Genomic DNA, 287,194 nt, shown 5'->3' with positions numbered 1-287,194 from the left:
AGGACCGCAGAGGTAAGATGAGTCAGCACGTGTAACCTGCTCCTCGCCGGGCCCAGCGCATAGTGAGTGCCCAATAAACATTAGCTATTATTATTATATAATTATCACTCCAGGGGCTATCATAAATATGCCATGAGAATTTAATTAGTGAATGCGTGCATGGATAGATGAATGGATGGACGAATGGATGGATGGATGGATGGGTGGGTGGATGGAGAGATGGACGGATAGATGGACAGGCCAAGTACGTGTCTTGCCAGACTTTCCTGGTGCCCGGCACAGGCCTGGCAGAGAGTAGGTGTCAGGCAAGCTCAGCTAAAATTTGGAGAATCATCATCTCTCTCTCCCTTACCTGCCCCAGAGCAAGTTGTCCATGCCCACAAGGAAGTTGTCCATGGTGGACACAGTCCCCTTTTTCAGTGAAAGGGGGCCTGGACGCCTTCACCCATTCCTGCCATGGAGAAGCAGGTGCCAGTCCTGCGGCCAGGACATGGTGCAAGGAGAAGGGCTCTGTGCCAGGGACCCAGCCAGGAAAGGCAGGCAGCAAGGCATCCCTGGAGGTGCCCAGCAGCAAAGTGCTGCATTTCACATAAAGAGCCTTCGCAGTGGGCTTTGCTAGGAGAAACCAGGGAAACGGGGAACACGGCGCCTTCTTTTAACACCCATTTAATATTTATGAAGCTGCAGCAGCGTGTCAGCCTCCGTGCCGCGCGCAAGCATTCTCTGCGGTGCAGCCAAGCCTGTGGAGGGGAAGAGCATTTCTGAAACACACGGCTTGAACTGGGAGGCATTTACCCCTGGTCCACAAAGCAACACAGCCCATCACGCACTGCAGCAGGCGCGCCGGGGACCCACTGCGGGAGACCCCCTGGACTCCCGTCCTTGCCCTCGGGCCGGTGGAGTGGTCTTGAGCAAGTCACACAATCTGGCCAAGGCTGCAGGTGCCTCCTTGGTATGAGCGGGTGAAAAAAAAAAAAAGTAACAAACAACGGAGAAAAGGGTAGAATTAATTAATTAATGCATTTATCTATTCAATCAATATTTACCATGCCCCTACATGCAGGAACTGTTCCAGGTGTCAGAAAATACAAAAATAAATATAAAAGATCGGGAGGGAGAAAGAGCAGGGTGTGGGTTGTGAGTGAGGGCAGGGGAGAGTAATTTAAATTAGGTGCTGCAGAAAGTCCTGACTGAAGACGTGAAATGACCTCAAATGCTCATTTCTTTGGGGAAAGAGACACCGCAGAGGAAACAGCAAGTGCAAAGGCCCTGAGGCAGCATTCAATAAACAGTTGTAGCTGTGGTTGGCCATGGGAGGCTTCTGCAGTGGAAAGGGGCCTGGGCTCTGGAAGAGGGAGAGGGCTCAACTCCAGTCTCGGGTGCTTCTCAGCTATGGGGCGTGGGGACAGCCACTTAACCTCCCTGTGCTTCTCCCTCTCCATCCATCCCTCGGGGGTCACTGAGAGAATCAGTTCACATTGTGTCTGCCCCTCCATCAAAGTCCAGAGGGGAAAGGTCTAGCACACCTTCAAAATTTCCCCCATTGTTAAAGGCCTACTTTTTAAAAGTCTTATTCTTCCCAACTTCCCCTCGAAGCCTTTTATTTGCTGGGCCTCATGTATCACATGGCAAGTTAGGCCAAGGCTTTGGAAGAGCAACTTCATGAGCTGAATCACCAAGGGGCCAGAAGCCAGTAAGTGCCGACTGCGTGGAATGCCCGTGTCCAGGAAAAGATTCCCCCCTCCAGGCTCCCCCTGCTTGGCACAGGTCTCTAAAATGAATACCCTAAAATTCACTTCTGACCAAGCCCTCCCATCCCGCACACTTAGACCTCCTTAGTAGCCCCACCCCCACCCTTGCTGTCCTAGGGGTGCCCCCACTCTTTAGGTCGGCTCCTGAAGCCACCCCAGTCTCCCTCCCACCACTTAAGGCCAATCTCAACCATCTGGAGTGACTCCCATACACTGGATGCCCACCTCGGAGCCTTTGCACATGCTGTTCCCTCTGCTTGGAAGGCTCTTGCAATCACCCCAGCCCTGTCCCACCTGCACTCTGACTCACACCTCTCGGTCCTCAAGACAGTTCAGGATTATGACCTTGGAGGCAACCCCCCTGATCTCCCCAGGCTGGCTCAGGAGCCCCCCTCCTCTCCGACTGACCTCCAGGACTTCCCTGATCAAAGCTCCCATCACACAGTCAGGTTCTGTGTCTGACCTGATGGGGAAGCCAAAGGTTAAAATAATGGGTGAATGAATGAATGAGTGCGTGAGAGGTGAGCAAGCAAAACTGCACAGGCCTTTGCATCTGACAGCCCAATCCGAAAGCAGGCTCAACTTCCCTGGGTCTCAGGATTTTCATCTGTAAACATGAGGATGCTAAACCCTCCCTCGCAGGGCTGTCAGGGGATGACAGGGTGCACGGCATGTAAGGGCCCCTCACCAGAGGCCTAGCACACAGTCAGAGCTCATTAAGTGTCTCTTCCACCCCAGCTAGAAAGTTCCAGTCAACCCAGCAGCTCTGCAGGGAATGACGAGGCTCATGCAAAGATTTCCATGGGGTTCCAGCCAGGAGACTGAGTGGGCTCTGGCTGCTTTCAGATACCCAAGCAGCCACCCCACCACTACCATCTGCCTGGAACCCAAGGGTCCTGGCCCCGCCTTCCCATCCCATTCCTGCTAAGTCGCCTTTGCTTTACTTCCTGTGTTGTTCAGATCAGACCCATCGGTACTGCCTGGTCTTTGACTAGTTCTTCGCGGCAAACTCTTCACTACGCCCCAGCACACCAGAAGCCAGCTGTCCATGCTGAAGTCTCGGGAAGCAGAGAGAACGCGGAGGGATCCAGCAGGTGGGTTTGTGCAGAACAGCCACGTGGGTGGTCCCAGTGGCAGGTCAGTGAGGGAACCCCGGGCCTCTGCGCCACCGCGACTGCTGACCTGCACACGCGTGACCCAGCTGCCTTGCCGCACGGCTCCAAGCATCCACTTCCGCCCGGCGCGGGCCCCGGATGGTCCAGCTCACCCTCCTGATTCTGAAGCAAAAGTCATCCTCAGCAAAGCCAGCCCGAAGCTGTCAAGGCAACCACCCCAAAAGGCATCAGTTGCCTCTGTTGTGCTCCTAACTGTGAAAGCAGGATGAAAACGGCGCTGTCCCCAGTCCTAAGCTCGGATGACAATCGATTGCAGGAGAAAAGCCGTGGGAGGAACAGCGGCCGGCCGCGCATCCCTCCCCGCTGCAGCGCTCCCCCAGGCCCCAATACATGGGTAGCTCTGGACCGAGATCTCCACCCATCTGGGCTCCAAATGCCCTTCTTCTCCTCACGCCGTGTGCAGGGGCAGCTGAGCCGCCCCAGCTGTCCTCAGGCAGAGCGATTCTGAGAGGAAGCCAGCACAGCTCAGGGAGCCTTTTGTTGAGAACTTAGTTGCAACATGGCAAGATGTCACAGATAAAGCACACGGACACCTCCAAGTCTCCGCCAAGCAAAATGCAGGAGACAATAATCAACAGCAACGTGCCAAGGTGTAGGGGTTTGGGAATAATTCTTTTGCAAGCAACACTTGCACCCGAGCTCAAAATCACTTTTGAATTGCATTTTCCTTTCTTGTTTTGCTTGTGCCTGGAAATAGGTGACTGATTCGTCAATGGATGAAAATGTCATAAAGGGTAAAAAAAAAATAAATAAACAAACAGAGGAATTCTTAAGAAAGGAAAAGGAGTAAGTGGCCTAACAGGGAGAAGAAAAAAAAATCAGTCCCTATAATGGGAGACCCTTGTCTAATCTCTCTTTTTATCAACTGTGGGTTCCCAAGGAAAGAAGACATTGCCTGAGACTGGAATTGGCAGCTGAGCTGAATGAGCTGATGAGCTAGGGAGATGAAGGAATCCATGAGCGCAGTGAAAATTAGACCTTATTCCTTGAAATGGGATCAACCACAAGTGACTTTAAAGCCCTTACCACTTAAAAACCTTTTAGCTGGGCCCATTTTGAATTATGACCATATGATTTTCAATTACACTTTCTAATTCCTCTGTCCCCCTCCCGCCAGCCGTTGCCGCTACTTCATTTCCCAATTATGTACTTTTATTTCAGAATGATGAAGAGTGCTACTTACTGGATCATGTCCTGTCTGCCACAAATAGCCGCTCGCTTATTCCTTTAAATTTTAGATATGAATACAGTCGATTTATCCACCTTGTCTTCAAATTCTGAATATTCGCGGTTCCCATAGCACAGAGCGAGGACCAAAATGCGAAGAAGCCCACAAAGCTCAGGTGGAAAAATAGGTTTGCAAACCAGTGCTCCACTACACAAATTATTATAATTCCTGGTACTTTCCATATCCATCTAGCAGATCAGCAATCACATAAATAACAGTCAATGGACTGATTTTTCTTCTGCAAAGTGCTATGTCCTAGTTTTCGAAAGAAAGCACTTACAGACTCACGTATCTGCCGAGTTGAAATGGGAAGCTGCTCAGATCCGTTTCAAAATGCACTCAGAAATACCCACACACAAAAGGAAAATAAGAGGTAAGAGTGTAAAAATCAGCATTCGGGTCCCCTTTGCACAGGGGCGTCAAGTCCCGCTTCAACATGAATGGGGGATTGGGGCATGCGGGTGGAAGCAAGGTCTTGCTTACTCAATATTCAAATACAATTTGTGGAGAAAGTAAATGCGGATTTACAGTTCTCGTGGAAATCTATTAAACAGATGTCGCTGAAGCATAATCAAATTGGCACTACTGTAATGCTACACTTAAGTCTGAGATTGGGGCTTTGCCATTTTTATGATCAGTTTAAGTGTGTTTTTTTTTAATCATGCGGGAATTTGCAATTAAGGATTAAATCTCCAAAGCATGATCAATGAACTAATGTATCTGAATGACAAACTTATAAAAGTGAAACTCCTTTCTTCACCCCCTGCCCGCACTGCACAGGGAGGCTAAGGGCTGGGGAAAAGGACGGTCTGCCTTTCCCGTGAACACTAAGAAACTGCTAAAAGCACTTCATTATGGAGGGGGGAAAGGCGGGTGCGGGGAAAGGCTTACATTTTTCAGGTAGTCAGTACAATATATTTTTGCAGCCTTGCAGACTGCAGTACCGTCAGAAAATGCCAAAGAATGAAATGAGGAGGAAACGATGAGTGCGTCGGAAATTGGGAGCGGCATCATTTTCTCTGTAGAGTGAAGAAATGAGCATGGGCAATGCCAAGAGTCTTTCCATGTGCATCAGTGCTGAGCCTCAAATCCTTCTTGGGCAGACGGTATATAAATGTGAAATGTGCAATGGGCAAGTTATGTTACAGGAGGCAAACTTTCAGGGGTAGATTAGGGCAGTGGAAAAAAGGACCTTCAAAATCCCTGTCTCCAAACTCAGTGAGATCCAATCAACCAAATGGGAGACTTTTTTTTCCCCAAAATGACGCTGCTTCAATTTATGATGTATGACCAGGATCTGACATCAGGCTGATTCAGTTCACATCCAAGAAAACCCCCCAAAAGGTAATTCACAGCAAGGCATAGAAAGACCAAAGAATATCCCATCCCATGTCATAACTGAGCTCAAAATGAATACATACAATTTCAATTTAAGATTTTTTTTCATGGGTTCCACTGCTCTCATCAGCCACAGATATTTTAAATGGAAAGATAGCATAAATGAGTCTTGTCTCATTAGGAGGGGGAAAAGGCCCAAACAAAGTAAAGCGTTTGTCCAGGCAGCAGAATGACCAGTTCACCAGGGAGAGCTGCAGTGAATGAAATTAACCAGTCTATACCTTCCCTCCAACACCACTCCCAAAAAATAAGCCTTTTTTTTTTCTTTCCCTTGGAGTTGGGCTTGTTTTTACACTTTAGCCACCTATTAAGACCTAAGTTACACATTTTCAGTTCAGTCTGGCAGTACCTGATGGTCTCATTACAAGGGAACTTCCACACCCCAGGTAATACTTAAGGGAATCGCTTCCGAAGGGAACCCAGTGCAGTCTACACTCCACGTTCTGGCTACGTGGACCTCTCCCTCACTGTGCCTTCTCATCCCTACCTCCCAAAATGTTTCTGATCCTGTCACAGGGCTGTATGCATAACTATCTGGTGATACTGTGAACCAGCGTTTGTATACTCAGGATGGTTTCTATGCTGTGTGAATATATCTCAGTAAAATTGCATTCTAAAGAAATATTTCTGATTCTATGTGGTAAGACCCTACAAGCCAATCTGTCTGAGGTGCTGTCAGTTCTGGGGGGTTCAAAGTGAACCTGAGGACCCCCTCCCTGAGCTCCTTCACTTGAGGACCCCTTTCCCCCAGGGTCCTTCCCTCCAGAAATGCAGGCAGACAAAGATACCTATTGCCAAACAGAGATCTTGGGGAGAAGAATGGAAAGGAGGGATGCTTGAAAAGACTCTTTTTCTGTTCCCAGCGAGGGAGGGGCAGTGGGAGAGACATGTCACATTGTCACATGAAAGATTTTGACAGACAATTCAGGGATAACGTAGAAATTCCACTCTCAACTGCAGCTCGCTACAACTTGAAAGCCATTAACTAACCTCCACTAATTGCCTGTTTTTCTGTGCATAATATTTACTTGTTAAAAGTCTTTGCCTCGTTGATTAATTTCCTCTGTCCTGCTACTCATGATCAGTTCACTGTCCTGAAATTGGAAAAGTGAAATCATTTTGATAGATGAAAAAATGATTGCCCTTTGGGGAGGATTTTCTCTTTTTCCAGAATCCAGACCCATATCCAAGATGCTGGCTCTTTTCTCCTTTCCAGTGAAATCCAGCCTCCATGCCGAGTTCCTGGGAGTGGAGAGCGATGGGTTCTGTGGTCTGTGTTAGCCGAGCCCGTGAGGGTTCAGTACTGCTCGCATGGGGATGTAACAAGTTCAGCAGAGAACAAATGAACTTAAATCACTCTCATCGGGTGAAGATTTAATAGTCTCACGGGCGGAATGGGAAATCTTAAAAAGCAGGCTTTTCTTGAAAGATCATTCTATACGTTGGCTGCTGCATTTCCAATACAATAGTTCTTTCAAATAAAAAGACCCCAAAACCCGGGGTCTCTTACCAAAACTTAGACCTGTTCTGTCCTTCAGTGCAGCCCACACGGCATCGGCTGGGTGCATGCACATGATCCTGCAGACACACACACACACACACACACACACACACACACACACACACACACACACACACACACACACAGAGCTACATCTCAGGTACGGCTTCAGCAAGGGAGTCCCACGTGTGGGTGACACTCTGAGCCAACCCCCACCCCACGACAGGGATCTCATTCAGTCCAGGTCGTCCGCAATTCCTGGGACTGAGGAATAAATGGGGAGGCAGCCCCACGCTGAAGCACTTCCGAACACGATGAAACCTCCGTGACGGGTTATCACCTTTTGACTAGCCATCAGCCAATTAACGTGCCTCCAGTGAGCACTGGAATAAATGTAACAATTTCACCGAAATCCATCTTGAGGGGAAAAAAAAAAAGGTTTTACAAGTGTTGTGGGGCTGCCACTCGGAAAGCCAATTTGCAGGGAGCCGAGCTTCGTGAAGCAGTTTATTATGCACGGCTCCCACACAGCGGGCCCCAGAACGCCGCGCCTGCCTCTGGAACGCTTCCCCCCCACCCCACCAGCTCTAAAATCCCAGTGTTCTCCCCACCTTCAGAAACCTGCCTCCACCCAGCCAAATCCAGGCGGCACACCACAGAGGACGAAGCTTCACCCCCCGCCCAGCCGCCAGAAGGTTCCACGGCAGGCTGGCTCCCGCAGACCTAGGCCTCACTTCCAACTTGGATGTGGCGGTCAGCTGGTGGGCTTTCCGACACCCCCAATGCATTCTGAGCCAACGTGATAGATTATTCATGAAGTTCGTTTCATTTTTTTGCAAAGCCCAAATCAGGATACTGACCCTAACAGCAGACCCCTGCTAACAAGGCTCTCACCCCATCCAACTCTTGTCCAGCCAGCTCAGCCCTTCACCAACTGGCCCACTTTTGTTCCTCTGCTTCAGTCTCATAATTGTTTGCCACCTTAACCAGCTCTCCTCTGGACAATTCAATAGGGGCCCTGGAAATGGGAAGCAGCAGTGATTGAGCTTTTGGGGGGGGAGCCTGGAGAGGGGTCCTCATACTACCTGGAGCAGAGACCTCCCAGAGAGGTCAGCTGGCCAGGGGTGGGGGGGCCATTTCCTGAGGGGGGCGGCTCGACCCTACCTCCCACCTCCCAGCCTGAGGCCAGAGTCGATGGAGAGGCTGTGGTCTGTCACAGACTCCTGAACACATCAGCTCTCAGACTGACCCCCCTCTGTCTCTACCCGGGACAGGGGAGACTGCATGAAATTACTCTCCCAAAACATATCCCAGAATAAATACATTGGAGCCAGAACTACTTCTTAACCTGGCATTCTATGCCATAGGCCTGGGGGCCTGAGAACTGTCTGTCTGGACAACCACTGAACCCTGTGCCCAGCACAGAGCAGACAGCAATACATATTTGTTGAATGAATGAATGGATGGGTGGATGGGTGGGTGGGTGGATGGATGGATGGATAGATGGATGGATGAAGCATCCAGCAATGCCGAGCAAAAGTAGCCCCTCAACCAGTGTTAGTGCACCACCAACACCCCCCAAAGTACCTGCAGGGGCTTCGCTGCACATAGTAGGCTCTCAGTCACCGGGGAGGGCTATTGTAATCAAGCTCAACCCCACTTGCATCTCACTAGCGCGCTTCTTCCACCAGCTACTCAGCCAGCAGCCAGCAGCGACTGGCGAGCAGGGGAAAAGTTTCGCTGACCCCTTGGCCCAGGCTGAGTCCTGGATCCCCTCCCCTCCCGGCGGCTCCGGCTCTGCGGGCAGAGAAGCCGGGATACCCGGCCCCGGCGCCGGCATCCGGCAAAGGAGCCAAAGTAACTTTGCGGGTATCCCTGCGCAGCGCTGCGGGCGTCACCCCGCGCCTGGAGAGGGTCCCGGCCGCGCCCCCAGCCCGGCCCGGTGCCCGCCACCCCGCATCCCCGGCCCGCGGCCTGCCCCCGGCCCTACCTGGCCCCGGGCTCTTCTTCGGCGACCGCAGCTACAGCGGCGGCCGCGAGCAGCAGCGCACACGGAGGGAGGCAGGGGCCCGGCTCCGGGGAAAGAGGCGCGCAGGGGTGGGGGCTCCTCCGGCGGCGGCAGCCTCGCCGCGCGTCCGAGGCAGCAAGTGGGAGCCAGACTCCTCCTTCGGGGGGCGGGGGGCTCCTCGCCCGCCCGCCGCGAGGCTCGGAGCCTCCCCGGCTCCCCCCTCCCGCCGCCGCCCTCCCCTCCTCCTTCCCTCCCCGCTTCCCCCGCCCCGGCGCCTGGAGGGGCGCGCTCCCGCCCACTTTCCGGGCCCCCCGCGCGGCCGTCCGCCGGGGCCCCGCCAGGCAGCCAGGCCTCGGCCCTCGGCCCCCGCCCGGGCCCGGCGACCGCATCCCGCCGCGGAGGGGAAGGGAGCGGGGGAAGCGGGAAGCCGGCCGGGACGAGGGAGGAGGAAGCGGGGCTCGCGCTGCGGAAAAGGAAAGGCGGCTGCCGCGCCTCGCGCCCCGCGCCCGCCCCCCAGCCCCGGGCCCGGCCACGCGCGGAGTGGGCGGGGAGCGAGGCGGGGGCGCTCTCACCTCCAGACCCGCAGCCGCCGCGGGGCACCGGTGCTGGGGTGCGCGCGGCTCCTTCCCGGGCGTCACGGCTCCCGCCCCTGGCCAGGACCCCTCCCAGGGCCCCAAGGGCCCCCTAGCCCGGGCGCTCCCTCTGGGGTCTAGGATTTCTCTCCCCTTCAGTTCCCACCGGGAGACACTAGGTTCCAGCTCCTAGTCTGAAAGGCCGAGATCCCCCTCCTGAGTCCCCACCTCCTTCCCCAGGGGTCCCAGGTCCCCAGTCCTCAGGTGCAGTGGCCGCTGCCTAACCCCCGGTGGTGCAAATGAGGACCTCAGAGACCCGGGCACCGGGTTTGAAGAAGGCCCTGCCTTAGGGGAGATCAGCAGGCTGCCCAGGGGTCATCCTGCCCTGGGGTGTTGAGAGGCCCCTTATGACCTGTAGCCCCCTGCCCTTGGGTGCAGAGGGGTCTACAAGAGCTTGGTGGAGTCCAGGGCACAGGTCACCAGGGCCTGGGCCTCCTAGACTCAGAGGGAGGTGAGAAGGGGAGTTTGGCCCCCACAGAGGCTCAGCTCAGCCACCCCAACAAATATTCATCCCTCCCCCCGCCCCATGGACTACCCCACTGCACACACCTCTGCATTGGCCTCCTGTCCCTGCGCTCATCACACTGTCAGACCTACATTCCTGAGGCCACCCGGTCAGCTTTGGGGAGAGCCCAGATGCTCAGGGAGGCAGACAGGGACATGGAAAAATTCCCCTCCCAGCTACCCAGCATGGCTCCTGGAAGGTGGAGACCCCACCTGAAAAGGTGTGTGCCAAGAAGAGAAGGTGTGGAAAAGGCATTCCAGGTAGAGGGAAGGGTGCATACAAAGGCCCTGAGAACCCGCAGGCCTCGGGATGTTTGGGAACGAGAGTTCAGTGGGGCTGCAGAGGAAGTGTAAGGAGTGGGGGATGAGGTAAGAGTTGGTGAGGGGAGCAGGAGCCAGTTAAGGAAGAGCCTTGTATGCCCATCTGGGCACTTGGACTTTATCAGGGCCAGTGAGGAGCCATGGAAGGTTGTTGCGCTAGAGTGTAAATTGTTCAGAGCTAGCTGTGGCAGCTCTGACAGGAGAGGGCACTTTAGGGAGCGAGGTTGGGGCTGGGGAGGGAGATGAAGGAGGCCTGGGCCAGGACCCTAAGGCAGAGGATAACAGGGGCCTACCCAGGAGACCGCGGGCAGTCACCTTTCTCCTGCTTCCTTGTCTTCAGACCCCACTTCTCTCACTCCATGCTGGGTGATTCTGGGGCAGAGCCAAGAGGCCAGGCTGGGAGAACACCGTTGGCCGAGCAGGTGGGAAGAATAGATGAAATGCAGGTGAGCCACCCAAGTGGTGGATGCAGCGTTGGCAGGCGCTGCGCCTCTCCTTGGGAGCAGGGAGTTGCTGCAGTCCCTGCATCCCTTGCCCACAGGTCAGCCCGGGAAAAGGCTCTCCCCAGTATCCCTCCCCCTGCCTGGCAGACCCCACCCAGCATTACTCTCTTCTGTTGCTTAGGGTCCACGCTGGGGTCTGCAGGGCCAGTAAGGACCAGACCCACAGAACAGGCTCTTTCCGGGCCAGGCAGCATTTAAGAAAGAGCACACGTCTGCGGTTAAGAAGGTTTGGTCAGTGGCCGGAGTCTAGCAAGGTCCCTTGCTCAGGTGGCTGCTACGTCTGTTTGACATCTGTGATGTCCTAGATGCCGGCTGTGTGCTAGGCCTGTGCTGGGCAGCTGCAAATGTGGGCATCACCCAGATGCAACCCTGCCCTACAGCCATGGGCACAGGTGTGGCTGGAGACCAGCCTGGATGAAAGAAGCCCACCCTGGGGGGTAGAGCAGGACATCCTAGAGGCAGGGTGGAAGACCAACCCTGAAAGAGAGGCAGAATGTGGGTGGGGGACAAACTGGAATATTTCCCAGAGCAGGAATTGCAGATGCCCAGGAGAAGTGCAGGGCGACAGGGAGATGGGGCAGTGGACCTTAAGACGGGCCACATGGGTCCCATGAGTGCCGTGCTAGCAGGCTGCAGGAGCCCCCAAGGGTATTTGAGCAAGACGCTCTGTGGTGTCCCTTTGTCCCTAGCACGCAGCCCAGGGCCAGTGTCTGTTGAGTGAGGGGTGAATCAGCAAATGAAAGATAAGATCCACTGACTCTAAACCTCCCCAGCCTCCAGCATTTTAGGTGTCCCCCAGCATGGAGGGGGGTCCTCCAGGAGGTCCCCCAACTCTGTGGACCACAGAGGAGCCTCCTGAACTCAACTAGGAAGCATCTGTCTCTCCTAGGGCTGCAGGCTTACCAGGCACGATGTCTCCAAGGGAGATAGAGAAAACTGTCATGGCTCCCTGGGGAACAGGGCTTGGGCACAATATCCCAGAAGACTCCACCTGCTAAGGACAAAGCCGCAGTTTGGCCATGATGTTAGGAGGACACAGGGTTTGGTCAGAGGTGTATGTGGCCTTCCTGGTCCCTGGGCCTGGTCCCTGACACCTGGCTTCCAAGGCCAACTTCTTTACCACCTCTGATCCCACCAACCCTCCCCTCAGCTCCCAGAACAACATCTCTTATCTCCCCTGAATATGCATTTATTGAGCACCTACTGTATACCAGCACTCAGCATTTCCTTTAGAGCTGAACACCAAAGGGGCCTGTGACTACCTGCACCACCCAGACCCAGGCACTCAGCTCAGAGCATGACCCTCACTGTCTCTTGTGACCCCCACACTTACCCTGGGCCAGCCTGCACCCCAGGGCTTGGGCTCCCTTGGGGCCCCAGTGCTGCAGCCTATGGGATGTGAAACTCAGGAGGTGCCGATGAGTGACCTCTGAATGACAAGGGAATGAGGATGCTGGGTGGGCCAGGATAGACCCATTCCTAAAAGAGCAACCAATCTGGCAAGTACAGCCAACATTCTGCTTTGGGGAAAATTTAATAACACAGTGGCACTTGTTCTTGGAGACTAGTGGAAACACCACGCGATTCTACACTGCTGAACCAGCCTGGGATGGTGTGCTCCAGTGGATGGCATTTCCCAGGCACCTACTATGTGCTAGAGGCTGGGAGAGCGAAAAAGGAAAAGACAGGCTCTCTGCAGGCAGGTTGAAAGATGCTCACGGCCAGGGGAGAAGTGGGCAGCTGAGGGGGCAGGGAGAAGTTAAGGCTGATGTGGTCTAGGGAGGTTTCAGAGGAGGTGATGGGTGAGCTCCCAAGCACTGAGAAGTTACCATGAGGCTAAATGGGAGAAGGCAGCCCAGCAGAGGGATGGTGGTGCAGAAACTTCGAGTCTCCAAAGGGCATGGTGTACTCTAACCTGGCCAAGAAACTCCCCTTCCAAGAATAGGTCCTGAGGTAGTAACTGCAGGCTGTTTATAATTTCCCCCAAACTGGAAATGACCTAAATGCTGAACCACAGGGGATAGTGTTAAAAATCATGGTATGTCCAGGGAATCTCAATGAAAATCATGTTGCTAAAATGAGATGCTGTGGGAAAATTATGTCCATGCTCAGTGAGGGGTATTTAGGGAGGGGTTTGAGCAGAGGGTGAGTGCGAATAGGGCTGCCCACCCAGGTCTGCGTGTGTTCTGACACAGTCCAGAAGCAGGTCACCTGGGGAGCTTCTCTAGGCCTGGAGCCTTGAGTGGAAAAGGTGTGCCTAATACTGGGACCCCCAGCTCTCCCCAACTCTGGCCAGACTCGGTACAGCCTATAATGATGGCCCCAACTCCTGAACCACACTCTGACCACTAACTTAAATCTTGCCTCTGCCACATTGTGACTCTGACCCTCAGTCTCTTCTTCTCCAAAACTGAGACAATAACCTCTACCTTGAGGGCAGATTTCACTGAGGCCTGTTGTGCCTGGTAAGTAGATAGTCAACACTCAGCAGGTGGAGGCTGCTAACACAATTCTGAATCCCAAGTCTGAGGATCCAATTCTAACCCAGTCTTGCCGCTAACTTTCTCAGGACCTTGGAACAGTTTCTCTGAGCCTCAGATTTCTCAACATCAAAAGAAAGGTGACAAAATAGCTCCCTCCTGAGCTTGCACTAAAATGAAATAAAGGAGTAAGGAGCTCCCTCCTTCTGCCCCCATCTGAGGTACCAGTCAGACTATTGTCCAGATGACCCCTCCTTACTCCATCCCATAGCACACCCCCTCCTCTCCACATCAGACCCTCAGGCCTTCACCCAGAAAGTCAGGCACAGAGCAGGAACATTATGTAAAATGAGCTCTGGGCCACTTAGCTGATTATTCCACAGGAGTCAGATTTGCCTGGAAGATGAGGCATCCACCACCGGACAACTGGCCAGTGTGCCCTGGCCCAGGGAAGCTGCAGCACACTTAGAATATCCAGGAGCAGGGACCTGGGCCAGCCAACCCCAGGCAGGGCTGACCACCCCCAACAGGCTTCAGGGCCTCTCCCAAGAGGAGGTCAGCTCTCCACCACCCCCAGGCCTCCAGCCACCACTCCTGGGCCTGCCCCTGTGGGGAAGCTTTGCCATGCAGAGCCCAGGTGGGCTAGAAGGACTGCCTTGCAGGCCTCGGCCCCTCATGTGCTGTCTGTAAACACTTTAGTGTCTTTAGAGAACTTTCCCAGATGCCTGGTAGCTGCTTTATTTCTCAGGCAGGTCCTTGGCTAGGGGCAGCCTTCCCTGCAAAGAGAGACAAGAAGCCCCATTTTAACGGTGAGGAAACTGATGCCTCGGGAGGTTCTGAGACATCCAGCTGGTAGATGGTAAAGCTGGAGCTGGAAGGCGAATCCTCGGACATGGCCCAATGTCCCCCTCCACCCACCACCCCCAGGTGCCAGGCCTGCTTCCAACCCCTTCCGACAGCTCAAGTACCACCCGGGCTCCTGGGATGGCCAGACTGCGAGGAGCTGTCCAAGGTCCTGGCCAGGCTCAGCGCTGCCCCACAGCCTTCTCTGATCCATCCTCCAGCTGCCCCCTTTCCCCCACCTCGTGGATGTCAAAGAGAAGCATGCAAAGTTGGACCTGCTCAAGAGCTCCCGACCTTGCCCTGCCTGCACCCCCTGAGTGGCCTTGGATTCTGCACTTCAACTCTCAGAGTCTCAGTTTCCTTTCCTGAAAAATGGGTGCAGTTGGGGAAAGCAAGGAGGTGATTTATATTCAGTGTACTTCCATAGATATCACTGCCACCTCTTTTGAATCAGACTTGGCCCAAACAAAGCCAGAGACCCAGAGGGGCCCAACCCTGTCCTTGAGCTTGGACCCCAGAAGGTATGGGGCCTGGAACAAGCAATGACCACACACTTCTGGCCAGGCATAGGGGGTCAGATGGGGACACGAGGTCAGGGGAACACAGTGGGACCCCAATCCCTCCCAGGTAGCAGAGAAGCCTTCCCAGTGGTGGTGCTTGGAGAGTGCAGGTAACCAGGGCCGGGGAGGCTGCATAAGCAAAGGCCCGGAGGCAGGCACGGATGGAGTGTGGAGTGGAGGAGGGAGGGCAGGCAGAGAAGGACAGGAGGCAGAGGTGGGCTTGAATTTAGAGGCCTCTCCTCCATACTCTGATCCTGCGGCCGCAGTCCCCAGACAGGTGACGGGACTGGGCACCGGCTCAGGTCAAATCCCTGGAGCAGCAGAGCCTGAAGCTTGGAAGCCTGGGTGGAGGGCGAGGGGCGTGGGCAGGGGGCTGGCAAGGAGGGGCCCACGGGGCAGAAAGGCCAGGGCTCCCTGACTTGCTGGCTAACAGCGACAGCAGCCTGCACTGGCTGAGCATTTCCTCCCACATGCTGCGCCAGGGTTTTCCCACAGCGCTCCTCATTTCATCCTTCCGACACCCGCACGGCTCAGCGGGGAGTAGCGGGCGAGGGCAGCAGGGACGGGGGACGCAGCAGGGTGCCGGCCGCCAATGCCCCTCCTCTTTACTGATCCGGACTTCAGTGTCCACATCCGGGAAGTAGGGGGTGGTCCTGCCTGCCTCGTGGGGTCCTGGTGAGGCTGGGCAAAGCAAAGATGGGCAGGGGGTCCTGAAAACTGGGCCCTCCACCCTTAGGGACATTTTGATATCTGCTGGATCCATCTTGTCTTCCTGTCTCTGGGGCAGCCGTCTCAGGAGCCACCCCACCCAACACAGGTGTCCAGACACAGCTTGGATTTGTGGGTGCCACCAGCGTCACCCTCCCACTCCCTAGAGGCAGAGAAGGGCCCAGCAGGCCCAGCACCCGGTCCCCGCAGGCTGTCGTCCCCAGGGTGGGGGCAGTGATGGTGCGGGAGCCACACGTGGGGGAGGAGGGAACAAAGGAAGGTTGGCTCCTGAGTCCCGGGAAAGGGACAACAAGCAGGATCCGAGCTCGGGTTGGTGGAGTCCGCAGAGATGTGGGGACTCGCAGCCCACAAGCCCGCACTGGTCACACTGAGGGGACAGTGGGAGCCCCGGAGGAGAAGAGGCTCAGGTCACGCGCCTGTGTCTCAGCCCAGGTATCCGGGCAGGGGCCACACAAACTGTAGGGCCCCTGGGATGGGCACAGGCCCTGGAATGAATGCCCCAGGGAGGCGGAGGCTGGGAGGTGATGGCACTGGGCACCGGCTCCGAGCAGGCACCTCCTACCGTGGGCAGCAAGACCTGAAACGTAGGTGTCTTCATGCCTTGTCTCCCATCCAGCAGCCCCACATCCAGCAGCACCCCAAGTCCTGTTCACTCACGTCCTAAAAGCAAGTCCACCCCTGTCCCCCTCCCCATCCTCACACTCTTCTCTGGGCTCCCTGCTCCCCGCAGTGTGCCCCACTCTCTGCCTGGGACTGTGCCTCTCTCCCTTGCGTAGGAACCCTCGCTGGATTCCCCTTGCTCTTGAGGCTGTTTCCCACTGGGACTGGGGAATCTCTGCCACTGGGGATGCACTTTCCAGGAGACTGTAGCTGCTCTGCCCTCTGCCTTGGCCCGTGGCCAGTGACAGGGCCCTGAGCCTCTGACCCCTGGGCTGTATCAGGAATCACAGAGGGTGGCAGCTGGGCAGGTCGATGGGCGTGGCTGGGGTTCCTACTTCCCCGGGGGTCTTCCTGGAGCCCACTCCTGGACCACTCCAGAGCCTGCCCATCTCTCCCCCGCACCCCTACACTTGGGAGGCAGTGCAGGAAGCTGGGAAGAGCAGAGCCTGAGGTGCCAGGCAGGCCAGGCCGGCTGCTGGGGTCGTGGACCAGGTGCTTGACCTGTTGCCTCACCTGTGAAATGGGGGTCATGATGCCTACCATGTAAGGCTGCCACGATGACGTGAGGTAAGGACCAGGAGCTGGCCTAGTGCTGGCTCTGACCCCCAGCAAGCAGCAAAGCGGTGCTGGTCCCAGGAGACCAGCAGGCCCCTGCCCCAGCCCCCTGACCACCACAGCCCCAGGCTGTCACTGCCAGACTCCAGCCCCATGCCTACCACCCAGCAGGCACTCAGTAAACGTTAAATGCACCAGGATATATCAGACAGAGGAACTCCCAGGAAACACACACCCTCACATGCACGCACACATCCAGCTTTTGCTGATGCTTGAAATCTCCTGACAGGGAAGTCTTTACCCCTTGGTGAAAGGCAGTATCCCAGGGGTACATCATAGTAGAGCTGGGGGGGTTCCTTACCAGCCTCCACATGCTCTCTACTGGCCCCCTTCAGAATGGAAGCCTCCACTGCATTCCTGCAGGGCTTCCATGCCTCTGCGTCATGCCTCCCAGGCCCCGCTTCCCCTGGGGCCTGTCCCAGCTTTGGGTACTTCTGCCATCAGAAGGTTCTTCCTTCTGTTGAGCTTGTAGGCTTTTCCCTCTTGGTCCCCACCCCACCACCCCAGGGCTACACAGAACACTTAGCTCCCTCCACTGGCCCTGAGGAGTCCTGGAATCATCTGCAAGAACTCCCTAGACCTGCTCAATTCCAGATTCCACTGCCCTCACCTGCAACTGTGCCTCAGGTAATCTGGTTGCAAGTCACCTGCCCTTCTTGGTCCCCTTGTCCAGATGAACCTTAGGCTTGCCCCCAATGCAGTGTTCAGGTGAGCAATGGCCAAGGGAAGAACCTGGCTAAGTAGTATGGTACTGCTGCCATGGCAGCCATTCACACTCTAGTCTGAATGTTTGCAGTCCTTGCCTTAAAGCAGGTTTGAATCAGAATCATCAAAGTTAGATCCAAGAGGGATCTCAGTGCCTTTCTGCTCCAATCTCTACCCTATTCCTCTACAGAAGGGGAAACTGGGGTCAGGGTTGAAGAAGAAACAAAGGAGAGTAGATACTCTGTCCCCCGATAGAGGGGAGGAGAAATGGCTCCTGAAGAGTAGGTCAAGTTTGGGATAGGGGCTGAAAACAGACTCTTGTTGTTTCTCCAGCCAAGATTGTTAACACTCAGTTACCAGAGGCCCCAGGGGTGGCTGATAAATCTTATTGCACTAATTCACCAGGAAAATCACCCATTTCGCAGATGAGGAAAGTGAGGTTGGAGCCATCGAGTGAATTGGCTAAAGCCACATGGTGACCCTGCTCAGATGTTCATGATCCAGCTGAGCTCCACGTGCCTCCCCTCCCCGACACCGCCCTGCAGACAGCTGAGGGGAAGCAGCAGATGTGTGTGCAGGCACAGCCCCCAAGCCACACCTCAACAGGACAGGTTTCATTCAGCCCCTTCCTGACCTCTAGTGCTGCACCCCCTGCACAGACCTGCCTCTGCCTTTCGTCTCCTAACCTCCTAGAATAGTAATGCTCATCCCCAGGTCACAGATAAACTCGTCCTGAGAGGGTGGACATGCCCAGGGCCACACCTTGAGTCCCTGGTGGAGCTGGACATGTACCCACGGCATCCCCTACCTCCCAAGCATAGACCATACACTGTGGCCGGCAGCGGGCACCCCTCACGGAGGGCAGTGCTCTTCTCGGTTAAGCCGGGACCCCGCCCCAGAATCCTTCTCACCGAGCAGCCGCTGCGAAGGGAAACCATGACCAGTGGCTGCTCCTGGCTGGGCCGGGCACCCGGATCTGGCTGAGGCTCTCCGGGATGGTGCAGCATTCCACAGCAAGCCTTCCGCTCCTCTTATGCTGTAACAGGCCCGAAGCAAGAGGCCAGAGGGGCTCTGTGGCCACCTCTCGGCACAGAGGCAGAGAAAGAGGTGACTAGACCCAGGCCACACAGCAGGGAATGAGGGTCTGTTCCCTGCATGCCCCTCCCAGCACCCCCCACCCCCAGGGTCTCACCCTGCTGCCTCCCCAAAGCGCAGTAGAGCCTGGGGGCCTTCCAAAGCTGTCCCTGCCTGCCTACCAGGGCCCCCCAGACACCTTGCCCCCAGGCATACTGGCCTGTGGGAAAGTCAGGTGATTGTCTCCAGGCCATTACAAATTTACCTCCCCTCAAGAACCTGCTGAGCTCCCACCTGCCCTTGGGGGCCTGCAGTCAGCTCTGGTCCCACCGCCCGGGTCAGGGGTGGTAACTTCCCTGCAAGCCCCCCTACCCCCACCCCAGCCCCAGCCCCACGATGGTCCAGCAGGGCCCGTGGCCCCGGTCAGGCCCTCCATACGGCCCACCCTCCCCAGAGGCTACTTCAGACCCGCCCCCTCCTCACCGCACATGCCTTGAAGGTGATCATGTCATTCCCTCACCAAGCGCGGGGGGGGGGGGGGGGGGGGGGGCCCTGCCGGCCTAACCCCAAAGCCACAGCCTTCCCTGATGGCCCCGTCTCCTGCCCCTCCTCCCCACTCAGGGACCCACCCCCCCAACCAGTACCCCCTTCTTTGCATCTTCAGGCACCCCCTGCTCACCAGTTCCCGTCCACCAGCACTCACCCTGCTCCCATCTCCTGACCCAAAAAAAAGCCCTCTGTCCGTCTGGCTGAAACCAATCCATACAACGGCTTGGCTTAGCCACAGGAATTTCTTGGCTCACAGTTTTGAGGCCAGAAGTCCAGAGCTGAGGCATTAGTGAGACTGTGCTGTGTCCTGGAAGGCTGCAGCATTTGAGGCTGGCTACCCGCTACCCTTGGGGCTCCGTGGCTTTTCCATCACATGGTGACATCCTCTCCTTTCTCCTCTGGATCCCTTTGACCTCCAGCTTCTGCCACTCCCTGTGGCTTCTCTTTCTGTGTCCAGTTTCCTTGGTTCATAAGGGCTTTTAGCCAGGCTGGAGGAAGGCTCCCCCTCCTGCAGTTTAGGCACCTTAACTAACAGCATCTTCAAAGCTCCTATTCACACATGGGTTCAGGGGCTGGAACCCAAGCAGGCCTTTTGGGAAGGACATGATTCAATCCCTGACATCTTCCCACATCACACTCTGGCTGCTAGAGGCCCCATCCTTTCTCCCTTCTCAAGTGAACTTCTTGAAAAGTCACCCACACCTGCTGTCTCTGCTTCCCTTCCTTTCCCGGCCCCTCCTCGGGCCAGGGCAGGTCACCAAGGCCTCCTGGTGGCCGCGACAGTCTTGCTCAGGCCTTGGCCTGCCGAGCCTGGCGAGTGGGCCTCCACCCTGCTGTCATGGCCAAGTGCAGCCTCCTGGCTGAGCCACTCAAGTCCACCCGTCCTGGGCCTGGGGATATCGCCAGGCTGGTCCCCTGGCCCGTGCCTTCCCACCCCATTGTCCAAGCATCCCGACCAACGGCCTTCTCATTTGGTCTGGGCCCCCATACTGGCCCTGCCCTCTGCATCCTTGATGTATGACCCCCACAAACGTACCACTTACTCCCCACCCTCACCATCTGCCAGGCATTGCACAAAGCCTGGGTTAGCCAATCCCAGCCTCGATCAGCCCCGTTTACTCACTGACTCTGGAAATATTCGTTGAGCACCTACTGGGTGTCACTCACTGCTGTAAGTGCAGAGGGTGCAGCGGTGACCCGCAAGGCAGCTGTGATCGCCCCAGTTGCACAAATGTGGAAACTGAGGCCCAGAGAGGCTAAGTGCCTTCCCCGGGCTCACACAGCCATGGGGGAGGGGGTTCAAAGTCCTTTACCCACCCCCACCTCCATGCTGTGGCGTCCCTGCCCCAGCACCCTGCCCCTGGAGCCCAGCACCCTCTGTGCTTTGTGCTTCTCCCCAGGAGCTCCCCTCCCACTGCCTGGTCGCCAGCCCGGCTGCTGCCTTCCCGGGAGCCGCTGCCAAGCTGTCAGCTCCTGTCATCACCCTGTGGGAGCCAGAGGGAGCGCCGGCAGCAGCCTTGGCACCCGCTGGCCTCGCAGCATGCCCCCCCCCCCACCCCCGAGGAAGGGAAGCAGCCAGTGCCAGGATCCAACCCTCCAGTTACAAGTCAGGAAATTGAGCCTGGGCAGGAAAGGCCAGGCTTCCACAGGGCCTCCTGCTAAACTGGCTAAATTAGTAAATCAACTCATCACGGTGAGGATCTGTGGAAGGCAGGGCCGCTCTCCTGGAGCCCTGGCCCCTTCCATGCTGCACCAGCCCCTCCAAGCCAAGCACGGGCAGGAGGGCACTTCCCCAGGGGTCATGGTGCCCCCCACCCAGATGCCAGGCTGAGCCTCAGCCCCTGGGGGCACCTGGTGGCCACGGAGACTTAGGGCTGGAGGCGTGGCCGCCCAGGGCTCAGTACCCGTCTCCTTGGCAGCCGCTTCTCCCCACGCTGGGGCATCCGTCTCACCCTTGAGGACAGCCACACGTGGTTCCTGGAGGGGGGACCTCTGCATCCCCGTCCTGACAGGAAGCCCCACAGGCAGGTGAGAGCTGGCGGGGCACAGAGACCCCTCAGAGAAGCACCAACCTCAGCAAACTCTGTCCCATGTCCTCAGCAGTGAGGCCAGGAGGACACGTGCTGGCTCACCCGGCCCCGGCTCCAGCATCCCCTCCGGCCAGTCCCCCCTGCCCTCGAGCCTTTGCTTCCTTCCCTGGCCAAGTGCTCAAAGCTTCTTGGTCGAGCCAGTGGCAGGTGGAAGGACATGAGGGACCTGCCCTCGCCCCCTTCCTCCTGCTGTGCCCCTATGGGAGAGGGAGCACCACGGCAGTGGGGGGCCCCGTGAGGGAGGCAGGTGGACAGACCACCCTGCTGGGCCTCAGTAGCGGTTGGCAAGGCCCCTCACCGGCTGTCACTCCACGGTGGGGTGGAGAGACACAGGCTGTGCCGGGACAGGTCGGCCCGGGGACCCCAGCCGTGAGGGAGGTATCAGTGCAGGGCGTGGGCTGACCTCGGCATTACGGGTGGTAACGCTTTCTCTTGCACCAGGAACCACATCCAAGCAGCTGAAGGGAAAACAGGCTGCTGTCTGCGAGGACGGCAAACTGAAGGAAAAATCGAGAAACAAGTGCCACGGGCTCCAAAGACCTGGCAGGAACATGGGTGGGAGACAGGGTGGTTGTTTGAGTGGCCAGGCAGCTCTCGGGGTCCACGGGCCCAGCCCACTCCTCCATGGTTCAGGAGAGGACCCCATTGGACCCCTGCTTGGGCCAGGTGCCCAGTCTGGACCAATCACCTTGACTGGTGCAGAGAAGGGTGCAGAGGTCAGCCGGACCCTAACAGAGAGGGTCCTGATGAGGCAGACAGACACCTGGTCATGGGGCAGGGCAGAGGCATGAACTGAAATCAGCCAGATAATTGTGTGAGCGTCCTGGTAAGGCAGGTCCCATTACATTCATTCATTCAACCAAGAGGCATTGAGTACCTGCCATGTGAAGAGTCTGCTCGGGATGCTGAGGACACAGGGATGAGGAAGACAGACAAAGAGAGGCAGGACCCTGGAAACGAAGGAGGGAGTGGATGCAGAACAGACGGAGGAGGGCAGGCAGCAGGACACGGGACATTGGAGCAGGTGGAAGGAGGGGAAGCTGCTGGCCAGGGCTCCAGGACGGGCAGTGCTTGCTGGTGAGACTGAGGGTTGGGGGCAGGATGGGAATTAGGGGGAGGATAAGAGTTCAGGGATACACGGCTTGAGCCCACGGTGTCTAGGGAGACGCAGGAGGGATGGCTAGAGGTGCTGGCTGCAGGGACAGAGGCCTGGGCTGCAATCAGGGATTTGGGGTGGGGGGTGACTGGCTCGGGCACAGGTGGTCTGGGAGGCCAAGGCAGTGGCCCAGATCATCCAGAAAATGCCTCCAAGGTAGGGGTGCAGGAGGAGCACCCCGCAGAGAAGATGGAGGAGAACGGGGAGGGATGAGACCAGATCTTAAAGGGAGGTCAGGACTTAACACCCAGAAGCTGATAGGGGGCTGGGGAGAGGGTGCCCTAAGTGGGTGGGAGGTGATGGAGATGAGAAGGGGAGACACCCCCCAATTCTCCCTTCCGTGGGAGAGATTCTCCATTTTGTGGAGAACGGTGACCCCGAAGTGCCCTGACGACAGAGATTTCTTTGGATGAAACCTGTTGGGAAGTGGCCCATTTCTGTTCCCAGGGCCCTGAAGCAAAGCCGGGGGTGTCCCCTACATGGAGAGGGAGGCCCCGGCCAGCTCTGGCTCCTGATTTAGAAGGAGCAAGAGAGACAAAAATGGGTCCAGCGCAGAATCAACGTCTCGCAGCCGATGGGAGAAAGCAGATGGGAACTTCCCACACTCCCACCCAACAGTGAGGCAGATGGACAGATGGTGTCCTGGGGCCGCGGGGGTCCCGGGGCCTCCTGTAAGGATGACCCAGGCCTTCGCCTGGGCGTGCATGACTCTCACCCCTGCTCTGTGGCTCTCGCAGGCCCTTGGCCTGGGCTCTGGGCCCTTCCGGGCTGACGCCTCCTAACCTGGAGCCCGTCTCCTTGGTCCCCTTGTCCCAGCCGCCCCCCTCCCTGGAGAAGGGTCTGGGTGCTGGCGGTCAGGTGCTACCCATGCAGCCCTCTTGAAACTCAGGCTCCAAATAACCAGCCACGGCAGGCCCTGGAGGCCTGAGAGTGCCAAGGTCGCTGCCCAGCCCCCACCCCAGCCCCCGCCCCCAACAATCCACTCTCAGCGCTGAGCCCCAGCAAGCCCAACCCATTCCCTCTCCCTTTGACTAGCAGCCCCTGGGAGAGGGTCTGCCCCAGAGGGGAGACGAGAAGCAATAAGAGAGATTCCAGGCCCTGGAAAGGGGTTAGGAGGTCCCAACTCCCAGCTGGTGGCCTGGGGTCAGTCACTCCCCTGCTCCAGGCCTCACTTTTCCCGTCTGTGGAATGGGCTGATGCTAAGTATAATCTCCACCTCCTAGGGCCATCTCACCTCTGCCATTCACACAGAGACCATGGGGGGTCGACCCCAAGGAAACCTCCTCCTCAATCAGGGCCTCCCCCAGCAGTGCCCGGCCCAGGAGTCCCTTGACACCCATCTCTGCCCCCTCTCTCTGTCTGGAGTCCCAGGGATGGTGTGAGGGCCTGCAGGAAAGAGTCCAGGGGCTGTGGTCACAGCTGCCCAGCGGCCAGTCAAAAAAAGCTGGACCCAGCTTCGTTTCCCTCAAGGGAGGCCCTGACCTGACCCACCCCCGACCCAAAACCTCAGTTTCCCCATGTGTAACATGGGGCTGATGGCATCGGGCCAATCGTCAGGCAGCGCAGGTGAGGCCTGGCAGGAGTAGCCTCTGCCACCATCTGTACCCCCCACCCCCAGCTCAGCGCTCACAGGCAGAACACTTTGCAGAGTGCCACAGTTTATAGGGGTGACAAAGAAGAGTGGTTGTGGCAGGACAGGGGCCTGGCAAGGCAGGAAGAGCTGGGGAGGGGCTCAGGTGGACACAGGCTCCAGTCCCAGGTGCCTTGTGTAAGAGCTGGTTGACCCTGTGCAGGTCACTTAACCTCTCTGAGCCGGTCTGTTGGGACTAAATGGGGAAAGGCATATGAGGTGCTTAGGAGACAACTGCACACAGTAGGAGCTCAATTAATGTCAGTCCCATGTAGACTTCTCTCCCCAACTCTGGGAACAGTAAGGAAAGATGCTTGTTCACTGTCCCCCTCTCCCTCTCTCCACCCTCCCTCCACCCAGAGTTCTGCCCACTGCCAGGGAAGACAGGGGCTACCTGTGCACTGGGTGTCCCACACTGAGCCACTCTGGTGGCCCCTCAAGCCCCCTCCTGCAGCATGCTAGGAAGACTTTACCAATGGGCTCTCAGGGAGATGGGGGTGGGGACCCCTGCTCCTCAGCATTTGCCAATGTCCACAGTGTAAATACCCCCACCCCCCACCCCCCACTGCTCGGGGAGTTGGGAACAGCTGTGGGGCGGCTCTGAGGCACAAATGAGAGGAGCTCTGGCACACTTCTGCCCACAGCCACTCTTTCTGCTCCCCCTCAGTGACCCCCTCACCCCAGGCCTTGTTCCTGCTCTCCACCAGCATCAGGCAAGTTCCTGCCTCAGGCCCTTTGCACTTACGGTTGTGGCCCTGAGCCTGGAACGTTCCTCTCCACAGTTGTGGCTTGACTTTCCAGGTCACCTCTTCAGAGAAGTCCACCCTGACTGCTGCTACTACTTCTCCCCCTTGCACACACACCCACTGTCGCTCTCTGTGACCTCGTGCCATTTTACGTCCTTCGCAGCTTTCACTTTGACTTGAAAGTGTGGTTGGCAGTTACCTGTCATGTGTATTCACCTGTGTGTTCCCTGCCTCACCTGCGGTGGTGTTTGGGAAAGGGGCCCTGTCAGGCTCACGCTTGCTGGGTCACTGCTTTTAACTGGGGGCCTGCCAACATAACAGCATGAATGAATGAATGAGCCGTGAACGTCCGACCTGCATGGACTGTGCCTCCATGGCTCCCTCCTCCCAGACCCACAGCTGTTCTAATTGTCCCCCACCACGGCTGTCTCCCCTGGCGGCCATGCCACAGGGCCACCCTCTGTCTGTAATTGTGGCCGCCTGCCTCTTTCTCCCGGACCGTAACTCCCCCTCTTCAGCAGAAACAGAGCCCAGCCCTGCTGAGCGGCTCCTGTTGACACAGAGGTGACCTTGTGGGGGCTGCAAGCCCTCCTGAGAGGCCAGGGAGGGAGAAGCGTGCAGGCGTCCCCCACCCCCCGCAGGCCCAGGCGGGAAGAGCTGGAGGCCGCAACCCAGGACAAAGGGCTGGAGGGGGTGGAGCCCTTCCCGGGAGAGAGGGTTTCCAGGGGCGGGGCAAGGGCGCTAGGAGGACAGCCCTGGAGGAGACCGATTCATCCATGGGACCGGACCCCGAGGGGGCGCTGGGAGAGGTGCTACTTGCTGGATGGGGGCTTTGGACACACAGACAGATGGACCTGGCCAGAAAACCCTCCCGTTGTGCAGCCTCAGGCCAGTGGCCTCCCGCACCCCAAGCCTGGGGCCTCCTGTGTAAAAGGCGCAAATAACAATAGCCCCTTCCAGGTGGTTTCCACATGGGTGTTACAGGGTCTGAGTCGGTAACGTTGTACAGTGCCGTGAACACAGCAGGTGCTCCATAAACCCTCTCTCTGTCCTCTCTGCAGACCCTCTCTCTGTCCTCTCTGCTAGATTTTTCACATTCCCTCCCTGCCCAACCCCCCCCATCGGTCTCCTGACTCAACGGACCATCCCCCCAGGCTGTCCACCTGATGCTGAGCCCAGAGCAGGCCCCTCCCCCTACCCAGCTAGGCTGGGCCTCAGGCCCAGAGAACGGGGGTGCCGCCTCCATGTCCCTGGCTGGGGCCCGGGTACCAGCGGCCCCTCTGGCTGCGGATTCCTGTGCTCAGGGCCGAGTGGGTGTGGGGGAACCTTGGAGACGAACCTCTGCCTCGGCCCCCTGTTTGTGCCCCAGCCCTGCCCACCCCACCCCAGACCTCGTGCATGAGGGACCCCACAGGTTCCTGGCCTTGATCTCTGCCGCCGGGCCCCTCTCCCCAGGTCAGGACAGCTCGGGATGGGTCCCGGTGGGCCCTGCCTGCATGGGTGAGCAGCAGGTGCTTTGTGGGGGCAGAGCATGGGCTGTGGGGGGAAGACGGGGTGCCTGGCTCAACCTTTTGACCCCTGCATGAATAACAAACATTTATCAGGCACATTCCAAGAAAAATTATTTTCTGGATCAAAGCACATTATGTTAATTTAGCTCTTTGGCCAGTCTTTTATTGAAGACTATTCAACGGTTTCTAGTATATTATTTTTATTTTCATTTTCATCTTACTGAACACATTTTCACTGAGATCAATATTTTTCCACTTGACATTTTCAACAAAGAGTTCATCTTCTGAGCAGGGTTTTAGACATGTCACGTTTTTGCCCAGCATAGCTCATGCCACTGTGGGTTTCTTTGGTGGCGATTTTTTTCCATCGAATCCACTGTTGCAGGAATGCATGTTACAAGTTCTAAATTTGAATGAAAAGATTTGACTCTTCCATCAATTCCTAAATCAGCACATTTTTCCATGGGTAGGTTTGGTTTGGGGTTGATCATTCTCCCAGTGAGATTCCTTTGTCCCTGGATAAAGTTCTCAGGGTTCAACTTGACCCTTTGCAGCAAAGGGTCATTTCAAGCTACAGAGGCCAAGGGCCAGAGCACACTGGGGTCAAAACACCCCGGGGCCAAAATGCCCTGTAAGTGCGGAGGCAACACTGGGGGAAAAAGTCCCTGGAAAACAGCAACGACCCCTTTCAAGCAGGGCTGCGAAGGGCCCAGAGGCTTCGGAGACGAGGCTCCTGGGGTGGGCAACTTCTCCTGGTGTCCGCGGCCCTTCTTGGAGTGTGGAAGGACCCGATGGGATATAGCAAGTGGAACACCACTTCCTTGACTCGGCAATGTGCAATTCTGACTTCTGTCTTGCTAGCAGCCTCCCTGCCTGGCTGGAGTAAGCCGTCCTCTTGCCACCCTTCAGATAAAACTGCAGACCCGGAACCGACGCCTTTGTGTATGCAGGCTTGCCAGAGACCCCGCAGCTGAGGCCCCAGCTGAGCCCTGACCAGGCCCACAGGCCCCGTGAGAGGGTAAACAGGTGTTGTTTTCAGCCACTAAGATTTGTGCTTATGAACGAATACATCAGGCAAACATCATCATCATCACAGTCAGGTGATGGAGGAGGCGTGGTGGTGGTGGGATGGAGACATATTCTTATACTGATCCCCTGCTGTATGCCAAGCCCTGTTGTAAGGGCTTCACGTGCGCTGTCTCATTTGTTCCTGGCAATAACCGAAACCATCCTGTGGTGGGCATTTACAGAGGAAGCCACTGAGGCTCAGGGCAGTTAAGACGAGGCCCCGTTCCAGAGCCTGGCTCTGAGCTAAGAACTGGTTGGAGAAGAGGGAGGTGGGCAAGCAGCAACCATCCCAATCCCCTCTCTCCTCCCCAACCCGTCTATCACCCACAGCCTTTCCTTCCTTGGGTGCAGATACCCTTTATCCTGTCATAGAAGTCATCATCTAGACACAAATGCACGCACACTGTCCTGCCGCAGACGTGTTTCCCAGAAACATGATATCAATTTTACCTGCGCTTTTAATCCGCATTTAATTCTTTTGATTGTCTGGTTCTCCATTTGCAGGGGAATCTGAACTACCTGATCATGTCTCACTTCACCTGCCGTACGGGAAATAGATTCAATTAGAAAAATCTATTGCTAATTTGAAAGCTCTGATTCTATAATTTCTTACAGAGAAGACATGTAAATTGCATGTTATTTAATACCCTTCCATGGCAGGGGACAGTTATAATCTGCTCTCCACTCTTCTTACAGATTCCTGACAAGGAGGTGGGGAGGGGAAGGGGAAGGAGAAGAAGGAGGAGGAAGGAAGACAGGGGAATATTTTTAAGGCTGGTCTCTAAGCAGAGCTGGAAGGGCCTCGGGACATTTAGCTGGTTCAGTGTAGGTCTACCAGCCATCCCATGGGGCAGCTGACTCCCAGACAGCCCGTACCCCCAGGCCCTCTGGCCTTTCCCTACTCATCTGGAAGCTATAAAATCACTGCAGTGGACTGAAGGCAGCCAGGACACCCAGATTCACATTCTACCTTCTTCGTCACCTGCTGTGTGACATAGACCAGTCCCTTGACCTCTCTGGACCTTGGTAAAATAGAGGAACAGCCATACCCTCCAATTTGATGTGTTGGGAGGATCAAGCCCAATATTGAGTGTAAAATAAGAAAGGGAGGCTTTGCAAATGATAAAACACGACCCCCTCTCCCCATGACAACAGGAGCCAAAAAGCTTTGGGAGTGAGGGGCTCGGCTTCTCCAAAGACCCCCTCTCCCTCACCCCCTTAGGCCTTGGCTATCCCCCTCCCCTCACCCCCCAAACTGCCGAGAAGGTCTTTCTCTAGTTGGCCTGGATCTTTCTGGCTCTGGGGTTTTTTCAAGTTGAGACTTTCTTCCCACATGCTTGTGGCAAACAGGCTCCCCCACGTACACACAAAGATCTGGTGCCTGGCTGTAAGCACGTGCAAGAAGCCTGCACCATGGGGGTTCTCTCGGGTGGGGAGCTGGGGGTAGAAAACAGAGACCTAGTTTTCATTTTATGCCCTCTGGTTTTGTTTGGATTTCTTCCCTCCCACCCGCCCTCGCTTCTTTCCCTCCTCCTTCCTTTCTATCATGAGCACACATTACTCAGAACAGGATTTTACCCCTCCATTCATTTTTACAAATGAAGCACGTGACCGAGGCCCCCCAAACCTCCCCCACACACCACCGCTTTCCTCCCCCTGGGAACCCCTTCTTCCTGACCCTCTGGCCCATCTTCCTACAGCGGGGCCCCCACTCAGTCAATCATTCCTTCATTCGGGGTCACAACTTCTTGAAGCACCTGCCCCAGCCGGCCCCCAGGCTGGGCAGCCAGGAGGGGTCCCTTCCACCTGAGCAGCCCCTGAAGCTGGGATTCGGAGGAAGAGCAAAGTTCTGCTGTTCCCCGCAGAGGGCTGTGAACAGACATAGCCCCCCCATCCCCACCCCCAAACCAAATACACTGGCACGGGGCGCCCACACAACCCGCCGCAAAGCCTAGGGAACCCACTGGCAGGCGAGCTGGCCGGCGCCACCTGCCGGACACACATGAGAAATGCACCCTGGCGCGCGCCCTGCACCTGATCTGTCCAAGCTGAGGAGGCACTCAGGTTTCCTCTCCCCTGGGTGGCGGGTCCTGAGCTCCCGCCAGGTGCTGGCACAGCGCCTTCCTCCCCTACAAGTTTCTCCAAACAGCTGCCTCAGGTGTTTTTCACAGATGTGTCTTTTTTCCGTGCCAAAGGTTTGTCAGCCACTCCATTTATCTCCACTCACTCCCCACGGGTGTACTGAGGGCCAGGCCCTGTGCCAGGCATGGGTGACACAGTGACAAACCAGTATTAATGGTCCCTGTGGGCTCTGCGGGAGGAGGCGGAGATGACACAACTCATTACCCAAGGACCCATTCATTACCAGCATGCTATGCTTCTAGAGAAGGAGAGGTTGCCACATTGTATCAATTGCTCACCACCTGGGTTCTGCAAGGAGGACGCAGTTGCTATTTAACTGATGAGGCCCAGAGAGGTGGAATGACTTCCCCAAGGTCACACAGCAAGGAGGAGGTAGAGCTTCGATAGGGACCCAGGTCAACCTAGAAGATGAAAAAATTCAAGGTCTCTTGCAGACCTGTGGATACAGACACAGCCCCCCCCGAACCCCAAAATACCCTTCTAGGGGGTGGCTCTTTCTCTAAAAGCTGATTTTAGTAGATTAGACCCAAACCCTAAGAAGAGCCGTGTTCACCTGTTCCTGTCCCATCCAAAGAAATGAAAAGAGAGGACATCATGTCCTCAAACACAGCCCACCAAGATAGCCTTCCCTCACCCCCACTCCAGGCCCCACCAGGACCTTTTTACCAAACGAGCCCACCTCCTTCAGGAGGGAAGAAGACTCTGCAGCAAGATGTGGTGGTCCCTGGGCCACCAAGGAATTCTCATCCCCTGCCCAGGCCTCCCTTCCCACTCCTTTCCAGCAAAGGAAGGGGCTGGACACTCTAAAGGCCTGGGCTAAGCTGAGATATGATCATCTTCTTTGCCCCCTTCCCTTCACTAGCAAGTGCAGAGACACCCAGGCCCCTCAGTTTCCCCAAGGTAATCCGTCTTTGGAAGACCAAAATTAAAACGATCTGGAGATTGTGGAGGCAAACAGGACCCACAGACGCAGCTCCCAGAGGCGGCAACCAGGGCATCCCTGCCTCCCGTTACAACAGAGATGTGGCCTTGGCACCCTGGGGTCCCAGGGGGGGGGGGGCTCAGCAGGCCGGCCCCTGGCTTCTCGCTTTCCCCTCCTAAATCTGCAGATGCTCCTGGAGCTGGTATCTGAAGCCCCCTAAGGCTCTCCTGTGAGTGTGGTGGAGAAGATGGGGGCTCTGGGGCCAGGATCTCCTGCAGAATGAGGACAATGGCGGCCCTACCTCTTCCACAGACCGACGGATTTGACGATGCTGCACCTGGGGTGTCATGAGCAGTCAAATAGGGCCCACCCAAGGATGTCTGCCCAAGCTGGCCCGTGTTGTCCTCCCTGATGTGGAAGGAAGAAGGAATGAACAAATATTGACTATGCATATGTAGGCCACTTCACACGATTCTTACCCTTTGGCACCCACTTGAACTTCACCAAACCCTTTTCCCGAATCCATTTTTCAATTAGGGAAACTGAGTCTCAGAGAGGGAGATTAACATCCCAGAATCACACAGCTAGAGCAGGAAAGTGCTGGACTCAATCCCCGGCCTTCAGCGAAGGTCAGTGTCAGCTCATCAGTGGAACAGCTGGGGGACCCAGGTCCGGTCCATATGGAAAACCTCAGACCGCTTGCTCCACATCACGCCTGCACCTCCCCTCAGCGGCCACAGGGGGGCAGCAGCCGCCCGTCCATCGCTGCCCTGCTCGGTGCGCACCCGCGTGGGGAGCCGCGGGCGGGGCAGGGCCGGGTGGAAGGAGGTGCCAGGTCTGGGGGCTCCTCGGGTCTGAGATCCGGACCCAGACTCGGTCCTGTCGTCTCCACGGCCCTGGTCCGAAGGCCGAAGGAAAATGGCTGGGGTAGGCTGGGGGTGGGGGTGGGGGGGGGGCGGCAGAAAGCAGGTTCTAGCCCCTGCTCGGTGCCAGCCTTACTTGGGACCGAGGCCAGTCCCTGCCCTTCTCTCTTGTCCTCGGTCTCGTTGTAAATGTGGGCGCTGGTCCAAACCAGAGGTTCAAGCTGACTGTCCACAGCTTTGTTCAATCTACACGGTTTTCAAATATTTTAATTCGTTGAAAGCATTTTAAATTCAGGAGATTTCAGTTCCAAAGATTTCTAGGCTTTCTTGAAAAAATCAGGAAATCTGGCAACACTGGGGGCCTGATACTGGCTGGAAGTGATGATGAGCTGGGCTGGGCAGTGTCGGCCCCTCCGGCACCACTGTCCCCTTCCTCACACACCCTTCCCCTCCTGTTCCTGAGTCTGACACCACTTGGGAGGACTGCTGTCTAGTGCATTAGACGGTGTCAGCAGCATCCTCAACTTATGACAATCGAAAATGTCTTTGGGCATTGCCAAGTGTCCCCTAGGCAGGGGGCAAAATCACTCCACCCACCCCATTGAGAAGCATTGCTGTAAGCACAGGGTGGGGTACCCATGAGACCCCCTGTCCAGGCAAGGGGGTGGGGGACTGCTGTGCTGTAATCCAGGCAGAGAGGCCAGCTTAGGACTCCGGGGCAGTGGCTGGGGATGAGCCTACAGTTCAGTGCCACGGGGGAAGCCCTCGGGTTGGAGTCACCCTAGGGGTGCTGGGAGACAGCCTCCCCTGACCCAGAACCTTCTCTCATCTGCCAGTGTCCTCGTCCCACCCTCACCATCACTGCACCGATGCCCTGCCCCAAGCCCCTGGGGTACCCCGAGCTCCAGGCAGGACGAGGGGAGAGCAGCAGTCTGCTGGGGAGCTGGCATCCATCCACCTCAATGCTAACCACACTCTTGCCAATACTTGGCTTCTAAAATATTATCAAACTGGTGAATGTATAGTGGCATCTCATTAGACTTTAGTTGTATCTCCCTAATTTCTATGAAGCTGACCATGCATTCATCTGTTCACAGGCCACTGGAGTTTCTATTTCTGTAAAATGTATGTTTCTCTGTGCCTGCTGTGGGTAGGGATGGGCTATGTGGGAACTCTGGACTTTCTGCATGATTTTTCTTCAAATCTATAACTGCTCTAATTGAAAAACATGTTTGTTTTCTTGTCCTTTTTCTCTTTAATTGTTTACTTTTTCTTAATGGTTCTCAGAAATTCTTTCTATGCTCTGGATAATAAGTTATATCTTGCAAAAATCTTCAACTCTGTATCTTGTCTTTTCGATCTCTTTATGGTCTTTAACTTTTAAAAAAAATCTTAGTTTTAAGGTAGTCAGATTTGTCAACTTTTCCTTTACCCTTGTACCCAAAGTCATAGGATATTCTCTCTTATCATATTCCTATATAAGTAGCTGGCTATTTGTAAATATAATATATCAGATCTGGTATGGTTTGAGGTAGGGATCCAATTTCATCTTCTCCATATGGATCCCCAGTTGTCCCAGTGCCATTTATTGCATGGATTGGTTTCTGGGCTCTATATTCAGTAGCATTGGTGTATTTGTCTGTGTAATAACACCTTATTCTCTTAAATTTTATAGCTTTGTATTATGATGTCTAGCAAAGGAAGTCCTTCCCCTGTTAATCTTCAGAAGGATCTTGCCTATCCTTAGAACTTTTCCCTTCTCAATATACTTTTTTTTTTCATGGGCAGGCACCGGGAACCGAACCCAGGTCTCTGGCATAGCAGGTGAGAACTCTGCCACTGAGCTACCGTTGCCCACCCCTTCTCAATACACATTTTTGTTTTGTTTTTTTTCCCCACGGGCAGGCACTAGGAATCAAACCCAGGTCTGTGGCATGGTAGGCAAGAACTCTGCCTGCTGAGCCACCGTGGCCCACTTTCAAAACACTTTTTAATTAGCTTGTCTACTCCATTAAAAATTTTGTTGGGATTTTCATTGGAATAAAATTGAATTATTATGTAGACCAATGTAAGGACAATTGATTCTTTAAAATTTTGAGACTTTTTATCCAAGAACATTTTATCTTGCGTTTGTTTAGCTCTCTGCATTTATTTAGATCTTCTTAAACATCTTTCCATATACTTCATAATATTCTCTATTAAGTGTTAATACACCTTTAGTTAGATTAATTCTTAAATACTTCATTTTTTCATAGTTATTGCTACATGGTATATTTTTTAAATTGTATCCTCTAGGTTATCATTGCTGGTATATAAAATTGCAATTGAATTTTTGCTTTGTATTGAACAAAATTTCTAGTCTTAGAAATTCTAATAATTTATAGGTAGATTATTTTGGATTTCCCATATAATCATATCATCCATTAATAGCATTGGTTTTATTTTTTCCTTTCCATATGTATGTCTTTTATTAACTTTCTTGTCTTGCAGTTCTGGCTAGCACTTTTACCACAATGTTCAAAAGAATTGGCTATATCTGGCATTATTGATTTGTTTCTGATCTTAAAGGTAATGCTTTCAAAATCTGATTATAATGTATGATGTTATATATGTATAAATTATATATATATGTAAATATATGTATATCCATGTAAAACATTTCTATGTAGAGTCAATGTATAAAAGTTGTGCTAGGTTGAAGCTATTATGTACCCCAGAAAAACCATGTCCTTTAATCTTCATTCAGTATTGTTGGGTGGGATCTTTTTTATTGTTTCCAGGGAGATGTGACCCACTCAATTGTGGGTAGTAACTTTTGATTAGATGGTTTCCATGGAAATGTGTCTCCACCCATTTCAGGTGGGATGCTTATTGGAACCCTTTAAGAGGGAACTATTTGGGGTAAAGCTTTAGAGGCAACAGAGCCCACAGAACCAACAGAGCCCACACAGCCAGGGGCCTTGGGGATGTAGGAAGTAAAATGCCACTGGAGAAGCCACTGAAAAAGCTAGCAGCCTGGAGAAAAAGCTAGCAGATGTTGCCGTGCGCCTTTCCAGCTGACAGAGGTAATCTGGACCCACCAGCTTTTCTTGAATCAGGATATCTTTCCCTGGATGCCTTAGTTTGGACATTTTCACAGCCTTAGAACTGTAAACTTGCAACTTAATGAACTCCCCTTTTTAAAAGCCATTCCATTTCTGGTACATTGCATTCTGGCAGCTTTTACGAACTAAAAAATGTATACACATAAATTTTGTTAATTCCCACAGGAATTGATTCAATTTAAGAACATGGTTTTCTGAGGTATAGAAAGCTTCAAGCCATCACATAGTGCTTTCCCCTCACCGCAACTCAGGATAACTCTAAAGGGCCATCCCAGCTCCAGAGTTCTACATGGGGTTTGGCTAAGCCTTCTGCTGGTGCTTCACTGCAGTTCACTTTCTCCCTCTGTATGAACCTGCTTCCTCCCCACCAAAAGCACTCCCTAAAAAACTTCCTGCACCCTAACCTGACTCTCAGAGTCAGGTTTCTGGAGAGCCAGCCTGCGACACTAACCTTTGATATTTGCTGAGGTGAGCTTTATAGCCTAGTGTGCATTCAATTTTATAAATGTTCAAGGCATGCTTGAAAAGAATGTTTTCCCCTATTCGAAGTTTCCATATATGACATAGGTTTATTAGATTAAACTTTAAGTGTGTTCCTCCTTCAGATATTCTGTATCTTCACTGATTTTGTTTGCTTGATCTCTCAGTTGCTGAGAGAGATGGCCTAGAATATCCCAGGATAAGAGTGGATACAGACATATCTATTTTCCTTATTGTTCTGTCCATTTTTGCTGTGTATTTTTTGTATGATATTAATTGTATACACATTGAAAAATATTGCAGCTTTCTTATGAATTGAAACTTCATCATTAGCTAGTGACCATCTTATCTCTAATAATGGTCTCTTGCCTTAAAGTCCACCTTTTATTAGTTATAACTACATGGCTTTCTTTTAGTTAGGATTTATCCAGTAAATTTTTCTGTACTTTGACTTTCAATAGTTATGTTTCCTTATGCTCGTAGTACATCTCCTGTAAATATAGCATAATCTAGAATTTTTTTAAAAATCAAATCTGACAATCCTCTTTTAACTGGAGAGTTTAGTCCTTTAATATGTATTCCCAACAGCTTATATGTTTAGGTTAATTTTTATACACTTATAAGGTATCTTCTATTTGTTCCACATCACTCCCAGTCCTCTAGCCCCTTTTCTTACATTCTTTTGAATCATGTGAGATTTTCCTTTCCTTTTTCTTATCTTATTTGTTCTTTCTAATTGCTTAGAAGCTTTTCACCATATGGCTAATTCTTTATTGCTTACCCTAGCTATTTTAACACTGAGTATTTGACTAACAAAGTCTAAAAATAATATATTAACCCTCCTCCCAAATAAATGAAGGCAATTGAAAACCTTAATCTTGACCTTCCTCTCTCAAATTATATGGTTTTGCCATTCAGTGATTTAGTCCTAACCTGTTTTTTTACCTGCCACAAATTAGACATTACTGTTGAGTCACTGTCATGTTTGCTTAGTTTCCTTCAAATATTTACCAATTTCTTTGCCCATTTTTTCTTCTTACATGTCTGCCTTTTTTTCTGGGATAATTTAATTCTCCCTGAACTATATTACATTTAGAATTTTCTTTAGTAAGGATATTTGGTGGTAAAAATCTCAAAGTTTTTATTTGCCTGAATATGTCTCTATTTCACCCTCATTTTTAAATGATTATATAGAGTTCTAAGTTGATAGTTATTTTTTCTCAGCACTTTAAGATATAACTCCACTGTCTTCTAGCTTCTATTGATGATAGTGTGGAGTCAATTGTCCGTCTAATTATTGATACTTCAGAGATAATCTTTTATCTCTGAGGTTTTTTTTTTTTTTTTTTTTTTTTTTTTAAAGGAAAGACAGAGAGAAGGAAGGAAGGATAGAAGGAAGGAAGGAAGGAAGAAAGGGAAACATTTTTAAACATTTTCTTGTTTTATTGTATTCTGTTTCTCCGTTTTTGTTACATGGGCTGGGGCCGGGAATCGAACCGAGGTCCTCCGGCATAGCAGGCAAGCACTTTGCCCGCTGAGCCACCGCGGCCCGCCCCTCTCTGAGGTTTTTAACATCTTCTCTTTTCTTTGACATTCTGCAATTTCATTGTAAATTCAAAATAAGTGAATTTATTTTGATTTATTCTGCTTTGCCTTCACTGGAATTCCTAGATCTGAAGTTTGGTATCTACAGTTCCAGATAATCATCAGTCATTATCACTTCATATATTGCCTTTTCCCTATTCTCTATATTATCTCATTCTAGAGATAATAGCTGAATAGCTGTACATTAGAACTTCTCACCTTATTTTTCATGTCTCAAATTTCCTTTCATATTTCCATCTTTTTATGTCTCTGAATTATATTCTAGATAATTTGGCTCCCTCTTCTAGTTTACCAATTCTCTCTTTGACTATATCTAATCTGTTATTCAATCTGCCCATTGAATTTTGAATTCCAAATATTATAGTCTTCATTTCTGTGCATTTTACTTGGTTATTCTTTGCTGTCTGGTTGTTCTTTGTAGGCTCTTATTTTCTCCTCATATTTTCAATTCTCTTTTATTTCTTAAAAAATGTAAAAATAGTTATTTTAAATTCATTTATATTCTGCATATTATAATTTAAAATCTAAAGGCTTTGGGAGTCTGTTTCTATTGTCTCTTGTTTCTGCTAGTTTTCCTTTATGGTGCCTTTTGTCTTGTGACGTTTAATATTTTTCACTGTTTCCTGCTCATTTTCTTTGGAACTTTACTTGGAAATTCTATGAGATTTATGTTGTAGTTGAATTCCTCAGGGAAGGTTTAGGATTTGCTTCTGCTAGTTGACTTGGGGCCCTACCAAGCAGGAGGCACCTAAAAATAAATTTTCTTCTCAAACTTTTTTTTGGATCACATAAGTAGCATAAATTCAAGCTGAAAATCATATGAGGGCCATCTTGCAATTAAAAATTCTCAGGGGAGGTATTTTTCTCTCAACCTACTGTCAAGGTCTATACAGGCAGCCTCCCTTTCTGCTCTATTTTGCCTAAGGAGATTTACTTTTCATTTTTCTCTGCACTCTGAGCAGAGGCTGTATTAGTCAGGATACTCCAGGGGAACAGAACTGACAGGAAATTATATACACATAAATATTAAGGGATTTATTATAGAAATTGGCTTATATAACTATGGGGATTGGCAAATCCAAATTCCATATGTCAGTCCACGACTTGGAAACTTGATGAAAGTGACATTGAATTCCCCCAGGAAAAACTGTCTGTCTGAAGTAGGGATAGAAATTCTTCTTTATTTCTGCCAAAATTCTCATTTCTCCCTTTAAGGCCCCAACTAATTGGATGAGGAGCCCCCCTGATTGCCGAGGGTGAGCTCCTTGTTGATTGTCAGTGTAATCAGCCGTAGGTGCAATCTACTCACTCATGATCTAAATCCATGAAATACCCTCACAGTGACAGGCCAGTGCCTGACCAAACCAGTGGACACTGTGCATGTAGCCAAGCTGGCACATGGAATCAGCCATCACAGAACCCTTTTGAACTCTGGCTTTGATGGGGTGTCCTAGGAGATCACCCCTTGGGAAGAGCCCCCACTTTATCCCCTGTTCCTGCATTTCATGCAGCTATGAAAGTAGAAGCTCCATGGGTTCTACCTTCACTTCATTTAGGGAATCTGTCATTTCCCTATTTTCACACAAACTCATATTATGTGAAACAGATGTTTTAAAAATATTTTATCTAGTATTTTCATCATTTTAATCAGGGAATCATTCAAGGTATCTAATCTAGCAAATTGCAGGAATCTGCTCCCTCTGACAACTTTCCAGATCCTGCTTCAGCTTTTAACCTATGCTCTTTTAACACTTATTACAGCATATTGGAGTTATCTGTAGGTTTTTTTTGTTTTGGGTTTTTTGTTTTTTGTTTTTTGTTTTGTCGTATTTCCCTCCAGTCCAGCCTCCTCAAAAGCAAGGACGGAAGGAAACTGTGTTCTCAATCCTGATGTGTGCAGGAAACAATAAAGGCCCTTGAGAAAAGTGTGGAGGGAGCTGAATAAACAAATGAAGAATGAATCCGCATTACAACATCTAACCTGTGCCGTCTGCATAATCTCTGAATTTCAAGTACAACCGGTGTCCTAGGTCAGTCTTAGGGTCTCTCTCCTGGTGTGCTGGGGAGAAAAGAAGGCATTCGTGCAGGCTATTTGCACATCGCCAGCTATAAATTACGGCTTCATGTGTCTACTGAGGGCCACATTTCAACCAGGATATGGTTGCAGAAAGCTTCCAAAAAGTTTTAATGCCGCAAATGAAAATCCTTCTTACCAGTTGGAAGGGCACCAGCCAAATTCGAGGCCTGTGGATTTTTAGCAGCCCTAACCAGAAGGCTCGAACAACGGGCGTCGGGAGCCTGGCAGAGAGAAAGCTGGACTATGTGCTGGAACCTCATGCCTCAGCCTTCGTCTTTCTTTAAATGGAAATGAATCCTGATACCTAAATATACACAGGTCTTTCAAAACCTTGCCCTTTCTCCCACCTACCTTCACACTTCTGACTCAAGGGGGAAAAATAACCCACCAGCGATTCATCTTCTTCAAGGACTGCGGCAAGCTTATACTTTTTTTTTTTTTTGCAGCTGAGTTATTTCTGATCATGGTCCTGGCAAAAAGAAATATGAAGCAACAGTGGCTGGGAGACATTTGGAAGTTGTGCCAAGCCAAACAGTGTCTAAAAGCCTACGTCTGATCCGGCCAACCTTGGGGAATCTGTTTTAACTTTACAAAAAAACACCTTGAAATACTCACAGTGCAAAACCAGTGAAAACGAGGGGCAGAAAGGAAGTTCCCACAAGTTATCACGTGAGAGCTCCACTCAGCCCCTGAGTATGTGGTCTCTCCCCACCCACTGTGGGGGCACATGAAGAGTCGTAAAGTGTTGGTGCTGGGTGGGAAACCAGAAGCTCCCGGTGACGGTGATGTTCAGGGGTGAAACGCAAGTTCATGAGCGGGTGGGGCTTTCCCCCACCTCCTTTCGGCTCTTTGACCTTGAGCAAGTCACCTAACCTGAGCCTGCATTTTCTGATTATAAAACAGAGATGATGATGATGATAATCCCACCTCAGAGGCCTGCAGGAACGTTCAAAATTATACATGTAATTATGTATAATCGCAGCATTTAGCAAGTTCCTAGGGCATACTGAGAGGCCATCGCGAGACGTCGCTGCCTTTGTGTTGTTGTATCAGTGCTTAAGAGATGATGACGATGTCGAGGAAGGAAGAAGAGGAGACGGAGGGCAAGAAGGAAGAGAAGAAGCGAGACAGAGGCATGATTAGAACCATTACAAGAGAAACAGTCCGTGGCAGAAGCAGGGTTACAGCCCAGTCATCCTGACATCCACCCTTGTGTGGTCTCTCCCACTGCATGTATAGTCCTGCAGTCAGGGTCTCAGTATTATTATTAACTTTTGATGTCTCTGGAGTACTTGAATGTTCACTGAGTGCTCTCCCACATACCTTTTGGTCCTTGTTTTCTATCAACTTTGTGAGGTAACCTGTGCATACCCATTTTGCAGATAAGGAAACCGAGGCAGAGAAAAAATAAAATGACTTGCCCAATTCCAGCAAGTCAAGTGGTGGAACTAAGATTTAAGCCCAGATCTCCAGGCTTGATATCTGCCTTTTGGTGATATGGTCAGTCCCACTTTTTCTGTTTTAAAGCATAAAACCAATATTTACTGAGACCAGTTCCTGTGCTCACTCAGGGTACTCGGAAATGAACTGAACCCACTTCTTGTCCTGAGGAAGCTCACAGGTTGGTGGGGAAAGACAATTAAGGAACTAAATAAGAGCTTCCAGCAGAGACAACAGATTCAACACCCACATCGACTTTTACTCCCTCCCCAAACCCTACTAAAAGGACAATTAAGGGGCTTCTTAAGAAGCCATAAACTGAGCAGAATGAAGAGGAATTTAGGAAGCTGGAAAGCAGATGGGTGGTCTTTGTGGGTGAGGAGGCTGAATCTTCTGCAGATGGTGAGTTAAGACCCAATGTGACTTACAGCACAGATGCCCAAAAGGGTTGGGGGTGACTACACCAAGACCCTCTGGAAGTTGAGGTGAATGGGATTGGCTAAAATGAGAAGAACTGTTTGATCATCTGTACAAGAAATAGTTAAAAACCCAGAGTTGTCACCCCAACTGCAGCCAAGCAAGCACATGCCCCCATAACCTCTCCCTGGCATGGCAGGAGACTGGAGGATTACACTCTGGAGGGGATGAAACAGAGACCTCTGGACAGGTGACCATGACACACAGCGGAGAACTGGAAATACCACTCTGAATGTATGTGTCTGGAGGCTGATAATCCCCAGCTGTTCCTCCCATTTGTGTCCTAGAATATCCATGGCCAAGCCCCTATTCTCCTGGGTGAAGATTAGAAGAGCTTTCTCTAAGGAATCTGCTCAAGGGGCAAGATATTTAGAGATAGACAATAGCATTTCCCAAGCCTAAGGTTATCCCAGTCAAATCATCAGCTCCACACACACACTCAGGAAGACCAACCAGCCCTTAACCCCAGGAGCAGACAATCAAGGATGATCAGACATGGAAAGAGAGCATTGTATATGAAATGTAAAGACCAAAGCAACAGCAGCCAGAGAAAAGCAACTTGAAGAAGTTAGAGACAATTTGTGGGCAGAGAAACTTTTAAAAATCTGTTATTGGCATTCTTTGCGAAACAAGGGATGTTGTATCCATGATACAAGACCAGGATACTACAAAAAAATGAGCACTCTGAGAATTCAAAAAAAATAAAAATAAAAAGAGCTCATGGAAATTTTTTAAATGGCAGTGATTTAAAAGAAAACTCAGTAGAAAGGTTGAAAGAGAAATTTGAGGAAATACCCTAGAAAGCAGCACAAAAAGGCAGAAATGGAAAATAGGAGAAAAGAAAACGGAGCGCTCTATGAGGTCTGACATCCAATTAATAGAATCTCTAGAAAGATCACAGAAAATGGAGGAAAGCAATATTTCAACAATTTGGGGACCAATGGACATAAAGTCATAGATTGTGAGTGCCCTGGGCAATGCATCAGAGACCCATACCAAGGCATATCATCATGACAAAGGTCCCAGGGGAGGAAAAGGGTAATACGTGAGGGATTGGAATAGTTTCGGACTTCTTGACAGTAACACTGGCAGCTGTCTGTGAAATGCAGAAGGATAAAGTAGTTCCAACCTAGGTTTTTTTACCCAGCCAAACTATCAATCAAATGAAAGGATGGAATGAAGATATTTTTAGATATGCAGGCATCTGAAATGTTGACTTCCCTTATACCTTTCCTAAGGACATTACTAGAAAAAATACTTCACCAGAATGAAGAGGTAAACCAAGAAAATATGGAATATGGTAAATAAAAGAAAGACAAGGAGAATCCCCAGGCTCCTGGGGAAGAGAGGTCCCAGGATTTCAGCTGTGCCCCCAGGCCTGGGGAGGAAGTAATTTACCAAAGACAGGCTTCTGCAGGCAGATGAGAGTGATAGAAAGCCTGAAGCAGATGAATTTCCTGCCAAGAAAGTTTGGGATAGAATTTGTGATAACTGCGTAAGAAAACTAAGCAAAAGATAAACAAGACTTGGGGTGAGGGCAGGGACCATTGTACAGCAAAGACTTGCATACATGGCAACCTTTTTGTTAAAGCATTTTTACTGAGATGTCTTCAAACTCCATACAATTCATCCAAAAACACCCCCCCCCACCCCGTTCTTGACTCAGCATTGGTGTGGTATCCTTGTTTCAACTGATGAAAGACTATTAAAACATTACTATAGTCCCTAGCTTTCATTACGTGTATTTTCCCATATACCACCCTTTTATTAACACCTTGCAACAGTGACACACATTTGTTATAGTTCATGAAAGAACATTCTTATATTTGTACTATTAACCATACTTATCACCCACAACAGGGTTCACTGTGTTATACAGTCCCATGTTTTCATCCTCTAGCTTTCCTCCTAGAGGAAAAAGACAAATATGCCAATTTAAAAATAGACATTAAGGGCGGTGCAAGGGTAGCTCAGTGGTAAAATTCTTGCCTGCCATGTGGGAGACCCAGGTTCAATTCCCGGATCCTGCACATGCCAAAAAACAAACAAAAAAAACTTCCTTTTTACCTCTCACCTACATGGGACATGACATCCAGGGGTGAAAGTCTCCCTGGTGGTGTGGGAGATGATGCCCAGGGATGAATCCAGCCCTGGCATCGTGGGATCAACAATTCCATCCTGACCAAAAGAGGAAAAAGAAGTGGAACTAATAAATTATCAGTGGCTGAGAGAGTCCATATAGCGTCAAGAGGCTACTCTGGAGGTCACTCTCACGCAAGCTTCAGTTAGACTTTGCTACCTGTCATAACTTGCCAAACCCCAACCAAAACCATTCCAGCCAATCCTAAAGAACACCTAAGGCAATATGCAAGATTCTACAAAGGTTCCATGCACCAGAGTAACTTTCCAGAAACCTACAACCTCCTGATGTGTCCCTGGACCAGATAAGTCCTGAAATCTAGAGGGCCCAGCCTCTCCAGAACATCAGCTAATTCCATCTCCCTACCCCATATTATTGACAGCCCCTTCTAACATGAAAAAGCTAGAATGGCCATAGTCCAAATAGCCCTAAAGAGAGGGATAGAAAGATCAAAGGTGATGGTGGAGTTTTACAGAAAAGACAGGATTTAACAAACGAATATGATTGCTGAATCAATAAATTGATATTTCTTTTAGTCTCCAGTATCTTAGAGCAGCTAGAAGAAAAAACCTGAAATTGTGGAATTGTAACCCATGCCAAACTCTGAAATCTGTCTTACAACTTAATTGTGGTGCTGTGCTATTGCTCTTTTGTGTATATGTTATTTTTCACAAAAAAAGAAAAAAAGTCATCTGTGATAACATAAAATATTTATTCCTTCTAGCCTCCTAGGTTCTGAAGCAGCTAGAAGGAAAAATCTGAGAGGACGGTTTGGTAGCCCATGACAAACTCTGGGATCTGTCCTGTAACCACTTGTTGAAGAGTGCTTTTTTTGCTTTCTTTGCTTTGTATATATGTTATATTATACAATTAAAAAGTTTTTAAAAATGAGCAAATAGACATTTGCCCAAAACTTTCCCTTTCAACCACATTCACCCACAATTCAGTACTTTCCAATCCCGATGATTTTTATTTCTTTTCTTGCCTAACTACTTTAGCTGTGGGTTTTCATATATGCTCTTTATCATGTTGAGGAAGTGTCTTTCTATTCCTATCTTTTGAAGTGTTTTTATCAAGAAAGGATGTGGAATTTTCTCAAATGCTTTTTCTGCAGCAATTGAGATGATCGTGTGGTTTTTCCCCTTCAATTTGTTAATGTGATGTCTTACATTAATTGATTTTCTTGTGTTGAACCACTCTGCATACCTGGGATAAATCCCGCTACATCGAGGTGTGTAATTCCTTTAATGAGCTGTTGGATTCAATTTGCAAATGTTTTGTTGAGGATTTTTATATCTATAGTCCTTAGAGAACTTGGTGTCTAATGGTAATTGGTCATTTTCTTGTAGTATCTTTATCTGGCTTTGGTATTAGGGTGACACTGGCTTCATAGGCTGAGTTAGGGGTCCTTCCTCTTCAAATTTTTTGCAAGTGTTCAATCAGGATTGGTATTAATACTTTTTGAGAATGATTAGTAGAATTAAACTGTGAAGCCACTTGGTCCCAGGCTTTTCTTTTGGGGGCAGGTTTTTCATCACTGATTCAATCTTTTTACTTGCAATTAATCTATTGAAATCTTCTATTTCTTCTGACGTCACTGTAGTTGTTCATATGTTTCTAGGAATTTTTCCGTTTCATCTAAGTTCTCTAATTTATTGGCGTACAGTTGTTCATAGAATTTTCTTATGATCCCTCTTATTTCTGTGGAGTCAGTACAAATGTCTCCCTCTCATGATTTTATTTATTTGTATGTTCTTTCTTTTTTTCTTTGTTAATCTAGCTAAAGGTTTGTCAATTTTATTTATCTCAAAGAATCAGCGTTTGGTTTTGTTAATGCTCTCTGTTGTTTCTTATTCTCAATTTCATTCATTCTGCTCTAATTCTTGTAATTTCTTTCCTTCGGCTTACTTTTGGATTAGTTTGCTTTTCTTTTTCTAGTTCCTCCAGTTAGGTGATTGAATTTTGCTCTTTCTCCTTTTCTTTAATATAGGCATTTAGAGCTACAAATTTCCCTCTCAGCACTACCTTCACTGCATCCCATGAGTTTTGATATGTTGTGTTCTCATTTTCATTTCTGTTGAGATATTGACTGAATTCTCTTGCAATTTCTTCTTTGACACTTAGATTGTTTAAGAATATGTTGTTACCCCCATGGGTTTGTGGATTTTCAAGTTCGCTGCCTGTTTTTGATTCCCGGCTTCATTCCATTATGGTCAGAGAAAGTGTTTTGTATAATTTTCATCTTTTTAAATTTACTGAAATTTGGTTTGTGAACCAATATGTGGTCTACCTTGGAGAATGATCCTTGAGCACTTGAGAAGAGTGTATGCCCTGCTGTTTGGGGCTGCAGTGCTATGCACATGTCTCTTAGGTCGATTTAATTTATCATCTTATTCAAGTTCTCTGTTTCCTTACTCCTCTAAATGTTCCATATTGATGGGAGTGACATACTGAAGCCTCCGACTATTATTGTAAGAGGTCCATTGCTCCCTTCAGTTTTGCTGGGTTTGCCTACGTACTTTGGGGCTCCCTGGTCAGGTGCATAAGTATTTGTAAGCATTTTTTAAGTTGTGAAATACAACTCATATACAAAAAGTAAAAAATAATTTTTTTAAAAAAGGAGCAATAATTTTTATTGTACATTTTAACAGGTAGTTACAGAACAGAGTTCAAAGGTTGGTATAGGTTACCGTTCCACAACTTCAGGCTTTATGGTCTGCCTGCTCCAAAACACCGGAGGCCGAAAGAAACATCAATACAGTGATTCAGCAGTCACACTCGTTTGTGAAATCCGATATTCCCTATTACAACTCCTCCTTCTCCTTTCATCCTTCTACCAATCTATAGGGGTCTTTGAGCTATGTCCTCTCTAACTTTTTCATGTTGAAAAGGACCATCAACAGTATAGGAAAGGGGGATGGAATTAGCTGATATTCTTGGAGAGACTGGCCCCTCTGGGTTTCAAGACTTATCTATCCTAGGAACTGTCTGAAGGTTATAAGTTTCCAGAGAGTAAACTTGGTGCATGGAACATTTTAGAGTTTGAGTTAGAGCCTGAGGTGTATGGTATTGGTGGGGGTTGGCAAATCATGGCAATTAGCAATATCGAGCTTAAGCTTGCATGAGAGTAGACTCCAGAATAGCCTCTGGGCTCCATTTGAGCTCTCTTGGCCACTGCTACCTTACTCTGTAACATTTCTTTTCCTCCTTTTGGTCTGGAAAACATTGTCAGTCCCATGGTGCCGGGCCAGGCTCATTCCTGGGAATCAAGTCCCATGCTTTCAGGGAGACTTCCACCTCTGGCTGTTAAAACCCTATGTGGGGTAGGGTTTTACTTTTCCTTGCAGAGTTAAGCTGAGAGAGAGAGAGAGGCCACACCTGAGGCTTCCTGGAAGCAACTCTTAGGCATAATTATAAGTAGCCTTAGCTTCCTCGCTACAGAAATGAGTTTCATACAGGCAATCCTCAAAATCAAGGGCATGGCCTATTTTCTTGGGAGTCCCTAATGTTTGAGAGAGTACTAGGGTTTTCCAGATGGGGAAATTTAATAGTTCCATATTTTTTCTCCAGCTCCACGGACTCGACCAATACTTTTTAATTATCAGCCCACCATAGCCTGGGATGTATTTGGGTATTACATTAAGCCATATGAAATTACAAGGCCTCATTCATGTTCTGGGCTCCATGCATTCAGATTAATACAATGAGCTATACACGCAGGTTGATGTAGATTGTGTGTAATATTGTTAGGTTCTAGACACAATAAACCTCTTTTCCACTGGTCTCACACAATAGGTGCAGCTCTAGAATACATACATTATCATCTTGCATGAATATTTATGATTTTTATTTCTTCCTGGTGGATAGGTGAATAGCCCCTTTTAGTAATATATAGTGTCCTTCTTTGCCTCTTATAACAATTTTGCATTTAAAGTCTATTTTTGTCTTATATTAGTATAGCTACCCAAGCTCCTTTTTGGTTACTATTTGCATGGAATATCTTTTTCCAGACTTTCATTTTCAAGCTATTTGTATCCTTGGATTTAAGACGAGTCTCTTATAGACAGCATTTAGATGGATCATACTTTATTATCCATTTACCAATCTGTGTCTTTTGTTTGGAGAATTTAATCCATTAACATTCAGTGTTATTAGTGTAAAGGCAGCACTTACTTTGAACATTTTATCTTTCAGTTTTTATATGTTGTTGTAGTTTGCTAGCTGCCAGAATGCAAGATACCAGAGACGGATTGACTTTTAATAAAAGGGAATTTATTTTGTTAGTTCTTCAGAGGAAAGGCAGCTAACTTTCAACTAAGGTTCTTTCTTATGTGGGAAGGCAGAAGATGGTCTCTGCTAGCCTTCTCTCCAGGCCTCTGGGTTCCAACAACTTTCCCCAGGGTGATTTCTTTCTGCTTCTCCAAAAGCCTGGGCTGAGCTGCGAGTGCTGAGATGAGGTATGCTGAGCTGCTTTGGCTGTACTAGGTTGTGCTCTCTCATCTCAGCACCAGCCAGTTAAATCAAACATCATTCATTGCAGCAGGCACACCTCCTAGCCAACTGCAGATGTAATCAGTAATGGTTGAGGTTCACATGCCATTGGCTCATGTCCACAGCAATAGATCTAGGTATCTTCACCTGGCCAAGTTGACACCTGAATCTAACAATCACATATGTCATAACTTTTTTTTGTTTCTTTTTACCCTTTTAGTTGCCCTTACTGATAATCTTCATTTCTACACTTTCCTCCAAGCCTCTTTCTTGTCTTTTCTTTTCAGCCTGCAGAACTCCTTTAGTATTTCTTGCAGGGCAGATCTCTTGTTGACAAACTCTCTCAGTTTCTGCTTATCTGTGAATAATTTAAACTCTCCTCATTTTTAAAGGACATTTTTGCCAGATAAAGAATTCTTGGATGATATTTTTTTCCCTTTAGTACCTTAAATATATTACACCACTGCCTTCTTGCCTGCATGGTTTCTGCTGAGAAATCAACACTCAATCTTATTGTTGTTCTCTTGTATATGACAAATCCCTTTTCTCTTACTGTTTTCAGAATTCTCTCTTTATCTTTGGCATTTAGCATTCTAATTACTATATATCTCAGAATAGGTTTATTAGGATTTATTCTTTTTGGAATCCATTTCGACTGTGTTTCTTGGACATGTATATTTATGTCTTTCATAAGAGTTGGGAAATTTTCAGCACTATTTTCTCAAATATTCTCTCTGCTCCTTTTCCCTTCTTTTCTCCTTTTCCCATGATGCATATATTTGTGTGCTTTGTGCTGTCATTCAATTCCCTGACACCATGCTCAATTTTTTCCATTATTTTCTATCTGCTCTGTTGTGAGATTTCAAATGTTCTATCTTCCAGTTCACTGATTCTTTCTTCTGCCTGTTCAAATCTGTTGTTGTATGCCTCTAGTATCTTCTTAATCCCTTCTATTGTGCCTTTCATTCCTATATGTTCTGTTATGCTCCGCTTCATACTTTCACATTCTTCTTTATGTTCACCCAGTGTCTTCTCAGTATCCTTTAACTCTTTGACTATATTTTCCTTCATCTCCTTAAATTTATTAAGGAGATTTGTTTGAGCATCTTTGATTAGTTGTTCCAAATTCTGTGTCTCCTCCCGCTTTTTAATTTGTTCCTTTGACTGAGCCATATCTTCCTGTGTCTTAATATGGCTTGTAATTTTTTGCTGCTGTCTAAGCATCTGCTTATTTTAATGAGTTTACTCTGAAGATCAGTTTCTCTCTCTTCTCTAGAGTTTCATTGTTGGTCGGCATTGTGTTAAGGCTCTTCTTTGACACTTGGTTAATCAGTATTTCCCAGCCAAACAGGGCCAGGGACCACAAAGCGGGCATGGACCAGTTTTCAAACGGCCCTGGGTAAAGGGTCAGGAAAGATGCCCCAAAGCCTTTTTATTAGCTCCCTGAGACTGCGCTTTCCCAGTCTTCCCACAGACGGTGCCCTTCAGAAACTGGTCCCCACAGCCCTAAGGAGGCAGAGTGTTGAGAAACATCCCGCGGCTCTGTCCCCATCAGAGGCAGGGTTAGAACAATGGCCTGGTCGCCCGTGTCCAAGGTGGGCTAAAAGAGTGGGCCCCAGTGGTCTGCCCTCATGGGCCAAAAGCTGTGATCTGCACTTGTCTGTGCCCCCAGCCCCACCCAATCTTCTTGGGGTGGAGGGTTTCCACATCTCTCTTCGTCCGTAGCACCCAGACAGTCAGAGATGAGACCCAAAGCTGCTTGCCTGGGGTGGGCCGGGGGGTAGGCACCAGCAGCCATGGCAGGAGGGGTTCCTCAGGCTCTCACTGCAGAGTCTCAGTCTCTTCTTCCTGCTTCTTCCTTGGTGCTCCTCAGGGCTCCCCTGGCCTCTGGGCCCCGGAGCAATTGCTTCAGATGGTTTCTGCCTGTCCCCTGGCTGTCCTTAGAGAAGGAGGGAGCCCCGCAGCTCCCTACTCCACCATCTCCCCTGGAAGTTCTCCCTCTTCTTCATTTTAACACTTGCATAGTGCTTTCTCTTTGAAGTGTTTTGCATGAATCAGCCCATTAAAAGCTACATCCTAATGAGGCCTGGTCCCCTGTTATCAACGAAGAGTCTGAGTAAGCTGTCTGAGGTCATGCACATGGTGAGTGGCAGGAGAAGGATGTGAACCCATGCGGGTAGTTCTGGACTCCATGCTTTTAATCGGTGAAAACTCAGGCAACCACAATTCTAAGACCGTATAGAAAGGTCCCAGAAAGTGGGAAGGAAGTGTAAGGTGGGAGGTTAAGAAAGGAAACAGAAAAATCCTCCCCTGCCAAAGTAGGGAGGCATCCAATAAGGCTGACAACCAAAAGAAGAAGATGTAGCAACTGAGGCAGGTTATTTCACGATGTGATGGTAAAAATAATACTGAGTTAAAGGAGGTGAAATTGTTACCCCTGGGAAGGGTTCACAGGAGGAGTTGGAGGGGCAGGGGCAAGGAACTGCTGTTTTTCTTAACAAACCTTGAAGAACTGCTTTCCTAAAACTAAAGAAAAGAAATAAGCTTCATCATGCTGATCCTATAGAGTCTGAAAGCCAGGCTGCCTGGCTGGGGCCTGGGGCTGGAGCGATCATTTTATTTCTTGTTTCCCTCCATGAATCTGCCTTGGACCTGGTAGAAGCTTCTCTCTGGCACTCGGGCATCAACGGCCAGCTCCGCTTGTATGAGTTTCGGCCTGGAATTGATTGAAAATCCCAACAGAGAATCTGCCCGCAGCTGCAGTCCGGCCCCATCTGCACCAATCTTCCTGCTCGTTCAGGGGCTCTGGTATTGACAAATCGACCTGATGTCAACTGCAATTGAAGTGTCCTCTCGGGGCTGCTCAGCCCTCACCTCCAGGCCCCTCACCACAGACTGGCCCTCCCTCCAAGGAGCCGAGCTGTCAAGGGCTCTCACCACACAGGCCAGTGACAGAGGCACTGACAAGCCAGGACCTCCAGAGAGGTCCCCAGCACCTGTGTCCCCAAAGTAGAATCCATCCAGTGGGGCCTCCCAGGGTCGCGTGGTCCCTGTCTCATTTTGCAGGCCACTGCCCTTCTCTTTGTTTCCCACATCCCATCCCAGATGGGTCTCCCTGCTGCTTCCCCCATCCCCCCCCCCCCCCCCCCCCCCCCCCCGCCATGAGTCTCAGAACCTCTGATACTGACTATGGAGTGTGGCTGCATAAACGTCACCCCCATGTTTTCTTCTTCTTGCCAAACTCAACAACTAAAGTTGCTGCCGAACAGAGACAATTCCCTTCCGATGAGGGTTTCTGATCCTAAAAGACCCCTTTTCCCCTGCCACTGAATAACTCTCCTCTAGTCTGTCCCTCACCCCTTCTCAGCCCAAGTAGCTGCTCAGCTAGTGGAAAACTTCTTGCCAGTTTCACGGGTTCTCGTGAGGGCCAAATGAATCACGTAGGCTGGGTTATTTGGGAAAATAAATGGATGAGGAATCCAAAGAGTATTTGAGAAACACAAGGCATCGGCCCTCTCTCATATTAAAATAGATGATTATAGAGAAGACTAAATTATTTTGTTTTTTTAAAAAATCAAATCCTAGAAAGACGGGCCAAAAATAAATAAATGAACAAACGAATATCGACGGTGTCTCTAGAGGGGTGGGGACCTTCCAAGCTTGAACATGACCAAGGAAATCAACAATGGAGAAGATGTTAATCCCCACTGATTAAACAGGAGAGCAGGAAAATGAAGGGAACCAAACAGAGAAACAGACTCACATAAAGGAATTTAATATACGATGAAGTTGTCTTCATGAGACAAAGAACAATGTAAGACGTGTAGGGAATTAATGAAAAAAAAATCAATTGAGAGGCATTCTTCACAGATCCTGAAAACTAAATTATTTATAAAGCAAATCAAATCCTAGAAAGATTGGCCACAAATATAAGTGAATATTAACCAGATCCTTTAAAAATGGGAAACTTCCAAGCTTTAAACTCATTGTGATAAAAAAAAGGGGGGGGGGAGGACATGGGGGTGGAAAGAAAACTGATTTGACTACATAAAAACAAAAAATATTCTGAACCACAGAAAAAAATTCTATAAATATGGGAGAAACTAAGATGAGATAACCCAAAGAAGCGCAAACAGTTAATATCAATCATCTATGAAGAAACTCTATTGACTGGTAAGAAAAGTCTTAAACCAACAGGGTTTTTATCTTCTTTTATTTTTTGGAACCTGACAAAATGATACCAAATTTCATCTGGAAAAATAAACTCGTGAGAGCAGCCAGGGAAATTCTGAATAAAAACAAAAGTAACGAAGGAGGCCTGACCGGCTTTACCAGATGTTAAAACATAGTATGAAAATACAATCATTTTTAAAGTCTAGTACTGGAAAAGAAATAGACAGCTCAATCCAGACCAAAGTTCAGGAATCAATGGAAACAGATGTAGGAATTTAGCATGTGATAAAAGGAGGCAGTTGCTATCAGAGAAAAGACGTGTTTCTTCAAAGTGTGGTGTTGGAGATAAACAGGTCTTCAGCCAACTGGGAAAAACTAAGTCGGAGGGCTACCTCACTCCTTATAACAAAATAAATTCCAGATGGATCCGCAATTCAATTTTTTTTAAAAAATTGAACCATAAAAACTCAAAAAGAAAACATAGGTGAACTTATTTATAGTCTTGGAAAGGAAAGATCTTTCTAAGCAGGACGCCGAACCCAGAAGCCATAATAAAATTCATTTAGGGAAATAAATAGGTGAGAGATCCAAAGAATATTTTGAAAAAGATGACGACAAAGCCCTCTCTGATATCAAAATAGATGATTGTATGGGAAAAACAAATTATTTTATTTTTAAAAAAGTCAAATCCTAGAAAGACTAGCCAAAAACAATATGTGACTATTGACCACATCTCTGGAGGGTTGGAAGCCTTCCAAGCTTTAAAATGATTGAGGAAATCAAAAAGGGAAAGGAGAACTGATTTAACTATTTAAAAATGATCTTTTGACTGAAAATTCAGCTTTAAAAGTCTGACTATATAAGAATTTTAAATTTCTAAGTGAAAAAAACATTAAGAAGGTCAAGACAAAGCTAAACAGTGAAAGTATTTCATAGAACTCATTGCTTTAACTTATGAAATGCTCATGCACACAAATTTAAAAATAAGACTTAAAACCTAAAAGAAAAAAATCGGCAAAAATAGCATACGAAAAGGAAATTGCCACAAAAAGACATTAAAATGAACAATAATCTGATGAAAAAAATATTCAACCCCACTTATAATTAAGAAAAGCAAAGAAAAACTATAGACAACCTTTTTTTTAACCTATCAAACTGGCAAAGATTTTTGAAATATTTGAAAATACCCAAGTTTATGGATAATTAGCCACTCTCAAACACTGCCAGCCGGGGGATGAATTGTTCTACTTCAGTCCTTTTAATGACTATATAATATTCCTGGTGTAGATGCAGCAAAATTTAACTAGTCTTCATTTATAGACATTTAGGGATTTTTTTTCCCCCATTTCAGATATCATTTAGTTTGCTAAAGTTGACAAAATGTGATATGCCAGAAATGGGTTGGCTTTTACAGTGGGGCTTTCACACCGTACAAGTTTATAGTTCTGAGGCTATAAAAATTATCAAATTAAGGCATCAGCAGGCAATGTTTTCTCCTCAAAGACCAGCTACCAGGGAGTTCAGCTCGTCTGGTGATGTCTGTTTGCTCTCTCCCTTCTCCCCCCAGGTTTCTTGCTTCCAGCTTCTGGCTTCAGTGACTTCCTCTCTGTTTCTGTGGTTTTTCTCTGCTTTCTTTGTGTCCTCACTCATCTCCTCTGGCTGTTCTCTCTCAGCTTGTCAGGCTTTTTCCTGTGTCTTCTCTCTGTCTTTTATCTCATAAGAAACTCTTGTAAGAGGATTAAGACGTGCCCTGAATGAGGTGGGTCATATCTCAAGTTAAGATAATATCCTACTCACCAAAAGGTGCTACTTACAATGAGTCCAAACCCACAGGAATGGATTACATTTAAGAAAGTGTATATAACAGCTTAAAACTATCACAGATATGAAAAGGATTGCTGTGATAAACATCCTTGTACATAGATTTTTTTGCATACACAAGTATATTTGCAGAAAAAATTCCCAGCAATGGAACTGCTCAGTGAATTATAACTTTAATATTGCTCTAAGTGTTAAGTATGTTAAAAAAAAAAAAAAAGAGGGCGGGCCGCGGTGGCTCAGCGGGCAAGAGTGCTTGCCTGCCGTGCCGGAGGACCCCGGTTCGATTCCCGGCCCCAGCCCATGTAAAAAACAAACAAACAAACAAAATATAATAAAACAAGAAAATGTTTAAAAATGTTTCCCTTTCTTCCTCCCTTCCTTCCTTCTCTGTCTTTCCTTTCTTTCCTCCCTCTCTCTTTAAAAAAAAAAAAAAAAAAAAAAAAAAAGAGGGAAGGAATGGACTTGAACAGAAAATTGTGGTTCAGATGTGAGAATTTTTCTTAGTTCTACCTTTGTCACACACCAGCTGTGTGACCCTCAGTGTATCCATGCCCCTCTCTGGGCCTGCATTTCTCCATCTGTGAAATAAGGGAAGTGAAACAGATGGATGATTCTTAAACCTGCTCACTAAGTGACAGTGTGAACCATTGTCCCTGGGAAGGTCTGGGGCAGCAGGGGTGCCTGGAAGATAACCTCTGTCTACTCTTCCTTCGAATGCATATCAGGGGCTCCTACCTGGCCCAGCCCAAACAGATAGGACTTTTGGTCTCATTCCTGAGCCGTAGCCAACAAATGTCTGGAAGCTAAATCCTCTTCTGGTTGTTTTCCTGCCAGGAGGCCATTGGCCCAGAGCCAATTTATGAAGACATAGTCACTCTCAACCACTGGCAAGCCTTTCCTCGTGTCCAAGTTCTGAGCCATTCAGCATTGATCAGGTCATGGCTCTCACTCCAACAATCATCGGCGGCTCCCCATTACCAGCAGAAATAAGGCTAAATCTGTCAATTGATTGTCAGAAGATCAAAGCTAGAACCCCATCTCCCAGCAGTCCCTTCCTCTGGCCTGTTTGAACTGCCCAAGATTGCAAACTTCCCCGTGGCCACCTGGCTAAAACTCAGACTGTGGAAGTCAGACAAGCCCTGAATCTGCTGTATGCCCCCATGGGAACTTGGCCAACGGACTCCCCTCTGCCATGCCTCAATTTCCCCATCTGTAAAATGGCCATCATACCAGTAGCCACCTCCTTTGTAAATCTGTGGGGGGATGAAATGGGATGAGTTAAGAAAGTTGCTTAACCTGAGGCTCAACACACAATAGGCACTCAATAAACAGGTGCTAGAAATATAATAATAATTATTATTGCCATTATTGATTGGAACCTTTTTAGGAGGTGCTCAGAGGCAGCAGACAGGCCATCCACCCAAAGCAGCACTTACAGAGAAGCCCTGTGGATGGGAGCCCAGGAAACCAGACGGTTAAAAGGCTGCTTAGTCTCCAGCGCACCAAGTCTGGGGCCAGCCAGAGCGGGCAGTGGAATCCAGCGAGGAAGGGGTTTAAGGCGGGACAATGGGCGCCAACTGGGGTAATCAGGACCGCTTCTTTGAGTCCTGAGAAGAGCTATTTTCTTGTTTAAGGCCTTAAAGAGCTATTAAGCTGGGCAAATCATGGTAAAACAGCTGGAAACCTAAGTAGCAATTTAAACAGCCCATTGCCCTTCAATCCGGACTTGGAATGTGAGCCCCGGGCAGGCGGGACTCGGGGTTCTGCATTGTCAGGCCTAAGAGGATTGAGCCGGCCCTTTCGCTTTATTTAGCAAATCCATAATTTCTACCCCACCCCCTCCTCTCTCTCTCTCTCTTTTTAAGTGTGTAGACCGAACTCTAATTTTCCCTCTTTTCTCTCTGGCACCCTCTTGAATCAGGCCATTCTTTCATTATGTGGAACTAACGAGGGCCTCACAGCGCCCCCGGCTTGGGAATAGGGCCTTTAAATAAAACATGTTTCATTGATCAACTTCAAAAAGTCTTGGGCCAACTGAGGGGGTTGCGAAGGGGATGGTGGTGAGAGGGTCTCCCAGGGCCGCCTGGCGAGTGACAGCTCCCAGGCGGAGGCAGGGACCAGCCCTGAGTCCTATCTGTTTCGTTAGTTTGTTTTGGGGGGCCCTGTATTTCTGAGTGGGGGTGGGGTGGGGGTGGAGGTGGGGGGTGCTGGCTGGAGACCCCACTGTTCACCCACAGCCGGCAGAAAGAAGGCTAGAGAGCTTCATTTTATTTTATTTTATTTTATTTTAAATCTTCCCACAAATAAAAATTTCAGCCAACCAAACAGAGCTCTGGCTTTAGAAAAGTCCCCCACGAAAATGTGGCAGCCAACTTGAAGCTTCCTGAACATCTATCAGTTCCAGCACTGGGGTCAGGTAGGGGGCTGGGGCAGGGGTGGGGTGCCTGGAATCAACAAGGCAAGGAGAGCTGAATCCCTCTCTTCAACACATACTTAGTGAGGGCCAACTACATGCCAGCCTCCTGTACTGATTAATTTTTTCAGTTGTTTCTTTATTGCTTTAATTGCAAAAGAGCAAATGCAGATTGCAAAGTAATTCTGTGACACTAATGAGTACTTAGTAAAAAGTAGGTGTTCTCGCTGGTACCCTTTTAATCCCACTGTCAACTTTCAGATATGTAGCTTCTGGGGACTTTCTTTGTGTAAATATACATCCACACAAACTGTTTTTATTTTGTTTTGTTTTTACAAACACAGGATCATAGGCAGCTCCTGTACTTGCTTTTGCCATTTTGTCACAATGTAGCAAGAACACTGGTCCATACCATTGCCAAATTGTATATGAGATATGAATTTTACCCCCTATGGTTGATTTCTTTCATGAACATTCCACATTTTCTAATAAAAGACCTAAGTGATTCTGTACTATGCATAAATTGCATTTTTAATGCTGTTTCTTATCAGCATTTTAAATTTTGGCTTCCATTTTTAATATTAGCAAAACTCACCACTGTTAATTAAAATCTTGTTGTATGTGTGGCAACATTGTTTACCCTTTATCCCTCCCCACTCTTTGTTTTCTGCTTCTCGTGTCAGTGCCAACTTTGTACATTTGTAGCATGGCAATAAAATAAAACTTTTACACTGAAAAAAAAGAAAAGAACACTTGCCTAGGGCACTATTTAAGGACTGTGTATTACTGAACTGTGTTTATGCATAATTTCACTCAACCATTGCCCTACTGAAAGATATTTAGGTTTTTTCCCAAGTTTTCCTGTTTCAGTCGAGTTCTGAACATCCTGAACAACTATCTCTGGGCCAGGGGCTGGTATTTCTATAGCAATCCCTGGGTGGTCAATTGCTGACTCAAAAGTAGTGCATTATGTTTTACTTCATTTTTCCTTTTTATATAATACATGGAAAAAGGTGCATAATAGGCACTAATCTTAAGTATTCAGCTAAATACTTTTTACACATCTTCAAAAGAAATTATCCAGCATTCCAGAAAGCTCCCATGGTCTCCTTTCTATCAATCTCCCACCCTAGAGATAAGCGGGGAGCATTTTAAATTTTGAGAGGGAAGCTGCCCATAAAGGCCACTCCGATTTACCAGTTGCCAGCCGTGTACAAGCCCAGCCCATTCCCAAGGACATCGCCACCTCCAGATGCCAGTGGTCTTTGTTGTTTGTGCCAATCTCATGATGGAAATGGGTGCCCTGATGTTGACTTAATCAACTTCCTTCATGGGAGCGAAACTGGATTTTTTTCTTCCAACAATACTCTGCCTTTAGTACCTTCTCTTCTGTAAACTGCCAATTCACTTGCTTTGCCTATTCACTCTCTTTGCTTAAAAATTATCTTGGCCAGGTTGGGCCACAGTGGGTCAGCAGGCAGAGTTCTCACTTGCCATGCCAGAGACCCAGTTTCGATTTCCGGTGCCTGCCCATGCAAAAAAAAAAAAAAAAATTATCTTGGCCACCCTAAGGCTTAGATTGGGCAGGCCCCCCTCCCGCACTCTCAACCCCTCACCCTGTTAAGACTTTCAATGTCCTTCTTCTTTTGCTTCTGAGTACCCACCTTCCTGGTGGTTTTCACCCTGGAACACCTCGGGCCGGTCACTTACCCTCTCTGAGCTGCAGTTTCCCCATCTGTAAAATGGGGAGAGTTACCCTTTCCTGGCCAGGTGCTGGGAGAGCGAAGTGAGACTGGGAGCGGCCAGCCCACATTAAGGACTCAGTACATGACACCTACTGGAAGGGGTGACCATTCCATCCCTCCCCAGATCTTCCAGCCTTTTCTCTGGCTCCAAAGTTGGGACCCTTGGAATGAGACTCCTATTGCCAAAAGGCAATGAAGGACAGGGATTTAAAGACTCTGGGGTCCACAGCTGTGAGGCCCCAAGATGTACTTTGAGCAAGTTTTTCTGAAACCCTTGGGACCAGAAAAGGTCTAGATTGTTCCTCAAAAAGTGCTCCAAAGAACCTTAATGGTTGTTGCATGATTTAATAAAAAAAAAAAAAAGAAAGAAAAAAGAAATCACAAGGGATGTAGTCAAATCAATGTGGGAGGAACTGGCCTAAGCAAAAACATAGGCTATCTCTGCTGCAGGACGTCCCAGCATCCTCAGCGTGCTAATAGCTAGGTGACTCTCCAAGAGGGCAGGGGTATGTAGTGTGGGGTAGCTCCCAAGTGGATTTGACCCTGAACCCCCACAGGAGAAATGCCCTGGGCATCTGCCTTCTGAGAAGAATCAGGCTGGAGTTAAACAGCTGTCTTGATGCCCTTTGCAAGGCCCCGCCCATGCAGGGGTTCTTCCTGGAACGAAAGTCTGTTCTGTGGTCCCTGTGTCCGCAGCCTCCCACAGTCTGTCCACAGACTCCTTCCCATGCCCCAGACCCCAGGGCTCTGCCTCTGGGCCCACCAAACTATATGCAGTTTCCTCTGCTTTCCAGGGTGTTTCTTGCCTGTTCCTCCACTTGGAAATGCTCTTCATTCCCCAGCCACCTGTTGAACTCCTACTCAATCTACAAAACGTGACTTAACTCTCTTTCCTTCTGTGAAACGTTCCCCAATGCTTACCCTCCCTCTGCCTGCTGGGTTGATATCTCCCTCTCTTATCTCAAAACTGTATCATCCAGCCTTCAGTACAACCCTGTCTCTCTGAAAGGTGAGTATCTACTCATTTCTATTCCCCATTAGAGTCTGAGCTCCTTGAGGGCTGAAGCTGTGTCCCGAACAGTGCTTAGTATATAGTGGGTGCTCAGCTAATATTTGTTGAATGACTGAATGTCACTCCTACAGAATTTCACCCAAGCAAAAGCACAATGCTTTGATGGTAGTAATTTGACCTTCTTTTCACTAAGCCCTGGGTAATGGATAGGAATCCATTACCCAGGGCTGGAAACCTAAAGAAGTTAAAGCCAGGTCAAATTGCTTTGTCCGGGCAAAAATGCCACTGTCCCTGAGACTCAAATGAGAAGGCACACTTTAGCAAGTTCTCCCTTGGTAGGTCTTGGAGGCAGAGGACAGTTCCCCTTTCCCTAATCACCATACCCTGATGGGTGTGGCATTCTCTCTGTCCTTCAAGACCCAATGCCAATGCCACCTCCTCCAAGAAGCCCTCCTGAAGGCACACAGCAGGTTCTGAGCAGAAGTTTCCTTTCTTATCTCCCAAAGCAGGTGTCTACTGTGCCTGCAGCTTAGCTTCAAACGTCCCTTCTGGCCATAGCACTACCTTTGGAGACCTGTTCCCAATAGCCTGCAGTCTTGGAGGGTCCATTGGGCAAGCGCCCAACCCATCCGTGGCCTAGGGGAAACATGAGCCTAGCTTGACCCACCAAACTCACTCCTAGGAAATTGAATCTGGACTCAAGTCCACACAATCATTGGAGCTGATTTATCCTGGCCAAGCAGAATATGGCCCCTAGTTCACTCTAACTTCTTAAGTTACCTTAGCTCCTAGCCCTTCTAAGGCCCGTGTTTTAGATTGTCTGATTTTTCAACAGGTGCTGCTTAAGTTCTGCAAAGCCACGTTATGTCACTTGCAACCAACATCTTCTAAGTCACTCCTTGTCTGGCCCAGGTTGGTCCTCCCTCCACTTTTCTTTCCATGTGTTTTTTGGCAGTTACTCTATCTTGTCTAAAACTGATATCAGTATGTATTGAGTGCCAGCTGTATGCCAACTACCACGCCAGGAGTTTTACGTGTGCCATCTCTTCTCTCTACCTCTGTACCTCAGTAAGGAGAGTTTATTATTCTCATTTTACATGAAAGGAAGCTGAGGCTCAGAGAGGCTAAGTATCTTTCCCAAGGGCACACAGCTGGTTGAGTGGTTGTGTTCACTCAGGCCCAAAACCAATTCATGTTGGTTGTATGTATTTCTGGAGACTTGCAGTGTAGCAAAGAGGAAGAAGATCAGCTTTGGGAGGCAGCCTCTCCGGTGGGAATTTTGGCTTCACCTCATAGGTTCATTGTGCTGGGTCTCCCCCTCCAGCAGTGAGCAACTCAACCACCTGGACCAGGTCTCTTCCTGTGTCCCCAGCATCAGGCATAGCACTTGACACAGGGTCATGACTTAGCAAATTGCTTTCTAGAGGAAATTAATTCCCCTCTACCTCTGCTGGCCATTTACACAAGTAACTAGCTCTTTCTCATTCCCTAAAAGCCTAGGTAGGATCAGCACAGCCTGGGGCTGGGTGGGGGTGGTACTTACCATCCCTTAGGCTCAGTTTTTACACGTGTGAAACAGAGAATACTGGACTCCTGACCTCAATGTTGTGAGATGCAAACAAGATGATGGACGTGAATGGGTTTGGCAAGCTGTAAAGCTCTGCACAGATGCCCACTGTTTCTACCACCTGCCCAGCTGACATCCACCCATGAAGCTAGTTATCAGAGAACAGAGCTGGCCTTGGGGGCAGAGCAGTGATCCCAAGCCCCTGGGTCAGGCTGTCCCTGCCCAGTGTCCTTCAATCCCACGATGTTCCTTGGAGATAAGGATGTCTGGCAAGAGCTCTGAATGGCTCAGTGTATGTGGGATGGGGCAGTGGGGGGAGGGGAGGTTGGAGGGTGCTGTGTCTGCAGCCCGGCACAGGCAGCCACAGGGAGATCTTTCTCGTGGTCATACTTGTGTCCTCCTCCTTTGTGTTGGGAACAGTCTTGGAGTTGAACTAGATGAGGCCAGGGACCAGAGAAGGGCTGGCCCGTAACTTCTCTCTGGGTCCTGGGGGACCCATCCTGGCACGTCACTGACCAGCATCATCACCTCCTGTTTGTTCACCCAGAGATGTCTGTTGCTGCCAATCACCCTGGGAGAAAAAGGCCCCCAACTACCCTGCCTGGACCACTGTGCCGGGCACTGACAGAGGAAGGGAGGGAATGACCTCTAATTTATTGATGCCCCCAAATTCATGGGGTTCTCGCTCTCTACCTAGCATCAAGGCTGCTGCCCTGTCTGCGGTTTCCTTGGTGAATGCTGGTCTTTGGGTTAAAGAGAAACTTTCAGTACAGATTGGTAGCATTCTTGGACAGGGGCTCTGGGAAAAATGCTGGGCAGTGACCCCAAAAGGCAGGGGAGACTAGAAGATGGAGAGGGGTCCACTCAGTAGAGAGACAATTAGGGAGTAAAGCTGACAGGAGCTGGAAATAGGTATAAGAAGAAAAAAAATTAATTTCTTTTTACCCAGTTTTCCCACTCCCTTTGCTTTTAAGACATGGTCGGAGACGTGGGCAAAGATTTAGGTACAAGGATGTTCATCTCAGTGCTGTTTATAGGAGCAAAAAATTAGAATCAGCTAGCATTGATTAAGGAAATCATGTTGTATGCCTGCACTGGCTCCCAAAACTCACATCTTAAAATATTTAATGCTGTGGTTCTAAACAAAATGAATGATAACAGGTTGCAAAACTGTATGTGTTGAATGAACTAAAAAAGCTTGCCAAGCAAAAGAGGCCAGAAAGAGAAGAGTGCATCATTCATAATTCCATTCATATAAAGTTCTACAACAGGCAAAACTAATCCATGGTTGTGGACATCAGGTCACTGGTAGGGACAACTGCCTGGAAGGGGAGGGGGAAAGTGGTGTGTGTGTGTGTGTGTGTGTGTGTGCACGCGATGCAAATGTTCTCTATCTTAACAGTGGTGAGAAATATACAAGTGTATGCACTTGTCAACACTCATAGAACTATGCACTTAAAACAGTCGTATTTTCCATTATATAGGTGTATTGTATGTATGCTGATGCAATCAGACAAAAAAAAACCCACTGAAAATACAATTATAATTCATAATACTTGGTTTTGATGCTCCTGGGAACTTCCCATTCCTCAGCTACTCCCAGCCCTCAGTACTTCCCCATAGTATCGACCCAGTGCTGGGGGTAGGGAGGTGGGGAGTGGGCTCTGCTCAGGCAGTGCTGGTGACACAGAGGGGCTGCTCCAGGGTGGGGAGGCACAAATGAGGGGTGGGGGTGGGGAGGCACAAATGAGGGGTGGGGGTGGGGAGGTGACATCTCTAAGGAGAGGTGGGTTTGGAGCAGCTGCCAGTCTCAGTGTGCTGGGCCCCAGCCACTCCCCATCCATAGCGTGAAAATGTATATTATTTTGTAATGTGTCCATTTGTGTATGATCCGGGCAAAACGGTTGTATTTCATTGTATGTAAAAGTATACCTCTATAAAGAGGATTCAAAATAAAATTTAAAAATAGAGCGGCCATAAAATGAGTCTGTATGTGTAACATGATTTTAATTTTATTTTCCATAGCATTTATGTGCACAGAAAAAAAAACTGGAAGGAAATAACAGAACGCTAATTGTCATAATCTCTGAGTCTTTTCTGTATTAAGGAGATACATTTTAAATTGGAGAACGTGTCAGTTTTTATGTAAAAGGTGTCCTTGCATTTGCAGGGGTGGGTGGATGGAAGGACATGTGTGCCTGATTTCAAAGCACGCAGGGTACACACCCCCTGTGATGGTGAGGTGCTGGTGTCAGCTTGGCCAAATGATGATGCCCAGTTGGCTGGTCAAGCAAGCACTGGCCTGAGCGTTGCTGCAAGGATATTTCATGGCTGTTTAATAAACTGGAAGGCTGGGGTATTAAATCATCACTCAGTTGATTGCATCTGTGGCTGATTGCATCTGTGATCAACTAAGGTGCGTCTCCCACGAATGAGCTAATCCAATCAGATGAAATCTTTTAAGCAAAAAGACTCTTTCATGGCTTTTTTTAGCCAGTGAGTCTCTCCTGTGAGTTTGTCCTGACACTTCATCGGAGCTGCCAGCTTCACAACCTGCCCTTCCAATTTTGGACTCTTCCATTCCCATGGTTGCATGAGACACCTTTACAAACCTCATATTTACAGATCTCTCCTGTAGGTTCTGTTTCTCTAGAGAACCCTGACTAACACACCTCCTCCAACCAATGCTATTTAAATATTGTCGGCAACAGAGGTCACCTGGTAGCGTGGCTTGGTAGGGGCTCCACTGAATCTAAAAAATAAAAGATTTCAAAAGAATCTTTTTTCAGGGGAACAGGATATAACAAATGGCCCAACTGGGGCCACCCATTCACCACTGAGGCCTTGGGTCAAGGTCTGGAAGGGTTACTGGGTGGCCAGGACATCTAACTGACCCCATACCCCAACATTTTTTACCTAGCAGGGAGAAACAGCTCTACTCACCGATACAGTCAAAGACAGACCAGAGCCTATAGTGGGGAGAATGCAGGGTTCAGTGGAGTCCCAGAGCAGGGGATGGGCAAGCCCATGTGTCTGCCAGGCACATGGGTGGGGAAGGGCATCCCTGGAGGAGGGAATGGAATGAGCAGTGGCTTAGAGGTGTGAGGCAGCAGCAAGTGGAGAGAGGCAGCGAATTTCTCAGGGAGGGGGCCAGGGATAGAGAGGTCTGCAGGGCCACATTTCCGAGGGTCTCAGGTGAGCTTTGTCTTGTAGGCAGCGGGCAGTGGAGGGACCAGGTCAGCCTTTTGAGACCTGGATCCGGCTACCCTGGCAGGTACTAGTTTGAGCCACAGTGGAGTCATCTGGGTGACAGCTGGTGTCATCTGGACAAAGCCAGTAGCCGTGGGGATGGAGAAGAGAGGCTAAGGAGGCGGCGTGGACAGGGCGTGGTCAGTGGGACAAGGAGGGCTGGGAGACGCCATGCTCAAGGCAGAGAACCCTGTGAGGGGCTGGCCCAGGGAGCAAGAGGTGAGGGCCGTCGGAGGAGTTCAAGGGGCCCCAGGAGCCACGGGTGGACATGTCCAGTGGACAGTGGGTCTGTGACGCTGGCCTCAGTTTTCCCACCTGAAAAAGGAGAAGCGAGGCTGGGTCATCTCCAGGATTCATGTGCGGCTTTTCCCATCTATGTTTCCATGAACTTGAGTCCCAAGTCCACGCCACAGGTCGACCCAGGAGGTGATGGCTGGGAGACATGCTTGGAGAACACCGAAGCTCTGCACGAGTAGCAGGTGTGAAGGAGACGCCTGCTGGTCCTCAAGCTCCGTGGAGGAGGCGCTGGGACAGCCTCCCCAAGGCTCATCACCCCCATTTCCACATGACCCCACACACACTCAAATCCTAAGGTGCAATCCCACCATTCAAGAGGGGAAATTTGGGGGGGAACTGTTAGAAAGACGAGAGAGAACCTAAAACTGGGAAGTATCTAAAATCAACCTGTGAACCCTGAGCTCTTACAATTGCTCTGGCCACTGTGAAAACACCAGTTTTCTCAACATTAAAACCACAAAGGAAAACCAAGGGCATTACAATGAGATGCGCCCTTCTACCACGGGCCCCTCAGCCAGCTGGGCGGGTCTGCCTGGTGGGTAACGGGTAAGAGTGGGCCTTCAAGAGCCACACAAACATGGGTTCAAATCCCTCTGTGGCCACATGCTAGCTCTGTGAGCTCAGGCAGCAGCCCGGATCTCTGTTTTCTCTCATGTGAAGCGGGGATGGTGGGGGCTTCTATCTCACAGGATTATGAATGCCCAGAACATCTGAACACAGTGCTGGGCACACAGGGCACTCAGTAAACCTCAGCTGTCGTCAGAAGCGAGGAGGAGGCAGCAGCGGTGGCAGCGATAGCAGGTCAGAACACCCCGAGCTCTGTAAATCAGGCAGGTCATTTCAGAATAGTCCAGAACATGAGCAGGAGGGAGTCTAGGACACCCAAGGTTGGCAAGCCTTGCTTCACAAATGAGCTGGGGCCTGTGTTGCCCACCCAAAGTCATGCAGGGGGGTGCAGAATAATTACCCCCAAGTCTAAAGAAGTGTGAGACCAGGAGGAGGTATTATTATGCAATTTCATTTTTAATAAGAAAGGATGCCAAAAGCCTCTAAAACCCTCAAGATTGAGGTTTAACATCCGTATAATGACATTTCACGCTTGCAGAGAACTTTATTTTCTCAAAGAACTTCCACAGCTGTTATCAATCAAGAGAGCTCTTCCTGAGGAAGTAAAACAAAACTGTAAGGTGTTCTTACCTAGTTCAATATAACTACCATCACCACCACCACTAAAGAAAGGAGCTGTGTTAGGAGAAACAGCAATAATAATAATAATTGCAACGTGTGCTGGCCACCTTCTTGTGCCAGGCAAGGTTTAGAGGGCTCTGTGCACAATATCTCATCAAATCCTCCCCACAGCCCAGTGAGGGAGACATGAGTATCAGTCTCATTCTACTGATGAAGAAACTGAGGTTCAGAGAGGATCCACACCATTCCTGCCCAACTTCACTCTTCTTAGCAACTCAAAGAAGCAGGTTTTCAGAAGAGGAAACTGAAGCCCACAGAAATGTTAAGTGATTAGCTAAGGTCACAGAGCCGGTCAGTAATGAAGTCACACTTTGAGCCCAGGCCAGTTGGATAGAGTGCCCATGACCCAGTGCCACGCTGCCCCTCATCTGGTCTTGGAGTTCAGGACCCACACCCCAAACAGTGTCCCTCCCAAACCACCTGGAAGCCCCCTCCTGGCCATCAGTTCCTGACTTCTCTAGTCTGTGTTCACTGGGGCTGCTGGAGGGGAGGGACCAGAAGGACTGCAGTCATGGAGGGGGCTAGACTTCTTCCCCCACTGAGAACTGGGGTCCAAGGTCACAGAGACTTCTACGGGCAGGGGTGGGGTGGGGAAGCCAGGCTCACTTCCTCCTCTCTCCCTCTTCTCCTCAGACCTGTGTGAGGCGTCACCAGGGGGAGCCAAAGGGCCCCAAGTTGCCTGCGCTGACACCCAGCTTCCCTGCAGGGGCAGAGAGAGGGTGGGCAGCTGGGCTCACTCCCAGGTGCTCCATCAAACGGTCAGCCTTTAGCTGGTCATTGGTGCATTAGGGATTCTCAGTTAAGTGATGTCTGTCTCATCACCTCATTCATTCATCCATTTAAGCATCATTTCTTGGCCCCAGACATGGATTGGCTGTGAGCCCTGCCTTTGAGAACCCCGAGTCTAGGAGGAAACAGATGTCAAACAGACCAGAGACCCAGAGTGAGCTGGGCTCTGCTGAGGGTATCTTAGAGTCTATGGGAGTCCAGAGAAGGCACAGGAGCTTGGTGAATCTGGGACCAGCGGGGAGGGGTGCGGGCTGCCTTGTCAGTCAACGACCATAACTGGAAGGTGATGGAAAAGTTCCCTCCCACAGTGAACACACTGTCCTTGCTCACGGCGCAGTCTCACCCCACCAGCCCCTCCTACTCCAGCATAAGACATGCCAGTCCCCATCAGTACTCCCCATCAGATCACACATGCACAGGGCTTTATAGCTTGCACGGTGCTTGGAGAAATATGCTTGCTACATTCCTGACATTTCAGACCTTGGCACATTCTCTCTGTCTTTCCCTCCTTGTCCATCAAGAAATCCTACTCCTCAGGCTTCCTGCTCCAGCTTTGGGGTCACCGTGCCTCCCCAACTGTACCTGGGGTAGAAGGTACAGACCACCCCTTTGTGTACCCCATAGGCCACCTCCTTTAGTGCCTGACCGCCCTGGGAAGCATTGGAGGAGGCTTACGGTGCCTCCTCTCCACTTTCCCACTCCCCGACCCCCCTCCCTGGCCTTCTGGCAGGAAGCACTTTCCTGTCTGTCTGCACACCTTACATGGAGTGTTGACTCACCATCAAGCGTGGCCTATGCAATTACTTGGGGCAGGCGGGGGTTGCAGTCCAACAGGCCATCGCTGTGCCTCCATACCATCCTTGATTTGGGGAGACACATCTGAAAGAAATCCCCCTGAAGCCATCAAGCCAGGGTTGGGGTCACTGATGAAAAGGTACATTGATGAACATTGTTTTAGCTGGTCAGAACCCCCTGAAAGGACGCCTCCACCACCCCCAAGCTCTCGGGTTCTGCTCAGTTGCTTGATACACAAGATCATGTGTGTTCAGCTGGAGGACGGACAGCCCCCTGCCCCTCTCCTGTGAAGCCCAAAGCCACACAATTGAGAGAGAGGAGAAAAGTAAAACCTGAGAATGGAGTATTTCAAATTAAGCTGCCAGCTGGGAACAGCCGAGCAGAAGAAAATGCCTGGAGGATGGGGGGAGGGGGTTAGTGGCCCCAAAGGGCAGCCTCCTACCCCTCTGATTCCCACAGCCCTGGTTGGTCCTTCTGGTGCCCCCAGGTGGGGGACCTTGCCTCAGCTTCCAGGCCAGCGCCACGAGCTTTGTGTGCTGAGAAGCCAGATTGGGAACAACGGCTGGACACGGTTACAGCCTCATAGGCCTGAGGAGCTCACCTTCAGAGGTGGTGGTGATGTGTGTGAGGGAGCATGGATGAGGGGTGTGTGTGAGGGTGTGTATGAAGGCGTATGCATATGTGAGGGGGTATGAGGATGTATATGACTGTGTGTGTCTGTACGTGTGAAGGTGTATGCTTGAGTGAATATGTGTCTTTGTGAGGGTGTATGTGTGAAGGGGTGTTTGTGTGAGTAGGTGTGAGGATATGTATAGTGTGAGTGAGTGAACATGTGCTTGTATGTGTGAAGGGGTGTGTTTGAAGATATATGTGAGTGTGTGTGAACATATGTCTGTATGAGGGAGTATGTATGTGAGCATGTGTGAGCACTTGTCTGAGGATGTGTATAGTGTGAGTGAACACGTGCCTGTATGTGTGATGGGGTGTGTTTGGGGGTGTATATGAGGGTGGGTGCGAGTGTGTGTGTTAGGAAGGGGGCTGGTGCGGAGAGAAGCGTTGGGCGCAGACTGGTGCAAGCAGAATGGACAAAAAGAGCAAAGTCTTGTCTTTGAGTTGGGCCTGGAGAGCAGGGGAAGAAAAAAGGAGCTCTTATTGGTGGTTGTCAAGGAGATGGGCCTTGGGGTTTGCTGAACTTTCTTCCCTTAAAGCGTCCTGCTTGGAGCTGAGAGGGCCCATTTATTTTCAACCGGGACTCCCCGGCCTAGGCCCATCAAGGTCGAGAGGCTCAGGTGCAGGTCCCAGGCCAGGCCCGTGGCGTTCCAGGGTGCAAGGACCGCGCTGCTCTCCTGCCCCCGCGGGCCGCCGCTGTCATTCGGGAAGCCCCGGGCCCCGCATTCACTGGGCATCGGCCTCTGCTGGCAGAGCGCGGCCGGCGCTGGCCGCAAAGTGGCTCATTGTCCGGCGCTGGGCTCCCGGGGCGCCCGGTTCTAGGCGCCAACCCTGCGTCTAGACCCCGTGACAAGCACACTTAGGGGCATTGTCCTTTGGGGAAGGTTCGAAAGTGTCCATGTGTTTTGCCCGTACATTTTACAAGTGTCTGATCCGTCTCTCCACGTGTGGCTAAGTGGCCGTTGCGTGGCCGGCAGTTGGAGCGCGGGGAGCGCTCAGCAGACGTCTGCGAGCTGGACAACCCCGCTTTGCGCCTCGGGATTGTCGTAACCACTAATGGATGCCGCGCCTCTCGCCCTCCAAAAGGCCCCCTTCCTCTGTCTCGCGCGCGCGCGCGCGCGCGCGCGCGTGTAAATGTATGTGTATTGGGGGGGGCTGTCCCCGAGGGGCGGCCACCCTCGACGACGGGGGATGAAGAGGGGCAGGGCGCGGGGGGAGGGGAGCCAGCCTCCCAGCAAGCCCCCGCCTGGCGGAGACCCCGCACCCCGCGGACGCAGCGTGAGCCCGGCGCCCCCACCCCCCACCTGCCGCCCGCCCCGAGGGGAGGGGGCGGCCCCCGACAGCCCGCGCCAGCCCCTCCCCCCGCGCCCTGGCGGCGGGCGCCCATTGGTCGGGCAGCGCGCGACGCTCCACCTCCCCGTCGGCTGCGGCCAATGAGCGCGCGGCTGTCAGCTCGTCAGCCGCGCCGGCTGGGTGGCTCGGGATCCCGAGCTGTGGCGGCGGAGCCAGGAGCTAGGAGCGCTCGCCGAAGCCGCAGGTCGGGTCGGGTGCCTGCGCCCCGCACGCCCACACGCCCGACCAGGGGGTCTGCAGCGAGCATGGGCGCGGCGGCTGTGCGCTGGCACTTGTGCGTTCTGCTCGCCCTCGGCACGCGCGGGCGGCTGGCGGGAGGCAGCGGGCTCCCAGGTAAGCGCCCCCGACCCGGCGGACGGGCTAGGGGGTTCGGGGCGGAGGCGGCGGCGGGAGCCCCAGGCCCGGCCCCCCAGCCTGGGCAGTCGGCAGGACCGTCCCCCGCGCGGCTCCGCACCCCTCCTCTTCGCAAAGTAACTTCGGCGGCCCGCCCGGGGCGCCCTCTCCCAGCAGTCCCGCGGCCCCAGGCTCCGGTGCCCCGCGCGGCCGCGCCAGGGGCGGGGTGGGCTGAGGCCGGGAGGAGGGTGAGGGCGAGCGCGCGAGGAAGAAAGAAAGCGCGACGGCTGGCCGAGGGGCGCTCCGGCGCGCGGACCGAAAAGACCCCCGAGCGGAGAGGGGCGCGCCTCTAGGGGAAAGGGGAAGTGCGGGAGGAAGGAGGGCCAGAGAGTATAAGCAAAGGAAAAAGGGACGATACCGAGAAAAAGAGGGAGGGGAGGTGGTAGATGGAGGGACGGACGGACAGAAAGGAGACACAGAAGAAACAGACAAAAGGACGTAGCAAGAAATCCAGAGAAAGATGGACACGGAAGGGTAGAGAAGGGAGCGGAAAGGGCGAGGGATGGAGGGTGAGACCCTTGGGAGGGAGAAGGAGGCAATTTACTGCAAGGGAGGAAAGGACAGATCGAAAGGAGACGTGAGGGACCAACTATGGAAGAGAGAGGCGAAGAGGTGGAGACACACGGTGGGACAGACAACGAAAGAGGGAGACAACAGAGGGGATAGAGGGTTGGAGATGCCTAGACAGTGATGCAGAAAGGGTACCTCATGGACAGACAGGCAGTCGGACAGGATGGGGACGAGGAAATAGGCAGACAGAGGAAAGGAAGGAAGAGGAAAGGACAGAGGGACAGACACAGAGGGAAGGAGGTGGGTGGGAACAGAGAGGGAAGGGACACTGTCAGGCAGTGGAGGAGGTCGGGATGGAAGGCCATCAGTGATGCACTCTGCCCTTGCCATTCCTGTGACTTTTATAGGGACCCCCCTCCCCCCCACCTTCCTCTCTACCCGCTCCCCCATTGTCTGACTGGAAGGGGCTCTCGGACAAAGTCACATTCTCTGCTTCCAAGTCTGCAGAGGAGCTTTCTCTGTTTCTCTGGAGGAGGGGGTCCTGATTGTGCTGCCCCTGTGCCATGCTCCGTGAGATTCATGTTTGGGGGCAGGGATCTGCTTTCTGGGAGTCACACCCTGAGAAGGATGCCAGACTGTTTAAAGACTTCCCAGTTGGAGCTGAGCTGTTTTTCACAGCCCGGATGTGTCTCTCCCAGGTTCTGGGGTCCATCATCCCTGTGTGACTGTCCCCGTGTGTGCCCTCTCCTTCTCCGTTCCTCCTTATATGCCTCTGAGTCTGTCTCTGTCTCTGCCTGGGCACCCGCCCCCCTCTTCTGCAGAGCTCATGTGTGACCCTTGGAAGCAGGAAGAGTGTGAATTCCCAGCAGCCAGGCCCCAGCACAAGCAAACCAGTCGCAGCAACTAGTGATGGCAAGGCTGGGCTGCCCTGGGGAGGAGACCCCAGCCCAGGCCCCTGGGGGACGAATGGCCTGTGCACCTCTCCCTCTCCCCTGGAGTTCCCTGTCTTCTCCCCACCCCACCCCCAACCTTTTTAAGAAAACCGAAGATATGTTTATGAGGTATGTTAGAAGGTGCACAATCCTCGCCCCCTGCTCCTGGCCAGCACCCCTCCTCCATTTCCATCCCCATGAGGACACTTTCCCTGAGTAGAAGGTGGGGAGAGGGAAGCAAGGTACTCCAGACCCTCCAGCAGTTTCCCTCCCCTCTTCCCATGCAGTAGCTCCTGGAAAATGGAAAGAGCTGGGTCTGCAGTCCTTGTGGGTCCCCATCACAGAAGCGGCCACAGTCCTCCCCCCAGAAGTGTGCAGTTTTGCCCTCTCTGGACTCTGGCCTCCTGCCTCAGTTGTCTCTGGCCTTCTGCCCTTGTTGCCTCTGGCCTCCTGGCCCTGTGTATGAGTGCATGTGTGTGCATGTGTGCAGGTATGTATGTTTTTGTATGTGCACATGGATGTGTGTGGGGAGAGTCATTTCTGTTGTTCCTTTTTTGTGCCTCTCTATCTTTAGAGGCAGGCTGGAGCCTTGGGGTCTGGGACAGGGGACTGGGAGCCCTTGGGGGGTAGGTGTCTTAGAGAGGTCCCCACACCCAGATTTAGTACCTGGGCGACAGCCAGGGGAATACGTCAGAATGGACATTGTGGCACTAGGGTGGGGCCAGAGGCATAGCGAGATGGAGCATTTTGAGACTTCTGCTGGTGTGGCTGCCCTCAGGGCCGCTGCAGAGATTCCCTTGTGCTGCGCTCCTTGGTCCTTCTGTCTGTCTGTTGTCCATCTGTATTTTGTTTATAGCTTGCAGGAAGTAGTGCGGTGTGGAGGAAAGCTCTGGTACTGCTTACTCTGTGTTGAGTCCAATTCTCTGCTCCAAATGAGTGGCCAGCCTCCAGCCCCACTCCCCTGGGCCTCAGTGACCTCATCCATAACCCTGGGTGTCTGGCAAAGGCCCCTCCTGGCTGTGCTGCCTGTGCCCTGAGGCTCCTCTTCCCACCTGTGCATGCATTGAGGAGGGGAGGTGGGGCATGCCAGGAACCCTTAAAACCTATACTGAACTTGAGTTTGGAAGTTGAGGTGTGAGAACCAGGTTCACACAAATTCCAAGGCAGGGAGGAGAGGCAAGGTGAGATCATAACCATCCATGAGCCTGGTTGGCCCAGCTGAGGTGGGGTCCTGCCCCTAGGATGCTCCTTTTCGGGGGCATGGAAGCTGGACTGAGAATCCTGTGTTTCCAGAGCCTGCGAGTAGGTGGGATTCCATGTTCAGGTCACCTGTGAGAGTCTCCTGGCTTGGCCTCTGTTCAGTGCACTGCACTAGCCTTGGTTTCCCTATCTGAAACCCAAAGGAGCTGGATTTAAATTCCTCCCAGGACCCTTCTGGCTCTAAATTCTAGAATAAGGACGGTGAAGGAAGGTTGGAACAATGCTTGGGGGGATGCAGAGCAACACAGAGATGTTTCTGGTTTTCCTTGCTGTGAACCTAAGCCTCGGTTTTCTCATCTTTTTGGTGGGAATAATAGTCCTACCTAATGGGGTTGTTGTGAAATTAAATGAAACCAGGGGCGTTGGTAGCAGTATATGTAGCACCAAGTAGCTGTCCTAAAGATGCCACTAATCCCCAGCCATGCCAGGTGGCTGCTGTTGTGGCCAGCTACCTCTGTAGGAAGGGAGGGTCGGGCAGACGGAGTTCTCTGCTCTGGCCACCGGCGTCCCTGGCCACACCTGATCTGTTGTTTCCCCCACACCACAGGGGCAGTTGACGTGGATGAGTGCTCGGAGGGCACAGATGACTGCCACATCGATGCCATCTGCCAGAACACACCCAAGTCCTACAAATGCCTCTGCAAACCAGGCTACAAGGGGGAAGGGAGGCAGTGTGAAGGTGAGCCTGCTGAGCCCCTCTCCCAGTTCCCCACCACAGCCAGCTCCTGCCCCATTCCAAGCCAGCAGGGGCTCATCCCCCAACCCAGCTGCCAGGGCTGACAGCCCAGACCTCTCTCTGCCTTAGGAGGAAGTTGTGGGCTTCCTGAGAATGTGGGCTGTTCTCCTGGAGGGTAGAAGTTGGAGTTATGGTGCCCCCTGGGTTTGAAGGGTTTTGTTTTTTTAAAGAAATGGAGACCAAGCATTGAGTGATATATTTGGGCTTCTGACCCTACTTGGATTTGGGGGCTGGATAAATGCTTTGGGTGACCCTCCCCCAAGGCCCTAACTTCAAATCAGAAAACACCCTGTGTGGCCTGAGGTGACCCAAAGGACTTGCATAGGAGCCAGCCAGGGTGTTCGGGAGGCTAGCTCAGGTCTCCTGTTTCAACCGCCAAAGTGTGGATAGAGACCACTGGACTTGTGCTGATCACAGCCATCCTTCCCTGCACCTGGGGTATTGGTTTGACTGTCTGGCTTAAAACCAGCTTCCCTGCCAGGTTGTAAATCACAGAGAAAAGAGTAGCCTCGGCTGTCTTTGGTGCCCAGATTCTCGAAGCTGGATGGAACCTTTGGGAGTCTTTCTCCATGAGGTCACTCCTCCATGGTGGTCATTCTGATGTCATGGGTGGCAGGGCCCTGGCATCGGGAGGCTGGGAAAAGCTCTATCCATAATGGGTTTGCCTTCCTAGGTGAGAATCACTGATCCACATCTTCCTCTCTGTCCCTGTTTTATAGATGAGGAAAACTAGAAGCTCAGGGAGGGGATATGCCCTATCCAAGGTCCCCAGGTTTCACGAGGGCGGAATGAGAGCTAAACCCTGATTCCCACTCTAGTGCTCTCAGTATCTTATCTTGTCTTCTTCCCCCCTCCACCCCCCCCCCCCAGTCCTTCCAGCTTAATTTTTCAAAGTGTGAGATTTATTGAGTTTAAACAAGAACAAGATGCGTTTTCTAGGTGCTGAAGTGTGATAGGAGACACAGCTGCACCTTCTGGGGACGCTGGCATTTGCTTATCCATCTCATATCTTGAGCATCTACTTAGAGCAAGTGCCAAGCAGATGACATCGTCCAGGATCATGCCAGGTTGGGCCACATCCCTGGCCTTGCCTGGGTCCTGGAGGCCTGAGTGAGGAGCTGGCTCCGAAGGAGCTGGCTGGAGTCCTAAGAGGTCAGGGTTCTTGCCTGAGTGAGGACAACAGGCCAGGTCTGATGGGCCTGTTTCTTCATACTGCATGCAGAGGATTATTTCTGTCTGCAGCTTTCTGCTCTGAGAAGAGGGAATTTTAACAGTCTGTATTTGGTTTAGCATGGTGGTTAGAGTACAGACTTTGGAGCTAGACTGCTTGGGTTCAAATCCTGCCCTTGCAGCCTGGACAAGTAACTTAACCTATTTTTATCTGTAAAATGGAGATAATAATAGTCCCTACTTTAGAGAGATAGTGTGAGGATTAAGTGGGTGATGTATTGACAGCATTTGAACTTAGCCTGGTATGTAGAAAAACACTGTATAAGCATTAGATGCTGTTGCTGTGATGATGTTGATGATGATGATGGTGGTGACATTGATGATGATTTGATAGTGATGATGAAGGTGATGGTGGTGACACTGCTGCTGCTGCTAATGTTATTGATGATGATTATGATCGTATCGATGATGGTTATGATCATGATGTTGATGGTATTGGTGATGATGGTGATACTCTTATGGTTGATGATGGTGACATTGTTCATTATATGGAAGGGGATGAAGCTTTGTCTTTTTAATAATTCCCAGTTCTAAAATGGCTAGGAAATGGGATATTCTGGTTCAATGACTATTTAGGCAAATGATATGCATATATTCATGTCCCCTTGGAGACATGCAGACACATGTGCCATTCATACATGACCATTTTCCAAGAGTGTAAAATAAAAAATACACATGACAGAGGCTTCCCTTTGTCCAACTCAAATTCCTTCAGTGATAGTAAAGATGCTGCCCCCTTCTCCCACAGCAGACATCAATAGTCAGTCAACACACTCCCCAGACAGCCCTTTCCACCATCGAGGAAACCTGCTTTCCCTCCCTGGGCCCCTGCATATGCAGGTCTTAAGCTGATATGGGGCTCTACAGAGGTTGAGGATGGAGGTTTGGGGAAGGAATTGAGTAACCCATCCTACAACTCTCTTAAGACTTTACAGTTTACTAAGATGGGCACAGAGGATGGGTTGTCAGTAAAGCATGCCTGCAGAGCCTGGCTTCCCATCTCCCCAGTTTTTCACAAGAAATGTGTCCAGGATGGTGACAGTGGTCATGCCAGCCTCTTATACCCTCAACCCTCCAACCATGTCTCCCAGAACTCCTGCTAGTCATAAATGCCTCTTTACCGGAGAGGCAGGGATGGTTCCTTACACCATCAGGGCTGTCTTGCCATGGGGCCAAGAGGCCATGAAGGGATGACTTGGCCCCACATGTGTGGCTGTGCTGCAGCTATGCATGGGAAGCTGTCTGGGGCCTCAGGCGCTCAGCTTAAGTCTGCTGGGGGACTTGCTAAGGCTGGCCTGAGATGCCCCAGCCAGTTGGGATTCTCCGTGCAAAGCTGAGGCAAAATCAACGTTTGCTAGATGGAAGCTGATTGATCTGTAGAGTTGGGAGAAACTATGAAGACATTTAGGGCAGCTGCCATGTTTTATGGATGGCCACCCCTCTGTTGCCCCTCCAGAAACCACACACACCTCTGTTTTAGCCCATATTTACCTTGTGTTTATGTTTTTCTGTGTTTTCTCCTGGAATGTGGGCTCCTCAAGGGCTGTTTCTTATCCTGGGAACTCGATGCCCAGCTGGTACAGAGTTTGCAAGGCACTTGGGTGAAAGGGTAGATGGTTGGGTCCCGGGGGTCACCTCCTCCAGGAAGCTTTCCCAGGTGCCCCAGACAGATGAACTGTTGCCTGTGAGCTCCTATGGCCTCCAGTGCATCCCTCCTTCCAAGCACCTTTCACTCTGGGTTGCTTTGACCTTTCCAAGCTTATTCAGGGCTCACAGAGCTCGTGGTAGTGGGTGGTGAGTGACAGTTACAAATCTCAGGAATACCAGGAAAGGTCTCCCAGAACTCCTGGACTAGTCTAAGATTCTCTAATATGGACTAGTGACAGAGGTAAGCTGGGGAAACTGGGCTTGGGGAGGTCAGTCCAAGCCAGGTCACCCAGGTGAAAAGCAGCCATGCCTGGATTCCAGCCATCAGCATGCCTGAAACTAATGGGAGGGGTTCCTGAGCCAAGAAGGGCTAGAGGGGGCTGTAGAGACCCTTTCTTCTTTATGCCCTCCCATCTCGTTGGTCTCACCACCTTGTCTGAGCCAGGCCTTACGATAGCACGAGTCTGGAGGTGCATCTTCCATCTGTACAATCAGGAGATGACACCCTGCCAGGGCTCAGCCCAGTGCTCGGTGCAACTGTGTTGTACTGTGTTATTCCCAGTCCTCTCTCTAGCCACACTCCAGTGTGACTGTCTTTGTTAGTTCCCCAACTTACCAGCACCTTCCCTCCTCAAGGCCTTTGTACCCTCTGCATCCCCTGCCCCTCATCTCTGAGCTAATCCTGCGCATGGCTGGCTCAGTCTCTGGTGCAAGGACCTTTAGGAAGCCTCCCAGCCGTCACAGCCCTAAACTCCTGGTCTGAATTAGCTGGGCCTGTGTGTGCTTATTCTACTGAGAGGGTAGGCAGGGGGCGCGGAGAGGGCATTTCATCCCCCTTTACATGCTTCAGCTCATTTAACCTTAATTGCCTTGTTTTCATAGACATTTGCTAAGGAAAAGGACCAAATTATAGCTTGAATTGGGTCCTACTAATCTTAATTAAAAGCTCTCGTTTGTAATCAGGACCAGGCCCCAAAGGAAGAGCAGACCGCCCTCAAATGGCTTGTTTAAATAGCTAAGACCCTCTCGATAATCACTGTTTAGTCTGAACCAGCAGCACGCAGCACCCTTTTTACATGTACTTGAGCTTTTAGACCATGTATTCAAATGGTTTATTCTCTGTGCAAGTTCCAACTTAGGCCTTTTCTAAAATGTTATAATTAAAACTCTTAGGGGAAGTAGCGTATATCAAATGTATTACTATTTTCCTTTTTGTGTGTGTGACAAGGAGAAAAATGACCACCTTATGGGCATCAGAGATCACAAAATTAGCATGTAGGTAATGAATGTAAATAGTCACTTCCTGAATTTTATGTCCCTGGGGCCTACTTGCCTGTCACTGAAGTTAGGTAGATCACAGAGCATGTTAGTAAGCGTTTTAACAAAGCTCCTAATAACATACCCAGTGATTCATTTAGTTTAATATCAGAAAAAAAAAATCTTAAAACCAGTCAAGCCTTCTGGGGAATAATGTCCATAACCTTATTGAAACGTTTGCATCACCATTATTGCACACTTTAGTGAAACTCCACATAAAATTCTGTTTTTCTGGAAGACCAGAAAGACTGTAGGAAGTGGACAGGGGGGAAGGAAGAGAAATTCTCCTCCAGAGTCTTAAAACATACAATTACGCATGCTAACGTGTGCCCTGCCAAAGATGAAAGCCCCAAAATCCTGCAGACCAGTAGGCAGGAAGAAATCGGATGGGACTTAAAATTCCAAGTTGTTGTCAGCTAGCAATTAGGGTGGCATTGCTTGTGTCTGGGTCCCAACCCTGCTGCAGAGTTTAGGCCTCCTGGAGAACCCTCGCAGTGCAGATCCATTTTTAGAAGGGAAAATAAAAAGCTTGTGCTGCTGGCAGTTAATCAGAGGCAAGTTTGCTTCTCAGGGCCTTAGTTTACCCATCTATAAAGTTTGTGTATTGGACTGGGTTCAGTTCACTGTGGAGAATGTTCCCTGAGTGCCTCCTGTGTACTCAGCTTCATATTGGAGCCAAGACACATTTCTGGCCCTTGAACACCTCGTTGGTTAGTGGGAAAGACAGATCTGGAAAAATGTGATCACAATAGGGTGTGGAAAGTGTGGCAGTGGCAATATAGACAAGAATCTGAGGGTGGTGAAGAAGAGGGAGTGTATCTCTGTGCTTGAGGAGGAGAGGAAGATAGGGAGGGCTACCTGGGGGAGGTGTCACCTGGGCCAGGTTGGGAAAGCTGCACAGAAGTGGGTCACTTGACGTCCCATCCAGCTCTGGCTGTTTATGGGAGCTTTTGTAGCAAGGATTCAGATGCCTATGTTTTGGTCATTGCTGACTCAGTAAGTCTGCACGTAGTTTACCCTCTTCAAGCCCAGGTTTCCTTAAGTGTCAAATGGGAGCCATGGCACTGTCTTCAGAATAGGCACTGCAGAAGAGGTTTGGGACTAGAGAGGGGCCTGGCTGTGCATGAGAGTGTTGAAAGTAACCCCAGGGTCTGCCTGCCGGTTTTTTTTTCCTCTCTAAATCCTGATTTCTCCTAGGGTTAGTGGTAATCTGCACTCCCATCCCAGTGCATCCCAGCTTCCCAGGCAGCAGGCCCTTCTCTACCCCTGCTCCAGGGCCCTCTCACCACCTCTTGGCCTGCCCCTCTCTGCCCTCCTCCAGGGCCCTCTCACCTCCTCTTGGCCCGCTTCTTATTACAGTGGCTGTATTTGTTTTTCCATCGGAGGAATGCTAACCAGAAAAAACCATTATTTCTAAGAAAATAAACTGTGGGCTCATTGGCCTTTGAATGCTACTGAAAATGGATGGCGGCCTTCCCCTAAGGCCTTGAGACAAAGAGGGCCGGGGGGCTTCTGTGTGCCAGCGAGGTCAGGGGGTCTTAGAGGGTGTTCCGAGCGGTTCCTCCAGATGGGCCAGGGCCATGGCCCCTGAGAGAAGAGAGTTCAAACCCCAGCCAGCCAACTTGGACTTCTGGCCTGGGTTGATAATGACAGCTGATACCAACTGCTCCCCACTCCCATGGAGCTCTCCAAGATGCACCCCTCTCTCCAGGACACCCCATGCCTTCTGTCCCCACAGGAGGAGGGCGTGGGCAGGGGAAATTTTCTGAAGGCAATGAAATCTCAGCCAAGTAGAAGTCAAGCAGGCAAAGAGGTAGGTGAAAGGATGTTTGGGCAGAGGGAACAGCATGAACAAAGGCTCAGAGACAGGGAAGAATGTGACTGTCAGCTTAGAGGAGTCAGTAGAAAAGCAAATGTGATAATAGGTTATATTTCCAGAGGCAATTAGGGAAGGGACAGTCACCCGTTGTCTCACCGGGAATATTGTATTCAGTTTGGAGGTAGATGTATTAGCTCATTTAGTCCCTGAAACAAACTCTCTAAAATAGGTAAACTATTTTAAATTTACATTTTACAGATGGGGAAACTGAGACCAAGAAAGGTGGAGTCCTTGTTTCAAGTCATACAGTAAGGAAGTGGCAGAGCCGGGAACTGTGTGGCCCTGAGTGTGTGCTGCCATGGGGGTCTGTGAGACCCTAAAGGGTAGGACCTGGGAGGGTGGAGGAACATGTTAGGCAAGTAGATTACCTCTGGACTGGGAAGATCCTTCTAGCAGACAAACATGTGCCTGGATGGAATATTCTCTGCTTTGGAGGTGAGGGGCAGTGAGACATAAGCTCCCTGTATCCAGGTGCCAGCAGAGGCCACAAAAAATAGCATAGCTTTTATTTTATTTTAAATATGTAAATAAAAATCTTCTGTCAAAGTGTATATATATATACATATATATATACATATATATATACATATATGTGTATATATATATATGGTCAATAAAAGCTTAAATGGAACACTCTCTGGCCTCTTCCACAGGACAGTTGCTTTGAACTTTTCTCCATTTCTTTTGTACCACTAGGTAATAAAAAGAGGCCTTTACAGATCTTCTCAAACTCCAAGCAAAAGCATCCTGCCCTATGACAGGGGAGCAGAGCTAGGTGTCAGAGAGCGGGGCCTGCTTTGCCCTGTTTGAGAACCCTCAGCCAGTTGCAGGTGGCATGCAAGCCGGGATGAATGGCCAGGCTAATCCCTCCAGTTGGCCCCTCTGAAAGACTGAGCCATCAGGCATGATAGACAGAGAGACCCTGGACCTGGGGTTCCAGCCTTTGGCGGCCTCAGGAAGGTCTGTTGACCCGTCGGGCCTTAGTATCCTGACCTCCTAGGGTGCAGAAGGAGTCCTGTGGTGTCAAACGCTGGCCCCGTCCGTGGGGTGGCTGGTGGGTTCAGAGGGGGTGATCCTCAGCATAGTCCCCTCCCACTTACAGACCTGAAGACAGGCCTGGCCTGGGCCTGGCCTGGGGAAGGATTGAAACAGAAGGACTAAAGAAGACAGGGAGGCAGCTTGATTTGCAGTGAGGCCATGGGGAATTCTTTGGACAGTGGTATCGAGGGTGTGAGCAGGGACTCTGGAACCAGCCACCTGGGGTTGAATTTTGGCTTTGCCGCTTACCAACCGGATGATCTTGTTAAACTCGGACCCTCAGTTTCTTCATCTATGAGATAAGGATAGTAAAAGTGAACATCTTCCTCCCTGGGCTATAGTGAAGATTCAGCCACTTGCTATTAAAATTGGTACCTGGTGTGGAGCTTCTGTTGCTGCTGCTACTGTTATTTTTATTACTGTTGGAGGGAAACTCCATCAAGCTTGGGAGAGGAAGAAGGAAATCAAATTGCACCAGTCTAGGGCAGGCCCTGCCTGGGCTGCTCACAGCAGTCCCTTGGGATGTCCTGTGGAGTCTTGGGCTCAGGTCACTGTCAGCTGCTGACTCTCTGATCAGGGGGTGTTCCTCAGTCCCCTCTCCACTGCCCCTTTTAAAACCCAGGAGGGTGAATTGGAGGAGCTCTAGGTTCCGCCTTAAGAAGTCTCAGTGACAGCTCAGGTTTTCCAACAACTTCATGCTTCTGATTGCACCCCTGTTTGAGTCCAGAGGAGCAGCCCAGTAGAACCTGCACCTCTAGCTCCTCCCCTGCCTTTCACTAAGGGGCTGGGAGAATTACAGAGCTGGTACTTGGCAGGAGGGAGCAGCGAGGGCCTAAGCTCAGCGCTGTCGGAGCCACACTCAAGCCTGGCAGCCCTCCCGGCCCCCACCTCACTTCCATCTCAAGACTTCCAGCGGGTCATTCTCCCTTGATCAGATTCCTTCGGCATCTTGAAGCCTGATGTCTGAGCCCAGAAGCAGCCACCAGTGGAGGGCTTACACTGGTTTTGAGGGAAAAAGAAAATAGTTAACTGGTCCTAGTCCTTTTGATTTGGTAGGAAAATACCTCCAGTTCTTGGGAACCACATGCCTGACCATGAACCCCAGCTGGACAGGTGGCATTTGAGACCAGCTTGGAGTGAGCGTCCTTGTGGCAGAGCCCTGGAGACCCAGCCAGGCCAGTGCTGTGAGATGGACACCACCAGCATTTGCTTTAAAAACAAAACAAAACAAAACACCTTCTTTGGGTTATAATCCACATACCATACCCTTCACGTATTTAAAGTACACGATTTAGTTGCCTTTAGCATATTCACAGAGTTGTATGTCCATCACCACAGTCACTTTTAGAACGTTTCCATTACCCCCCAAAAGAAACTGTGCTTTTTACCTGTCACCCCCCTTTTTACTTGTCACCCCCCAATCCTCTAACTCCCCCAGCCATAGGAAACCACTAATCTACTTTCTGTCTCAATTGAGTTGCCCCTTCTGAACGTCATGGAAGTGGAGTCATCCAGTCAGTGGCCCTGTGCCACTGAGACAGCGTTAGCTGTGATTGAAGTCAGCTCAATGCCGGCTTCAGCCTCGAATGCCGGCTCCCCTTGGCTTTGCTGTGTGGTCTCAGGCAGATCAGGTATTATCTCTGAGCCTCAGTTTCCTTTGCCGTAAAATGGCAGGCTTGGAACCACCCACCTCTCAGTCGTTTCTTGGGGGTCCGTAAGTGGAGGCCACGACCCTGAGGCTGATTCAGCTGGATTCTGAGGCTGAAGCAGAAGAGGGCACCATCCTTGCACCCCAGGAACTTGCAGCCTTGAAGGACGCACCCATAAGCAAGTGAGTGTGGTGGTAGTATCCGATCAGGGGCTGTGGGCCCCCAGGATGGAAGGGTCTTGTCTGCAAAAGCTTCCTCGAGGAGGTGCTGCCAGGGCCAAGGAAAGAGATGAGTGGGTATTTGTGAAGGAGAATGAGCTCCGGGCTGGGGGACCGGCAGAAGGGCAGAGGCCCAAAGCTGCGTGGAACACTGGGAGAGGTCGCCGGGCAGCCTGAACTCCGTGGTTGTCGGAGATCACAGGGCTGCACCTTCCCACCCTCTGGCCCAGCCATGGTCATTGTGTGCAGCTAGGAATGAAAAAGTGCATGGATTTGTGTTGGTTTTCTGTGACCTTTGGCCTTTCCCGTAATTAACTGCTGGGCCCACTTCTGGCATTCTCTCCGCAGAAGGGAAATCTGATAGATGGATGCCAGGGGTCCACAGAGAGCGGGTTTCATTACTTAGTCATTACAAACCCGGAGCTTAACCCTGCACTGCCGGAGACGGGGCTTAATCCTTCCTGCTTGGCGCCCCGAGAAACAGCCTTCCCGTGAGCGTAATTAGCCAACAAACTGGATTAAGATTTATTCAGAAATAAGGACTCAACTTCCTAGGCCATACATCTCTCCACGAATGGTTGCCTGATCTAAGAAGTGCACGGCTTTTCCTAAAGCCCCAGACAAAGGAGAAGAGGAGCTAGCGGCCCAGCCAGGGAGGGGGTCTTTGTTAAAGTGCTTACTCTCCGCTGTCCACCAGGAATGTTGAGAAAAATGCCATTTTCAAGGGAAACTGGAAGATATTTTCAGTAATGATCTCTAAGAGTGGAGAGTGCTTTAAAAATCTTATTTTGAGAACATTTCCAGTTGATCCTAATGTTTAGGAAAATGCCCTAAGATAGTATTAAAATAAAACAAGAACTCTGACTTGTTGCAATAGAATTCTTTAGAACCTAAGCACCAACCGAATTATATATTTTATGGGACAGCAAGAATCAGTTTTGAATAAAATGAGAAAAACAAACACATCCCACTCAGATTCTAAACCAGAATTGTTGCCACATAACCACATTTATGGGATCGCGTGTGCTCACGCTGCCATTTAATAGAGAAAACGTGGAACTGTGTGTGACCTTCTAAAAAATCCCATAATGAGCAGTTCCTATTCTGTTTTTCTCTGCTATATTGGATGTTGGGAGTGGCGTTCTGTTGGGAACTGGGCTTCTATTTAAAAGAAGAAAAAAAAATGGATCTAGGGAAAGAACAGGAATGCCCAGACTGTTTAACTTCTCATCCTCAACGCTCAGGGTTTGGAAAACTGGTCAGATCTTTCACCCTGCTAGCTTTTCTCTGTCAATGCAAAACACCCCTCTCACTACCCCTCAACCTCAAGGCTAAGTACAGACCTTAGAATTAGCAATATAATGTCCATGTGACAATGCCTTTCTGACCAAAAGGGGAGGAAGAAATGTAACAAGGTAAAGGTATCAGTGGCTAAGACAGTTCAAATGGAGTTGAGAGGCTGTTCTGGAGGCTACTCTTCGCAAGCTGCAGCTGGATATTGCTAATTGCCAGTTTGCCAACCCCCAACCAACATCATTCCTGTTAACTCTAAAGAACACCCAGGGCTCTATCTGAGATCCTATAAAAGTTCCATGCACTAGGATTACTTTCCAGAAACCTACAACCTCCAGATGTTTCCTAGGACAGAGAAGTCCTGAAACCCAGAGGGGCCAGCCTCTCCAAGAACATCAACTAGTTCCATCCCCCATCCCCCGTGGTTGACACCCTTTTTCAACATGAAAAAGTCAGAACAGGCTTAGCCCAAATGCCCCTAAAAATTGGGAGAAGGATCAAAGGAGGAGGAGTTAAAACAGAGTAGTTAGGAATTAACAAATGAGTGTTACTATTACTGAATCACTATAATGCTATTTCTTTTAGTGTCCAGTGTCTTGATGCAGCTGGAAGGAAAAATATGAAATTGTGGAACTGTAACTCATATCAAACTCTGAAATCTGTTCTATACCTACTTGTTACAATGTACTTTGAAATTTATTGCTTTTATATATATATATTTCAAAATGAAAAATGTTTCAAAAAGAAATATATATATATAATGCACATGACATGTCATGCATTGAATTATGCCCCTCTCACCTCCCCCTAAAAAAACATACGTTCACATTTTAGCCCCGGGTCCCATGAATGTGACCTTATTTGGAAATAGGGTCTTTGAAGAGGTGATTGGTTAAAATGGGGCTAGACTGGACACGTGACTTGTGTCCTTATAAGAGGAAATTTGGACAGAGGGTCAGGACTCAACGATTCTTCTGGTGTTGGTTTGCTGATGATCCAGAACTCAGTCTCGGCCTCTGTCCTGGGGCCGTCTGTCTCCTCTGCCTCCTGCCTCTTTGTCCAAATTTCTTCTGCTTACAAGGACTCCAGTCATGTTGGATTAAGGCCTGCCCTGCTTCAGATTGGCCTCATCTTAACTAACGGCTCTTAAAAATCCTATTTATAAATAGGTTCCCATCGCAGCACCAGGGGTTAGGACCTGAGTGTGTCTTTGAAGGGGAAACAGTTCAATCCATAGCAGGAATGAAGGTTTCAGGCCAAGTGAGGGCTGGAGCACGTGATGGAATACCTGCCTGCGTAGCCAGGGGCCCATCTTACACACACCCAGCCTTGGCAAATTCAGCCAGATATTCATAGAAAAAAATTAATTCAAAACACTAAAAATACTATGGGTGATGTTTTGCCTATATGCCATCCATGACTCCATTTGGCATTTGTAGCTACATTTTTTTGGTTGTAAGCACAACCTCCCCAACCTGTAAATGTACGTTAAGGCCGAGTGAAAGACTTTCTAGGGTGGTTTTGAGCCTACCTGCTCTTCACCACAGTGCGTATTGGAGAATCTCCTCTATGGTTGATGGTGAGTGGAATGAGAGAGAAGAGGGGGTCCCAGAGGCCTGGCAGAGAAGAATGGTGGGGGTCCCCAAGGACTTGAAGCAGAGAGGGGTATGGTGGAGCTGGGTTTGAGCAGTAGAGCTGATGTTGAGGGTGAGGCAGAAAGGAGGGGGTGAGCAGCAGGGAGGCTACTGAGAGTGCAGTTTTTGTGCCCTCTTGCCAGCCCCCTGTCTTCCACCGCACCCCCCACCCCCATCCCTGCCCTGCTTGTCATCCATCATTCACCAGATCCCACCTTGCCCCTGCAATCTCTCTCCTGGAAAACTCTGGGCAAGCCTTGGCCAGGATATTGCCCAACAGGGGGATCCTGGTTTCAGGTGGATAATTGATCAAGATGACCTCAGAGTTTCCTTCTAATCCTGAGCTTCCATACCTGATTATAAAATAATATCATGTAGTATATGCTAACATGAATGCATTATTTTAGGCAGTCTCTTGTATTGGACCACGAGATGTGAAGAAAAAGCCTGGGCTTTTCAATCAGAACAAGCTGTGTTTAAATCCTGGCTTTCTCATTTAATAGCTGAGGGACTCAACAAGTTGGCTAATTGCTATGAGCCTCAGTTCCCACATCTGTAAAATGGGGGTGGTAATCAGCCCCACCCAGTGGGCGGTTGTGAGGAGTTGGTGAAGTGATCCTGGCAGGGCACTGAGAAGGGTGCAGCCTGTTCACATTGGCTGTTGGTATTGTGTGATTTGTGCTAAGCCACGCTCCCTTTACTCCCTCTCCTTTGGCCCTCCTGTAATCCTGGGAGTAGTGGCTGGGCTCAAGGAAAGGCCTGCTGGTTCCTTAGCTCCCCTCTGCCAACTTCCCCTCCCCCAGCAGAGCTGGGGTATGGGGGCACAGAGGCCGGTGGGGGCTGCAGACATGGCTCCAGAGGTTGCCCCTGAAAGGAGAGCTGGGGTCTAAGCCCCTGGCCTGGGTGTGGCAGCCCACTGTGGTGATTTGATTGAGGCTGTGGGGCAGGGGGGCTTTTGCTGAGCTGTCTGGTCACACATCAGCAGAGCAGGAGGGAAGAGCCTGAGATGGCAGATGTGGGTGCTGACTGGAGGCGGCAGCTCTGTGGTTTTCCTCCTTTTGCAGAAGAGGAGATGGTCCCAAGAATCTCAGTGACTGCATGAGGGAACACAGTTGGTGGTGCCAGGTCATGGGATTCCTATGGGACTGCCCCCTCACTGGGCCCCTCTTAACCCCTCACCCACTCCTTCAATCACATACTATGTGATTGATACTCAGTATTTAAACCCAACATGGGTATCTACTTGAAACGTGATTTCTAGAATCCTCCCTACTATATGCCTGGCATGTGACTCTGTGAGATGCCAACTTACGCAATTAATTTTAATTAATGCTCACACCAGCCCTCAAAGAAGATGATATTAGTTCAATTTTACAAACAAGGATACAGAAGCTAAGGGCTGGGAAGTAGCTTTTCCTAGCATATCATATGTCAATCTGAACCCAGTCTTGCCTTCCCTGCCACCCACTGCTTTTCTGAACAGAACCCTAAAGTTCCAGCCACAGGCACAGCACTCCTCTAAATGGAGAATGTATACTGGTCCCAACTTCCCAGAGATAGCTCTGGGAAAGCAGATATGGGGGCTGAACTGATGGGGTTGGGGGCTCTGTTCAGGTCTCTGGGGATCAGCAGCTAAGTTTAATGTACAGTCAAGTCCTTTTCGTGGACCCTGCCCTGCCTGTGGGTCCTTTAAGAGTAAATGTCCAGAGAGCTGTCTCTGCCCCCCTCCATTCCTTCACTCTCTCCCCACCCCACCTGCCTGTTCTATTTTGTCTGGCTTTAGCAGTCCTGTACAAGTAGTCCCAGCACAGTGGGCATCTAGGAGGCCTGGGAGGCCTCTTCCAGGGGTAGCAGTTCCCACATGTGTTTTTACAATAATAAATCTCCTTGCCTGGTGGAGATGTTTTTCAGTTGGTTTGTTTGTGTGTTTATCTCTTATATATTTTTTTTAAAAAAAAAAAAGGAGGGACGGTGCGCTGGTGGTTCAGTGACAGAATTCTCGCCTGCCATGCCGGAGTCCCGGGTTCAATTCCCAGTGCCATGCAAAAAAAAAAAAAAAAAAAGGGTCACATTGATTCAAAAAATGAAAATTTAAGGCACAAATCCAGAAAATCAGGCTGGCTGGCCTCAGGGCCTGTGGGAATGTTTCAGGTCCAGGGATTGAGAAAAATCGATTATTCTAAGAGATACTCAGACTTGGGAGAACTCTTTGGGAATGGATTAAGGGGAACAGTGTGCAGTGATCATTCCTGACTTTTCAGATGGCATCGGCTGTGTCTTACCCTATGGAAAGTCAAAGGGAAGAGAAAGGAAGGAGTTGTTTTGTTGACGATTCGGTGACCTCTTCATAATGCTTTATGGGTGTGGTGATCAAATAGTTTATCATTTGGATAGTGATAAAGTTGCTTTTAATAATTATACCCAAACAACAGGCAAGTCGGGTTATCCTAATTAAGGGAAGAGACATTTTCCTCATACCTCATTACTAGAACAGCATATAGTTTAATTGAATTTTATGAATATGGTGAATCTAAAACCAGGTTCCTAGATAGATGAATGAATCAGTAGGTGTTTGGATGGGTGTGCACAGGTTTGGATAGATTGATGGATATTTGGATCAGTGAATATATGGATGGGTGGCTAGGCCAAATGAGTGGATGGATAGATGTTTGGAGGATGAATGTTTAGATAAATGGAAGAATGGGCAGCTGGATGACTGTTTAGATGGATGGATGCAGCATGCATGTTTGGATATATGGGTAGGTATTTGGCTGAATAAGTGGATTGGTGGGAGAGCTGAATAAATGGATGGATGGATAATTGGATGAATGGAAGAATATTTTGATGGATAGGTTTTAGTATGAATAGATAAATAGTAGAATGGCTGGGTAGGTATCTACTTGGATAAGTTCTGGGGTCACTAATGGTTATATAATGGGTGGGTGGATGGGGGTTTGGATGGACAGGTGGATGAATGGAGGCATGACTGACTTGCTGAATATTTGGATACATGTGCAGGCGTGTGTTTGGATGTGTGTGTTTGTGTATGTGTGCATGGATGGAGAATCAGTGGAAGGATGGATGGGCAAATGTGTTGAATAATTGGGTAATACTTTCTTGATACCCAATGTAAATGCACCAAGGGTGATATAACATATGGGAAGTACTCTGCCAATGTCACAGGCATTCTAATATATTAGAAAGGACAAAGGCTTAGTGGATTGAAGGGTGTTTGTTCTGATTCTTGCCCTACCACTTACTGTGTGATCTTCAACAGTTACCTCTCTGTACTTTAGTTTGCTCAACCATAAAATGGAATTTAAAGTCCTCACTCTAGAGAGTTAACTGTGAGAATTCAAAGGGCTGGCGTTTGACTCAGGGGTACATACCTGTGTACTTCCTTCTGAGGTACAGCTTCAGAGAAGGAATCCTTTTACCAAACATGGAATAAAAGTCCGTTCACTCAGTCTGATTGATATAACCTAAGTCACATGCCCACCCTGGGACCAATTGCAGTTGCTAGTGCCATGTGCTATTTTAATTAGCATCCCGTCTTTAGAGTTGGGATGGGATTGGGATGGGCCAGGAACAGGCCAGACTGAGTTGCCTGCCTGATGAAATCTGGGGACTGCTAAATCAGATCAGGTGAAAGGTGATGGTAAGATTGAGAAGTGGTGGGAAGGGGTGACCACTGGAAAGACTATAGCCATATTAAGGGTTTAGAAAAAGCGTGTTGTGGTGGCTGATTAGATACGGGGGTAGGATAACACTGCTTACTAAAATGAGGAACCCCAGGGAGATGCAGTTTGGGGAAGGATGAATGAAATTGTGGCAGGTTGCCTCTGTAGTGTACAGAAGATCCAGGGGATGAGACAGTTGGATTGGTGTGTTCAGGGCTCTGAGAAGAGGTCAGGGCTACAGGAAGACTGAGAAGCAGCAATTCATCCAGCCTGTATAAACCCATGTGCCCTTTCAATATACATAAAAATTTAAATTTTCTAAGTGTATTAAATATGCTTAGAAACCATTGAAATGAGTTGAGTTGCAGAATTGAATCTGCTCCCGGGTCCTGGAGAATGGTTGAAGCAGATGGCCAGTGCAGGCAAGTTAGGGAGAAGCCACCTATCTGCTGTGTGCCTTTGGATGACTTGCATAGCCCAAACCCTGTACTCTGGTGCCTTTGGTGCTGCTGCTCTCATTGCAATTTTTCCACCTCTGCCTGGCAGCATCTCCAGCAGGCAGGTGTCAGGCAATGCTTGATCACCTCCAGATCCAGGGAGCTCACTACCCCGAGACGGGCATTCCTCTTAGTGAACATTATTTGGCCCCCGGTTATATTTCTGTCCTCCGGTCCAGTGTGGGGCGAGCGCGGAGCTCGGTGCTTCCCAGCACCAGGCCCCAGGCATTTGTAAAGATGGACAGTTTTAACCCTCGGTTTCCTCTTTTCACCAGGCTGCCCCCATTCCAGCTTTGCAGCTGCGGCCAGACCTCAAAGCTCCCTCTTTGACCTGGTAGTGGTTGGGCTGCTGCTTCTCAGGCATTCACGCTTCAGGAAGCATTTCCGGTTCCGCTTAGCTAGGGCATTTCCGGTTCGCTGTGTGCTTGTGGTACTTTCATCCGAACCTCCCATACCCGTCCTTGTCCGTCAGGCTTCTCCAGATCAAAGCAGGTTTGGTAGACATGGGGGAGCGGAGAGGAGGTGCGAATTTGAATTTTGGATGGGAGGCTGAAAACCCAGCATGAGATTTGGGCACCCAGGCCGCCGTCCCAGAGGGATGGAATGGGCGGGACGTAGGCGCCCATGGGCTCCAGGGCCCGGCTGCACCTCTTCTATTGCTGTTTGTTCCTAGATGGGTGAAGTTTGGCAAGTTTTTAGTCTCCCTATACCTCGTTTTCTTCTGTGCTGTGGTAAAATTAAAATAAGGATGATAGCAACTACTTGACTAAGTTAGTGGGGGGATTGAAGAATGGCATCTAAAATGTAGCAAGTAGGTCTTGTACATAGAGGCCTTCCTTGAATGTTAACTGGGGATGTTTCTGTTATTCTCTGATGCCTCTCAATTCTCTCTGGAGCTCCAGAACCCTTTGACCCCTAATGGGAAATGTCAAAAAAAGAACTAAAACAGCAAAAAGGGTGACCTTTACAAAAGCTATTGACCATTGTTTATGAAACAGAAGCCTTTGTTAGAATAAGGAAACTGGAGCAGTAGAAAATCAGACTTCAGATGCTGATGTGGAGAGACATTTTTTGGAGAAGTGTGTAGACTTGTCTTTCATTCCAGGGATTACATTTTTTGGTGGTTGCCTTTTCTGCCTGTGTGCAAAGTTAATTTTAGTTGAGAAGCCCCTGCTTTACATGTAGTGAGCCCTCCATCCTCGGGAGAATTTTAGATAGCCTGAATACCCAGTCCTCAAGGATTATAGATAGGAACCCCACGTGTTTATTAGCATTAAGAGGTTTGATAGGAAGACCAGTCTGGGTTTGAATCTTGCCAGCTTCACTGTGGTTGGAGCTGGGTGAAATCGTGTGGAGGGCACAGCCTGCAGGCACTTGGCACATGGCCCTCTCTTTAAGGTGGTGGCCAGCAATCTTTTTCTTTGCAGATCCTCATCTTTATAATCCTTGGGTTCCCAGCCCCCAGCAAGGACTTGAGTAAATAACTGTGAAGTCATCCCATTATCATTCTTGTCCTTGTGGCTTTGTTGGGGGTGGGGGTGGGGGTTCAGGGGACCCCAGACTCCTCCTCTGACACCTTTCACACCCTCATTTTGCAGACATTGATGAATGTGAGAATGACTACTACAACGGGGGCTGTGTCCACGAGTGTATCAACATCCCAGGGAACTACAGGTGCACCTGCTTTGACGGCTTCATGCTGGCTCATGATGGACACAACTGCCTTGGTGAGTGATGAAATTGTGGACCCCTGGGCATACCCAACCAGTTTCTCAGCTCTGGCTTGCTGAATTGGGGCGATGGGAAGGCTGGCCTCATTTGATTGCTTGAGAATTCTTATTTAACTCCAGATGATGCCCTTGATTCAAATGTTTATTTTAAACCAGTTGGATAAAGTTTCTAAGCGTAATGCAAGCTTGCTGCATAAAATTGTAAAAAATGTAGGAGAGTAGGGAGAAGTTGTAAACTATTCTAGTTATGCTTGTGTGTTTCCTTTCATCTTCTCTCTGTGCCCATCTGTAGGGTCTCATGTCTTGCTCTCCCTTTAATGTCACGTATTCCATGGGCATTTTATTGTGGCCTGGTATCCCATTGTCATGGTTGCCTCATAGTCTGGTAAGTGGCTGGACCAGAGGTGGTTCATGGTCTGTAGAAGAGACCTGGGACAAGACAGCTGGAGCCCATGGACTAGGAGTGTGGACTCAGCAGGAGTGTGGCCAGGACTACCTTACTTAACTTTTTTTCGGTCCCTTGAGGGTAAAGGGAGACTGGTCAGAGAAGCTTCCTCTTGGGAAGGAAGAATAGATCCCAGAATCTCTTAACCATTCCTGACATGGTGATCTTTGAGCCTCTATCATCTCTACTGTAAGTGGAATAATTATGCTGCCTATTTCACCACGTAGTTTGTGAGGTTGAAATGACTCCATGGAGGTAAGGTGACTGGTTCTTAGTAGGTGCTAACTAGCCAGCAAATGGGTATTATTATTTCTCTAGGTGACCCGGCCACTCCTGTGTGGTCAGCCACTGAGATTGTTTGCTTTCTTTTATATTTTTTTAAACCATTAGAATCCAGAAATGACTCTGGGCACAAAACTTTTCTTTTTCCTGTTTTCCCAGTTGTTGCCTTAGGAATGTTTCCCAGAAATGGAACTCCTGGGTCAAAGGATCATTTGGGTTTTTTTTTTTTTTTTAATGGCTTTCAGCACAGTGCTTTCTAAAAGGATTTGACAAACCTTCCATTGTGCCAGCTTGTTGCTGGTGCATGATATATGAAAGAGTTGAGGTCCTCGAGACTCTGGGACTTTTCCTTTTAGTGGTCATATTAGCCTTAGATTTCCCTGTGTATTTTTGTATAATACATATTGGATCTTAGATGAGCTTGTTAGGAGAAACAGATCCGTGAACATGTCTGTTCACTCAAAATAGAAATGCTGAAGCTGAGGTTGGGGGTGTCCATGAAGGACCACCCCTGCATGACACGACTGTGGAGGTGAACTGATTCCACAGGGAACTTCAAAGAGGAGGCGGCACTGAGCAGGGTCTCCAAATATCGGGAAGAAGTTTCCTGGGTGGGGAACTTAAAAAGTGGGGCAGTGGACACAGCATATACACATCACCATGGTGGCTTCTCCAGGCTGGCCTGGTGAGGGGCAGGCTGGCCAGAGGTGGGGCCACAGAGGTGGGTAGAGCTGTCAGTTACATTGTATAGAACTGAGATTATACAGCATTTATCAGACCAGATGCTAGGTGGGTATCATCAAGTGTTATCTCATTTAATCTTCACACACAAAAAAAGTGCTTGGCTTTCCCAGTTGTTTTTCTCTTTGTCCAAATGACAAAGAGTACATTTCAGTAATTTATTAGTCAGCAAAGGAAGAGAATGATGTGATGAGCTGACAGTCCCTATGGGACAACCTGTTAAAAGCAGGTAGTGTATTACCCAGCAGTCAAGAGGATGGATCTTGAAAACTGCCAGTTCTGGACTCAAGTCCTGGCTCAGTGGGTTGTCCGATGACCTTTGGCTGGTCTTTCTACCTCTCTGTGCCCCAGTTTGCTCAACTGTAAAATGGGACTCATAATCCCTCTCTTATAGGGACCTTGGAAGGATTCAATGAGATCATGAATGTAGAGCATCTGGTGAGCATTCAAAATATAATGGGGGGGGGGGGCAGGCCACTGTGGCTCATCAGGCAAGGTTCTTGCCTGCCATGCTGGAGACCCGGGTTCAATTCCTGGTGCCTGCCCATGCAAAAAAAAAAAGCAGTGAGTAGCAATCTCATCACCAGCTTCTGGATGAGGTATATTGATGTGGTGCTTTGATATCTCCGACTTCTGTTGGGGCTAGTGCCTGCTGTCTGTACTCCCTGGGGTGTGTCTGGCATATGTGAGTCCCTTTCCAACCATAGCACTCTTAATCTGTACAGAATCACCTGTTTATAAACACCCTTGTCCTTGGCTATGGCAGGTATGCCCAGTGTCTCTGGCGCCTGACCCCACCAGTCTCCAGATTAGCAGTGGAGTCGACACAGGCCTTTGGTGCAGCAACACTGTTTTCACAACAAATTCCTTTTTCACTGGCCAATTTAGAAGAACTGGGTAGGATTCCCCAACTGCCTCCCTGGACAGATTGCAACTTCATACAACTCTCACTTGCACATATGGCAACCAAGAAAAGGCTGTCTGTTATTCCTCTCCTTTCTACTGAGGGCAGACCCTCCCTCAGGGCTTATTCCTTCTCAAGAGGAAACTCTGACACTAGAGATCTCAGACTTTGGTTCTGCTGGGCTCCAACCCAGCCTGACCCTGTGACCTCAAGTGGTGAGTCTCAGAACCTTGGCTCCCTTATCCATAAGATGCTGTAAGAATCACAGCTCCTGGTCCAGTGTCAGTACCACAGAAGCTTGATATATGTTGGCTGAAACAAGTCATTCACATCCTTAGAGTCTTCTGGGCTTGTAACGTAATGACCTTCAAATTCTGGTCACCACTCCTGAGTTGTATGATTTGGAGCTGGTCGTTAAAACCCTCCAAGCTTGAGTTCCCATAACTATGAAATGGGTTGGTGATACCTGTCTCAGTGGGTTGATGTGGTTAAATATGGAAGTAGGTGTGGAGAGCCGTACATCCAGATGTGAAGTTCTGTGCAGCCACTGGATATTGTTACCATGTGCAGAGGTCTCACTCTGGCCAGCTGTGGTCCTCATTTGGCCCCATGCGTGTTTGCTTTATCCTCATAGTGTGGCTTATTTTATTGAATTGTTTGCCACATTGACAAGTCAGATGATATCCCGCATAAAAATTGGTATTTGTAGCATCATTCCTGCTTGGCCGCATCACCTGTCCCCTGAGATTTGTGGGACTTAGAACAAGAGTACAAACAGAAGCCCACATCCGTATCTGAATATTTAAGTCTTTACTGAAGTTACCTAGCTAGATGGTATTCTGTCTTTCTGCATCAACAGATATTCCTTCCTGGTGGCCTGGAAGGCCAGGCCTGAGTTTAGGATTCTAGGACTCTTTGGCATTTTGTGCCAGAAAATGATTTGGTGGGCAGCACTTGCCTCTTGCAACTCTTCCCACCCATGATTCCATCCTGCACCACAAAGGAGCCTTGCTCACATACTTGTGAATACCTGAAAGCTCAAATTCTGGCCATGTGCCCCCTTTAGCTACTGCTTGTACTAAGTGTCATCTGTCCTTCCAAGGTGTGGTCAAGCCTTGGAAAAAGGCCTGGAGCCATTTGGGCCGGGAAGTTTAGGGTCCCAGATACACAAAATGTGGCCCTGAAGGGTGTGTCTGTGTTCCAGGTGCATGTGCCCCCTTAGTAATAGGTTTGGCCACAGAAGGGGCAGAGTAGGGTCATCCAGAACACAGGGCCCAGTGCAGGGTCACCTCTTGTCCAAGTGTGAGTGTGGTTTTGGCAAGAACTGGCAGGAGCTATTCTGTGGCCAGCCCCTTTGGAGGGTATGTGTGCTCATCTGCTTGCCACAGTCCCCACCACTCCCTATTGTTCATGCCCGATTGGCTTTGTTCCTGTGGATTACCTCCTTGGCCTCTATAGAAGCTGTTCTGCTTTCTGACATACCTCTTGGCACGGGGCCTGCCCTGCTATGTCTGTGGCTGCCAGGGGCCAACTGAAGTGTAAAGGGTTCTGTGTTTTCATGCTTTGTGGCTTTTGTTCCTGGTCAGTCCCTTTGAGCCTCACCCCCAGCCCATCACCTGTTGGCACTGTTCACCGTTTGCATCTTCCCTGTTGTTTTGTCTCCAGAAGGCTGAGCTAAGAGTCCTGACCAGCTGTAACATTCCTCCCTGAGCCACCACTGAATTCCTCAGAGAGGATAGCTGGAGTAAAAGCCATCACCTTCGAGATAAACAGCGCAGTTTGAAAAGTGTTCTGAGTTAATTAGGAGAAATGGGGCTGATGGTTCAAGGGTTCTGTTCTTGCCTGTGTTCTCCCAATCAAGCCTTTCCTTTTCTTTCAAGTAAACGAGGTCGTTTTCTTGCAGTGATGGCTGGTCTCACCGCGTTCTGGCAGGTGGCCAAGCCCATCCCCTGGGGAGTGAAACCTGTTCTCTATTTGACATCTTTATTGAGGAATTTCTCAAATATAACAGAAAATGACATCAAGGGGAATTGAAACCCTGATGAGATCCTTGCTCACCCCCAATGACTGCTTTTAGCATTGTAATTACTTGAAATAGCAGTAGTTCTGTTTGAAAAATATTATTCCAAACTCCACGCAATTGGACATAAAAGCAATATTTAGGCTAATAGAATAAGACTTTTTTTCGTCTTAAATGAAAACCAGCAGTGGATTTTTTTTTCCCTTCTCCACAAAACCCAGGCTCCTTTTTCTCTAAAGCCATTAGTTCGCTTATCCAGATGTTTGCTTTGACCCTGATCTTTACCTTGACTTACTGAAAACTGAGTCTCTCAAATTGCTTAGTTTGACTCATGAACTTGTTTCCCAGCACTTTTTTCCCTGATAAAGAAAAGTCGTTTGTAGCCATGTTCAGAAGAAGATTTGCTTTACTAATCAGACTGCTCCACTTCCATTAACATTTCTCGAGCGCCTACTATATGCCTGCCCTCATGCTAGGTGATCAGTGTCCCTTAGTAAGATGTATAGACTTCGGTTGGACCCAGATTACCCAGGATATTGCGTTCACATTCTCACAATGTCCATGGGCACCACCGTTAGTATCTCCTTCATATAAAAGAGGAAACTGAGGCTAATGGAGGGAAGGTAACCAACGGAAGAGCCCAGGTCTCTGCTTTTTCTGGTTCTAAGCCTGTGAACCTAAAGAGCCAGGGCCCCTCTATTCATCCCTTATCCCCCAGCACCTGGAACTGTGCCAGCTCCAGGAATGCTGGCTAGGATCAGGAAAGGTATTCCTGTTGTGGAGTATTAGATACATACCCCTTGTTTCAATGCATAAGTGTGGTAGTGGCTGAGGACGCCCAGAAGTCCCAGCATCTGCCAGTCAGGCTAGGGAGCTGTGTGCTAGGTGCCAAGAGGACACGTCCTGCTCCAGAGTTCACTTCAAGGTTGGAGCCTCCCCAAAGCCTGCTCTGCCTCCCTTGGGCATCTCTTGTAGGTGCCTCGTGTGGCCATGGAGCTTCGCTCTGGACCTTGCGTGACCTTTCCTGGCTGCCCAGAGCCTACTTCTGTGGCTCCCATCCTTTCAACAGTAGCACCCTGGTTCCTCAGTCACTGGCTTATGAGACATCTCTGGCTGAGCCCTACTGTCCTCTTCCCCTCACTCTTCCCTTTACCCACTGTGCTTTCCAGCCCAGCCTGCCTTAACTGCGTTGAGCCCTCCTGCACATCTCTGCTGTATGCACACTGCTGCCTTGTGCCACCCCCACCATGGTGCACCTGGGGAGCAAGGTCTCTGCATCATTCCAGCCCTAGCCTTACTCTCTCCCTTGCTCCAAAGTCTTCTCCCACATTCTACACACCTCCTTGGTAGCTCTGTGTTGGTATTCTCTCTTCTTCCCCCTGAAAGCAGAATTTGTCTTGTTTATCCTTTCAGCTTCTTCCTTGAGCCTAGTGCAGTGTCTGGGATATCCTAGCTGCTTAATAAATATGTGTGGAATGAATGAATAAATGAATTTTTGAAGGTGCCTTATAACCTGTGAAAATGCTCTCTCAGCAGATCTCAGGGCTGGTCCTCTGTCAGAGACAAGAGAGAGTGGAGGGGCATCCCTGCCAGGGTTCCCAAGCTTGTGAGAAAGACAGAAATATTCTCCCCTTCACTGAAAGGTAGAAAGCATCATGTGAGCAGAGATACCAGTGCCTTTCAGCTAGAATCCATCCATTTATTATGCAACAAATATGCAAGGGCCACTGCTCTGTGCCAGATGTGGTTTTAAGTGCTGAAGATACAGTACTGAGCAAAATTGCCCTTGTGCCCAAGCTGGTGAAATTCCATAATAGAGGGAAGACTGTAAACAAACATATAATACTCATATCGGGTCAGGTCAAATCTACTGAAAAAAATAATAAAGCAAAATAATGTGAAAAAAAATGCTGGGAAGAGGGATGGCAGCATTAGGTAAGGTAGTATTCCAGCCACCACTCTGCACAAAACCTCCCCAAATTTAGTGGTGCGCAGTAGAATTTTATTCTGTTTATGGACACTGTGGGTCAAGAATTCAGACAAGGCACAGTAGGGATGGCTTGTCTTGGTTCCACGATGTTTAGGGCATGCTTGACAGCCAGGATCTGGCATCATCAGAAGACCTCTTCACTCATGTCTAGTGGCTCATCTTGGCTTGTCGGTTGTTACCTCCCATGTGGTCTTTCCACATGGGCTGGTGGACTTCCTCCCAGCACAGCACTGGGTCCCAAGAGCTGGTCTCCCTAGAGAGCAAGATAGAAGTATATGGTATTTCCACAGTCTAGCCTGGGAAGTGACTTTGCCCAAACCCTGCTGGTCACAGCAGTTACAAAGGTCTACCCAGACTCATTGGGAGGGGACATCCTGAAGGGGGGGAGGGCACCATTTGAAGACCTAGGGAAGCTCTTCCTTCCAGGCAGAGAAGGGACAAGTGCAGTGGGCCTGAGATGGGGACAAGCAAGGTGTGTTTGGGGAACAGCCAGAAGGCTGGAGGAGATGAGGTGGGGGAGGTAGGCAGGCCAGGCCTTAGTAAGGAATTTGGATTTGATTCCAAATAAGCTGGGAAGCCATGGGACATTTTACCTGGTAATCGATATGACCCAGTTGACATTTTAATTAAAAACAAAATAAAACAGGCTTTCTGGCTACTAAGTAGAGAATGTGTCACAGGGAATGAAAGGAGACCAGTTAGGAGACCACTAGGCAGGAGCCTAGACCAGAGATGTTGGTGGCCCAGTCCAGGGTGGCAGTGGTGGAGATAGTGAGAAGTGGTTGAATTCAGAATGTGCTTTGGAAAGAGTGCCAACAGGACTTGCTGAATTAGATGTGAGAGGTAAGGGAGAAGGAGGAATCAGGACTGACAGCTGGGCTTTTACCTGGACTGTCTGTGTGGTTCAACTGCTATGGCTGAGATGTAAAGATGGGGTAAGACACACTTCAGGAGGAGGCCAAGGAGCAGGATCCAAGAGTCTGCTCAGCCAAGTTTTGTTTGAGGCAACCAACAGTTGTCCAAGTGGAAATGGTGTGTCAGCAGTTAGATGTATAAGCTCACTAGTGTGTGGCGTGGTCAGACCAGGGGCAAATGTGAGCGTCTTCAGCTTCTAAGTGCAGTTAAAACCAAAAGAATGAAGGGATGTTTGCTAATGGAGCTGAATTCACCACAGCATTCTCATTCATTCATTTCATAGAGATTTCATGAGTGCCTGCTCTTTGGCAAGCCCTGGGCTGGGAGGTGGCAGTAAAGAGATGAATGACATACTGTCTACCCTCAAGAGGTGCAGGGACTCAGCCTCCCTGGCTTTGGATCCTGGATGGACCTATTACTCACTCACTGTGTGATGTTGAACAAGTCACTTAGCTTCCCTGAGCTTCTGTATCCTTGTCTAGGAAGGGTGCAAAGACGAAACAGAGGAAGCTATGCAAAGCATGTACCATGTGCCCAGCCTGCGGGAAGAACTTAGTTAATGTGATTAGCTACTTAGCATTTATTCCTAGGGTACAAAGTCGGAGTACTTAAAAAAAGAAAAAGTGGTTGTATTTTCCAGGCTGGTAAGGCTGCAGGGGATGAGCCGGGGCCCTGGGGTGCACGTGGGAAGCCCTTTGGCAGGCACTCCTTCACAGTCCCGTTAGGTGCCTGCCAGAACTCTGCCAAACAAGCCACTCCTTACACATTTGCTCTTGCACTCTCTCATTGACCTTGGGGCCACCTGGGCTTCCAAACCCAGCTTAGCCACAAATTGATTTTATGACCTTCCATATGTTCACCTCCCTTCTCAGAGCCTCTGTTTTGTTTTCTGAAAAATGGGGGTGATCCTTATCTATTAGGATGGATGAGGAGAGAGATGTGAGGTAAGACTCGAGACTGCCAGGTGGAGGGAGAAGAGGAGGAAGAGGATGATTGGGAGGCTCCTGACAGGTCCTAGAGCCCAGCTGCACAGTGAGAGGAAGTCACCCTGGCCTCCCAGATGCGCAAAGCTCCAAGTCAGCCCCGCAGTCACCACTCTCCCTGCGCTGGGCCAGCCAGGCCCTGGCATGATGAAAGGGCCCGTGCCGCCCCGGCCCTTTTGAAGCAGCCCCTCCTGCATCCTGGAGGACAGCTGGAAACAATGTGTTGCTCCCTTGAAGAAGGAAGGCTCGAGCTGCCTGTTTATTTGCCTTTATACTTCAACGGCCCAAATGTGTTCCTTGCTGGGAAAAAATGCTGAACATTTTAATGTAAAACTAAACAGCTTCAGACAGCCATATTCTCCATAAACACCAATATTTTTTAAGGTAAATTTGAGAGGTTTCTTCCTGTTCTGTGTATTTGTGCCCCACCCCCCCCCCCCCCCCACCCTTTCCACCATTCTTGGTGGAAGTTCAGGTGATCCAGGCCACTGAGGAGCAGACACGCTTGGTCTAAGGGATTCGCTGTGGATGGACAAGTCAGACCCTCACCCGCTGCTTCTCTCTGGTTTTTAAAACTGTTAATCTGGTGGAAATTTTTGGCCTGAGAAAAAGAAACACTGAATGCTGTTGTGCATCTTTATAAACAGGCTTCTTTTTTCCCGAATCATTTCAAAAATGGAGAGATCCTGGAGCAGGGTGCAGGATGGTGGACAAATTCAGGCGCGTGCTTGTTTGGGGCTGGAAGGACCCCACAGCCCCACGCCCACAGCCATCTCAGGGTCAGGTGGGGCGTGGGGCGCTTTCAGTCAGTGGGGTCGGGACAGGCGCTGGTGTTTGAGGATTGTGGCCTTTGATTTGGCCTCTGACTCCCTGGGAGACCTTGGGTGACTCTCTGCTCTTCTGTGCCTCTGTTTTCCTGTCATTGTAAAATAAAGGGATGACATTCAATTAGTAGTTTGTAGTTTTCAGAGTTCGTGAGATTTTGTTTATGGCAGCAGAACCTTTTTTTCCAAATCGAATCTTGCCATGGTGAACTACTCTGGTTGAAGTGAGCAGGAGATGGGCAGCACCCAGAGGCCTGCTCACTCAGAGGGCCCATCCCCTCCCTGCAGCCTCTGCCCACCCTGCTGCTGGCGTGTCATGGCCTTTGGTGACCTGGTGGCATGACACTTGTAGGATCTGACCTCGGGAACAATGGCCAAGCTCTTTCCTGTCCTCCTCATCCCTGCAAGATGGGTCTCTGTCTCCCTCTCTCATTTCTCAGAACTGTCATCTCCAACTGCAGCATGGTGAACAATCTTCATTTCCCTAAACAGGCCCCCTTTCCTTTCGCTCAACTGTCCTTGCACCTGCTGTGCCTTCTGCCTGAATTGCCCTTCCCCATCGTCTTACTTAACCCTAGTTCCTAGGGACTTCCTAGAAGGCTAAGCTCAGGACTGGTTTCTGTCTGTCCCCAGAGTTCTGAGTTCCAGGCCCAGAGTAGGCCCCTTCAAGAAGTAAAGCTCTCAAAACTGGGTGGAGGTGTTTAGAGGTACTTGGAAGGTCTCCTCAGTTGTGTGATTCTAGTAGCCAGCTATTTGCTCACAACTCCCTAAATCCCTGTCTCGGTGCCCAACTCCTGCTCTCTGTTCCTAACGTGCAACTCCTACTCTCTGTTCCTTACGTGCATGTGATTGTGGGCTTGGGGATCACACACCTTGGGCCTTGCCTCTTGGCTCCCTTTCTTGCTGCTGGTTTGGTTTTCTGCTTCTCTGCTTTCTCACCTGGGTGGGGGGCATGACAATGCCCTAGAAGGGTAGTTGGGGAACAAGGCAAGGTGGCATAGGTGAGAAGTGGCATCTGACAGGCACTCAGAGGCATCCTTAGCCACCCCCGAACCCCCAGCACCAGTCCCACCACTGGATGGATCTCAATTTGGTAGTTCCGGGGAGAAGTCCTACTCTCTTGCAGGCAGAGTGTGCCAAGTCCATAAACAGCAAAGGAAAACACTTGACTGAGGAGGGCAGGCCAGGCAGCAGACGCTTTCCTTCATCTGGACTTGTTTCCAATTCATTTGCCAAGGGCTTGATCAGAATTCTGAGAAATAAACAAAAAATAAGTGTCTTGTGAAGGCTCTTTAAAAATACCCTCCCACCAAAACATATGCCTCCAAACCAGACACCACACCACATACCTAAAAGGGGCATTATCAACAAATAAGGGTGTCCCAGAGTCCCCAGTACAGGCCTTCCTTGGCCAGCAGCTTTGCTTATTTTGGAGCTGCCTGGGCCCTAGATGGCATTTGGGGTCACCCTGGATGTTTGCTGGGCCTGGTTGTGTCTGGGCAGATGCAGTAGCACTAGCAGGACAGGCCCTCGCTGTTTATGGTGGCCATCAGCCAGCCCTGTGCATCAGCCTGTCCCAGCGCCCCACCCTGTCACCCACCTTGTCCCAACCACATGCAGCTGGAAATAGAGCAGCTGGCAGTGGCGCCTGGCACCTAGCTGGCACTCTTTGTCTGTGGGCAGTGGACAGCAGTGGCAGCTACCTGGCTCCTTGGCCTGGGATTTGAATAACCTCTCAGGGTTTATTTACTTCAGTAGACTTGCCGCCCCCCCCCCCCCCCCCCCACTCATCTGCTGGCTGCCACGGCATCCTCTGGGACTCACCTTTGGCAGACAACCCTCTGAGTGGGATCTTCCCAGCGTCCCTGTTGTTGTCAGGGGGTCTGGCTTCCTCAGCTTGGCAGCTGGTCCTCATAACCTGGTCCCTGCTGCCCATCCCAGCCTCTCTCCTCCTTATGCTCTCAGCACACTGAGTATTCTGCCTGTCCCAGGCCCTCTGTGCCTTCCTTGCCTTTGCACACGCTAGTCCCCTGCCCGGATAACCTTCTCCCTTTGTCTATGCCAACAATTCTGGTTCTTCTGGCTGCACCTTCTCCCCAGCTCTCCCAGGCATCAGAACTCACTCCTAGTCTGTGCTCCCATTGCCCTCCCCACCTCATGCTGGTACCAACCAGAATTACAGAGCTTGTGTTTCAGAGTCAGAAGTCTCTGTTTACTTGTCCATCTTCCACACATTTTATAATTATACAAAAACACTCAAGGAAATCAATTGAAAAGATAAAAAAAAAAAATTCCTCCATTATCTTGCCACCCCAACAGAACAATGGTTTTTACAATTGGATATTCTTGAAAATATTGCCTTGTCTGTAGACTTTATATGGGTATAATCACTGCACTAATGCTTTTATGCTGTCTTCCCCCCAGTGTTCTATCAGCAATATTTTTCCCTGTAGTCCTGTACTGAGATGTGGGAATTGATGAAAGCTCAGTGTGTGGGATTAATGAAAGCAGTGCTGCTGCAGTGTCTGTCTGGTTGGGACAACAGAAATGCTCAGAAGAAGCTACATGAAGCCTGGTAGCCCCTCTCGTTCAGTAGATGCCCTGAGAGCCCATACCTGTTAGGCCCAGGTGGATGTGGGATTCTGAGACTAGTGAGGCATGGCTCTAGTCCTCAGGGAGCTCCCGGTCTGTGTGGAGAAACACTCCCAACGTGGAGTCCTCTGCCCGGTGAGTACTAGGGAGCATTCAGAAAGGGCTGGGTGGGTAACTCTCCCTGTCTGAAATGAGTAGAGAGAGTCACCAGGTGGGGTTGGAGATGGGAGAGTGGAGGACATTTTAGGCGGTGATATCAGCAGGTACAAAGCCTTGAGGTGGGGAAAAGCCCAGCCAGGTTGGAGAGTGAGCTCAGGAGCAGAAGGTGGTGTGCAGAAAGGCAGTTGTGTCAGAAGGGCTGAGCATGCTAAATACTCCCTGGGTCAGGGACCTGGCCACGTATCCCTGCAGGTGGGAGAGCTCTGGGGTGTCATCTCTGAACTCACCTCACAATGCCACTACACAAGTGTGACTTTTAGCCCTGCCTGCCCACAGCCACCAAGACTGTATCTCCTAACCCAGGTTTACGACATGCACATGTGCACACATATTTACAGATGCACACGTGTTCGCGCACATACATACGCACACAACCTACTGCATTATCCCACCACCACACTTGCCTTCCCTGTACCTGCTTCCTCCCAGCAAGGCCTTCTCAGTCCCTCTCTCATGGCTTGCTCTTGTTTTTCTTTGGGACACTGGCTAGCACCCCCGCCCTGCCCTTGGAAGGCAGCTCCATGAGGGCAGACCGGGTCTCTTGGTCCCTGCCTAAGCCATGCCCCTAGCATGGGGCCTCGTGCCCTTGTTGAGTCGATGAACAAACAAGTACCTAGGCTGTCACAGATGCCTTTTTGGAAGAAATTGGCTGTAGGAAAGACAATTTCAGATAAGGTAACATATACTCAAGGGTGGGGAAATCCATAAACTGTGCAGATTAACGAGAGGAGTGGAGAGTGAGAAAAGGTCTCTGCCCTAGGGATCACAGTACAGGGAATCTATCTGAAGGAAATAACCCCTAAGTGGAAAGGTGGTAGCTGCTCGCTGTCGTCCACCACAGGGATGAAACAGAAATAGCTACACTAAGGAGAGAGCAGAAGAAGTTACCTGCTGACCTGACAGGCCTCAAGTGGGAACGATGGTCAGCACTGAGTTGCAGTATGGCAAAAATAAAGTGCACATATAGGATGACTCATCACAGTTATGAGAAAATAAGCATATGAAACAAGGCAGAAATAAAACAGATAATCGCCATTGTGGTTGTACCTAGATTTTAGGATTATTGGGATTTTTTTCCGCTGTTTTCATGATTTCTTTTGCATTCAAAATTTTGAATAATGAAACAGTTTTATTGGACAGATGCAAGGGAGCCATGGTAGGTTCTTGAGGAGAGAAATGCCACAGAAAGAAAGTGGCCACAGGCTTGCACTGATAGAATGGAGTTGGCTGTGGGAAAGCAGTGGCAATCTCTCTGGTGCTTCAGCCAAGCTCATGTGCCCCCTTTTTCATGATGCTCCCTGCTCTTCCTCAGCCCTTCACCCGTGATCTCTTATAGCCCTTCTGTCTGCCGCTTGCTCAAGTGGGTCAGCTCTGCCTGGACAGTGTTTCTTCGTCCTGGCCATGGCCACCCCATCCACCCCGAGCCTGACACTGAGGGTCTGGTGCAGGAAGGACCCAGCCAGCCTGCAGTGAGCCCAGTAGGGGCCATCGTGGGAAATGGGGCAGGAAGCCGCATGGCTGTAGCCTAGTGTGACCGAGTGTGGGTGCCCTAGGGGCTTACATTGTGCACAACTCTCAGGTGGGGAGTGGGCAGTAGAGGGAAAGAGGATGAGAGGGAGTACCCAGTCAGCTCCCACAGCAGCCTGGCAAGCCGAAAGACCTGGATTTTTACACTGAGCATCTTTGGAAAGTGAAAGAAAATGCCAAGTTTAATTGGGAAGAATTAAAGTATGAGAGTTCAGAATTCCAGGCAGTGCCACAGCTGGGAAATTTATACTGAAAATAAGTAGTTTTAACTGGCTGGAGTATGGCAAGATGGACAGCCAGAGGCTCCAGGGAGCTTCTGGACCCTCCTTGGTAGAATGGCGTTTTTTCATGTGGGACTGACCCTGCTGGCCCAGGTCCCTAGCCCTCGGAGGTAATCACATCCAGCTGTGCCTGGTTTGTTACCATGCTGTTCCTTCAGAATTGTATCACAGTGTTTCCTCCTCTACTCTGAGCTTATTGCTTTGGTTCATGATTTGTTTGTTTGGTTTTTCTCCCTTTACTTTTTCCAGTCCTCCATACTCATCCCCATCAAAAGAAACTTTAGGAAGCTCTAGTGCCTCCCACATATGCGGAACCTGGATCACGTTCACAGCTGGGCCATCGGAAGCTGAGGGTGGTGGGATGAAAGTGTCCCACTTCCTTTCCTGGCTCAGTCACTCATCGCCAGGGACGCTGGGCAGGCCACTCAGCCTCTCTGAGCCCCTGGTTATAAAACTGCCGCTGCCCTGGGCTGTGACAAGGTTGAATTAAACCATGTAAGGAGGTGCTTGGCACAGAGCGGGGCCTTGAGAGATGTTCCCCTCTTCAGCCCATTACAGTCCACTCTCCTGTCCAGCTTTAGAGATGAATGGAGGAGCCAATATTGCCTTAGGAGGAATAGACAAAGGTCAACAAAATATAACTTGATTTTGTTGGGATCCCACTGTCTTGCTGAAACCCCTCTTCTTTCCACCCTGCTTCCTGAAACACTGCCCAGTTAGTGTCTGTCTTTAGCATAAGACTTGGGTTCTTGTACAATGAAGATACCAACAAGGGAGACTTTTTGAGCTGCACTCACAGAGGTCCCCTTGTGCGGGCTCATTTGTTCATTGAATGACACAGCACTAAAATTCTAGCCCTCATCTATCCTGATCTTTGCATTCTCCCCACAAGAGCACCCTGGCAAGGATGTGCTTACCTCCACAGTGGGACATTCACCCTCGCCAGGGAGAAAGCTGTCAGGCAAACCCAGCTTTTCTCCTGACCAGCCTTCCCTCGCACCTCTGGAGGTCCCAATGGCCTCTGCCCTCCCGGCCTTCACCCAACCTTCACACACCCCATTGTTCAGATGGAGCTGCCTTCCTTGACTGCCTCCTAGAATGCCAAGACTCCCTGGGTAGCCCTCCAGGCTGGAGAAAGCACTGCCAGCCACACAACTCAGCCCTGATGGACAGGACTCAGCCAGGACTGCCAGATATCCAGGCCAGAAGAACCATCCCCCAGCCACATTCTGATGCTTCTCCATGGGTTGTTTACCTGCAGCTTGCAGTCATATAATGGCCCCTTGCACTGTTCAGAGCCCTGGGGCACAGATGTGGTCAAGACAACATGGCCCCTGTTCCCAGGACCTTACATTTTCCCAGGAGAGCCAGAAACATGAAAAAAAGATACCAGCTAGATGTACCTACTTTGGAGGAACTAGTACAAGGTGACGTGATGGAGTAACTCAAGGCTGCTCTACGTTGGTGGTCAGGGAGCACGTCTCCAAGAAAGGGGCATCCGAGCTGAGGTGTGAATGAGGAGAAGCTGCCAGCCATGAGAGCTTGAGGGAGAATGTTCCAGGCAGAGGAACAAGTGAAAAAGCCCTGAGATGGAAGCAAGATATCCATGGTCAAGAGGGAGCAAGGATACAGATGTGCTTGGAGTTAGGTGAATGAGGAGGCTGGTGAGAGGCATGGCAGAGTGGAAGGGCAGGGGTGGTTCACAGAGGCCTTGTCAGATGGAGAAGGGAGCTTGTTTTTTATTCTTGGCAAGCGGGGCAGCATTGGGAGACTTTCAAGCAGTGGGATGGCCTGGCTGATGGACATTTTCATAGGTCACTGAGTGGAGGATGGAAGCTATTGCAGTGACCTAGTCAAAGATGATATTGCTTGGAGACAGCAATCTGGGGTGGAGGTGGGGAGATGGAGTTGTGCTCAGGCTTTATTTTGCAGCTGACAAGTCTGGACCCACTAACATATTAGATGTGGTGCTTTAGTTTGCTAAGGTTGCTGGAATGCAATGCACCAGAAATGGACTGACTTTTATAAAGGGGATTTATTTAGTTACAAATTTACAGTTCCTTGGAAGAAAAACAGCTAGCTTTCATCTGGGTTTTTCTGTCACATGGAAAGGCGCACAGTGATACCTGCTAGCCTTCCCTCACGGTTTTTGAGTTCAAACAGCTTTCTCTGTGGTGATTCCTTTCTGTGCCCCCAAACATCTGGATCTGTCGGCTCTGAATGCTGAGCTGGGGTATGCTGGACTGCTGAGCTCTGCTAAGTCACTGAGCTGTACTGAGCTCTCCTTTTAAGACTTCAGCTAGTTAAATTAAACGTCATTCACCCAATGGATAGAGGTATCTGAAGGATGTATTGACTGAGAAGTAGAAGTAGAAGTGTACATATGTTGGAATATTGTGTGGCTACAGAAAAGAATGAAGTCATGAGGCATGCGATGAGGTGAATGCACCTTGGGGACATTATGTGGTGCAAAATAAGCCAGAAACAAAACAACAAATATGGTATGGTCTCTTTTCAAAAATAGCTATAAGAAAATTGGGGCCTAGAATGTAAGCTCTTATAGCATTTACATTTAGTCTAGAGATGTTAACGTTATTTCTAGATTTTGAGAGGCTGTGCTATATATGTATAGGCTGTTATTTCCCTGAAACTTTGGGTACCTATGTGACACCTAAAACTCAGAGTTGGAGTTCTGCAGCTCTGAAAATCAGCATTGCAATTGTAAAAGAAACCAAAAGAGAGCTCAGACTTCAAGTAGAGATAAGAATGAAGCTGATTAGGTCAGGACTAATGTGAGTCAGAATACGGGGTAAAGACGACATTGTCTTTATTTTAGAACTTTACCTACAATATGAGACCAAAGGAAGAGAGGTTTATTTTGTTCAAAACCTAAATTTTATGTTCCACATAATCAAATTTAACCTGTCTGTATAGCTCATTTAAACAACCCAGACACATGGAGCCCAGAATGGGGATGAAGGCTTGTGAATCTGTATAGCTTAAGGTAATATATCCCAGAGTATCCCAGATATATCCCAGAGTATGTTAGGCAGTTAATTAAAAAGTATTGGCAGGTGGTGCAATGGCGGCTCAGTGACAGAATTCTCTCCTGCCATGCTGGAGACCTGGATTTGATTCCTGGAGCCTGCCCATGCCAAAAAAAAGAGTATTGGCAAAGTCCCTTGAAGTATGGGGAAAAAGTATGGAACTATTAAGCTTTACCATGGGGAAACCCCTGATACTGTCCCAAGTTAATAGGCCAAGCCCTTGATCTTTTTTTTTTTTTAATATTTTTACTGAGATATCTTCACGCACCATATAGTCCATCCAAAGTATACCATCAGTGGCTCACAATATCATTGCATAGTTGTATATTCATCACTATGGACATTTTTAGAACATTTGCATCACTCAGAAAAAGAAATAAAAAGAAAAAACTCATACATCTGATACCCCTTACCCATACCTTTCATTGACCAGTAGCATTGCAGTCTGCCCAATTTTTTACCCCTTGTCCCACCCCCCACCCCCGTTTATTTTTTTTCCTATTTTTAATTCATCTATCCATAGCCTGGATAAAGGGAACATCTGCCACAAGGTTTCACAATTTCATGGCCACATTAATAGCTATATAGTTAGACAATCGTATTCAAGAATCAGTGTTACTGGAATACAGTTCAACAGTTTCAGGTACTTCCTCTAGCCATACCATAAGGAATATCTATATAATAAATAAGAATAACCTCCAAGATAACCTCTCAACTCTGTTTGAAATCTCTCAGCCACTGGAACTTTATTTTGTTTCATTTCTCTCTTCCCTCTTTGGGTCTTTCTCAATCCCATGATGCTGGGTCCCTCTCATCCCTGGGAGTCAGGTTCCATGTTGCCAGGAAGATTTATACCCCTGGGAGTCATGTCCCACATAGGGGACAGAGCAGTAAGTTCACCTATGGAGTTGGCTTAGAGAGAGAGGCCACATCTGACCAACAAAAGAGGTTCTTTGGGCATGCTGATTTCAAAGGATTTATGTACCCCAGAAAAGCCATGGTTTAATCTTGATCCAATCTTGTAGGAATCACCATTTCTTTTAATCCCTATTCAGCTCTATAGGCTGGAAACTTGATTAAATTATCCCATGGAGTTGTGACTCACACAATTGTGAATATTAACTTTGATTAGATGGAGTGTGACTCTACCCATTCCAGGTGCATGTTGATTAGTTTACTGGAATCCTTTAAAAGAGGAAATATTTTGGAGAGAATCCTTTTTAGAGCCATGAGAACCACTAAAGCCCAAGCACCCAGAGACCTTTGGAGATGAAAAAGGAATACTCCCCAGGGGAGTTTCATGAAGCAGGAGTCCTGGAGAGGAAGCTAACAAATGTCGCCATGTTGCCTTTCTAGTTGAAGGAGAAACCCTGAACTCCATTGGCCTTTCTTGAGTGAAGGTAACCTCTTGTTGGTACTTTAATTTGGGCATTCCTATAGCTGTGCTTTAATATTGGGTGTTTTCACAGCCTTAGAACTATGAACTTGCAACTTAATGAATTCCCCCTTTTAAAAGCTGTTCCATTTCTGGTATATCACATTCCAGAAGCTAGCAAACCAGAACTTTGGGGGTGAGTCTTAGGTATAGTTATAAGTAGGCTTAGCTTTTTCTTTGCAGGAATAAGTTTCATAGGGGTGAACTCCAAAATCGAGTTGTCAGCCTATTAAATTGATTGTTCCCAGTGCTTACAAGAGTATAAGCAATTCCCGAGGTGGGAAAGTTTAATATTTCCTCCTTTCTCCCCATTGCCTCCCAGGGCAAGCCCTTGATCTTGAGGCTTACTCTTGAGAAGCTTATTTCTGTAGCAGAGAACCTAAGCCTATCTATAGTTATGCCTAAGAGTTACTTCCAGAAAACCTCTTTTGTTGCTCAAATGTGGCCTCTCTCTCTCCCTCTCTCCAAGCCCAACTCTGCAAGTAAAATCATTACTTGGAACAGACATCAGGGGTTAAAGTCTTCTTGGCAAAGTGGGACATGACTCCCAGGGGTGAGCCTGGCCCTAGCACCGTGGTTTCAACAACACCTTCCTGTCCAAAAGGGGAGGAAGAACTGTAAGAAAATAAGGTATCAGTGGCTAAGAGAGTTCAATAAAGTTGAGAGGCTATTCTGGAGGCTACTCTTATGCAAGCTTTAGCTAGATATTGCTCATTACCATGGTTTGCCAAACCCCAACCAACACCATTCCTGTTGACCCTAAAGAACACCTAGGGCTCTATCTGAGATCCTACAAAAGTTTCATATACTAGCATTACTTTTCAGAAACCTACATCATCCAGATGGGTTCCTAGGGCAGATAAGTCCTAAAACCCAAAGGGGCTAACCTTTCCAAGAACATCAACTAGTTCCATCCTCCTATCATGTATTATTGACACCCCTTTCCAACAAAAAAAAGTTAGAAAGGTCAGAGCCCAAACACCCCTAAAGACTTGGAGCAGGGAGAGGGAGGGAGAGGGAGGAGTTATAACAGAGAAGATATGATTCAACAAATGATATGACTGCTGAATCATCATATTGATATTTCTTTTAGTTGCCAGTGTCTTGGGTCAGCTAGAAGGAAAAACCTGAAATTCTGAAACAATAAACCATACCACACTCTGAAATCTATTCTATGACTACTTCTTATAGTGTACTTTGAAACTTAGTGCTTTTTTTATATATGTTATATTTCATAATAAAAGATGTTTAAATTAAACATCACTCATTGCAGAAAGCATTCCCCCTAGCCAACCACAGATATAATCAGCCATAGAAGATTCACAGGCTGATGATTTTGCAGAAAGCATTCCCCCTAGCCAACCACAGATATAATCAGCCATAGAAGATTCACAGGCTGATGATTTAAGTCCACAGCAACAGAACAACTGGGCTATATCATCTAGCCAGGTTGACATCTGAGCCTATCTACTACATGTGGGTTCAGAGAAAAAGAGACATCAAAACTGACTGCCACGTGTTTTGGCTAAAGTAACTGTGGGTTGTGCTCCCATTTGCTGAGATGGGAAAGACTGAGGGTGGACTAAGGTTTGTTTTGTTCTGCTTAGCTGAGCCTTGTTAAGTTTGTCTTACCTGTTAGGCATTCAAGCAGAGGTGCTGGGTAAACCAGGCAAGTTTTGAGAGTGGTGGAGCGGGCAGGCCTAGAGGTGAGGTTTAGGCAGCATTGGCCAATGGTAAACAGGAAAGCCCTGCAGGGTGAAATCACCCCCAGAGAGTGCATCGCAGACCTGGCCCCACACTTGCATTGTACTCCCAGTGTGTAGTTCTGAACCCCTGAGGCTGTCTTAAAAGAATGGAAAAAAAATTTGCAAATCATATGTAATAAGGGTCTAGTATCCAGAATATATAAAGAACACTTATAATTTAATAATAAAAAGATATAACCCAGTTTTAAAATGTGCAAAGTTTCTGAATAGACATTTCTCCAAAGAAGATATACAAATGGCCAATAAGCACATAAAAAGATGCTCAACATCATTAGTCGTTAGAGAAACGTAAATCAAAACTACACTGAAATACCAGTTCACACCCACTAAGATGAACATAAGCAGATGGGAATTAAGTGTTGCAAGGATGTAGAAAAATTGGAACACTCATGAATTGCTTGTAGAAATAGACAACGGTACAGCTGCTGTGAAAAATAGTTTGGCAGTGTGCCGATTTGAGACTATCATGTACCCCAAAAAAGCCATGCTCTTTAATCCTCATTCAATATTGCTGGGTGGGATCTTTTTTATTGTTTCCATGGGAATGTGTCTCCACCCATTCAAGGTGGAGTTGCTTACCAGAGCCCTTTAAGAGGGAACTATTTTGGAAAATGTTAACAGAGCCCACCCAGCCAGAGACCTTTGGAGAGGCAGAATAAAAACGCTTCCACAGAAGCCTTATGAAATGAGAAGAGAAAGCTAACAGACGTCACCATATGCCCTCCCAGCTGAGAGAGAAGCCTCGAACTTTATTGGCTTTTTCTTTGGAGTTAAGGTATCTTTCTCTGGATGCCTTAATTTGAACATTTTCACAGCCTTAGAAATGTAAACTTGCAACTTAATAAATTCCCTTCTTAAAAACTGTTCTGTTTCTGGTATATTGCATTCCAGCAGCTTACAAACTAAAATAAGCAGTTCCTCAAAAAGTTAAATATGGAATTACCATATGACCCAACAGTCCCACTCCTAGGTATATACCCAGGAGAATACAAAACACAAGCTCATACAAATACTTGTATACGAGTGCTCCCAGCAGCATTATTCATAATAGCCAAAAAGTGGAAACAAAGCAAAGTATACTCAATCCATACAATGGAATAGTTTTCAGCTATATAAAGGAATAAAGTACTGGCACATGTTACAACAGGTATGAACCTTGAGGACATCATGCTAAATGAAAGAAGCCAGTCACCAAAGAACAGATACTGTGTGATTCCATTTATGTGAAATGTCCAGAATAGGCAAATGCATGAGACAGAATGCAGATTGGTGGTTGGGACTAACTACTAAATAGTATGGGGTTTCTTTTTGGGGTGATGGGAATGTTCTGGAATTAGTAGTGATGGGTGCACAAAAGTGAATATACTGAAAACCACTGATATTGTACTTGAAAATGGAGTCTTTTATGTTGTGATGGGAATGTTCTGGAATTAGTAGTGATGGGTGCACATAAGTGAATATACTGAAAACCACTGATATTGTACTTGAAAATGGAGTCTTTTATGTTATATGGATTTTATCTCAATTTAAAAGAAGCTAATGGAGAAAAACTTAAGAGGTAGCATGTGCCGAGCGTGAGAGGCTAAGGTCTGTCCCACACCCTGAGCAGATCCCATGCCCAGGACAGAGTCCAGACCTAGGCCATCTCACCACCTGACAGGCAGGCGCCCAGGGCCCAGGCTGTAAGCTGCCCAAACTAGGTCAGGAGGGTAGCAGTTTAGAGAACCGAAGCTGCTGTACATGGAGACCAGGAGGCCTGTCTTGAGCACTACCTTCTGATGTGGTTTCTTATCATTTTTCCAAGGTGGGTTGTTGCCAGTCCAAATTGTGTTTGTGTCCATGCCCTCCACAGGCTCTGGTGGCAACCTCTTCAGCAACTTAGCACATCTACTGCGTCATTTCATGCTTTGCCTCCCCTAACAACCTCATGAGCCAGGTGTGCTACAGAGAAGGAAACCCATAGGGGCTTAGCGGCCTACCCAAGGTCATTCAGCAAGTTTCTCTCTAAATCTCATCCCTATTTGGTGTGACTCACAGGGCAAACACCAGAATCACTGGTGGTGGTTACAGAGACCGCTGTGGGTTGCTATAAGGAAGAACAGTCAGCAGCCTGAGCTAGGGAGCAAACTCCCTGGCCTTAGAGATGTTCAGGCAACTCTGATCAGTCATTGGTTGGGGGACTGTAGGATAGAAACCTGAATTGGAGGGTGGGGCTTAGATAACAGATGACACATGACCAGATCCTGAAGGCCAGGAAACTTCAGCAAAGCTCCAGTCTCTCCTGGGCTGGCTCCTCGGGTCTGCCAAAGCCTGGAGGCCCCTGCCTGGATGTGAGCATGGAGCTTGCTGATCTGCACAGCGTGTCCCTGTCTGGACATGACTCCACCACTTATTTGCCTCATCTCCCAATCCTGAGCTTGGACTCAGGCCCAGCCTGAGGGGCTCTTTCATGCAGAAGCACAGAAGATGACCCCATATCTGTGGTATACAGCTGGCCTGCTAGGGAATCCGGAGCCCCAGAGAAGGCCCAAGCTGATGCCCAACCCAGGAACTAGACAGGTCCTGCTAAGTCTCCAGGTGTACCTCCTACTTGCCTGTGCCAGCACCTCTGATGGCTCAGGGAGCATTCTGGATTTGGCAGGCCCCAGGCCCCCAAGCTCTTAAGACCCATGTGTATTTTACCCGAAATATAATCCATATGGTTCTCATTTATTTACACTTAAGTCATCAAATGCAATTTTGCAAGAGCCGCTTGATAGCCAAGAGGCTTTTCTGCCTAAGCCTGTCTGTGAAAGGAGCCAGGGAGGGCTGGGGCTTGGCCCTTGGGACCAGAACAGCACTCTCTGTGTTGGAGGTCAGGTTCAGTTCCTAACGCGGGCCTGTGCCTCTGCCTCTTCCCCTAGGCCCTCGGTGGGAGCCATGACACCAGAACCCAGCACAGGGCCTGACGCACAGTAGGTTCCAGCAGTCATGGAAACATAGGTAGGGTCCAAGCGGAACAATCTCTGTTTCAAATCGTAAAACCTTCATGGGAAACACAAAGCAATCAAAGCTGGATCCAGAGTAATTTTTAGTTATTATAAATAACTGCAAACCTGGATTTTAGTCCAAAGTAGGACAAACTGCCAGCTATTAATAAAAACCAAGATCAGCATATTGAGCCAAAAAGCAGCCCTCGTAGCCAAACCACAGTCCTGCTTGCAGAGGCCTTTCGGACACAGCAGTCTACAGCCTATTGGTGTTGGCCTGAAAACAACCATGACAATTGTAGTATGTGGGCTGGACCCCAGATATGAGCCTCAGCCACTGGCGTGGGTGGGAGGAGGTACCTGTGGGCCCCAGGAGGGTCAAGGAGGAAGTGGCAGACCCCAAGGAACCCTGTTGGGACTCGTTCCTCTGGGATCAGATTAGAGTCATCATGGAGGCACAGCCTCTAGAGAAGGTATTGGAGAGGGGAGGCCCAGGAGAGCTGGGAGGGGGTGCAGCCCACACCTGTAGAGAAGGGTTCAGCTCCACCCCAGGGCTGTGGTCAGTGGGCAGAGGATGAGAAGTGGGCCAGTGCTGGGAACAAGTCAGTAGGCCTTGGTGACTGCGCAGATGGGGGCAGGGGCTTCAAGGACAAACCACTCCTCAGATCTGGGGGACTGGGTGCAGATAGGGCCAGGCACTGGGCCAGAGTGTGGCCCCTTTTCCACCCTCCCAGTGTTTGGGTTTCCATGGCCCTTCTTCCCTCCCTCCCTCCCACTTTCCCCCTTCACACATGCTGTCTGAAGAAATGAGTGCTCACTGTGTGCTCTGTGCTGAGCCTTGCGCTGAGGAGCAGAGAGGGTGCAGACTCAGCCCCAGCCCACAAGGAATGTAGTCCCTACTCCTTTTATCCCAGCCTCTTCTCCGGTGGTCTGTTTCTGAGGGTATCTCCCACCCCACCACCCTAACCCAAGATTCCCTGGGGCAGGGACCACCCTGGTTCAGCCTCCTCTCTCTTCCCACACTTCTCCCTGCCTCCCCAACCCCAGTCAGATGGCTGTTTGTATGTAATAGGGGAACACCTTCACCCAGGTGGCTCAGGCTGATCTAGGCAGATGTGATGAAGGCCAGGCTAGACCCTTCCAGGCCTCAGGCCTCTGGGGTCCTCTGCCTAAAGGCATCCTTCAGTTCTCTTGTTGTCATTGATAGGATTTCCCTGAGCAGAGTCCCCTAGGGTTTATGCCAGAGCCCCCAGGCCTCTTCTCTGCTTTGTAGCTAGGTCCCCACCCCATGCTGAGGAGCTCCCTGCCTTCTGAGTACATTCAGTCCTGGTCATATATAAAGACAAAGGACCAGGAGCTGCCAGCAGGATTCAGGGGTAAAGTGCTCCCCACAGCCCCCACCATGTAGATGTGGATTGAAAGCAGGCTGACTCACTCAGAGCCCCTCACTCTACACAGGCTCCACCCCAGCCCCAGGCCTTGGTGGTTTGGTGATGATTCTGGCTTGTTAGGTTGCACAAATGTCTTCCCCAAGTGCAGTCTCTGCTGCCTGCTGGACTCATGGGAATGAGAGGATCTGGGTACCCAGACAAGGCTGTAGTTGGTGAAAACACAGGGGCTGAACACAGTGGTCAAGAGGCACATCACACAGGAGTGCACTGGTGGGTGGGTCCCTGCAGTGACATGCACAGGACACTGAGTACCCATCACCCAGCCTGCCGTTGCCTCTACATCTGTGACCTGCTTCTCCTGCACCTCCTTAGCCCAGCCTTTTCCTTAGTCGCTTCCCAGAACTCCCCTCCTGCCAGAGTGCTCCCAGCCTTCTCCTGTGTGTGTCCTCCCCTCCATAAACCCAGGCTTCAGGTCACAGTACCTCCCTTTTTGCCCAACTCCAGATCAACTTCTCTAGGAGCCTCTTTCGGAACTCCTCCACCCTCCCCTGTCGGTGCTCTCGCATTGCACTGGCGGCTTACTGAGGCAAGGCATAACCGGTCATGTTTACTGTGGCTTGTGTAGGGTGGGGCAGTTTTAGCTGCTCAGGGTTTGTGGAGCAGTTGGATGAACAAGGGTGTTTGGTGGATTTAGAAGGGCAAGAAGAACTTCTCACTGGACAAAGAGGTAGAGAATCTCCGCTCCAGAAGGGTGTAGTTTGTGTCCATCAAGAAAGCATGAACAAGGGGATGTGACCAAGAAACAGCGGATCCTTGTGGGGGAGAGAAGCCGGAGAGGCAGGGTCAGGTTGTAAAGACACTTGAATTAGCCCTTTCTGTGCCTAGAAGGGACTGGAGACAGCGCTGTACAAAGGAGATTGGCCTTCTTTTGTGGTAGTGAACTCCCTGTCACCAGCACGTTCAGGCACAGGCTGTGCCACTCCGTTTATCCTGCTGACACCTCTCTTTGTCAGTCCTCTGCTGGGTGCTGGGCAAGCAAAGGAAACTCAGGCCCATCCTCTCCCCAGAGGCACAGGAAGCAGGCACAGGAAGACAGAGCAGAAGAAAGAAACAAAGGCAGGCCTGGTCTAGGAGCCAGGGGTGGGGTGTAAATTTTGCGAATCACTGGGAAGGCTTCACAGAGGAGGGGGCTTCTGTACTGAGTCTTAGAAAGAAGGCTACATGGGATGGGAGGTTTGGAAGCATAAATACCAGGGAGATTGACTGTCAGGGTCTCGTCGTCCTTATCCAGAGAAGTCACATCATGAAGAGAGAGGGCTTTGGAATGAACTTACTGGGCTTCAAACCCCCCATCTCCCTGTTCTTTGGGTTGGGGCAAGTCTCTTCCCATCTCTGGGCCTCAGTTTCCTCATCTGAGAAGTAGGGATGATGAGATTAATACTCCGATGTGGACCTGTTGTGCAGGTTCATTAAGACAGTGCGTAGAATGAAGCTGCATCTGAGCTATAGTTTTGTTTTTTGTGTTGTTTGTTTGTTTCTTTGTGTCTTTTTTTTTCTTTTTCCTTTTCTTTTTTTATTATTATTTTTTATTTTTTTCTCTATATTAACATTCTATATCTTTTTCTGTTGTTTTGCTAGTTCTTTTCCTAAATCGATGCAAATGTACTAAGAAATGATGATCATGCATCTATGTGATGATGTTAAGAATTACTGATTGCATATGTAGAATGGAATGATTTCTAAATGTTGTGTTAATTTTTTTTTCTTTAATTAATAATTAAAAAAAAAAGTACATTGACCCTGAAAAAAAAAGACAGTGCGTGAGCACCTTAGCCCAGGGCCTGGCTGGCTGGGAGTGCCTCTTACCTCTGATAAAAAGGCTACCACTTCTGCCTAGCCAACCGTGATGCTCATCTCCGAGTTGGGGAGGTGGGTGGAATTCTCATACAGGGCCAGCCATACAGTCTCCATCAGTCCATGGGGGAGAGAAAGGAAGAGGACTGTCTGTGCCCAAAGCAATCCCAGGGGACTTCCTAGAGGGTAGTCTTTTGCTTCTGAAGCTCTGTGGGGCACTTCCTGTGCACAGGGCCCAGGCTTCTTCCCATGCTACAGGCAGCACAGGGAGGGGCAGAACTCAGAACTTTCTGACTCCTGGGTATAGGCTCTCTCCAGGCCATAAAAGCATCTTCCTAGCAGCTCATGCTGAGTGCCGAAGAGCAATGTGTGTGGGCATACTTCCCCGGAGAGCCAGGGAGCTGAGTGTTTCCCATGGGACCCATGCTAGGCCTGGTAAGGGCCTCCAGGTAAACCTAGTGCCCGAGATGTTCCCTCCTCAGACCTCACTGTGGGTCCCATTTGGAGGGCTGGGAATTCAGGTGCTAGGGAGTCTGAGGTGGGGCATCAGGCCCTTAATCCAACTCCCAGAGAAGCTGGTAATGGCCACAGGCTACCCAAAGGGATTTGGTAGCCGCAATTTCCTGCCCAACTCAGAAGCCTTGTTTGGACAACAGTTCCTCTTGAGTGGGAAAAGGATGCAGAGGGGGCAGCCTCTCCTTCCTGACTGTTTAGTCTTGGGCTTTATCCTTTGGGAGCCAGGAGAAGAAATGTCAGCATAGCCTCACATCGATTTCTCATGAGTTCTCAGTATTGGCGAGACCCTGATCTCTGCTAGTGTAAAGAGCCCTGTCCCAAGGCTCTGCCATGCTGCCTGATACAGCATTTGTGACACCTTATGTCAGCGGTCTCTCAGTTTCAGTGAGGTAAGGACAGGGCTCAGGCCAGATGGCTGAGATGGCTGGCACCAGGGAACTTGTTCACAGAGAGAAACAAGCGGCATATCTTCACTTTGCACTCAGCATTTGAGCGTCTACATCTGCTTTGTTTGTTTCACCAGTTGAACCTGTACTGGGGTTGAGGAAGCTGAGATACAGAGTAGAGAGTCTAGGGTAAAAGTTCTGACTGTGACTAGAGAAGGGTCTGGCGTATCCCAGGAACAGCAACCCTTGTTCAGAGCTCACCATTCTGTGTGTGCACAGGTGCCTCCTGGGGTCCTGCTGGGAGCAGCAAAATCTTCTTCAGGCCATGCCTGGCAGGCTGGCTCTGGCTTGCCATCTGCATCTGGATGCACTAGCAGATGTTCACACTGACGCCTGCCCCAAGCTTATGCCAGGAGCAGCTGATTCTTCCTAACCCTATCGGAAGGCGTTTGCTAGCATGGGCAGCTTGCTGTGGAGCAAGATAGTGGGTGTGACTTTGCACAAGTTGCTTCAGCTCTCAGTGCTCAGCATCCTCATCTGTGAATGGATTTGGTGTCACAGCCTGTCACACAGGGTGGCTGTAAGGCACAATTGGCAGATATCTATGAAGAGCCATTCTTGGCACATCATGAGCACTCAGGAGGGTTAGCTTTGTGTTAATATTAATAAGAGGAGGAAGATGCCTTGCGTGGCTTAGGGAGCGAGAGTTAGACTCCCACAGATAGAAGCTGCCCACAAAGTATCTGCTGCTGAGTGTGGAGGGGAGGCAGCTACTCACCACACCTGGGGGCAGAAGTGACACTACCTTGGGGTCTGGAAGTCACCATCAGTGAGACTCTGTGGAATGGAGAAAGGGATCCAGAATTATCCCTCTTTCCTTCACCAGGGTCCCTGCCTCTACCCCAGACCCTCAGTGACTCAGCAAGAGCCCCCTTACCCTTTCAGCTGGAACCCTTGGTGACTTTTAGAGTTAAGAGCCCGCCTCCCTTCTCCAGCTGCCACACGGCTGACATTTGAGCTTGCCAGATGATAATGACCCACCTCGCTGTTGGCCTCAAAGGCAGCTGCAGACTACTTTTACTCTTGGATGGTAAAGTAGTCTGTTGTTTGTGAACTTAAATAGGATCCAGTTTTAAACAGTTCCAGAGCTGAGTCCTCTCCAGATTCAAGCAGGTCACTCTGCATGACTCTTTACCTTTTTAGCATCCTTTTGGTCCCAGTAGTAAAACCTGTCTACGATAGCAAGAACTATATAAAAAGCTTAATGCTGAAAATTCGGCATGTGTGTATGTGTGTGGGGGGTTGGTTAGAAACAGCCAGTAGCTCACACTGCCTTTGTGGTTTTATATATTTCCCTATTAAAATGACAATACAGACATGGAACATTAAGGTTTAAGAAGCCCTTCTTTGATTAAACAAACTGACAGGGTAGGGGGTTATGACTTGGTAATTGAAACATGCTGTTCAGTTCAAGACCAGAACTCCATAAAGGCTCTTTTCAGCCAAAAGAACCCTTTGTGCCAGCAGCCTCTGGTCAGAAATGAGTGTCAGTCCTCTGGTCTGTCTCTCCCAGGAGTGGGAATGATTGCTTGACAGACTTCCACGCAGGTTTGTCAGCCAGAGGTCATGGCCTTTGAAAAATCTTCCCATTCTTTGGGCTTTAGAAATCAGGTGTGGGGCAGAAAGCCACTAAGGGTGGTAGGCTACCCCGTCCTTCAGCCACTCCTCACCTCTGAGGTCCTTGCTGCTGCCTGTAAACCAAGGGCATGTTGAATAAAGAGGGGGTGGTGGGATTTGGTTGGCTTATAGGCTGGAGGTGGACAGCATAGGAAAATCCCATGCCACAGTTAAGAAACCAGGTTTTGGAGTCAGGTTTGTATCCTGCCTCTGCCATCTACTGTATGTGGGGCCTGGGATGCATGACTTTACATCATGCCTCAGTTTCCTCATCTATAAAGTGGGTTGATACCTGAATCTTACAGGGTTGCTGTGGAGACTAAAGAAGTTAACACAGGTAAGATACTTAGAACAATATCTGGCACACAGGAAACACACAAGTCAGGTGGCATTCTCCTGTCATTACTGGCTACCCACATGGGGTGCTTGGGTGAATATCTCCATGGAGCATCTCTGTGGAGCACCCCTGTGGAGCTTTACCATAGAGTACCTCTGTGGACCACTCCTATGGAGTACCCTTGTAGAGCACCCCTTTGGATTACTGCCTTGGAGCATCCCTGTGGAGCACTCCCATGAAGTACTTGGATGGAGTACCCCTGTGGAGCACCCCCGTGGAGCATCTCTGTGGCGTACCTCCCCCCCTCCATGGAGTACTTGCATGGAGCACCTCCGTGGAGCACCTTGGTGGAGCATCCCCTGTGGCACCTCCGTGGAGCACCTTCACTATAATTTGAGGAAATTGACTGCATTGCCTCCCACAGACCCAATCACAGCCCTAGTTGTGATTTCCTTATCCATGTCTCTTCTCTCACAGATGTGGATGAGTGTCAGGACAACAATGGTGGCTGCCAGCAGATCTGTGTCAATGCTATGGGCAGCTATGAGTGCCAGTGCCACAGTGGCTTTTTCCTCAGCGACAACCAGCACACCTGCATCCACCGCTCCAACGGTGAGTACAGGGCCTGTGTTCAGCCAGGCTTATACCCCCTCCCAGGAACAGGTGGACCCCTCGTAACCTCCTGTTCCATGTCTTGACCCCAGGACTCTCAGGGTCAAGGCTGGGACTTTGGCTGCTTTGAACTGCTATGTTGTGCTTCGGAGGTTGGTTCTGCTTGGGGACTCTCTGGCTCCTCCTCTACCCTGGCTACACCAGGGATGTTGACATAACTAGTGTTTATATGTGGAGATGGGGAGGGGTGGGGCACAAAATGGGAAGATGCCACCAGAGACAGTGTTTTCCTTTCTGGGTTGGAGGCTGGCTGTGGCCAGAGAGTGAGGTCCCCATTCCCCATCATCCTCTTCCCCAGCAGGGCTTGAGGCCTGATCAGGCTGTGTCCATTGCATGATTTCCGCGAACCTGGCAGCACTGAGAACTATCTGCTGTGAGGTCACTGGGTCACCAGGCAGCAGAAGGTCCTTGTGTTTGGGAGCTTGCTGCCTTTTGGAGGCATGGGGGATGGCAAGCCAGCCTGGGCCAGTACTGTAGGACCCAGGAACATGTACACCCAGGTGAAGTTTCAGTTTGGGTAGCCTGGGGATAATCTCTGGTTAAGATGGCAACTGGCCTCCAGCCAAGTCCAGGCAGGTAAGGGAACTTAATGTCAGAGAACTGGTGGAGTTTGGGCCCAAGCAGCAGGGCTGTGTAGAGAAGGCAGAGCTACCCAGGACACTGCTGGGCTCTAGCTAAGCCATCCTCGGTGTGACTCTCGCTCTGTCACTTCCTGACTGGGACCCCAGGGCATCTCCACCAACTGCCCTGAGCCTCAGCTTCCTCATCCGCAAAATGGGAACCCTGCTTTGCCCCAGCAGGGTCTTTGAAGAATGGAATGAAACTGTATATGAGGTGCCTGCTTCAGAGTGAAGCTAATAGGACGTTGAGAGGTGAGATTCTTGGAAGCCCTGAGCAGGTTTTTTATTTGAAAGCAGTTTTTGAGAAGGAAAAGAGGAAAACATTTTAAAAGCACACAACCCAGGGTAAGAAAGTAGAAACACTCTATTGGACTCCTCAGAGCTTGTCCTTATGCCCTTGGTGCCTGCTCAGGCTGTTTCTGCACAAACTGGACCACACAGTCCCCTCCCTAGCTCTGCGATGCCCCAAGCACCACTGTCACTGGGCGCCCACTCCAGTCATTTTGTTCAGACTTCCACAGCCCCTACAGGTGGCTCCAGGGCAGTCAGGCACTGCATTTGTACCTTGTAAGGCCTCCCAGCCCTGGTACAGTAAGTGGAGCTGTCTGAGATGACATCTCACCACCTCCATGAGGACATGGGGCATATGTAGGGTTCTGAATGTAGCAGATTCATGGAGAAGAGAGGGAGAAAGCATTTGTGGTGGAAAAGGATTCTGCTTTCCTTAGGGAGAGGGAATTTTAAAGGGCATCTGCTATGGGGAGGCCAAACAGTGAAACAGTCTTTGATCAACCTGTTGGCCCTGCGGTTCTCCCACAGTGGGGCTCCCAGTGGACTCTGAGGCCCCAGTAGAAAGGAGGATGTGTGGGAAGAGGAGCTTAGCATGACGTCAGCAGCACCTGGCTTGTCTTTGAAAAAGGGTCTGTTTGACCTATAAGCATTTGCCTACTAAAGAGATCACAAACCCCAGTGCTGGCCAAAGTTGGGGGGCGAGGTGGGGAGCAGTGATGCAGAGGGTAACAACAGAGGCTGCTGCGATGGATGGTGCATATGCTCTGAACTCCACAGTCCTGCAGACTACACGTGGGCCAACTCACTTCATCCTCACAGCAGCCTGATGGTAGGGGAAGAAACCAAGCCCAGCCAAGGCAAATGACTCGCCCAAGGCCACACAGTAAGGACATGGCAAGGCCAGCATTCAAACCCAGGCACACCAGCCATGGTGCTTACTTCTCAGGAGGTGATGAGGCTCCTGATGAAAGAAATAGGATGAGGTAGTAGACAGTGGCTGGAGCCAAAGGTCTCTCTGTAAGGAAACCATGTGTAAGCTGACTCCTGAATGATGAAGTGCACCATGGAAAGAGTTAGGGAGTATAAGTCTGGCAGAGACTTATGCAAAGGCTCTGAGGTGAGAGTGGACAGGATCTGTGTGACAGGCATAATGAAGGGCACTGGGGTGGGTAATGTACAAAGGAGGGGAGGAACCCATGGCAAGGAGAGCCTGGTGCGTTGTGGTTAGGAGTTGGGATTTCGTGCAGAGGGCAGGCCACAATTTCATTTATCCACTCATTTGTCTGCCCATCCATCTATCTACTCATCCATACCATCCACTCATCTGTCCATCCATTCATCTGTCCATCCACTTATCATCTACCCATTAGTCCATCCATTCATCCACTCATCCATCCACCCACTCATCCATCCATCTACTCCATCCATCCACATACCTGTTCATCCACTCATCTGTGTATCCACTCATCTCTGAACTGTGTCTATCCACTCATCCGTGAACTCATCCATCCATCCACTTATCCGCTCATCCACTTATCTACCCATCCATCCACCCATCCACTTATCGATCCTCCACTCCTCTGTCCATCCACACATCTCATCATCTACTTATCTGTCCATCCACTCATCCATCCATCCACCGGGTGCTCTGCCAGTCCCTGGGATCCTCACATAAGCGAAAGCAGACATGATCTTTTTTGAAGTTTTTAGCCTAGAGAGGGATCAAATGCTAAATAAAGATCATATGAGATACTGCATGTTAATGAACTGAGGGAAGAAATGGGGCCTTAGGAGCCTTGGTTTTGTCTTCTGAACATTGGAATGAATGGTCAGTCTCTACATCTGTGGGTGAAGGATTGCTTCTCTTACTAGTACTGATCCTGGGCCACTACTGCCTGCAGATGGGCTGTGGTTTGGGGCCGTCTGTGTTCCTCTGGGCAGGAAGCTAGTCCTGCAGGGCTGTTCTCGAAGTCCTACCACATGCCCACTGTATTCTGGCCTCAGGCAGTGAGGAAGAAGATGCCAGAGTGAGAGGAAACAACCTTATGTTCCCAGAGTTGTAGGAAGCAGCACAGGGTTTCTAGGGGCATCATGTGTCAGGCCCAGGCCTGAACCCCTGTAGAGACACATCCCATCCGCTGAATAGCCTGCCCTGAGCCGAGCCCCAGGGAGAACCATTTTCTGCAAACTCTGCCCTTGCTGTGGTTCTCTGGCTGCCTCCGTTCCCTCTCCCTTGTTACTGGCCATAGGCTCCAGGAAGCAGTTTTCTACCTCATGCCTGTGTCATTCCAGCTCAGCAGCTCCCTGTGGACAGTGACTGTCTTCAGTGTGTTCCTGCATCCTCACTGTCAACCTGGGGCCCTTTAGAAAGGAAAAAGGGAGTGGGTAGAAAGGAAGGCAGGCAGGTGTGGCAGGTCTGAGGATGGGTCATGCAGGGTGGCAGGGGTGGGAAGCAACCATGCTTTGTGGCATGGAGCATCATGACAATGTTCAGCTCACTTGGCTTCCTGGGCCTGAGGCATTCCCCTCCTTCAAGTTGTCCAGTCACATTCTGGGTCAGCACGTATTTGTGGGCAGTGTGGTCTGTCATGGGCCTGGGCCAAATGATAGGGACTCAGAGGGTCTGAGGGGCCCCAGCCCAGGAGCAGTCAGGCTGGTGCACATTTGACCACACAGCACAGAAACTCCTGTGGTGCTGCCTTGCATGCCCTGGGAGATGTCTTAGGTCCTGGAAGGCAGGAGCTGTGCCATGCAGATGTGCAGACTGACTCCGTTCCAGCAAGCGTATCCTGAGCTTAACATGCATCCTTTGCCCCCCTCACCATGGGCATTTCCGGTGGGACTTGGGAGCCTGCTTTGCAAATCTTGTGACATGGCCTCAAGGGACACTATGTCTAGCCCGAATCAGAGTTGGTACCCAGAGTAGAAAATCTTGGTTGTCAGATCCTGTCCTTTATATAGAGTTGTGATGGTGGTGCTACTGAGAGCTGCACTTACAGCATGTTTATCACACACTTTTCCTGGTACTAAGCACTCTCCACATATCACCCCATTGAATCCTTGCAGTGATCCCATTTTATAAATTAAGAAGCCAAGATGCTGAAAAATTAGGGAAGTTGTCCAAAGTTTCATAGCCTGGCAGCAGCATTGCAGGACCCATGCGATCAGGCCCTGGAGCTGGGCTTCTGATTGTCCATTCCCCTAGCTAGAGAGAGAGAACAGACAACTTGGATGCTCAGAAAAAGGCTTGGGCATCCCCTTCAGGAGCCTCCCTGGGGTAAGGAGATGTGATGGAGGCCTGGGGCAGTGCCGATGACCTTCTTGACTGGCTCCACATGTAGTTCCCCAACCATAGCTTTCCAGAAACAAAGGGTGCCTCTTAAAGCATCAGTCATTCAAAATACATTTTGTGGTGGAAATGTTCTGAAATGTCTCACATACTTTCCTCTTCTCTTCAGGTGAGCAGCCTGAGTTGGCTTGGCCTCCTGTTTCCCACTATTCACAGATCTTGTTGTGCACCCGTGTACTGAGACAGTCACTCCTCTTTGGGCCGGAACACGTTTGTTTGTATTTGTCCCCACCGTGGATGTCTCCAGACCTCTAAGCTGACAGTTACCTCTATTCTTTTGATACTGTAGTTGTTAGCTCTTAAGTGATACTGTCTTCTAGCAGGTCTTGCTGTGAAGGCCAGACCAGCTCAGAGACCGAGGAGAGCTTGGCTAATTGCTGAAGTGCGGGGGCTTTGTGACAGCTCTTTTCCTCCTGGGAGCCTTTGTCATTGATTGACGAATTGATAGGGGACTCTCGATAATTGGGTTGTGGCAGGGGAAGATATCACCTCTGGTTGGATTAGGGTTTGTTTTGCTTAGTAAACCCATGTGTGACGTGTTTTTAGGATCTGTTAATATCAGTAAGTTTGTAGAAGTAAATATAACTCCAAGTATAACTGGAGACAAAAGAGTAGAGTTTTCCAATCTCTGTTAGGTACCGTTGACTCAGTTTTCCCAATGGTGGCATCTTACGTCACCAGGTGCAGGATCAAAACTAGGAAATCGACATTGGTGCAATGTATGCATGTGGCTCTGCCATTTAATCACATGCACATTTGTTTAACCAGCTCAATGAAGAATTAGGATTATAATAATAATTGAAAACACTGATTTGCCAGGCACTGGGACGTACACTTCCCCTGACTTAATTTAATGCCATACTAGGACCTTTAGAGGATGTAAGGAGGCACTATTATTGCTCATGCCAGGGCAGTGGGTAGGAAGGGAGACTGTCACAGGCAGATGGAGACATCTGGTCACTTTAGCCTCTGAGGGGGGCACTTGATTTCTTCGTGTTACAGAGGAGGGTCAGAGTCAGGCAATTGGCTTGTTGGGGTGATTCCAGGACTGGAACCTATGACCCGGCCCATGACCCTGCTTATGGCTCCCTCTCATTGTTAAAAGGGCCACAGCTATGCTGTGATTCATGCCTTCTTTGAGGCATAGAAATTGAGTCTTAAAGAAGTAGTTGTTTCCTTGCCCAACATGCTGGCTAATGTGGATGAGCACCACCACACTCCGGCCACCATCTGATGGTGGGAGAGATATATGACTGCCCAAGGGCTACAGAGCCTGATAGGCAGGTGGCAGGGTTTTCCCTGACTTTTGCTTGTTTCTATATACCAGGCAGCCTTGCTGAAAGAGAACTGGACTCCTGTCTGAGCCCCTGCCCTATGCCTGATACTTTCTCTGTGTGGATTTTGTTTCTGTCCTAGCTTGGACTCCAGACCCACTGTCTGTCCCACCTCCATTCCTTCTTTCTCCCTGCAGGCTGTCTGGCTGCTCCTTGCTGCCTGGGCCCTCCGTTCAGGCTGGCCTGAGCTCTCATCCCTGGGCCTACAGGGTTTCTGTGCGGGCAAGATGGCGACTTTGTTCTGGCTGGCCAGGAGAAGCAGCAGCCCAGCGGCCTTTCTTAGTAGTGGAGAGTAGACCCTGGGACCTAGAATTGGAGGTAGGGAGGGAGACACATTTAGGGAGAGTTTAGATTTTGCTGTGACAGTGGCAGATGCCCTGTTGGTGCTTAGGGGTGGAAGGTTGCACCTGCTTCAAGTTGGGTCGGGGTGAAGGCAGGGAGTGCCAAGGGGGCAGTGGCAGCCATAGAGGCCAGCCCTCATGCAGGCAGCATGGATAAGAGCAGAGAGCCTGGGGAGTCTGGCCTGGGTGGGGTGCCTTCTACAGAGTCCTCTGTCTGCCACAGGTTTATACTTCAGAGAGGCCTGTTATCAACATCACATAATTGAGGAATATTTCAGTGTGGCTGGGTGAGGACAAGGAGAGCCCTTGTTCTTTCAGTAGTAAGGAAAATCTTTGCAGCAGTGGGAAAGGTGGGGGTTTCTGGGGGCTCAAAACAGGACCAGCCAGGATCTTCTTTTCATAAGACTGGAAATGCCAAGTCCTGCTCAGCTCTCGCCCAGGGTCCCAACTCTCAGGTTTCCATGAATGGCTTGTGTACAATGCCCCCACCCACTCTCCCTGCCCACTCAGGCTGGTTTGGGCCTGGCCCCAGCATGGGCCTGACTAGATCTCCAGGAGTTGACTGACAGAAGGAAAGGCTCTGGAGTCTGAGGCTTCATTGGGGATGAGAAGCTGGAGGCACTCAGCCCTCTCCTTCCTGCCTACGTTTATCCTGTGCTCTAGGGACTGTGTTCCCAGCTGGGGAGGGGCCAGACTCCTCTATCCCCTCCGTGGTCACAAGCCCCTCCTGTCAGGCCATGGTGAGCCCTCCCAGAACTGACAGCCTGAAGGAAAGTGACCTGAAGACAGACGCTGGCCAGATGGTGTGTGCAGGCCTCAGCAGAGGGGTCCCAGGGCCAGGGGGCCGTCTCTCATTCACCTGCCACCCATTCCCTCCCTCATTCAGTCCCGTCAGTCAGCAAACAAAGATGGCATGCTTGCTCAGTAGTGGGCTTAAAAATAAACCATTTTTTTCAGGCAGAGTTCAGACTCCCAACTGGGGTGGAGTTGAGGCCCTGTACGTCCTACCCACTCAGGTCAGCCATGGTAACAGGTGTGGAAGGAGGCCATGTGCACCCTGCCTCTGGGTCCTGAGTCCTCTGCTAAGAACCACCTTGGGAATGAGGCCTCCTGGGCCAAGATCTCTCAGGCTTTTGTGGAGGGCAGAGCCCCTGGGGTTGCCTCAGGGCCGAGAGCTGTTTGGTGTCACCTTGGGAGCAGCCTCTCACGGCAGCCTGCACTCTCTTCCCTGTTCCAAGCTGTTGTCCTGAGCCATCCTGCCATGCTCCTTCAGGCTGGTCCTGGATCCTCCTCGCAGGTGCCTCTTGACTTTATCCTTCATGGCCACCTCCTCTCTCCCTTGCCTTGTGGCTGAGTAGACAGACCAGGCACCACCCTTCGCCTCTCAGCAGCAGATGCCCTTGCTGAGCCCATCTGCAGCCTTTAGCTTCCCCTGTGGTTTTACACGTGGGCTCACACGTGTTGCTCACAGTTGTCTGGGAAGTACTTGGAGTGAGCACACCATCCCCATTGCAGGAGGGGAAGACAGGGCTCCTGCTGCCACCCCAGGAGTCACTAGGTCTGGGTCAGGAGCTGGTTTACTGATGCCAAAGCCAGTTCTTTCCCTCCTACTCTGCTTCACCCAGACTTGGCTAAACGAGCTATGGACAGGGCCCCGCAGCCCCTCCATTGCCTCCCCAGCCACCTGTTGCCTTAGAATCCTCTTAAGTGTACCCCATTGTCAGTGTCTCCTATCTGCATCTGGGAGCTGGGCCCCTATAGGGCCTCAGACATTCCTCTCTTGTCCCGGAACTCCCATCTCCTTGAGTGCCGGGGCAGAATAGCTGGGAATTTTCTGTTCAAATGAAGGGAACCGATGCAGCTACACCGAATCCCACCCCAGCCTCAGGGCTGTCCTCTTCAGCTGCTCTTGGGGTGGCCCAGCCCCCAGAGCATGGGGGTGCCCCTCATGTTGTTGCCTTCCTGCTTGCTACCCTCTGGGCCACAGACCCAGGTGGGTGGGAGAATAAATGGCTCTCATGTTTAGTGGGAGGATTGTGCTGCTCCTGGAGAAGGTCTGCCCTGGCCCTGTGCGGTCTAGAATGGCCCTCCAGGCAGGGACAATAAAGCCAGCCCATTATTTTTTATGAGCCTCCCACCCCATAAACAACTCCTTTGGCTGGTAAGCCCAGCCTCACACCCTTCTCCTGGCCTGGCCTTGAGCCAGTCCTGCCAGGCGCTGTGTGCATCCCACTAGTGATGTGAAGTGCAGAACCCTCCAATCCAGGAGCAGGCAGGGCAGGGCAGAGGCTAGGCCACAACTCAAGGGCACCTGGCCAAGAGGAAGCCACTCCTGGCCCTGGCACCTCATCAGCTGCAACTCCTGGGCCTCAAGTTCTTACTCATAAAATGGGACAAACATTAGAACCTTTCGTTATAGAATGGTCCTGAGCATTGAAATGACATGAAAGACCTTTCCTCTGGAAAGGCACGGGAGTCAGTAAAACTGTCAGCTGCCACTGAGCAATACTGGATGCCAGGCTCTGTGCCCAGACTTGACAGTATTCGAATCTAAGGAGTAACTCTGTGTATGCAGGCTGCTGTTGTCCCCATTTTACAGGTGAGAAAACTGAAACTGAGAAGTGGAAAGATTTGCCCAGAGTAAGGAGCAGAGCTAGGACTTGAACCTAGGTCTGACTGACTCCTAAAGCCAAGAGACTGAATGAGTGAGTGGATGGAAGGGCTGTGGCTTGGATCAGGTCTCTGTATCCTGTGTTCTCATAAGCCCTCTGGCTGTGACATTCTCCACTCAGAAGCTTCCTGTGGTTCCTCAAATAGCACCCCAGCTCCCCCGCCTAGCCCAGAGAGCTCTGCTTTGACCCCTGCAGCCCCTCCTGGCCTTGCCCTTCATGAACCGGCCACAACAGACTTTGGCACGTCTGCCTTCACCAGGCTGTTGCGGCATTGCTCAGTGCACACCAGGCTTCTCTTTCTCCACCAGGCCATCTTCTACCTCTAGAGCAGTCTGCTTTCTTTAAAATCCTGCTCTGGCAGCACCCCCTTCTCTCTATATCCCTCCCTGGTTCCTGGGTTTTTATTTACTAAATCTGTCATCCCTAGGGACAGAGGAAGGACAACTCCAGCCTCCTGGGCCTGAGGGCAGCGGAAGCTTGGGAAGCCAGAAAGTCTGGGCCAAGCCTCCCTGGTCTACGCTGCCCGGCCCGTGGGCCATCAGCGAAAAGGGCTTTTAGAAGGGTGTCTGGTGCCCAAGGAGGCTCTAGTTTGACAGTGGTGACACCTAGTGTTCAGCAGGGGATCTTCAAGAGGAGGTGAGGATGGAGAAGAAGGGAGCCCTGGGAGAGGCAAGGAGGGGGCTATGGCTGCTCTAGGGTGAGAAGCGGGCTGTAAAGGCAGGGGGTGGAGGGGGGCAATTTTCACTGTGTCTTAAGGGGCTGTTGGGGAAGCTGAGCTGGAGGTGGTCATCTCTTTTGTTGCCATCAGCAATCTTGCAGAAGAGGGCTTTAGTCTCCCCGCTTCACAGAGGAGGAAGCAGATTATGAGACCATAGCCCTTAGAAGGGGTTAGGATGGGGCCGGGAATCAGAGCCCACCTCAGTAACACTCCTCGGCCCGTGGCCAGTGTCTGACTATGCACCCTTCTGCACAGACTGCTGCTCAGGCCTCCCAGCTGTCAGAGTGGAACCATTGTCCCCACTACACAGTGGGCAGCCTCCAGGTTTCCCAGGAGCAATGCTGGAGGGCCCCTGCATTCTGAGCAGACAGAGCCCAGCCTGTTCCCTCACTTTCACCTGGCACATCAGGAGCCTACCACAGTCTCAGCTCTCTCTCTCTCTGTCAGTGTGCACAGTGCTGCCTACTCAGTGAGCTGCTGTGGAAATGAGCCTGTGTGGGGTGGGGAACCCAGCCTAGCGCCTGCCCAGAATTGGTGCTTACCAGAGGGTCACAGAACAAATGAGTGGATGGATGAAGTAATATGACAGGCCAAATGACACCCCAAACAAGGGCAACAATGCCTCATGCACCTCCTGATGTGACAGAGAATCTGAGCTTGAGCGTCAGGGGTGGGGGTAGAGGCAGGTTTTGGGCAAGTCCCCGATTCTGGGCTTCAGTCTCCCAGAGCCTCCTCACAAATGCACCCCTGGTGCCTGGAAGTCCACGGCTTGTTCTGACAATGTCTGAAGCCCAGAGCAGGTGCATCAGAGCAGGTGGGCTCAGCAGACATTTCCTGTGCATTCAGTCAGGCTCAGGCACTGTGTATCACATGGGGAGCAAAGAGGTAACTCTTGATGGAACCCTGTCCTCCCCCCACCCCCTGAGGAACCCCATTCTGGTGTAAGAGCCAAGCTCAGACCCAGACAGTTGCAACTGAGTGAATAATGCTATCCTAGAGGGCAGTGCTTGGCCATGGGGACCCAGACAAGGCCCTCTAATCCAGCCCAGGGACTTGGGGCAAGGGTGGAAGCAAGGTGGGCTTCCTGGAAGAGGTGATATACAAACAAAATCTCAAATCACTAGTTGGAAGTTGCCATTCAGAGGAGGAGAGAAGGAGTGTGTCCCAGGTGGAGGGAACCACATTCCCAAAGGCACCAAGAAGGGTGGGCTAGATGGTAAAGCTTTCACTGTGTCCCAGGGCCTGTGAGTGAGGTAAGAGCTGAGCTAGAGAGGCGGCCAGTGGTGGCATCATGGAGGACCTTGAATGCCATACTCACAACTTTCTGCCTAATACTGTGGGAACTGAGTTGTGTAGGGGAGGAAGGTTTAGAAGACACATCAGGTTTATCCTCCATTAGGCACCCTTTGCACCTGGAGGAGGGCAAGTCTTCAAGTAGACACACATGCTAGTAGAGTGACCTTGGGTACATTACTTCATCTCTCTGAAATGTTTCTGTAAAATGGGGATATGTCTTCTCACCTTACAGGATATCATCAAGGCCCATTTTCCTGTCTCTGTTTCCTTGCCAGGCCCTGTGCTGGGCCCTGAGGACTGGGAGAGAGCTTAGGCAGTGGGCTCTGAGGGGAATGGGGTGTTGCTCTCACAACCCAAATCGGTCTTCCTGCAGAATGTAACATTTGAGATGGGCTTGGAAGGTCAGAATTTGGAAATGTAGAAGTAGCCAGGGAAGGCAGGAGGCTCGTCATTCCCAACCTCAGGGGCCCTCAAAGTCAAAACTGGGAAATAAAATGGGATAGCCCCCAGTGCCAAAAGAAAGTCCAAAATCAAGACATCATCAAGATGATGCTTTTTCCCCGAAGACTGTGGCATTCTGGGGCTGGCTGCCAGTGATCCTTGGTCCTTAGTTTGTCTCATGGCAAGGCACGTGGCAGCATCACCTGGTCTCTTCCTTCTATTCCCAGTTCCATTGATTCAGTTTCTGGCTGCTCCTCCTGTGGCTTTCTCTCTCTTTATCTGAATTTCATTCTCTTAATAAGGACTCCAGTAATAGGAGTAAGACCTGTCCTGACTTGGGGGAGAGGGGGTTCATACCTTAACTGAAGTAGCCTCATCAGAAGAGGTCCTACTTACAATGGGTTCACACCAACAGGAATGGATTAAATTTAAGAACATGTTTTTCTGGGGTACTTAAAACTTCAAACCACCACATAAGCCTTAAAGGAGATTATTCACCTGAAGTGCCTACCGCACAGGCGCTGTTGTCAGCCTGCTGTGGTGTTGGGGACCTCCTTTGCAGCCACATGGCTGCTATCATTCTGCCTGACTTCAGACCTGGCCCCTAGATCCAGCCCCTCACCCCATCTCAGTCATTAACCTCTCTGTGCCTCAGTGTCACCATGACATCACCCCCTACCATGTGCCCTCCTGGACCACACCAGGTAGTGAGAGGTAATGAGAGAATGCATCTCCCCTGTGTGGGCCAGAGCCCAGCACTCAGGCACCCATGTAAATGTGTGTGGCCGCCATTGTCTCCCCATCTCCCATCAGCCTGTCCTCTGTAGCTATTCCTTGTGGCACTCCCCAGCAGGGCCTTCCTGTTGTTTTCTTGAGCCCTGCTTCACAGTATGTGGAAACCCCACGTTTGTTTTTCCCACATCATTGGAGAGCTTGCACAGTCAGGCTTGGGGAAGGCAGCAGCCTCCTCTGGCTGCCTCCAAGACTCGCAGCTACTTTCTTTCCATAATTTTCAATTGATGAGATGGAAGAGGAGAAAAATCCCTTCCTCTCAAGTTGAGGGGAAGGGCAGTGCAGAGTAATTGTTCTTATCTCTCCGCTCTGCTGTTCCCAGCTCACATCTTCCCATGTGTTTAAGGATGCAGAAAATGATGGTATTGATGAAGTCTCCATAGCAACAACCCCTGGAGACACACATTCCAGCTTTATTATCCTGTATTGGGGGCAAAGAGAAAGGCCCTACTCCTAAGTATAGGCAGATTGGGCCCACCTCCCACTACCCACTTTAAATGAGTCCATGAATTTTGCTTTGCAGAAGATGCACACACTGGTCTGAGTTTGGGCAGATTCTACCATCCTTTTCTTCTGGGAGGCCTTTGGTAAAAACATGCTATGGTGGCAGAGGGTATCAGGCCCGGGAAAGCACTGGCCTTGGGAGAGACAAGCAGCCTGGGGCCGGTTCTTCCCACTGAGGTTGAGCCTCTGCCTCTTGTTGGTAAAATGGGCATAGCAGTACCCCCTTGGCAGGCTTATCGTGAGGGGTAAAGGAAATGAAAGTAGGAATACCTGAGCCCATGTATCATGTCTTCCTGAAAGCTCAGGGGAACGGGCTCTGAAATGTGTCCCAAACCAGCCCTCCTCTGCACCCCACAGCCCTGCCCCAACAGCAGGCTCCCTACTTGTTTGCATGCCCCTGCGGGTCATCTTCCATGCAGCACCCCAATTCCTAAGGCAGAAATGCTTCACTCTGGATAAAGTCCAGATAAAGTCCCATGCCTTCCTCCTCTACCCCCAACATCAGCCAGTCTCACCAAGAACTGGGGAATGCACATTTAATGGGCCTAGAAGGCAGGCCTGTGGCTCTCCAGCTTTGAACATATAGAAACTGAGGCTCGGAGAGATGAAAAGTATTGCAGAGTCATGCAGCAAATGGCAGGGTCTGAATTTGGAGCCTAGTGATACAGCAGCAGTGCCTCCATCTCCTTGTTTCTCCCAATCTCGGCCTTGAGGCGACACCCAGTTCAAGTTTGCTGAATGTAATTAGGTTTGGGGGTGGATTGGATTAGATTAGTTTCGATCTGGCGGGGAGCCTGGCCTGACTGGCACCAGGGCTCTGAAGACCAGAATTTCTGGTAATGAGACTGAAATCACATCATGCTTCCCCTCAAGGCGGGGAAATAAGCTGGGTTTTCTGCTTACCCAGCTCCCATGTATAAGCGGAGTTAGGCCAATGCTGTCCCTTGCCCAGAGGCTCCCAGGAATAGTAGGCCTGATATCACAGCAAGGAGGCACTAGAGAAGTCTGAGTCTGGGCCCCTTAGTCCTACAGGATTCTGGACCCTTGCTCTTTCTGGGCTGGGGTTGAGGTCCAGTGTGGGAGGCCTGGCCCCTGCTTCTAAGGCACTCACAGGCTGGCATTAGCAGAAGCAGTTTGCCACTGGAGGAGTTAGGGTGGGGCCAGGGGCTACTTCCCAGACCATGGCAAAGAGGGAAGATAGCAGACCCATAAAGTCCCTTCCAGTCTGGAGCCCAGGACTACTTCTGGAAAGGAGCACTTTGCACCGAGTGCCTCACATGACCTTGGGTTCACCATTTCACCTTCTAGATCTCTACTTTGCCCTTGGCCTTGGCACTAGTCATTCCCACTAATCCCACCAGGAAAGGTCCAAGCTGGCCCTCCTTCCTGCTGGTTCACTTGCTCCTTGGGATGCCTCCCCTCCTCCACCTCTTGAGCGGCAGTGGCTATAAAGGGCCTGAGGAGGAACTTAGAGGACAAGAGGACAAGGATCTGGAGACCCGGTTGTCAGTCATGGCTGCTTGGGGTGCTGGAGCCCTTTGGAAAATGGTTAGCTAGAGGGTATGGGGTCAAAGACAAAGTCAGAGTCCTGTAGGACTAAGGGACCCAGACTTGGACTTCTCCAGTGCCTCCTTGCTTTGGCGTGAGGGCATAAGGAGCGGGCAGAGGAGCTGAGACTCTGCCCACATTCCATGCCTTCCCCATTGCAGCTGGTGGAAGGTTAGGAGAGGAGCAAGCAGCTGTGGGCATTGTTGGTCCTGTGCTTTAAGGTGTCTGCTTGGAGAGCTTCATAGATGGGGTGACCTTGGAATTGAAGTTAATAGGCTGTTAATCGGAGATCATTTAATACTAACAGGTGCCACTTATTAAGCCCCCTCCATGCTGAATTTCTAGTTTTGTTTAGCCCAGAAAGTGTCACTGACAATCAGCCATTTGGGTCCAGAAAGTCAGAGCTGGGAGCCTGGAGCCCAGGTCTATCTTGGCACATCCTGTCATCTTGCTTAATGTGTACACCTACTCTGTGAGGCAGAGATTACAGACAAGGCTCAGAGAAGTAAAGACATTTTCCCCAAGAAACACAGCGAGAAAGGAGGCCAGACCCATCCCCTCACCTGCCTGACTCTACAATGATTTTTTTAGAAAAGCAATGTGCTAGAACCAGCTCGTACTGGCTCACAAGGGCCCCTGTGCACATTTCCCCCCAATGCCATCTTTTCTACTGACATCTTCTCGGTTGCTTGAAATCAGCCCCAGTGGGGCTGATAGAAGAAAGACTTCTATCTTTATTGTAGCTGACAGGCTTTTGTTTTTAAATATATGTCAATTCTAGGTTGCCCTCAGCCCCCTCAAAGTGGATGGGGTCAGGATAGGGCTAGTCCTCATCTTGACTGGCAATCAGCATGACTTCTGGGGGAAAGAAGACTCTTTGCATGTGGGCATGACTGCAGGTTCACTTCCTCCCTCCAAGGCTAGTATCACTTTACAGCCCCAGGAAAGAATCTCACTCCTCCGCCAGGCTCCTCACAGGCAGGAGATGGAAGCCAGGGCACAGAGCCAATGTGTTGGCAGACAGCGGCTCTCACCTTTCATCTGCCTTTGGCCTCTTGATGGACACATGACCTATAGCCTCTCACTTGGCTGCTGACCTCATAAATTCTAGAAACTCCTCACAAATCACCAGAAAAACAAACATCAACTGGGATCAGCTGAAGGGGGTCTGAGCTACTCCAGGCAGGGAAGGGGGGAGCATCAAGTCTGCTAGGGGGTGGGCTGGGCATGTTCCAGGAAGCATGGGTGATGGAGGAGAGGGACCAAAGGCCAACTCTGGGGACCTTCCTTCTCCCTGATCACGCAGGGCCCTCAAAGTGCATTTCAGTAGAATTTGGTACACCTAAGTGAGTAGGGAATGGAGCCAGGGCATGGGGATAGCAGGGCCCTCACCAGCTCTTAACACACATGAGACCCGTGGGCTATCAAGGGAGGAGAGGATTTACATGGAGGGCCTGAGGGTCAGGCTCTGTGGGTGCCCCTTGCTCTTTGTGGCCTTGGCGAGTATCCTAGCTATGGTGCTGTTATCTCTGAAGTGTACCGAGGGCACTGCCTCCATGGAGGTTGAGGGCCCAGATCATGTGCAGGATGGTCTTTACTGCCTGGGCTTTGGCACCATTGTTGAAGACTCTGGAGCAGGTAGGAGAGAAGACAAGGGAGCCAGGCTGCTTGTGAAGGATAAGGCTTCCAAGCCGCACCTGGGAGGTCATGATGAAAAGGCCTCTGGAGGAGAGTGAATGTGGGCGAGCCGCTGCAGCTGGCCTGGACCTCTCAGGGGTGGCGTTGGAGTGAGAGGAAAAGTACAGGGCAGTCTCCTTTCTGAATCCTCCCAGCCACCACAGAAGTCAGTCACTGATCCCCCTCTAAGAAGAGGAGTCATAGGGAAGGGGTACCTGAGGCTGTAACTTAGAAACATATTTGCTTTAAAAAGTTACATCTGCCAACAACAGAAAGCTTATGCTAAGATAAGGAATGCAGTTGTGTGTATGAGCATGGACCCAGCCAGCCCAGGATCCAAGGTGTGCCTGTGTAGGGGGTACCAGGTCATGCGGGGCTATGTCCTGGGTGGCAGGGGTTCTGGGGAGCACTGCGCAGACCAGGTAAATGTAGGGCCCCCATTCTGGTGGCTGGGCCAGCTGCTTCTGGCTAGATGCAACCCTTGGAAGCAGGCCAGTGTGCAAGTGTGGATGCGGTGACCTCCTACCCACTCCCAACCCAGGCTTCTGACCAATCTCTGCTCTTGTCCGGTACACATGAAGCCCCCCTACAGACTGACAGGTACCACCCAGCACCATTACTTTCACTGCCACCTACACCTGCTCTAGTGGGGAAACTGCCTAAAGCCCCAGTGGCAAACAGTTCCTCAGATGAGATTCCATAGCTTGACCTAGGGCAGGGACTTTTCTTCCATGGTTACTGAGGTATCAAAACCCCACTCTGGGCCTAGGCACCTTGGCCTTGATTTTGCTCAGAGATCCCCAACTGGGTGGTAGGGTATGCATCCTTGCATGTGGGCCAAACGCACCATTTGATTGTGCGTTCTCCTGGCATTCGTTGCAGCCTGCAATGTTCTCTCTCCCAGTCCCCAACCCCTCTTTTCTCTGTGTCTCTTCCCAGAGGGTATGAACTGCATGAACAAAGACCATGGCTGTGCCCACATCTGCCGGGAGACGCCCAAAGGTGGGGTGGCCTGTGACTGCAGGCCCGGCTTTGACCTTGCCCAAAACCAGAAGGACTGCACACGTAGGTAGATGGAGGCAAATGGGTTATGTATCCCCACGCGTCTCCTGCCATTGCTTTGTACAGGGTCTGCCCAGTCACTGGGCATTGGCCAGGGAGGGCTCTCGGCCCCTTGGGTGGAGAGATGGGCAAGGCCCACAAAGGGGCCTAGGGGAGGCCTGAGGGATAGGGGCTCTAGACACCAGGCCTGGGGTCTTCCCCACCCAACATAATACCCCTGAAGCAGTCCCAGGAGCTAAGCTGGATCTTCCGTAGAACCCTGTTGCTGTGCTGATTTATTTCCTTTTTGCCCTCACCCCAAGAAAATGAGGCTTACATCTCATGGCCCCTGACCCTATGTGGAAATGGAGGGGCTGTGGCTTGAAGGTCTAAATGGCTGAATTCTCTGCAGATGGAGGCAGCCTCTGGAAATTGGATAGTGAACAGACAAGGAAGAGGGCCTAGTTCTGTGCAGAACTAGCCTGGACTGTGCAGATCTCATTTCCAGAATAAAAGGCCAGAACTCGCAGCCCAACCCCTGCAACGTTTACTGCATGGACCAAACATGTAAATAGTGATATCCTGGGAGACCTGGAGTGCATAACGCCTGGGTGTCTGCCTACAGGGCCCAAGTGCAGCCTGGCTCTCCATGTGCTCACCTAGCTCCTCAGGAGGAACCAGAGCCAGGAAACCAAGGAGTCAGCGGAGTCTGGGGCCCATATGCATCAGACACTGTCCCTGTGTCTAAGATGTGATTCATCCATTCTCCAAAGTGAACATTCTTTTTTCTATCCCAGGTCTGGTCCAAGATGTGGGCCAGCCTCCCTCTTTGTTCCTGGCTCTTTACTAGGGGATATCAAAGAAAAATTTACAAAATCTGATGGGAATCGTGGTAGAGTGGACTTTGGAATTTGAAAATGGTGAGCTATGCATGCTGTCACCAAGGGCTGAATCAAACAAGGTTGGTCTTGACTAGGAAGTGCCCACTCCTGCCCCAGGGCCGCAACTAGCCCCTCCTCTCCTCTATACTAGACACATGCCTTTAGCTGAAGAGATGTAGCCAACTGGCAACTTTCAGGACAGAAAATGAACAGCTCAAACTTTCTCAGTACTCCCTATTGGATAACCAAAGTTTCTAAAGAAAAAGGCCAAGGAAAAGAATATGTGGAGTTGACAGACTGACAGCCTTGTCCAGGAGGAAACAGCCTTCCTTTGTTTAACAAGATGAGTCGCACACCCCCAGCTCTGGGCCAGACACTATGCTAGGTGCTGGGGGTAGAACTGCGGGCAGTCTGGCATGAAAATGGTTGGGGACAGCTCTCTGCATTATTCTGTTGTTATATGTGGAATGAGTACTACAGAGAAGTTTGTTAGAGACCCTGTCCTGGGGAGCAGAGGAGGCAGGCTCTTAGCAACTAATACTGTACCCTCCCACTCCCATCCCTCAACCCACCCGCACCCTGAGTGAACATAGATCAGAAAAGAACATTTAGCGTGGGCCACGGTGGCTCAGCAGGCAAGAATGCTTGCCTGCGATGCCAGAGGACCCGGGTTCGATTCCTTGTGCCTGCCCATGTTAAAAAAAAAAAAAGAAAAGAACATTTATGCCCAGACCATTTACTGGTTTAAGAAACAGCAGACCCACTCTGCCCACTAGGTTGCTAGATGTTGCCAGTGTGTTTCAAGCCCATGCTTTGCCTTATGTAATTTCGAGGGTCAAGGTGCGTGCTTCTCTGGGCCTGTCACAATGGGACTGAACAGCTGGCTGCACAGTCAGTTGTGGTTCCTCCTGTGTGGTGGACACAGCAGGTTTCATGTAGAGTTAACTCAGTCTTAGACTTTCTCTATAGCCCTTGAAGTCACTTGAAGTCCAGGAAATTCCTGGACCTTAAGTTAGTTTGAGTCAAGGCCTGGCTTTAGCCTGCCTCTCTGGGCTAGTGGAACCACAGAGACTCTGCAGCAAATTCTCTCTCATCCACCCAGAGCCCAGAACTATACTCCAAGACTGGAGTAGGTTTTTCTACACCCTTCTGGAAGCACATTCATCCCTGTGTCTTTCTAGAGCTCACGGCTGAGGTACTGACATGGACAAGCTGTAGGTTCTCCAGGTGCTCCTAGGCTCGGTCCCTGATGGTGTGTTATATCCACGAACATCTCTGAGGGGCCCTGAGCTTAGATGGCACACAAGTGACCTAAGGCTGAACTGTGTCCAGAAAGGTCACTCCTCATTGAAGATAGTGTTCAGAGCTCTGCCCATCTCCAGGAATCTGGAGCTTTGTAAGAACCATCTTCAGTATTCTTCTTACCTTCTCGCTAGCAACCCCTCTGCCCACTCTGAAATGGGGCTTTTTCAGTCCCAGAAAGGTATGTAGTATCCAGCCAGTGCGGCAGCTCTGCCAGTCCCTTGGGAGTTCTTGGTTTCCCTAGGTCTCTCCCAGGCAGAGAGGATCTGTCTCAGAGATGAGAGAGTAAATCGCATGGCTGGCAGGGCTCCACCCCAGAGTATAAGAGAAGACATATTCGTGCAGAGGGGCCAGAGTCCCTTTTGCTGGAAGCCCCCTTGTAGTTACCTGAGGCAGCTCTGCATACCTAGGAATTTTGCTCCTTGAAATTAGGTCCCTGCAGAAGAGGGAGCAGCCTGCTGTGGCCGTTGGTTGCTGAGGATGGCATCTGGAACTTGGAGCAGGGACCTTTCTCTCCAGTTTCTCCTCACTTGACATGGAGATGGCATGTGACCAGCCTGAGAGGCCACCATCACTCAGGACAGTACACCCCAAAGGCCTCACAGCTTTCTGGTGGTGAAAAGCGGCAGACCTGGGAAACGCAGCCACAGAGATCAGTTCTGACACTGAACTTCAGTGAGGAGTCCTTCAGTGGGGAGGTGCCCCAAATGGCTCTCCTCTAGAAGCAGCCAGGCCTAGGGGCCCGTCTAATAAAATGTCGTGAGTCCAGACCCCGTGGCACAGAGTGTTCGCATCTCGGGTCACAACTGGTTGGAGGGGTTCTTCTGCATATTTGATCATTACTAACACTTTGCCAAGTACATTAAGAGTGTAGACAGACATTTGGACAAATGGTTGAGGTATCCAAGAGGCCGTGCTGTCTGCGAGCCCTGGGATCCATGTGCACAGGATGAGAGGCCTAAATAAGACATGGAAAAACCGGGGCCACTGAGGCTTGAGGTTGCCTCCCCATCTTCTGATTATACACCTCACCCTGAAAGAAAAGTGTTTTCTTTCAAATAAACTTAAATGTGTAATTTCTGCTACTTCAGACTGGCTCCTTTTGCCCAGCCCCCTTTTCAACTGCTCCAGGTTGTGGAAGCTGTGAAACATTTTGAGAAAAGGGTTCCAGATCCTTCATGCCATAGGCATTCTGCACTATGGCACATGTTTTATTTAGATCATTTTCAAAACTGTCCCTCTTATACCATTAAGTTGCCTAAGTTCTGTGTGTTGAAATACTGCTGAGCTCTTGGAGGGATGAGGGTTTTGAGGGGATAGAGCCTGAGCCAGCTGCTGGGACTTTGAGGACTAAGGAAATGAGTGTCCCTCCCATCATACCTTCCCACTTACCCATCCCCATCAAGGATGTCCTGGTCCTATCAGACGTTTTCCCCTCAAGGTGGGCTATCAGACAACCGCTTCCGTACCTAGGAAGAATCAAGTTACCTGGCTTATCCCTTTCTTCTTCACCATCTGCATGCATCAGCTGTATGCCAGCTCTGTTCAAAGCCTGGAAGTTCCGAAGTCCGTTCTGTATCCCAGTTCCCCCTAAAGCCCTGGAAAGGCTGAAATCCAGGAAAATGCATGTCCCCAGCAAGACTCAGTGATTCTGTTCACTGATAATCTTATGCTCTTGCTTTCCTCCCCAACCCCCTAAATGAAACAACCAACACCAACAAACTAATTGCTTTCGTTGTCATTCTGTTTATGCCCACGTCCATATACTTGGGGCCTAACTAGTAACCTGTAACTATGGAAACGGAGGCTGTCAGCACAGCTGTGAAGACACAGACACAGGCCCCACGTGTGGCTGCCACCAGAAGTACGCACTCCATTCAGATGGTCGGACATGCATCGGTAAGTGGACACCTCGGCCAGTACACCCTCTGTACCCTGCGCCTCCCAGTTTCCAAAAAGGAAGCTTAAGGGGTGGGAGAAAAGTAATGCAGGGGTTGGCTGGCACTCCCAGGAGATGCTTTCCCAGAACTTCCCTGGGGTCACCCAGCCACCTGAGCCAAGGCCCCTCTGCTCCATGCTCCCTGGCCGGCCTGCCCTGGGCTTTGGCATGGCCTCATCTCGACATGGGGGTGGCCCCGGGCGGAATTGTAGATCGTCTCTGAGGAGGGGTGGGTGTCCCTAGGGAAATTGTCTTCTATTCCTGAAGCTGTGCCATTCCCTCTCCTATTATGGAAAACAGCTGCCAGCCTCACTTAATTGGCCTAAGGCCACCCGTAGTTATATGAACTGTCTTCAGCGGACTGGAAAACCAAGAGATTTTCTCAGAAAACTCTTTGACGTCTTCATTGTCTAAAAGCCCAGTGGAGATGATGGTGTGAATGGGGTGTGGGTATGGCTGGTTTTAACCGCTCTGCATTCCTGAGTTCACGGAGAGTGCCACAGAAAGTCCATTCTTCATGGGGACAGCTGCTCCTGTCACCTCTTGCCACATGGACCCTTGATTTAGTCTTGGTCACCTCCTTCCTCCTGATGTACATTTCCAAGGTGAAGCTTCAGTGTTTATTATTACTTCATGCCATAATCACTAGTGGGTCCCCCCCCCCCGCAAAAAAAAAAATAGCAGCAAAATGTTAATTGAGAAAAAGAGGAATTTCAAAGTTGGCACCCAGCAGTTCATCCTCTTTCTCTCTTCAATGTTGACAAACTTTAGGAACCCAAAACAAGTCAGTTATTTAGCAACAACAACAAAAGCTCCCACTTCTTATTTTAGAGTCAGAAGCTATTTCTTGAGGTACTTGCAGGTAACAGAAAAGGGACTGGTAAGCAGGCAACAGCCCAAAGGCAGGTGAAGCCCACAGTCCCTAGGTCTGCTCCCTTGTGTCTCAGGGAATTGGGTGCATCCTGTGTCCCAGGCTGTGCAGCAGGGGCTCCTGCCTGCATTGGACCCCCTTCCTCTGTGTGCTCTCTTCTTTGAGACAGCGTGTATTTCATTTTATCTCATTCCTCCTGCTTTTCTGCTGATGGTCCCTGATTGCCTGTCTTGTCTGATAACTGACGTTCATTCATTATTTTCAGAGCCAAGTGCCAATCCAAACCAACCAAAACAGTCAAAAAAATTAAGAGACCAGTGTCTCTTTTGCAGCCTGATCCATCTAGCACCTCTTCTCCCCACGTCTCCCTGTGCTGTCCTGCCCGGTAGCATCTCCCGGGCTATGCCTGGCCTCCCTCCTGTTTCCCTTCACTTGGGGGCCTCTCAGTGTTTGCATCTCCAGTGGAGCGCTCCCTGCCCCCCACTGGATGAGAGTAAACTGCTGCGGCCACCTGGCCCCTTGTCTAACACATCTTGTCTTTGTCCACCTGACTCATCTTTTTTTATTTCGATTTTTTTAATGTCTGCTGCATGTGATGGTCCCTGGTTGGATCTGCTCTCTAAAGTAACTTCCCAAGCTCCCTCTTTCCCTCCCCCACCCCTTAGAAATCATTTTCTGTAGCCAGCTGCCGCTCTCTGCTGCTGCTGTTGCTTCTACCCTGGCCCCAATGAGAAAGCTGTCATCTGGCTTTGCTCATTGTTCATAGTTTTTCCCTCTTGGGAATGAATATCTCCACACATTTCTGACTGAGCAAAGAAACAAGAACCAGCTAACCTTATCTGTTTCTTCCTCTACAGGGAGCAACTCATGGCAGCTTCAGGCCCAGCTGCCTGAATGCTCCCTGGCCCACCCAGGCCATCTCTCCCACATGTTTCTAACATGACTGAGCCCACTCTGCAACCCCGGGCTGAGCACCTGAATGTGTAGCTTCGGTCCTCTATAGACAAGCAGGCAACCAGTGCTGCCCTTGTGGACCCCATGGTCCTCTTTGTCTGTTTAATTGGATTCATTGCTGTTGTTTTTGTTTGTCTGTCCTTCCATGTGTTTTGTTGTTAATTTTGCATGAGTGTTTGCTATACTTCCCCTTCCTTGTGGAGGGCATCTTCTGTGCCCAGGCACATCCATCACCAGACTTCGCAGCCCTGTCTCCTTGTCCTGTGCCTGCCTCTCCAGCTTGAACTGTGGGCATCTATAACTGTTTGTGTTTCCCTAAGCACCCCAACATGTTCTCTTCTTCTATGCCCCTCCATCGGTGATGTTCTGTCCACTCTGACCTCAGCCTCCTCTTCTCTTGGTTTGCAGATCTGCCCTGCATCCCATCTATGTCCCAGATCATTTCATGGCCATCCCTGCCTCCTGCCCTGCCCCTGCCCTCACTCCTCTCCATTCCCACCCTCAGCATACCCACTTTGGAGTTTCCTGGGGTTAGCCCTTGGTGAGTACACCACGCTGGCCTGGCATGCTGTGTTGGCTTTGTTTGTGCCACGCCAAGAGGCGGACTGTCTTGGGCCGTGGGAAGTAGGCTCTCATTAACCACCGGCTCCATGTTTGTCCCTTACTTGTGTTTTAGAGAAGGATGAGGCTGCAATTGAGCGCTCTCAGTTCAATGCCACGTCAGTAGCTGATGTGGACAAGCGGGTGAAACGGCGACTACTCATGGGTAACACTTTTCTTCCACTTCCTATGTTGTACTTGCACTTTTGTTCCTGCGTGCATGTGTGTGTGTGTGTGTGTTTGATTGGCATATGCTGGCATGTGAGTTATCTTAAGTGCGTTGGGGGAACTGGGGATGTTAGGGTGTGGGGTGTATCTGCCCTAGTGTGTAGGGTGTGAGTATGTACTAGTAAGGAGTGCTAGTGTGGGACTGAGAGTGTGTGCTAGTGGGAGGGTGCTAGTGCAGGGGATGTGTATAGGGTATGAATGTGTTAGTGCATGGTTGTGAGTGCAGAGGCGTCAGTGTGTGCTAGAGTGAGATGTGTGTGCTAATACAGGGACTGTGTGTTAGTATATAAAGTATGAATGCTAGTATGTAAGGTGTATGTGCTCAAGTAGAGGGTGTGCACTAATGAAGGGGATGTGAGTGTTCTAGTGTGGGAGTGGGACTGTGTGCTTAGTGTAGGGAGTGTGTATGTTAATGTATGGGATGTGAGTGTGTGCTAGTGTGTGAGATGGGGGTATGCATGTGTGCTTATGTGTAGGGTATGAGTGGGGATTGCAGATGTGTGTAGTGTGCATGGGGTGAGTGTACTAGTGTGTGGTGTGTGTGAGTGCATGTGCATAGGAGTATGTCTGCAGTGTGAGGTGTGCCCACATTTGTGTGGTCACACATGTCATGTGTGAGTGTGGGGGTCTCTACTCCAGATGTTAACTCACTTTTTTCTTTTGAAGTTTTTACCCTCCATCAAACACGTTTGTTTCTTTGTTTGTCTGTGTGTTTGTTTATAGCAAAGAAATCAGAACCAGTGTCTAATGGCCCCAGCCTCTAAGGGGAGGTTGGCTATAAACCTCCCATGTTTGCAGTAAATACCCACACTCGGAGTAGAAACCCCAGGATGATCAGAGCAGCACTGAGATGCAGAGGCAGAGCAGGCACCAGTATAGAGCAGGGATTGCAGGCCGCATGGTCCTTACCAGTCTTTGCTCCTGGGAGAGAAGCCACCACCCAGCACCTCTCCTTCTCTGGGAACAAAATCCACATCTAGATTTGTGCCTGCAGGGATCCCAGAGCCGTCTAGTGCAACCTGCTCATTTTATAGTTGGGAAGATCGACCCCCAGGGAGACTATTTAAGTCATCTTAGCAGACTGGGTAGAAGCAGGGTTAGCAGGGGGCTGAGAAAGCACTTCTGACCATGTGAATGGCCCTAGCCCTTACCTGCTCGGCCCATTTGTCCATAGTGCCACCTTTAATGTCCCTTTGGCCCTCCCCCTGGCCTGGATCAGGCTGGTTTTGGGGACCTGTGTGATGTCAGCTGTATTATGAGTACTTACCGCCTTACATAGCCTGCCCCATTGCTAGAGAGGCCCAGAAACATCCTGGAGCCCAGTAAGGACTCCCCGATGACCACAGCTTCTCAGGACATCTGCAGACCTGATGGGGCCTAAGCCTAGGCCAGTGTGAGGAGAAAGAGGAGGAAGAGAGGAGGACTGCTCTTGACAGAGGAGTTAGTCTGCCCCTCATCCATTCACAGTTCCAGGGCTGCGGGCCTCAGAGTGGCACCCACTCCTGGGGGTCCCCTGAGGACAGCTGTTGTTCACCAGGGAATCTGGGGTTAGATGGTGTGTTACCCATTTCTCTGAAGAGGAACTGCCCATTGAGGTTCTCTGGCCTGCATAGTTCTGCTTAGCCTAGATCTCATGGCTGTGTGACCTGTCAGGGTCATAGACCCTACAAGTCATAGACCCTAGAAGACCCTAGAAGCCTTGAGAGGTCTTCAGCTGAAGAACCTGAGGCCCTGAGAAAGAAGGTGAGGCTCAATACCACCTCCAGGAAAAAAAAAAATACCACCTCCAGGGACAGCCCTGAGGATGTAGACATGCAGTCTCTGCAGCCATTTCAGGCTGCCCTCTGAAGACACCCAAAGAGTGCCATGGGTCTCACAGGGACCTCACAAGGCCCAGATGTCTACAAAGGAAGCAAGAGAGGGACAGGGGAACCAGAGAACCAGGGCGACTACCGGGGAAGAATATGGCCTCTGTACTGGGAGGAGGCTTGAGGCCCACCTGCCCACCCCAGGGAGGCTGTGAGGGGCAAAGGAGATGGTGGGTTAGCTGCCGGAGGTGGGTGGTCAGTGCTGTGACCCCTGAAGGGCATGCCAGGGGTAGCCTTAATTTCAGATGAAGAGTTCAGAGGATTCAGGTTTGGTCACAACAGGCAGACAGAACAAGCTCAGCTGGAGGCCAGTTAACTGCCTTACGTCTTGACAGTGCTGTCTTGTGGCCCTGGGCCATCTGGGTGGCCTGGGAAGGGCTGGCAATGATGGTGGGAGAAGTATTTGAGGCCCCAGCAAGCAGATGTGAGCACTATCCTCCAGGAAAGCATGAGCTGGGGCTAGGACTTTCTGGAAAGGTGGCTAGAGGTAGATAGGGGAACCTCGGGGTTGGCAGTACCCCTGAAGCCATGCTCAGGTCCAGGAGCACCCCATGCCTTGGTTTGTACACTAGGAGAAGGGGCCCCACTTGCTGTGGCCAGAGCCAGAGCAGGGCAGAACCAGGTGCTGGGCCCCTGGGGCATCCTGCCCCTTTCCCAGGAAGACACTGGGTGCTGGAAGAGGGCTGAGCTGAGTCAGCATCAGATAGGTGGGTGGCAAGGTAGGTGGGCGGAGAGGGCCCTGGACTTGCTCTTTAAAATTGGGAGGGGTGGATAATGGTCAGAGCCAGATCCTGGAATGGTGTCAGGGTCATACAGAGGAGGCATTGAGGATACAGCTCATCCATTCCTGGGTATGTGGGACAGGTTTGGGAGAACAGATCAGTGACTGTGCTGGGCTCCAGGGAGATGAGTCATGATTGGCCTTCCTGCCTTCCTACCTGTCTGGTTATTGCAACCCCCACCCCACCCTCTTGAGTCTGTCCTATCCCCCAGACAGAAGAGACCCCTCTCTCCTCTGCTCTCCCTAAAATACTTACCACAGGGGGCCAGGGGCCAGTAGCCAGAGCCTCATACTGCAGGCCAGGTGACCTGCTTCCAAAACTTCCGTAGAAGGTCCATCCTGCAGCCCCAAATCTAGAGCACAGGTGAGCACCAATTCCAAGGCTCCATCCTTGTTGTTCCTAATGCATCACCTTTAATAACAGCATGGGGTGAAGACATAGGGATGTCCCTGGACTCTGGGCCCTAACTAGGAGCCTCTAGTGAGGTGTGACTGCTCCTAGGCTGAAATTAGTTGAGGCATGGAATCAAGAACAAGGCAGATGATCATCCCTCTCCTGCCGTCTGCTGCTCCCAACAAACTGGCTTTACATTCATAGGCAGGCCACCCCATGGAGAGGAGGCGGGTTGAGTCATTTATTACTTCTGCTAGCGTCATGACCTGTGAGAGGGCGCAGGCAGTTGATCTGATGGCTTTTGGGGCTGGTGGGCAACTTGAGTTCTGTCTTGGGTCCTGGCAGGGGAGTAAGGCAGGGGGTAGCATGCAGACAGAATGGGAAGGGCTTCACTCTTCGTGGCCCGGGGGCAGAGGAGGGTGCACAGCTAGGGCAGGCCCAGGAGCCCCAGCTGCGGAGTCTGTGGCCCTGACTGCTGCCCTGGCCCCTCTCCACAAGGAGTGAAAGCTGAGTGCCCACCATGAGAGGACACAGACAGCTGGACTGTGCTGTCACGATGTGAGCATAACCACTCCTGGGCTGAATCCAGATCCCTGTGCTTCCCTCTTGCCTTGGTGGGATGGCCTTGCAGCTTCCCTCCCGGCCCTGATTTGCAGGCATTTGTCTGTGTCATCAGACTTGTTTCAGGACAAATTCAGAAAGGATAAGGAGAGAAGGCTCCCTTACCCTCCAGCAAATGTGCTGGAGCTCAGGTTGAAGTCTCCCCACAGAGGTCTAGAAGGTACCCTCTACCCTGTGGGCATACCCCCTCCCCTTTCATGGGGCAAACCCCCATCTTTGCCTCTCCCCATGGTGGCCACATAAGGAACAGACTCACCCCACATGTCCTTTCCCATGCTCTCCTCTCAAGGTGCTCATGTCCCATCTGTTTCTGGCTAGTTGATACCCCAGAGGCTCAGGGCAGGTAAGGAGCCCCAGGACCACACCTCCCAATTCCAGGCTGCAGGCTCCAATTGCCCTTCCCCCAAAGGGACATGCAGAGTTCAGATTTGATACGATCTTGTAGGCTATTAGACTCCAAATCATTTCAAGAACATGCTGTGCCCAGACTGCAGACATCACGGCACTCCTTTGGGTGTCTTCATGACCAAGAGCCAGGACAAAAGCAAAAAGCCGGTCACAAAATGTGCGAATTACAGCTGGGGTACCCTAGCCATGTTGGAGCCTCTTGATTGCCAGCTTGTAACTTGCTACGCTTTGTTTACCCAAGTTCTCACATTTTGTCCATGAGTTCCTATGTTTAGAAAGCCTAAGTGTTGGAAACACACCCATAGACTAGACTCCTGCAGTGTCATTTACAGGAAAGCCATGGCACTTTCCCCCCCGTCCTGAGATTTCATCCCCTGAGTACCAGAAAAGCCTGTCTCTGTTACAGACTAGGAGGTGAGGCCACTGTGCCTTGGAGGGTGAAGGGGTTTGCTCAAGAGGGCCAGGGCCAGAATTCCGGCTCCAGTGGGGAGGGGCCACAGGAGAAGGGAGGGCTTATGGCAGCAAGACTCAGTCATTGTCAGCCGTAGAATCTGGCCAGAGATGGAAGCCTTCTGGGGAGCTGGGGGAGAGCTCTGTGGCCCCCTGGCTTGGGGCCTTGCCCTGTCCCTGGGGTTTCACTGGGCCCAGCAGGTGCTATTAAGACTAATAACCTACAGGCCCCAAGCATAGGCTAAGAGCAGGGTATTTTAAAGGGGCTGAAAAATGTATACCCAGTTTTAGACTTCTGTTAAAATCGGTTTTAAGTCTTGGGCTTTGAAAGTTAAAAGTGATCAACTTCAGTTATCTAGCAAACATAGGTAGGTGAAACATTTGAGTACCCAGGGTGCAAAATCCAATTTACCACAGGCCCTCTGGGATCCTGCTTCCAGCAAGATGGGTGAGTCATACTTGTCAACTCTAGGTTTTAAATCTAATTCCTTTCCCAAAAGTATATTTAGGATAGATGGTGCATTCATTTTCTGTGGCTGCTGTAACAGATTACCACAGTCTTTTAGTGGCTTAACCCAGATTCATCATCTTACTGTCTGGAGGTCAAAAACCCAACCTAAGTCTTGCTTGGCTAAAAGGTGTCAGCAGGGCTGCATACCTGTTTGGAGGCTCTAAGGGTGAATCTGTTTCCTTGCCTTTTCCAGCTGGAAAAGGGTCCTTCACTTGTGCACCTTCCTCAAGGCCTGCAGCATGGCCTCCCCCTGACCTCACCTCCATCTCACATCTCCTCACCCCTGCTGCTTCTGCCCCTACTTTCACCTTTAAGCCCCCGTGACTGCAGTGAGTTCAACAATCCAGGAGAACCTCCTCCGTTCCAAGGCCTGTGATCACACCTACAGAGTCCCTTTTGCCACATGAGGTTGCAGGTTCTGGAGATTAGAGCGAGGACATCTTTGGGGACCAAAAGTCAGCCGATCACACACGGTTAAGACTTGGGCTCAGAGGAATGCCATGGGTCACCTGGCCACCTCTACACCTCTGCCTTCCTCATAGCCTCATCCCCAGGACCCCACGTCACCAGCATATGGCAGGAGTTCCAAAATCTGGTGCTGAAAGTGTGGGTGCCACTTCCCCATCCCTGATAGTGCATATTCTCCTTAGACTGTCACTGCATCTTCAGCTGCTCCTTTTGACTGTGCCCTTCCTCCTTAATGAGCCTGTTGTCACTTTGTAGCTTGCAGCACTCTCCCCGGTGACTCTCCTATATCCCTGTGAGGGAGCTATGCCCACTCTTCAGCTGAAGAACCTGAGGCCCTAAGGAAGGGGATGAGGCAATTAGTAAGCTCAATACCACATCCAGGGATAGCCCTGAGGATGTGGACATGGAGGCCCTGCAGCTACTTCAGGCTTTAATCTGCCCCCTGAAGACACCTAGAGAATGTCATGTCCAGCCCATTCCACCGTACCCCAGCCCAGAAGAGCAGAGGTGCCCTGTTCCCCAGCCCCAGAGGCTGGTGGAAACCCAGACAGCAAGCACCATGATAGTTGGCCTTTGGTGCTGCTTTCTTTAGGCTTTGCACTGTCCCTGGTCTCCCTTAAACCTCACAGCCACCCTGAGAGTTGGTGCTAGAGCAATTTCCAATTTAAAAGATAAGGAGACTGAAGCCCAGAAAGGGAGCTAGAAATTCCTCTCCATGCCCCCACAGCGGGCACCTACCCCATCTTCCTGCCCCTCTCAGCCTGGCCTTGCTCGTGCGCACTTTCTCTGCTTCCTCCTGGGGTCTGGGGTCATCCTTGGCAGTGCTTGTGCACAGCAGCGCAAATGGGGACTCTTGCCTGAAGTGATACCTGCTCTGAGGGTCCGCTCTGGCCTTCAGAGCACCTGTCTCTAAATATGGGCCAGCTGCAACATCCCCAAGGTCCTTGGTCAGCAATCATTGTACAAGCATCTCCAGGAGGCTGGGCCTGGGCCAGGAGAAGCCCCCAGCCCTGGGAGTGAGTGGAAGGGTGTGCCAGGGGAGAGGAAGAACTTTGGCCCTGGAGCCACATGCCTGTTTCCAGTTCCTTCCACACTTTGAAAGCTACGTTGGCTTGGGCAAGTTACCTACCTTCTCTCTGAGCCTCAGTTCACTCTTTATAAAACCCAGCACTCAGCTTGGGGAAAAAGCATCAGACCAGGAGTCTGGACATACTGTGCTATGAGGAGGGGCTCAGAAAGGTGTGTGAGCTGGCAAGGGGGTTATGACACAGGATGGTTCCCTGGGGCCAGGTGCTCAGGAGGAGGCCTGGCTGAAAGGAAAAGGGGACAGACCAGGACTCATGCTGACTTTGGGATGTGGACTGGTCCCATCTACTCATGGTCTCTGCCTATGGGGCTGAGCCCCAGGGACAGGCTCTCACTCAAGAAGAATTGTAATGGCCAGACTAAAGCCCAGTCCTTGGACTACCCCCAAGTGTGGCTAGTCTCTGGTGTCAGAGCCCGCATCAGAGTCAAGTTGGAGCTTCTGCCCTCAGCATCATCCCACACGGTGACTTGGTGGGGCTGGTACATGTAAGTGGGTCATGGTGACTCTGCTATGAGGGGCCGAGTGTAGGGCAGGGGCAGGGGGTAGGACAGTGGCCAGCCATAGGGAGAGATGAGCTTGGCGGGAGCATGACCCACCCAAGGCAAAGCCAGGACTCCTGGCGCTTTCAGGGACCAAGCCTGGTTGGAGGGAGTGGTCTGGCCCCATGTCCTAAGAAAACTCCAGGGCCCACTCATGAGCCCCTTAGTTTCTTTTGGAGTCTGGTGACTTTCTGCCTTTCTCTGGCCTCAGATGAGACGTGAATCTGATCCTGGCAGTCTATAGGTCCTTCTCTCATAAAGTAAAAAATCGTAGGAGATCTTGCCTCCACAGGCACAGCTAATAGAGGACTTGACTTCTCAGTGCTATTTCCTCAGATTCCAAGACGAGGTCAGGGGCAGGAGCCAGGTCCTGGCAGACGGAAACAGCCCTCCCCACTGGGGCACATCACTGTGCTTTCATACCCCTGCCCCCTGGGGTCCTGGGCCTGCCTCATTCTGGATGAGTGGGGCCAGGGGCTGTGAGGAGGAGGCGGGGATGCTGCAGTGAGGGGGTATCACAGGAAACTCTGGCCTTAAACCTGGTTGTGGGGTTTTAGAACATACAGCTCCAGCAGGGAGAATCCCGTGAGCAAAAGCGCAGGGCTGTGAAAGGGTCTGCATAGGGGAGGGCTGAGGCCAGGTGGTAGAAGTCAGATGGTAGGGCCTTGCAGTGAGGAGCACGGACTTGGGACTGAGATGGATGGTGTGGTCTGGCAGCACTTGGGATGATCACCAAGGACCTCTGAGCGCGAGACTGCAGTCTCTGTTACCCTGTGGAGGTGGCCCAGGCACAGTGAGGCAAGGGACCACCCACAGTCCCACGGTTGTCCAGAGGTGGAATCTGGGGCTCCCAGGGCACTGGGGTCTGGTGGCTGGGAGAGTGAGGGAGAGGTCAGGACCTGGGCACTGGTACTGTGATCCCTGGCCTTCCCCGCCATGTGCCCCAGGATGACCTCAGTACATCCCTTCTTGGGCTACAAAGGGGAAAAAGTGTTCCCAGTTTCCTGCCTCCAGGAGCAAATAAGCAAGGATGTGCCAGGAACACCCTCTTCAAGGGCTTATCTATCAGATCCACCTGTAGAAACATCAAAGGGCAGTTCTCTGTGGCTTGCCCAGTACACAGGCTTTGCATAAAACACCACTGGGCTTGCAGCTGGGCCCTGCCAGGCCTCCCTATAACTCACCCTCCCCAACCCCAGCCTGTACCAGGCACTGGAGCCAGGCATGACCCCCACATAGCCCTGGCCTGCACCAGGACAGAGAGTATCCCTTAGGGCAGCAGCTTTCTGGACTCAGGCTGAGGGGTGATGAGCCCCATGGACAGATAGTGATGGTGCCCTACTGCCCTACCCTGGTGGGGGCTGAACACTGCAGGCCATGTCACCCCAACCCCACACGTTCTCAACCCTTAACCTTGCCTGTTGTCAAGTCACCTGAGCCTCTTCCTCCTCAATGGGTACCCTCCCTGGGTACACCCACCAGACCCCGGCCCAGTGCCCCCTGCCTCCCAGCCACTTGGCAGGATAGCCAGAGCCTGCCTTCTTGAGCACAAACTGAGACCCTTGCACACACACACACAACACTATAATCTTTTTCTGGTTGCCTTGGCCCTTGGGATTTATTCCAAAAGGACCCTCAGAATCCTTCTAGATCTGACTTCAATGCCCTATGCCACCTAATCACCCTTCACCCCATCCTCCAACTCCTGATGGCCATGTGGCTTTTGTCTGTTTGCCAGCTGGGGATTCCAAGTGGGTACTGGGAGGTGGGGGGCAACCTGCAGCCCCCTCAGGGAGCCTGGTGGCCTCTGCTTGACATCTCCCATCTTCACTCTGCCATTCAGCCAGCATTATCAGAGACCCACACGGTACCAGGTATCCTTTCCCGCCTTCGTCTGTGGGAAGGCGGGAGGGGTGCCGGTGACCAACAGACAGGCCAGACAGCTGTTTGCAGCATTAGGCATGAGTGGTACCTAGAACTTTGGACTCTTCTGGGGCAGGGTAGACCACCGAGGGCATAGTGAGGTCAAAGCCAGCTCTATCCAACCCTCACTAGCTATGTGACCTTGACCAAATTGCTTGCTCTCTCAACCTCTTCTATAAAGCAGGACTCATGGTACCTAACTCTAAGAGTTCCGTACTTCACTGTGTATATGCGGTGGCCTGGGGAGTCCAGGCCTCTGCTCTCAGGGAGATTACTCTTGAGTCAGCATCAGGGCCACAAGTCTATCATCAGATGCCAGGATGCCATGCAATGAAGGTCGTAGTGTCCCTGGCAGAGTGTCTGGTGCATGGAGGGATCACCCGCTCAGTAGGAGCTTGACTCAGAATCTGATAGAACCTTCCGGGCAAAGCACAGGCCCAGACTCCTAGTCCCCTGGCATTGTCAGCCCTTAAGCAGGCCTTACAGGAGTGATACCCACTGCCCACAGAGGCCACAAGTGGAAGACACTGTCAGGGGCTTATTGCAGGGCACAGTCCTTTTCAGCTGGCATCTCAGGAAGGACCCAGTATGCACAGTAGATGATACTCCCCAGACCCTGTGATTCCAGTGGCACCCTCACCCTGCTTGCTGGTTCCTTCTTGCTCCTATCCCACCTGGGAGGCAAAAGCTATTCTTCCTTGTAGTATCTGTCCCTAAAGCCCATCTTTGCCGCTCTCAGTGCTGCCTCAAGCTGGATGTGTTGATAATGTGAATGACAGGGGTGGCCATAAGCCATGGGGCTAACAGCCAGAGCTCCCTGCTCCTCAGGGGAGATTTCCTCCTTCAGTCCAAGGAAACGGGGTGTAGTCGGGCTATTCATTGAGGCTCCACCTTTGTGCCAGGAACCACACATTCATTCTTAGAGCAGAGATGCTTTCAGTGAGAGTATTGCTGACAGTGACTCCTTGCTCCAGTGTGTTATTCTGGGCCAGGGGAAGCATCCCAGCTCTCTCATCAGATCTAGGTTCAGTTCCAGCTTCTGAGTCACTAAATGTGTCACCTCGCCATCTCACATCTCTGTGCCTATTACCATGTATGCTCTGAGACAGTCCATGCTGCATGGGTGGCACGTGGCAAGTGCTCACTTGGAGTCTTTGCTCTGAGGCAGCCTGTGGCCACATGGGCAGCACACATCAGATACTCAATGTAGTCTCTATCTTCTCTTTCCTCGGGCCCTTAGCATTTTAATAGGGCACTTTGGAACACCATTGAGAAGCAGAACTTTGAAGATGGGATCATAGCGGTGAGGTGAGAATCCTGGGTCATGGGGACTGCCTAACCTCACTTCAGACATGACAGAGGGAAGCTGGAGAACCCACAGGGCTGACATGTGCCTTCAAAGGCCTGCACTCAGGAGCCCCCCAGGAGAGCCCATACAGCTCCCCTGCTGGGGAGTGACTCAGAGCAGATGCCATGTGCACACTTGTCACCCAGTCACTGGAGTGAAGACAGGAGTCGGAGGGCGGGATCTGACTTGGCCTTACTGGGGTCCTGCGCCTGCCACCTGTGCTCACAGAGAGCCTCTTGTCCTCCTGAGTGGGTGGAGGTCAAGGTGAACACATGGTCCTTCAGAGAAAATGAGAAACACCTGCCCCCAAAGGTCTGCCTGCCTGAGCAGACCCCACCCTTGTCACTTGCAGCTCAGCCTCTTCTCAGCCTCTGATGCCGTCAGCCCTCAGGCTTCCCCCACCCGGCTACAGACCCCAGCACACATCACTCCACTTCGGCGGGCTCCACCTGGCAAGCACCTATGTGCAAACCCCCAGATAGACTCATGGAGGGCAGGTTCCACACTCCTCACAAGTCCCTGAAATTGGGAACTTCCCTGGTGCCTCTGCAAGACAGTGCCACTGACAGAAATTTACCTCACAGAAAATTTCTCTGAGCAGGGGCAGTTCTCAGGCAAGCGGAGGCAACCCCTAATGGTGTGGGCCTGCAGGCCTTCATTTCTGTGGATCTGTGCTAAAGCCAGCAGAGGGCCTAAGTGGGCATCAGATCCTAGGTCAGGTGCTGAAAGGCTCAGCCTGGGCAACCCCTGTGAGGGACGTGGGCCCTCGGGCCTGACAGTGCAGCACTGGGGCCAGGTGCAGAACAGAGCCTTCTTAGGCCTCCTTCTCACTCACCTGGCCCCAGCTTCCTTGTTCGGGCTGCAGTCACAGCCTCCACAGCTCCCCGGTCTCAGCTGAACTGACCCCCTTACACACACAAACATACTACACACACAAGCCTTTCACCCAGAACCAGCCTCACCCAGAAGCCCAGCACAAGGGCTTCCCGGGTCACCCAGCTCCCCTGCTCTGGTAGCACAGACATAGCTCTTAGGGGTGGCTAAGAGCCACCCTCCCCAGGCAGCTCTTGGTAGCAGGCATTTGCCCAGCAGAGTCAGAGTGGGGCATGCCAGGCAGAGACACAGAGGCCATGTGGGTGAGCATGGTTTGGCGTGCAGGTGGACAGGGTCAGGCCCCAGCTCTGTACTCCCAGTCGAAGGAAGCGGCATCTCCTGTCTCACCCTTAGTTTCTCATTTGCCAGTGGGAAGTTAAGGAAGCAACCCAGCCTTCCTGGAGGTCACAAGGAGCATGAGAGGCCACAGTCACTTGTCCCAGAACAGCTCAGGGTGCAGGGCGTGCTGTGCCCCAGGAAGAGCAGGATGGCCAGCACGTGGGGGTCTCGGGTAATGGGCAGACATGGGAGACAGGGCCACTGTGAGGGTCATGCCAGTGAGTGCAGCTTTTATCCCAAAGTTGATCCTGGCAGCCAGAGGGCAAGGGAACCAGATGCAGCAAAGCCAGAAGGTCTCCATGGGGTCCCTGAACCAACGCTCAGCTCACAAGGTCAGAGCTCAAGAGCAGGCCAGGGTCCTGGCTAGGGTCCTAGCTAGGTGATAAGCACCTCGGAGAGGCCCTGTGCACCCCAGGTGGAAGCACCGGGGTCAGGGTTGGCAGAGCCCTTTGCCCAAAGGCACGTGACAGCAGCTAGGCTGGCACTTGGGCCTTAGACTACAACCAGGTGGCTGTCCACCTCACATTGGTGTGTCTGTGGTGGCCTGTGCCAGGCAGTGGTTATGCTAGTCTTTGCTGTAGCTTCTTTGCTTTCACCCTACTGTCTCCAGTCCCCTGACCCCAGCTGTGGCTGGGTAGACAGACAGTGAGTCTTCTGGCTGTTAGATCATCTCAGGGCAAGGACTTAGTCACTTGTTTCATTTCACTCCTACTAAGGCTTCCAGAGTATCTGTCCATCCAGTCATAAAGCAGAACCCACCAGGCACCTCTGCTGGGCCCAGCCCTGTGCTGAAGGAACATGTGGTCTGATGAGGGTGGGGTGGGGCTACATGAATGGACAGTGCCACCCCAAGTGGAGGCTCCCAGAAAGTCCTAAGGAATGTGAGGCCAATGGGGCCACCCAGGAGCCCATCCCTGGGTGTGAGGGGTGTGGTGCGGGCCATCGGGAGAGATGGCCCAGACTCCTGCACAAAAGACAAGGCCCTGGCCCTGGTTTGTCTCCTGATAAGCCATTGGCTCCCAGGAGTGGAGTTAATGTAGACTTGTCTCTCTGGCTCCTCTTCTTACCACCAGCACCAAGTAGTTCCCAAACTGGCAGCACAAAGAAACAGATGAAATTTACCCATCTGCTTCCCTGCTGGACTGTGGCCTTTGTGAGACCAGGGACTGTGTCCAGGCCCATCAGCCTAGCAGAGTAGGGGTTCAGGAAGTAATTGCCAAGTGAATCAGCTACTCAGTGGGTGCTGAGACTCCACAGGCAGAGTTCTGTGAAATGGTTCATAGCACAACCATGAGTCAGCAGTCACATGGCAGTTCACAGAGCACCACTACATGCGTCCCTTATTTTGTCTGGGCCTTGCAAGGACTTTGTGGTAATTATTACAGTCATTATTGTTGTCTCTGTGTTACATAGCAGGAATCCCAAATTCCAAGAAGCAATGGACTTGGCTGAGCTCATCCAGTAGCATGTGGGACCCTGTTTTTCTGACTCCTTAGCTCACATGTTTTCACTCTAACTGAGACTGTCCTTCGAGCACCTGCTGGACTTTGTGTCACACTGGGCACAGCCACCGCAGAGGGACAGCAGTGCACCAGCCTGCAGGGCAGAGCTCCAGTTGAGTGTGTCACCTCCCCTGCTCCCCATCTGTCTGTCTGTCTCCTGACCCAGCACAGGAACTCTGCCCTGGAAGACTGCTTGGCTTTTAACTTGTCTGGGGTTTTCCCACCTGAAAGAAAGGGGTTCCCTTCAGGGCCTCTTCACATTTTAGACTCCAGTCTCATGCCTGGTTTCTTCCCCCTTTGCCATTCAGCTCTGCGGGGTAGGACAGTTCTCCCCACTGTGAGCCATGCTTTAGGATCTCTCAAAACCTCAGGCACCCTGGTCTGACTGGGCTCACTCACCAGCCTGGAGTCTCCTAGCCAATGTTCAAGTACCAGCATTAGCTGTGTGACACAGGACACTGACTGGCTTTTTGGGCATGCAGCCTGCTAGTGGCACAGGACCTCACCCTCAGGAGTGCCCCTTGACTGGTGTGATGCTCAGCTGTCAACATTTTGAAATCCTTAACTTTTGAACCAGGGATCCTGCATTTTCATTTTGCACTGGGCTCCTCAAAGTATGTAGCCAGTCTTACTTAGGCAAATTATTTAAGTTCTCTGACCTCAGCTGGGTGACTGGAGGACTTTCCCACATGAAAGGCTTCTGATGCACTTCTGGGAGTGCTGGCTCCTAGAGTGCTGTAACCCCGGGAGAGGAAAATAACATTTGTTGAGCATCTCCTACACCAGGACCCTGGCCCAGAGTTTGTAAGTGGTAGCTTGATTTGAGCAGCTCTGAGGCCCTATGAGGTAATGGATGAGAAGGTATTTTATCAACTGTAATGGGTTGTTCCGGGGGAAGGGTTCGTTCCCATCGTTTCTCCAGGTGGGAAATGGAAGCCTCAAGAAATTACTTGGCAGGCTCACAGAGTCAGAAAGGAGAGGTCAGCTGAGGTCAGTGGCCTGGAGGAGGAGGGTCAGTTTGGAGGATGTGGAGGTCCCAGAACAATGACAGGAGCAGAATGATCAGGAGCAGATCCTGGGCACCAGGCACCAGGGTAGGGAGACAGGCCAAGCCTCCAGTGGGCATCTGTATGGTTGTGGGACCTGGAGCCGGATCTGGCTGGAGACTGAGATTTAAGGCTGTTGGTGGGTCCCTGACCCTGCAGGGCCTTGGGGCCAGAGCAAACCAAGCTGGTTCTGTCCGTTCGGCCGCTTGCAGCAGACCAGCTCGCAGCCCCACTGTGCCTCAATCGTCTGCCAAGGCAGGGAGCTGGCAGCAGTGCAGTCCCATGGGACTGCCATGAGAGGCTGAGAGGAGAGAAGGGCAGAGTCAGAGACTACTGCGACTGCCTTCCAAAGACCCAGAGTATAGGCCCCACCACTGGTAGAGCAACAGGGAGGCTGAGGCTGCCAGGACAGGAGGGAGAGTCTGTCACCAAGCCAGACTTCGGCTGTTCCAGCTTGAGTTCCGGGCTGCCCAAGACACAGACTGGGCCAGGAGACCCCTGCAGCCCTCCAGTGCTGGATGACAGATGCCTGGGTTCATTTCTCAGGGTCCCCACCCCAGTGCCCCCACCATGCCCCACCTCCAGCTCCACGAGGAGGTCCTGCAGATCATCCCACTGCCACCCAGGAAGCCGCCCTTCCTGCCTCTCCCAGGGCTGGACCCTTAATTACTTGCAGCTAGTAAAAAAGCATGTTCTCAGCCCCCCTCTCCACAGAGGGCCTTTCCCACATGAAAGGCTTCTGAGGCACTTAGGGGAGTGCTGGCTCCTAGAGTGCTGTAACCCCAGGAGAGGAAAATAGCGTTTGTTGAGCATCTACTACACCAGGACTGTGGCCCAGAGTTTGTAAGTGGTAACTTGATTTGCTGCTCACTCCAGGACTGGGAGGGAAGGCTGGTATCCCCATTTCATGATCTGAGGGCTGAGGTCCAGTGAGGAAAGGTGGCCTGCCCAGGTGACAGAGTGACAGAGACAGATTCCAGATTCACACCCAACCCTGCCCACCTCTGCTGCCCCAGTAGATATGGCAGGGAGATGAGTGGGCATGGGAAAGCAGAGCACAGGTCAGGCAGGATACGGCATGTGCTGTGACGGGGATTCAAGAGGTTTCCACAGAGGAGACCTCTGAGCTGGGCTTGTAGGACGCGCAGGGAAAGGCCTTCCTGGCAGCAGGACCAGCACCCTACCAAGGCAAGGCAGTGGGAAGGCACATGAGCAATTCTGAGAAACTGCCCATGCCCAGCAGGATGGTTTGGACTTGAGACACACACAGAGGGCCAGCAAGGAGACTTGCTTTCAGTGGTAGTTGCAGTTTACCCTGTCTCGGTAGAGACAGGCACCCTGAGGAGGGCAGGTGTCCTCTGCAGTAGGAAGCACATGGGTCCTGGCGACCCCTACCACCACCACCTGCAAAACACACAGATGCAGGCCCAGGCACATGCCCTTCCCTGGAAGGAGCTGTCCGGCTTCCTCCTTGCCCTGCACCGACCCCCACCCCAAGGTGGAGAGCTAAGGAGACACTGGGAATTTGGTATAATAAGCAGCAGGACTTCTGGTGACTGGGGGTATATATTCATTTATTTATTCATTTATTCTTACATTCATCCCCAGACTCCTCCCAGAGAGGAATGGAGGCAGTTTGCAGAAATAGATTTCTCGTGGAATAAGCCAATTGGGGAAGTCTTCAGGGAGAAGGGCACATGAGGCCAGGTGCCCAGCTGGAACTGCATGCGGTAAAGACAGGCAGAGGAGGTTACAGATGACAAAAGCCAGGCTGCCACTTGGCTCCTGGCTTCCTGGCCACCAGGAGGAGAGGGAAGCCCACTCAGCCACAGTTTGCACAAGATAAAAGCACACCAGATGCTCAGGAAGAAAGCCAGGTTGAGATGCTCGGGGTCAGGGACCGCCCGGCTCTGCCCACACCTCTTCTCCAGGCCTGGGGAGGCTCACTTACCACACACATGGGCCAGTGCCCTCGGACATCCCAGCTACTCCCAGCCCTTTTAAACTTATGAAAGAAAAAAGCTGCACTAGATGAGCTTCAAGCAGACAAAAACCAGATGCCTTTGGCTTAAAGTTCAGTGAGAACAGATGTTTGGCCGAGAGCCTCATCAAGGTGATGGATGGCCTGTGGGCTCAGAAGCTTGCCTCTCCACTCACTGCAGCCAGGGCCATCAGCCACTCTGAGCTGAGACGAGTTTATGAAACCCTGCTGCTTCCCAGTAACCAGCAGTCTGCAGTTGGGGACTGAGTCCAGACTGGGCAAGGGTTTAGGTATCTAGCCCTGGGCAGTTTAATATCATCCAGGCCAAACTCTGAGCCTGCCCCCAAAGAGTGATTTGACCCTATTGACAGTGTGCCCAGACCTTTACAGCTTGCCGTTTTCTCATCCATTGTCATATTGGATGCTCACAAGCCACCCCAAGGTGATGAAATCATTCTCCCTTTTTACAGATGGGGAGCCTGAGATTCAGAGAGGCAATAGAGCTCCCCTCCACCCTAGCATCTCAGAGCCAGGATATGAATCCAGATCCCCTGTCTTACAGGAGATGCTTCCCTGGGTGGAGAAGGGCAGTGGCCTCCCGCTGAAGACACTAAGTCTCTCTCTCTCTCCCTCCCCAGAGACATGTGCAGTGAACAACGGAGGCTGTGACCGGACATGCAAGGACACGGCCACTGGTGTGCGGTGCAGCTGCCCAGTTGGATTCACACTGCAGCCAGATGGGAAGACATGCAAAGGTCAGCAAAGGAAGTGTGTTGTCCCACAAAGTATGCTGGCCACCCCAGTATACAGGCCCAGTGGCTGTGTGGGCAGGAGCGAGGCCAAGAGGCTGGTGCTGGGCACAGTTGAGCTTGGTGGCCGGGCTGGATGCAGGATGATAGGACTGCAAGGACAAGGAGCTTGACATGCCTCCATAGCAGCTGGAGAGGCCAAAGGGAGGGAGGGACAGCACCACGTTCCCCACGGGGCTCAAGAGAACACTGGGTCTTAGGCAAAAAAAAAAAAAAAAAATGGTGGGGAGGGGGCGGTTCTGATGTCAAGTAACTTGGCTACACAGTGGGTTAAACAGTTAAGCAGTGTCTTTCCTAAAGGATTATTGTGTCTTCTGGAGTGGGGGTGGGGGGCAGGGAGTGTGGCACAGCCGTCGCCAGAGCCCTGGGTTTATAGTGCATCAGGGCCAGGGTTGGGTGGCACAGTCTGTGTGTCAGCATCATTGGAGGAACAAAGCCGTGGGGATCACAACTGAAGGAATAGGGATGCTTACCCTTGTAATTACAAAAAAAAAACAAGGAATTGAGGCCATCTAACAATTAATGCAACTTGAGAGATAAGGAAATGAGACAATGCACTGGATGCTGGAAGCGTAAGAAGGGAGAGGACTCTTCCCACTCATTCCCCGAGCCATCCTGGAGCTGCTGAGTGTTTTCCAAGGAAACGGCACGGGGAAGACCTCAGGTTCAGGAAGGCTCTAGCAATAGCTACGGATACACTAAGACTGGTGTCAGGGAGAGGGGCCAGCCATACCACCTGGGGACGGTCAGCCACCCACAGAAGGATTGGCCCTGGCAGAGGCCTTGGAATGTTCACTGAACCCTAAAAAGTCACATCACTCAGGAACGGAGTTGGGCCTAATTCCAAGGCTCCCTGAGAAGGGCTGAGGTGCAGCCCCTCAGAACTCCCTCCTCCCAGCTCAAGACCGACCCTTTCAACTCCTGTTGAATGTAGCTGACCTCAACACCACCTTGCCAGGACATGGGGTAGGGCTAGAGAGCGGGGAAATGGGGGGGGTTAGAAGGCAGGGGGACAAGAACAGGAAAGAAACTTGAATTTCTGAAGTCCACTGAGTGGAGATACTGAAAGCAGAGGTATAGGGTGATTTTAAATAGTTTGAGTCAGGCTTTTTTTAAGCCTGTGCAAATAAATGGGCAACATGTGACTTATCTTCCCTAGCCAACTCATAGGCTTCCGAGCTGGGAGGAACCCCCACAGTGACTATTGACCAAAATAACAGTTTTCTACCTGTTTATTGGAAAATAAAATCCTTCTGTAGCCACTGCTCAGCCTGTTAATAGCTTGAGGTGTGTTTCTGGCAGATGGGCAGGTGACTTATCTGAGCCCTGGCCCACGGACTCAGCGCTGGGTTTGATTGTGTTGTCTCGGCCCTGGAATGTTCGTAACAGGCCCAACCGTCTGCTACTGGTAGCCTGGCCCACAGGATGGAAAGTCAGGCCCTCTAAGGGGCATTCGGGCCCAGAAGTGCAGTCCAGCCCAAGTCCAGGGAACAAGCTGGCTTCAATTCCTGAGGAATTGCCAGGCCAGCAGACATGGGGAGTGTGCAGCTGGAGTATGCCATGGGAGCCAGCTGCCTGGACTGCAAGTGGCCCTAGGAGTCACAGGGTTCAAGCTCCAAATTATCCAGAAGGGACTGAGAAAGGCATCTGACTACTGCCCCACACACCCCGCCCCAGCCCTTGGCAGCTCGAGGCACCACCCATACCTACACCAAGTTTGGGAGGGGAGTGCTGAGGAGTGCTGTCCACATAGCCGCAGGCTCATGCGGCCCAGGGGCCTTACCTCTTGACACAGTCGGGCCCCTTAGGCTCAGCCCTTTGGCCTCCCTTGGCCATATCCTCCTCATGGACAGCAAGTACCAGCCTGGGTCCCCAACCCCAGCCCTATGCAGTGGCAGAGTCCTAGGAGAACATTCCATTCATTCGTTTAGCAGGTATGTTTTCTGGACCATGACTGTGCAGGTGCTGGGGAGACCGAGATGAATAAAACAGACACGCTTCCCTCCCACCTCAAACCCTCCCAGGTTGAGGTAAGACCTGGAAAGCTTCCAGGGTGATTAAGGGTCAAGGAGGCAAGGTGAGGAGGGAGAGGTCTGGCGGACGGCATTTCTGACCATGGTGACTGCTGTGCAAAGGCTTGGGACCACAGGGAGCCAGTGAGCCCGGACCTCAGACAGATGGAGGGACAGAGGCTATGGGCATAGCAGGGGGCTTGCCCTGAGGCCTAGGTAAGGCCCCAAATGGTATCGGGCAGGGTGAGGACAGGTTCATGTTCTCCTTCAGCAAGACCCCCTGGCCACTGCTTGGGCAGCAGCCTCTGGAGGTGTGCTGAGTGGAATCTGAAGATCAGTGAGGAGGCTGTGCTTCCACCTGGGCTCCAGGGACAGACAGTGGCTTGGACCAAGAAAAAAGTAGTTTGGGTATTTCCAGAGATTTTGGAATCGAAAGAGCATAGAGCTTCAGAATCATAAGAGTCTGGAACTGCACTCTATGAACATCAAAACGCCTTCAAATCTTGACCCCCAGGCCCCAAGGGTTTGGCATCTCAGAGCCTTGGGCTCCGAGCCAGAGTTCTCTGGGGTCTGATTAGAGAGGTGCAAGTCAGGTTATGGGGGCTAGACAGAAGCAAGCCCGGCTTGGGGGTGGGGGGGCCCTGGCTCAGGGCATTCACTCTGTGGTCCACATGTAAGCCCTGATCTTGGCCAGGGCCCAGAAGGACGATATCAAAGGGTAATTTCAAAGATTTAGTGTTTTCTGAAAGCCAAAACATCCTTGTCAAGAAGGACGAATGGCTGGAGGGTGGAGGTAATGGAAGGCTTGGAAAATCCAGAGCTGAAAACCCTGATCAGGCAGGATTTGTGTGGGCAGGGGGTAGGGAAGTGGGGGTGTTTCACCTAAAACCTTGAGGAGGGGGGACATGCAGGCATCTTCAGCTAATCCTCCAAATGGGATTTACCCCGAGTTCTTGCCATGGTGTTTCAAGCGTTTGGACAAGGCTGAGTCTGATCCTCAAATCTCCCTGTTGAGTGCAGCACCCATTTGATATGGGGAGGCAGGCACCTTGCTAACTGACCCTTCCAAGAGGAGGGAGGCCCAAGACCTAAACCCCTGAGGGCCACAGGCTCCTGGCACTTAACACACTCAGACTGGAGCCCAGATTTCCCTGAGGGACACCAGCTTCCCTACATCACACTTTCCAGAACAGTCTGGGAGAATCCCCACCCACTGCCTGCCTCTTTTCCTTCACTCCTCAGCACCCTGGGCCAGGCAGGCCTCCTGCCAGGGCTCCCATCTCTTGCCTGCTTTCCACCTGGCCAGCCTAGCCCAGAGTTTTCCCTCCCTGTTAGGTTGCTCCAGGGTGATGCTGGCCTTGCAGAGAGGGCCAGCCCACTCCTCTCTATCCACCCCCTGCTCTCACCCCAGGGCCCTTGCCTGCATGACTCCTAGGATGCCAGGCTGTACCCCCTCAGTAGGCTGGACAGGGGGAAACAGGAACAGTTGACACCCATCACCCTTCATCTCTCGCTCCTCTCACTCTCTCCCCTCCCCCCTCCTCACCATATGCACACACTTACCTGCAAACACTGGCTAGTACATAGGAATGTTCCACTCGATGGTCAGAGCCCCCCCCTTCTATCACCCCACACCTCCCCATTTTCTTGGGTCGCCCTTGACTGAGTCAGTCCACACTCTGAGGCTGCTACTCTGCGCTGCCCTCATGCTAGGCCCTGGGTACCAGGCAGCAGCCAAAAACCCCCATCTCTGTATTCAGGGCCCCCTCATCCCCTTGAGGGTGCATCTAAGACAAGGGGGCAGCCTCTGAAGGCTCCAAAACAGTTAAAGGGACACTTCCCATATCTGTTGGGATTGACCACATGCCCTATGCCAAGCCCTGGGCTAGGCTGGCTCCCTGTCTCCATCCATTCCTGCACAACCTCTGATCCAGATATTTAGCTCTGGGAGCAGAGAGGCCTAGCTCCCTGGCCCCAGTAACTCAGAGCCAAGGCTGGGTACAAGCTCTAGTAGGGGGTGCCCAGCACTCCCCACTGTGTTCTGGGCTGGAACAGGCAGGACTTCCTCCCCACTGTGATCCCCTGGCAGCCTAGCCACCCCTGCCTGGGACTCGAGCAGACATGCCTCCCTCAGCCTCTCTGGTTACCACCCAAGATCACACGGAAGGTGGGGGTAGAGCGGACATGGGCCTCCATTCTCCAGTCCGAGGCTTCTAGCTAGAAATACCTCATCTTCCGTGGTCCTGGAGGTCAGGCGTGTAGGAAGGGAAGTAACTGAGCCTAGACTCCGGACCAGACCCGTAATGGATCTTCTGGCACCTAAGGGGCCAGGTTGTGTGCTGGAGAAGGCCTTGTCCTTGGAGTCAGGTGGTCCTGGATTCGGATCCGGCACCCCGGAGTGTGGTTCCATGACCCTTCCTCTGGAGTTGTGGTTCTGGAACCCTGTCTCTGGCATTGTGTTTCCACATCCTCATATGTAGAATGGGCATCTGGCCTCTTGGTCACTTTGGAGGTCACATGAGCCATGGCGTGGAGAGCTGGGGGCCTGGTCAGCACAAGACAGGGCCCACCAGCACCGGAACCCTCACCATCTGCAAATGATGCACACCCTGAAGGCACCAGGGATCCTGCTACTCTGGGGAATGGGCTTTCCGCTCTAGGCAGCTTTGTTCTGAGTGTGTGGCAGAGTTCCTCATGCTGAGAAACCATTTCTTTATAGTAACCATTCCAATGTGCATACACAGAGCACCTGCTATGTTCAGAAGGCTGAGGTGACTGTACCAAGTCTCAGAGCCATGCCGGCTAAAGCCAGGGGGGAAGCCCTGTCTGGTGAAGCCCTGTCTGGTGAAGCGCCCTAAGCTACCCCCTCCAGAAGGAGCACCTCAGTGCCCCTCCCTGCCTACCATCTGGGGCCAGAATATGCAAACAGAAGGATTCTTTGGGTTGGAGGTGCTTCAGGCACATCCATCTAGGGCACGGGGTGCACTGAGAACCCTGTGTTTCCCAGAGGCTCCGGTGCACCTGTCCAACTGGGGCCCCCCAGAAAAGCAGCTCCACAATAGCCGCCTCCCAGGAGGAGTGCTGGGCACATGGCCTCCCACAGACCCCCAGATGCCTACATCAGGGGGCCTACCCGGCCCTCCCTAACCCCACGTCCCCTAATTTATTTGACCACAGGCCTGCTGTTTTTGTGTGGTGGTGGTGGGACATTCTGTGGAAAATACTGCTTCAGGACTTTTCCACAGAGTTAAGCCTTGCTGACTGAGTTAAAAAAAAAAAAAAAAAAAAAAAAAAGAAGTGAGAACAGTGAGAAATGCACAGTGAGGGAGGGTCAGAACGAGATTGGAGTCCATGTGGTCAGCAGCATGTCCCTCTGCCTCTTTGGGGCTCAGCTCTTCCATCTGTAAAATGGGGACAGGTTTACCTTTCTCACTGGGCAGGGCCCCCACCCCACCCCTTCCCACCCCATGCTTACATCATGCTCAGCATATACTGAAATCTGCTTCTGGCCTTCTGCTGAGGTGCTGAGGATGAGAATTCTTTTTTGCCCTCTCTAAACCAGGAAGTCATCTCTTTTGTTACTAATAGCTGAGTTATGTCTTGGATGGGGGAAGTTGTGACCAGGATAGTCATCCTGAAGGCTGGGACCCTGGAGGAGCTCTGGAGTAACTGGGACTGTGTCTCCTGGAGAAGAGGTGCCTCGGGGACAGGGTGTCCTCTGGAGGCATGTCTCTGCTAGGCTGACTTGGGGCCCAGAGAGAGGTCAGGGCCTTTCCAGCCAGCACACACAGCCCAGGTAAGCAGAGACGCTCCCAGCAGACAGCACTGTGCTCCAGGTAAGGGAGAGCTTCATGCTGCCACAGCCAAGGCTCAGCTGTGAGGGAGAGAGCTCTCTGTCACCAGAGGTGTGCAAGCAGAGACCATCTGACAGAGAGGGGTGGCGTGGAGGGTGGCCATTTATTGCATAAGGTTAGACCAGGTGCCCTTTAGATGCAGTCGTGACTCATTAAATGCCAAGTAGAGCAATAGCTTAAATAAAGAGATGTGGAATTGGAATGGAGTAGCAGGGAGAACCCAGGCTGTGAAGTCAGGCCCAGGTGTAAGTCCCAGCGCCACCGCTCACCAGGTGTAGTCTGTTGAGCACGTTAATTTACCTTTCTAAGCTTGATCTTCTCATCGGTAAAATGGGGACACCACCACCTGTTTTTTGAAACTTACTGAGCACCAAGTACCAGCACTTTACAAAGGTTACTTCATGTCATCTTCCTGGTATCCTTCAAAAGAAGTACCGTCATGCTCGTTTTACAGACAAGGAAGTCAAGCCTCAGGGATGGGAAGGAGCTTGCGCCGACCCCTCGCTAGCAGTGGTGGAGCTGGATGGGAAGCTGCCTGTCTACCATGGTCCTCCCTGTCCTCCAGGCCACCTCCCTATGTGCATGTAGAAGGGGACATGGTGGGTGGCCTCATCTCATTTTTCCTGGTACAGCAGGTGCTGGTTCCTTCCCCTTATATGATTCCCTGAGTGCCAGGCTCACTGAGTCTTGGGGCAGAATAGCCCACCTCCCCTCAGGCCCCCCATCCCCGCCACTCATCTGGGGGTCCTGAGCAAGACCAGCCCTGGGCTGCAGGCAGTAGGCAAGCCAGGGCAAGATGGGGAGACAGTGCTAGCTATTGTCCCACAGCAGACAGCACAGACTCCTTCCTCCCATCCCTCCTGCTTGCTCCACAGATATCAACGAGTGCCTGGCCAACAACGGGGGCTGCGACCACTACTGCCGGAACACCGTGGGCAGCTTCGAGTGCGGCTGCCAGAAGGGCTACAAGCTGCTGACTGACGAGCGGACCTGCCAAGGTGAGCAAGTGGCTTGAGCAACCCTCGGGGCCCATGGGCTCTTGTCCTCATCCAGCTCCTCCCTCCCAGCTTATGCAGGCTCCTAGGAGAGGAAGTGACATGTGGAATGGCTTGTCCACTTGGCCAGGTAGAGCCTGTGGCTGTGGCTCTTAATTCCTTAGAGTGGTCTTCTGTCCTCAGCTGGCCCAACCCCATCCTAGAAGGTCTGGGGTCTTGAAAGCTTTATGACTCTATGAGGGTTCCTCAGCCACCAACCAGTTCAGCCTCTCGTTTTCATAGATGGGAACCTGAGGCCCAGAGAGCAATCAGCACGTGTCCAGGGGCACAGCAGGCCCCGCCCCCCTGTTCTTCAGCGCCAGACCGCCTGTCTTGGGGAAGGATGCTGTCCCCTGGTGGCACTTACTGCGCATTGCAGCACCCTCCACAAGGCCTTCCTCTGGGCTCTGGGGGCCTCAGTGAAGCCCGACTAATGGATCAGATCTGTACAGTCTGGGAGGAGAGTTCTGGGCAAAAGCCAAGAATCGCAACCCAGTACAAGTCCAGCAGGGGGTCCAGAATGCAGACGTAGCCCAGAGGATGGACAGAGAAGCAATCGAGGAAGGCTTACTGGGAGAAGAGGAAATTGATGAAAGACTTCACAGATAATTAGGCATTTCCAGAAGTCAGGGATATAAATCACCCAAAGGGAGGTACTCTGAAACCAGGGAGTTTGAGGGGACCCCAATGAGCCCTGGGGCTGGACGAGTCCACTGGGAAGGAGATAGGGTGCCCTGGTGGGGAAGGGGCTCAGTTTCATCATGAATTATTCTGTGGTATTCTAGCTGATTTTGTTCCTCGGGGGCACTGATAGTTGCAGGCTACCCATGCCTGAGCCTGGATAAGGGGCTCACAGCTTCAGCCTGATAATGCAGCTCAGAGACTGGCACCTGGTCGGGGTGAGGCCTTGAGGTGTCAGATGTGCTTAGGGGATGTGGTCCTCCAAGGACCCTGAGGATCCAGGGCTAGCCTGCCCCTGACCTCACTGTGTGGCCTGGGCCCATCACTTGCCCTCTTTGGGCTCAGAGGTCAAAGCCCAAAGAGTGTATAAAATTTGGTTCTGAGCTTCCCGGCAGAAGCCAGGAAGAAGCTTTGTCCTCAGGGGCCCCCATCAACTGTGTCATGATAGGTGTTTTCCTCAGAATTTATGGCCAGCACAGATTTGTTTCCTGTGAACACGTGATTCATTTGGGAATCACTTGGCAGGTCGCTCGTCAGTCAGGGCTGCCAGAGCCAGCTGGGAACATGACAGCTGCCAAGGGGCCTGTCCTCAGGGCCCCTCCACACTTGGACTTCGTTTCTTGATCTGCTTTACCTGGTCTGTAGAAGGCTGAGGAGGGGCCTCAGCTTTGCAAGGACTTTGTGGTGGATGCAAGGAAGTGTGGCCGCGTTGGGGCTCTGAAATAAGCTTCTGCTCCCACCATGTCTTTGCCTCCTCCAGGCTCATCTCTCTGAGCTTCCCAGTTTCAGCAGGGAAGACGCACTCCTTTGCTTGACAGTCAGGGCTCTCATGATGGAGGGATGTCAGACCCCTCTCAAACTCCGCACCATGCCCTAGGCAGCCTGCCCGCCCACCCCCAGGCCTTTGCCCATCCCGTTCTTTCAGCTTTAATGCCCTCCCCCACATCTATTTCTTCATTCCAAGCTGGGTTCACAGTCTAGTTCAGGTGCCCCTGGCACCAGGAGGTATTCCCATATCCCTTGCTGGGAGGGATCACATCCTTTCCTGAACGCCCACAGTGTGATCCCTTTCTCATGTATTATTGTGAACACATACATATAATGAGTATGTATGAATTTGCATGAGCCAGTGTTTGCAAAGAATGAAGTCTAACTTCTGTGCCCGTGGAAGGCCACGTCTGTGTCAGCTTTGTCCTCAGGGGCCCCCGTCAACTGTGTCATGATAGGTGTTTTCCTCAGAATTTATGGCCAGCACAGATTTGTTTCCTGTGAGCACGTGATTCATTTCTTCCTTTCCAGTAATGAACACTCTGTAGCTCTTCCTCTTTCCCTTTTTACTTTGCCTGCTGGGAAGCTTAGAACCAAATTTTATACACTGTTGGAGCTAGTTTGTTAACTCTTAATGATAGTATGTTTCCCCCCTTCTACTTGTGGTATTTTCCTTATCTCTTCAAGAGAACTTCAGGAATAATAGGAAAACACACCAGTTCAGTTGCTTCCTTGGGGCTCTTGGGTGAGCCCCAGTCAATTTCCTCATTTCAAAAATGGAATAACATTCCTGCAGGAATGAATTCAACACTTAATCATAGTTTAATGTGAGATAGAAATTGGCAGAGATTTATCATGATCATAATAGTCCCTTCTATTCAAAATCCTTCCTCTTACCCACCTCTAGAAAAGGTTTGTGGCTTCTAACCCAAGAACACGGGTTAGTGGAGTGAAATGGAAAATGGGGCAATGACAGGAAGCTGAATATCCATTGTGGCTTGGCTGTGTGCTGGACCCTGAGGGCTGACCAGTGACTCCACTCGGGCCTGGGGATTGTCAGTTGAGTGACTGAGTGACAGGCCAAGCCCACCTGCCACACCATCACACTCCTTCCTCAAACTTTGTCTTACTGTGGCCACACAGACATCGACGAGTGCTCCTTTGATCGGACCTGCGACCATGTCTGCATCAACTCTCCAGGCAGCTTCCAGTGCCTATGTCATCGCGGCTACACGCTCTACGGGACCACCCACTGCGGAGGTCTGCAGCCCGCCCACAAGGGCCACCTTCCCCCCAGGCACGCGCCTGGCCGCATGGCCACCCACACTGCATCCCACGTCCCTCCCCACCACCGATCTTGACCTGCTGGGCCTGGGAGCGGATAGCTCCCCTAGGGACAGCTGAGTAGAGGGAGTCAGCCAAGAGCAAGGCAGAGGAGTGGAGCAGCAAGTATCCGCTTGGTGCCAGGCCTCAGCCAGGTTGTGGGCATGAGCCTGGAAACAGCAGTCATGATGGGGGGGCCCAGTCCAGAAGAGATGACACCACTGTAGAGAGAATCCCAAGCAATTCATTCTAGTGGGAGAGATCACAGAAGGAGTATTGAGAACCTAAAAGTGGGGGAGAATTCTAGTGGGCACAGCATGTGCAAAGGCACTGAGGAAGGGAAAGCAGAACTGAGACAGTGGAGAAGGGAGGTAGCATATTTAGAGATACAGACCAGGGAGCTTCAGGGGCAGGAAGTAGGGCTTTGTGAAAAGCCTTGGAGGGAACTTGAGGTTTTATTTCCTGTTCAAGCAGCAGGGTGGCATGGTCACATTCACATAGCATGAGGAAAGAGAAGTGCAGGTGGCAAGCCTGGACCCCAGGGCCCCAGTGGGCAGGCCCTGAAGCAAAACCTGCCAGATAGAGCCAGGACAGTGTAGGGAGGGGTGGGAGAAAGGTCAGGTTCAAGTTGTACTGATGGGCTAGAGCTGGAGGGAAGCAGTGATGGGTGGAGCGGGACCAGTTAAGAAGGAGTTAAGGGTAAGCCCCACAGTCTCTGTGTATCTCTCCCATTTCCATAGCATGGGCTTAGCGTGCTCACTCAGCAGGGGTCAGGCAATAGAGCAGTCAGGGCACAGCAGGTGTTGGGATTGGCCTCTGAGTTGGGCCTCTCAAGATTCGGGCACTGACCCCTGAGCTGGGCACTCCCTGGCTGCAGGCAGCTCAGACTCTGAGTCCTTCCACTGTGGCTGGAGTAGGGTGCCAGCCCTTGCTCCCCATCTCCTGTGGGTGCTTCTGGACTTTGGTGGTCTGGGAGGAAGGGCCCTTAGAAGTGACTCTGTGCAGGAGGGGAAACTAAGGCTGGGAGGGGGATTGACCAGGTCCATGATGCCCATTTTCTGCTCAGGGAGACTTGGGTTTGATTGGAATTTTTGTTTGGTTTGGTTTGGTTTGGTGCATGAGCCAGGGATCAGACCCGGGTCTCTACTGAACTGCCTGTGCTCCCTGGTTTGGAATTTAATTTTGTGTGGCTTTTTCTGTACTTCCTCCAGCCTGGGTGTAGTTCCTTGAGTTCAGAAACTTTCCAAGGTCCACTGGGGGCAGGGGGTGCTTCCTGGCAGGAGAAGTGCATGTAGCTGCATACCCGTGCATCTCTGTGTGATGGTGGGTGGCGACTATGTCGGGCAGGGAGCATGGGCCGGGTGGTCCTCAGCCCTCTGGTCCTGAGTGGTCCCTTGCCCTCACTCCCACCTGCACTTCTAGATGTGGACGAATGCAGCATGAATGATGGGAGCTGCAGTCACGGCTGCATCAACATCAAGGGCAGCTATGAATGCACCTGTCCACCAGGGAGGCGACTACACTGGAACCGAAAGGACTGTGTGGGTGAGTGTCCTTGGAGCTGGGGGGCAGCCCAGGGCAGAGGCTGAGTGGGGCTCTTCCATCCCCTTCAGCTGGTATTTGGATGGCTGGGCCACAGAGGGGTGATGCATTTTCCAAGGTACACAGGCAGGGCCCCTGGGTTGCTAGGTGGGGTGTTGGTTTATGAGATTGAAGGGCTGGCGCAGGGAGAATGGGGACCTGTGTGGGAGGTGGGGGCTGAGGGAGGCATGTGGAGTCAGTGTGTACACCTGGACGCTGCTGGATCCTGGGAGGGTCTGAAAGCTTCCAGGGAGTGGAGTATAGAGATCCTGCTGGGGGTGGGAGTGGGAAGAAAGCTACACAATGTGCAGCAGCGTCAGGACCTGGCTGTGGGGGACCTGGTCAGAGGGGGCTGTGTCCATCTTCACATCCGTTTTTGCCGAACCTCTGCCTTCCCAGGCTCCCAGCCCCACGGCGGCGGTTGGGGGTGGGGGGTGGCGGCAGAGTGGAAGGGGCAGGGTGCTCATGTACCCTCTGCCAGCAACCCTGGGCACTGTGGGCTGTGCTCTCCACTATTCCACCACATTGGTGCCACCAACACACACTGACTGTCCTGTGTGGCCCTGTCCCGGGTGTCGTAGCAGGCTGGGGAGGCAGAGAAGTGTAACTCCCCAGGTGCCTGCCCCACAGGGTGATCTGCGGTTTGACCCAACCGCTAAACTATCGGGGACCCTCTACTCCTCAGCTTCTCACTGCTTGCTAGACGACACTGCCGCACGCAGAAAAGGGGCTCGAGCCGGGGGTCTGGGTCCAAGGGGCGCGCGCAGGAGACCTCGCTGCGGGTCTAAAGGACTGGAGGCCGAGTCAATTAAGGCATGAAGCGAGGTAGCTTTATTGTTGGTAGACGCTTATGCCAGGGCCGCCAGAAGCTAAAGACCACGAGGCTTGACGAGCCCTGGATTATATACAGTTTGAGGAGAGGCGGAGTTAGGGCGTGGCCTCCAGGGGAGGGTAGCCAATCACACAGGGAGGACGGATGAGTGACTGTGACCATAGAGATGCTGTTCCTGAGTGTACCCATAGCAGAGGATGTTGGGTAGGTGGAGGACTAAGGAGAAGGCCAATAGGGTTAGAGAGACAAGGCTGCATCATCACTAGTCGCTGGTGAGGCTTGTAATTCAGAGGCTTAGAAGAACCGGACGTGCCAAAATGGCGAGGGAGGGAGAGAAAGAGACTAAGCCACCAGGCCAAGAATAAAATTATGCCACAGTGATCCTTCTAGAAACCTGAGTCTTACTATATCTCCTTTCCCAGAGCCCTCTGGTGACTTCTCATCTTGCAGAGAATAAATTAAATAAAAACCAGAATGGAGAAAACCAGGATGCTTAGAATAGTAAAGGCTACTCCAGGCCAGCCGGCTCTTTCCACCCTCACCTGCCTCAGCACCAGACAGCCCACACACTCTTCACCTGGCCTGGCAGGTGCACCCCCAGATTCTACAGGGCTCACTCCCCCCGCACTATCTCCCTGACTGCCCTACCCAAAGTGGCAAGCCCACCTACCCAGACCCCTCACTGCCGGCTCTGCTTTCCTGCTTTTTTCCGGTTGCACTTCTCACCACCTGACATGACATATACTGTACTTATTCATATACATTGTGTCTGTCATCACTAGAGTATAAACCTACATGGTTGAGTAGGTATTTCTTGCCTGTCCTGTTCACTGCTGTACCCTTAGCACCTAGAACAGTGCCCAGCAATTGCAGTCGCTCAGTACATACATGTCGAATGGATGAATGAAAGTATGGAAGAATGGAGATGATCACTTAATCTCTGAAAGCAAGAAGCTGAACCTTTTGGTTAACTGAGTAGACAGGTGACTGTGCTGTTCATGCAAAGTCCTTTTGAGTGAAGTAAGCTTCTAATCATATACAGGGTCTGAGGGAAGAGTTGGTTTGGGGTTGTGGGGGTTACAAAGGCAGGAGTAGAGATGTATTAGAAGCAGACTTTGTGCTGGTTTTGTGTTGCTCACAAAGGCAGGAATGGGGTGGCACTGTTGGCTCCCATCCAGAGCCTGAGACTGTCCTTGACTAGTTCACTTGTAGAGGCGTGTTCCTCGGATCAGGTGTCTTGAATCCACTCGATAGGGCCCTGCTCGTTCTGGTTATTGTAGCCGGAGCATTGGCAGTCTTTTTAGAGGGAGCTTTGTCTTTTCAATTATTGTTAGTCTCAGTTCCCCCTTTGGTCCTCCCTCAGTCCAGGCTGCAGGAGAGACCCTTAGGGCATGTTCAGGTCTTCCTGCTGCCATGGACTCTCCTGGAAGTGAAGCTTCATTTGTGGAGGTCTGGCTCCCAGGCAGGTTAAGTGTCACTTGTCATGATTTCATCCTGTTTTTGTCTTTAAGTTGTCTGCTGGGGTAGTGGCACAGATAAGCAATTAATGTTCTGAACAATAGATGTCGAATAACTGAGACAAACACGCATAACTAAAGGTACAGGAATGCTCTAGGAGGATGACCTAAGAATTTCCCAGGCCTGACCAGGAATACATCTCCAAATAGCTCCCTAAATCTACCTTAGATTTCTGGGTTGCTTTTTCTTTTAGCCTTGTGTCATGGTCAGGTTTATATGTCAACTTGGCCAGGTGGTGGTACCTGTTTGTCTGGTTGGGCAAGTGCTGGCCTGTCTGTTGTTATGAGGAGATTTCATAGAATTAAATCATAATCACGTCAGCTGCATCCACAGCTGATTCTATTTTAATCAGCCAAGGGGAGTGTCTTCTGCAATGAGTGATGCTTAATCTAATCACTGGAAGCCTTTTGAGGAGGATTCAGAAAAGATAGGCTCTCTTTCTGCTTTGGCTGGTGGAGTTCGTCCAGACCCTCCAATGGAATCAGCTTCACAGCCTGCCCTACAGATTTTGGACTCTACGTTCCCATGGTTATGTGAGACACTTCTATAAATTTTATATTTATGGATGTTTCTTGTTGATTCTGTTTCTCTAGAGAACCCTAACTAATACAGCTTGGTACCAGGAGTGGTTCTTAAGAAACAGACTCTTAAAAATGGGTTTTTATGAATTGTTTTCTACTCTGACTGGACTCAAAGACGCTAAGGACTCTGAGTCCCATAATCAGAATGATATTGCGAGTCCATGGGGTTATTTGGCAAAATAGATAGTCAAAATATCTCCATTCTATTCTTCTAATGCTTTCCTTGCACAAAGCCAGGCTCTGGGGGGATAATGTTTTTGACACCTTTACAGAGTTTTCTGGAAATAAGAGGTATAGAGATGTTGGCTGGTTGTTGTTAGATACACTGTATACATGAATGACTGAAAGGAATGGGCTTAAGGCTTCAAATGAGAAGCTGAAGTGCCATCTGACAGATGTAAATGTTTCTGAGTGTCCTGGAAGAAAATCTTATTTCTTGTAACCATAGACTTGAGATCTCTGAAAATCAGACTCAGAATCTTATTGTTAGAGTAGCAACTTTATAACATAAACTGAAATCTCAGTGTTGCATGGTGTCTGTCTTTAAAGTGAGGGCATTGATTGGAAAGGAATGGGACCCTGAAAAATGGGATGGCGACGTATGGATTGATAATGATGTTGGTGGCGAGGTTGAAACCCTAGGTCATGCTGAATCTTCTCTAGATAACCCTGTAATAGTCTGCCCTAAGCACATAATGGTCCCACCTCCAGCCTGCCTTGAGGGGTTGGCCACCCAACCTCTACCTGAAGGGATTAGCCCTAGAGTGATCAATCCTGTTTCACAAGATGAAACTGCAAATAAATGCCCTGAAGCAAATGGCTTGGAAGACATTTCTAATTCTTTTCATGACCCATCCCCACCACCCTTACTCCCACCACTCCTCATTTCTTCTAGACCTATAACTAGACTTAAGTCCCAACAGACCCCTAAAGGTGAGGTTCAAAGTATCACACATGAGGAGGTACGTTATACTCCAAAAGAACTGTATGAGTTTTCCAATATATATAGACAGAAATCAGGGTAATATGTACAGAAATGGATTTTAAGGGTGTGGGATAATGGTGGGAGGAATATAAGGCTGGATCAGGTTGAATTTATTGATATGGGCCCACTAAGCAGAGATTCTGCATTTAATGTTATTGCTCAAGGGGTTAGAAAAGGCAGTGACAGTTTGTTTGGATGGGTGGTTGAAACATGGATCAAAAGGTGGCTGACATTACCTGAGGCTGAAATGCCAGAACTGCCCTGGTATAATGTAGATGAGGAGATCCAGAGGCTTAGAGAGATTGGAATGTTATAGTGGATTTATCATGCAAAGCCTGCTCTTATACCTCAGGAATGTCTGGAGGATGCACCTTTTACCAGAACAGTGAGAAATAAATTTGTGAGACCGGCACCATCATCCCTAAAGAGCTCTGTAGTTGCACTTTTCTGTAGGTCAGATATTACTATGGGAACTGCTGTCACTGAGCTGGAATCCTTAAATACAATGGGGATGACTGGATCCTGAGTTGGCAGAAGCCAGGTGGCAGTACTTAATCACCAAAGACAGGGTGGATGTGGCTATTATAATAGAAAGCAAACTCAAAGCAAGAGTCACAATAATCTGACTTGCAGAGATTTGTCACATTGGCTAGTAAATCATGGGTTACCTAGAAATACAATAGAAGGGCATTCGTCTAAATTCTTGTTTGAGCTGTGTAAACAAAAGAGCTCTAGATCAAGTGAACAGAAGTCTAACTTGAATCACAAAAACACAGAGTCATGGCCCCTTAATCAATTTCCAGACTTGAAATAGTTTACAGACCCAGAGTCCCTTGAATGAAGGGGAAGCCAGGTCCCTTTGGGGGAGAACCCTGTTACACTGTCACAAATCTATACTGTTAATCTTCCTCCAAGCCTTCCCCAAGGAGACTGACAGCCTTTTTACCAGGGTAACTGTGCATTGGGGAAAAGGTAATGATCAGATATTTGGGGGATTATTAGACACTGGTTCAGAAGTGACATTAATTCCAGGGGACCCAAACCGTCACTCTGATCCATCAGTCAGAGTTGGGGGCTTATGGAGGTCAGGTGATTGATGGAGTTTTAGCTCAGGTCCATCTCACAGTGGGTCCAGTGGAACCCCAGACCCATTCTGTAGTTATTTCCCCAGTTCCAGAATGCATAATTGGAATAGACATTCTGAGCAACTGTTAGAATCCCCACATTGGCTCTCTAACTCGTTCAGTGAGGGCTATTATGGGGGGAAAGGCCAAGTGGAAGCCACTAGAACTGCCCTTAATGAGTAAAATAGTAAATCAGAAGCAATACCGGATTCCTGGAGGGATTGCAGAGATTACTGCCACTCTTAAGGACTTGAAGGATGCAGGGGTGGTGATTGACACCACATCCCCATTCAGTTCTCCTGTCTGGCCTGTGCAGAAAACAGATGGGTCTTGGAGGATGACGGTGGATGATCGTAAACTCAACCAGGTGGTAACTCCAATGGCAGCTGCTGTTCCAGATGTGGTATCATTGCTTGAGCAAATCAATACATCCCCTGATACCTGGTATGCAGCTATTGATCTGAAAAATGCTTTTTTCTCAATAGCTGTTAGTAAGGACCACCAGAAACAGTTTGCTGTCAGCTGGCAAGGTCAGCAATATACTTTCACTGTCCTACCTCAGGGGTATATAAACTCTCCAGCCCTATGTCATAATCTTGTCCACAGGGACCTTGATCATTTCTCCCTCCCACAAGACATCATACTGGTCCATTATATTGATGATATCATGTTGATTGGACCTAGTGAGCAAGAGGTAACAGCTACTCCAGACTACTAGTAAGGCATTTGCGTGTCAGAGGATGCAAGATAAATCTGACAAAAATACAGGGGCCTTCCACCTCAGTGAAATTTCTAGGTGTTCAGTGGTGTGGGGCATGTTGAAATATCCTTCTAAGGTAAAGGATAGGTTGCTGCATCTGGTCCCTCCTACGATCAAAAAAGAGGCACAACACCTAGATCTCTTTAGATTTTGGTGACAACATAATCCTCATTTGGGTGTACAACTCTGGCCCATTTATCAAGTGACCAGAAAAGCTGCTAATTTTGAGTGGGGACCTGAACAAGAGGAGGCTCTGTGACAGGTCCAGGCTGCCATATAAGCTGCTCTGCCACTTGGAACATATGATCCAGCAGATCCTTTGACGCTGGAAGCGTCAGTGGCAAATAGAGATGCTGTTTAGAGCCTTTGGCAGGGCCCTATGGGAGAGTCACAACGCAGACCTTTAGGATTTTAGAGTAAAGCCTTACCATCTGCTGCAGGTAACTACTCTCCTTTTGAGAAACAGCTTTTGGCCTGTTACTTGGCCTTAGTAGAGACTAAACACTTAAACTTGGGCTACCAAGTTACTATGAGACCTGAGTTGCCTATCTTGAGCTGGGTGTTGTCTGACCCACCAAACCATAAAGTTGGGCGTGCACAGCAACACTCTACCATAAAGTGGAAATGGCATATACAATATAGGGCCAGAGCAGGTCCTGAAGGCACAAGTAAGTTACATGAGGAAGTAGCCCAAATGCCCATGGTCTCCACTCCTGCCACATTACCTTCTCTCTCCCAGACCAGAGCTATGGCCTCTCGTGGAGTTCCTTACAGTGAATCGACTGAGGAAGAGAAAACTGGGACCTAGTTTACAGGTGGTTCAGCATGATATGCAGTTGCCACCTAAAAGTGGACAGCTGTACCACTACAACCCCTTTCTGGAGTGTCCTTGAAGGACAGTAGTGAGGGGAAATCCTCCCAGTGAGCAGAACTTCGAGCAGTGCACCTGGTTGTTCATTGCTTGGAAGGAGAACTGGTCAGAAGTATGTTTGAGTACTGAATCATGGGCTGTTGCTAATGATTTGGCTGGATGCTCAGGGACTTGGAAAGATCATAATTGAAAAATTGGTGACAAAGAGGTCTGGGGAAGAGGTAGGTGAATAGAGCTTTCCGAGTGAGCTAAAAATATGAGCATATTTGTTTCCCACGTGAATGCACACCAGAGGGTGAGTTCAGCAGAGGAAGGTTTTAATAGTCAAGTGGATAATATGACCCATTCTGTGAATACCAGTCAGCTTGTTTCCCAAGCAATTCCTGTCATTGCCCAGTGGACTCATGAACAAAGTGGTCATTGTGGTAGGTATGGAAGTTATGCATTGGCTCAGCAACATGGACTTCCACTCAACAAGGCTGACCTGGCTATAGCCACTGCTGAGTGCCCAATCTGCCAGCAGCAGAGACCCACACTCAGCCCCTGATATGGCACCATTCCCCAAGGTGACCAGCTAGCTACATGGTTGCAGGTTGATTACATTGGACCACTCCCTTCATCGAAGGGGCAATGATTTGTTCTAACTGGAATAGACACATACTCTGGATATGGGTTTGCTTTCCCTGTGCACAGTGCTTCTGCCAAAACTACCTTCCATGGGCTTACAGAATGCCTAATCCATCATCATGGTATTCCACACAGCATTGCTTCTGATCAAAGAACATACTTAACAGCAAATGAAGTGTGGGAATGGGCACATGCTTATGGAATTCTCTGGTCTTACCAGGTTACCCATCGTCCAGAAGCAGCTGGATTGATAGAATGGTGGAATGGCCTTTTGAAAACTCAATTACAGTGCCAACTAGGTGGCAATATCTTGAAGGGCTGGGGTAATATTCTCCAGGAAGCTGTGTATGCTCTGAATCAGTGTCCACTATATGATGCTGTTTCTCCCATAGCCAGAATCCATTGGTCCAGGAACCAAGGGGTGGAAATGGGAGTGGCACCACTCACTAGTACCCCTAGTGATCCACGTGACCCTGAGCTCTGCTTGTCTATACAGGTTTTAATTCCAAAAGGGGGAGTGCTTCCACCAGGAGAAACAACAATGATTCCATTGAACTAGAATCTAAGACTGCCACCTGGTCACTTTGGGCTACTCATGCCCCTGGATAAACAAGCCAAAAAGGCTTGTTTACTGGTTGGGGTGATTGACCCTGACTATCAGGGGGAAATAGGACTGCAGCTACACAATAGACGTAAAAAGAGTTTTCCTGGAATATAGGAGATCCCCTAGGGTGTCTTTTAGTACTGCCGTGCCCTGTTGTTAAAATCAATGGGAAACTGCAACAACCCAATCCAGACAGGACTAACAATGGCTCTGAAACTTCAGGAATGAAGATTTGGGTCACCCCACCAGGCAAATAACCATGGCCAGCTGAAGTGCTTGCTGAGGGTAAAGGGAATATGGAATGGATAGTGGAAGAAGGTAGTGATAAATATGAACTACGACCACATGATCCGTTACAGAAATGAGGACTGGATGGAGAGGTGCCAAGATGGTGGCTTAGCAAGGTGTGAGATTTGGTTTTCCTCCAGAACAGCTACTACATAGTCAGGAACAGTACAGAACAACTGCTGGGGCCACATCAGTGACTGGACACGCAGCGTACCCCAGTCTGGACCAGCTGGACCAGTTGTGAGCCCCCCCACAACTGTAAGTTCCCTAAGCCACAGTGGCTCCTGCCCCTCCCCCACAGGCTGCTCCCCAGAGGGAAAAGGAAGGCAACTTTACTACCAGCAGAGGCTGAACCAACTAAGCTCCAACTGTGGAATTAATTACCAAATTCTGACTGCTAAAAATAGGCCCCCAGCTCAACTGAACCTCTTCAAAGAAGAGGTTGCTGATTTTTGCCCTGGCGCCGAGGGGTCAGGGCTGATGGAAAAAGAAAAGAGAAACAGGTTTTTTGATCATATAGCTCCAACTTGAAAGGATCTGGGCCCTGAAGAAGAGGAGGGGGCAAATAGGATCTGAAGGTACACAAAGCAACATACCAACTGATACTCTTGATTGGCAAACCCGAGGAATAGGGGTCCTGCTCTGAGAAGGATTTTCTCTTTCTTTTTTGTGGCTGTGTTTCTACAAAGGCTTGACTGCTTTTGGATATGGAAGCAGGACTTCTCAGGCTGCAACTACCCCAGACATAGGAAGAAAGAAGCTTGTTTGAGAGCTTGTGTGGAGCCTGTGCCTTCCCCAGGAGAGGGGTGGTGCACAGCTCAGGTGGATTCCCTCCCTCAAGGAATTCAGGCCCCAAGATTTGGAAAATCGAAGCTATTAAAGCCAGCCTACAACCTCTCCTCTGTCTCCACCATGCACCCAGCAGGGAGATCTGCTGAAGTTAAAGGTACCATATCACCTTATGTTGGTGGGACATGCAGGCAGACAAGTGCCACATACTGGGCAGGATAGGAAAAATGCACAGTCCAGAGACCTCATAGGAAAGTCTTTCAACCTGCTGGGTCTCACCCTCAGGGAAAACTGATGCAGGTGACTCTTTTCTCCTGACAGGAGGTCAGTTTGGTCTGGGAAGATCTGGCTGGGGTCTATAATACCTAAGTAGACTTAAGGGGTGGGGGGGGCAAGGCACTGTATAGGCAGGACAAGAAACAAGAAAAGAAAAACTGAAAAATTCTGTTCTGTTAAACGAATCCTAAGCTAGTGGTCCAGAATAAGCTGAACTGAATGTCAAAGAACAGATAGACAGCAAAGTCATCCAGCAAGAAAACCCGAGGTAAAAGAAGTGAAAACAATCTCCAGAATAAACTAGTTAAGGTAATTAAATGCCTAGACACCAGCAAAAAAATAACAAATCACACTAGGAAAATTGAAGATACGGAACAAACCACCAATTCAGATGAGATGCAGGAGTTGAAACAATTAATTCATAATGTTCGAACAGACATGGAAAATCTCATCAAAAATCAATCAGTGAATTGATGGAGGATATAAAGAAAGCAAGGAATGAACAAAAAGAAGAAATCGAAATTCTGAAAAAACAAATCACAGAACTTATGGGAATGAAAGGCACAGTAGAAGAGATGAAAAAAACAATGGAAACCTACAATATCAGATTTCAAGAGGCTGAAGATAGGTTTAGTTAGCTGAAGGATGGAACATCTGAAATCCAACAAGCAAAAGAAAATATAGGGAAAAGAATGGAAAAACATGAGCAGGGACTCAGGGAATTGAATGACAACACCAAGCACATGAATATATGTGTTGTGGGTGTCCGAGAAGGAGAAGAGAAGGGAAAAGGAGGAGAAAAACTAATGGAGGAAATTATCACTGAAAATTTCCCAACTCTTATGAAAGACTTAAAATTACAGATCCAAGAAGTGCAGCATACCCCAAAGAGAATAGATCCAAATAGACGTACTCCAAGACACTTACTAATCAGAATGTCAGAGGTCAAAGAGAAAGAGAATTTGAAAGCAGCAAGAGGAAAGCAATCCATCACATACAAGGGAAGCCCAATAAGACTATGCATAGATTTCTCAGCAGAAACCATGGAGGCAAGAAGACAGTGGGATGATATATTTAAATTACCAAAAGAAAAAAACTACCAACCAAGAATTCTATATCTAGCAAAATTGTCCTTCAAAAATGAGGGGGAAATTAAAACATTTTCGGGCAAAAACTCACTGAGAGAATTTGTGACAAAGAGACCAGCTCTGCAAGAAATACAAAAGGGAGCACTAGAGGCAGATATGAAAAGACAGGACAGAGAGGTGTGGAGAAGAATATAGAAAGGAAGGCTATCAGTAAAAGTAAAAAGAAGAAAAATCAGATATGACATATAAAATCCAAAAGGCAAAATGGTAGAAGAAAGTACTACCCATACAGTAATAACCCTAAATGTTAATGGATTAAACTCCCCAATCAAAAGACATAGACTGGCAGAATGGATTTAAAAACAGGATCCTTCTATATGCTGTCTACAGGAAACACATCTTAGACCCAAAGATAAACATAGGTTGAAAGTGAAAGGTTGGGAAAAGATATTCCATGCAAATAACAATCAAAAAAGAGCAGGAGTAGCTATGCTAATATCCAACAAATTAGACTTCAAATGTAAAACAGTTAAAAGAGACAAAGAAGGACACTATGTATTAATAAAATGAACAATTCAACAAGAAGATAGAGCAATCAAATATTTATATACTGAGCCAGAATGCTCCAAAATACATGAGGCAAACACTGAAAAGAGAAATGGACACATCTACCGTAATAGTTGGAGACTTGAATTCCCCAGTCTCATCAATGGAAAGAACATCTAGACAGAGGATCAATAAAGAAACAGAGAATTTGAATAATACAATAAATGAGCTAGACTTAGCAGACATTTATAGAACATTACACCCCACAACAGCAGGATACACCTTTTTCTCAAGTGCTCATGGATCATTCTCAAGGATAGACCATATGCTGGGTCACAAAGCAAGTCTCAGTAAATTTAAAAAGACTGAAATCATACAAAACACTTTCTCAGATCATAAAAGAATGAGCTGGAAATCAGTAATAGTAGGCAGAGTGCCAGAAAATTCACAAATATGTGGAGGCTCAACAGTACACTCTTAAACAACCAGTGGGTCAAGGAAAAATTACAAGAGAAATCAGTAAATATCTCGCGGCAAATGAAAATGAAAACACAACATATCAAAATTTATGGGATGCAGCAAAGGCAGTGCTAAGAGGGAAATTTATTGCCCTAAATGCCTATATCAAAAAAGAAGAAAGGGTGAAAATTGAGGAATTAACTGGCCACTTGGAAGAAGTAGAGAAAGAACAGCAAACTAATCCCAAAGCAAGCAAAAAGTAAGAAATAGTGACAATTAGAGCAGAAATAAATGATATTGAGAACATGGAAACAATTGAGAAAATCAATAAAACCAGAAACTGATTCTATGAGAAAATCAGTAAGATTGATGGACCCTTAGGAATGTTGACAAAAAGAAGAAGAGAGAGGATGCAAATAAATATGATCAGAAATGGAAGAGGAGAAATAACCACTGACCCCACAGAAATAAAGGAAGTAATGAGAGAATGCTATGAACAACTTTATGCTAATAAACTCGACAGTGTAGATGAAATGGACAACTTCCTAGAAAGGCATGAACAATCAGCATTGACTCAAGAAGAGATAGACAACTTCAACAAACCAATCACAAGTAAAGAAATTGAATCAATCATTAAGAAGCTCCTCAAAAAGAAAAGTCCAGCACCAGATGGCTTCACATGTGAATTCTACCAAACATTCCAGAAAGAATTAGTACCAATCCTGCTCAAACTCTTCAGAATTGAAGAGTAGGGAAAGCTACCTAATTCATTTTATGAAGCCAACATCATCCGCATACCAAAGCCAGACAAAGATATTACAAAAAAAAGGAACTATAGACCAATCTCTCTAATGAATATAGATGCAAAAGTCCTCAACAAAATTCTAGCAAATGAAATCCAGCAGCACATTAAAAGAATTATCCACCATGACCAAGTAAGTTTCATCCCAAATATGCAAGGAATGTTCAACATAAGAAGATCAATTAATGTAATACACCATATCAACAAATCAAAGCAGAAAAACCACATGATCATCTCAATTGATGCAGAAAAGGCATTTGACAAAATTCACCATCCTTTCCTGTTGAAAACACTTCAAAGGATAGAAATAGAAGGGAAGTTCCTCAAAATGATAAAGGGAATATATGAAAAACCCATAGCTATAATCATCCTCAATGGGGAAGAACTGAAAACCATCCCCCTAAAGTCAGGAACAAGACAAGGATGTCCCTATCACCACTGTTATTCAACATTGTGTTGGAAGTTCTAGCCAGAGCAATTAGACAAGAAAAAGAAATACAAGGCATCAAAATTGGAAAGGAAGAAATAAAACCCTCACTGTTTTAAGATGATATGATACTATATGTCGAAAACCTCGAAATATCCACAGCAAAACTTCTAGAGCTAATAAATGAGTACATCAAAGTGACAGGTAATAAGATCAACACTCAAAAATCTGTAGTGTTTCTATACACTAGTAATGAACAATCTGAGGGGGAAATCAAGAAAAAAAATTCCATTTACAATTGCAACCAAAAGAATAAAATATTTAGTAATAAATTTAACTAAAGAGACAAAAGACCTATACAAAGAAAACTAAAAGAAATTGTTAAAAGAAATCACAGAAGACCTAAGTAAATGGAAGGGCATACCGTGTTCGTGAATTGGGAAGACTGGATATAGTTAAGCTGTCAATTCTACCTAAATTGATTTACAGATTCAACGCCATACCAATTAAGATCCCAAAACTTACTTTTCAGAAATAGAAAAACCAATAACCAATTTTATCTGGAAGGGCAGGGTCCCCCAAATAGCTAAAAGTATCCTGAGAAAGGAAAATGAAGTCTAAGGTCTCATGCTACCTGACCTTAAGGCATATTATGAACCTATAGTGGTCAAAACAGCATGGTACTGGCATAAAGATAGATGACTGATGGAATCAAATAGAGTTTTCAGATATAGACCCTCTCATCTATGGACAATTGGTCTTTGATAAAGCAGTCAAACCAATTCACCTGGAACAGAACTGTCTCTTCAATAAATGGTGCCTAGAGAACTGGATATACATATGCAAAAAAATGAAAGAGGAGCCAAATCTCACACCCTATACAAAAATTAACTCAAAATGTATCAAAGACCTAAACATTATATCTAAGACCATAAAATTGTTACAAGAAAATGTAGGGAAATACCTTATAAATCTTATAATAGGGGGGCCTTATAGCCAAAGCACGAGCATTGAAGAAAGAAAGAAAGAAATGGGAACTCCTCAAAATTAAACACTTTTGTATATCAAAGAACTTCATCCAGAAAGTAAAAAGACAGCCTACACAATGGGAGCAATATTTAGAAATAATTTATCAGATAAAGGTCTAGTATCCAGAACATATAAAGAGATTGTTCAACTCAACAACAAAAAGTCAGGCAACCCAATGGGGAAAAGATTTGAACAGACACTCAGAAGAGGAAATACAAATGGCCAAAAGGTTCATGAAAAGATGCACAAGTTTCCTGGCTAGTAGGGAAATGCAAATCAAAACCACAATGAGATATCATCTCACACACACCAGAATGGCCATTATCAATAAAACAGAAAATGACAAGGGTTGGAGAGGATGTGGAGAAAGAGACACACTTACCCATTGTTGGTGGGAATGTCAAATGGTACAACCACTGTGGAAGGCAGTTTGGCAGATCCGCAGGAAGCTAAGTATAGAATTGCCATATGACCCAGCAATACCATTGCTAGGTATCTACTCAGAGGACATGAGGGCAAGGACACAAATGGACATCTGCACACCAATATTTATAGCAGCATTATTTATAAATGCCAAGAGATGGAAACAGTCAGAATGTCCATCAACAGATAAGTGACTAAACAAGCTGTGGTATATACATACAATGGAATATTATGCAGCTGTAAGACAGAATAAAGTTATGAAGTATGTAACAACATATATGAACCTTAAAGACATTATGCTGAGTGATATTAGTCAAAAACAAAAGGACAAATACTGTATGGTCTCACTGATATGAACTGACATTATTGAATAAACTTGGGGAATTTCATTGGTAACAGAGACTATCAGGAGATAGAAGTAGGGTAAGGTATTGGATAATTGGAGCTGAAGGGATACAGATTGTGCAACAGGACTGAATGTGAAAACTCAGAAATGGGTAGCACAATGCTACCTAACTGTAATACAATTTTGTTAGAACACTGAGTGAAGCTGGATGTGAGAATGATAGAGGGAGCAGGGCTGGGGGCACAAATGAAATCAGAAAGAAAGACGATAAAGGCTGAGATGGTATAATTTTGGAATGCCTAGAATGTATAATAATAGTGACTAAATGTAAAAATTTTTAAATGTTTTTGCTTGAGGAAGAACAAAGGAATGTCATTACTGTTGGGTGTTGAAAATAGATGGTAATTAATATTTTAAAATTTCAACTTATGTGTGAGACTAAAGGAAAAAATGTTTATTTCATACAAAATTTATATTTTGACTAGTTGTATCAGTTCCTAATACAACTTATGTAGACAGCTTAATTGAACACCGTAATTACATGGAACCTTGAGTAGGGCATAAGATTTTGCAGATTTGTCCAGAGTGATGCCCCAATAAATCCCTGAGTGATTTGAACAGTGAGTAAAATAGTATTTGCAAAGTCCCCTTGGGGGAATAGTGAGAAAGGGGGAAAATTCAACTTCCCCAAGTGGAGAATTCTTGATATTCTCACAAGCAGTGGGGACAACCAAAGCTATAGGCTGAGCCCACAGTCTTGGGGTTTGTTTATATGAAACTTAATAACCCCACAAAGGATAGGTCAAGCCTACTTAAAATTAAGCCTTAGGGTCACCCCCAAGAGAACCTCTTTTGTTGCTCAGATGTGGCCTCTCTCTCCAGCCAATACAACAAGCAAACTCACTGCCCTCCCCTTGTCTATATGAGACATGACTCCCAGGGGTGTAGACCTTCCTGGTGACATGGGACTCAACATCAAGGGATTGAGAAAACCTTCTTGACCAAAAGAGAAAAGAGCAAATGAGTCAAAATAAAATGTCTATGGCTGAGAGATTCCAAACAGAGTCAAGAAGTTATCCTGGAGGTTATTCTTATGCATTAAATAGTTATCACCTTGTTAGTCAAAATGTAATGGAGAGGCTGGAGGGAACTGCCTGAAAATGTAGAGCTGTGTTCCAGTAGCCATGTTTCTTGAGGATGATTGTATAATATTATAGCTTTCACAATGTAACTGTGCAGTTGTGAAAACCTTGTGTCTAATGCTCCTTTTATCTACTTTATTAACAGATGATTAAAACATATGGAATAAAAATAAATAATAGGGGGAACAAATGTTAAATTTAGATTGAAATGCTATTGATCAATGAAAGGGAGGGATAAGGGGTATGGTATATATGAATTTTTTTCTGTTGTCTTTTTGTTTCTTTTCTGAGTTGATGCAGATGTTCTAAGAAATGATCATGATGATGAATATGCAACTATGTGATGATACAGCAAATTACTGATTATATATGTAGGATGGAATGACCATATGTTAAGAATGTTTTTGTTTGTTGTTATATTAAAAAAATTTTTTTAATTACTAAAAAATAATAAATAAAGGTCACAGGTCATATAGCTTTAGCACATGTAGAATTTGGATTTGAATACAGGCTATGTAGTCTAAAACCTGTGTTTTTCCTCACACACACAAAAAAAGAAACGAGGACTGTAGTACTATAAGTTGTAAGATATCAAGTTTAATAATGAATATTACCCAAGGACTTGCACCCTATTCTGTGGAGATTTAAAGAGTTTCCCATTATATGCAGGACTGTTGAGCTGTTAGGTGAGGGAAAAAATGTCTTTTATTATTTCCTATTTAGAACTTAGGTATGGTTTAAGATGATGTGTATAGCTGCCAAGTTGACAAGGTGTGGACTGTCATGGTCTGGTTCATCTGTCAGCTTGGTCAGCTGTTGGTACCTGTTTGTCTGGTTGGGCAATTCCTGGCCTGTCTGTTGCAATGAGGACATTTCATAGAATTAAATCATGATCATGTCAGCTGCATCCACAGCTGATTGCATTTGTAATCAGCCCAAGGAAGTGTCTTCTGCAATGAGTGATGCTTAATCTAATCACTATAACCCTTTTAAGGAGGATTCAGAAGAGACAGGCTCTCTTTCTGCTTCATCTAGTGAGCCTCTCCTGTGGAGTTCATCCAGACCCTCCATCTCAGTCATCAGCTTCACAGCCTGCCCTACAGGTTTTGAACTCTACATTCCCGTGGTTATATGAGACACTTTTATGAATTTACAGATATTTCTTATTGATTCTGTTTCTCTAGAGAACCCTAACTAATACAGCTTGTTAAACAGATTGTTCCACCTCACTCTGGTGTGAATCCAGGTCCAAAATGAAGTGCTGGCCATGGCACCAACTCCTCCCTGGCTGCCCAGAAGGAAATCCAAGGTAGCACTTACCTCCATGACTACTTTGGCAAATGAGTTAGACTGCTTTGTGGTGATCCACACAGCACAGGTTGAATGATTGCATCATTCTAAAGAGGGGCAAATTTTGAATGACTACCTTAAATTGTCCAGTTCTGGGGAGTGGGATTGCAATCCACAACAATAATTTATATCCCTGGGAAGGATTTTATACCTTTAGATTCTTTGCAAGAAGATACAGTTAGGGAGTAAGACTTGGAATGGTCTCAGAGCCCTCAGGACAGTGGGCCTTGATCAGAGTGCATTAAAAAGCTAGATTTCCATGTAAGAGATGTGACAAGCCTCAGTGGAACTAGGGGTGCCTTGTCTCTGGGTTGGCTGCAACACACAGCTGTGGACACATCCTAGCAACAGCAGAGACCACCTCTCAGGGCAAGAGCCTTTTCCTGCATTTTACATATTACAATACATTTTACATATTTACATTTACAATATGTAAAATTCTATAATGGACCTTTGTACCATTTTTCCAACTGGCTCCCTAATTGTTAGGGAAAGCTGAACTCTAGAATGAGGGTAGTGGTGGGCCCTAATATAGCCTAGATTGGGTGAGTTACTGTAGGGGGAACACAAGAGTCTGAGTCCAAACTGTGCAGCCATAAAGCCATAAGGTGAGAAGCATCACCCAAAGAATAAGAAGCAAAAGTATGCAAAAGGAAGCTTGGAAATCAGTGTGTTCAGCACCTTAGAGAGTTTGTGGTCCTCGTGAAAGCTAGCTGCTTCAGCTTCTCTTCTGCCTGTTCCAGGAATCACGGGTAACAGTCACCTTCTGTGGCCAGTCTCATTCAGGGCATCCTCTGGAGAACTCTAGCTTAAGACCTCTAAATAGTAACTTTATCACTATGAAACATTCATTCCCATTCTTCCAGAAGATTGGGGCTAATAAAGGCATGGAAATTGCTGAGTAATTCACAAACAACTCCCAGTAAAATGTGTCCACATATCACTAAATAAATAACTTGTAATGACTTAAATAAGGAACACAAAATCTAGTAATATTTTAGCCCCCATTGGGTGCTGGGTTGTTTTTTATTTCCAACAAAGGACTGCTTCAATTCATCTAGAAAATAAAGATACTATTACTAGTACGTACTTATAACCCATAAAATCCATTTGGAGATGCTCAAAGGTCCCTTAGAGCCTGGGTCCTACCTCTGTCTCCTTGTTATAGTTTATCCAGGGTTGCGCTAGTTACACAGAAATCATGAACTGGCCATTTCCTCTACCCCCTTAGAAAAGTTTCCTACCAATATTTTTTAATATCACTGCAAGTTTGTCACTATTAGGATGAGTTGTCTCAGGGGAGATGTTAGCAAAATCCATTTGAAGTGGCCTGTGGGTTCGAGGCTGAAAACATCTTAAAAAGAAACTCAAGTTTTCTAAGCAGGATAGACTCTGAGAGATATATGCCAAGACATATTAGAGTGAAATTGTCAAAATCCAAAGACAAAGAGAGGGTTTGAAAGCTGCAAGAGAGAAGCAACTTAAGAGAGAAGCAACTTAACTTATCCCCAATAAGATTAACAGTGGGCTTCTCATTAGAGACCGTGGAGGCCAGGAAACAATGGGATGGCATATTTAAAGTCCTTGAAGGAAAAAACTGTCAACCAAGAACTCGATATATGGCAAAAGTATCTTTCAAAATGAAGGAGAATTTATGACATTTATAGATAAACATTTATAGATAGGCCGAAAGAGTTCATTAGCAAAGGAATCACTCTATAAGAAATGCTAAAGGGAGTCTTATTGGCTGAAATAAGAGTAACTTGAAGCCATAAGAGGAAATAAAGAAGATTGCTAAAGGTAACTATTGATTACAGAAAACAAATAGCTAAATGTCAGAAGCAAATTCTTCCTTCTCAGTTATTGCCTTAAATATCAGTGGATTGAAACTCCCTTATTTGAGAGCAGAAATTGGCAGATTGGATGAAAACTGTGCCCCCATCTATATTGCCATCTATAAGCTGTTCACAAGAAACTCACATTAGGTAAAAAGATACAAAGAGGTTGAAAGTGAAAGAGTAGAAAAAGGTGTTCCATGCAAACAGTAATCAAAAAGAATCCAGAGTTTCTCTTTTTGTTTCTGTTTTTTGTTTGATTGATTGTCTGCTATTGTCAGACAAAATAGACTTTAAATCAAAGATCGAAATAGTCAAAGAATGATATTTTGTATTGATAAAGGTTCAATCCAGCAAGCAGATATAACAATTATAAATAGATTTATATCTCACAACAGAGCCCAAAAATATATGAAGCACAAATTGACAGAATTGAAGGAAGAAATAGTTCTACAATAAAAGTTGATGACTTCAATACATCACTTGCAACAACTGATAGAACATCTGAACAAAAGATCAGTAAGGAAATAGAGGACTTTAAAAACACTTCTAACCAATTAGACCTAGTGGACATATATAGAACTCTCTTCCCAAGAACAGCAGAACACACCTTCTTCTCAAGTGCACATGGAACATTTTCCAGGATAAACCGTATGTTAGGTCAAAAATCAAACCTTAGTGGAGATAAAAATATTGTCATCATATCTTCTTGGATCACATTAGAAGGAAAACTGGAAATTTTACAGATAGGTGGAAAGTAAATAACAAACTGTGAAACAACAAAAGGGTCAGAGACGAAATCACAAGGGAAGTCAGGAATATCTTGGAATGAATGAGAACAAGCACAACATACCAAAACTTGTGGGATGGTAGCAAAGACTGTGCTCAGAGGGAAATTTATAGCTCTAAATGCCTACATTTAAAAATAAGAGAGATTACAAATCAATAACCTAATTTCACATTAGGCTAAAGAAACTAGTTACAGAATTTCATATAGCTAAAGAAACTAAAACAAGAAGAGTAAACTAAATCCAAATGGCTAGTAGGAGGAAGGAAGTAGTAAAAGTAAGAGCAGAGATAAATGAAATAGAGAATAGAAAAAAATGGTAGAATCAGCAAACCAAAAGTTTTTTATAATATCAATAAAATTGAGAAACGTTTAGCCAGACATAGAAAAACATAAAAAAAAAGAATTATAAGAGGGTTCTACAAACAATTATATGCCAACAAATTAGAAAATCTGGATAAAATGGACACATTCCCTGAAACATATGAATTACCTAATCTGGCACAAGTAGAAGTAGATAATCTCAACAGATTTATAAAAAGTAGAGATTGAATAGATAATTTAAAACTCTCCAACAAAGAAAAGTACAGGCAGGATGGTTTCACTGCCAAATTTTACCAAACATTTAAACATTATTTAACACCAATCCTTCTCAAACTCTTCCAAAAAAAAATAGAAGGCAAAAGTTTACTTTTTAACTCATTCTGCAAGGCCAACATTACCCTGTTACCACTGCCAGATAAAAATAACACAAAAAAATACAATACAGTCCAGTCTCTCTTACAAATATTGATGCAAAAATCCTCAACAAAGTACTGGCAAACCAAATCCAATAGTATATTAAATTAATTATACACCATTATAATGGTGGGATTTATTTCAGGAATGCAAGGATGGTTCAACATAAGAAAATCAGTTTAACAGACCACAGTACTATGTGACCAAGTGGGATTTATTTCAGGAATGCAAGGATGGTTCAACATAAGAAAATCAGTGTAACAGACCACAGTACTATGTGAAAGGCAAAAATCGTATCCATTGATGCAGAAAAAGCATTTAACAGAATCCTTTCTTGGTAAAAACACTCAAAACTAGGAATAGAAGAGAACTTTCTGAACCTGATAAAGGTCATTTATGAAAAACCCACAAAAAATCGCATACACAATGATGAATCACTTAGTTTCCCCCTAAGGTCAAGAAAAGATAAGGACACCCACTGTCACTGCTCTTATTCATTGTTGTACTAGAAATTCTAACTGGAGCAACCAGGCAAGAAAAAGAAAGAAAAGACATCCAAACTGGAAAGGAAGAAATTACATTATACCTGTTTGCAGATGATATGATTCTCTATATGGAAGATCCCAAAGAAACCACAGGAAAGCTACTAGAACTAATAAACAACTCAGAAAAGTTGCAGGATAAAAGATAAGCACACAGCAGTCAGTTGGGTCCCTAAATACCAATAATGAACAATCTGAAAAGGAAATCAAGAAAACCATTCCATTTAAAATAACATTTAAAAGAAAAAAATACCTAGTGATAAATTCAACCAAGGAGTGAAAGACTCATATACTGAAAGCTGCAAAACATTGCTGAAAGAAATTAAAGAAGACCTAAATAAATGGAGAGACACCCATGTTCATGGATTGGAAGACTTAATGTTGTTAAGATTTCAGTGCTACCTAAAGCAATCTACAAGTGTAATGTAATTCCTATCAAAGTTCCAACAGTCATTTTTTTTTGTAGAAATGCAAAAACTTATCCTCAAATATTTGTGAAATGGCAAGGAGCCCTGAATAGCCAAAAGCAGTCTTGTAAAGTGAAACAGAGTTGGAGGACTCACAGTTCCTGATTTCAAAATGTACTACAAAGTTGCACTAATTTTTAAAATGTGGTACTGGCATAAGGATAGACAAATAAAACAGTGGAATAGAACTGAGAGTCTACAATTTAATCCGTATATGTTGGCCAGTTGATTTTTGACAAGGATAGCAAGTCCATTCAGTGGGGAAAGAAGAGTCTCTTTCAAACAAGTTGTGGGACAACTGGAAATCCACATGCAAAAGAATGAATATGGACCCTCACAAAATAATTTAATGCACAAATACTAATTCAAAATGGATCAGTGACCTAAATATTAATGCTAATGCTAATGTTATAAAACTCTTACAGGAAAACATGGGGAAATATTTTGGGGACCTTATAGTAAGCAATGGATTTTTAGATTGTACACCATAAACACAAGCAACAAAAGAAAAAAATAAAATAGTGGACTTGATCAAAATTAAAAACTTTTGTACATCAAAGGATATTATCAGAAAAGTGAAAAAAACTACAGAATGGTAGAAAATATCTGGAAACCATATATTTGGTATGGTTTTAATATCCAGCATGTATAAAGAACCCGTACAACTCAACAACAAAAAGACAACCCGGTTTTAAAAATGGGCCAAAAATTTGAAGAGACATTTCATCAAAGGAGATACTCAAATGGCCAATAGATATATGAAAACATACTCAACATCACTGGCCATTAAAGAAATGCAAATTAAAACTGCAACGAGATACCAATTTACACCAACTAGAATGGCAATTAAAAAAAATTATAATAGCAAGTGTTGGCATTGATGTGGAAAAATATGAACCCTCATTCTTCATTGATGGGAAGGAAGGTAAAGTGGTGCAGCCACTGCAGAAAACAGTTTGGCAGCTCACTTTGGCAGAAGGTTAGACATAGAGTTACCGTATGATCTGACAATTCCACTCCTAGGTATATACACAAACAAATCGAAAGCAAAAACTCAGTTATCTGTACACCTGTTCATCTCAGCATTTTTCACAATTGCCAAAAGGTGAAAGCAATCTAGGTGTCCATCAGCAGACAAATGAATAAGCGAAATGTGATATATCCATGCAATGGAGTATCATTCAGCTATAAAAAGAAACAAAGTTGCTGTTATGTGCTATGACATGGCTGAACCTGGAAGACATGTTGAATGAAATAAGCCAGATTCAAAAGGATTAATGTATAATTTCTCTTATATGAAATACTTAGAATAAGCAAATTCATGGAGACAGAAAGAGGAATAGTGCTCATGGGGTTGGGGGAAGCTGGGAGAATGGGGAGTTATCAAACAATACAGGTTTTGATTTAGGGCAACAAAAATAGTCTGGAAATAGTGATGAAAGTTATACACTATCATCAACGTATTTTTGTCAAATAATTGTCCACTAAAAATTGTTGCAATAATTTTGTTACATATATATATTTTACAACCAAAATTATGTTTTACAATTTTATTACAAACATGAAAAAAAATTTTCGTAAAAGAAAGGGTAAGAAATCTATTTCACAGTAATGAAAAGAACAAATAGAAAGATACCATAGTTAATTGACACACAGGAAAACTATTGGGTGTTATCAGTTCACAGTAGATCTCCTACTGCACATGGTACCCTCAGATTTAAAGGTGACTCTTGGACAGGATAAGAAGATGCTATTTTGACCAAGGCTACAATTGCTAGAGGCAGGGAGAATAAGTCTGGTCAAAAAGATGAGTGAATCACTGATACTGTGTTGTTGGATTTATACCCTAACAGCATGGTCTAACCTTTGCACAGTCACACAAAAAGAAAAGTTAACGGCAAGTCTGGAAAGACTGATGTAGACTGTTTCTAGGCTCTGCTTCTGTTCTGCAGACATTGTGAGACTTTTGCCCCAGAAATTCTCTTTTGGAATCATACCTAGTATACATGCATTAAGGTTCCCACCAGCTATAATTTGAATCATGTGTAGAAGAATTTTCTGGGACTTCTAAAAATAATGTTGCAATGTTTTATCTGGCAGTTCCATTTGCAGAGTAGGTTCCTCCTCACTCTATGTGCAGGGGCTTTGTCACAGAGAAGGAAGAAGTGTTTTCTGATAATAGTCCTAAAGAAACAGTTACAAGTTGGAAATTGGGAAAGAGCTGAGGATTGTTGGAAAGTCCCACTAACTTAATGGTTTTAGTAAACCAGAGCAGATAAAGTTCATTTCTCAAGCCTTCTACAATTTCCTGTACACTCTCAAGTTTGCTTTTTACTATTTTCTTTAACATTCTGGCACCACCAGACATACTTTAAGACAAAACCTCTCTCTCTTTCTCCTTCTCTTTTTCTCTTTCACAGTCACTGCCAGTTTGCCTTCCCTCTTGCTTTACTGGAAACTTTAAACTTTCTGTGGGATCTGATGTTTTGTGGTCATGGTATTAGTGGCACAGATGGTAAATGAGCACCTGAGATATAACCTCCTTAAAAGCTAATAAGAAAGCAAGCTTTTCACCAGTCTGTAGATGCTGGCTGAAGGCAGGAGACCCCTGGGTCAGAAACGGCCGCATGCAGCATGAGCATTAGGTTTGTATTGGTTCTCTGCCCCTCCCCACGTCCCACAGGGGCAATGTGGAGGTACCCAGGTGGATACTGTACATGCTGTGCTTGGGAAATTTACCTCTTTCCTAGGGAATGGAAGCAAGTATGCCCTTTGCCTGGGCGGGAGACGTTACTTCAATCCTCAGGGTTTCTCATTGCAAAGACAGTCCTGAGATGACCAGTTAAAATGTAGTCAGGATATTTTCATGGCATATCCATCATGAACATGGAGGGACACTTGGAACCATGGTGGATTGCTCTCCCAACAAGTGGCCCCCATGTGCACAGGAAAGCTGTGCTGTCTTGCTATATTTATTGGCCATTCCCTTTGGGAATTTAGAAAAGTATAAGGGGATTGTTGGGGCTGGCATCTCTCTTCGATGTTTGTGGGTGGTTGTCCTGGTCTTTTGACCCAATATGAAACATGGATTCTTCTGGTGGCCCTTCTACCTGCATTATCTCTAGGTGTTCTTCTCCACAGAATCTTGATTCTTTGTAAACAGAGGATTTGGGGGGATCAGATGTGTAATCTAGAGGGCCATGAGTTTATTTTCGTTCTTGATTATTTACTTTCTCTGGCTGTTGAAACTGTTCAGCCAAATGTGGAAGATCACCTGAGTTGGCATTTCCCATTCCAATTTACTTGTCTAAGTCCCCTATTTGAAGTGTGAGCCCATTTACAAAAAGAGAGGAAAATATTTCCTTTATTTCAGTTTTTGGGTCTACCTCAAAAATATTGTTCATAAGTTTACTAAAGTCTATATTTAAAGAACATGTTGTATCATATTCATTTTGTTTACATCTTTGAATCTTTATCCATTTTTTATTAAGGCAGAGGCTTCTGAAATGGCCTTATGTAGTATATTTACAGTTTTTCTTGTTCTCTTAGGGCCACTTTTTTTTTTTACTGTATTTATTTTTTAGACATACAAACACGAACATTCTTGCCATATGATCGTTCCATTCTTGATATATAATCAGTAACTCACAATATCATCACATAGTTGTATATTTAGCATCATGATCATTTCTTAGAACATATACATCAATTCAGAAAAAGAAATAAAAAGAAAAAAGAGAAAAGATCATACATACCATACCCCTTACCATTCCCTTTCATTGATCACTAGCATTTCAATCTACTAAATTTATTTTAACATTTGTTCCCCCTATTATTTATTTTTATTCCATCTGTTTTACTATCTGTCCATAAGATAAATAAAAGAAGCCTCAGACACCAGGGTTTCACAATCACACAGTCACACTGCAAAAGTTATATCATTATATATCTTCAAGAAACATGGCTACTGGAACACAGCTTTACATTTTCAGGTACTTCCCTCCAGCCTCTCCATTATACCTTAACTAAAAAGGTGATATCTGTATAATGTATAAGAATAACCTGTATATCTGTATATACAGATATACAATATCTGTATAATGTATAAGATTATAAGAATAATCTAACCATGTATAAGATTAGTATCTTAATATGTATATTAAGATATACATATATATCTTAATGTATAAGAATATATAATATATAAGAATAATATCCTGGTTAACCACCAGGATAACCTCTCGACTCTGTTTGAAATCTCTCAGCCATTGACACTTTATTTTGTCTCATTTCTCTCTTCCCTCTTTTGGTCTAGAAACTTTTCTCAATCCCTTGAGCTCATTCTAGGATTTCTGTCCCATGTCACCAGGAAGGTCCACACCCCTGGGAGTCATGTCCCACCTAGACAGGGGGAGGGTGGTGAGTTTGCTTGTTGTGTTGGCTGGAGAGAGAGGCCACATCTGAGCAACAAAAGAGGTTTTCTTGGGGGTGACACTTAGGGCTAATTTTAAGTAGGCTTAGCCTGTCCTTTGTAGGGTTAAGTTTCATATGAACAAGCCCCAAGATTGGGGGCTCAGCCTACTGCTTTGGCTGTCCCCACTGCTTGTGAGAATATCAAGAATTCTCCACTTGGGGAAGTTGAATTTTCCCCCTTTCTCACCATTCCCCCAAGGGAACTTTGTAAATACTATTTTACTCACTGTTCAAATCACTCAGGGATTTATTGACAAAAATGTTATGCCCTACTCAAGGTTCCATGTACTTAAGGTGTTCAATTAAGCTGTCCACATAAGTTATATTAGGAACTTTGTGGAGGTTAAGTTTCATATGAACAAATCCCAAGATTGAGGGCTCATCCTGTTGCTTTTGTTGTCTTAGGGCCACTTTTTAAAAAATTATGCACAACTGGATATTTAAATGTTCTTCTGGTCTTTACCAACTGTTCCTTTTAATTATTCCCCCCTCCTAAATCCTAACAATTCAAGTGGACTCTGTGCAGATCTCATCATGCAGGGCAATAAGTTTCCAATAAAATACTCAATTCTGCAGCAAATGTTTAATCAATATCTTGAAGTTTAGGAAAATTATCTAATTTAGTACTCAACTTGGCTCTAGACTGGTATTCAAATTCAGCATCTGTAGATCTGTTTCTGGCCTAGCAATTTGAAGGGATTTTGTACAATGCAATTGTTCCTTTTCTGAGATAAACCCTAGGGAAGGAGTTGCTTGTATGAGAGGTCAAGAGCAAGGGCAGAAGAAATAGACTGGTGTATAAACAGTTGGTAAGGTTGGAGCTGTGTAGAGAGAGAGGGGAGGAAGATGAGTTTCAGAAGATGTGAGTGGGAGGGAACCGAGGTCAAGGTATAGTAGGGAATGATTGGTATTTTGACTATTGAATGATTGGTCTTTTGTCTTCTAACCTTTTAGATTCTCTCTGAAGTCTGTTAATTTATTAATTTTGACATATGAGAAGTTCGTAAATGGCCAATGTTATTCTGAGTCTTTTTTTGGGGGGGGGGCATTTATCAAGGCAAGCCCAAGAGTTAGAATTATAGTGTAAATTCACAAGGATGCAGCAGCACAGCCAGGGTAGGTTTAGTTTTGATGTAAACTACCCCATGATAATCACTATAGTCAGTCAAAAGTGTGTGCTTACAGCCCTTTTTGGTAGAGCCACGTGAAAGCCAGCAGCCATGTTCACCGTGTGCCCTTCCAGCTGAGAGAGAAACGTTTCATTGGTCTTCTTGAACCAAGGTGTGTGTCTGGAGGATATCAGAGTTGGGTCACGAGTGGACATTTACACACTGGTGCTTATGGAGGCAGTGTTCATGATTAGCCATGGATGGAGGTGGCCTAAGGATGCATGACTGAAGAATGGAAGGGGGAACATACAACTACTACTGAGTGGCTGCAAGAAGGAATGAAGTTGTGAGACATTCAACTAGGTGAATGAACCTTGAGATCAGTACATTGAATGAAATGTCAGAAACAAAAAGACAAATATTTTGCCTCACACACATGAATTAACTATAATTCACAAACTCAGACAATTGAAGTCTAGTGCACGGGTTATCAGGTTGGGGCATATTATAAAGGATTCCAGATTGTAAGCTCTTACAATCAGTCACATATATTTAAGAGTTGTAACTGATATTTCTAAATTCTGAGATACTGAGCTGTTTGTATATAACCTAGTCATTCCCTGAAACTTTGAGTATTTATGTGACACCAGAGACTCAGAGTTAGAGCACTGAGCTATGAAAGTCAACATTACCCCATTCAGCAACTGCTAAAACAACTGAAAAATTTATCAGACTTCATCTAGAGATATGAATGAAGCTGATTTGGATAGGACTAAGGTAAATCAGAATACTGGGTAAAGGATATGGCCTATATTTTCAAACTTCAACCTGTATGGAAGACCAAAGGGAGAGCTGTTTATTTGGTGCAAAATTTATATTTTGTGTAGCACATTATGTAATTTAATGTGTATGGTCAGTTTACTTGAACAACATAATTACATGGAATCTTGAATAGGGCATGAAATCTTGTTGTTTTATCCAGGTTTGTGTGTTGCCCTGATATATCCCAGAGCAATTTGGGCAGAGAATAAAAAAGCATTTGCAAAGTCCCCTTGGGAGACTGGGGAGAAAGGAGGAAATATTCAACTTCCCCATCTGGGGAATTTCTGATATTCTTGCAAGCAGTGGAGACAGCAAATTCAATAGGCTGAGCCTTCTATCTTGGGGTTTGCCCCTATGAAGCTTATTCCTGCAAAAGAGAAGCTAAGCCTAACTGCTAATTATGCCTAACTGTTACCTCCAAAAAACCTCTTTTGTTGCTCAGATGTGGCCTCTCTTTCTAAGCCAATTTGGCAGGTGAACTCACTGCCCTCCACTCTCAGGGGTGTAATTCTCCCTTGCAATATGTGACCTGACTTTGAGGAATGAGCCAGGATACAGCATAATGGCAATGAGAAAACTTTCTTGACCAAAAAGAGGAAGGAAAAATTGAGACAAAATAAAATCTCAATTGCTGAAAGATTTCAAACAGAGACAAGAGGTTATCATGGACATTATTCTTATGCATTAAATAGATACCCCTATTTAGTTTATGGTGTATTGGGGGTGGCTAGAGTGAAGTAACTAAACTGTTGAGCTGTGTTCCAGTAGCTTTGATTCTTGAGGAAGACTGTTTAACTATATAGCTTTTACCAGTGTGACTGTGTGATTGTGAAAATATGTCCGATGCTCCTTTTATCCAAGGAATTGACAGATGAGTAAAAAAATAAGGAAAACAAATATATAAATAGTAAGGGAAGAGAAAGGGTAAAAATTGGGTAGATTGAAATACCATGGGTCAATGAGTGGGAGGGTAAGTAGTATGGGATGTATGAGTTCTTTTTTCTTCTTTTTATTTCTTTTTCTGGAGTGATGCAAATGTCCTAAAAGTGATCATGGTGAAGAATGCACAACTCTGTGATGATATTGTGAGCCACTGTTAGTATAATATATTTGGACTGTATGTTTGTGGATAGCTATCATTAAAAAATGTATATTTTTATTTGTGTAAAAAAAAAAAAAAAGTGTGTGCTTACAAAGGCATCCGCAGCCAAACAGAAGTTAGGAAGGGGCCTCAAGATCAACGATCTGACGACTATTAACCAGGATGCAGACAGAACAAAATGACCTCCTGTCATTTGTTGGTAAAACACAGAGTGGCTTCATGAAGAGTCTCTAAGGAACCCAAGGGAGGGTTCTGCCCAGCCATCTGTGCCGCATGGGTCACCAGTCCCATGGGCCTTAAATTGTTTGTCCTTGAGGCCAGCTCTGATTGAGGTGGAAACTTCCAGGGCCTGGGTCTCCATCCATTCCCCATGGATACCAGACAAGTTAAAGTGTAACAAACACAAGAAACAAGAATTTCTACAGTAGTCAAACAGGAGCAGAAGCAAAGCACACAGCAGAATAACATGCAGGTTCACAGCAAAGATATTTACACATGATGCCTCTCCAAACCAGAAGGCCCAAATGCCTAGTTAAAGATCTATTTGAGGACTTCTGGGAAGATGGCAGAATAGGATAGACTGAGTTCACTCCTGCTCCAAGAAACAACTAGAGAAGAGACAGAAAAATGACTAGGACAGAGGTTCCAGGGTGAGAGTGGCCTGAGAGGGTCTTCCACACTACATAGGAAGGCCCTGGATGAAAAAGCTAAGGAAATGAGATGCAGAAAGCCCCATGAGTGGGCTCCATTGGGACTCCACTGAGGACAAGAGGCTGTTCCAGGTGAGTATCTGCCACTGCAGCTAGCTTGGAATATCAACCCCTTAACTGCTCAACCTGGAGCTCCCTTGGGGAACCTGAAAGCTAGTAACTTGATTTCCCTGCTCATTGAGACCATCCAGCTAGTGCACAACGCCTACTACTCCCCTTTCCTTATAGAGGCTCAGATCCCTTAGGAGCACATGGTCAGGGAGACAGGGATGAGAAAGTAAGCCACACCACGTCCTGCAGCGACCACACACTCTTGTGCACTGCCTGCCACACATCCATACCAACACATACAGCACACCTGCACCCCACCTCCTTGCGCACCCTGCCTCCCAGTGTGCCCTGCCTCCGCATACCCCATGCTCTGCCTGTGCCACCCCCACAACCAGGTGCCCCACACTGTGCCTAGTCCTGGTTTGTGTCCTACAACTGCTGCATGTCCCGCCCTGCACCCAGCTCTGCACCCCATATCCCCACACCGTATACCCCATGCCACACCCCACAACCCACTCCCCAAACCCTGCACACCTGTACCTCACACCCCATACCACGCCTGGCTGGCAGTGTTTCCAAGTTGACTGTGAACAGGGACAGCTGACATACCCAGGCCCACAACCCAAGCTCACTCCAAGCAGGAGCCTGGAGCCACAAGCCACATTGGGTCCATAAGCAGAATCTCCACAGAGGTGCGCACTATACAACCCATCACCTCCAGTATTGGCAGCTTTCAGAATGCACTGGGACCAGCAGACCTGGCTGGAATTGGACTCAGATTCCTCCCAGCTAACCTGGCTGCCATATTTGGGGAGAGGCAGGCCTGAGGGGAAGAGGAGGTCCAAGAGTACCATCTTCTGGGAAGGAACAGAAAGTACAGTTTGGCAAACTGCCTATCTGTCTAGCTTCAAACAGATCTTCAAGTAAAGTTGCATCCCCTGCGGGAGGTCTGATAATTGGTTTGGCAGGGAATTACTGAGGGACCCAAGGCAAAAGAATTTCAGCACACATCCAAGCAAATAAAAAACCATAGACAACTGAGAGAAATAAACTTCCAAAGTAACCCTATCAAGATAATTACATGCCACAAAGCCAACAGAAAGTCACAAAGCATATGAAGATGCAGGCAGATATAGCCCAGCCAGATGACCAGATTAAAACATTGGAGGAGACACAACCTTGGAACAGCTAATCAAAGATATTCATACAATGCTCTTTAAAAAAATGCAGTGAGTTGGCTGATGACATAAAGGATATTAAGACACTAGAAGAGCATAAAAAAGAATTTGAAAGAATAAGTAGAAAAATAGATATCTCAGAGATGAAAGATACAGTAAGCCTAATAAAAAAATATACCAGAGACTCACAACAGCAAGTTTGAAGAGGCAGAAGAAAGAATAAGCAAACTAGAGAACAGGACAATTGAATTCAAATATACAGAAGAACAACTGGCAAAAAAAGTTGGAAAATTTTGAATTGGATCTCAAGGAAATGATGGATAGCACAAAGCACACAAATATAAGAATCATCAGTGTCCCAGAAGGCGATGAGAAGAGTAAAGGGCTAGGAAGATTAGTTGAGGAGATAATTGGGGAAAACATCCCAACTCTTATAAAAGACATAAATATACGAATTGAAGAAGCCAAACAAAACCAAATAGAATAAATCCAAATAGTCCTACTCCAAGACACATACTAATCAGCCTGTTGAATGTTGAACAGAAGCAGAAAATCCTGAAGGTGGCAAGAGGAAAGCAACTCACCACATAAGAATGAGTTTGGACTATTCAGCAGACACCATGGAGGTGAGAAGGCAGTGGTATACCATATTTAAGATCCTGAAAGAGAAAGACAGCGTTATGAGATTGAGAAAGGCTTCTTGGTCAAAAGGGGAAAGAAATGAGACAGAATAAAGTTACAGTGGCTGAGAGATTTCAAACAGAGTCAAGAGGTTATCCTGGAGGTTATTCTTATGTATTATATAGATATCCCTGTTTAGTTTGTGGTATAGAGGGAAGTAGCTAGAGGGAAGTACCTGACACTGTTGAACTCTATTCCTGGAGTCTTGGTTCTTGAAGTCTATTGTATAACCATGTAGCTTTTACAGTGTGGCCATGTAGTTGTGAAAACCTTGTGTCTGATGCTTCCTTTATCCAGGGTATGGACAGATGAGTTAAAAAAATAAATAGGGGATTAAAAAAATTGGATAGATTGCAATACTAGTGGTCAATGGGAGGGGTAAAGAGTCTGGGATGTATTGGTTTTTTCTTTTGTCTTTTTATTTTCTTTTCTAGAGTGATACCTGTGTTCTAAAATTATCATGATGATGAATACACAACTATGTGATGCTGTTGTAAATCATTGATTGTATACTTTGGGTGGACTGTTTGGTGCATGAAGATTTCTCAATCAAAATATTTTTTTAAGTGAGGAAAAGATTAAAATTTCCACAGAGAGACATAGGCTGAGAGAATTTCTCAATAAGAGACTAGCCTTACAAGAAATACTAAAGGGAGTTCTGTTGGCTGAGAAAAAAGACAGGAAAGGGAGGTCTGGAGGAGGGCACAGAATTCAAGTTAAGGGTAGCTTAATGAATAAAAAGAGAAAGAGGGAAAAGAATATATATATCTGGGCAGGCCACGGTGACTTAGCAGGCAAACTTCTCACCTACCATGCTAGAGACCTGACAAATAAAAACCAAAGGATAGGATAGTAAATTCAAGGAATGCCCTTACAGTAATAACTTTGAATGCTTATTGGCTAAATTCACAAAGTAAAAGATATAGATTGACAGAATGGATTTAAAAATATGATCTGTCTATATGCTGCTTACAGGAGACTCATCTTAGACCCAAGGACACAAATAGATTGAAAGTGAAAGGATGGAAAAGGATGTTCCATGCAAATTGTAACCAAAAGAAAGCAGGAGTAACAATACTAATATGAGATTAAAAAAAGACTTTAAATATAAGACGTCATAAGAGACAAGAAAGACCCTGCATATTAATAAAAGGGAAGATTCTCCAAGAAGAAATAAGTATCATAAATATTTACACTCCCAATCATAGAGCTCCAAAGTACATGAGGCAAACATTGGCAAAACTGAAAGGACAATAGATGTTTCAATAATAATAGTGGGAGACTTCAATACACTATTCTCCTCTATAGAGAGTAGAGGAGAGGATCAACAAGGAAATAGAGAACTTAAACAATTTGATACCTGTATTAGACCTAACAGGCTTATATAGATCATTATGCCCCAAAACACCAGGATATGCATTCTTGTGCTCATGGAGCATTCTCCAGGATTGATCATATCCTGGGGCACAAAACGGTCTTTATAAAATTAAAAGGATTGAAATTATTCAAAGCCCTTTCTCCAGTCACAACAGAATGAAGCTGGAAATCAAAAACCACCAAAGAACAAGAACTTTCGCAAATATATGGAGATTAAATAATGCACTATTAAACAATCAGTGGGTCAAAAAAAGAAATTCCTAAAAAAATTGGTAAATATCTGGAGACAAATGAAAATGAGATTACAATATATCAGAACTTATGGGATACTGCAGAGGCAGTACTGAGAGAGAAATTTATTGCCCTAAATGCCTATATTTAAAAAGAAAGAACAGGGTGTACAAGGGTAGTTCAGTGGTAGAATTCTCACCTGCTATGCTGGAGACCTGGGTTCGATTCCCCGCCCATGTACTTCCAAACAAGCAAACTACTAAACAGAACCAAACAAATTCAACGAATAGTACTACAATAAGGGGATACTCACATGGAAAAAGAATGAAATGTGACCCCTGCCATACAGCATACAAAAAAAAAAAAAAGAAAACAAAAATTGAGGATTAACTGTTCACCTGGAGAAACTTGAGAAACAACATCAAACTAACCCCAAAGCAAACAAAAGAAATAACAAAGTTTAAAACAGAACTAAATGAATTGGAGAACAAAAAAACAATAGTAGAAATCAGTAAAACCAAAAGTTGGACCTTTGAGAAAACTGATAAAATCAGTAGACTCCTAGAAAGGCTGACAAAGAAAAAAAAGAGAGAGGGCACAAATAAAATCAGAAATGAGGGAGGTGGGGCATTACCACAGACCCTGAAGAAATAAAGCAAAATCATAAGAGGATACTCTGAACAACTATATGCAAACAAACTAGACAACTTAGATGAAATGGACAAAATCCTAAAAACACTCAAACAAGCTGCAGTGACTCAACAAGAAATAGATCTCAACAAACCAGTTACTAGTAAAGAGAGTCAATCAGTCATCAAAAATCTTCCCACACAAAAAAAGCCCAGGGCCAGATGACTTCACACAGGAATTTTATCAAATATTCCAAAAAGAACTAACACCAATCCTGCTCAAACTGTTTCAAAAAATTGAGGGAAAAGGAACACAACCTAACTCATTTTATTAAGCTAACATCACTCTAATTCTATAGCAAGGTAAAAATGCTATATGAAAGGAAAACTACAGGCCAATCTCCTTAATAGATGCAAAAATGCATCCTTAATTAATGCAAAAATTCTCAACAAAATACTAGCAAATTGAATCCAAAGACACACCACAACCAAGTGGAGTTCATACCAGGAATGCAAGGGTGGTTCAACACAAGAAAATCTATCAGTGTAATACAGCACATTAACAAATCAAAATGGGAAAATCACATCATCTCAGTTGATGCTGAAAAAGCATTCAACAAAACTCACCATCCTTTTTTGATAAAAACACTTCAGAAGATAAGAATCAAAGGAAACTTCCTCAATATGTTAAAAGGCATATACCAAAAACCCATAGCCAGTATCATACTCAATAGTGAGAGACTGAAAGTCATTCCCCCTAAGATCTGAAACAAGGATTCCCTCTGTCATCACTGTTATTCAACATTGTATTATAAGTTCAAGCTATAGCATTCAGTCAGGAAAAAGAAATAAAAGGCATCTAAATCAGAAAGGAAGAAGTGAAACTTTCATTGTTTGCAGATGATGATACTATGCTTGGAAAATCCTGAGAAATCTACCAAAAGTTACTTGAGCTAATAAATTAAGCAAGGTTGTGGTATATAAAATAAATGTGGAACAAAGAAGAAGAAGAAAAACTGAAATAAATGTGTAAAAATCCATATTGTTTCTATACACAAACAATGACCTAACTGAGGAGACAAGGAAAAAATTCCATTCAAAATAGCAACTAGAAGAATCAAGTATCTAGGAATAAACTTAACCATGGATATAAAAGACCTGTACACAGAAAACCACATAACATTGTTAAAAGCAAAGAAGATTTAAAAAGGTGGAAAGACATTCCATGTTCATGAATAGGAAGGCTAAATATAGTTAAGATGTCAGTTCTACTCAAATTGATTTATAGATTCAATGTAATACCAATTGAAATTCCAAAAACCTACTTTGAAGACTTGGAAAAACTAGTTATCAAATTCATTTGCAAGGGAAAGAGACCTCAAATAGCTAGAAATATATATATCCTAAAAAGAGAAGAATGAAGTGGGAAGAGTAACACTTCCTAATTTTAAAGCTTATTATAAAGCCACATGGTCAAAACAGCATGGTACTGGCACAAAGATATATTGACCAAAGGAATCGAATTGAGCGTGTGGAAATAGACCACCAAATCTATGGTCAACTGGTCTTCACAAGGTCCCCAAATCCACTCAAATGGAACAGGAAAATCTTTTCAATAAATGGGCATGGGAAAAATAGATATCAGTAGCCAAAAGAATGAAAGAGGACCCTTATCTTGCACCCTATACAAACATTAACTCAAAGTGGGTCAAAGACTAAATATAAGACAAATGTAAGTACCATAAAACTCTAGAAGAAAATATGAGAAAGCATCTTCAAGACCTAGTATAGGAGGTAGTTTCTATACTTTACACCCAAAACACAAGCAGCAAAAGAAAAATTAGATAAGTGGGAACTCCTAAAAATCAAATGGTTCTGTGCCTCAAAAGAGTTTGTCAGAAACGTGAAGAGGAATAAAAAAAGAAGAGGTAGCTATTTCCTAATGGAAGAAAATATTTGGAAATCACGTATCAGATAAAGGTTTGATTTCCTGTATACATAATAAATCCTATAATTCAACAGTAAAAGAACAAACAACCCGATTATAAAATGGACCAAAGATATGAATAAACATTTTTCTGAAGAGCGAATCCAGGTGACTAAAAAGCACATGAAGGAGAGATAGCAGAGGGGTGTGAGTTTTCACGATGGGGGTGACTGAGTGGCTGACTGAGGGGGCAAGGTGAAGACCCCATGAAGTAAAAGAGGCCAAAAATTACACCCCACTTCCAGCAGTCCTGGGAACTCAACAGAAGTGTTGCTTTTTTTTTTAATGAGCAAGTAAACAATGCAGATTTTAAACATAGGATGGAGATCTATATCATCCACTGAGAGTGGAAAATTTATGAACCCTACAAACCAGGCCCGAAAGGAAGCTCAGAAGAGAGAATTAAGGATCAAAAAACAGCCCATGATGATACGAGCTGCAGTTTTATAGATGAAGGGTCCCAAGCAGATTCTCTGGGACATGGAGAAATTGCATGAAATGGAGTTGAACTCTGTGCAGCAGCCCCAATTAAATGAGAAGGTGCAGAAAGACAAATGTAAAAAGCTGCGTGAAACCTTTGAATGTATTCTTTGACTATGAAAAAGAGAATCCAGATATTTACAAAGAATTGAGGAAGCTGGAAGTAGAATATGAACAAAAGAGGACTCACCTTAGTTAATATTTTGTTGCTGTCAAGAATGCTCAGCACATAGATGTTGAGAGTATTCCTTTGCTAGATATAATTCATGCTCCTTCCAGCGCCTTGATCCAGAACATTCCACTTTCTGGTGCTCAGCCACCTTCCATCCTTAAAAATACTTCAGCCCATGGACCTCCAACTCGGGCAATTTCTATACTTTTTCTTCTTGGACAAGGTGTTCCACATTTGCCCCCTGGCAGAAAACCTCCTGGCCCTCCCCCTGGGAGGACCTCCTCAAATCTTGCAGATGTATGACCATAAAGTGGGCTTTGCCCTAGATCTTCCTCCTCAAAGATATGTTAAATAGTCCTGAACTTGCTCAGCGAGGTCATGGTGATGATGTTTCCAGCACCAGTGAGGATGGCAGCTGTCCTGAGGACATGGATCAGAATAAACATGATGACGGCACTGATGACAGTGGCACTGACAGATCAGATGGATAAAGTGAGGAAGATGAATTTGTGCACCGTGGTGATAGTGAGAGAGACAACAATGAAGAAAAAAGTCTGGTCTGAGTGTACGATTTGCAGATATTTCTGGAAAATCAAAAAAAAGAAGAAGAACATGAAGGGATGAAGGAACTGACTCCTCTTCAAGCCATGATGCTTCAAATGGCAGGTCAGGAAATCCCAGAGGAGGGATGGAGGAGCCAAGGAATTTTCAGAGGATCATGATGAAGATGATTCTGGTGATTCTGAAGCAGAAAAGCAGTCAAAACAGCATAAAGAAGCATCTCTTTCAGATGGCACATCTACAGCTTCTTCACAGCAGCAGGCTCGTCCACAGTCTGTTCCTCCTTCTCAGATACACGCACCTCCCGTGCCAGAACCGCCTCCTCTTGGACCACCATCTGCACCACGTTTATGGCCGCCTGGACCACCTACAGGCCTTCCTCCTGGGTCACCTCCAGGAATGCCTCTATTCCTGAGACCACCTGAAATGTCAGGACTCCGAGCCCTTTATCCTTACTTTTACCTCCAAGACTGCTACCAGATCACCCACCGGCCCTCCCCCAGGTCCACCTCCAGGTCTGTCCCCTAGTCCTCCTCGGGGACCTCTGCCAATGCTACCTTCCCCCTTACCTCCAGGCATCCCTCCACTTCGTCCTGGCATGATGTTCCCACCTTTGGTGCCTCTGCTTAGACGTACCCCACCTGGGCTTTTCCCACCAGCTCCCTTGCCAAACCCACCCAGTGTGATTCAGTGACGCAAGGCGGATGCTATAGGAGCAGCCACCAGAGAAGAAAGCCACAGCAACTGTCAGTGCCAAGCCACAGATCACTAATCCCAAGGCAGAGATTGCTCAGTTGGTGCCCACTGCACTGAGGGCTTGTCAGAAGAGTAAAGGGGCTACTGCTACTCCCCAAAGAAAGTCAGAGGATGATTCTGCTGTGCCTCTTGGCAAAGCAGCCCCCAAATCTGGTCCTTCTGTTCCCGTCTTAGTACAAACTAAGGATGATGTGTATGAAGCTTTCATGAAGAAGATGGAAAAGCGACCGTGACAGCTTTTCAAGCCATAACAGGTTTCTGTCCACATCAGTAGTTCATAGAGAAAGAAGCTCTTACTAAGGTTAGCTGAAAGCACTACTTCCTCTGTAAGGGTATTTCCTAATTTCAGTGCAAAGAATATCCTTAAGTTTAGCATATAAGGAGGGACATTTCATTCAGAGTAGATTGATTATTGAAGCAGTACTGGTAACATCCATTGCCTCTCATATCACCATTTCCATCCCATTTCTTTCCTTTCTCTGATTTTTTGTGAAACAGTATCAGGGGGATCTCAGTAACTTAATTTGTTTTTACTCTCTTCTCTTGACTGCTGTTGGCACTGGAGTGGAGATTTCTGAGGAAACAGTTTATTTCACCCCATCTTGGTGTTTGTGTTTGAGTTATTTTAAACATTTTCTTGTAAATATTTTGTAATATTTTACTCATAGTGAAATGGATCACAATATCATTTCCTAATAAAAAGCAGAATTTGTGGGGAAGAAAATGTACAATTCTTAATTAAAAATATTTCCCACTGACTTAAACTTTGAGTGTTTCTTGGAAAAATTAAATGTTCTACTCCAACAAACAAACAAACAAAAAAGCACATGAAGGAATGCTCACTGTCATTCGCTACAAGAGAAATACAGATCAAGACTACAATGAGATACCACCTCACACCTATAAAAACGGCTGCTCTTAAACAAACAGGAAACTACAAATGCTGAAGAGGATGTGAAGAAATTGGAACACTTATGCATTGCTGGTGGGGACATATAGTGGTGCAGCCACTGTGGAAGACAGTTTAATGGTTCCTTAAAAAATTAAATATTGAGTTGCCCTACAGGAATACCACTACTCAGTATATACTCAGAAGAGCTGAAGGTGTGACAAAAACAGATGTTTGCATACCAATGTTCATAGCAGCATTATTCACAATTACTAAGATCCAAGTGCCCATCAACAGATGGGTGGATAAACAAAATGTGGTATATACATACAATGGAATATTATGCAGCAGTAGGAGGAATTGCGGTCCTGAAGCACATGATATCATGGATGAACCTTGAGGACATAACGCTGAGTGCAATAAGCCAGACACAAAAGACTAGATACTGAATGATTTCACTATTATGATCTTTAAAATAAACTTGAGGTTTATAGTATAGAATACAGGGGACCTAGAGAAACACAGGGTGAATGGTTAGCTAATGTGGTTGAACTTAAATGATGAGGGAATGGATAGTTGTGAAGGCAGTTCATTTGTGGGTCTATAAGTAATATTGACTTATTACAGGTGAACATGATTGAAAGCAATACCCATGTATCCCACCGATTAACACTACAAATAACTCATGCATGAACTACTTCAAAGGTTTGGATCTTGTACAAAGAGTAAGTAATATCAGGATATGGGGAAAACTACTATGCATAGTATGGTCTATGTTTTAACAGGAAGACATCAACAATACCATAGCAATACCAGGGGTAAATAATTGGGGGAAGGACAAGAATTAAGGGGAGATCTGTATTTTCTATTTGGTGGGCTGTATTTATCGGTTATTTTTCTCTTAGGAGCAATGCAAATAGTCTAAAATTGAGAGTGTTGATGGCTGTACAACTAAGTAAGTGAGGATAATGTGAGACATGGATTGTTTGCTTTGGACATTACATATGATGCCCAGTGGATGGAGGCAGCTGAAAGATACATTAACTGAGAAGTAGAATGATGACCTGTGGTATATACATGATCGAATATTGTGCAGCTACAGAAGGTAATGAAGTCGTGAGGCATGCAACGAGGTAAATGAACCTGAGGGACATTATGTGGTGCGAAATAAGCCAGAAACAAAAGAGAAAATATTGTAAGGTCTCTTTAAGAAAATAATTATAAGAAAATCGGGGCCTAGATTGTAAGCTCTTATAGCAGTCACCTGTAGTCCAGAGCTGTAATTTTTATTTCTGGATTTTGAGATGCTGTGCATAATCTGGTATTTTCCTGGAACTTTGGGTACCTGTGTGACACCTACAACTCAAAAGTATAGTTCTGCAGGTCTGAAAGTCTATCATTGCCACATAGGACAACTGTTAAAGAAACCAAAAGGACTTCCGGAGAAGATGGCGGCTTAGTAAGACGCGCGGGTCTTAGTTCCTCCTCCAGAAAAGCAACTAAAGAAACAGAAACAATACGAAACAGCTCCCGGAGTCACGACAGAGACCAAAAAGACAGCGTACCCCATTCTGGAACAGCTGAACGGGCAGGGAGAATTTGCTGCGGTGAGATACCCGAGGGGCGCGCGTTTTCCCGGCCAGGGCGGCTGGCGACTGGGGTCCCCTCCACGCACGTGGCTCCCCGGTCTGACTGGGAACATTGGATAGCGGGGCCCTCCCGTCATGCTTGGCGTTTCGGGCCAGCTGGGCAATTAGGACCGGCATTCTCCCAAGCCGCGGCGGCCAGCGACCCCCGCCTCCACGCGCGGTTTCCCTGGCCGACTGCCGTGCAGACAGACGAGCGCCACGAGCGCCACCTACTGGGCAGGAAAAGAAAAACAGAGCCCAGAGATTCCACAGAAAAACCTTTCAACCAGCTGGGTCCCACACCCAGGGAAATCTGATCAAATGCCCAGACACCAGCAGAAAATAATGGATGATGCTCGGAAAATTGAAGATATGGCCCAGTCAAAGGAACAAACCAATAGTTCAAATGAGATACAGGAGCTGAGACAACTAATGCTGAATATACGAACAGAAATGGAAAAACTCTTCAAAAACCAAATCAATAAATTGAGGGAGGACATGAAGAAGACATGGGCTGAACAAAAAGAAGGAATAGAAAATCTGAAAAAACAAATCACAGAACTTATGGGAGTGAAGGACAAAGAAGAAAAAATGGAAAAAACAATGGATACCTACAATGGTAGATCTAAAAAGACAGAAGCTACAATTAGTGAACTGGAGGATGGAACATCTGAATTCCAAAAAGAAACAGAAACTATAGGGAAAAGAATGGAAAAACTTGAGCAGGGGATCAGGGAACTGAATGACAATATGAAGCGCACAAATATACGTGTTGTGGGTGTCCCAGAAGGAGAAGAGAAGGGAAAAGGAGGAGAAAAACTAATGGAAGAAATTATCACTGAAAATTTCCCAACTCTTATGAAAGACCTAAATTTGCAGATCCAAGAAGTGCAGCGCACCCCAAAGAGAATAGACCCAAATAGGCGTTCTCCAAGACACTTACTAGTTAGAATGTCAGAGGTCAAAGAGAAAGAGAGGATCTTGAAAGCAGCAAGAGAAAAACAATCTGTCACATACAAGGGAAACCCAATAAGACTATGTGTAGATTTCTCAGCAGAAACCATGGAAGCTAGAAGACAGTGGGATGATATATTTAAATTACTAAAAGAGAAAAACTGCCAGCCAAGACTCCTATATCCAGCAAAATTGTCCTTCAAAAATGAAGGAGAAATTAAAACATTTATAGACAAAAAGTCACTGAGAGAATTTGTGACCAAGAGACCAGTTCTGCAAGAAATACTAAAGGGAGCACTAGAGTCAGATACGAAAAGACAGAAGAGAGAGGTATGGAGTAAAGTGTAGAAAGAAGGAAAATCAGATATGATATATATAATACAAAAGCCAAAATGGTAGAGGAAAATATTATCCAAACAGTAATAATACTAAAAGTTAATGGACTGAATTTCCCAATCAAAAGACATAGAATGGCAGAATGGATTATGACCCAGCAATACCACTGCTAGGTATCTACTCAAAGGACTTAAGGGCAAAGACACAGACGGACATTTGCACACCAGTGTTTATAGCAGCATTATCTACAATTGCAGAGAGATGGAAACAGCCAAAATGTTCATCAACAGACGAGTGGCTAAACAAACTGTGGCGTATACCTACGATGGAATATTATGCAGCTTTAAGACAGACTAAACTTATGAAGCATGTAGTAACATGGATGGACCTAGAGAACATTATGCTGAGTGAGTCTAGCCCAAAACTAAAGGACAAATACTGTAAGGTCCCACTGATGTGAACCGACATTCGAGAATCAGCTTGGAATATATCATTGGTAACAGAGACCAGCAGGAGTTAGAAACAGGGTAAGATAATGGGTAATTGGAGCTGAAGGGATACAGACTGTGCAACAGGACTAGATACAAAAACTCAAAAATGGACAGCACAATAATACCTAAGTGTAATGTAACTAGGTTGGAACACTGAATGAAGCTGCACCTGAAATATGGTTTTTTGTTTGTTTGTTTGTGTGTTTGTATCTTTTGTTTTTGTTTTTTTCTTTTTCCTTTATATATATATATATATATTTTATTAGTATTATTATTTTAATTCTCTTTCTATATTAACATTCTATATCTTTTTCTGCTGTTTTGCTAGTTCTTTTCCTAAATCGATGCAAATGTACTAAGAAATGATGATCATACATCTATGTGATGATACTAAGAATTACTGAGTGCATTTGTAGAATGGAATGATTTCTAAATGTTGTGTTAATTTCTTTTCTTTTTTTTGATTAATAAAAAAATTAAAAAAAAAAAAAAAAAAAAAAAAAAGAAACCAAAAGAGATTAGGCTTCAATTAGAGATAAGAATGAATCTGATTGGATTGGGACTAAGGGAAATCAGAATACAGGGGTAAGGAGGTATTTTAGAACTTCACCTACTATATGAGACTGTGTCAGTTTGAAGGTATTCTGTACCCCCAGAAAAGCCATGTTTTAATCCTGATTCAGTCTTGTGGGAGTAGCCGTTTCTTTTAATCCTGAATCAATACGGTGGGGTGGAAACTTGGTTAGATTATTTCCGCAAAGATGTGGCCTGCCCGATTGTGGGTGTGGCCTTTAGATTAGATGGAGATGTGACTCCACCCACTCCCGGTAGGTCTTGTTTAGTATACTGGGGATCCTTTAAAACAGGAAACATTTTGGAGAGAGTCAGAAATGACAAAAACAACAGAGCCAACAGAAACTTCAGAGCAGAGTTGACACAGATGCTGATGCTCAGAGAACAGAGACACAGGTGTTTTGGAGATACTTAGAGTCCAGCAGACATTGCCATGAGATGTTAAGCAAGCCAAGACCTGGAGAGAGCCAAGGAAAGCCAAGAGATAAAAGCCAGCCTCGGAGAAGCAAAGTGAGGAACCCCCACTGGAACAGAGGCTGAAAACAGCAGAGCCCAGGAGCAAAGGACCAACATGCCTTCCCAGCTGACAGAGGTGTTCCAGACACATTGAGCTTTCTTGAATTAAGGTGTCTTTCCCTGGATGCCTTAGTTTTCATAGGCTTAGAACTGTAAACTTGTAATTTATTAAGTTCCCTTAAAAGCCGTTCCATTCCTGGTATATCACATTCTGGCCACTTGCAAATTAATACAAGACCAAAGGAAAAGAGGTTTATTTTGTCCAAAACCTAAAATTTGTGTAGCATATAATCTGTCTCAACCTCATCTGGATACTCATTTACACAACACAAACACATGGAGCCCAGAATGGGAATGAGGGCTTGTGATTCTGCATAGCTTAATGCAATACCCAGATACATCCGAGTATGTTGAGCGGATAATTAAAAAGTTTTGCAAAAGTCCCTTGAGGGATGGAAGAAAATATATAGAATTATTAAGCTTTATCGCGGGGGAAACCCCTAATACTGTCTCAAACACTATGGATTCCCAAGTTAATAGGCCAAGCTCTTGATCTGGAGGCTTGCTCCTTGTGAAGCTTATGTATGTAGAGGAGAAGCTAAACCTACCTTTAGTTATACCTAAGAGTTACTTACAGAGGACCTCTTTTGGTGCTTGAATGTGGCCTCTCTCTCTCTTAGCCCAATTCTGCAAGTAAAATCATTACCCTACCTGCTACGTGGGACATGAAAGTCTCCCTGGCAACGTGGAGCATGACTCTCAGGGATGCGCCTGGCCCTGGCACCATGAGATTGATAATGCCTTCCTGAACAAAAAGGGGAAAAGAAATGTAACAAAATAAGGTGTCAGTGGCTGAGAGAGTTCAAATGGAGTCAAGAGGCTACTCTGGAGTCTACTCTTATGCAAGCTTCAGCTAAATACTGCTATTTATCATGGTTTGCCAAACCCTAACCAAAACCATTCTTGCCAACCCTAACAAATACCTAAGGTTCTGAGATTCTACAAAGGTTCCATGCACTATGATTCCTTTCCAGAAACCTACAACCTCCAAATGGTTCCTAGGCCAGATAAGTCCTGAAACCCAGGGGGGCCAGCCTTTCCAGAACATCAACTAGTTCCATCCACTATCCCTTGTTATCAAAAGCCCTTTCCAACATGAAAATGTTAAAATGGGTGTAGCTCAAATACCCCTAAAGATTGGGAGAAGAATCAAAGGAGAAAGAGAAGTTATGACAGAGAAGATAAGATTTAATAAATGAGTATGACTGTTGAATCATAATATTTTTATTTCTTTTAATCACCAGTCTCTTGGGGCAGCTAGAAGGAGAAGCCTAAAATTGTGGAACTGTAACCCATACCAAACTCTGAAATCTGTTCTATAACTACTTGTTACGATGTACTTTGAAATTTATTGCTTTTTTGCATATGTTATTTTTCACAATTAAAAATGTAAAAAAAAAAAAAGAGAGAGAGAGAGAAGTGGTGAGAAAGGGGGAAAATTCAACTTCCCCAAGTTGTATTCTTGATATTCTCACAAGCAGTGTGGACAACCAAAGCTATAGGGTGAGCTCCCAGTCTTGGGGTTTGTTCATATGAAACTTAACCCCACAAAGGATAGATCAAGCCTACTTAAAATTAGGCCTTAGAGTCACCCCCAAGAGAACCTCTTTTGTTGCTCAGATGTGGCCTCTCTCTCCAGCCAACACAACAAGCAAACTCACCACTCTCCCCCTGTCTACGTGAGACATGACTCTCGGGTGTAGACCTTCCTGGCAACGTAGGACAGATCCTAGAATGAGCTGAGACTCAGCATCAAGGGATTGAGAAAACCTTGACGGAAAGGGGGAAGAGTGAAATGAGACAAAGTGTCAATGGCTGAGAGATTCCGAACAGAGTCGAAAGGTTATCTTGGAGGTTATTCTTACGCATTAAGTAGTTATCACCTTGTTATTCAAATGTAACCGAGAGGCTGGAGGGAACTGCCTGAAAATGTAGAGCTGTGTTCCAGTAGCCATGTTTCTTGAAGATGATTGTATAATGATGTAGCATTCACAATGTGACTGAGTGATTGTGAAAACCTTGTGTCTGATGCTCCTTTTATCTACCTTGTCAACAGACGAGTAGAACATATGAAATAAAAATAAACAGTAGGGGGAACAAATGTTAAAATAAATTTAGTTTGAAATGCTAGTGATCAATGAAACGGAGGGGTAAGGGGTATGGTATGTTTAAATTTTTTTCTGTTTCCATTTTATTTCTTTTTCTGAGTAGATGAAAATGTTCCAAGAAATGATCATGATGATGAATATGCAACTGTGTGATGATGTTGTGAAGTACTGATTATATATGTAAAACGGGATGATCAAAATAAGAATGAAAAAAATACTAAGAGTTATAAAATACATTATTTTTTAAATAAAAAAAGCAGAGTACATTTTTGTAAGACATAACTAAAAATGTGTTAATTTCTGCTCACATAATAGTGAAGTGGAAAAATGTCTTTTTTAATGTTTTAATAAAAAGTCTTGATGTAAGGTTAAAAAAAAGATCTATTTGATAACAAAATAAATTAGCAGTGAGAGCTCAATGAAACAAGTGAGAGCTCACATCTTCACTGAAGCTAGACTCTCCTAGAAGCAGAGCTGAAGGACAGACAAAATGTGGGCACAGAGGGTTTTGGGACACACATCTGTGGGCACTGGGGAGCCAGGATTTTTTTAAAAATCTCAATGGGACCTCCAAAATTATCAACAGATTAGACCACCACTCTGATCACGGTGATGGATATACTACTATGTGATGACATTGTGAGCCATTGATCATACACCATGTATAGAATGTTTGTGTGTTAAGAATGTTGATGTTTGTATGTTGTTTTGGTTTGTCAATTAAAGAAATAAAATTAAAAAAAAAAAGACCACCACTCATTATCTGAAACCAAAAAGCTGAATTTGCTGCTTATTTAAAGATGGGCCAGCTGTATTTGTCAGGCACTCACTGAACAAATCCAAGTGTTGATTGTGCTGAGGAATTGGGGAAGAGTTTTAGATTGTGGCAGGATTTTGGTGGGAGTCAAAAGCAAGCTGAGTGTTGGTTTCAGAAAGAGGAGGGGCTTCCCCTCTGCTCTGGAAGCCTGCTCACTGGAGTGACTTCCCCATCCCTCGTCTGTCCTCTGGGGGGTGCTGCCACTGGTTACTTGGCTTCCGGAGCCATGTTTATTTGAGCTAGTTGTCACTGACCAGTTAGTTTTAAATTCTGGTGTTTTTGTTACCCTGGCTATAGAACTGTCAGTCCTTTCTGAGGAGTGTGGAGAATTGTTTTAATTCTCAAAAGATAAATACATGAGAAATTGTGAAGAACTTACTTTTGGACAACTTCAAATATCAGTTCCTAATGACCATCCCAAGCTGAGAGACTGGATCACTGCCAAGAAGCCAATGTTTACTTGAGGCAGTTGCTGTTCCCAAATGGGCAGGGACAATGGACACCTACTCCGGAGAACCCAGACCTGCCCTCGGCAAGCTCATGGTCTGGGTCTGAGCAGGAGGGGACAGGGGGAGCAGGCATCTTCCTGGGCCCAGTGCCCCACATGTCCTGATGGATCTGGACCCTGCCCTCTCCACGCCCCTTCCCACAAGACACTGTGGCTACAGGAGGGAGGTGGGATGGGTTCCCTGTTGATCCATGCTTAGGGGCCTTACCAGCTCCAGAGAGCATCCACCCTGGCCTCCGTCAAGGCCTCTCTCATGTCTTCCTTCTCCTCAGAGATGGGCAAGTGCCTTGCACGGGCCAAGTCCTCACCCCGGGCCCAGCTCTCCTGCAGCAAGGCGGGTGGTGTGGAAAGCTGCTTTCTGTCCTGCCCAGCTCAGTCATTCTTCATGCCAGGTAAACAGAGACTGGCTGAGGGTGGGATAGGGGCGGGGGGAGAAGGGGTTCCAGGGCCCAGCCACTGCTCCCACTCTTCTTCAGGAAAGAGCTTAATCTGGGAATCCCAGACCCTTCCTGGCCTTGCCTCACTCAGTGGTTCTGGGAGGCTGTCTGGCGCTCTCTGGCCTCAGGGTTCTCAATAAATTCATTCCTACTGACCACTTGTGCCTTGCGGCCAGGTGGCAGAAAATACCCTGCGTAAGGGCCAGCCCTGACTTTCATCCGACACTCAGCAGTCACTCTGAGGCCCCAGGGTCTGGGGGCCCTGGAAGGGAAGTGCACCCAGGCCTACTGTACCCACTGGCCCTTCTGCAGACTCGGAAAACAGCTACCTCCTGAGCTGCAGTGTTCCGGGTCTCCAGGGCAAGACACCACAGAAACGCAACAGCACCAGCTCGAGCACCGGGCCCAACTGCTCAGGTATACCCTTGGCTTCTTCATGCCGCACGTGTCTGGGTGACCCTGGGACTTCACATCCAACACCCTACTAAGGTAGGGGAGGAGGCAGAACCCACGGAGTCACTTCCTGTTCTGGGTCCTGCCCAGCATGGCCCAGGGTCCTGGGGAGCTAAGAGCAGGGCAGGGTCTAGAAGTCTCAGCCTGGGTGAAGTGGAGCAGGGAAGGGCCTGTCCAGCTCTGAAGTTCTAGCTACTGTACCAGAGTCATTTGGTGACACCGACATGCTGTGAGTCCCTGGATCTCAGGCTCTCTTTCAGTGCAGTGAGTTACATCTAATGTGACATTTAGTTGTAGAATCTTATAGGTTGTCAAAGCTACCCTTAAGACCCTGCCATACTCACATGCCTCTCTTCACTAAGCGCCATGGTCAGTTAATGCAGCCTGCGTTACACTCCTTCCACTTAGGAGCAGGGGCATGTCTACAGCAGCTTTTCTTTCTCAGGGTGTTGGCTGGGTAACAGGATCAAATTTGTTTATATTTTATGCATCTGTGATTGTAGGATTCTTTAGTGTAAGGTTCTGTGATCTGCAGTATAAAGGACTCACCAATTTTGGGCATCTGTATTATTGCAAATCCCCTTCCCTTCCTTGCTTCCTTTCCTCTCTCTTCCATTCTGCCCCCTTTTAGCTTTGGGGATGGCTGAGAGGTGGGAGGCCTTCCTTTCCTCCTCCCCAGGTGTCTGGCTGGCTCACCCTGGGCTTGGGCCTGACCCCACCATCCATGCCTTCACCATTCTCAGGCCTTGCTGGGAGAGAAATGAGGCAGGGGGCAGCTGCCACAGCAGAGTGAACCAAACCAGTCCCCATCCCTAACTCCCCATGGATTTGTTCTGCTTGGAGCCCCCACACTCAGCCATCCCCTATGGCTGCCCCTGCCCCCCACAACCTCCTTATCCACAGGAGAGGCCACCACCTGGGGGAATTTTGGCTTTTCCCAGATGCCCTTGCCACCCCTCTCAAGCAGAAGGCCCGCTTCAAGATCAGAGATGCTAAGTGCCATCTGCGGCCACGCAGCCAGGAGCAAGCCAAGGAAGCCCCACGGCAGCCTCTGCTGGGTGAGTGGGCCTCCTGGGTACCAACCCATTCAGGGGCAACAGGAGAGTCCCCCAGAGTGGTCCCTGAGCCTGGGGGCCATGCCTACATATATCAGCAACAGTGGAGTCTCAGAAGCAGGCAGTGTTGGAGAAAAAAGGTAGGTCCCTGCCCCACCCAGCCAGAGCAGGGGATCTCAAAGTAGCCTGGGCTCATGCTGAATGAAAGGAGTCTATGAAGAGTGTTCTAACTGGGGGAGCAGCACTGGGGAAGCCTGCTTGTGAGAAGGGCCCAGGAAGACACAGTCCAGGCCTGTCCACTAAGATCCACAGAGGCCTTAATATCCCCCTTCACACCTGACAAAACTCTTAGCCCTCCATAGGCCTGACCTGGGGGTCAGAGCCTACAAGGGCAAACCTGTGCAGCCAGCCCTGTTGCCAGTGCTGCAACATGTCATTAACACATGTATCCCAGGTGTATCAACGTGCAGTGGGTAATGGTCTCAGAAGGGCTAAGTGCCAGGCCCTCTCCAGCCTCAGTTTCCCCATCTGCACCACAGACTGTTAGGCAAAGTGGGAACCTTGCCCATAGTTCTCTGTGTGCCTAAGTAGGACCTGCTCTCTGCCCCAAGCTACCTTTGCCATGCCACAGCTGTCTTTGTCTCTTTCCTTGCCCAGACAACTGCCATGTGACTTCGGTGACCCTCAGGTGTGACTCCTCCAAGAAAAGGCGCCGTGGCCGCAAGTCCCCATCCAAGGAGGTATCTCACCTCACGGTGGAGTTCGAGGTTGAGGCAAAGACGGAAAAGACGTCAGGTGGGTAAGGGGCTCCCTCATGGGCCTGCTTGGGGCTGAAGAGAAGATCAGACTGGGAGGGCTGGCAGGTGTCTGCTGGGTGTGAAGCTGGGCTCCGACCCAAGCCACATCTACAAGATGCTCAAGAGGCCAGGTAGGCAAGTGAGAGGGAGCTGGTTAGGGTCAGTGCCAGGCCTGAAAACAGCCACCAGCCCAGGGGCACTGACAGGAGGAAGGCTCATAGGGACACAGAGGCCACAGGGCCTCCATCCACCCCTCTACTCCCTGGCCAAGGCCTGAAAAGCTTGATCTTGTAGCCACTCCAGAAAGCCTGAGCCAAGGACCTGTCTTTCCCGAGTTCCAGAAGGCAGAATGCTGGTTTGTGGTACACATCAGCACTTTCCTCCCAGCAGTGAGTGTTCAGTTGTGACAAAAGAGTTGAGACCTGCCAGTAGATGTATACTTTGTGTTCCCACCCTGGGCTGGGCTGGGCACCGTGGAAAGGCGGCCAAACCATGGTCCCTGCTCTGGTGGAGCTCCCGAACTGGGGCAGGGCATTAGACAGGCAATGCGTGAGAACACACAGGGGAAAGGTGCCAGGGCTTGAAATCAAAGCTCATCAGGTGGCAGAGGGGGCAGGAAATGGCACTTCAGGCAAGGAAATAGCATCAGCAGGGGCACAGAGATCAGAGACAGAAGGATGTGCTCAGGAAACAGTGAGTCAGGTAGGGTGGCTAGAAAGTAGAGTTCACAGGGAGGGTTGGGTGCTGGAAGTTGGGATGGGGGAGGCTGGCAAGGCAGGGGCCGAAGTGTTGAGTGGCTGGGAGAAGCCCCCTTGGTGAGTTGTGCCCAGGTAGGTACTGTGATGCTGTCAGCGGAGGTCTAGCTCTATGCTCAGCTCTGTCACATGGCCTTGGGTAAGTCCCATCTTGCCAAGCCTCGGTCCTCTCCTCTGTCTATGGGCATGCCAGGCACATTGCTCTGACCCGGTGAGGAAATCCTGCAGTGAACGGCGGCTCAGAACAGGGTGCGGTTGCCGGGGTGTCGTTATTCTTTCCCGGTCTCACTCACCTCTGCAGACAGCTGTGAAGCGGAATGCATGCAGAGGCGAGCTGAGCAGAGCTTACAGGCTGCCATCAAGACCCTGCGGAAGTCCGTCAACCGGCAGCAGTTCTTCGTGCAGGTCTCAGGCACTGAGTACGAGGTGGCCCAGCGGCCAGCCAAAGCCACGGAAGGGCAGGGGACATGTGGCCCAGGACGAGTGCCCCAAGATGCCAAGTGTGGTGAGTCTTGGCCATGGCCCAAGCATGTTGGCACACAGCCTCCTCTGTACTTCCCTCCACTCACGAGGGGTAGGGGGTGGACATGTTCTGCCTGCCCTGGGAGCAGGAGGTGGCTTGGGTGTGAGGGGTCAAAGATACCCCAAAACCTGTGAGAAAGGCCCACAGAAGGAAGAACAGGTGTGCCCATGGTCAGAAGTGTCAGTAAAGAGCATGGACTCCTCGATCCTAGGGATGGGTGGGGTCAGGGAGAGGACAGGGCAGGGCGGAAGGGTCATGGGTCCCAGAGCAGGCATCTACCCCCTAGCTCAGCAAGGAGGGTTGCTTAGAGAAGGCTTCCAGACGAGGAGATACGCACTGTCACCAAGGGGTGACAGGAGTCAGGGAGGCTGGAGTCAGCATAGAAGTCGACCAGAAGGGCCAGATCCTGCGTGAGAGACCCGAGGGCCGTCCAGGAGGGACACGTGGGAAGCCAGGCAGACCCTGCTGCTCGGTCCTGACAGCCCTCGGTGGTTGGAGGGGAGAGCCTGGAGGCAGGATAGCCCACAGGGTCCAGGTGACGGCTGGTGGCTTGCGCAGCCCCTGGGAGTGGCACATGGGCTGCACCAGGTGTGAGGTAGGGGTAAACCATCGAGTCCTGGTTCTTGCAGAGTCTCACTGCTGCTGGGTGTCACTGCTACCTGACCACAGAGTCAGCAGATCTTTGTGTGTGTACATGTGTGCACACAAACACACGTACACACGCATCTGTACTATTTCTGTAACTGTGTGTGTCTGTTATAAAACTCTGAGTTCATACTGATACTCCCTATTCCAGTTCAGTACCTGATGGTTCATTCAAACCATTGCCTTTTCCTTGTTTGTGCCCATGAGAAACTTGGCTCCCTTTCTCCTTAATTTACTCAGTTGACTTAGTTGCTCAGTTTACTTACTTACACATGAGTTTACTTATTTACTCAGCAGTTTACTTATCAGCTCATTAACTAGTCTCCCAACCATGCTGACTCTCTCCGCAGCCCACCTTTCTCACACCCTCCCACTTACAGCCCACCATCCTCATCCTCCAAGCCTCCGCAACCCCCATGTCCTGGGGTATCAACTCTACCACACAGGGGAGGGAAGAGAGTGAAGGGCTTGTGGATGAGATGACCCTGGGCCATCTAAGTGGAAACACTCCAGGTTGAGGCAGTTGGGTAAACAGGCCTGAGAGGCCAGGACGTGAGATCTGCCTGGGTCTGGCCTCACCAGAGTGAACCAAGGTCTGGCAGAGCTAGAGGCATTTACAAAGGGGCTGAGCCAGAGGGGTCTGCAGGGAGCCCTGAGAAGGAGCAGCTCCAGAGTGGTAAAGAGGCCACTTAGGCCTCCAGGGTCCTCCCAGATGGCTGCTGCCTGGTCCCTAAACTGGGCTCTTCTGGTACATGTCTGGAGTCCACCCGGGGCCCACCTGTGCCCTCTGAACCACAAGAGATAAGGTCTGTGCCCCATCTGGCAGGAGAGCCTGGGCTTCAGGCTTGCACACAGGAGCCAGAGGTGCCCCCAGCCACCCCTCCTCTCTGCCTGCGCAGTGACCTGTGGGCCTGGCACCTACTTCAGTGGCGAGCTCAGCCAGTGTGCACCGTGCGCTCCAGGGACCTACCAGGACATGGAAGGCCAGCTCAGCTGCACACCATGCCCCAGCAGCGATGGGCTCGGCCTGGCTGGTGCCCGCAACGTATCCGAATGTGGAGGCAAGTGTGGGTGCACCCTGGGAGGAGGGGTTCTCCACCGACGCTCCCAAAGGCAAAGGTCCAGAGGCTTCATGTGGCTATAAGACATGATGTTCTGTAAAGCTCTTTGCCATTTCCAAAGCCTTTTTCAGTTTCATTGCAATTGTTGCTTATAAAAGTCAGTGTGGATTCCAAAGCCTTCCACATGCTTCAGAGGACAGTAGAGTCAACAAGCACTTTACTTCATTCATTGTGCTTTTAAATTTTGCACCATACAGTTTAGAAAGGACTTACAGTTTATAAACACTTACCACTTGTTACTCAACACACAGGTTATAGTGGAGGGACATAAAATCTATGGTTGACCAGTTTCCATTCTATACAGCATTCTGTCCTCATCAAAATGCCTTCTGAAGTAGGCTTGATACTTGGGCAGATACTTGGCCCTACACAAAGAACTTTACAGTTTGCCCTATTGATGGTTTGGAAAGCCCTCTTTCCATTCACCAAGCAGTTTGGTTTACAAAGAGTTTTTCCACTTACTCTCCATTGGCCTCACCTGTGAAAGGATCCACAGCCTCTCCGTCAGCCCCCCTTTCTGGGCCCTTGCAGGAGTCACCCAGAAGGACAGGTGAGGTCAGGCTCCCATCCTGAGACATGTGTGGCAGCTATGAGGGGGCCTAATGGGTCTGGAGAGCCATGGGGCAGGCGAGCTGGGAGCCCAGCCCTCTGGCTGCAGCCCTGAAGGAGAACGGCCTCCCTCCCAGGGAGGACTCGGGACTGTGGGAGAACGCAGCGTGGCCACTGGGTCAGAAGCCAGGAACTGTAGGGTCTAGGCTGAGAGGACCCCAAACCCAGCCTCACTCGATGCCAGAGTGCCCTCTGCCCCCTGACATGCTGCTAAAGTGTTAGAACATTCTCTCTTCCCTGGCCCAGCCCTGCAGATAGAGGAGGTAGCAGTCAGACCTGCAGCCTTCTCAGGTCAGGTCTCCCAGCCCCAGGTGCTCAGGTAAAGACTCTGGAGTGGCCTGGCCATGAGGAGAATGCTTCTGAGATCCATGACCGTCTGCCAGATCTCCTGGGGACTGCATTTCCCAGCTCAGCAGCAGATAGCAGCCTGTGCCCTCTCACTCTCCAACCTGTAGCTCTTCTGGGCCCAGGCCACACAGTGAGCAGCACCAACTAGGGGACCAGCCTCCCGCCACCCCAGCCTCAGTGGTCTGCCTGGACCTTGCTGCCCCTGTGCCTTTTTGGGGGTCAGGCCATGAACAGAACTTGGGCCCACCCCCACCTTCAGCCACAGCCCTGCCCTCCTGCCAGCCTGAGCCAGGACCCTTGATTTCCAGGCCAGTGCTCCCCAGGTTTCTTCTCGGCTGACGGCTTCAAGCCCTGCCAGGCCTGTCCTGTGGGCACTTACCAGCCAGACCCAGGGCGCACGGGCTGTTTCCCCTGTGGAGGGGGGCTGCTCACCAAGCACGAGTCTGCCACTGCCTTCCAGGACTGCGAGACCAAAGGTGAGCACACCCCTCCCTGGATGGCAGGGTTGACTGTTCACACCCAATCTCCCTGAAGACCCCCCATCCCTCCATGTGACAGCCTCTAAAGCAGGCATCAGAGATGGCCCTGGCCACAGAATGGGGCAGGGACCCCAGGGAACCTTCCCGGAAGGGCCCTGGCACCAAGGAGGAGAGGCAGGCAAGGCGAGGGAGCATGGCTGGGAGGGGGCTGGGTTGGTGCCAAAAGGGGAGTGGAGCAAGAAGGGGAGCCCTGGGGCAGGGAGAGGACCAAGGATGTGCTTGGGGAGGGCTTGTCTGGCAGGAGATATTTAAGCTGTTTGTCAGAGGAGGGTAGGAGGGTGGGAGTGTGGGAGGGCAGGAGGGTGAGGGAACTTCATGGTGGCCATCACCCACTTTCTCCCACTCCCCCTCCCCCTCCCAGATGCTCCTTCCCTCTCCTCATTCACAAGCCCCCTCCCATGCCTCACTCTCAGCTTAGGACACTTTTTCCCCCTTTGACTGCAAGATTAGAAGCCACCCAAAGAAGTCTTCCCAGCTGCCCCCAGACCCCTGCCTGGCCACCCACAAGCAGTCCACCCACCATACTCTACTGCCCCCCCCCAAACCCGTCTTTGGGGATATTTCTGCAAATATTCCCGTGAGCGCCTAAGCTGCTCTTAATTCTCTTTTCCTTAAAAACAGCCACCACCACACTCTATGCCTCCACCTACAGCTCCTGCATGTTCCTTTCCCTTCACCAACCTTGGTGAAAGAGGCATCTGTCCTCGCTGTCTCCACTCCCTCTCCTCCCATTCTCTCCTAATCCCACTGCACTCAGATGGTCCCCCAGCTGCTCCCCAGAAATGGCTCCCATTAAGTCGACTCAGAAGCCTAAGTTGCTAAAGCCAGAATCACTGCTCAGTCTGTATTTGACCCTGGAACCCTCTCAGCTTCCAGAATGCCACCCTCCTGTTTGGTTCTGCAGCCGCCCTGGTTGCTGCTTCTCAGTCTCCTTTCCTGGTCCTTCCTTGGCCCCGCGCCCTCTGGTGTCTAGACCCACCTGGTCTGCTCCTCCTTGGTGCCCCCACCTTGCTGTCTCCATCCAGCCTCTCCCTGAACGCCACACTCACCCACCTGCCAGCTCAGCAGCTCCACGTGGCCTCTCAGGAGCACCTCAGTCTTCACCTTCCCAGAGCCACACCTCAGCCCCGAGCCTGCTCCCCACCTGCCCCCCAAGCCTAACCCCACTTCATGGCAGTTCCAGCCACCAGCTGCCTGGGCCTGAAACCTCAGGGTCCCTGACTCCTCTCCCTCCCCTCATATCTGGTCAGCTCCAGATGTCAGCGACTTCTCCCCACTCCCCACTGGCACCTTGGCCTGTCCCCTGAATCGCTGCAGCCGCATCCTGCCTGCTCTCCTGGCCGCACTGGAGTCCCTTTGATGCCCCCGGGTCCAAGAGCACCTAAGGCAGCTCTGTTACTCTCTCTCAGTGGCCCGGCCAGCTGCGACCCTGCCAGCCCTTGGCCCTCCACTGTCTCCCCCACTGCCTTGGACCTCCTCTCTGGTTCACAGGCCTGCACAGTACTCCTCAAACCCACCAGCCCCAACCCTCCTGTGCCCGCCCAGGGCTTGTGCTATAGACCCCACTCCCTCCAGCCTGCAGCCAGCCTCCACCCAGGTTTGCCCACCAGTCTCCTCGGAGGCCTCTGGACTCCCCCTTTGGAATCCCCACCCAGCCTCCCATCCATCCCCCGTGCTCTGGACACATGCAGGAAGACAGGACTCAGCCCCTATCACTCCCTGCAGAATCCTGGGCACCATGCAGCACCTTGTTTGTTATACACACTCCTGGTTCTGGGAGGGGCAAGGATGAAGGTCAGCTGATTCAGGGACTGGGGTCAGGGCAAGAGGTCCCTGGGGAAGGCCTAGAGCACCCCTGAGGTAGACCTTGAGGCCCACCCTCATCCCCCATGTTGGCCCCCCGCAGTGCACTGCTCCCCCGGCCACCACTACAACAGCAGCACCCACCGCTGCCTCCGCTGCCCCGTCGGCACCTACCAGCCTGAGTTTGGTCAGAATCACTGCATCACCTGTCCTGGCAACACAAGCACCGACTTTGATGGCTCCACCAACGTCACACACTGCAAAAGTGGGTGCTATTCTTTCCCGGGGTTGGGGATGGAGGAAGGTGGGGTGTAGACTGCCCTCTGATCTCACTTCGTGACTGTGAAGGAACTGTTGGCTCCTCCCTTCTTGTCACACTCACTCAGCGGGTGCCCGAGGCCACGCCACACCCCTCCTGAGCCTGATGAACCAGTGGTCAGAAGGGAAGCTCCCACCTTAGCTCACCCCACTAAGTGACATGATCCCAGCAGCTAACCCATCCAATTAATTTTCAGGCAGTTATCCCTTTCCTGGGCTGCCAGTAGCGTTTGAAATGACCTAAAGTCCCTGAGAAGTGGATACAATCCAAGAGCTGGCAGCAATCCCCTCTGCCCAGCTGTCCCTTTTCTCTGTTCCTGGAGCCTCAGAGCAGGCGAACGGCTGAAAGAGCATTTTTAGAATCCTTCTATCCCAATGAGTTAAAGTGGGGAAGCCAGATCAGTGGAAAGTTTCTGGGAGGCTAAAGGTGAAAATGAAATATTTCCCAGAAATTTTGAAGTGAGAAGAGGATTTTAAAATGAGATTTTATGGCGAAATTACATATATTTGTTTTAATTCTCTTTGCGTAACAAAGGTGATTTAACTTGATAAAATTCAGGCCTGAAATCCTTACAGCTCCTAAAAACATCATATTTGGCCTCTTAAAGGCTACAAATTTAGTTAGATAAAAAAGGAAAGGAAAACACTTACCACTTTCCTTGCTATGTTGCTTGTCTGTCTGTCTTTGTGCTGTCTTTCCCGAGCCTTCCTGCCTCTCCTGGGGGGAGGGGCCCTGCCTGGCAGCTGGTGGACACTCAGCAAGTGCTGAGGAAATGAACCAACAGATGAAGAGATGGAGAAAAATGGGGAGTTGGGGATCACGTGGGTTTTCACACTTAAGGCTGGATATGCAGTTCCAGGAGGTGCAGCATGGGCATGCCTGGGGAGCTAATGGCCTGGAGGGGCTCGGAGAGGGCCTGCTAGAGGGGGTGGGCTCTCTGTAGGACCACGGAGAAATAGGGTGAGCTTGCATCCAGCAGGGCAGCCAAGGAGCCACTGGGGCTGGACCTCCGAGGACAAACAGCACTTCCGAAAGGATAAACTGCCTCTCCAGAGTCACGTAGCCCCAAAGGGGCCCCCCAGGCAGGGTCCCAGAGGGAGGAATGGCCCAGGGCCCGGAAAGCCTGCAAAGGAAGACTAGGTAGAGGCTAGGTCCAGGAGGAGCCATTCAAGACCCAGCCACCCAGTGCCTCTGGCTGTCCAGCCTGGCTGACCAGGCCTGGGCTTCCATGCCCACAGACCAGCACTGTGGCGGCGAGCTCGGTGACTACACCGGCTACATTGAGTCCCCCAACTACCCTGGTGACTACCCAGCCAATGCCGAGTGCGTCTGGCACATCACGCCACCTCCCAAGCGCAGAATCCTCATCGTGGTCCCCGAGATCTTCCTGCCCATCGAGGACGAGTGCGGAGATGTCCTGGTCATGAGGAAGAGCGGTACGTGTTGGGTAGAGGGCAGAGAGACACATCACCGCCATACCCAGTCCACCCCCTCAGCACAGGTCTACCAGGCAGGGCCACTGCCCAAGATGCTGGGGAGTCTGAGACCCAGGGAGAAGGCCGTGCACGTCGGGGCCCAGAGGCCACGGGCTTAAACCCAGCTTCACTCTTCTCCAGGATCTGGGCCTTAACAGAGCTCTGTGGAAAGGTCCAGAAGGCTGAGCATGTGCCCTGCGTGTGGGAACCAGAACCTGGTCAGGTCCTACATTTGCAGAGCCCTCTTCCTACCCTTCCTGTCCTACCATCCAGAGTAAGACCCCGCTGCCTGGCTTGGGGGGATGAGGGACCAGACCACCTACACACACAGACCCAATGCTCTGGACTGGCTAGCCCTAACACCCAGGCACCCATGTCCCAGCTTGGGCTCATGCGCAGGCCCTTCCCCTCCTGTAGCCCCAGACTCAGGTTCATCACCCCCGCTCAGGGAATACTGTGAGGCCCCAGAGGAGCAACCAGATAGGGAGGGTTGAGCAGAGGTCCCAGGCCCTTGGCAGGGTACAACAGGGCAGCAAGAAAACCGGGAGCCCCAGGACCCCACAGTGCACTTGGTGTACTCAGGCAGGGCTCTCCTGCTGCTGAAGGGCCACAGGGGCCGATGGGAAGCAAGCTCCAGGTCAGCACGCTAGGGAGGAAGTGAGGACCACACCCGCATCACACACAAAGACAGGCCTGCCCATAGCCCTGGAAGACTTTGGCTGGGTCCGCAGATAGCCTTCCCTACCTTCCCATCCTTGAGCTCATCTTGGCTACCGTGGGCGCATCTGACCTAGCCACTGCAGCCCTGGGTGCCCATGGGAGGATTGAGGCGTAAAGGCCAAGTGCCTGACCATAGTCACACGGCCTAGCCCAGACCATCTCTGGTCACCAGCCCACTGCCCCCCAGCATCCACCTCTCTACTGACTGCCATAAGCCTGAGCTCCTGGAGGACCTGCCTCTCCCACAGAGGGGGTTCCTCAGGAAAGCCTCCCAGGGAGGCTCATCCTTGCAAGAGCAGACTGGCCACCAAGGCCTGCCCAAATCTGACCCTCCAACCCCAGCTTGTCTGTGCTGGATCATCCCCCACCCCCTCCCTGAGCTCTGTGCTGGGGGCAGGCACGAGCCCCATCCTCAGGGAGCATTTGGCTGGAGAGAGACAGTGACAAGCCAAGAAGTAGGGAGGGGGGGTGATAAGGGGTTTGCCAGAGCAGAGTGGGAACCTGTTAAGGTGTGGATGGAGCCATCAGGGAGGTCCTTGGAGGAGGTGGCACAGAAATGGGTCTCCGAAGGATACGTAGGAACTGACCAGAAGTTGGGCAAAGTTATGCAAGCAAAGGGAACCAGCACAGAGACAAGAGCTTGGAGCATTTGGGAGAACCAGGCACTATGGGTGCCCCAATGGCTGCCTGGGTGGTGAGGCAAGCAGCCAGGGGTCAGTGAGCTGCTGCGTGTCTGCAGGCAGCTCAGCAATCTGGGGCATCCTTCACAGCCTCCCCCACATCCATCACCACCTATGAGACCTGTCAGACCTACGAAAGGCCCATCGCCTTCACCTCCCGCTCCCGGAAGCTCTGGATCCAGTTCAAATCCAATGAAGGCAACAGCGGCAAAGGATTCCAAGTGCCCTATGTCACCTACGATGGTAAGGGGGCCACCTGGGAGTGGGGGCAGAGGGGTACAAGGTGGCCCGGATGAGGCAGCAATTCATGATGTCTGCAGGCTTCAGAATTCCGAAGGTTAAAGAGGGATTTTCTTGCTAACCAAAGGAGGGCCCACAGCAGATGTGTGGCTGGAGGGGACCCCAGTCCCAAAGGGGCAGAGGCCCAGCCACGTAGGTGAAAGCCTGGGGACTGGGGGGCAGGGGCAGAGGCTGAAGATGAGCAGGAGGAGGGTAGGGTCTCAAGGCCTCTGTCTTCCTTTCTTTCCTGCTGATGGGTTTCCCAGAGGATTACCAGCAATTAATAGAAGATATTGTTCGCGATGGACGGTTGTACGCCTCTGAGAATCACCAGGAAATTTTGAAAGTGAGTTTCTTTACTGGAAGGGGATCCACATAATCCTGGGATGGTGGCCTGTAGTGAGCCAGGGTCATCCCTGCCCCCCGCCCTGACCCCTAGAAAAGCAAGGAATGGAGGGTGGTGATGGGACAGGCGGAGGTAGACCTAGAGTCCAGCAGGCCTGGCAGGGGCTGCGTCTGGCACGTCCACCCTTCCAGACCTGAAGGTCTGAGACCGGCTCTCTGGGGGGGATAGGGTGCAGCTCAGCGCCTGGTAACGTGCCCTCAGTCTCAGGCAGGTTCTTTAGCTGTTCCCAGCCTTACTTTCCTCATCTGTGAAATGGGGATGGTTTTACAGGGTGGTGCCTTTAAGTTAGTGGAATCCAGCCACTGCTGCTGCTATCTGGAGCCACTCAATTGTTGAGATGGGACTCCCTCTTCATCCTGTTCTGGCTGAAGGGAGCCAGCCTCATGGAGGGCCTCCCTGGCCAGGCCCTGGGCACTCCCAGGAGCCACTCCACCGGGTTGCTCAGGTTCTGCCATCTGCCATCTGCCACTTGGGGTTCTTCTCCAAGGCAGCCCTCGCTGCCTCACTTCAGAGAGGAGGACACTGAGGCTCAGAAAGGGCACCTGCTCACCAGGGCTGAGGCATAGAGCATCCCCCCTCCAAAGGCCACTCGGGCAGGGTGCCGCTGCCACCCTCCTAGCAGGCCTGTGTGCCAGGCTCTTTACTCTCGTCATCTTGATGCCAGCCCCAGGGGAGGGTCTTATCCCCGTTGTCCTCATGACGATTGAAACAGCTGTGTCCTCCCACGGGACAGGAGCTAGAGTAGGTGGTGGCACTACGATTCTGCACCCAGGTCTGCCAGGTAAAGGGCCTAGGCCCTGGGCCTCTCTGGTTCTCAACCTTACTTTTCCTTTGGCAGCAGAACTATTTTTTAACAAAATATGATTGGAACCCCAACAGTAAAACCAGTGAAAGTAAGCCTCTTCTTGGCACGGAGGGCCTGTGGACCCCTGAAACCACCCGCCAGCCCACCTCCCCCTTCTTGGCCTCACAGACACCTACAGGCCTCGGCAGAGCCCTGGGTTGTGACGGGCACCCCAGCTCACCCCAGCCTCGCCGCTTCTTGCAGGACAAGAAGCTGATCCAGGCCCTGTTTGACGTGCTGGCACACCCCCAGAACTACTTCAAGTACACGGCCCAGGAGTCCAAGGAGATGTTCCCCCGGTCCTTCATCAAGCTGCTACGCTCCAAAGTGTCCCGGTTCCTGCGGCCCTACAAATAGCTCTCCACGAGCCGCCCTGCCAGGGGTCTTGGCTGTACCGGGGGGCACGGGGAGGGCCTCCGCCAGGGATTTCCTCCCCTCTGCGGCAGACGCTGAAAGGCAGCACCGCAGGCCGTGGGCCTCCTAATCGCCTTGGGAAATGGCTGTTGCACCTGCCCTTCAGGAAAGGCCGACCCCCTGGAGGGCTGAGACGCGTCCAGGCCCCGCCCAGGCCCCACTCCACCTCACTGCCCCTGTGGAAAAGCCCTGCTCGGAAGGTATTCTCCCACCTGTTGCCTGTCATTTCCCGGTGCCTGGGGACTGCTTGGGCAGCGTGCTCCCGTCAGCCTGGCCGCAGGGACCTGAGCCGAGTGCATTTGAACCTGGCAGTGCTGACGGCGCAGGAGAGAGAGGACAGCCTTCTCCCGTGGTAGCTCTGGGAGGCCCCGGTCCATATCACCGCACGGACAGGGAGCCGGGGCCACGGAGGGGGACCACGTGCATGCCCCGTTGACTCCCCTGGTGATGGGCACTGGGCAGGAGGCCATGCCAAGTGGCTCTAAGGGATTCTGTGATGGGACAGAGAGAAGCTGCTAGAGGAGGAAATAGTAGGTTTTTGCTTTCTCTGATAGAGCATCTAATTAAGTACTATATATATATGTGTGTGTGTGTGTGTATGTGTGTGTGTGTATGTATAAATATAAATATATATACTTCTGTTTGTGGGTACTTTAGGAAAGTCATCTGTAGTAACTGTAAATATTAACCGCTATCCCACTCTCCTCCTGCCAGTCAGAATCACACTGTGGCCAGGGAAGCCCGTGGCTTCCCTCATACACTCTTGGAGTGCAGATTCTTTGGAAATTGAGCTCCAATGCTTTGTTGGAGTATGGCCCGGTCCCAGGCCCCTCACCCTCTTGTAGTATCTCCACCCCAGATAGGACAGAGCAGGGGCAGTTTCTCCTTGGGCCCTGCCCAGGGGCTCGGGGCCTCAGGACAAACCACTGAAGGGGCCTTGCGTTTTGACCTGATGTAGGCACCTCAGGGTCCACATCAAGCCTGCTCATCCCTGAAAAGCCAGGCCTTGCTTGCATGAGTAGAGGCTGTGCCACAGGGCCTTAAAGAGCAGCTGCCCCCGTTGTTCTACAGATGAGGAAAGCAGCCCAGAGAGGGCAAACGGCTGGCCTAGGGCCACACAGCAGGTCTCTCCAGGGCAAAGCCATGCCCAGTCGTTGGAAGGGTTGGCTCCCAGAGTGTTCTCTCTGCTGTACCACATCTCCTCCCTCGCGCAATCACCTTTTCTCCTCTGAGTCAGAGAAGTCTGGGGATCGGATCAAGTTCCCCCACATCCTGCTCAGCCAGAAACCCAGTGCCTAAGATGGAGTTAGCTGAGACCCCCTCTGCCCTGCCCTTGTACCAAGGCCTGGGGTCTTTCTAGTTTCTGAGGCTTGGCTAAAAATGGTCTGTATTTTCAAGTAAAACAAATATCAACATTCTAATGAGCACAGAATTTTTTAATGAGCTCACATCACCGACTCCAGGTTGCCTCTGGTTGTTTATTCCTCCTCGCCCTCGGACCTAGGCCGGCCGATTCGACATGACTGTGGGTGAAGAAATGGCCTTGGCATCTTTAGGACGGTGAAGGTTGAGGGTGAAGAGGCAGGCCTTGGTGAAAAGGCAGGTAATGGCACATTTCACCATCCAAAATAGGGCTCAGAACTACCGGATTACTTGTTCTTACTCAACTGCTGAGCCCCCAGCCTGGCTGGCGCTGCCCACAATCACTTAGGCTGGGGGAGCCTCTGCCTTTGGGGAGGGTCAGTGCCCTTGATGAGCTCTGCTGGAGGAGGAGGAGCCAGCCTGAGATTCCAGAAAAAGGCCTGCCTTCTCTTTGTCAAGCATTGAGCACTAGAGACACCATCCTCCAGATTGAGCCTGGCAACAGCCACCCGATGGAGGGATCTGGAGGGCTTTTGCTTCTTAAAGATTTTTTTTTTAAACATCTCAAAAAATCAGAGAGGAGCAGAAAGAGTGCTTAACTTTTCTGGAGCTCTTCTTGCTGTTCCTTTAGGTGCTTTCTAGCCATTACACTTACCCACTAACCTACTGCCCTGTCCTTTCCATGGGTGTCCCTCTCCCCCCACAGCTGATACCACCATGTTAAATACTCAGGGTGGAGTGGGTGGGTGGCCCCTCCCATGGTCAAGCCTTTCTGGAGCCCTCACCCCCCAGGAGGATGAGGCAGCCAGCTCTCCAGCAGTCACCATCGGTGCCCAGTAAAACTGCCTCCTGGACCCTCTGGACCCTCTGACTAATATAAAGTCCAGGTGGGTCAGTCCTTCAGAATCTCCACATTGGCTCTGGCTGGGGGGCTTGCGTGTATCCCACCTGCAAAACCCAAAGCGGTCCCTGATCTTCTGTGGCTGGTGGGCCTGGGGAGAGCTCCCTGGACCACAGGCACATTTCTCCAAGTTTCCATTTTGTTGGAGTTGACGGCGGCTTGACTGACAGCAGGGTGACCCTTGCACCTGGTTGAAAAAGGACATGGTTAAAAAAGACATGACTTTGCTACAAGACCATCCCAAGCTGCTGTTCCATGGAAAAATCAGGGTCTGTGAAAAGAAGGCAGACAGGGGGCTGCAGGAGTCTCCTGGTCGTCTGAGACACTGAGCTAGAAGTCGGCATACCCCCAAGCCCAGCTTGAGCCTTGAACTGCAGCAGACCCCACCCCGGCCGAGCTGCCCTCTCCCTGGCCCTGATCCCAGTCCCTGGGCCAGCAACAGCATACTGCACTCCCAAGGGGAGTGTGGAGGAGCAGGTTTCTGGCGGCCAGAGCCTCGCCACTCAGCCAGGACCAAGCAAGGTGTCATCTCGTGGTCCTGCCTCCCCTGTTCCCACGCCACAATAGGGCAGCTGCGAGCAGCCCCTCCCTCCCCATTCCCATCACTTCCCTCTGAGGAAAGGGAAGGAATTTCCCCAGTTCACGTGTCAAACCTTCACAGCTCTGGCACTGCACCAGCCTCTTTCCTCCTCGGGTCTTCATTTATTCTCTAAACTACTGGCATTGCCTCATACCTGCCTAGCCTCTGTCCCCTCACCCCAAGGCAGGTGGCATTTGCCGGTGGGGTCACTACTTTTTCCCTGAACTCTGACTCCCCAATGAGACAATCATTCCCAGCTCCTCCCCCACATCCGTGGTGACAGGCCTTTGTGTTGATTTGTGACACGCAAATAAAGTAGAACCCAAATATCAGCCAGAAGCCTCCAGAGGGCCTCTGGCCAACAGGCTGTATTGGAAAGGGAGCACACCCCGCCCCTCTTATGAAGCAGTTTCCCATCTCGCCTACCTGGACCCTCCTCTTCCTCCTCCTCTTCCCTCCCCTGAGAGCTGCAGCTTCTGTGGGGGGGGGGGGGGGCAGCTCCTTGCTCACTGGGCCTTTTCTGCAAAGAGAGTCCCTAGGCCCTGGCAGGAGACTTAAGCCAACCATCCTGAGTGTTTAACTGAAGGACTGGATCTCTATTCCAGCTCCCCCATCACCCCAGGCAGAAAAATAAGATGCCAGAATAATTTGAGCCATTTGGTAAACACACTGCATCCCACTATGTGCATGGCTCCTAAGAGGCTAGGGGCCAGGCCTACCCAGAGAGGCCACAGCCAGGGGTGCTTGTCAAAGAGATAAAGACAGGCCGAGCCTGCGTTCTCTGCCCATGGGGGCGGGCTCAGGGAAAGGGGCGCCTCCCTCCAACCTGATCTCAGAACCTAGGGGGCCCGAGGGCACCCCAGAGAAGCTGCAGCCAGCCAGCCTCACACTGGCTGCCTTCCCCTCCAAGAGAGGGGTGTCCACGCAGAGGAAGGCTCCAGCTAGGACCAGGGCTCCCCCTCACCCTTGCCTCACCCACAGGAAGGGGCTCCTTCCTTCTTACCCAGCGCCCCTGCCCATCTCCCTCCTCAACACCTTGCTGGGAAAGTTTGAACAACCTGCTCAGCACAGCTTACATGGGGGCCTGTCTCTTACCAAAGATACCCACGGGGACCACTCGGCCCTAATGACTGTGGCAGCCAGAGGCAAAAGGACTTGATGTCTGAGGCAGTAGTTCCCCCCCACACACACACACACACTTTCTGCATGGCCACCTCTGCCGTGACTGCACCCCGAATCGGCCGCCCACCCCGGAATGGGTCTGAGCACCTGCTGCATGCCGGGCCAGGCCTGGGTTTGCTTTGCTGTCCTGCCTCGCTTCCTGGACACAGGCATGGTGCAGCTGTCCCGCCCCGACGGGCCCTGTGCAGCAGGACTCCCGGTTTCCCTGCGCCCACCCAGGGCCAGACCATACTGGCCTGGGACCCCTAGAGCAACCCTCTGAAATTGTCTCAGCAGGAAGAAACGAGAGAAGGTGGAGAAGGCTCATGCAGTGCCGCCTGGTGCCGGGCTCTAGGCTCAACTCTTTACAGACACCCAGACGCCCCTAGCCTGTCAGGAGGTGGGGCAGCCCATGCTCCAGGTTTGGGAGTTGAGACTCAGAAAGGCCTGGTGACATGCCCTAGGCAAATGGGCAGTCAGTCATGGAATTGGGAGTCAGACCCTAACCCATCTCATTCCAAGGAGGAAATGTTTCTTTGTGAAAAGTGGATTAATCTGAATTTTACAGATTGGGAGAATCAGCCAGGTCACCTGTGGTAGTGAGGAGTCTGGGAACAGGGACCTGAGGCTAAAGAAGGAGTGGGCAGAGGGGGAGGGTGTAGTAACCACGGTGACCCCACCTCCCTCCCCAGCAAGTACTAAAAGCACCTTCAGAGGAAGGGCAGGTTTTGCTTTCTCCGCTGGGGAACCAGTATTTACTGATCAAACACGAAATTCTGCTGGGTGCTGAAGCCAGATGCTCAAAAGCTCAGGAGTAGCCAGTGCCATGCGCTCAGCCAAGTCCCTGGTCACACTCCTGGGAATGGCGAATGTCCTTCCCGCCACTTCGCTGCAGACTGCAGCACACACGCGTTACCCAGAACGCCAGGGGCACATGGTGCCATGAGAAGCAGGGAAAAAAGAAGAGTGCCGACTGATGGCTGGGGTTCTGGGTTTCGGTCCAGAGGTCACATAGAGCTGCAGGTAAATGTATTCCTTAAACAATCTGAGCAGAGCCCAGTCCATGTTGGTCCAGAAGCGAGATGTCCACACCCCTCCAGGGGTGGGTGGGGGCCCCAGAGAGGGGCATGTGGGGCTCCGTGGCTGTATCGTCCAGGCGCTCTGACAGTAACTGCACAGGAGAGACAAATAGCAGCACAAGCATTCTTTTCTTTTAGTTGCCTCGAATATTCAAAGCTTTGCTCCACCACGTTCCCACATATGCATGTAATTAGTCATTTGTGAAAATCACTTTAATAATAAACAAAAAATGAAACCAAAACACTGCCTTTGTCTCTTATTCATCAGAGACCATGCCTGGGGGAGAAAAAGGTTACCAGAATCCAGGAAAAAACAAAACAAAACAGAAACTTCCTTGACTCTAGATCCAGGAAACAGCCATGTTCTTAATGAGCTGCCGGAAAGGAAAATTCCTGTGCTTCCGATCCCATTCCTCCTTCTGACTGGCACTGTAGCAAGAGACTCCTCTACGCCCGGGGTTACCCTAGGGCTCCTGGTCACAGCAAGCCTCAGGGAATCTGGACCCTTTCCAAATTAGAAGAGAATGCAGTGAGCGTGTGTGCATGTGCATACCTGTGTGCCCTGCTCTTTGGAATATGGTTCAGGGCTTTTATCAGATTCTCAAATCTGGAACCCCAAAAAGTCTGTGAACCACTCCTCTCTTCAGTAAAGCGGCTAACCCTTTGGCATCACGTACCCAGTGAAAAAAAACAATTTTATAAACTGTTATTAATAATCCACATTAAAAGGACAGGGTGAACACCAGCTCATTTCTTTAACACGGAGTTTAAATCTCTAACGAGAATACAGTGATTTCGTCTGTTGAGCACAGAACAGAACATTTCTACCAATTTCTACCAAAGCTCCCAGGGAGGTAGGATCAAAGATTAGGCCTCTTCAAGCTGGAAAATGAGCTGAGATGCAGCCTAGCCTAGCTCAAAAATGTGAGGGCAGTATCGGGGTAAATGTGGATATCCAAATCCAAAGTACAAGTGACAAATTCGATCCAAAATCCAAGTGATCAAGACAGCAGAGTCCCAAGGCCAGGGTGGTGGCTGATTGTGACCTTGCTGTGGGTGCCGTGGGGATTCAGGAGGCCACCAGATGGGGTGAAAACATCTGGCCTCTTGCACGTTGCAGCGTTGCTGGATTTTCTCTCTCTGAACTCTAAGAAAGCTCAGTGATCAAACTCAGACATATTGTTTTTTTCTCTCCATTTTAGGATTAAAAGATTTAATGTTTAATATTCACACAAATGCAATTCACATTTTAAAGCAGTCATTTTTAAACTTAACGGATTTTTTAACAAATTGATGATCAAGAGCTCTACAATTCATAGACCATGAGAGACGACCTGACCCCTTCTGTGGATGGCAGAGCCTGAAATTCCTGCATGCAGCCTCCACGGGGCCCATGGACCCCAGAAAAGCAAACCCAGATCCTGTGCAGAGGAAAGACACCCCAATTTAGATCCTCAGCAGTGCCACAGATAAAACACAATGTCAGTTAGTAAACACACAAGGAAATAAGCTGTGAATGAGAATGAAGCAGAAATAGCAAGTAACAAATTCAGAACCCTAAAAATTTAAGATACTGTGTTAGATATAGGCCATAAAATAACAATATATAGGATGTAAATAAATAAAAGATTAAATTTTTAATAGAACAAGGAATATGAGGCTTTCAAAAATGGAGAGGTAAATATGAAAAAAAACTTCTAGAAATGAGAAATATAATAGTAAAAATGAAAACATCAGTGGGGCATTTTTCCCAGAGAAATGGAGACATAGGTCCATTAAAAACATGGACACAATGTTCAAAATAGCTTTATTTGTAATAGTCAACACTGGAAATGACACCGACGTCCTTCAGTGGATGAATGGCTAAACAAACTGTGGTACATTCCCACCATGGAATACAGCTCAGCAATAGAAAGAAACAAACTCTTGATGCACCGAACAACTTGAATAGATGCCAAGGGAACTATGATGAGTGAAAAAAGACAATTGCCAAAAGGTACATCCTGTTTGGTTCCATTTATATGACATTCCCCAAATTATAAAATTACAGAGATGAGAACAGCTTAATGGCTACCGAGGATTAGGGGTGGGGGAGATGGGAGTGAGGTGACTATAAAGGGAAGGCATAAGGGATCTTTGTCGTGAATCCATTCTCTATCTCAACTGTGGTGGTACTTACACAAATCTGTACACGTGATGAAATTGCATGGAATTCCACACACACACACAGATGAGTGCAGGGGAAATTGGTGAAATCTGAATACAGTCAGTAGATTGTACCAGTCAGTTTCTTCATTTTCCCATTTTACTGTAGTTATGTAAGATGTAACTATTGGGGGGAAATGAGTAAAGGATATAAAAGACCTTTCTGTATTAATTTTGCAAAGAACTCAATGGATGGGTTAAACTAAACATAGTTAAGCAATATTAATTAATCACAAGATAGATCTAAATAAATTCTTCAGAATGTAACACAAAGAGATGAGGAAAAGGACCGTAGGAAAAACAATGAAGAGAAATGGAGGCGAAAATGAGGAAGTAATGAACAGCCTTAACTGGAGTCCCAGAATTGGAAAATAAGCTCAGTGAATGAGAGGCAAAATCTGAAGAGATCATGGCTGAGAATTTTTACAAAAATATTGAAAGAGTTACTCCATAGATTTAAAAAAAAGCTGGTATCCCAAACAGAATAAAAACAAAGAAAAATTAACACCTAGATAAATGATTGTGAGTCCACAGAACACCAAAGGCCAAGAGAAGATCTTAGAAGCAGTTAGAGAGAAAGGACATGCCATCTATCAAGAAATCACGGTTTAGTATAAAAGCCAGGAGACAATGGAATTATATCTTCAACATGTTAAGAGACAATAAGCATGAACCTGTAATTATTTAGTCAATAAATAGATTTCAAAGATGGGTAACAAGAAATAAACATATTTTCAGATTATACAGAGAGAATTTTACACCTCTACTAAAGGGACTTTTAAAGCATGTATGTCACAGAAGGATGATCTGAGATATAGAAGAAATGGTAAGAAAAATTAAATCATAAACATGTATGTAAATCCAAACATATTGTTTAATCATAAAATAGTCTAAATTAAGGAGGAATAAAAGAACAGAACTAAAGTATTGGTCTCAGTTAGTGCGTAAATTGGGAGAGGGTAATCTGAGTTAAATTGTTCTAAGATCCTTGAATGATTCCAGAGGAGGATGAAAATATTTAACTTTAGACTTTCTTATATTAAATATAAAATTTCATAGGCTAATGTTTCCGTTATCTAACATTGCATTAAAAATACAACCCCGTGTGTTGATGTAAATGACCATGTAACCCCACAAGAGAATAATGTGCAACCACTAACAATGATTTTGTTCAGTAAACTTCATCAACGGGGAGAGATAGTCCTGGCTAAATGTCCAAGTAAAAGGGCAGGCCATGAAAGTGTGTACATGACCCCAACACATCTGAAAAGCTGCACCCCAACTGCCCCACCCCGCACTCTTCCCTCCCAAACCTCACATTGCTGTGGCTTGAAATCTTAGAGGCAGCAGCTAAACATAACAAAGTTAATGATTACAGAATTGTGTACATGCTGATGCCAGTTTTGTGAAACATTTAACAGAGGACAGAGCAGCCTGCAGAGACAAAACCTCCTGGAAAATTAGCAGGGCTTCTTCCCAGCTGGTGAGGGTATGAGGGATTCCTCTTTTTGCTTCTCTATAATTTGCAATTGTTTAATAATGATTGTGTATGACTTGTACAATCTTTTAAAAATTAAATTTTATCATGTTTTCTCAGTTTGCATATGAGGCATTCCAGGCTCTAACCTTTGGGTCTTCCAGCTAAGGATGCAGAGTTGGAGATGCTATCCCGTCTGTGTCTGAATTCTTTATGCAAAGAATCCGTGAGCATCTGTACACTCTTCTCAGTGTACAGTATGTGTCTTGACTGATGCATAGAGTCATGTAACCATCGCCACAATGAAGGTACAAATTAGTTTTCTTACCCCATAAAAATTCCTCTATTCTGACCCTTTGTGTCCAATCCCCCTGTATCCCAGCAAGCACTGAACTGTCCTCTGTTATTATAGTTTTGACTTTTTTCAGAGTGCCATATAAGTGACAGCAGATGGTATGGAGCCTTTGGAGACTGGCTTCCTTCAGTTAGTATAATGTATTTGAAAAGCATCCATCTCAGTAGTTCATCCTTTTTAACTGCTGAGTAGTTTTTCATTGTGTGGATGCATCATGATTTTCATTCCACTCACAAGTTAAAGGGCATCTGAGCTGTTTCCAATTTGGGTGACTCTGAATAAAAGGGCTAGAAGCATTTAAAAAATTAACCCAAAATAGAGTGGTAGAAAACATCCACTTATGCTCACAGATTCTTTGCATAAGGACTTCAGGTGGGATAGCTTGTTTCAGCATCTTCAGGTCTGCATCCTCAGCTGGAAGCCCAGAGGCTAAAGCCTGGAATCATCTGGAGCTTCCTCACCCATATGTCTTGAAAATAAAAGGATGGAAAAAGGCTTGCCAGTAAACAGTAGCTAAGAGAAAAGGCTAAAGTAACCACATTAATATCAAATAAAATAGACTTTAAGACAAAAAGCATTACAAGGGGCAAGGAGGATCACTATATAATGACAAAAGGTTTAATTCATCTGGGAAATATAATTCTAAACTTTTATACACCTAAGCAAAAATTGAGAGGGCTACAGAGAGCAAATCACAAATCTCTCATCATAGTGGAAACATAATTCCTACACTTGATCTAACAGACGTACACTGAACCCTTCACTCAGTAGCAACTGCACATGCTTCACAAGCTCATATGGAACATTTACAAAAATAGGTCATGTGTACTACCATAAAGTAAGCCTCAACGAGTTTCAAATAATTGGGATCACACCATCACCTTCCTTGATCACGTACAGAAACAGATAAAAACAAGAAAGAAAGAAGGAGATGGCAGCAAGATGGCAATTCCTGGCAGGCAGTCTGGGCTTATTTTGCCAAAGAAAGCACAGCAGTTGCACCCTGTTTTGCAAAAACCATCAGTGCTTCACAGGGGAATTTTATCAAACATTCCAAAAAGAACTTACAACAATCCTGCTCAATTTTTTCCAAAAAATTGAGGAAAAAGGAATTCTACCTAACTCATTTTATGAAGCTACTATCACTTTAATACCAAAACTGGATAAAGATGCTATAAGAAAAGAAAACTACAGGCCAATCTCCCTAATGAACATAGATGCAAAAATTCTCAATAAAATTTTGGCAAATCGAACCCAAAATACATTAAAAGAATTATACTGGGTAGTGCAACAGTGGCTCAGTGGCAGAATTCTCACCTGCTATACCAGAGACCCAGGTTCAATTTCTGGAGCCTGCCCATGCCAAAAAAAATTAAAGATAAAGATAAAAGAATTATACAACACGACCAAGTGGGGTTTATACCAGGAATGCAAAGATGGTTCAACACAAGAAAATCAATTAATGTAATACAACACATTAACAAATCGAAAGGGGAAAATCACATGGTCATCTCAATTGATGCAGAAAAAGCATTAGACAAAATTCAGCATCCTTTTCTGATAAAAACACTTCAAAAGATAGGAATTAAAGGTAAATTCCTCAATATGATAAAGGGAATATATGAAAAAACTGACAGCCAGCATCATACTCAATAGAGAGAGACTGACGCTTTCCCCCTAAGATCAGGAATGAGACAAGGATGCCCACTGTCACCACTATTAGTCAACATTGTGCTAGAAGTTCTAGCTAGAGCACTCAGGCAGGACAAAGAAATAAAAGGCATCCACATTGGAAAGGAAGAAGTAAAACTTTCATTATTTGTAGATGACATGATACTACACTTGGAAAACCCTGAGAAATCTACAGCAAAGTTACTTGAGTTAATAAGCAAATTCAGCAAGGTGGTGGGATATAAAATTAATGTGCAAAAATCAGTAACATTTCTATACAGAAATAGAAAGAAGTCAGTTAAGGGAAAAATCCATTCAAAATAGCAACTAAAAGAATCAAGTACTTAGGAATGAACTTAACTAGGTATGTAAAGAACTTGTACACAGAAAACTGTATAACATTGCTAAAAGAAATCAAAGACCTGAATATGTGGAAAGACATTCCCTGCTCATGGATAGGAGGGCTAAATATAGTTTGGATGTCAGTTCTACCCAAATTAATCTACAGATTCAATGCAGTACCAATCAAAATTCCAACAACCTACTTTGAAAACTTGGAAAAACTAATTATCAAATTCATCCAGAAGGGAAAGAAACACCGAATAGCTAAAAACAGCCTAAAGAAGAAGAATGAAGTTGGAGGATTAACACTCCCAGTTTTTAAAACTTATTATAAAGCCACCAGTGATCAAAGCAGCACTAGCACAAAGACAGAAGTATTGATCAATGGAATCGGATCAAAAGTGCAGAAATAGACCAACAAATCTATGGTCAACTGATTTTTGACAAGGCCCCCAAATCCTCTGAACTGGGACAAAATAGTCTTTTCAACAAATGGGCGTGGGAGACCTGGCTATCAATAGCCATAAGAATGAAAAAGGACCCCTACACAAAAATTAACTCAAAGTGGATCAAACACCTAAATATAAGAGCTAGCACCATAAAGCTTCTAGAAGAAAATGTAGGGAAACATCTTCAAGACCTAGTAATAGGAAGTAGTTTCCTAAACTTTACACCCAAGGCACAAGCAACAAAAGAAAAAAATAAATAAATAGGAATTCCTCAAAATCAAATGCTTCTGCACCTCAAAAGACTTTGTGAAAAAGGTGAAGAGGCAACCAACTCAATGGGAGAAAATATTTGGAAATCACATATTGGACAAAGGTTTAATATCCTGTATACATAAAGAAATCATACCACTCAACAACAAAAGAACAAACAACTCAATTATAAAATGACCTAAAGATATGAATAGGCATTTTTCTGAAGAGCAAATACAGATGGCTCAAAAGCAACATGAAGAGATGTGCATTTTCATTGGCTATAAGGGAAATGCAGATCAAGACTACAATGAAATACCACCTCACACCTATAAGAATGGCTGCTATTAAACAAACAGGAAACTATAAATGCTGCAGAGGATGCGGAGAAATTGAGACACTTACGCACTGCTGGTGGGAATGCATAATGGTGCAGCCACTATGAGAGACCGTTTGGCAGTTCCTTAGGAAACTAAATATCGAGATGCCCTATGACCCAGCAATAGCAGTACTTGGTATATACCCAGAAGAACTGAAAGCAACGACACAAACAGACATTTGCACACCGATGTTCATAGCAGCATTATTCACAATCGCCAAAAGATGGAAACAAACCAAATGCCCATCAACAGACGAATGGATCAACAAAATGTGGTATATACAAACGAAGAAATATTATTCAGCAGTAAGACAAAATGATGTCCTGAAGCATATGACAAGATGGATGAGCCTTGAGGACATAAAGCTGAGTGAAATAAGCCAGACACAAAAGGATAGATACTGTATGATTCCATTTTTATGACCATGGTAAAGGTAAAATCAGAGACTTATAATACAGAATATAGGGGACTTAGAGATACATAGAAGCTAGAGATGGGTGAACGCTGAGCTAATGAGGTTGAACTCAAATGTAAGGGAATAGATAGGAGTGAGGGTGGTTCTCTAGTGGATCTCTAAATAATATTACCATATTGAAGATGAACAAGATTGAAAGGGGTTGTATAGATCTACGTGTCCCACTGATTAACACTAGAAATATAAATTAGTTCTTGCAAGAACTACTTCAAAGGTATGATTCGTGTACAAAGAGTGTTTAACCCCAGGGTACAAGGGGAAAACTGCTAATGCATTCTATGGGCTGTTTAAAAGGAAACCATCAGCACTACCACAGCAACAGCAGAGGTAAATAATGGGGGGAGGGAAAAGAGTTAAGGAGAGGTTTCGATTTTCTATTTGGCAAGGGTGTTTTTATTGGTTATGTTTCTCTTGGGAACAATGAAATTATCTAAAATAGAGAGTGTTGATAGACTGAGGACTTTGGGCCCTCTACACAATGCCCCATCAATGGAGGCGGATGAGGGATGCACTGACTGAGAAGTAGATTGGTGAACAATGGTGAATACATATGATCGAATGTTGTGCTGCTACAAAAAGGAACGAAGTTGTGAGGCATGCAGTGATGTGAATGAACCTGTGGGCCATTTGGTGAGACAAAATAAGCCAGAAATGAAAGACCAATTATGGTATGGTCTCCTTTAGAAAATGCTTATTAGAAAACAGGGGCCTAGAATGTAAACTTTATAGCACATGCATTTAGTCCAGAGTGGTAATTATTATTTTGGGATTTAGAGAAGCTGTTTCATATATATATATATATATATATAACCTGATATTTAGATATAAGAATGAAGACAATCAGTTGGGGTTAAAGTAATTCAGAACACAGAGGTAACAAAGACGTGTATATTTTAGAGACACACATACTCTTTGAAACCAAAGAAAGGAAAGTTTATTTGGTCTGGAAACTAAATTTTCTGTAGCACATAATCTAACTCAACCTATCTGTATTGCTTATTTGAACAAATGAAACACAGGGAGCCCAGAATAAGAAAGAGGTCCATTAATCCTGTGTAGTTTAATGTAATGCCTGAAGACATCCTAGAGTATATTAAACAGATAATCAAAAAGTATTGGCAAAGTCCACTGAGGGATGGGAGAAAAAATATGGAACTATTAAAGTTTACCATCAGGGAATGCCCTGATACTGTGTCAAACTTTAGGAACACCCAAATCAATAGGTCAAGCCCTTGATCTTGAGGCTTATTCTTATGATGCTTATGTAGGTAGTGAAGAAGCTTAGCCTACCTATAAATATGGCTAGGAGTTACTTCTGGAGGACCTCTTTTGTTGCTCTGATGTGGCCTCACTCTCTCTAAGCCCAACACTGAAAGTGAAATCATTGTCATCCCCCTACATGGGGACATGCCATCCAGGAATGACTTTCTCCCTGGCAGTGTGGGAAATGACTCCCAGGGATGAATCTGGCCCTGGCACGGTGGGATCAATTCCATCCTGATCAAAAGGGGGAAAAGAAGTGTAACAAATTATCAGTGGCAGAGAGAGTTCAAATAGAGTCAAGAGGCTACTCTGGAGGTTGCTCTTACGCAAGCTTCAGGTAGACCTTGCTACCTATCATAACCTGCCAACCCCAAACCAGGACCATTCCAGCCAATCCTAAAGAACACCTAGGGCAATATGTAAGATTCCACAAGGGTTCCATGCACTAGAGTAACTTTCCAGAAACCTACAACCTGCAACCTCCAGAGGGGTCCATGGACCAGATAAGTCCTGCAAATTAGCCCAGCCGGTCCAGAACATCAGATAGTTCCATCTCCCTACCCCATATTATTGACAGTCCTTGCAACATGAAAAAATTAGAATGGCCATAGCCCAAACACCCCTAAAGAGAGGGATAGAAAAATTGAAGATGATGGTGGAGTTATAGAGAGAAAATAGGGTTTAACAAATGAGTATTCTTACTAAATCATCAAATTGATGACTCTTAGTCTCCAGTGTCTTAGAGCAGCTAGAAGTAAAAATGTAAAATTGTGAATTGTAACCCATACCAAATTCTGAAATATGTTGTATAATTGTGATGCTGTGCTTTGAAATTTATTTGCTTTCTTATATATATGTGTTTTTTTACAAAAAAGAAAAAAAGTCTATTGTGATGATAAAAAATATTTATACCTTCTAATCTCCTATGTTCTGGAGCAGCAAGAAGGAAAAATCTGAGATTTTTCAAGGTAGCATATAACAAATTCTGGGATGTATCCTGTAACTACTTGTTGAGGGGTGCTTTGAAAACTATTGCTTTTTTCTTTCTTTGCTTTATATATATGTTCTATTATACAATAAGAAAAGTTTTTTAAAAGGTCACACCCACAATTGGGTGTGCCACATTTCTGTGAAGATAATCTAATAAAAAATTTCCACCCCACAATATTGAGTCAGGATTAAAAGAAACGGCTCCTACCACAAAATTGGATCAGGATTAAAACATGGCTTTTCTGAGGGACATAATAGCTTCAAACCCGCACAGTGGCAATAATCCTCAAACTGACCTGTAGATCCCACACAATCACAACTCCAAAGGCCTTTTTTTTTGCAGAATTTGATCCTAAAATTCAAATGGCAGTGCGAGGGACCCAGAATAGGCAAAACAATCTTGAAAAAGAAGAACAATTTTGGAAGACTCACACTTCCCAATTTCAAAACTTACCACAAAGCAGCAGTAATGAAGAGGGCATGGTACTGCGAAAGACAGACATGCAGACCAACGGAATAGAACTGAGAGCCCAGAAACGAATCCTTAAATTTGTGGTCAGGTGATTTTCCACAAGGGTGCTGAGACAAATCAATAGGGAAAGAATGGTCTTTTCAACAAATGGTGCTGCGGCAACTGAATACCCGCACGCAAACGGATGAAAGGCCTTTTGCAGGGGATTTGGGGGGTGGGGGGTGGGGAGCGGGTAATGGGAAGTCATCGCTGACCGGCATGGACAGAGCGCCTTTTAGGATTGATGAAAATGCTCCGGAATTACATCGAGGCGATGGTTGTATGTCTTTGTGGATAAGTGTCACCGCTGAATGGTACCCTTTAAAAGGGTGAATTTTCCGGTATGTGAACTGTATATACCTCTCCCCACCAAAAACAACCATAATGTGGAATGGAAAAGAGTAAATCCCATATCTTAAATTTTCAAAAACAAGCAAAACTAAACAGTAGGTTATTTAATTGAACGCACACTCACATGGGATCAAAGAATTTAAAAACCGTGGGGATGAAATGCTACCCGGGCCAGAGCAGTGATTTCCCCCGCGGGGAGGCGGAAGGTGAATAAACAACGGGGAGACCCGCGCCTGCCCGTGACCGTGACCGGTGGGGGCAGTGTCGTCGCGCGTGGGTCAGAAGTCTGAAGAGTGATGAAAGGGGCCGCGGCGCTGGGGCCCGTGTCCGCGGGAAAGGGCGGCTGCTGACCCTGGCAGAGGAGCCATGAGGCCGCGGTCCTGACTTCGGCTCCGTGTTGTCGGGGAAACCATTTCCTAGAGGCACCTCCGGTACAACCCCCAAGGGCAGACCGGGCTCAAGGCTTTGGAGAGGAACAGAGGATGGAAGGGCCTTTTTCCCTCTGATGTTTTTTTCCTTTCTCTCTCTCTTTCCCTGGGAGCTGAGGGGAGCTGAGAGGTAATGTTACGGAGACTAAACGCACATTCCGCAGGCCGCCACTGCAAACCGCTGTTCAGTCATCTTGAGGCCTGGCTGGTGCCCCCACCACCATCTGCAGACGCTGCAGCAGCCACGAATGCCCTCTGGGCTTTCTTCTCACCCCCGGCTCTGAGCGCGGTGCCTCCTCTGCCCTGCGTGCTCCGTGCAGGTCCTCTCGCTGGGCGGGCATGGACACCCCGGGCCTCGGCCTCCTGCCCCAGCCCCTCCTGTTTCCACCAGGGGCAGAGCTGAGTCCCTGCGGCCCAGGTGCAGCGGGTTGGTGGAGTCACCAAATCAGATTTCTGATCCTGCGGAGACATAAGCCCAACGCTGCACCGCGGGGGAGTCTCCCCAGTGTCATCTTAGGAGGGCTTTCGGCCAGAGGCAGGTCTGGGCTTGGTGTGATCCCTTTGATCCTTTCTTCAGCAGGTCTGTAGTGAATGTGCATGGGTGGGTGGATGGATGGATGGATGGATGGATGGATGGATGGATGGATGGGTGGGTGGATAGACAGAGGACAAAGGAGGGAGGGAGAGAGAGAAAGCAAAAAGATAGAAATAGGAGATTGATAGATCAATAGATAGGTGGACAACCTATATATATTAGATAAATGACTGGCAGAAACATGATGAATATAGAGGTATATAGATGATAGATTATAAAGATGATTGATAAATAGATATAAATGACTGATAGATGATAGATGACAGGTAGATAGATGATTGATAGATGATAGAGACATGATAGACTGATGGACAGACATAGATAGATGGATTGATGAGAGATGACAGCTGTCTGGATGGAAATTGTCGTAGCCTGCTAACATGCCTTTGAGTCCACTCATTCAACAGCATGAGATTTACTGAATTTCCTCAAAGTTATGATCGCTGGGATGAGAAGTGGAGAAACAGCAATGAGCATGGAGCCTCAGCACTGGGGGAGGCAATGTCTTGGAGCAACTTCTCACATACCTGTCCGGTGCGCTAAGTCCCCAAGGGAAAAGTACAGGGCACTCTGACCGCATCTGACAGCTGGTACCTTAGCTGATGTAACAGGTCACTGCCCAACCTCAGCAGCCCACATCACTTTCCATGCACATCAAATTCAGAATAGGTATTCCTGGGGGACAGACAGTTAGCCTGGGAGTAGTGCAGCAGCGGCTCCACCCACCTCCAATCTGAGGCTCCCTCACCTCAGCAGAGGCGAGAATGTGGACGGTCCTGTGGCAGAGTGTGCAGGCCAGGCTGGAAGGGCTCTCGGTGCTTCTCTCACATTCCAGTGTTAGAAATCCGCCACCTCCTCGCGGTCACTGGGTAATGCAGTGTCACGGCATGCCCAGTCAGAGGGGAGCAGGTATGGTGCGCATCCAATCTCTGCCCAGTGTGGGAAGGTGAGGGAGGGCTCCTGGAGGACATGGCATTTGAGCTGAGACCTGAAGAATGAACGGAATTTAACCAGGTAGGGAGGGGACAAGAGTTTTCAGACAGAAGGAACAGCATACACCGAACCCCTGAGACAGAGGGGATGGGATGCATGCTAAGAGCTGAAGAAGGCCAGAGAGGCAGGAGTCCAAAGAATGAGAGGAAAAGTGTGGCGAAAGGAGGCTGAAGAGGTTGGCAGGAACAGGGTCACACAGCGCCTTGGAGTCACATGAAGGACTGGGTTTTTATTCCTGCAGCACTGGGTAACCACGATGGGTTTCAAGCAAGGATCTGATGTGACTGGGTTTGCATTTGGAGAGCAGCACGTAAAACAGGCCTGTCTACCAGAGCATCACATTCCCCTGGTTACATGACCCAGTCAGAGCCTGGGAAAACTAGTGAGATTCAGGTTCCCTTCCCCAGTGAGACCTGATCCCCAGGAGGAGCGAGGCTGGAGCTGCTGCAGCCATTTAGTACCATGAGGGAAAAGCCATCAGAAATGAAGCCAGGGGAGAGAGGCCAAGATGGCGGCTTAGCAATGTGTGTGTTTTAGTTTGTCCTCCAGAACAACTACTAAATAACCAGAAACAGTACAGAACAGCTCTCGGGCCCACGTCAGTGACCGGACACACAGCATTCCCCAGTCTGGACCAGCTGGACTGGCTGTGAGCCCCCCCAAAACTGTGAGTTCCCCAAGCCGTGGCGGCCAGTGCCCGGCACCACTCCCCCACAGGCGGCTTCCCAGAGGGAAGGGAAAGAGACTCTAAACCTAGTCAAGGCAGAGGTCGCTCACTGGGCTCACGGAAAAAGAGGAAAGGGGAGAAAACAGAGGTTTTAGTGGCTGTGTTTCTACGGAGACTTGGCAGCCTCTGGATTCAGCGGCGGGACTTCTTGGGCTGCAACTGCCCCAGGCATAGGCAGAAACAGGCTGCCTTCAGGTCTGTCTCACACCTGTGCCTTCCCCAGGGGAGGGGTGGAGCCCAACTCAGGTGGAATACCTCTCTCAAGGAATTCAGACCCCAGGGCTGGGCAATTTGAAGCCATTAAAACCAGCCTACAACCTCTCCGCTGTCTCCACCACGCCCCCAGCAGGGAGAGTCTTCCAAAGTTAAAAGTGCCACAACATCTTTTGCTGGTGGTACCCGCAGGCAGACACGCCACATACTGGGCAGGATAAGAAAAACAGAACCCAGAGACTTCACAGGAAAGTCTTTTAACCTGCTGGGTCTCACCCCCAGGGAAAACTGACGCAGGTGACTCCTTCCCCCTGATAGGAGGCCAGTTTAGTCCGGGAAAACCCGGCTGGAGTCTATAATACCTACATAGACCCTCCTAAGGGTGGGGAAGGAAAAGGCACCATACAACCAGGGCAAGAAACAAGAAAACAAGAACTGAAAAATTATCCTCTGTTAAACAAAACCTAAGCTAGAGGTCTGGAAAAAGCTGACCTGAAGGTGAAAGAACAGATAGACAACAAATTCATCTAGCAAGAAAACCCTAGGTAAGATAAGTGAAAGCAGTCTCCAGAATAAACTAGTTAAGGTAATTAAATGTCTAGACGCCAGCAAAAAATAACAAATCACACCAGGAAAATTGAAGATATGACCCAGTCAAAGGAACAAACCAATAGTTCAAATGAGATACAAGAGCTGAAACAACTAATTCAGAATGTACGAACAGATATGGAAAACCTCATCAAAAACCAAATCAATGAATTGAGGGAGGATATGAAGAAGGCAGGGAATGAACAAAAAGAAGAAATGGAAAGTCTGAAAAAACAAATCACAGAACTTATGGGGATGAAAGGTACAGTAGAAGAAATGAAAAAAAACAATGGAAACCTGCAATGGTGGATTTCAAGAGACAGAGGTTAGGATTAGTGAACTGGAGGATGGAACATCTGAAATCCGACAAGATACAGAAACTATAGGGAAAAAAGTGGAAAAATATGAGCAGGGACTCAGGGAACTGAATGATAATATGAAGCGCACAAATATATGTGTTGTGGGTGTCCTGGAAGGAGAAGAGAAGGGGAAAGGAGGAGAAAAACTAATGGAAGAAACTATCACTGAAAATTTCCCAACTCTTATGAAAGACCTAAAGTTACAGATTCAAGAAGTGCACCGTACCCCAAAGAGAATAGATCCAAATAGATGTTCTCCAAGACACTTACTAGTCAGAATGTCAGAGGTCAAAGAGGAAGAGAGGATCTTGAAAGCAGCAAGAGAATAGCTATCCATCACATACAAGGGAAGGCCAGTAAGACTATGTGTAGATTTCTCAGCAGAAACCATGGAGGCGAGAAGACAGTGGGATGATATATTTAAATTACTAAAAGAGAAAAACTGCCAACCAAGAAATCTATAGCCAGCAAAACTGTCCTTCAAAAATGAGGGAGAAATTAAAACATTTTCAGACAAAAAAATCACTGAGAGAATTTGTGACCAAGAGACCAGCTCTGCAAGAAATACTAAAGGGAGCACTAGAGACAGAAATGAAAAGACAGAAGAGAGAAGTGTGGAGAAGAGTGCAGAAAGAAGTCAGATATGATATATATAATACAAAAGGCAAAATGGAAGAGGAAAGTACTACCCAAAAAATAATAACACTAAATGTTAATGGATTGAACTCCCCAATCAAAAGACACAGACTGGCAGAATGGATTAAAAAACAGGATCCTTCTATATGCTGTCTACAGGAAACACATCTTAGACCCAAAGATAAACATAGGTTGAAAGTGAAAGGTTGGGAAAAGATATTTCATGCAAATAACAACCAGAAAAGAGCAGGAGTAGCTATACTAATATCCAACAAATTAGACTTCAAATGTAAAACAGCTAAAAGAGACAAAGAAGGATACTATGTACTAATAAAAGGAACAATTCAACATGAAGACATAACAATCATAAATATTTATGCACCGAACCAGAATGCCCCAAAATACATGAGGCAAACACTGCAAACACTGAAAAGAGAAATAGACACATCTACCATAACAGTTGGAGACTTCAATTCCCCACTCCCATCAATGGACAGAACATCTAGACAGAAGATCAATAAGGAAACAGAGAATTTGAATATTACAATAAATGACCTAGACTTAACAGACATTTATAGGGCATTACACCCCACAACAGCAGGATACACATTTTTCTCAAGTGCTCATGGATCATTCTCAAAGATAGACCATATGCTGTGTCACAAAGCAAGTCTCAACAAACTTAAAAAGATTGAAATCATACACAACACTTTCTCAGATCATAAAGGAATGAAGTTGGAAATCAATAATAGGCAGAGTGCCAGAAAATCCACAAATACGTGGAGGTTCAACAACACACTCTTAAACAACCAGTGGGTCAAGGAAGAAATTACAAGAGAAATTAGTAAATATCTCAAGGCAAATGAAAATGAAAACACAACATATCAAAACCTATGGGACGCAGCAAAGGCAGTGCTAAGAGGGAAATTTATTGCCCTAAATGCCTATATCAAAAAAGAAGAAAGGGCAAAAATTCGGGAATTAACTGTCCACTTGGAAGAAGTGGAGAAAGAACAGCAAACTAACCCCAAGCAAGCAAAAGGAAAGAAATAACAAAGATTAGAGCAGAAATAAATGAAATTGAGAACATGAAAACAATTGAGAAAATCAATAAATCCAGAAGTTGATTCTATGAGAAAATCAATAAGATTGATGGGCCCTTAGCAAGATTGACAAAAAGAAGAAGAGAGAGGATGCAAATAAATAAGATCAGAAATGGAAGAGGAGACATAACCACTGATCTCACAGAAATAAAGGAGGTAATAACAGGATACTATGAACAACTTTATGCCAATAAATACAACAATGTAGATGAAATAGACAACTTCCTAGAAAGGCATGAACAACCAACTTTGACTCAAGAAGAAATAGATGACCTCAACAAACCAATCACAAGTAAAGAAACTGAATCAGTCATTAAAAAGCTTTCCAAAAAGAAAAGTCCAGGACCAGATGGCTTCACATGTGAATTCTACCAAACATTCCAGAAAGAATTAGTACCAATCCTGCTCAAACTCTTCGAAAAAAAATGAAGAGGAGGGAAAGCTACCTAATTCGTTCTATGAAGCCAACATCACCCTCATACCAAAACCAGGCAAAGATATTACAAAAAAAGAAAACTACAGACCAATCTCTCTAATGAATATAGATGCAAAATTCCTCAACAAAATTCTAACAAATCAAATCTAGCAACACGTTAAAAGAATTATACATCAAGACCAAGTAGGATTCATCCTAGGTATGCAAGGATGTTTCAGCATAAGAAAATCAATTAATGTAATACACCATATCAACAAATAAAGCAGAAAAATCACATGATCATCTCAATTGATGCAGAGAAGGCATTTGACAAAATTCAACATCCTTTCCTGTTGAAAACACTTCATAGGACAGGAATACAAGGGAATTTCCTTAAAATGATAAAGGGAATATATGAAAAACCCACAGCTAATATCGTCCTCAATGGAGAAAAACTGAAAACTTTCCCCCTAAGATCAGGAACTAGACAAGGATGTCCACTATCACCACTGTTATTCAACATTGTGTTGGAAATTCTAGCCAGAGCAATTAGACAAGAAAAAGAAATACAAGGCATCAAAATTGGAAAGGAAGAAGTAAAACTATCACTATTTGCAGATGATATGATACTATATGGCGAAAACCCTGAAAAATCCACAGCAAAACTACTAGAGCTAATAACTGAGTATAGCAAAGTGGCAGGTTACAAGATCAATATTCAAAAATCTGTAGTGTTTCTATACACTAGTAATGAAAAATCTGAGGGGGAAATCAATAAACAAATTCCATTTACAATTGCAACTAAAAGAATAAAATACTTAGGAATAAATTTAACTAAAGAGACAAAAGACCTATACAAAGAAAACTACAAGAAACTGTTAAAAGAAATCACAGAAGACCTAAACAGATGGAAGGCCATACCGTGTTCATGGATTGGAAGACTAAATATAGTTAAGATGTCAATTCTACCTAAATTGATTTACAGATTCAATGCAATACCAATCAAAATCCCAACAATGTACTTTTCAGAAATAGAAAAACCAATAAGCAAATTTATCTGGAAGGGCAGGGTGCCCCGAATTGCTAGAAGTATCTTGAGGAAAAAAAACGAAGCTGGAGGTCTCACGCTGCCTGACTTTAAGGCATATTATGAAGCCACAGTGGTCAAAACAGCATGGTACTGGCATAAAGATAGATATATAGACCAATGGAATCGAATAGAGTGCTCAGATATAGACCCTCTCATCTATGGACATTTGATCTTTCATAAGGCAGTCAAGCCAACTCAACTGGGACAGAACAGTCTCTTCAATAAATGGTGCTTAGAGAACTGGATATCCATATGCAAAAGAATGAAAGAGGACCCATATCTCATACCCTATACAAAAGTTAACTCAGAATGGATCAAAGATCTAAACATCAGGTCTAAGACCATAAAACAGTTAGAGGAAAATGTAGGGAAATATCTTATAAATCTTATAATTGGAGGCGATTTTATAGACCTTACACCTAAAGCAAGAGCACTGAAGAAAGAAAGAAAGAAATGGGAACTCCTCAAAATTAAACACTTTTGTGCATCAAAGAACTTCATCAAGAAAGTAAAAAGACAGCCTACACAATGGGAGACAACATTTGGAAACGACATATCAGATAAAGGCCTAGTATCCAGAATTTATACAGAGATTGTTCAACTCAACAACAAAAAGACAGCCAATCCAATTACAAAATGGGAAAAAAACTTGAACAGACACTTCTCAGAAGAGGAAATACAAATGGCCAAAAGGCGCTTGAACAGATGCTCAACATCCCTGGTCATTAGAGAAATGCAAATCAAAACCACAATGAGATATCATCTCACACCCACCAGAATGGCCATTATCAACAAAACAAAAAATGACAAGTGCTGGAGAGGATGTGGAGAAAGAGGCACACTTATCCACTGTTGGTGGGAATGTCAAATGGTGCAACCACTGTGGAAGGCAGTTTGGCGGTTCCTCAAAAAGCTGAATATAGAATTGCCATATGACCCAGCAATACCATTGCTAGGTATCTACTCAGAGGACATAAGGGCAAAGACAAAAACGGACATTTGCACACCAATGTTTATAGCAGCATTATTTACAATTGCAAGGAAATGGAAACTGTCAAAATGTCCATCAACAGACGAGTGGCTAAACAAACTGTGGTATATACATATGATGGAATATTATGCAGCTTTAAGACAGAATAAACTTATGAAGCATGTAATAACATGGATGGACCTAGAGAACATTATGCTGAGTGAGTCTAGCCAAAAACTAAAGGACAAATACTGTATGGTCTCATTGATATGAACTGACATTAGTGAATAAACTTGGAATATTTTGTTCATAACAGAGACCATCAGGAGATAGAAATAGGGTAAGATATTGGGTAATTGGAGCTGAAGGGATACAGACTGTGCAACAGGACTGGATACAAAAACTCAGAAATGTACAGCACAATACTACCTAACTGTAATATAATTATGTTAAAACACTGCATGAAGCTGCACGTGAGAATGATAGAGGGAGGAGGGCTGGGGACATAAATGAAATCAGAAAGAAAGATAGATGTTAAAGATTGAGATGGTATAATCTAGGAATGCCTAGAGTGTATAATAATAATGAAATGTACAAGGTACTATTTTTAAAAAGGTTTTGCATGAGGAAGAACAAAGGAATGTTATTATTGCAGGGTACTGAAAATAGATGGTAATAATATTTTAAAATGTCACCTTCTGTGTGAGACTAAACCAAAAAATGTTTATTAGTTACAAAATTTCTATTTTTACTAGTGCATTTCCTAATATAACTTATGTAGATAGTTTGATTGAACGCCCTAAGTACTTGGAATCTCAGGTAGAACACGAGATTTTGCTGGTTTGTCCAGAGTGATGCCCCAATGAATCCCAGAGTGATTTGATCAGTGAGTGGAAAAGTATCTGCAAAGCCCCCTTCGGGGAGTGGTGTGAACGGGGAGAAATTCAGCTTCCCCAAGTTGAATTCTTGATATTCTCACAAGCAGTGTGGACAATCAAAGCTACAGGCTGAGCCCCCAGTCTTGGGGTTTGTTCATATGAAACTTAACCCCGCAAAGGATAGGTCAAGTCTACTTAAAATTTAGGCCCAAGAGTCACCCCCAAGACAGCCTCTTTTGTTGCTCAGATGTGGCCCCTCTCTCCAGCCAACACAACGAGCAGTCTCACCACCCTACCCCTCTGTACGTGGGACATGACTCCCAGGGGTGTGGACCTTCCTGGCAACGTGGGACAGAGATCTTGGAATTAATGGAGACTCAGCATCAAGGGATTGAGAAAAACCCTAGAATAAGCTGAGACTTAGCATCAAGGGATTGAGAAAACCTTCTCGACCAAAAGGGGGAAGAGGGAAATGAGACATAGTGTCAATGGCTGAGAGATTCCAAACAGAGTGGAGAGGTTATCCTGGAGGTTATTCTTATGCATCAAGTAGATATCATCTTGTTATTCAAGATGTAATGGAGAGAAGCTGAGGACTTCTGGAGAAGATGGCGGCTTAGTAAGACGCGCGAGTCTTAGTTCCTCCTCCAGAACAGCAACTAAAGAAACAGAAACAATACGAAACAGCTCCCAGAGCCACGACAGAGACCAAAAAGACAGCGTACCCCATTCTGGAACGGCCGAACGGGCAGGGAGAATCCGCTGCGGTGAGATACCCGAGGGGCACGCGTTTTCCCGGCTGGGGCGGCTGGCGACTGGGGTCCCCTCCATGCACGTGGCTCCCCGGTCTGACTGGGAACGTTGGATAGCGGGGCCCTCCCGCCACGCTTGGCGTCTCGGGCCAGCTGGGCAATTTGGACCGGCACTCCCCCAAGCCACGGCGGCCGGTGACCACCCCCTCCAGGCGCGGTTTCCCGGGCCGACTGCGAGATTCAGATTGGCAAGTTAAAGGAGCCACAGCATCTTTTACTGGTGGGACCGGGCAGGAAAAGAAAAACAGAGCCCAGAGATTCACAGAAAAACCTTTCAACCAGCCGGGTCCCACACCCGGGGAAACCTGATCAAATGCCCAGACACCAGCAGAAAATAATGGATGACGCTCGGAAAATTGAAGATATGGCCCAGTCAAAGGAACAAACCAATAGTTCAAATGAGATACAGGAGCTGAGACAACTAATGCTGAATATACGAACAGAAATGGAAAAACTCTTCAAAAACCAAATCAATAAATTGAGGGAGGACATGAAGAGGACATGGGCTGAACAAAAAGAAGAAATAGAAAATCTGAAAAAACAAATCACAGAACTTATGGGAGTGAAGGACAAAGAAGAAAAAATGGAAAAAACAATGGATACCTACAATGGTAGATCTAAAGAGACAGAAGCTACAATTAGTGAACTGGAGGATGGAACATCTGAATTCCAAAAAGAAACAGAAACTATAGGGAAAAGAATGGAAAAACTTGAGCAGGGGATCAGGGAACTGAATGACAATATGAAGTGCACAAATATACGTGTTGTGGGTGTCCCAGAAGGAGAAGAGAAGGGAAAAGGAGGAGAAAAACTAATGGAAGAAATTATCACTGAAAATTTCCCAACTCTTATGAAAGACCTAAATTTGCAGATCCAAGAAGTGCAGCGCACCCCAAAGAGAATAGACCCAAATAGGCATTCTCCAAGATACTTACTAGTTAGAATGTCAGAGGTCAAAGAGAAAGAGAGGATCTTGAAAGCAGCAAGAGAAAAACAATCTGTCACATACAAGGGAAACCCAATAAGACTATGTGTAGATTTCTCAGCAGAAACCATGGAAGCTAGAAGACAGTGGGATGATATATTTAAATTACTAAAAGAGAAAAACTGCCGACCAAGACTCCTATATCCAGCAAAATTGTCCTTCAAAAATGAAGGAGAAATTAAAACATTTATAGACAAAAAGTCACTGAGAGAATTTGTGACCAAGAGACCAGCTCTGCAAGAAATACTAAAGGGAGCACTAGAGTCAGATACAAAAAGACAGAAGAGAGAGGTATGGAGTAAAGTGTAGAAAGAAGGAAAATCAGATATGATATATATAATACAAAAGCCAAAATGGTAGAGGAAAATATTATCCAAACAGTAATAATACTAAAAGTTAATGGACTGAATTTCCCAATCAAAAGACATAGAATGGCAGAATGGATTATGACCCAGCAATACCACTGCTAGGTATCTACTCAAGGGACTTAAGGGCAAAGACACAGACGGACATTTGCACACCAGTGTTTATAGCAGCATTATCTACAATTGCAAAGAGATGGAAACAGCCAAAATGTTCATCAACAGACGAGTGGCTAAACAAACTGTGGCGTATACCTACGATGGAATATTATGCAGCTTTAAGACAGACTAAACTTATGAAGCATGTAATAACATGGATGGACCTAGAGAACATTATGCTGAGTGAGTCTAGCCCAAAACTAAAGGACAAATACTGTAAGGTCCCACTGATGTGAACCGACATTCGAGAATCAGCTTGGAATATATCATTGGTAACAGAGACCAGCAGGAGTTAGAAACAGGGTAAGATAATGGGTAATTGGAGCTGAAGGGATACAGACTGTGCAACAGGACTAGATACAAAAACTCAAAAATGGACAGCACAATAATACCTAAGTGTAATGTAACTAGGTTGGAACACTGAATGAAGCTGCACCTGAAATATGGTTTTTTGTTTGTGTTTGTGTGTTTGTATCTTTTGTTTTTGTTTTTTTTTTTTCCTTTATATATATATATATATATTATTAGTATTATTATTTTAATTCTCTTCTCTATATTAACATTCTATTTCTTTTTCTGCTGTTTTGCTAGTTCTTTTCCTAAATCGATGCAAATGTACTAAGAAATGATGATCATACATCTATGTGATGATACTAAGAATTACTGAGTGCATTTGTAGAATGGAATGATTTCTAAATGTTGTGTTAATTTCTTTTCTTTTTTTTGATTAATAAAAAAATTAAAAAAAAAAAAGTTAATGGACTGAATTTCCCAATCAAAAGACATAGACTGGCAGAATGGCTTACGACCCAGCAATACCACTGCTAGGTATCTACTCAAAGGACTTAAGGGCAAAGACACAGACAGACATTTGCACACCAGTGTTTACAGCAGCATTATCTACAATTGCAAAGAGATGGAAACAGCCAAAATGTCCATCAACAGACGAGTGGCTAAACAAACTGTGGCGTATACCTACAATGGAATATTATGCAGCTTTAAGACAGACTAAACTTATGAAGCATGTAATAACATGGATGGACCTAGAGAACATTATGCTGAGTGAGTCTAGCCCAAAACTAAAGGACAAATACTGTATGGTCCCACTGATGTGAACCGACATTCGAGAATCAGCTTGGAATATATCATTGGTAACAGAGACCAGCAGGAGTTAGAAACAGGGTAAGATAATGGGTAATTGGAGCTGAAGGGATACAGACTGTGCAACAGGACTAGATACAAAAACTCAAAAATGGACAGCACAATAATACCTAAGTGTAATGTAAGTATGTTGGAACACTGAATGAAGCTGCACCTGAAATATAGTTTTTTGTTTGTTTGTTTGTTTGTATCTTTTGTTTTTTTTTCTTTTTCCTTTTTATATATATATTTTTTATTAGTATTATTATTTTAATTCTCTTCTCTATATTAACATTCTATATCTTTTTCTGCTGTTTTGCTAGTTCTTTTCCTAAATCGATGCAATTGTACTAAGAAATGATGATCATACATCTATGTGTTGATACTAAGAATTACTGAGTACATGTGTAGAATGGAATGTTTTCTAAATGTTGTGTTAATTTCTTTTCTTTTTTTTGATTAATAAAAAAAAATTAAAAAAAAAAAAAGATGTAATGGAGAGGCTGGAGGGAACTGCCTGAAAATGTAGAGCTGTGTTCCAGTAGCCATGTTTCTTGATGATGACTGAATAATGATACAGCTGTCACAATGTGACTGTGTGATTGTGAAAACCTTGTGTCTGAAGCTCCTTTTATCTACCTTGTCAACAAAAGAGTAGAATATATGGAATAAAAATAAATAATAGGGGGAACAAATGCTAAAATAAATTTAGTTTGAAATGCTAGTGATCAATGAATGCAAGGGGTAAGGGGTATGGTAGATAAAATCTTTTTTTTTTTCCTGTGTTCGTTTTATTTCTTTTTCTGAATTAATGCAAATGTTCTAAGAAATGATGAATATGCAACTAAGTGATGATATTGTGAATTACTGATTATGTATGTTGTTTTATTTTGTTTATTTTTTTAATTAATAAATAAATTTTTTTAAAAACAGTCTAAAAAAAAAAGAAATGAAGCCAATGCACAGAGAAGCAGAGCTGAGAGACAAGACAGAAAAACTGGATTCTGGTGGTGGTGTTTGAACCTCTAGATCAAGCTGTAACTGAAGTCCACCTGAACCCTTTTTTTTTTTATGTGAGCCAATAAATACTCTTTTTCCTTAAGCCAGTTTGAGTTGGATTAACTGTCCATTCTTTGACATGGATAAACTCCAAACTGATTCAGAGACTAAGGGAAATGTCAAAGATGACAGACAGCTTTTCCATTAGTACAATATGTTTCCTCATAATAAAACAATATTATGACATGATAAATAATATATAAAACAATTATCAATAGCAATAAATGGTTTTGTGAAGCAGATGATAATTCTTACCTCATTACAAAATAACAGCGTTGTGAACTGAGTAATCAATGAGGTCCTGCTGCCCCTGCCTACCATCTGTGTGGGGCCTGGGTGGAGGCCTGCAAGATGCAGGACATGGCAGGGAAATTATGTTAGGTGCACATCAAATGTGTAGGTAACAGCAGCTGAGTGACCCCACTAGAGAGCATACAGAGGAGTCTGAATGCTCTTTTTAAATATAGATAGATAGATAGATAGATAGATAGATAGATAGATAGATAGATAGATAGATGGATAGATAGATAAATCTTCATACATATACAGTCCATACATGATGTACAATCAATAGTTCACAAAGCATTGCGGTTCCAGAAGTGTCCAGTGAGCTCTCACTGGCCCTTGAAAAGAGAGGGTGTAAATCTGAGGCCAGGTCATATCTATATCCACCGCAGTTCTCCAAGGTGAACCTGAATGCCCTTGCTACAGTGGTTTTGTCCCCTTTTGTATGGTATAAACCCACAGGCTTTTATTGATACATTGGTTGGTAGTTGTTTTGTTTTTGCTTTGCAATAATCCCTTTCAGGAGCAAAGAACCTTTTAAAAGTCTATATTTAATTTTAAAAATTAAGCTATGAATTTCCATTTCTCAAAATCGATTATGAAAGTGAAACTTCCTCAAAATATTTGTTGACTTCTACTTTCCACCATAGGGGCCACAGAGAGATCACTAACCACAGAACAAATGTCAGTTCCGCTTCAGAGATATCAGATGTACCTCAAAGCTGGCACTTATTTTAAGAAGACTGTGCCACTAAAATGAGTTAACATGGGCAGCTGCAGAAAGGAGGTTTGCATATCACTCTGTGAATCATGACTCCTCATTTAGATTGCATATCACTCTGAATCATGACTCTTCATTTAGATCAAATAATTTTCTACATTATTTTCACTTTTCTTTTTTTATTCCAAGTTTTCCTGTCCTCCTCAGAAAAGCAAAGCCATTGCTATTACTGTGTTGGCCCTACTAGCTGAAGATTTATTCCATCGTAGACGCCAATTGGTATCAGGGTCATGAGGTGGTTACATTTTTTTCATCCAATGCACAGAGTCAAAACAAAGTTTTTGGAATTTCATTCCATACAAAGTGAAAAACTGACATATTCTGAATGCTACCGTATATACAGTTGCAAAGTATAACAGTGAAGGCACTTTTGCAATGATACTTTTCTTTTTAATGTTAATATTTTCGTTGATAAATCTTCATACACATACAGCCCATCCATAGTATACACTCAATGGCTCACAATATTATCACGTAGTTATGTATTCATCACCATGATAATTTTTACAACATTCGCATCTGCAATGAGAATACGCTTAGTAAGTTTGGTGGAGCAGGGGCAAGAAGGCACAAACATCATTCTTACTAAATTAAGACCCCTATGGAGCAGAAAATGTGCTTGGAATTGGTTGTGGTGCACATAAAGTTAATCATTTCATCCAAACAAGCTATAAAATTCTCCCAATTGAATTAGAAATCGAAGTCGTTAAAAATTTACAAATACTTTTTCATATAACCTAATTGAACTATTGAATTGTGACGAAACTGATGTTGGATATAAAAAAAGTACTTTAGCAAAAATGTAACATGCTTTTCTCTGCACCCCTCACCAGCTGGAGTTCGGAAGTTTTTGAGCCTTTGCAGATCTCCTTTGTAAATCAATTTAAGTATCCTACAACGACACTGAACTTTTAATAAACAAGTCCTCTAAACTTTGGTACATTTTATTCAAATTCAGTTAAAAATCTCTAGTCAGATACTCAGCGACTGAAGCACCAAAAATAAATAAATAAAATCTTCACCCCCGGCTTTTTTTTTAAATACATAGCAAATTACAATTACTGCAAACAGAAGACATTGAAACGCATTCCTACGGAAGCCACAGAACTCAACAAACTAATGATGACAATTCAAAAGAGGAAACTCTGTAATTGCACTTTGACATATCTCGACTTGCAACAACAAAAAAATATGTTGAGGTAATGCTCATTTTTAATTTACATTCCGAATCAACATATAAGGAATTGAGAAGGCCACTGTTTTGCAGCTCCCTCGGGAGTCTGCAAGCCCTCCAACTGAGGTCTGCGCAGGGTAGCAGCTCGCCATACGATGGCTCTGGGTCTCGGTTTCCCCTTCTGGACAGTCTCCAGAATCCCTTCCGGTTCTGACACCGTAGGATGCTGTAGCCCCGCCCTCCCGGCATCCCCTGGGGCAGCCGCCCGCCCTCCCAGACCGCGCACGCGCACCCACCGGCGCCGGGCCCGGGCCTCGCCTCCGGGACTCCGCCAGCCACTCGCTCGCGCACGCGCACCGCTCCCACAACAGGCCCGCGCACGCGAGCACGCGCGCCCACTGGCGTCCCTTCTCCCAGCAGGCCCGCTCGCTCAAGCGCGCGCACTCGCTCCCCTCAGACGCCGGCTGGGGGGTCCCGCGGCCCGGGTCTGCAGCTCAGAGCTTCGCACCTGATCTTCGAGCTCCTGGGCCCGCGGCGAGCCGGCGCCGGGCGGGCGGGAAGTGGGCGGGGGCCGCGGCGAGTCCGGGCGGAGGGCGGGGCGGGCGGGCTGGCGGGCGGGCCGCGTCGGGAGGGCCGGGCCCGCGGGCTGCGGCGGCGCTGGAACAGGCGCTGGCGCTGGCGGAGGCGTCATGGAAGCCGACCCGGGGCCCGAGCGCAGCGGCCCGAGTCGGATGCGGCAGCCTAACCTAATGCCGGAGTCGACGGCGCACAGCTCCGAATGGGGCCCGGAGCCGGGCCAGGCGCGGGGAGCCAACCCGGAGCGGCGGGCGGAAGGCACGCGTACCCTGGCGGAGTTCGCGAGGCTGCACGGCCCGGCGCTACGCTCCTCGGGGGTCCCGGAGCGGTACTGGGACCGCCTCCTGCACAAGCTGGAGCACGAGGTGCGGGCCGGGGCGACGTGGGGAGGGCTAGACCCCGGGCCGGGAGACCCCAGGCTCCCCCGAGACAGGCCGGGGTGTAGGTCCTTGAAGGCGCGCACCATCCCAGCCTCGGGCCCTAGGCGCGCCGGGGTGAACCTCTCCGGGACTTGCTACGGGGAAGATCGTGCTCTGCGCAGGGCCCTTGACCGAGGCCAAGGCTGGCGGCGGCGTGGGCAGTGGCGAGGCATGGAGGCCGGCCGCACGGCGGAGGCCCGGAGGCCGCTTGGGGCGCCTGTGCAACTGAGATGTGGGAGGGAGAATGGGCGAACTTGGGGCGTGAAGAGGGCATCTCAGTTCGGAAGAAGTCTGTGCCGAGGTGGGGACATGGGACGCAATGGGGGTGTCTCTTGTCAGCGTCCGGGTTTCAGAATGATTGAGGCAGGAGAAGCCAGCAGAGGCTTAATGATGTAGGGCCACGTTGAGTGACGTAGACTTTGCCTCTGGCAGTTTAGGAGCCATCTAGAGTTTGGGGTCTAAGAGGGACAACCTGTTGTGGGGCCCGCATCCTGCCAGGGCACCAGCTAGACGGGGCTCCAGTGGGAAATGGAGCTAAATCGAGTTTTGGTCCGTGTTGCCGCCCGACCCTGTGAGGAGTAGGAGTCGGGAAGAGGAAATTACTCTCCCGGTACTCGGAGCCTGGAGCTCTTTTCCAGCCCCTGCCTCCTTCAGGGAGAAAGGGAGCCAGGGAGTGCCTGTAGCTAACATCCACCCAGCACTTACCTGGTTCTTCGGTTTATGTGAGTCTCGGGACGCCACGTTTTGCAGATGACAGAAAACTGAGGCGGCGGGAGATGGAGGAATTTAAGGAAAAATGAAATTTAGATGCTTCTAGATTATCTCTTTTTTTGGGGAAGGCTCCGTTTTCCTCCCTCACCTGCTCTAACCTGAGTCTCCAAGGGGCTCCTACTGGTCCTGACCGAGACCTGTACCCTGGTTTGCAGGATTTACCCAAGTGTAGAAGCCAGAGTGCCTCCTCAGAGCCTCACAGGCCAACCGTGGGGTCTTTTCCTTAACTGGAATCAGACTCCTAAAGGGGGCTTCCTCCTGGGGTCAAGACAAACCAGCTGAGTTCTGAAGGTGCAGGTGTTGAGTGGAACCCCAGAGCCAAGAAGTGTATGCCGGGATGGGAACTCTGCGCCCTGGCCATGGCAGCAGAAGACCCCACCCACCCGGAGGCACCATTTCTGTTTCTACAAAATCCAAGGTTGTGCTAGGCACCTGCCAGCTCAAACACATGTAGATGCTTCAGTACTATGCGGTTTCAGTGGTACTGCAATGTAAAACCTACATTTTGTAACACAGTGAACTTCCTTTACCCACATGACTTGTCCTCAATCCTGCAGACATTTCCTGAGGACTCCCTCTGGGCCCAGACCTGTGCTGGGGCTGAAGGGGACCCCAGTCATGTGTTAGAAAAGATTGAAAGTCCTTGTGTACTGGGCAAAAGCAGCCCGTTATGCCACCACCCTAGCTCCAGCCCAGCTAGCCTCCAGCAGCAGTAAGTGCTCAGGCAGTCTCTACCTGTGACAGGGACTGGTGAGGCCATCTTGCTGTGAATTGGGTGGGGCAGCATGAAAAATGAACTTCTGCCAGCACCCAGCACATAGCAGGTAGTCACTGGGGCATCCCCTCTGCCTCAGTTGCCCTTCTGAACACTGCCCTGGCCATGTTGCTCTCCTGAGGGACAGAAAGTGTTTTTCCTTGACCCTCCCTAGCTATTACGGAAAGCTCTGAGTCACTGCTTTGCCAGACATTATTCCTGAGTGAAACCTCCTGCCACCACAGACCCAGCATGGGGGCAGTACACACCTGCCCACAAGGCACCTGCCGACAAAAGAGGAGGGCCTCTTTGACCTCCTCCGCAGGTGGCCTTGGAGCCCATGATTGACATGAGTTAAATCATTGACCTTGGAAGGAGTAGGGATGTTTCAACTCTTTGTCCCTTCATGTACCTCCCAATTACAAAACTACTCCATTATCACATGAGTCACCCCCAGTTCACAGCAAGGGAAGGCCAATTCAACTTGAAGTAGGCCCTCTGTCCTTTGGCCTGTCACCGTCCTTGGGTCAGGTTTGCGGGGGCAAGCTCTGGGGGCAAGCCCTCCAAGCCTTTCTTAATCTCTAAACTGAGAGGGAAGGACATGGACACCCGGGGCTGCTATGAGGGCTTCTCCCAGGAAGTACCTGGCCCCTGGGAGACTATCCCTAGCCCTACCTCTCCAGGGCCTTCCCCCTCCAGGCTTCTGCTCTTGCCGTTCCCCCTGCCCACCTGTGCTCCTGTCTACCCCCCTCCGTAAGCCTTCCCCTTCCTTAGGGGCTCACCTCTACAAAGTCTTCCCAGGCCCCAGAACTGTTTACTGATCCTGTCAGATGGCCTTGCCTCAACTTACCTCAGTTACTCAGGTGGGAGTGAGGGTGAGTGCTGAGGAATTCACCCTCATGCCCCAAAATGCCCAGTCCTGCCCATGCAAGAGAGCTGCTTCTGAGCAAATAAGCAGCTCGTTTCCACTGTTGGGATGAATCGCTATGAAACAGAGGAAGCTACTTAATAGAGTAGTGAGATAGAGGCCATTGTTGAGTGTGCACATCCCCCCCCCCAAGATGGACTCCCTTTCACAGGTGAAGAAACTGAGTCTCAGGTAAGCCTAACGATGGTAGCCTGGGTCCCTGGTTCCGAGCCCCGTGGTGTGTGAACTCAGTAGTCCTCCCGCAGCCCCCTGATGTAGGGGTATCATCTCTACTGGCCAGGTTAGGGAACTGAGGCACAGTGAGGTTCTGTACCTTGTTCAAGGTGAGCCCGTGGAGTCTACCCTGGGTGGGCCTATGGTGGGCACACAGTGAGGGGGCACGGCTGCAGACCTGCCACGTCCCTGGCTGTACACAGCTCATGGATACCCTTCGCGAGGGAGACCTGCCCCCCTCCCATCCTGTCTCACCCCAGCTAGGACCTTGGGGGAGAGGAGAGGTAGTAGCCAGGACTGACCAAAGCCCCTTGGGCCACTGCTGCTCTCTGGACTGCTGGCAGAGCAGCCAAATGAGGCTCTAGGACCTATGTTCCCCTGGTTCTGGTTTTTCTAATGAGAGGAAAATTGGGGTGAAACTTCTGGCCACCTACATCCTGACTCTTTATTCACTTCGTATGTGACCAGTGCCACCCTCTGCCTTTTGAACCCCATTTGCCTATAAAACAAGGGGGCTAGACTAGATCAATTGCCATCCCCCGGGATGTGCTGCTTTGTTTCCAGGGGTGCTGTCCCCTGGGGTGAGGGGAATACAGGAGCTTGGGTATCAATAGGGTCCATTAACCCCAAGTTCTGACCAGTTCTCTTGGTTTTCCCATTCGCAGAGTGTTGAGGGTAGGTTGGGCCATAGATCTGCTCCTCTGTAGGAGTAGAGTTTGTCCTGGAGACCTGGTTGTGGCCCCCAGGGTAGCCTTTCCCGCAGTGGGTGTCCTGGTCAGTGGGACAAGGATTAGGTGTCCCAGCACCCCCTGCTAACCTGTGTCTTGGCCCCCAGGTTTTCGATGCTGGGGAGATGTTTGGGATAATGCAAGTGGAGGAAGTAGAAGAGGTTGAGAGTGAGGATGAGGAGGCACGGGAAGTACACAGGAAGCAGCCCAACCCAGGGGGCGAGCTCTGCTTCAAGGTCATCGTAACCAACGAGAATGGGCTTCGGGCGGCTGACCCCAACAGGTAGGAGCTGGAGGCAGATAGCTGCCATCTGCATGGCTACTCTCGGGGACCATTTTCCTTTAGTGAATGCACCAAGACCACAGTCGATGGGGAGAGTGCAGTGATGGCAGGCGTTCCTGCACCACCTGTACCAAGTCCTCGGGACAACCTGAGACGAGTGCATACAGCCAGCCAAGTCCCCACCTGGGCTTCAGGGGAGCATCTGCCCAACCTGGCCCAAGAGAGGGTCTCGGATCCCACAGTGAAGGCATCACCTATTCTGATTTTGCTGATGAGGAAGCAGGAAGGGTTTGCTGAGCTCATACAGCTCGTTAATGGTGCAGTTAGCTAGTGGTATTGGACCCAGGTCAGTCTAACACCTGAGGAGGGGCTTTTCTTCCCCCCAGCCCTCTTCTTAGTCCTACTAAATCTAAACCTCTGGGGATGGGGCCCGAGGAGCCACATTTAAGGTTCTCCTGGCATTTTTGCCTGGGAAGTGTGAGGAACATGGTCTGACAAGGTCTCCAGGTAAGGGAACTGAGCCCAGAGCAGGCCTGGGCCTCGCCCAAGGCCGCAGGGAACCTGGGACCAAGCTCATACTGGACCCAGGCTTCTCCCAGGATTATGAAGGGGCTTTCAGCTGCCCTCTGCCGAAGAGTTTATCAAAACCTCCAGGAAGAAACCCCATAGCCCCTGAGGTCACAGGACTCCTGGCTCCACAGGTAGCCTCTTAGAAGGCATCTACCTGCCTGCCCCATCTGGAATTTGGCCCACCTCCTTCAGCCTCGAGGGGCAGGAGTGGCCACACATAGTGATGACAGATGGACAGGAACCCCCACCCACGTGCTTTTTCATCAGAAATGGGGCTCATTAAACTCAGTGTAGCAAACCTACATGTGTGGCTGCTCTGTTGCTTTCTATCTGGGGCTGGCTCCAGGCCCATGCACAAGTGAGTCAGCACAGCAGGCACCTGAGCAGCTCACACACACCCAGCACCTGAGCAGCTCACACACACACACACACACACACACACACGCGCGCGCAGGCCCCATAAGGTTTATGGGGAGTGGTTGGGGATTGGGGCCCTGGCTTAAAAGCCCAAGGTGTGAATTCCAGCCCTCTGAGCCTCTATTTCCTGATCTCTAAACCTGGAGGGAAGGTTTAGAAATCACCTGGGACTGCTGTGAGAATTGAAGGAGAACTTAACACCAGCTCTGTCCATATGCTCTTTGCCTAAAAAGCTCCCAGAAAACTCCCTTGTCTCCTAGAAGAGTCCAGCCCCTGGAAGACCACCCCCAGCTGGTCCACTCCCCTTTACCCTCAGCCCTCCCTCTCCTGGGCTTTCAATCTCCAGGCCTTTCCACCTTGTGTCCTCTTTGGCAGCCTGGCCCTTGTCCAGCCCCTCTGGCCTCCCTCCACCACACCTGCCCAGGGGCACCTCTGAAGGTGCGATGCCCTGCGCCACATCTTGCCAGCCTCACTGTCAGAAACTCTTGAGCACAAAAGCAAGAGTAAATAAATCAGTGTTTATTTTAGATTACACACCAGTAAAACAACGCAAACGTGGGTTATGATGAAAGAAGTACTTCTGCACTCACCACCCAGTCTGAGAACTTGGAACATTGCTATTCCTTTCATTTTACAAGGGTAACGTGGGTACTTGGATGTTTCAGTGGCAGAATGATCGCCTTCCATGTGGGAGACCTGGCTTCGATTCCTGGACCATGTACCCCAAAAAAGGGGGTGGTGACAGAGTCTTGGGCCCAGGGAAGGGTTGGGTAGCTTATTGGGCCACTAGCCTTGTGCCTTTGGAGGCTCCTATGCTAGTGAGGCCTTGGAAGGGTTTCTAAGCAGATCTCTGTCCTAGGGGAACCAGGGTGAGGCATGGCCCAGCCTGCGACAGGGAATTCTCATCTCATCCACCATAGCCTCTCTGGGTGTCCCAAGGACTGTGCTGTTGGAAGTGTTTCCTCCCAGGGAACTGAATAGTGTAGACTATGGCTGTAGGCATGTGAGGACTTGAAACCTCCTTCCTAGAAAGGTCTGGGTCCTTCCCTGGACGGTTCTGCAAGTCCAGGGTATGAGCAGGCTGCATGCAGTGACTCCTCTGAGCGCCTGCCCGCCACTGGCCTCCCAGCACATGAAATGTTCACTTTGGCCGAGCCCCTGCCAGGTACTGGGCTGCAAGTAGCAAGATGGAGGCACATCTCCACCATCCAGCAGGTCAGAATCCAGTTGGGGTCACAGAATCATCACAATGATTGCTGTTATTTATTCCAAGTTCTTAATGTGCAGCTAGCACACTGCACATTTGGTTTTATTTAATGCCCAGACCAACCCAGTGGGGTGAGGTGGGTGCACATTACCCCTTCTTTTGGAGGCTCACAGTGGAACGTGCCCAAGACCATGCAGTGAGTGGTCCCAGAACTGGAAGCTCAGCCCAGATCTGCCAGACTCCAAAATGGCTTTTCTCTTGTGCTGGGGAGATTGAGTCTTAGACAGCCTGACGCCATGTCCAGTTCTCCACCCTGGGCCTTCCCCTTCCCTGATGCCCCTCTGCCTAACTCTTCCTGGTGACCCGGCTCACAGTGCCTGCAGCCCACTCATACGGCCTGCGCCCTGTGCCCACAGCATCTTCCTCATCGACCACGCCTGGACGTATCGCATGGAGCATGCCCGCCAGCAGCTGCAGGAGACACCCGGGCTGCTGCACCGTATGGCCAACCTGATGGGCATTGCATTCCACGGCGAGCTGCCCAGCATGGAGGCTGTGGACCTGGTGCTGGAGGATATGTGGAAGTTCAACCAGACCTACCAACTGGCCCACGGGGTGAGAGGGCGACTGGGCCCATGGGGCAGGGGCAGGGCAACAGATGCGGGCTTCACTGCCCCATGCTGGCAGGCAATTAGGGGGCGGCCTAGTAGAGTGAACCCATCTTCTCTCGTGGCCCAAAGACCCTCCTTTCTCCGTGAGGCTCATCACAGGCACATGAGCCCTGTGCCCGGAGCTGGCAGTGCTCAGCAGCCTGGAGCTAGGGGCCCATCCACCTTGCTCATAGGACACCACCTCCCACAGCCCTGAATTTAGGCCCTGGTGACGCAGCCTCCAGCAGCCAACCCTCCTGGCCGCCTCTTCCTGCTCCAGCCCAGTCAGGACTTTCAGTTTGGGAAAAAGCAAATACTCGTTTCTCCTGATCACAATTTAGATTCAGCTACCTCCAGGCAGTCTTCCCCCATACACAAAATAACACACATGCATTTGGTTGTGGGGTCAAGAGCCTTATTGCCCTGTGCCTACACCCCCTGGTACCTCCTGTCACCTTCATTTGCCCTGGTTACTTGTGTGCAAGGCCAATGTCCAAGCACTGGGTTAACGGTCCTGGGGTACATGCAATAGAACTCTAAGCTCACAAGGTTGGACGTGGTTGGGTGGGCAGTTGGTATTTGGATACGTGGGTGGGAGGGTGCCTGGACGGATGGGCAGACACATAGACAAGAACTGCTGTGTGTGCCCTTCCTGTAGACGGCTGAGGAGAAGGTTCCGGTGTGGTACATCATGGACGAGTTTGGCTCACGGATCCAGCACTCAGACATGCCCAGCTTTGCCACCGCACCCTTTTTCTACATGCCCCAGCAGGTGGCCTACACGCTGCTATGGCCCCTGAGGGACCTGGACACTGGTGGTAAGTCAGCCTCGCACCGCCCTGGCGGAGGGCCTGGGGCCCACATCCCACCTGCCACCCTCTGATGGGTGTGTCGCACTGCAGATGAGGTGACCCGGGACTTTGCCTACGGAGAGGCCAATCCGCTGATCCGGAAGTGCATGCTGCTGCCCTGGGTGCCCGCTGACATGCTGGACCTCAGCTCCTCCACCCCCGAGCTGCCTGACGAGTACTACCAGGTGACACAGCCTTCACCTCCCTTCCCAGGGTTCCTTTGCCTTCTCCATCTACCCACCTGATACCAGCCTAGAGCTGTTAACCGTAGGAGATAGAGAAGAGTTGGGGGTGCATTTGAGAGATGAGGGTCTCAACTGAGAGGATGAAATGAGCTGCCTCTGACTTCAGAGGCCTTACGGTGGGGAAGTTGGAGTTGCTGGCAGCCAGCGTGGCTCTTCCCCATGCGAGGGCTCTCCTTGCCTGGCCTAGGAGGAGGATACGGGCCGTGGAAATGGACTTGCCATGAATCCCTGCCACGTTCTCTCATGACCTGCCTCCCTGAGGCATGGAGAGTGCCTTTTCCAGCACACACCAGCACTCACAAGTAGTCCTTGTAGTTATGGATACTGATGACTCCAGGACCCTGCCGGCCCCTCAGACATGCTCGCCTGGGTGACAGTTAATGTAGGGACCCAGTACATGGGGCAGCTGCGGGCAGGGTTAGGGAGGTGAAAGGGCAGAGTGAGGCCTGGGACAGGAGGAGAAACAAGCTGGACCCTGGTGGAATGCAGCCGCTGCCCAAAGCAGGCAGGGCCTGGCAGGGGGCAGGAGCATGACCTCTCTGACCTCACTCCCCTGCTCTGTCCTCTCCTTTCCTACCTCTGTTCCCAGTGACTGGGCCCAACAAGTGGGTGAGGAGCCCGTGCTTAATGCTTTATAGGCCTGCTGTGGTGTAATTCTCACAAGAACCTTATGGTATAGCCTTATCTTTGTCTTCATTTTACTGATGAGAAAACCGAGGCACAGAGAAGCTAATTAATTTGCCAAAGGTTCTACCTGAGGTCTGGGGTGTATCCAGGGATGCTGGGCAGGTGTGTGCCCCACAAAGTCCTACAAGCCTGCTGCCCCAGGATGGGGAGGCATATGTTCATTCATTCCCTTTTTTCTCTGGCCTGTCTCCTTCTAGGCCATCCTGGAGGAAAACAAGGAGAAGCTGCCACTTCCCATCAGTCCAGCAGTGTGTTCCCATGACCGTGTCTTCAAGTACGTGACCTTCTTGTGCTGTGATCTTTGTGGTCACTTTCCTCGCATGCTCACCACAGTTCCCACAGCTCCTTGAACAGGGCCTGGCACAGAACGGGCTCTCTGTATTTGTCGACTGTGTCCAGGGGGCTTGTAGTCTGGCATGACGGTGGCAGAAATACCCAGGGTGGAGATCCTAGGATCCAAGCAAAAATGCTACAAAAAGTGGTGGGGGGTGGGAGGTAAGCAGGGTTCCTGTATATAGTGACCTTTTAATGTTCCTTTGAGAAATAGGAACAGGTAGTGGCAATGCTGCAGGGGTGGGGAGAGGCGCTCTGGGCAACCGGGTTGGCCTGAACAGGTCCCACCCGCCCCGACCTCCAGGCAGGGGGTCCTAACCCTGGCTGCTTCTTATGGACCCCAGTCTGCTCACCTGGGTGGAGGGGCACTTACTGGGTCCTGGAGACAAAACGCCAGCCAGGACAGGACACCAAGCCCTGAAGGCCAGAAGAGCCTGTGTTGGCTGAGAGGGTGTCAGGTGCCTCAGAGAGGCTCCAGGACTGCAAGGAAGACCCTTCCTGGCTTTTGTGGGTGTGGTCTGGAGGGTTCTGTTAGCTCAAGCTGACAAATCGAGGCTGGACCCCATGCAGAAAGAGAAACAGTGGCCCTGCCTGGGTGTTTCGCCCCTTTACGGATGAGGACATGAAGGTGTAGAGAGCAGCACCTGTCTGCTGTACAGCCAGGGGCTCAGGGGACGTTTCCATTCAGCCAGGAACAGAGACTGGCTCTGCTGTCGATGGGCCGTGGTGCCCACCAGGAAGGACAGACAGGGCACGCCCAGAGGAGCAGACACCCTCGGTCTCTTGCCCCAGTGTCCTCCTTGAGCTACACTCTCTGGCCTTCAGTCATGCCTTCTCTCGCCCATGTTCCCCCCTGGGCACAATGCCTCCATCCCCTCCCCTGCAGACCCCGAGAGCACCTACCTCTTGGCTGCCCAAACCTCAGTGCACCTCGTAACAGGCAACATGCTCCACTCTGCCCTCTGCCACCTTCTTCCAGGTCCTTTGTTCCTGGAGTGGACATCAGCAAGTGCCAGGCTTGGGTGAGAGCCCTTGTCTGGGCCCTGTGCTTACCTGCAGGGCCCCAGTCTCACCATCAGACATTGATGCAGGCCCTACTGCTTCTGGAGAACTCACAGGCACCAATTCTCTGTTGCTAAGGGTGCATTCTTTTCTTGGGAGGTTGGCAGTGCCTGCCCTGCTCTCTTTTTTTTTTTGCCTCATTGGAGGAAAGAACCAGCATTTATATGTTAAACCCCCAAATTATCCCATTTAGTCCTCACAACAGGTGTGGGATAGATCCTGTGGTCCCCGACTTGGAGGGGTAAAATCTGAGGTGCGAAGGGGTCAGCTGCCCCCTCCCTCAGCGAACAAACTGGGGTGGGGGGGTGTAGACCCAGTTCTTTCTGACTCAAGGACTCTGGAGTCAGGGTTTGTGCCGGCCTCACTCAGTGTCCTCAGCTCTGTAGTGGGTTGAGAGTCGCTGAGCCCCGGGGCCATTCTGGAGCTCCTGCTTCAGGGGCAGGGGCCCAGATGGGTGGAGCAGGGGACCAGATGGCCCAGCTCAGCTCGGTGTGCCCCCGCAGGGTCTACACTGACGTCCAGCAGGTGCTGAGCAATCTGACTCACCCGCGGTTCACCTTCACCCCGAGCGAGTCCGAGGCTGACATCCTCTACAACTTCTCACACTTCAAGGACTACAGGTGAGGGCCGCCTCCCAGCCCTTCAAGGCCTCCATGCCCAGGGTCCCAGGTGTCTCCCACCACCCCCATCCTGGAGCCCCTCACTTCCCTCTGAGCCTACTGTGCCCTGCCCTGGCCCTGCAGGAGGCTCAGCCAGGAGAGGCCAAACGTGCTGCTGAACCAGTTCCCCTGCGAGAGCCTGCTGACAGTGAAGGACTGCCTGGCCTCCGTTGCCCGCCGGGTGGGGGGTCCCGAAGGCCCACCCTGGCTGCCCCGTACCTTCAACCTGCGTACTGAGCTGCCCCAGTTCATCAGCTACTTCCAGCAGCGAGAGCAGCGGTAAGAGGCATGAAGCCGGCGGGCGGAGGTGCCCAGGCCAGGATGCCCCATCATACCCCCACTGCATCTGGCCTCCCCACCAAGCCTGCTCCACACTGAGCACTGGCCACAGAGGGGACATGGATTGGAGGGACGGGTTTCCACAATTGCATGGCCTCTTGTGCAGTATGCTTCCTCCCCGGCCTTGGTCCAGCTAGGTCCTCCTCCTGGGTACCTGGGATAGGTCAAGTGCCCTTGCTGCGCAGTCCTGGGAGACACTGCCAAAACACCAACCTGGACATGCTTAGCCACCCCCCTCTCTCCCAGGGGTGAGGATAACCACTGGATCTGTAAGCCCTGGAACCTGGCTCGAAGCCTGGATACCCATGTCACCAAGCACCTCTGCAGCATCATCCGGCACCGCGAGAGCGCCCCCAAGGTAGGCTCATGACTCCACATTGGGTGGGGGTAGGGGCAGAGGTGGCCTGTGGCATGTGGCTAGATGAGTCATGGCCCAGCACCATGGGCAGTGCAGGAAATGTCAGGGCCTGGGTGAGTGGGTCCAGGTGACAGGAAGAGGTGAAGTTCCAGGGGGTCAGCAGAAGCTCGGGATCACCTAGCTCCCCAGCATGCGGAACAGGGGTTGAAGCTGAGTCTCTGGAGCCCGCACCAAACTCCTTCCTCTGTGCTGAGGCCGTGAGGAGGCTGTGTGAGAGGCCAGGCAAGAGGACACGCCTCCAGCTCAGCCTTCCAGGCCCCGTCATGTTTACTGCCCAGTGGCTCCTGTGAGGAACAGGCTGCCAAGGGCTGTTACTTCAGAGGCAGCGTGGAGGGGGAACACAGGACACAAATTGCCCAGGGCCGTGATTACTATGGTGCTGGCAGGAAATAGGCCGAAAGAATGGTGGTTGTAGGGAATCCCAGCAGTTGGGCAGAAGAGTGGGTGAGAAAAAGTGAAGTGCAGCTGCGGCTGGGCCATTCCCACGCCTGCTTCAAAGGTGCCTCTGCAGATGCAAGGAAGAGGCAGCCCTGCTCAGAGAGCCGTGCAGTCCGGAGCCACGTGCCCGGGTAGCTGTGTGCTGGGGTGGGAGCAGCGGGCAACGCCCCTGGTTCTCCGTGATGTGATGATGTTGTGGGATTCCCACAAGCCTGTGGGGTGGGGCACCCTCTGCAGTGTCCCTGTCCAACCCCAGTGAGTTGGGAGCCACCAGTGAGGCCACATGTCTCCCCCAGGTGGTGTCAAAGTACATCGAGAGCCCAGTCCTTTTCCTGCGAGAAGATGTGGGCCTGGTCAAGTTTGACATCCGTTATGTGGTGCTGCTGCGGTCGGTGAAGCCCCTGAGGTTGTTCGTGTACAACGTGTTCTGGCTGCGGTTCTCCAACCGGTAACTGTGGGGCAGACTGGCTGGGGCGGGGAGGCACTGGGCGGCAGGGCAGACTGGCCAGGGTGGGGCAGGCGCTGGGCAGTTGGATGGGTACTGGGTGACAAGGCCTCTCTTTTACTTGGAGGCAGAAAGCCTGGATTGAAGCTCTTTCTCCGTTCCTTTCCCGTGACCTGCCCCGTGACACCCACCTTCCCATCTGTTAAATGGATGGTAGTCCTTGCCCTTCCTGCTTCAGAGCAAGTTTTTGTATCTACCACCATAGTGGTTTGTAAAATAGATGTTCTGGTGTCAAAACCACAATTGTGGGCAGGCGGTCGACACTGGTTCAGTGGCAGTATTCTTGCCTGCCATGCCGGAGGCCCAGCTTTAATTCCCAGTGCCTGCCCGTGTGGGAAAAAAAAAAAAATGATTGCTTTATGGTTTCGCTTTTAGTGGGTCACTCACCTGACCGCACTCCGAGCAGGGCCTCCCCATGCGTACAGAACTGGGAACCAAGGCCAGGGCAGGGGGCAGCTCTGCTGGCCTCCCCCCACCCCCACCAGACCCTGTACCTGGGAGACTCGATCTGGCCCCTTCCCACAGGGGAGGAGGGGTGAGCAGCTGCTCAGGAGCCCACAGGTGACTCTGCTTGTCCTCCAGGCCCTTTGCACTCAACGACCTGGACGACTACGAGAAGCACTTCACCGTCATGAACTATGACCCGAATGTGGTCCTGAAGCAGGTAGGGGCTGCCTGGAGCTCAGAGCAGGCCTGCGCCCCCCACCCAGACCCTGACCCCCGACAGTGTTGGGTTTAGTCTTCGTGAAGTCTGGGCAGCTAGGTTATTTAAATTCTGTCTTTCCAAAGAACCTTTTAGAACGCCTGTGATGTACTGGGCCCCAGCACGCGTGTTATTGTAAGGCTCCCTCCCCAACGGGCTGACAAGCGCCTGCTCTTAGACCCTGCTCCTTTTTTTTCATTTAGAGAAGTTGTGGGTTTACAGAAAAGTCATGCATAAAATGCAGCATTCCCGTACACTGCCCTATTAACTCCTTGCATTAGTGGGGTGCACTTGTTAGCAGTTGATGGAAGAATGGACATTTTTATTATTATACCATTAACTGTATAGTCCATGGTTTAACTTAGGGTTCGCTGTTTGTGTTATCCTCAGGGCTTTTTATTATTATTATTATTATTATTATTATTATTATTCTAGTAAAATACATATGTAACCTAAAACTTCCCCTTTTAATCACATTCTAATTTGTTGTTCAGGGCTGTTAATTATGTTCACAATGTTGTGCTGCCATCACCACCATCCATTACCAAAACTTTTCCAACAACCCAAGTAGAAGCTCTAAAATCTAAGCATTAACTCCCTGTTCCCTACCCCACCCTGACTCCTGGTAACCTGTGTTCCAGTTTCTGAGTCTACTGAGTTTGCTTATTCTAATTATTTCATGGAAGTAACATCATATTTGTATTTGTTCTTTTCTGTCTATTTCACTCCATGTGATATCTTCTATGTTGTCATATGTATCAAAACTTGATTCCTTCTTATGGTTGAATAATATTCCGTTGTATGTATAGACCACATTTTGTGTATCTGTTCATGTGTTAATGGACACTTGACTTGCTTCTATCTTTTTGCTATTGTGAATAACGTTACTATGAATATTGGTATGTAGATATCTATTCGAGTCCCCACTCTCAATTATTTTGGTTGTATACCAGGAAGTGGGATTGCTGGGTCATATGGTAATCCCCTGCTTTCCTTTGGGAAATGCCACACTGTCTTCCACAGCAGCCACGCCATTCCCATCAACAATGAATGAGTGTTCCTATTTCTCCACATCCTCTCCAACACTTGCTTTCTAATAGTAGCCAGTCTAGTGGGTGTGAAATAAAATTATATTATGGTGTTTTTGTTTCTTTTTCTTAACTTTTTTATGGTATAATATATATACAAAGCAAAGAAAGAAAAAAAAAGCAATAGTTTTCAAAGCATTCTTCAACAAGTAGTTACAGAACAGATCCCAGAGTTTGTCATGGGCTACCATACCATCCTTTCAGATTTTTCCTGCTAGCTGCTCCAGAATATGAGACTAGAAGGCGTAAATATTCTTTTATCATCACAATCAACTTTTTTTTTCTTTTTTTTGAAAAATAGCATATATACAAAAAAGCAATAAATTTCAAAGCACAGTATGAAACAGTTGGAGAACAAATTTAGAGTTCGTATGGGTTATACTCCCACAATTTTAGGGTTTTACTTCTAGCTACTCTAAAATACTAGAGACTAAAAGAAATATCAGTTTAATGATTTAACAGTCATACTCGATTGTTAAACCCTATCTTCTGTGTATAGCTCTATCATCACCTTTGATCTTTCTGTCTCACTCTTTAGGGTTATTTAGGGCTATGGCCATTCTAACTTCTTCGTGTTGGGAGAGACTGTCAGTAATAGTGGGTAGAGAGATGGAACTAGCTGATGTTCTGGAGAGGTTGGGCCCTCTAGGTTCAGGACTTATCTGGTCCAGGGACCCATCTGGACATACTGTAGTTCTGATTTGCATTTCCCCAATGGCTAAGGATGTTAAGCATCTTCTCTTGAGCTTTTTGACCATTTGTATATCTTCTTTGGAGAAATGTCTGTTCAGGTCTTTTGCCCATTTATTTAATTGAGGGGTTTTTTTGTTGTTGTTAAGTTATAGGATTTTTTTAATATATTCTGGCTATCAAACCCTTATCAGTTATGTGATTTCCAAAAATTTTCTCCCACTGTGTAAGGTTGTCCTTTTTGGGGGGTAGGGGTGCATGGTCTGGGAATCGAACCCAGGTCTCCTACATGAAAGGCATCTAACCACTGAACTACCCGTACACCCCCAAGGTTGTCTTTTTACTTTCTTAAAGTTTTGAATTTTGATGAGGTTCTATTTATCTGATTTTCCTTTTGTTCACTGTGTTTTGTGTATATGTCTGAGAAACCATTACCTAACACAAGGTCCTGCAGATGCTTCCCACGTTTCTTCTAGGAGTTTTATAGTGCTGGTCCTTATGGTTAGGTCTTTGACCCATTATGAGTTGATTTTTTTTATGTGGTGGAGGTAGGGGTCCAGCTTGATTCTCTTACACAGGGACATCTGGTTTTCCCTGCACCATTTGTTGAAGAAACTATTCTTTCCCCAATGAGAGGTCTTTGCCACCTTGTTAAAAATCGCTTGAGTGTGGGCAACGGTGGCTCAGTGACAGAGTTCACGCCTGCCATAATGGAGACCTGGGTTCAATCCCCAGAGCCTGCAAAAAAAAAGATCGGTTGGCTATAAATGTGACAGTTATTTCTGAACCCTCAATTTGATTCCATTTGTCTGTATGTGTGCCTTTATGCAAGTACCATGCTGTTTTGACTATTGCGGCTTTGTAATATGTTTTTAAGATTGAGGAAGTGTGAGTCCTCCAACTTAAGTTCTTTTTCAAAATGGCTTTGGCTAATTAGAGAAATGCAAATCAAAACCACAATGAGATACCATCTCACACCCACCAGAATGGCCATTATCAATAAAACAGAAAATGACAAGGGCTGGAGAGGATGTGGAGAAAGAGGCACACTTATCCACTGTTGGTGAGAATGTCAAATGGTACAACCTCTGTGGAAGGCAGTTTAGCGGTTCCTCAAAAAGCTAAATATAGAATTGCCATATGACCCAGGAGTACCATTGCTAGGTATCTACTCAAAGAACATGAGGGCAAGCACACAAACGGACATTTGCACACCAATGTTTATAACAGCATTATTTACAATTGCAAAGAGATGGAAACGGCCAAAATGTCCATCAACAGAAGAGTGGCTAAACAAGCTATGGTATATACATACGATGGAATATTATGCAGCTGTAAGACAGAATAAAGTTACGAAGTATGTAACAACATGGATGGACCTTAAGGACATTATGCTGAGTGAGATTAGCCAAAAACAAAGGGACAAATACTGTATGGTCTCACTGATATGAACTGACATTAGTGAATAAACCTGGAATATTTCGTTGGTAACAGAGACCATCAGGAGATAGAAATAGGGTAAGATATGGGTAATTGGAGCGGAAGGGATACAGATTGTGCAACAGGACTGAATATAAAAACTCAGAAATGGACAGCACAACACTACCTAACTGTAATACAATTATGTTAAAACACTGAATGAATCTGAATGTGAAAATGATAGAGGGAGGAAAGCTGGAGGCATAAATGAAATCAGAAAGAAAGATAGATGATAAAGATTGAGATGGTATAATCTAGGAATGCCTAGAGTGTATAATGATAGTGACTGAATGTACAAATTTTAAAAATGTTTTTGCATGCGGAAGAACAAAGGAATGTCATTACTGCAGGGTGCTGAAAATAGATGGTAGATAATATTTTAAAATTTCAACTTATGTGTGAGACTAAAGCAAAAAATGTTTATTTGGTACAAAAAAATGGCTTTGGCTATACTGGACCACTTATTTACCCTTCTGTATAAATTTGATGATTGGCTACTCCATGTCTGCAAAGAAGGCTGTTGCTATTTCTGTTGGGATTGCATTGACTCTTAAGGTAGAATAACAATATTTAGTCTTCTAACCCAGGAATACAGAATGGCTTTCCATTTATTTAGGTCTTCTTTTAGCAATGTTTTATAGTTTTCGTTGTACAAGTCCTTTACATCCTTAAATTGATTTATTCCTAGGTTTTCTTTTAGTTGCTATTTAAATGGAACTTTTTTTATTTCTTCTTCAGATTATTCATTTCTCATATATAGAAATACTGCTGATTTTTGCATGTTGATCTTGTACCCTGCCACTTTTCAGATTTGTTTATTAGTTCTAGTAGCTCTGTTGTGGATTTTTGAGGGTTTTCTGTATATAGAATCACATCATCTGCAGATAGGAAAAGGTTCACTTTTTCTGATTTGGACACCTTTTATTTCTTCTTGCCTGTGTCTGCTGCAGATGCATTACGATGAGTTCATCCCTGAGTTTGAGAAACAGTACCCGGAATTTCCCTGGAAGGATGTGCAGGTGATTCCCCAGAGGCTTCCCCCTTGTGGGCTGGCATTGGACGCGGGGAGGGGTAGCTGGCTGGGAAGGGGTGGGTCTTTGCCTCTTCTGGATAGTTTTCCTCAGATCACTCTCTCCTGACTGCTCAGGGCCCTGAGGGTATTGGAGGGGACTCCACAGAGGGGCACCTGGAGAGTGATTCAGAGCACACTTCGAAGAAAGGGCAGGGGCACCAGTAGCCCCAGGAATTGCAGGCCATCTTAGTGGGGTTAGGGGTCTTGCAGCTGGGCCCCCAGACTGGTCTCCCCATCATAACCTGGCCTGAGCACTCTGCCCCACACTGAGCCTCCTTGGTATAGTAGGGAGCCTGGGGCTCTGAGGGAAGGACACACGCCAGGTCTGCCGTGGGCTGTGTTGGGGGGTGTGTGGATGCGAGGAAGGATGGGGCAGAGGGGACTGCAGCCTGGTCTAGAGCCATGGAGGATGTAGGAGGGGCTGGGGCTCAGGAAGGAGCCATGGGCCCATATCAAGAAGCTGATGGGAGGGGTTGACCCAGCAGGCAGAGCCCTGCAGGCCTCTCATTCAGCTGCCTTGGTCCCTAGGCCGGAATCTTCCAGGCCTTCACAGAGCTGTTCCATGCGGCATGTGCCAAGCCTGCGCCCCTCGGCCTCTGCGACTACCCCTCGTCCCGAGCTGTGTATGCCATCGACCTGATGCTGAAGTGGGACGTCTTTCCAGATGGTAAGAGGGCTGTACTTGTACTTCTCCACCCCCACTCACCCACAGCAGATGCTCCAGCTCCCTGCACCCTCTGATCTCAGTAGGCACCACCCAGGTCCTTCTAACTTAGTCCTCTGGGTCAAGTAGGCCACGGCCTGGTTCTGGGAATGCCCACCATTAGGGGAAGCAGCATTCAGGGCACAGTACAGGAGGGAAGAGGGTGGCCCGGGACGGATTTCCAGGAAAGAGCATGAAGGGGGCATCCTGGGTGCAAGGCCTGGCCGGGTCATGCTTGGTTGCAGAGTACTGAGTCCTTGCCTGGGTTGGACCCCACCCTGCTGGGCAGTGCACCTCTGCCTCTCTTTACCAGTCAAAACTTCTAAGTTAGTGTGTGATGCTCCGGTGCTGTCCCTGGGGCCAGGCCACCCAAAAAGTCAAGAGACCCAAGCTAGCCCACAGCAGGACTCAGCACATGGCAGGTGGCTGCTGCGCCCCCAGGTCCTGGCCAAGAGCTTTCCCGGGTCCACCCCACCACCCCCATACCCCCACATCTCCCCAGGGAGGAGATACCCTGGCCTGTGATAATGCCCCATGCGTTTCCTCCATCCAGGGAAGCGAGTCATACAGCCACAGATCCTGGAGGTGAACTTCAACCCCGACTGTGAGCGGGCCTGCAAGTACCACCCGACCTTCTTCAATGACATCTTCAGCACCCTGTTTTTGGACCAACCCAGCCACGTCACCTGCCTTGCCTAGGGGCTTCCAGCCCTGTCCTCATGCTGCAGGCAGGTTCCAGCTCCATTCTCCGAGGTGCCTCTGCCCAGCCCCTCCTCCTGCCTCCTGGTCACAGCCCTTGTCCAGAAGCCTCTGCCCTCCCGAGCCCGGCCCCAGCCCCCTGTAGGCTCTGCTTGCTCCTGTGGGTTAGAGCAGGGGACAGACTGGCCAGGCACCACCCAAGGCCCTGTCTCTGTCTCCCCCGACTTCTGTCTGTGCCGTAGCTCCAGCTCAGCCAAGTGCTTTACTCCAGGCACAGTTCAGTTACTGTGCGGCCGTGTTTCCAGGGGGGGTTAGCAAAAAATTTCTGTGGCTGTGAAGAGGCACGCCCCAAGAAAAGTGTCTGCTCTTGGGCACGTGGGTCCCATGGAATGGGGTGTTGGGCCCTGTGTCCAGGGTCCCCAGAACACCCTGGGGAGACTGTATACAGCCCACCCAGACAAGCCTTACTGCCATGCCCAGCTCAACGGGATCCTTCACCAGCAAGCCTCCTGGTAAATCCCAGGACAGGAAGTCCACCATCTTCTGTTGTCTCCTCCTTTCTGTTCCAGGAGGGTAAGCCTGTCCTCTAGGTCACGGACCCCAACAGTGGGGGCGGTCTGTGTGGGGTCCTGAGTCCCAGTGGTTCCCCTGCCCCCCAGCACTCCGGTGGTTTCACCTTTATCTGGGATTGGCTGGGATGCTCCAGCATGGGTGGCTCAGAGCAAGCTTGGGCTCCAGGCACCAAGCAGGGGACAGCTGAGAATCGCCACCATGCTGTACCAAAGATGGTCTCGAGGAGAGCTTGGTCTTAAAAGATGCCCCCTTCCACCCCACCAGGGCCTAAGGGTTGGAGTCTTGGTATTACTTTAATGTACAGAAGGAAAATATAAGAACTCTAGTTCTTTCCTCAATTTTCTTCTGTCACTTGAAGTTGAAGGCCACGTGCTGTGTGGCAGCAGTGCCCTGTGGCCTAGCTGATGGGCCAGGTTGGAGAGCTGGTGGGTGGGGCTGGCCTAGACCTCCAGAATGTTCAGTGCGTGGTAGGGTAGAGGCTGGGGCATCCTGGCGCTTTGTCTCATTTTGAAGCTAAAAAGTGGTCCTTGTAGCAAAACTGGGCTCCGAACCCTACCTTCAGCCCCTCCTTATGGATGGGGTCTCACCCTTTCTGATGCGAGCTGCTCCCCACCTCCTGCAGCTCATCGGGGTACCTGTAGCTGCCACCTTCTTCCTCAGGCTTACTCAGCCAGGGCCCAGAGCTCTGGATGCCTCATCTCTGGTTTTCTCCCCAGGAAAGCTGCCAACGCCCCCAGCCCCTGACAGCTGTCATCTCAATTTGTACTGCAATAAAGTATGCCTTCTTCCCTTACATTGGTCTCCCCCGTCTTTGGAGACCCTGGACCTACAGGCTTAAGGTGCCAGCTCAGCAGTGTTGAACCTGCTTATTGGTGAGAAAAACCCCAAAGAGGAAGACGTGTGCTTTGAGGGATGGGAGAAGCCACATGATGGGACCTCGCAGTCCCCTACCCCAGATTTGAGTGTCCCGGTCCCTACAGCTCTGTCCCCAAAGTCCCTGGAACCTTAGGGTCCTCAGGTGAATCCTGGCTCAGCAGGGCCATAGGGTACCCACAGGCTAAGAAATGAATTCTGTCTGTTTCCCTCCTGGTGGGACAGAGGGTGATGAGAGAGCCTGACTCCCACCTGTGGATCTCTCGGGTGCTGGGAGGGGTTAGGGAGCCAGTGGGTGAAGAGTGCTGGGACACAGCCCGGCCTGGCACACAAATGCACGTGGCCAGGAGAGGTGGGAACAGTGGCACTGCACAGTGGTTCTGAAGGTCGATAGATGATGCCGAGGGACCCCCTCACGGCTGGGATGGGTGGCCTGGGCCTTGTTCGTGCACTTCTCAGTCTCGCCCTGTGTGGGCTCTTCCTGTGTCCCCAGGACAGTGGCTCACTCAGCTACTGGTTCCAGAGCCTTCAGGGTCCAGGACTCTTTCTAGGTTCCCTGATTGCACGAGGGAGGCTGAGTGGTTACAGGCAGCGCAGGAGCGGGGGTAGCACCCAAAGCAGGCTCCCATGGTCATAAATGTACTTCTCCCCGTTTCAACGTGTCCTCCTACCTCTGGTCAGTTCCACTCTTCAGGAAGGTCAAAAGGCAGAGACCTGTGGTCCCTGAAGGCCAGGCAGAAATGCTGGAAGCTGCAGGAGAGGCAGTTTTTATCCCACTAAATACTTCCTGGTACTCATTTGCACCCTAGTCCCTCTTTCTGTTTAAAGAATTCATCAAAAGACAGAATTTAAAAGTGCTGGACATTTGGAATTGACTGGAGAGGATCCCAGGAGTCACGTTAGTAACACCAAACTTGTAGAGGATATTTTAGTTTGGTAAAGCTGATGAAATGCAATACACCTGAAATGGGCTGGCCTTAACAATGGGGATTTATTAACTGACAAACTTAGTCCTGAGGCCATGAAAATGTCCAGATCAAGGCATCAACAGGCATTGCTTTCTCTCCAGAGACTGGCTCGCTGGCTCCTCTGCCATGTGGCAGGGCACATGATGTCTGCTGGTCCCTTCTCTTCCGGGTTTCGTTGCTTCCAACCTTTGGCCTCAGTGGCTTCCTCTCTATTTATGTGGTTTTCTCTCTCGGTTTCTGTTCTATTTCATCATCTTATAAAGGACTCCAGTAAAAGGATTAAGACCTACACGGGGCAGGCCTCAACTGAAATAATTTAATCAAAAGGTTCCACCCACACTAGTTCCACACCCACAGGGATTAGCTTTAAGAGCATGATCTTTTCTGGGGTCCATAAAACCCAAACTATCACAAAGGATGACATGTGACAGCAGCTACAGAGTGACCCTGACCCCTGACGACACTGATGCGCCCAAAGGTGGCAGTGCTTTCCCGAGTGGTACCGGCCTGCAATAGGATCTTAGTGAAGGAGCCCAGGGTAGCACCTACCCAAGTAGACGTGCAGGGCAAAGTCTGAAGACTCGCTCTCACGCTCACTGATGGGCAGCCCGCCAGCCCTCAGTAGGCTGGTGCGCCCCGCCCCAGAAGTGGCTTGATTGCTGGTGGCGAGCGTGCAAACGGGCTCAACTGCACAAAGTCACCCCAGGCTGCAGTTCACGCCAGGACTGGATGACTCTGGGAGGTGTGGACTTTCCCAGGAACTCTGCACAGAAATTGTCAGAAATCTAAAGTCCCCAACGGTTGGAAACAGCATAGAAATGGGTTTTCTCCCGAAAGCCATTCAGTCATGCAAGCATCACAACGAGCTTAAGGAAACCCCGGCAAACAAAATGGTAAAATGCATTGTCCTGTCAAAATGCCCCCTGTTCCGGGCAATGTGTGGGATGTTGCCAGAGAGGGCCAAACCCACAAGTTTGTGGACTGGGAGTAAAACAGTCCAGGTGAACATCTCTGGGCAATTATTCAAAGATCCCAGAAGTCTCAGGCACTCTTTCCTTAAGTGCTGGGGGCACATGGTGCCCATGACGCTTCCGGAGCCCCCTGCCCCCCTGCCCCGGGGAGGGACCCATGAACATCACAGGGCCTCTTGGAGGGGGAGACCTAGCGGCCCCTGCCAGAACTCTGCCATCGGTTCTGGAATGGGCATCCGAGGCACAACTGGGAGATTCAACTCTGCCAGTTTGGGGAAACTTTACAAATAAGTTAATGAAAATGATGCCCAAAATGTCCTGTCCCTCCATCCCTTCCACCTGCCCACACACACACACAAACACAGCTCTCCTCAGCATGGGGAGCTGGCTGGGGGCTCACCTGGACATTTGTGGCTGAGGGAGGAGTCTTGAACTCCGGCCTTGCCCATGCCACCTGCCAAGGGCCAGCCTCCTTCGGGAATTGGGTGAGCAGGAGGCTGAGGGTTGCGAATTGCCCCTCCCCCTTACGGGGTCAGAATGAACTGTGTGTCCTGTCAGGTCATTTCTGAATGCAAGGGAGAAAGAGCAAGTGCAAGTAAACTGCATGGCCTGCCCAAGTGACACCAAGACCATCACATGCAAAAATGTCATGACCTGAATGAACGTTTGTCGACAACCAAAAACCAAACGCCCCAGGGCCGGCCCCATGCGGCTGCTTTGCAAAATACTGCAGGAACACAAGACGTTTATTAACAGGAAGGAGGAGAGGCATTCCTCATGCAGGGGC

General features: G+C 48.6%; 2 protein-coding genes, 1 long non-coding RNA gene and 1 pseudogene across 8 annotated transcripts; 3 read left to right on the top strand and 1 right to left on the bottom strand.

The window, feature by feature from the left end:
• Positions 1-64,472: 64,472 nt before the first annotated feature.
• Positions 64,473-68,073, bottom strand: LOC143689590 (uncharacterized). 2 transcript variants are annotated; one of them, XR_013178842.1, is made up of 3 exons: positions 67,872-68,073; positions 66,272-66,415; positions 64,473-64,616 (listed from the first exon to the last, which is right to left on the bottom strand). It is a non-coding gene; the product is annotated as an uncharacterized LOC143689590 (long non-coding RNA). The 2 variants fall into 2 exon arrangements; XR_013178841.1 differs by having other exon boundaries at positions 66,272-66,386.
• Positions 68,074-68,465: 392 nt separating this feature from the next.
• Positions 68,466-234,199, top strand: SCUBE1 (signal peptide, CUB domain and EGF like domain containing 1). 5 transcript variants are annotated; one of them, XM_077169101.1, is made up of 23 exons: positions 68,466-68,642; positions 71,952-72,083; positions 89,821-89,949; positions 119,531-119,665; positions 136,248-136,373; positions 140,315-140,431; positions 142,973-143,062; positions 159,902-160,018; positions 166,814-166,936; positions 169,565-169,681; positions 171,167-171,289; positions 218,033-218,152; positions 218,510-218,614; positions 219,592-219,708; positions 220,363-220,500; positions 221,559-221,762; positions 223,325-223,486; positions 224,812-224,979; positions 226,949-227,110; positions 228,403-228,600; positions 230,130-230,282; positions 230,585-230,664; positions 231,773-234,199. In XM_077169101.1, exons 1-23 carry the CDS (start codon positions 68,555-68,557, stop codon positions 231,923-231,925), a joined length of 3,057 nt encoding a protein of 1,018 aa, XP_077025216.1. In that variant the 5' UTR covers positions 68,466-68,554; the 3' UTR covers positions 231,926-234,199. The 5 variants fall into 5 exon arrangements, with proteins under 5 accessions (XP_077025216.1, XP_077025217.1, XP_077025219.1 ...); XM_077169104.1 differs by lacking the exon at positions 68,466-68,642 and adding an exon at positions 70,915-71,325; XM_077169102.1 differs by lacking the exon at positions 142,973-143,062 and having other exon boundaries at positions 68,467-68,642.
• LOC143691098 (WW domain-binding protein 11 pseudogene) lies at positions 206,343-209,558 on the top strand (annotated as a pseudogene).
• Positions 234,200-264,151: 29,952 nt separating the features above from the next.
• On the top strand, positions 264,152-284,388 carry TTLL12 (tubulin tyrosine ligase like 12). Its single transcript, XM_077169100.1, has 14 exons — positions 264,152-264,476; positions 268,032-268,207; positions 270,818-271,016; positions 271,710-271,869; positions 271,954-272,087; positions 273,032-273,108; positions 274,733-274,849; positions 274,973-275,167; positions 275,474-275,585; positions 276,380-276,531; positions 277,171-277,252; positions 281,499-281,567; positions 282,149-282,287; positions 282,877-284,388. The coding sequence occupies exons 1-14, from the start codon at positions 264,225-264,227 to the stop codon at positions 283,020-283,022; spliced, it is 2,010 nt and encodes a 669-aa protein (XP_077025215.1). The 5' UTR covers positions 264,152-264,224; the 3' UTR covers positions 283,023-284,388.
• Positions 284,389-287,194: the final 2,806 nt, after the last annotated feature.

This window comes from Tamandua tetradactyla, chromosome 7 (genome assembly GCF_023851605.1).
Source record: "Tamandua tetradactyla isolate mTamTet1 chromosome 7, mTamTet1.pri, whole genome shotgun sequence".
NCBI classification, from domain to species: Eukaryota; Metazoa; Chordata; class Mammalia; order Pilosa; family Myrmecophagidae; genus Tamandua; species Tamandua tetradactyla.
The sequence above is the reverse complement of the archived record's forward strand: the minus strand, read 5'-3'. Positions and strand labels throughout refer to the sequence as shown.

Excerpts from the sequence above, each read along its gene's own strand:
- SCUBE1 (XM_077169101.1), top strand. The coding sequence starts at position 68,555 with ATGGGCGCGGCGGCTGTGCGCTGGCACTTGTGCGTTCTGCTCGCCCTC. Across the intron at positions 140,432-142,972 it reads AGATGGTCGGACATGCATCG|AGAAGGATGAGGCTGCAATT; the intron begins GTAAGTGGACAC and ends CTTGTGTTTTAG. Across the intron at positions 220,501-221,558 it reads AAAGACGGAAAAGACGTCAG|ACAGCTGTGAAGCGGAATGC; the intron begins GTGGGTAAGGGG and ends TCACCTCTGCAG.
- TTLL12 (XM_077169100.1), top strand. The coding sequence starts at position 264,225 with ATGGAAGCCGACCCGGGGCCCGAGCGCAGCGGCCCGAGTCGGATGCGG. Across the intron at positions 264,477-268,031 it reads TGCACAAGCTGGAGCACGAG|GTTTTCGATGCTGGGGAGAT; the intron begins GTGCGGGCCGGG and ends CTTGGCCCCCAG. Across the intron at positions 276,532-277,170 it reads TGGCTGCGGTTCTCCAACCG|GCCCTTTGCACTCAACGACC; the intron begins GTAACTGTGGGG and ends CTTGTCCTCCAG.